The sequence below is a fragment of the Mobula hypostoma genome, chromosome 22 (assembly GCF_963921235.1).
Source record: "Mobula hypostoma chromosome 22, sMobHyp1.1, whole genome shotgun sequence".
Classification (NCBI taxonomy): domain Eukaryota; kingdom Metazoa; phylum Chordata; class Chondrichthyes; order Myliobatiformes; family Myliobatidae; genus Mobula; species Mobula hypostoma.
The window spans coordinates 51675055-51899686 of NC_086118.1; the positions used below are offsets into that span (position 1 = coordinate 51675055).

At 48.6% G+C, this 224632-nt stretch overlaps 6 protein-coding genes, 1 long non-coding RNA gene and 1 other non-coding gene across 21 annotated transcripts; 6 read left to right on the forward strand and 2 right to left on the reverse strand.

Moving 5' to 3' along the window:
* Positions 1-1358: 1358 nt before the first annotated feature.
* On the reverse strand, positions 1359-23931 carry sgsh (N-sulfoglucosamine sulfohydrolase (sulfamidase)). Its single transcript, XM_063030563.1, has 8 exons — positions 23652-23931; positions 20594-20754; positions 19355-19460; positions 14357-14507; positions 13101-13257; positions 8357-8438; positions 7002-7205; positions 1359-3502 (listed from the first exon to the last, which is right to left on the reverse strand). Exons 1-8 carry the CDS (start codon positions 23749-23751, stop codon positions 2931-2933), a joined length of 1533 nt encoding a protein of 510 aa, XP_062886633.1. The 5' UTR covers positions 23752-23931; the 3' UTR covers positions 1359-2930.
* Positions 23932-23966: 35 nt separating this feature from the next.
* slc26a11 (solute carrier family 26 member 11) lies at positions 23967-68220 on the forward strand. 7 transcript variants are annotated; one of them, XM_063030569.1, is made up of 18 exons: positions 23967-23998; positions 29498-29832; positions 32549-32741; positions 37802-37887; positions 39394-39473; positions 42632-42771; positions 45286-45461; positions 48442-48514; positions 49869-49919; positions 50721-50781; positions 51635-51690; positions 52249-52389; positions 53622-53749; positions 56776-56875; positions 59784-59917; positions 60619-60706; positions 61035-61135; positions 66093-68220. In XM_063030569.1, exons 2-17 carry the CDS (start codon positions 29647-29649, stop codon positions 61088-61090), a joined length of 1749 nt encoding a protein of 582 aa, XP_062886639.1. In that variant the 5' UTR covers positions 23967-23998; positions 29498-29646; the 3' UTR covers positions 61091-61135; positions 66093-68220. The 7 variants fall into 7 exon arrangements, with proteins under 7 accessions (XP_062886639.1, XP_062886634.1, XP_062886640.1 ...); XM_063030564.1 differs by lacking the exon at positions 66093-68220 and having other exon boundaries at positions 61035-63517; XM_063030566.1 differs by lacking the exons at positions 23967-23998; positions 66093-68220 and adding an exon at positions 24049-24158 and having other exon boundaries at positions 61035-63517.
* Positions 68221-68557: 337 nt separating this feature from the next.
* On the reverse strand, positions 68558-82832 carry arl16 (ADP-ribosylation factor-like 16). Of its 3 annotated transcripts, XM_063030578.1 has the most exons (5): positions 82610-82832; positions 79016-79073; positions 77054-77170; positions 71663-71778; positions 68558-70088 (listed from the first exon to the last, which is right to left on the reverse strand). In XM_063030578.1, the coding sequence occupies exons 1-5, from the start codon at positions 82675-82677 to the stop codon at positions 69911-69913; spliced, it is 537 nt and encodes a 178-aa protein (XP_062886648.1). In that variant the 5' UTR covers positions 82678-82832; the 3' UTR covers positions 68558-69910. The 3 variants fall into 3 exon arrangements, with proteins under 3 accessions (XP_062886648.1, XP_062886650.1, XP_062886649.1); XM_063030580.1 differs by lacking the exons at positions 79016-79073; positions 82610-82832 and adding an exon at positions 80866-80886; XM_063030579.1 differs by lacking the exons at positions 79016-79073; positions 82610-82832 and adding an exon at positions 78907-78925.
* A 26-nt stretch (positions 82833-82858) lies between these two features.
* Positions 82859-134248, forward strand: hgs (hepatocyte growth factor-regulated tyrosine kinase substrate). Of its 6 annotated transcripts, none has more exons than XM_063030575.1 (23): positions 82859-83049; positions 90359-90443; positions 92076-92151; positions 95773-95865; positions 98783-98906; positions 102005-102057; positions 103517-103606; positions 104741-104865; positions 106598-106624; positions 109675-109759; positions 111138-111236; positions 112758-112853; positions 114564-114602; positions 114709-114852; positions 115575-115788; positions 116998-117170; positions 118817-118957; positions 121823-121991; positions 124707-124840; positions 126489-126602; positions 129778-129873; positions 129980-130044; positions 132094-134248. In XM_063030575.1, exons 1-22 carry the CDS (start codon positions 83013-83015, stop codon positions 130010-130012), a joined length of 2247 nt encoding a protein of 748 aa, XP_062886645.1. In that variant the 5' UTR covers positions 82859-83012; the 3' UTR covers positions 130013-130044; positions 132094-134248. The 6 variants fall into 6 exon arrangements, with proteins under 6 accessions (XP_062886645.1, XP_062886646.1, XP_062886643.1 ...); XM_063030576.1 differs by lacking the exon at positions 129980-130044 and adding an exon at positions 131348-131384 and having other exon boundaries at positions 132094-132196; XM_063030573.1 differs by lacking the exon at positions 129980-130044 and having other exon boundaries at positions 115578-115788.
* Positions 134249-135701: 1453 nt separating this feature from the next.
* Positions 135702-150077, forward strand: mrpl12 (mitochondrial ribosomal protein L12). The gene is made up of 5 exons (XM_063030581.1): positions 135702-135842; positions 143591-143777; positions 146179-146253; positions 147132-147269; positions 149505-150077. Exons 1-5 carry the CDS (start codon positions 135787-135789, stop codon positions 149619-149621), a joined length of 573 nt encoding a protein of 190 aa, XP_062886651.1. The 5' UTR covers positions 135702-135786; the 3' UTR covers positions 149622-150077.
* LOC134336548 (uncharacterized) lies at positions 140300-142813 on the forward strand. The gene is made up of 3 exons (XR_010015826.1): positions 140300-140784; positions 141865-142379; positions 142490-142813. It is a non-coding gene; the product is annotated as an uncharacterized LOC134336548 (long non-coding RNA).
* A 22511-nt stretch (positions 150078-172588) lies between the features above and the next one.
* On the forward strand, positions 172589-200050 carry slc25a10a (solute carrier family 25 member 10a). The gene is made up of 11 exons (XM_063030583.1): positions 172589-172831; positions 185754-185873; positions 190753-190867; positions 191129-191177; positions 191906-191947; positions 193730-193773; positions 195868-195938; positions 196597-196689; positions 197483-197560; positions 198699-198755; positions 199510-200050. The coding sequence occupies exons 1-11, from the start codon at positions 172742-172744 to the stop codon at positions 199609-199611; spliced, it is 861 nt and encodes a 286-aa protein (XP_062886653.1). The 5' UTR covers positions 172589-172741; the 3' UTR covers positions 199612-200050.
* A 9428-nt stretch (positions 200051-209478) lies between these two features.
* Positions 209479-209560, forward strand: trnas-aga (transfer RNA serine (anticodon AGA)). The gene has a single exon. It is a non-coding gene; the product is annotated as a tRNA-Ser (tRNA).
* Positions 209561-224632: the final 15072 nt, after the last annotated feature.

The following is a 224632-nucleotide window of genomic DNA, read 5'->3' on the forward strand; positions in this document are numbered from 1 at the left end:
GCACATCCTCAGATTATGTCGGGTGTTAGAGGGAGAATGGTAAAACTCCACACATTCAGCACCTCGGGTCGGGATTGCACCCGAAAGTCATCGGTCATTCAGCCCATCGAGTCCGCTCGGCCATTCCAGCAGAACCGGTTTTTCCCCCAACCCCATTCTCCAATCTTCTCCCCGTAACCCCTAACCCCCTTACCAACCTCTACCTTGATTGTACCCTGTGACTTGGCCTCCACAACCCCCTGTGGCAAAGACTTCCACAGATGCATCACCCTCTGAAGAAATTCCTCCTCGTCCCAGTTTTAAAGGGACATCCCTTTATCCCGAGGCTCCTCGGATCCTAGACTCTCCAACAAATGGAAACATCCTCTCCATGTCCACCCGATCCAGGCCTTTTGGTATCCAATACATTTCAATGAGATGCACCCCTCCTCCCAGCCTTCTGAACTCCATTGACAAAAGACATAGAATTAAACTATTCAGCCCATCGAGTCTGCTCAGAGACATCCAAAGCCCTCGGATACTGGTGCGGTGAGGTAACATCTCTACTTATCACCATTATGTGTTGTGCCATATGACATCAGCATTATGCACCATGTTGTATGACATCATCATCATGTGTCATGTTGTATGACATCATTATGTGCCGTGTTGTATGACATGGGCAATCACGGTCTTGACCTTGATTGTTCTTGGCAAATTTTTTCTACAGAAGTGGTTTGCCATTGCTTTCCTCTGGTCAACATCTTGACAAGATGGGTGACGCCAGCCATTATCAATACAGTACTCTTCAGGGATTGTCTGCCTGGCGTCAGTGGTCGCATAACCAGCCCCTGCGATATGCACGAGCTACTTGTACGACCACCCACCCCCTGACCCCGATCGGGGAGGGGGGGGTGGTGGAGGGGCTAAGCAGGTGCCACACCTCGCCTGAGGGTGACCTGCAGGCTAGCGGATGGAAGGAGCACCTTACCCCTCATTTGGTAGAGAACTATCTCCACCCCGCCACTCTACCAGCTGTTGCATAGTGCTGCCCAGTCACTGCACACTTCCTTCTCCTGGAATCTTGCTGTGCACAACCTAGTAGGCATGTCTCCCTCAGAGATCAGGCTCCCCCCCCCCCATGTTAAAGGTTTAATACAAATACAGTCTCACTGTTTAAATGTTGTAACTTTAAAAACATGCACTCTTTGCAGGTTTATACGTGCAAGCTGGCTTGTTCATTGAAGAAGTTATCTTCCACACACAGGGAGTGCTTTATCTGACTGTGTCTGGCAGCAGCTGAGTCCTCTGTATTGTCGGCGTGGCTGTCTGTGTTTGATAAGGTGCCGTTGCTCCCTCTGTCTGTGGTAATTTAGTACAGCTCCTTCCCATCGCAGCCCGGCTGAGGGCTGCTCTTTCTCCGGGTGGGCACCTCCAATCCCGGGAGCTGTGTGCGCGCACAGCAAGGCTGCCCGGAACAGATCGCAGCATGGAGTTCGGGGTGGGGGGGCCTGTCAGAAGGCCAACTCCGGCCAGCCCAGGCCGCAGAAGAGGGCGTGCCTCTCCTGGAGGGATCCGGCGAGTTAGCAGGCAGGTGGAGCAAAAGGCTGGGTTCAGATTCATTTACTCATAACCCTTACAGTGAAGCACACAGCGAAATGCGTGACTTGTGTTAACAACCAGCACAACCGAAGGATGTGGTAGGGGCAGCGTGCAGGCGTTGCCACAGATTCTGCAGCCACACGGCCTCCTTACCAAGTTCAGCAGAATAACATAAGCAGCAGCTGCGGCAAAACAGGCCCCTCTCCCATCCACTCATACAGACAGGCCTTCCAACCACAGGGCAGGCTGCCTCTGGGCCTCTGAGAGTGCCTGGCCCACAACTGCAACTCACAGATCCCTGACCTCAGGACGGGCCGACTCGGGGGGGCCTCGGGCCTACGCCTCCAACACTCGCCAGCTTCGGTCTTTGACCCTGAAGTTTCAGCCTCCAGACCTTGCCGACCTCTGGATACTGACCCTAGGCCTTGCTGATCATGGGATTTTGACCTCCGGGCCTTGCATGGACCTCCGACCCCAGGACTCGCTGACCTGGGAGGAGAGAAGGACACCGCCCATTGTGCCTCCTGCCCGCACGGACTACTGACCCCGGCCTTGCTGACCCTGGGGTGGGGGTCATCCTCAGGGCCCGCTGACCTCTGTCACTGACCACAGGTCCAGTGGCCTTTATTGCAAGAGGGTTGCGGTTTACAAAATAGGGAAATGTTTACAGCTGGGGGACTGCGTACAGTTTTGTTCCCTTTATTTAAGAAAGTATTCAGTGGCCTCTGAGGTAGAAGAGACTCTCTCAATTCCTGGCACGAGCTGGTCATCCAGTCGCGAGCAGCTGAAAAGATTAGATCGATGTTCCTCCGAGTTTAGAAGAATGAGGGAGCGATATTATTGAAACATTACGACCTTCAGAAAGCACCTGACAGAGTAGATGTGGATACGCTTCCAGAGGTGGGAGAACTTTGAACAACAGAACAGAGTTATAAAGGCGAGGGGGTGTTTACTTAACATTGAGATGCTTGGGAAAAAAATTTTTGCACAGGATGACCCCTGTTTTAAACAAACCCAATAGCTCGGCCTCCAAGCCCCCTGTGGCAGAAAATTCCACAGATTCACCACCCTCTGGATAAAGAAATTTCTCCTTATCTCTGTTCTAAAAGGACATCCTTCTACTCTGAGGCTGTGCCCTCTGGTCTTAGACTCTCCCACGACCGGAAACGTCCTCTGCACGTCCACTCTATCTAGGCCTTTCAGTATTCGACAGATTTCAATGCAATCTTCCCCTCGTTCCTCTAAACTCCACCAAGTACAGACCCAGAGTCCTCAAGTGCTCTTCATATGTTAACCATTTCATTCCTAGAGTCAAATCAGATGGACAACCGCGCCATTGTGCACAGCCTTCACAGCTGGTTGTACAGGGGCCTGCACTGAGGGTCCAGCTTGTAGGAGCCCTGGTCTTCCAGCACGCCTTCGGGAGCGCACACCCAGGGGTCGTCAGTCAGCCACTGCCACTTTTTCAGCTGCCCCCTCATGTCCTCCAGCACCTTCTGATACTGGGGGTCAGAGGCGAGGTTGTGGGTCTCGACCGGGTCCGCCTGCAGGTCGAAGAGTTCCCACTGCTCTCGGTAGTAGTACTGGTGCAGGGACTTCTTCCAGTGGACCGGCAGGCCGGAGGTGGTGCGGTTCAGCAGGTCCTGGAAGGTGGGAGAGAGGTAGAAGTCCTGGTCGATGGGGAAAGGCATCTTGAAGTGAAGGTTGTGGACCAGGCGGAACTGGAGGTGCTGAAGAGCCCTCATGGGGTAATACATGGTGACCTCGTGGTGACTCTGACTGGCGTAGGCCGTTTGCCAGGGCTGCTCGGAGCTCAGGGCCGGAAGAATGGACTTGCCGGTTAGATGTACCGTCTTCTTCCCGAAGATACTGTAGGCGGGATAAGGGACAGACAACCAGTCCAGGATAGTCGGAGTTATATCTGCAGAAGCAATGATCAAGACGATTTAATTTTTTAATTACGAGATACAGAACGTTAACGGGCCCTTCTGGCCTACAAGCTCATGCTGCTCAATTCCACCAACGTGACCAATTAACCTGCTGACCGGTACGTCGTTGGAAAGTGCGAGGAAATCAGGGCGCCCGGGGGGGGTAAACCCACGCGGTCAAGGGGAGAACGCACAAACTCCCTACGGGGGACGGTGCGATTCCAACCCGGGTTGCGGTCGCCCGTACTGTGAAGCATTGTGCTAAACACTACGCGGCCGTGCCGCCTCACAGTAGCGCAATGGCACATCGTACACGTTACCAATTAATCTACCAGCCCGTCCGTCTTTGGAAAGTGGGAGGAAATCAGAGCACCCGGGGGAAAGCCCAGTCACGGTGAGAATGTACAAACCCCTTACAGGCAGCACAGGAATCGAACCCCTGTGGCTGGTGTTATAAAGTGTTACACTAACTGCTACACTACCACGCCGCTAATATCTCTTTACTTATGACAAAACATCTGTGAATACGGTCCTCTGTAAAAATCTTAGGCACACGTATATAGCTCGGGTGCCTAAGACTTTTGCAGAGCACTGTAGTAATTTTACGTATCGCACTGTACTGCTGCAGCAAAAAAAAGCAAATTCAATGACATATATGAGTGATGATAAACCTGATTCTGATCTGGGTCTCTATTGTGGGCTGACAGTGGGAAGAGGGCAGGGAGAGGGGAATCATGGTTGGGAAAAAGGGGAAGGGAGCGGGAAGCACCGGAGAGACATTCTGTAAAGATCGATAAACCGATTGTTTGGACCTTGCCTGGTGTCTCAGGGCCGGATGTTTCTCCCAGCACCAGCACCCGTCTCACACCCTCCCACGGCACTCCACCCTCCCCATCCCCAACGCGCCTTGCTCCCGCCAGATTCACAAACTCGCTCTCCGCACCATGCTGACAAATGCAGTGTGTACAAGAGTCTAAGTCTAGTTACATGCTGTACATGCGCCTAACGCTGTTGCACAGGACCGTACATCTCCGTATAAACAACAGGAAAGACCTGGGTGCCTGGTCAAGGGTTGAGAAGAGGGACGGAGCTACGAGGAGACGTTGGAAAAACTTGTTTCCTCTGAGAGGGGACTGGACAGATGTTGATAAGGGTACGAGAGGTACAGATAGAGAAGCAGTCATGTTTTCTCCAGGATCAAAATATCTAATAATAGACAACATGCATTTAAGGTGGGGGAGGGGTGGGAGGGGGGAATAATTCAAAGAAATGTGTGGGCAGGAGTTTACTTTCTTTAAAAACAGTTTTGGAATGCACTGCCAGGGGCATAGTGGTGGTGAACGCTATAAGGGTGCAGTGGTGAACGCGCCAGGGGTGTGGTGGTGGTGAACGCGCCAGGGGTGTGGTGGTGAACGCGCCAGGGGTGTGGTGGTGGTGAATGCGCCAGGGGTGTGGTGGTGAACGCGCCAGGGGTGTGGTGGTGGTGAACGCGCCAGGGGTGTGGTGGTGAACGCGCCAGGGGTGTGGTGGTGGTGAACGCGCCAGGGGTGTGGTGGTGAACGCGCCGGGGGTGTGGTGGTGGTGAACGTGATAGGGGTGTTTTGATAGGCACACGAATATGGAGAGAATGATCATACGATATAGGAAAAAAATTAGGCCATTCAGCCCATCAAATCTGCTCCACCATTCCATCATGGCTGATTTATTATCCCTCTCAACCCCATTCTCCTGGTAATCTTTGACACCCTGACCTTATCAAGAAGTGTTCAACCTCCACTTTAAACATACCCAATAACTTGGCCTCCGCAGCCACCTGTGGCAAGAATTCCATGGTCTCACTACCCTCTAGTAAAAGAAATTCCTCCTCACCTCTGTTCTAAATGAACATCTCTCTAGTCTGACATTGTAGCCTCTGGTCCTGGGCTCCCCTTCTGTAGGAAACATTCTCCCCACATCCACTCTATCTAGGCCTTTCAATATTCAATAGGTTTCAGTGAGATCCCCCCCCCCACACCATTCTCCTAAACTCCAGAGAGTACAGGCCCAGAGCCATCAAATGCTCCTCGGATATTAACCCTTTCAATCTCATGAACCTCCTCAGGAGCCTCTGAATGGAGGCATATGGACATTGGACACTGAGTAGGCAGAAACCATCAGGTTAGTTAGCCAGTTTTGCAGAATCAGGTGAACGATCACCGCCATATCTTATGAAATTTGTTGTTTTGCAGCAGCTGTACATTACAATACATAAAGTATACTACAAATTACAACAGCAGAAAATGAAATAATGCATAAGACAGCAAAATAGTGGGGTAGAGTTCATGAATGGAAACAGCGTTTTCCCCCAGGCCGTGAGAGTACTGAGCTCCCTCCCCCCACTCATACCTCATTCCCAATCAAACACCACTGGCAATAAAACATTCACTTTTTAACTTGTGCCGTAAATGCACCTTCTAACCTGTTAATTTATTTGTGGTGATATTACTTTATACGTTGTGTCAGAGTGAGAGTGAGAGAGAGAGCGCGCGCGCGCACGTGAGCGGGAGACAAAGCTATATGTACTGTGTTGTGCACCTTGGTCTGAAAGAACATTGTTTCAATTGATGGTGTACACGTGAACGATTGAATGACAATGAACTGAATTTGAACGTGAAAACTCTGGCGGGAGGAGAGAGAGCAGCGCACCGCGCGTGCGCAGCCCTCCGGTGAAAAATGTATCGTATCCGTTAAATAGAGGCCGTGGACAATTCTGATTTGATGGAGACGGACATGAAAGCACAGAGGAACATCTGGAGAAATTTTTGAAACGCTCGTTTGCTGCTGGCGTTACTGCGCAGTCGGGAATCTTTCGGAGGGTAGGCCTCAAAATCCCTGGCTTTGCCTGCTGTTGGTGACCGAGATCGAGGTCGAATCGTTCAGACAGAGATGGCGCTCACTGCTCGGTGTCAGAGAGCTGATCAGAGCTCGAAGTTTTCGGATGACTCAGAGTCGGACCATGGTCGGGCATGGCAGGGAGAGGTTTTCTTCCTTCTCCCATCTGCGTGAGATGTGGGACACTTGAGAGACTTTGAACTTTTACTGTGACCATGGCCTGTTCTTCATCAAGTTATGGGATTGTTGCACTGTTGTAACTATATGTTATAATTATGTGGTTTTGTCAGTTTTTTCAGTCTTGGTCTGTTCTGTGTTTTGTGATATCACACCGGAGGAAATATTGTATCATTTCTTAATGCATGCATTACTAAATGACAACAAAAGAGGACTGTGTGTCTTCATAATCTAAATCCAGCGGTGGAGGGGGAAGAAGAACTAGTTTAATTAGTTTGGCACAACACAGGGGTCCGACTGGCCTGTCACCAAGCTGTACTGTTCTGTTTTCTATGTAATAATAAATGAAAAGGAGGAACACCCTGCCCGTGGGGAAGGGGAGGTACATTGACGGGGACCGAGGCTTTAGGCCCTGTTATCCCGCTGCCCCGAGCCACCACGTACCCAGCAGGCTGACGAAGGACCGGCTGATCTGACCCCATCGCTCCGGGTGGTCCGGAGAGTGGACCAACATGGGCTCGGCAACTCCAGGCCGGTACAGGTTGGTCCTCCCATTGGGAAAGGGGATCCCATTGTCCGAACTGTAGATCACCAGCGTGTCCTCGGCGTGGCCAGCCCCTGACAGTTCCTCCAGCACCAGCCCAATTCCTGCGAAAAGGATGAGCGGATAGGTCAAAGTTCAAAGTAAGCTGATCATCGATGCAAGAGATGCTGCGGGGGCTAGAAAAACAGAGTGACACGCACAAAATGCTGGGGGAACTCAGCAGGTTGGGCAGCATCTATGCAGAGGAATAAACAATTGACACCCTTCATCAAGACTGGAAAGGAAAGGGGGGAACAGCCAGAATAAGAACGGGGCGATAGGTGAAGCCTGGTGAGGGGAGAAGGTGGGTGCGTGGGAGAGGGGTGATGAAGTAAGAAGCTGGGAGGTGATTGGTGGAAAAGGTAAAGGGTTGAAGAAGGAGGAATCTGATAGGAGAGGAGAGTGGACCATGGGAGAAAGGGAAGGAGGAGGCGAACCGGAGGGAAGTGTGGGCAGGTGAGGTGAGGAGGAGCAAGAAAGGAAATGGGAATTCATTTCCTTGCAGGCGTTTGCAAGAGAAAAGAAAAACAGTGGAATTTTATGAAAGGCATACAGAAACAAGATCAAGATTCGAGTTTATTTATGGTGTGTGCATTGAAACGTAGTGAAATGCATGGTTTGCGTTCACAACCAACACACTCGAGGATGTGCCAGGGGCAGCCCACAAGTGTGGCCACTCTCTCCGGCACCAACGTAGCAAGCAAGCCCACAGCGCTCGGCAGAACAACACAGAACACAAGAAGCAACAAAACTACAGCAGCAAAACCAGTCCTGTTCCCCCCCCCCCGACACACACACACACAGACCACACACACACATACACACCACACACACACCACATACACGTACACACACACACACACACACACATACACGTACACACACACACACACACACACACACACACACATACACACCACACACACACACACACACACACACACACACACAGACCACACACACACACACACACACACACACAGACCACACACACACACACACCACACACAGTAAGTCCTCTAACCCCAGGAAAGGCCGTCTTTCGGCTGGAATTGGACTTGCGCAAAGACTGACAAACAACTGAAGTACGAAAGAGGACAGACTGGGAACATGCGCCGGACAAGTCCCGGAAAGCGAGCCTGCAGGCTGCAGAGCCAGTCCAGAGCGGTGGTGGTTGGAGTCACCCGCGATGGTTTGGGAGCTTGAGGTCACTGACCTTGGTCGAGACGGCTGATGGTGGTATACTGCGCAGCCAGGTCAGCACGGGACGCTGGCGTGTCCGGCAGGAAGGGAGGCACCTGGGGAAGCAGGAACAGCAGGAGGGGGGTTAAAAATAAAGCCTCACTTCTGCGGTGGATTTACCTCTGCTCCAGGGTCCTGCCCTGTCCAGGCAGTGCACTGAGTGACCATACCCCCGTACCGCTCCCGCAGATTGCCACAGACAAATCCAAGTTCAGTAAACCAAACGTCCAGCAATTCCTAACACAGAGTGGCAGACAACAAGCGAGCTGACTCAGGATGGGAGGGTTGTCCTGGGACAGGACACTGAGCGCTCCATCAGTGAGAGGTGATCTCAAAGAAGCAGAGCACAGGGGCTCAACTGGGCAGATATATGGAAGATATTAAGATATAGGGGCAGAATTCGGCCATCGAGTCTGCTCTGCCGTTTTGTCATGGCTTATCCACTTCCCTCTCAGCCCCAATCTCCTGCCTTCTCCCCGTATCCCTTCAGGTCCTGACTAATCAAGAATCTGTCAACTTCTGGCTTCAATATACCCAATGACTAGGCCTCTACAGCCGCCTGTGGCAACAAATTCCACAGAGTCAGTTTCTGTTCTAATGGACATATCACTAACGAATCAACTCATCTCATTGCTACCACTGGGAAGGAGATACAGGAACCTGAAGGCACACACTCAGCGATTCAGGAACAGCTTCTTCCCCTCTGCCATCCCAATTCCTGAATGGGCATTGAACCCATCAACATTACCTCACTTTTTATATATCTGTTTTTGCACTAGTGTGGGCACGTGGCCAAGTGGTTAAGGCATTGGACTAGTGACCTGAAGGTCGTGAGTTCGAGCCCCAGCCGAGGGAACGTGTTGTGTCCTTGAGCAAGGCACTTAATCACACGACACTGGTGCCAAGCTGTATGGGTCCTAATGCCCTTCCCTTGGACAACATTGGTGTCATGGAGAGGGGAGACTTGCAGCATGGTCAACTGCTGGTCTTCCATACAATCTTGCCCAGGCCTGCGCCCTGGAGAGTGAAGACTTTCCAGGCGCAGATCCATGGTCTCGCAAGACTAACGGATGCCTTCTATAATTTTGCACTATTTTTAATTTTATCATTTAATATACATAATTGAATTTTTTTCCCTATATTGCATTGAACTGCTGCTGCTAAGTTAACAAATTTCATGATATATGCTGGTGATAATAAACCTGATTCTCATTCTGAGTCTGGGTCCTCTGGTCTTAGACTCCCTCAGCAGCGGAAACGTCTACTCTATCTAGGGCTTTCACCATTCAATAGGTTTCAACAAGAACCCCCCCCCCTACCCCGTTCAGCCCCAGAGCTGTCAAACACTCCTCATATACGGATGGTATCTCTCCTGCCTTGGGGGTGGGGGGGAGGGGGAACAGAACCAGGGATCACTGTCTCAAAATTCAAGAGGGGGGGGCTTTCAGGACAGAATTGGGCAGAACTTCATTCACCAGAGGCTTGGAATTATCTTCCCAGGAGGGGTTTGAACAGGTTCAGCTACTGCGTTCATTCAGGAGGGAGATCGATGGGTTTTTGGGTATTAAGGGACATGGGCTTGACGCACAGAAGCTGGAACTGGGTTACTAATCCCACAAGTGCCATGATACAGTGAAATGCCTGCCCTGCATCGTTATTTCTTTATTGAGTGAAACAATGCAGAACAGGCCATGAGCTGCTCTGCCCAACATCCTACTTAACCCTACCCTAACCACGGGACAATTTACAATGGCCAACTAACCTGCTAACCGGTACGTCTTTGGACTGTGGGAGGAAACCGGAGCACCCGGAGGAAACCCCCGTGCATCCTCCTTACAGACAGCGCCAGAACCAAACTCCAACATCCGCCACGGCCCAAGCTGCAACTGACCTGCATCAACGGCGACACCACCGCGGTCGAACCGTCACTCCGTGCATCGAGCTACAACCGGGTAAGTCAATAACGATGCCCCAAAGGTGGGCGGGCCTTGTTACTGAACGGCAGGCCAGGCGCGAGGGGCTGAATAGCCTCCCTGTGTTTCCACGTACTGTACGGGGGCAGCAGAGTAGTGTGGCGGCTAGCGTAATGCTTTTACAGCACCGGTGACCCGGGTTCAATTCCCAACGCCGTTTGTAAGCGGTTTGCACGCTCTCCCTGTGCTCGCTTGGGTTCCCCCCGACATTCCAAAGGATAATTGGCCACACGGGCAGCGTGGATTCATTGGGCCAGAAAGCCCCGTTTCATGCTAGATCTCTAAATGCATAAATAAAATCAGTAAATCCCATGTTCGTTAAAAAGATTACCTTGGATATCCTTCACTTGGGCGTTTCCCCTGATCTCCATCTCCTCACATCCTCACCACTGTAATTCCTGAATGAGCAACACCTTCCAGTCCTTGTCTGGACTGGGTCAATCCTCGTTCCTCCCCACCTTTCCCCCTTCGGGAACATCCATCCTCCCTTTCCACAACTCACCAAGGCTTGGACTTCCCACAGTTTCTTTGCTTCCTAACCCCTCAGGTTGTCAACCATTAGGTTCTTGAAATGACCCGCACATCCCTAATTCTACCTCAGCAATGTAGAACTACAGACCACCTCGAACACTAACACGGACTGGTCTCTAATTGTGCGTTTCATTTGCACCGATTTCTGGTGGTTTTACAGTTTTGTTTTGTTCTTCATTGTCTTAAATAATTTATGTATACTCAGTGGCCACTTTATTAGGTCCCTCCTGTATCTAATAAAGTGGCCACTGAGTGTATGTTTGTGGTTTTCTGCTGCTGTAACCCATCCACTTCAAGGTTTGACATGTTGTGCATTCAGAGATGCTCTTCTGCACACCACTGTTGTAACGTGTGGTTATTTGAGTTACTGTCACCTTCCTGTCAGCTTGAACCAGTCTGGCCATTCTCCTCTGACCTCTCTCATTAACAAGGCATTTTTGCCCACAGAACTATCACTCACTGGATGACTTTGTTTCTTGACCGTTCTCTGTAAACTCTACAGATTGTTGTGCGTGAAAATCCCAGGAGATAAGCAGCTTCTGAAATACTCAAACCACCCTGTCTGGCACCAACAATCATTCCCCTGTCAAAGTCACTTAGATCACATTTCTTCCCCCATTCTGATGCCTCATCTGATTAACAACTAAACCTCTTGACCGGGTCTGCATGCTCTTATGCACTGAGTTGCTGCAAGATGATTGGCTGCTTCTATACTTGCATTAACGAGGTGTACAGGTGCATCCAATAAAGTGGCCACCGAGTGTACATTTTATTTACAGTGTCCGCTCTGCGTGTCGTCTGTGAAGCTGCTGCTACCAGCTTTTTATTGTCCCTCACCGTACTTGTCCTCACAACAAACCCAACCGGACCAGCCTCAGAGACCCGAGAGACTGTCCACGTTCGAATCTGGAGCAGTAGGCAATCTGCCGGTGGAACTCAGCGGGTCGAGCAGCATCGTGAGGGGAAAGGAACTGTCAACGTTTATATTCAGAAAGGTGCTGGCAAAAGGCCAGTAACAACATGAAGGATCCCACCTACCCTGCTCATAGACTCCCATCAGGGAGGAGGCTACGTAGCATCCACAACAGGACCACTAGACCAGGAAACCTCAAGCAGTGAGGCTGATCAACACCTCCACCCACTAACCCACCCCTCGACACCCCCAATCACCACTACTTTATCATTTCCTGTCAGTCGCCGTATGTACAGACACTCCTGTGCCTAGTGTCACTTTATGGACACACAATCAATCTGTATATACTGTATAAGCTATCCTGTGTATTTACAATAATTGTGTTTTTGTATAATTATTGTGTTCTTTATCTTTTGTGGTTTTTTTGGGCTGCATCAGATCAGAAGTAACAGTTATTTCATTCGCCTTAACACTTGTACAGGAAATTACTTTAAACAATCTTGAATCTCTCTCTCTGTAACCTTTAATGAATTAAGTGTCTATCAATGCCTGCTATTAATACACCCAAGGGCTTGGCTTCTACAGTCGCCTGTGGCAATGAATTCCACAGATTCAACACCTTCTGGCTAAAGAAATTCCTCCTCATCTCCGTTCTAAATGGATATCCCTGTATTCTGAGGCTGTGTCCTCTGGTCTTCGACTCCCCCACCATAGAAAACGTCCCCTCCACACCTCCACTCTATCTAGGCCTTTCAACATTCAATAGGTTTCAATGAGATCTTGCCTTATTCTTTCAAACTCCTGATACGTTAAGCCGTTTCATTCCAAAAAATCATTCTCATAATCCCTGCTCTGGACCCTCTCCAATGCCAGCACATCCTTTTGTAGATATGGGGCCTAAAACTGCTCACGAAACTCTAAGTGTTGAGGCCTGCTCCACACCTCAACAGGAACTCGTTCTCACCCCCCCACAAACACCAGAGTCTAGATGAAGACAGAACACATTCCAGGGGCCTGGTCAGACGCGGCCTCCCTCACAGGCCTCCCCCTACTGGCATCTTTCATTTTGGGGGCTTTGGGGGCAGGAGATGCTGCTGAAACCCCGCTCTCCAGGTAAAGCACCAGACACAGTGTCCAGCTCACTTGGAATCCAAGTGGACACAATGATCTGGTGGGAATGTAGACGAGGGACTGTTGTGCTGTGCGGAAGGGCGTGGAGTAGGCAGGCGCGGATCCCAGCTCCTGCAAGGCCTCACAGGAGTGAGAGCAGAAGGTCACAGCAGGCGCGGCCTCTTACCTACCTTCACCTGCTCCGGAGTGTAATACTGTGGCTTCCAGTCCGGAATCCAGCCCATCCCGGGCTCCCCGTTCCCAAACTTCTCACAGAAGACCCCATACTGGGGGTGGGAATGTCCACACCGATGCGGATCATGGAAGGCCACGTACAGAAAGAATGGCCTGAGGTAAAAAAAAACACACGGGGAGGGGGGTATTTAAACAAAGTCCTGAGACGCAGGCCCAGGGAGGGAGACACCTCCACACCGAGACGCAGGCCCAGGGAGGGAGACACCCCCACACCGAGACGCAGGCCCAGGGAGGGAGACACACCCACACCGAGACGCAGGCCCAGGGAGGTGGACACCTCCCACACCGAGACGCAGGCCCAGGGAGGGAGACACCTCCACACCGAGACGCAGGTCCAGGGAGGGAGACACACCCCACACACCGAGACGCAGGCCCAGGGAGGGAGACACCCCGCCCCACACCGAGACGCAGGCCCAGGGAGGGAGACACCCCGCCCCACACCGAGACACAGGTCCAGGGAGGGAGAAACACCCCACACTGAGACGCAGGCCCAGGCAGCAGAGGGCGAATAGGCCCTGGGAGGGAGGGGGGGGGAGCACCCATTTTCGAAAGCACACACCCGAGGAAGAGTAAAATCTCTCACCAAGACAGTTCAAGACATATCGTTGGCTGACAGTCCCAGTTGTACACACGCCCCCCTCCCCAGTGAGCCAGAATACCCCCCCACACCGAAACACACGTCGGGATGCAGAGGAGATTAGTAGGAGGCCGCCGGGATTGGACAGCATGTCTTACGAGGACAGGCTGGGCGAGGGCTTTTCTCTTCAGAGAGCTGCCTTGATAGAAGTGTACAGGATGATGAGAGGCATCGGTCAGGTGGACAGAGAGACATTTTCCCCGAGCGGGCATTCAGGGGGTATAACCTTAAGGTGATTGGAGGAAAGTACAAGGGTGGATGTCAGAGGTAGTTTTTTTTTAAAAAACACAGAGTGTGGTGGGCACATGGAACGAGCTGGGGAGGTGGTAGAGGCAGATATATTAATTTACAAAGCACCTAGAGAGGCACAAGGATGATAGACAAAGTGTTACTCACCTTGGAGCGGGTTAAAGGGCTAGCACAGCATTATGGACCGAAGGGGCTGTGTTGCGTTGCACTGCTCAGTGCTCTGTCTCCCCCCGGGGGCGTACTGAGAGTGTGCCGCCCCCACCGTCAGTCGGACAAGCCCACCCGGTCTGGGGCCACTGCACCCACCTGCTGCCCGTGTCCCGCAGGAAGGTCCTGACCAGCAGTTTGATCCGGGTGATGTTCCGGCCCACCTGCAGGATGGAATGGTTCTCCTCGGTCTGCGCGTAGTCGAAGGGGTAGACGGACTCCGGCCCAATGTGCTTCTTCCCGATTATCCCTGAGCGAGCAAAGGGAACGTCAGGAAGTGCGTCGTCCCGGTGGAGAGGCAGCAACACCGCTGGGTGGGGGCTTGGAATTCGGAAGCCCCCACTCTGCATGGGAGAACTGGCATAGGAGGGGCAAACACGGTAACACGCAGAGCCTGGCCTCTGCAGCCCAACGTACAAGCCACAGTGCCTTGCATGTAGAACGTGTGTTCAGTATACTGCACGCGGCCTAGCATGCAAGCCAGAACGCGTTGTGTCAAGGATTATTCTTGAGTTATGACATTAGAGGTACCATAATTGGCCTCCTACCCTGCCTGTCTCCACCCCCCAGTGACCGTCCTCCTTCCCTTTCTCCCATGGTCCACTCTCCCTCTCCTATCAAATTCCTCCTTCTCCAGCCCTTTACCTTTCCCACCCACCTGGCTTCACCCATCACCTTCCAGCTCTCCTCCTTCCCCTCCCCACACCGTTTTATTCTGGAACCTTCCTGAAGGAGAGTCTCTGTCACAATGTCAATGGTTCATTCCTCTCCACGGACGCTGCCCGACCTGCTGAGTTCCTACTGTTTTTTTTGAGATACAGCATGGAATAAGCCCCTCCAGCCTTTCGAGGCGTGCCGCCCAGCAATTAACCTCGAATTAACCCTAGCCTAATCACAGGACAATTCACAACAACCAATTAACTTACCAACCAGTAGGGAGGAAACCGGAGCACCCGGAGGAAACCCACGCGGTCACAGGGAGAAGGTACAAACTCCTTACAGGCAGGGGTGGGAATCGAACCCGGGTTGCTGGTACCGTGAAGGGTTGTACTAACCGCTTGGCGACTGTGCTGCCCCAACATGGGGCAGATGCTGGAGATCCAGCGGAACAGAGCGCACGTGCTCTGGATTTCCAGCCCCTGCACAACCTCTTCAGCTTGTAACTACGGACGAACTAAAATGAGAACCAGTCTTCAGGGGTTAAAACCCGTTCACAAATTCTAAATGATACTTTGAGAGCATGACGTTCTACTGTTCCTGCTATCAGCAAATTGTTGAGGGTGTATCCCTGCTATTTAAAGGCACAGTGTAGGAGAGATCTGTTTTGGCACCTAACCTTCTGATAAATTAATTTTCAATCTCTCACTGCTACAGTTGGAAGTTCCCTCTTGCTTGAAAAGGGCAACAATTATAGTCATGCCCGGGAAGAGTAGTGTGAGCTGCCTTAATGCCTATTGTCCAGTATCAGTCACTTCGACAGTGATGAAGTGCTTTGAGAGGCTGGTCATGTTTAAAATCAACTCCTGCCCCAGCAAGGACCTGGAGCCACTGCACCTTGCCTCTCGTCACAATCGGTCTATGACGGATGCAATCCTCAATGGCTCTTCACACGGCCTTAGATCACCTGGACAATGCAAACACCTACGTCAGGATGCTGTTTACTGACTGTAGCTCAGAGTTTAACGCCATCACTCCTATAGTCCTGATCGAAAAGCTACAGAACCTGGGCCTCTGTACCTCCATCTGCAACTGGATCCCTGGTTTCCTAACTAGAAGTCCACAATCAGTGCGGATTGGCGATAACATCTCCTCCTCGCTGACAATCAACACTGGCGCACCTCAGGGGTGTGTGCTTAGCCCACTGCTCTACTCTCTATGTACCCATGACTGTGTGGCCAGGCACAGCTCAAATACCATCAATAAATTTGCTGATGATACAAACATTATTGGCAGAATCTCAGATGGTCGTACAGGAGTGAGATACACCAGCTAGTGGAGTGGTGTCACAGCCACAACCATGCACTCCACATCAGCCAGACCAAAGAGCTGATTGTGGATTTCAGGAAGGGTAAAAAGAGGGGACACGAACCAATCCTTATAGAGGGATCAGAAGTGGAGAGAGTGTATAATTTCAAGATCCTGATTGTCAGAATCTCTGAGGATCTAACCTGGTCCCAACATATCGATGCAGTTATAAAGAAGACAGCGGCTATATTCCATTAGCAGTTTGATTTGTCACATAAAAGACTGAAAGACTTCTCTAGGTGTACCATGGAGAGCTTTCTGACGGGCTGCATCATTGACTCGTATGTGGGGGTGGGGACGGGGAGGCTACTCCACAGGACTGAAAGAAGCTGCAGAAAGTTGTAGAATTCATCACAGAAACATGGAAAACCTACAGCACAATACAGGCCCTTTGGCCCTCAAAGCTGTGCTGAACATGTCCCTACCTTAGAACTACTCAGGCTTTACCCATAGACCTCTGTTTTTCTAACTCCTTGTGGCCATCCAGGAGTCTCTTAAAAGACCCTATCATATCCGCTGCCGGCAGCCCACTCCACACACTCACCTCTCTGCGTAAAAAACTTACCCCGACATCTCCTCTGTACCTACTTCAAAGCAACTTAAAACTATGCCCTCTCATGCTAGCAATTTCAGCCCTGGGGAAAAGCCTCTGACTATCCACACGATCAATGCCTCTCATTATCTTGTACACCTCTATCAAACCATCTCTCATCCTCCATCGCTCCAAGGAGAAAAGGCTGAGTTCACGCTACCTATTCTCATAAGGCATGCTCCCCAATCCAGGCAACATCCTTGTAAATCTCCTCTGCACCCTTTCTATGGCTTCCACATCCTTCCTGTAGTGAGGCGACCAGAACTGAGCACAGTACTCCAAGTTGGGTCTGACCAGAGTCCTAAATGGCTGCAATATTACCTCTTGGCTCTTAAACTCAATCCCATGACTGATGAAGGCCAATGCACCATATGCTTTCTTAACCACAGAGTCAACCTGCACAGCAGCTTTGAGTGTCCTATGGACCTGGACCCCAAGATCCCTCTGATCCTCCACATTGCCAAGAGTCTTACCATTAATACAATATTCCGACATCATATTTGACCAACAAATCGGGTACTAGCCTCCGTAGTGTCCAAGACATCTTCAAGGAGCGGTGCCTCAGGAAGGTGGCATCCATTATCAAGGACCCCCACCACCCAGGACATGCCCTCTTCTCAATTTTACTGTCAGGTAGGAGGTACAGAAGCCTGAAGGCACACACTCAGCGATTCAGGAACAGCTTCTTCCCCTCTGCCACGCGATTCCTAAATGGGCATTGTACCCATGAGCACTACACTGTGTTTATTATTTCTGTTTTTGCACTGTTTTTAATTTAACTAATTAACATACATATAATCACTGTAATGTACTTACTTATTTCTATATTTATTATGTATTTCATTGTACTGCTGCCGCAAAGTTAACTAATTTCACAACATGTGCCAGTGATATTAAACCTGACTCTAATTCTAACTGCATATTTAGGAAGCTATTGCTCAACATGCTTACAAAGAAAAGGGCTGTATTTTGGGTGTCTGGTTTTTGGAACAGACACTGATATAGAATAGTCAAAGAGATTCTGTTAGTTGGGATGTGGCTCCATTAATTTTCGATAAATTTATCTGACAATACTCACATTGTTAAAGTAGGTGATTATAACGATTGAAACTGTAGTTCTTTATTGTTTTCTTTGTGTTGATGAAGTATAGAGCATCCTGTCAAGAGAGCAAGATCCTGTTGGGAATCTCCTGGACTCGCTCTCTTTTGGAGGTTTGCCGCGCAAGTAAAGACTTTCATATATCCCCGGTTACAAGTTCCACGTGGTTCAGTTATCAGTCACAACACTGCGTACAGATAGAAGATGGCCAGGAGCCCAACGCAAGCAGAAACGCACACCCACCCGAGCGTGTTGCACGCACAGTAGCCGGTAGGTGACACACAGCACAGCACACTGGGTGCCACAGTCAATGTGAAGCTACTACAGCTCGGGCCATTCCGCAGTTCCAATTCCACTCGTCGTTCCGTAAGGAGTCTCTGTACGTCCTTCCCATGGAGCACGTGGGTTTTCCCCGGGTGCTCTGGTTTCCTCCCACAGCCCAAACACGTACTGGGTAGGTTAATGGACGGAGGAGATGATGGCAACGCGACACAGCTCGCAGCGGCCACTCCGGTGGTGATGTCTGTTATTTGTCAAGTAGAGTGCCATGCACAATCCTGATTTGATGGAGACGGACGTGAGAGCACAGAGGAACATCTGGTGAAACTTCTGAAATGCCTGCTTTGCTGCTGCTCCTACTGTGTGGTCCAGAACTCCAGAGGAGAAGGCCCGGAGTCCTTGGCTTTGCTTGTTGCTCGGCGACCAGGGTGGGGTCGAAGCGCTCAGCAGAGGATGGTGCTCGGAGGGGCTGGTCGGAGGCTCGAAGTTTTCGGACGGACTCAGAGTCCCCTGTGGTCGGGTGTTTCCAATGGTGCTACACTTGGAGCTTCCTGGCAGGGAGGGTTTCTCCCTTCTATAGTCATAGTCATACTCTATTCATCCCGGGGGAAATTGCGTGAGATGTTGGGGCTATTGGGACTTCCAGACTTTTTTTTACCATGTCCATGGTCTGCTCTTTATCAAATTATGGTATTGTTTTGCACTGTTGTAACTATATGTTATAATTAAAGCAACACACATAAAAGTTGCTGGTGAATGCAGCAGGAAAGGCAGCATCTCTAGGAAGAGGTACAGTCAACGTTTCAGGCCGAGACCTTTCGTCAGAACCCTTCGTTATAATTATGTGGTTTTGTCAGTTTTAGTCTTGGTTTGTCCTGTGTTTTCTTGTGATATCATTCTGAAGGAACATTGTATCACTTTTTAATGCATGCATTTCCGAATGACAATAAATGACGACTGAGTGTCCTCATAATCTAAAAAAAAATTGATCATTGTAAATTGGGCCACGGGTGTAATTGGGCGGCGCGGGGTCATTGGGTCAAAGGGGACTGCTACAGCATGGTCTCCCCAAGTAAAAATAGATAACGTTCAAGACCCTCACCGGTTCTGATCCCAGCCTGACTGAGCAGCATTGGTAAACTCCGGACACCATCGAAGGAATTGAAGTGGTGAACGCCTTGGTGCAGTCCATACATTCCATTCTGATGCTACCAAAGTTCAAAGTAACTTTTATTATCAGAGTACAGTCCGTCACCACATACAACCCCGGAGATTCTCTTCCTGCAGACATACTTAACAGATCTATAGAACAGTAACTGTAAACAGGATCAATGAACAACAAGCTGTGCAAATGCAGCTATAAATAAATAGCAATAAATAACGAGCATGAAATAACAAGATAAAAAAAGTCCTTAAATGAGTCTTTTGCTCAAGAGCCTGATGGTTGAAGTGTAGTAATTGTTCTTGAACCTGGTGGTGTGAGTCCTGGGGCATTTATCCCTCAATGGCAGCAGTGAAAAAGGAGCATGGCCTGAGTGGTGAGGATCTTTGACAATGGATACTGCTTTCCTATGGCAGCATTTCATGTAGTTGTGCTCAATGGTTGGGAGGGCTTCACCCGTGATGTACTGGGCCGAATCCACTACCTTTTGTAGGATTCTCTGCTCAAAGGCACTGGCGTCCCCACGCCCAGCCCCACTGGCGTTCCCACAACCGACCCCCACTGGCGTTCCCACACCCGGCCACATTGAAGTTCCCAGTTTCCCACGCCAGGCCCCACTGGCGTTCACATGTCCGGCCCCACTGGTGCCCCCACACCTGCCCCCCACTGGCGCCCCCACACCTGCCCCCCACTGGCGTTCCCACACTCGGCCCCCACTGGCGCTCCCAGTTTCCCACGTCCTGCCCCACTGGCATTCCCATGCCTGGCTCCATTGGCGTTCCCACGCCCGGCCCCACTGGCACTCAACCGCTCAGCAACTTTCCACCACACACCTATATAGAAGTTTGCCAGAGTTTGTGACAATATACTGCATCTCAGCAGACTCCTGAGGAAGTTGAGGTGCGACTGAGCGCTGAGTACAGGAAGTACTGAGCACAAAACAAACATTCAGATCCCTGCAGTGTTATCTCTTCGTCCCCGTCACATGGGTCTGCGTGAGCACCGACCCACCCACAACCCACCACAAGGGCCTGTGCAATGCTCTGTGACCTGAGCTTGTGTGCGCGAGCGTGTCCCCTTCACACCGGCCTGCGTGCACGCGAGGCACTCCCCCCATCACGGGATCTTGTGTACGCTTGAGACCCCCAGCCCACCTTTCCGCCCCGCGTGTTAGCGTACCTGCGGCAGCCCGGTGAGAATGGCAGAGCGGCTGGGCGAGCAGCTGCTGACGGACGAGAAGGCGTTGTTGAAGATGACGCTGCGTTCTGCCAGCCGGTTCAGGTTGGGCGTCCTGATGGCCGTGTTGTTGTACACCTCGCTCTCGAACCCGGCGTCGTCAGCTGTGGGAATGTGGGAATGACTGTATTAAATACTGAGCTATGGTCAATGAACAGCATCCTAACATAGGCATTTGTGTTGACCAGGTGGTCTAAAGCCGTGTGGAGAGCTATTGACGTTGCGTCTGTCATTGACCTAGTGTGACGATAGGCAAATTGCAATGGGTCCAGGTCCTTGCTGAGGCTGGAGTTCAGTCCAGTCATGACCAACCTCTCAAAGCATTTCATCACTGTCGATGTGAGTGCTATAGTCGTTAAGGCAGCTCACATTATTCTTCTTAGGCACTGGTATAATTGTTGCCTTTTTGAAGCAAGTGGGAACTTTCATCCATAGCAGTGAGAGGGTGAAAATGTCCTTGAATACTCCCGCTAGTTGGTTGGCACAGGTTTTCAGTGTACTCCATCGGGACCTCCTGCCTTGTGAGGGTTCACTCTCTTTAAAGACAGTCTAACATCGGCCTCTGAGACAGAGATCACAGGGTCATCAGGGATCTTCACAGCTGTAGTTATATTCTCCCTCTCAAAGAGGGCATAGAAGGCATTGAGTTTATCTGGTAGTGAGGCATCACTGCCATTCATGCTATTGGGTTTCGCTTTGTAGGAAGTAATGTCTTGCAGACCCTGCCAGAGTTGCGGTGCACCCACCTCATAAAAACTCCCCTCACCTTGCCGACCTTGATTTTGTTAGTGTTTCCCAGTGCACGTGTCCGATGCCAGTCAGAAAATGTTCGGCAACAGTCTCCTGCCCCGGTGAAGTGGCAGAATGTCCCAAATGCACAAAGGGAATCCTGGCAACTTTCTCCATGAGTTTTTGTTCGTTAAGATTTGCCCCAAATAACCAGCTGCCCTCATTAACCAGACTCCATTGTAATACGCGGATCTGCGAGATCTCAGTGGTGAAGCTGGGGGAAGATGACGACACATCACAATTGTGAAAGGGATCGACAAGATGGAGGCAGGAAAGTTGTTTCCACTGGTAGGTGAGACTAGAACTAGGGGACACAGCCCCAAGATTCGGGGGAGTAGATTTAGGACAGAGACTGCTCTTCCCAGAGTGGTGAATCTGTGGAATTCTCTGCCGGATGAAGCAGTGGAAGCTGCCTCAGTAAGTATATTTAAGACAAGATTGGATAGATTTTTGCAGAGTAGGGGAATTAAGGGTTATGGGGAAAAGGCAGGTAGGTGGAGATGAGTCCATGGTCAGATCAGCCATGATCTTATTGAATGTCGGAGCAGGCTCGACGGGCCAGATGGCCGACTCCTGCTCCTATTTCTTATGTTCTTACAACGGCAGTGAAGTCGTAGTCCCAGTCATCTGTCATTCCGATCTGTCAAGGCCCGTGTGGTGGCTGACCACACACACGCTCCCCACGTTTAACAAAGTCACGCACAGGCGTTCTCCATCCACAATCCACAGCCCCTGAGAACATCACACTTGACTAGAGTAATCACACTTCTAGGTCTCCAGAAGGCAACTGGCAAAGGGTCACCTCACTCTAACACCACCCCGCTGGTTTGTGTCTTTCAGGGTCGAACGGAGGCAGAATCTTTTGTGGCTGCTGTACTTTATGCTCCCAGTTTCCTCAGGTCAGCCAGTTAATCTAGGCTTGTGGTCTCCATGTCATCGTTGCCCTCCCAGAAACATTTCCTTCCTGGTGCTCATCTTCACTTGCCCCATTATTTGCCCACCCTGGCAGCTTGTTGCCTGCTCCACTGTTTCTGTGGAATGAGCTGGGCACGCTACGTTGGTGGCAGATGCATGGCATCACTTGCGGGCTTCCCCCCAGTGTAATTTCTGGGCCGCGTTGGTCATTGGCACAAACGACACATCTCACGCCTTGCTGTAGACGTGACAAGTAAATCTGTATCTGTTATTGAGGCCTCCGTCGGTCAGGGTCGACCATGGATGTTGTGTCCTACCTGTCTGGATACACAAGCCTGGGCAGTACGATATGGAGGGCAAGATGTTGCCCCGTGTAGCAAGCTCCCCCTCTCCTCACATCTGATGAACCCAAAGGAACGGCAGAGACCGATGCAGTTTGGCGCCAGGGGTGTCGCAGGAGTTGCCAGTCAGTGCCAAACTCAACGTTGGACTCCTCCGGATTTTTCCCTTGGGGTTTACTCCTGAAGCCTTCCCCATGAGTGCGTAGAGCCGCAAGGCAGCGGAGGTTTGAAATCAGAGTTTTCCTTCTCCTAGATGAGCTGCCAACCACGGCTGACGAGCTGCATCTGCCTAAAGCAACTGGTTTTAAGATGCCAGTCGCCCGCCTTTGGCCCTTCTCCTGTCAGTAGAAACAGTTCCACTGGGCTTAGTAGCTAAGCCACACGTGAAGGCCAGCAGCTGGACTGGGTTGTCAGAGGCTATTTGAGGTGCACACCATTGGGAGTATTTAATAGGTAGTGGGAGCTTGTCCCCATTAGCACCCTGGCCGTATCTGTTAACCGTGGCTGTTAAAGGCGCAGAAGTGCCCGGTGGTAACCATCAAGACAGAGTCTAACTACCTGCCCTTGGCTTGCAATGGCATTGGCACCACTGACCCCCTCAACACCGCCACTGTCGACATCCTGGGGTGGAACAGCATGAGATGGGACTCCTGCGGTGAACGACTCATCTCCTACACCCCAGATCCTTTCTGGCACCTCAGCTCAGCTCCCCAGTCCAGGGTCCCCTCTTGCAGTGAGTGAGGGCAGCTCCAACACCATCCAGAAGAAAGCGGAGCTTTGATTGGCACCCATCAACCGCTCTAAACTTTCGTCCCCTTCATCCCCAGAGAAGGCACGGTGCACCATTTTTATAATACACGGGGGAAGGGGCGGCACGGGATGGGGGTGTGGGTAAAGGTGTTGGGGGGGGAAGGTCAGTCAAAGAGGTGAGGAGATACAGGTGCTGCGGTCCTCACCTATGATGAGAAGCACATTCCTCCTCTTCTGCTGCGCCCTCGAACTACCGATCCCCACGAGCAGCCAGACCCAGAAGATGTCACCAAACGGCGACATCATTGTGAACCGGAGTTCTCGTAACTCTAATGATCAGCGTGCCTGCTCCTCGATCCGCTTGCAATCGGATGGACTGCGCACTAACCAGCCATGACCAATCTGCGAACTCACTGAACAAATTCAATCAAGTAATTAAACCCCAGCAGCGGCTCTTCCCAGAGCCCGCCGGCCTCCCGGAAGTGAACGCGATACATTGTTGGGAGTGGTCACATGACGGTGTGATCATGTGACCGGCTCTGTGATGTTGTGGGTGAGTGGGGACGGTGGGGAAGAGTCGGGTGGCTGAGGTGTGAGGGTGAGGGTAGTGATTGAGTTGGGGTGGCCGCCCGGTAATTGTGGACGCTTCCTTCCCTCTGTGCCCTGCCTGTTACACCCTCCACCTCAACGCCACCGGGAGGGGGACGGACTCGGTACAGTACTCTGAAATCGTTTCAAAATACTTCTGCCGGTTCGCCCCAGCGTTTTGATTATTTCTTTGCAAATATGTTCGAGCTTTTGAAGTGATTTGATTTGGCGCAAACGGCGCACTTCCCGGTAGGTTTGAATGTGGATGGGATCTAACGCTAACCTTTCTAATGGAGGAACACACACAAAATACTGGCGGATCCCGGCAGGTCGGGCAGCATTTGTGGAAGTGGATAAACTCGAAGTTTAGGGGGCGAGACCCTCCTTCAGAACTGGGCATCAGCTGCGGAATCTCTAGTGTTTTATGATCTTTCCAATGAGGTTGCCAAGTTTGATCGTGTTGGTATCGCTGGTTCTGGTCACACTTTGTGTGTGTATGTTTTTATCTTTCTTTACATCTCTCTCTTCGGTCTCTTTGCCCCCCGATCTTATCCTGTAACTTCCTGTTGGGGTTTATCAACAAGCATATTTGTGGTCGGTTAGTGGTTCCTTTACTGAGACAATGTAATTTGAAATCAGCCCAGCGGACGTTGCGTAAATGCTGATTGTTTCAGAATGGTGTGAGGCTGGTCAAACCGTTCTGGGTCTGTTTTATTTGCTGTGTGTGGGTTACTAGCAAGGTTAGCGGTGATTTTTCAGACCAACAACCTCCCCTCCCCGTCGCCCTTAAAATGGCGGTGAGCTGCGCCCGCCCCCTCCCCTTGTACTCAGACATCCCACCCTGCAAAAACTCATTTCAGAGAGGTAGCACCATCACCCCCGCCCCGGCCGACCTCCAAGGGTGTATGTATACAGGACATTTGATTATGAAAGAACACAACAATTTATTTTATCACATATTGAAACAATTTACTTACTTACACTCTCACTCTCACATATATACATTCCTTGTTGAGTATTTTGTTGGTAGTCTCAATGCTAAATGCTAATACAAATAGCTTTTCTATTTCTTTTGTAAACTTTCCTTGTACTGTGATGTGGCTTGCTTGGCAGATTTGAGCATTTTGCCGGAAGTCTCAACCTCATAGCAGTATGTGTGAATGAATTTGTTAATTTTGCAAGACATCAGATTGACAAGATTCACTATTATATTATCACGGAGTTTTTTTATTTATTCTATTACAACTTTAAGCAAGTCTACAGGGAGTTTGGCCTCATGACGTAGGACATCAATAGCGGAGCCCCTTAGCAGTCAGCCAGCTAGTTTAAATAACGTTAGCTATGCTAATGAACGAATGACACCTGTTAAACTCATCTCAACATGTCTTTGACAGTCTTAACCCACCACGGGCAATAGAAAAGTCACTGTTGCAAACAGTGCAGTGAGCAACACTGTCATTATTTTAGGTAGGGGTACACTTTAGGGTAGTCTGGGGTGACGTACGTTTTATATTTTCTTTTTTTGGAACACTCTGCCACGGCGCTGCAGGACACTAAACTGAACTGGTGGACAATGAAAGAGAGAGAGAGGTCGACTGTAAAGCCCGCCCACAGAGAAAACTGATTGGTCTACTTAGCACAACGAGAGACCAATCAGGACGCTCTCTCTCTCTCACTCTAGCTACTTCGGTCATCCCCTCCCCCTCCCCCAAAAAAATCCATTTCCGGGATATTGTGTATAATTTGCGGGCATCAGGGAGACGCTATTAATATGCGGGAGACTCCCGGAACTTCCGGGAGAGGTGGGATGTCTGTGTACTCATCCTGGTGAAGGTGTTCCCGGTGTTGAAGGGTAGGGTGTCTGGAACGTGCTGCCCAGGGTGGTGGCAGAGGTTGATAAATGAGGTCTTGAAGGGACCCTTAGATGGTAGAAAAAATGGAGGGCGATGGAGGAGGGAAGGGCTAGGTTGATCTTGGAGCAGGTTGGTGGGCTGAATGGCCTGCACTGATTCAGATCCGTGTGTTTATCACCTCTACACGTGAAATGCGTCGTTTGAGGTGACAGCCAACGCCCGCAAGCGTTGCCAGAATAACGCGGAACACAGCAACCACAAAATCACAACAGCAAGGCAAGTCCCTCTCCGCCCTCCCACACTACGGATAGTTCTCCATCCACAGGAGAGGCCTCCGGGCTTTCAGCCATCGAGCTTTAATGTTCAGACTTCTGATCAACCTTCAGGCTTTGATCTTTGGTATTGACCCCTGGACCATCGGATGGTGGATCCTGGAGACTCCAAACTCGCCAGTTCTCCTGCTGTGGTCTGTATAGGTCAGTATAACATTGTGGGCCGAAGGGCCCGTAATGAGTTGAACTGGCCTGTGTTCTAGGCTCCCAGCCTCTATGAGTGTGTACCCAAGTTGGCAATAATCTTCTAAAGAAAATTCTTGTACACCATGATAATTTGGACAGAGATTGTCATTAATAAATGATTATTAACAATAATTATGGACTTTTTGAAGGGGGGAAAAGGAAGGGTCTAGTTGCTCATGAGGCAAATACAATAGGGTCTTTTCAGAGACTCTTGGACAGGTACATGGAACTTTGAAAAACAGAGGGTGATGCGGAAGGGAAACTCGAGGCAGGTTCTAGAGTAGGATACATGGTCAGCACAATGTTGTGGGCCAAAGGGCCTGTAATGTGCTGCAGACTTGTATGTTACGTGTATTCAACATTTTACTGCTTCATTTGGCAGTAACGATTATCATTAAGTATCCTTTAATGATGGGTGAGATTTGAGAATCGGGGATGGCACTGAAGTGGCAAGACGCGTAATTGTGTTAATGTGCAGAGGGTCCTGGGGTCCGCATCTGTTGCTCCCCAAAAGTGGCTGAACAGGTTGATAGGCTGGTGAAGACGGTGTATCCATGATTGCCTTTGTTAGTTGAAGTGTTCAGTTCAAGTGTCGGAAAGTTACGTTGCAGCTTTATAAAACTCTGGTTAGGCTGCATCTACGGTATTGCGTTCAATTTTGGTTGCCCATTATAGGAAGATTGTGGAGGCTTTGGTTTACAAGGCTGCCAGCTGATCAGAGGGGCATGTGTTATATCGAGAGGTTGGGACAAATCTGGGTTGCTTTCTCGGGGGTGGTGGAGATTCAGAGAAGATCTGAGAGAAGATTATGAAATGCTGGGTAGAGTGGACAGCTGGTATCTTCTTTTCCCTTTTCCGGGGTTGAAATGCCTGACACCAGAGGGCACGCACTCGAGGCGAGAGAAGGCAAGTTGAAACGCAACGTGCAGGACAAATACAGAGCGGTGGGTGCCTGGAATGGGGGCAAATACAAGCATTTAAGAGGCTCTTAGGGAGGGATGTGAATGTGCAAAGAATGGAGGATATGGAGATTGTATGGGCAAAAAGGATTAGCTTACTTGGGCATTTAATTCCAAGTTTAATTAGTTTGGTACGCACTCTGGACTGGAGAGTTGATTCCTGTGCTGTCCTATCCCGGGGTGGTGAACCCATGACAGGTGCAAACATCTTGTTAGCAAGCGGCGAGTGGTACTGCCTTCGATTCTTTAAACCACACCCGTGATAAAAAAGTACATAACGATTATCTTTACTGCCAAATGAAGTGGCCAGTAAGTTTTGCATTCTGAGAGCAGTAAGAGGTTATCACAGGAAACGTCACATGCTGGCTTACTGCCAGCTGGTTGGTTGCAAACACACGTGATGTTGCATGGTGCATTTTAAAATCCTCACAGACCTGGTATTTGTACAGTGTTTGAATTGTAAATGGTGACAATAGCAATGCAATTTGGAAGTATTATTTTCCAATTGCCATTTAAAAAGATTAGTATCAATTTTCGAACAGATTTTCTAAAATACTCATTTAACTCAATCTGTCTCTGTTGTACTTTTAACAGTAAAAGACAAGTAGACATAAATAACGAACAAGACTCGTTCCTCTTCCTTAAATTCCACAAATGTTGTTACTAATTCATTAGTCATTGATCTCCATTCAAAATTTTTATGAAGACTTTTGCCAATTTGGCCACGCTCTCAAAAAGATCCCTCACCCCTGTAATCTAAATGTTTACGGATGCACCCAAGTCTAGACTGGAGTCAGGTAAACGTCCTAGTAGTAACTACCCTCTCAGAACCGACTAAAGCAGGATATCATCTATTGAACATCATTCCAAATCAGAATCGGGTTTAATATCATCAGCACACGTCATGAAACCTGTTAACTTTGCAGCAGCGGTACATGATAAATACAGAAAGAAAACTGAATTACAGTAAATATATATGTTTATGTCTAGTACAAAAACAGAAATTTTTAAAAAAGTATTGAGGTAGTGTTCAAAGGTTCAATGTCCATTCAGAAATCGGATGGCAGAGGGGAAGAAGCTGTTCCTGAATCGCTGAGTGTGTGCCTCCTACCTGATGGTAGCAATGAGAAGAGGGCACATCCTGGGTGATGGAGGTTCTTAATAATCGACACCGCCTTTCTGAGGCACCGCTCCTTGAAGATGTCCTGGATACTAAGGAGATGATGGAGCTGACTAATTTTACAACTTTCTGCAGCTTACTTTGATCCTGTGCAGTAGCCCCCCAATGCTGGGCGGTGATGCAGCCTGTCAGAATGCTCTCCACGGTACATCTATAAATCTCCTCAGACTCCTAATGAAATATAGCCGCAGTCTTGTCTTCCACTGATGCATTGGATCCAGGCTAGGTCCTCCGGGAACTTGAAATTGCTCACTTTCTCCACATCTGATCCCTGTACGAGAATTGGTGTGTGTTCCCTCGTCTTGCCCTTCCTGAAGTCCAGAGTCAGCTCTTTGATGCGTGGAGTGCAAGGTTGTTGCTGCAGCACCACCCAACCAGCTGCTATATCTTGCTCTTGTACGTCCTCTTGCCACTCTCTGAAATTCTGCCAACAATGGTTGTATCATCGGCAAATCTATAGGTGGCATTTAAACTATGCCTAGCCACACAGTCAGTGGATGTAGAGAGAGAGTAGAGAAGCACAGCAGGAGAAACAAGCCCTTTGGGCCGTCGAGACCATTCTGACCTGTTATTCTGTCTGGTGCCATCGTCCTGCGCCTGGACCATAGCCCTCCTCTCTCTTATCCAAACTTCACGTAAATGAAATCAAATCCACACCACTTCTGCAAGCAGCTCGTTCTACACTCACACCAGTCTCTGAGTGAAGAAGCTCCCCCTTCAGTTTCTCCTCAAGTATTTCACTTTTCACCCTTAACCTATGAACTAGTGTAGTCTCATCCAATTAGAGTTTTACCTTAGCTATACCCTTCATAATTTTGGATACAGTACCTCTGTCAAATCTCCCCTCATCCTCCATGCTCTAGGGAGTAAGTTCCTAACCTGTTGAACCTTTCCCTATAACTCGGGCCCTCAAGTCCTTGCGAAAACTGATTTTTACACCTCTATGTCCTTCAGGGATCCCGGGACGACGAGCGGAGGCCAGGCCGTTTCTGAAACCATCGGCAGACTGAAGAGTGATGTCATCGCACGATCCCCAGGCTGCTCCGGTGCGAATCGCTTGGCGAGACCTGCCCTCGGGCGGTGGGAGAGGCTCTTAAGGCAAGATGGCGTCCGCGCTGAGGAGCGCGTGCTCCCGGCGCACCTTGCAGAGATGCTTCCCGATCCTGGCGTGGCTGCCCCGCTACTCGGCTGGGTGGCTGCGGATGGACGTCCTGGCCGGAGTGACCGTGGGGCTGACCGTGGTCCCTCAGGCCCTGGCCTACGCCGAGATCGCTGGTCTTCCTGTTCAGGTAGTCCTATGGCTGGTCTTTGTCCTAGTGAATGACCTCAGGTTTATCACCTCTGACACGCGTTGTGACGCTTCTTGTTCTGGGCAACAGTACAATCCCTTAAAAATTACTGTAGGATCACCTACCTAAACTTAAAAATAATGCAAGAAGAGCGCAAAATGGTGAGGTAGTACTCCTGGGTTTATGGACCATTCAGAAATCCGATGGCAGAGGGGGGAAATGTTACTCCTAAATCATAGAGCGTGTGTGTCTTCAGGCTGCTGTACCTCATCCCCTGACGGTAGCAATCAGAAGAGGGCGTGTCCTGGAACGTGAGGATCCTGCATGGTGGCTGCTGCCCGTTTGATAGCGGATAGACGAGTCTCCATGATCAGAGCGGCAGCCAGTTCCAATTGGAACTGATGCTGGAAACACTCAGCAGGTCAGGCAGCCTCTGTGGAGAGGGAAGCCATTTCAATTCCCCCTCCCTGAGAGCTTGCTGCTAACTGTAGTTTGGCGAGCAGCTCTGGGCTGCGGGGTTGCTTCAGCGACTGGCGCTCCAGCGCAGAGACGTGCTGTCGCAGATGCCGTCCGTCGGGCGTGAGCCCCCGTCTGAAAACCCAAGATACTGCAGACGTTGCAAGTCTGAGATTTAAAGCGGAGATAATCCTGGAGAGAGGAACAGAGCTGACGATCACTGACCTAAAACGTTCGCTCTTCCCCTCTCTCCGGACGCTGCCTAACCAGCTGAGTTCTCTCAGTTCCGGTCACCTCCAGTTGGAGGTGGAAATTCTCTCTGGTGGCCAGTGGGAGAAGTATAGGATCTTGCTAATTTTGCCCTTCCACTGCCTCAGCAACCTTGCCTTTGGCCAGAATGTTTTGAAAAGGTGGACAATCGGGCATGGCCTTCCGTTAGAGTCATGGGGTAATGCAGCTCAGAAATAAACAATGGGCGCCACAGTAGGGTGGCGGTAGTGTGAAACTGTCACGGCTCGGGGCGTCGGAGTGTGCAGTTCGATTCTGGCACTGTTGGTAAGGAATTTGTACGTTCTCCTCGTGACTGCACGGGTCTCCAGATGTCTTGGTTTCTTCCCACAGTCCAAATACGTACGGGTTGGTATGTTAATTGGTCATTGTAAGTTGTCCTGTGATTAGGCCGGGGGTTAATGGGTGGGTTGGTGTGTAGTGCGGCCATCCCCCAGTCTCCAGTGTTCCAGGAAGTACAGTTTAGTTTGGAGATACAGCTCTGTAGCAGGTTCTCCCAGCCCACGAGTCCACACTGCCCATTAAACTATTAACCCATGTGGCTTTGGAATGTGCCCACTGCCCATTAAACAATGAACCCCTATGGCTTTGGAATGTGCCCACTGCCCATTAAACTATTAACCCGTGTGGCTTTGGAATGTGCCCACTGCCCATTAAACTATTAACCCGTGTGGCTTTGGAATGTGCCCACTGCCCATTAAACGATGAACCCGTATGGCTTTGGAATGTGCCCACTGCCCATTAAACTACTAACCCGTGTGGCTTTGGAATGTGCCCACTGCCCATTAAACTATTAACCCGTACGGCTTTGGAATGTGCCCACTGCCCATTAAACTATTAACCTGTATGGCTTTGGAATGTGCCCACTGCCCATTAAACGATTAACCCGTACAGCTTTGGAATGCGCCCACTGCCCACTAAACGATTAACCCTACGGCTTTGGAATGCGCGTGGATACCGGAGCACCTGGAGGAAGCCCATGAGGTCACGGGGAGAACCTGCAAACTCCTTGCGGACAGCAGTGGGAAGTGGCGCTATTATGGTGTTACGTTAGCTTCTAGGCTGTGGTGCCTCCCCCGTCCTTGGGATTATTCCGAATCCAGGTTTCAGTTTATTCCAGTCCGAGCAACGTGACTTGTTTCACTTCATTAAATGTTAGGAAGAGCCAGAGGGTGGTGACTCATTTCCACAGGCAGCTGTGGAGGCCGAGTCATTGAGTGTATTTAAAGCAGAGGTTGATAGGTTCTTGATTAATAGGGTGTCAAAGGTTATGGGGAGAAGGCAGGAGAATGGGGTTGAGAGGGAAAATAAATCAGCCATGATGGAATGGTGGAGCAGACTCAAAGGGCCGAATGGCCTATTTCTGTTTCTATGTCCTATTGACTTATGGAAAATTCTCTGCCTCAGAATACAGGGACAGAGATAAGGAATTTCTTTATCCAGATGGTGGTGAATCTGTGGAACTTACTGCTACAGACAGCTGTGGAGGCTACGTCACTGGGTATATTTAAAGCAGAGGTTAATAGATTTTTGATTAGTAAGAACATCAAAGGTTATGGGGAGATGGCAGGAGAATGGGGTTGAGAGGGATAATAAATCAGCAATTGTGGAATGGTGGAGCAGACTCGATGGGCTGACTATCCTAATTCTACTATGTCGTATGGTCTTAAGTACTTGCTGTGTGTTGGGACATTTGCCTGGTTTCCATTTCAGTACGATGTCTGTGTGTTGGGACCTTTGTCTGGTTTTCATTTCAGTACAATGTCTGTGTGTTGGGACCTTGTTTGATTTCCATTTCTGTACAATGTCTGTGTGTTGGGACCTTTGTCCGGTTTCCATTTCAGTACGATGTCTGTGTGTTGGGACCTTGTTTGATTTCCATTTCTGTACAATGTCTGTGTGTTGGGACCTTTGGTTTCCATTTCAGTACGATGTCTGTGTGTTGAGGATCTTTGTCTGGTTTCCATTTCAGTACGGTCTCTATTCCTCCTTTATGGGCTGCTTTGTTTACTGTCTGCTTGGCACCTCGAAGGACATCACCCTGGGCCCGACGGCGATCATGTCTCTCCTCGTCTCCACGTACGCTCGCCATGACCCGGTGTATGCTGTGCTGCTGGCTTTCCTCTGCGGCTGCATTCAGCTAGTGATGGGAGTCCTGCGCCTCGGTAAGTTCCCGGCCTCGAACTCAATGGTGACCATTGATGTTCTTTTCCCCGTCTGTGTGAGCACCTTTGGGCCCTTTATCGGAGGAAGGATGCGCTGGCGTTGGAGAGGGTTGTGAGAATGATCCCAGGAATGAAAGGGTTAACTTGTGAGGAGGATTTGATGGCTGTGGAGGTTAGAATAGTGGTCCCCAACCACCAGGCCGCAAAGGATGTGCTACCGGGCCACGAGGAAACGATATGATTTGGCGATAGGAGTCAGCTGCACCTTTTCTCATTCCCTGTCACGCACTGTTGAGCTTGAACGCACGGGAGGTCATTACCCGCGTGTCATCCATGTCAGCGCGGGAAGGAGATCAACTCCTCGAGCTTGCAAATGATGGCGGGCTGAAAAGTATTTTGACATAACATCTCTGCCGGCATTCTGGATCAAAGTCAAGGCTAAATATCCTGAGATAGTCACGAAAGCACTGAAAACGTTGCTTCCAACATATTTCTGCGAAGCGGAGTTTTCTGCAATGAATGCAACGAAAACTAAATTGCGGAATAGACTGGACATAAGGAACCTCCTTCGGGTATCGCTGTCTCCCATCACCCCTCAATGGGACCGTCTTGTTGCAAGCAAACAAGTCCAGGGCTCCCACTGATTCAGCGATATTGGTGTGTTGCAATGATTTTATATGTTCATACAAGGAAAATATGCGCTGTGTGTTTAATATCCAAACGTTACTTAAAATGTAATGATGCTATTGACTTATATAACCATATAACAATTACAGCACGGAAGCAGGCGTTCTCTCCCCTTCTAGTCCGTGCCAAACGCTACTCTCACCTAGTCCCACCGACCTGCACTCAGCCCATAACCCTCCATTCCTTTCCTGTCCATATACCTGTCCAATTTTTCTTTAAATGATAATATCGAACCTGCCTCTACCACTTCTACTGGAAGTTCATTCAACACTTACTTCAAGCTCCCCTGATAACTGACTTATCACTATATTAATGCGAGGAAAATATGCAGTATGTTTAATATTGAATTCATTAGATAAACCTTTTTAGAAACGAAATTGAGTGTATTAGCTGCTTATCACCTATATTCCGGTCGTGATTAACAATCCCCCTCCCCACCCCCCTCTGAACAGAATTGCCAACAATGATTTGTGGAAAAAAATCCGCACGTACACGCGTGCGCATTGGTGCCCGTGCAAGGCTTCATGGTCATGGTAGTCTTTCTCGGGGTAAACACAACGTATTTGACTGCTACTCTTGGCCGTTGGCAACCCTACCCACCCCCCCCACCCCCGGGTTAGCCGGTCCACAAGAATATTGTCAATATTAAACCGGTCCACAGTACAAAAAAGGTTGGGGACCCCCGGGTTAGAAGAATTGGGGTGGGGAGATCTGACTGAAACCAAATTGAATATTGTGGGGTGTAGATGGAGTGGACGTGGAGAGGTTGTTTCCAGTAGAGGGGAATCCAGGACGAGAGCCTCAATAGGATACTGCTTTGGAAAAGAGATGAGGATTTTCTTTAGCTAGAGAGCGGAGAGCCTGTGGAATTAATTGCCACACAGCTATGGAGGCCAAGTCATTGGGTATATTTAAAGCAGAGGTTGATAATTTCTTAATTAGTAAGGGCATCAAAGGTTATGGGGAGAAGGCAGGAAAATAGGCCTAGCAGGATAATAAATCGGCCATGATGGATTGGCAGAGCGGACTTGATGGGCCGAATGGCGTAATTCTGCCATTATATCTTGTGGTCTGGGTGGGAGTAAGGAAGTGGGTGACGGATATGTGGGGAGGAGACTGCACCATCCTCCTGTGCAGCTAAGTCTGAACTCGGTTGATTGGGGTGTGGTGGGGCGCGTGCACAGGCTGAATCCACTGTACTGCCTCCTGCAGGGTTTGGGCTGACGTACAGGGCCGGTCTCTCCTCTCTGGTCACAACTCTCCAAGCTCCCTTCGCCCCGAGTAGGGTATCCTAACCCTCTCCTTTATGGCCTGAACTAATGTGGATGACCTCAATCACCAAAACTCTTAATTGATTGTATGACCTCTAGACTCACTTTCAAGGACTCTTTACAACTCGTGGTCTCAGTTTTAATCTGTATTTGTACAGTTTGTCTTTTGCACACTGGCTGTTTGTCAGTCTTTATAGTTTTTCATAAAATTCAATTTTTTTGCAAGTGGAAGGAAACGAATGTCAAGATAGTACATGGTAGGATATGCATACTTTGATAATAAATTGGCTGTTGGACTGTTGTACTATGATTTGGGAGTCACTGTTTACACCAGTGATGGACAATCTCAGTAGCTGAGATGGGACGTGTTGAAGATTTCAGCTGTAGCTTCGGGACCGATGATCCTCGCTCTAGAGTCAAAGGCTGGTGTGGATCTGGGGAAGGACGTTCCCAACCAGTTGAAATCTGGAATGCCCTAACTGTGGAGCTGTTGGAGGCAGAGAATCTCAGAACATTAGCTATTGTTCAGACGAGCACTTGGCTCACGATGGTGTAGAAGATTGTGGACCATAATATTCAGAAGTAGGATCTCTGATGTCTTGATATTTGGCATGGACAGGAAGGGGCTAAAGGGCCTTTGGGTTCTCTGGCTCTGGGTTTGTTCCTGTACAGAGACATAATCATAGCGTCCCAACTGGTGCTGTGACACCGCACTGCTGTATCGTCCTAGGAATGAGGTCTTATGGAAGATCACCAGCCTGAGACATGAACCCTGCTACTCTCTCCACAGCAGCTGCCTGACCTGCTGAGTATCTCCTTCACTTGCTGTTGCATTTTATACTTGCAGTAAATCTAGTTTGTGTTTTTTTTTTAAACCTGAAGCCCAGTCTGACTTCTGGGCAAGAGGACTTGTGGCAAGGACAGGGGAATTATCTCTGGGATCCAGGGTCCTGCCGAAGGGTCGCAGCCCAAAACGTCGACTGTCCTTCTTCCCATAGATGCTGCCTGGCCTGCTGAGTTCCTCCAGCATTTTGTGAATGTTTACTCCTTGCTCAATATTATTTGGCCGCTTCCACGGTCTGCGAGAGCTCTGTATTCCCTACGTTGTACTTCATTGTACTGGCACCAACGTGGGTGCTGTGGTGCTGAAAGGCATGGGGCATGCAAACTTAGTTGGTGGAGGAAGGGTTGGCGATGTTGTGGATAGTGCTGAAGATTATGGTAGGTTACATTGGGGCATTGACAGGACGCAGAGCTGGGCTGAGAGTTGGCAGATGGAGTTCAACCCAGAAAAGTGAGAAGTGATTCACTTTACAAGGTCAAACTTGAAGGCAGAGTACAGGGTTACTGGTGGATTCTCAGCAGCTTGAGGGAACACAGAGATCTTGGGGATCAGGTGTGTAGATCCCTCGAAGTTGCTGTGCAGGTTGATAGAGTGCTTAAGGAGGCAAATAGAGTGGTGATTGAGTTCAAGAGCCATGAGGTGAAGTTGCAACTCTGTAAAACTTGGAGTATTGTGTCCAGTTCCGGTCGCCTCATTATTGAAAGGATATGGAAGCTTTAGAGAGGGTATAGGGGTGATTTACCAGGATGCTGTCTAGATTAGAGACATGTCTTTTGAGGGTAGGTTGAATGAGCTGGAGCTTTTCTCTTTGGAGTGAAGGAGGATTTGAATTGAATTGACTTTATCACTTACATCCTTCACATACATGAGGAGTAAAAACCTTTACGTCTCCGTCCAAATGTGGAATGTGCGATTTATAGTAATTTATAATAAATAGTACGTACAACAGGACAGTTAATATAACATAGAAATACAGTTGTGTCAGCATGAATTAATCAGTCTGACGGCCTGGTGGAAGAAGCTGTCCCGGAGCCTGGTGGTCCTGGCTTTTATGCTGCAGTACTGTTTCCCGGATGGTTGCAGCTGGAACAGTTTGTGGTTGGGGTGACTTGGGTCCCCAGTGATCCTTCAGGCCCTTTTTACACACCTGTCTTTGTAAATGTCCTGAATAGTGGAAAGTTCACATCTACAGATGCACTGGGCTGTCCACACCACTCTCTGCAGAGTCCTGCGATTGAGGGAAGTACAGTTCCTGTACCGGGGGAACTTGAAAGAGACGTGCAAGGTGATTAGAGAAATAGAGCGAATGGGCAGTCAAAGACTTCCCAGGGCAAAAGTGGATAATGAGGAGGCATAATGGATAATAGGGTGATTTGGAGGAAAGTATAGGAGGGATGTCAAAGGTTTTTTTTACAGAGTGGTGGATATGCACTGCCAGGCATGGTGGTGGGATCAATCCATTTGGGATATATTAAAGATTCTTATAGGCACGTGGATGAAAGAAATACGGAGGGTTACGTAGGAGAGAAATGGAGGGCCATATAGGAGAGAAGCCTTAGATTGATCTTGGAGTAGGTTATGTTGGATCCGACTGTTTAATTCTTAGATTAGACTGTTTAAATTTTCTTTGCAGTTTAATAATTATCTGTTTGTATTTTGTATAATGATACAAGTCACTGCCTACTATGATTTCCAGTGGCTATAATATGCACAACACAGTTTAATATGCCTCTTGTGGTTATGCAAAGTATAATTCGAGAACTCTGAAAGACCCTTTGTAGTAAGTGAATAGGTGTTTTCTCATTGGTTAATTTGGTATGGCAGTATCGAATAAGTACTTTCTAATTGGTTTATTCTTATCTATAAATTAGAATGTAATTTTTCCTTGTCTCTGGGTATAAAATAATTAAACACGAAGTGTTTAATCTTGGCTTTTTCTTTTACTGTCTGTTTAGTTTCCTTCTGTTTTATCAACTTAATAAAATGATTGTGAAGTGACAAGTTTTTGCCACTTTCTTGACTTCTAAAATATCTTCAATGTACACACCAGAATCCATAAGTTATAGGGTTAGCACAACATTGTGGGCCGAAGGGCCTGTACTGTTCTATGGACTTGGTGTTGATTTGTTTTGGGAATCCAGCCGAGTTGTGTGAGGGCAAACGTTAGTCTGCTTTTTTCTGGCCAGTGTCTAGGCTTTGCCCCGAAACAGGCTCACTTACTGTTTGCTGGACACTAACCTGCTTTGTTTTATTTCTAGGCTTCCTCGTTGACTTCATCTCTCTCCCGGTGATAAAGGGCTTCACCAGCTCTGCTGCCCTGACCATCAGCTTTGGCCAGGTGAAGGTACGATCTTAAACTGACTTGTGTTTCTGGCTGCTGTTCGTTTTTAAAAATGTCGTTCCAGCACAGGAGGCCTTTTGGCCCTTTTTGAGCGCATGTCAGCACTTTGTAAGAGATTCGTGTTTCTTGGCAACAGCACAATATTTTCCCCTCGGGTACTTGCCGTAATTTCTCTGTCACATCTGCTCCAGACAGCAAGTTCCAGATTATCACCGCTCACTGTGCATCAACAGGTTTTCCTTGTAACTTGTTATCAATCGCCCCTCCGCCCCTGCTCTCTGTTTCTAGAATGTTCCAGCGACAGAGGCAGTGTTTCATTACTCAGTTGGTCCAAGCCGTTTATGGTTTTGAACATTTTCACTGGGGGGGGAGGTGAAGGAAGTCTCTCATCTCTGCGGTTCCGTTGGACCTTCCAGGTAACGTGTGCCAGTGGGGGAGGGCGACAGAGTGGAAACATTCTGGGGTTCCGCAGTTTCTCCTTGAGCTGTTGCGTCTCCCCTGAGTTACTAATTTTATTTAGAGAAGGTGTCAGGCCCTTCAGCCTGACGATCCCGTGCTGCCCAGTCACACCCGTGCGACTGATAACCCGCTGGGCTTTGGAACGAGGGAGGAGACCGAAACGTCAGCAGGGAGGCCCGCACGGTCACCAGGGAAACAGACGAACTCCTCGCGGGCGGCGGCGGAGTTGCTGGCAGCGTGATAGCGATCCACTGGCTGCTGTGCTGCCCAAACCGCACTGACTGATACACTGTCAGAGGAAGGGGGTCCCGTGGAAGCTCACCAGAGAGTTGGACGTTTACACCTGAAAGCTGGTCTGTGTAACTGGTGGATGTTGGGTTCTAAAGAAGCAAAGTGCAGTTTCAGACTATTTGTTTGTGGTCTGACCCTGCCTCTGTTTAGATCGTAAGGCATAGGAGCAGAATTAGGCCAATGGGCCCATGGTGTTTGCTCCGCCATTTCATCATGGGTTGTTTATTTCCCCTCACAACCCCACTCTCTTGCCTTCTCCCTGTAACCTGTGGATGCCCTTGCTAATCAAGAACCTCTCAAACTCAGCTTTAAATATACTCAAAGACTGGCTCCACAGCCGTCTGTGTCAATAAATTCCGCGATTTCTTCACTCTGTCCAAAGAAATTCTTCCTCCTCTCTCTTCTAAAGGAGCTTCCTTGTATTCGGAGGCTGTGTCCGCTGGTCCTAAACTCCCCCACTGTCGGAAACATCCTCTCCACATCCACTCTATCGAGGCCTTTCAATACTCAACAGCTTTCAAGATGTCCCCTCCCAACTCATTCTTCTAAACTCCAGTGGGTAAAGGCTCAGAGAAAAGGGTTGTGGTGTGACCCGGATGGGACTCGAACCCACAATCCCCAGCTCTGGAGGCTGATGCCTTGTCTGTTAGGCCACTGGGTCACGTGGGCTGAGCAGAAGGGCAGTGCAGATGGAGCGGGTTTTGCTGTGAATGAAGCTGCAGATATTTAACTCTTTAACACCGTTATCCTTTCATGCAGAACATCCTCGGACTGCGTGACATTCCCCGCCAATTCTTCCGGGAGGTCTACTATACCTTCTCTAATATCCCGCACACCAGGTCAGTGTCCCGCTGAGGGGTCGGTCTCGGGGCTTGATCCTGGGCAGACGGGGAGTTGGGTGTTGCTGTCCATCATTACTGCCCTGGTCGGGGGGAACAGGGTTACTAACTGTCTAAGAAAAATGCGTCAGTAGTGTCCTTCACCATCTCGTGATATCTTGCAACAGCAGCGAGATTTGGGAGGTTATCACCTACAGGGGCCCAATTCTGTTCTCCCCCACAACGAAGACGGGGGTCAGCCATTTTGGCAGCGCCTCCATGTAAATGTCGTCACAGATTCACTGGATTCTGAAAGCTTCGACTCGTTCCTCAATCACACGATTTGCTTGTGCACCAGGAGGATGGCCTGGGCCCTGTCACCTCGCTGTTCTAAACTCTTCCATTTTAGTACAGAAATTGACTAGGTGGACAGAGATGAGTGACCAATTGGTAACCTTGTGGATGTTCAAGTTACTCATTTGCATAATCAATCACCAATCACAATACTTTAATACAGGTGTTAATAGCCAATAGAATCTACTCGTTAAAGGCCAATAATACTTATCAGAATTTTAATTTTAAGGTGATTGGAGGAAAGTATATGACAGTGGTTCCCAACCACCGGGCCTCAAAGCATGTGCTACCGGGCCGCGAGGAAACGATATGATTTGGTGATATGAAACGATACGAGTCAGCTGCACCTTTCCTCATTCCCTGTCACGCTCTGTTGAACTTGAACGACCCCCAGCCCCGTCGGCCGGTCCGCAAGGATATCGTCAATATTAAACTGGTCCGCGGTCTGCAAAAGGCTGGGGACCGCTGGTCCAGGGGATATTTTACAGAGTTTGTGAGTGTGTGGAATCTGCTGCTGGCGTGGCAGAGGCGGATACAGTCGGGACATTTCAGACTCTTGGACAGGCACGTGGAGGATAGAAAAATGGAGGGCTGTGTGAACCAGAGGGTTAGATTGATCTTGGAGTAGGTTAAAATATCCAGGCTGCCATCCCAGGCCAAGGGAAATCCCGTGGAACCTGAATCGGAATGGAGAATGTAATCTCATCTTCATGGAAGCCACAAAACTAGTGGGCTGTTTTTTTAAAGAAAACGCCAATCAGGTTCACCGTTGTTCTTCAGATCGAACTCAAAGTATGACTTATCATCGAATTGAGTGTACGTCACTGTATACCACACGGATCCATTGTCATGTCGGCATTTTCAGTAGAACAAAGAAATACATTCAAATCAGTGCAAAACTACACACACACATAAACTGACAAGCAATCGATGTGCAAAAGACAACTGACTGTGCAAATATACAAAAACAGATAATAAATAAACAAATAATGTCAGGGACACGAGTTGTTGAGACCATGGGTTGTGGTGTGGGACAAAAGGCTCCTGTACTTCCTACCTGATGGCAGCAGTGAGAAGGCAGCATGGCCTCCTGTGCCCTGATATGCTACCAATGAGATTCATTTTCTTTTAGGTATTTACGGGAAAAGTAAATAAATGCAATATAAATTATAAAAACTATGTATGAACAAAGACTGTTAAAAAGCCTATATGCAAAAGAAGGCAAATAATGTAAATAAAAATGTGATAAATCGTACTGGGAAAATGAGTTGTGGAGTCCCTGAAAGTGAGTGTGTAGGTTGTGGATTCAGTCCAGTGTTGTGAGTGAATTTGTATACACCAGTTCAGCACTCTGGTCGTACACTACAACTGTCCCTGTGACTCCTATGGGTGGTGGAATGGAGATACGTCTCTACCAAAGGAGGTGTAAGGTGCTTCTTCCCTCCACTAGCCTGCAGGTCACCCTTGGGCGAGGTGTAGCACCTGCTTAGCCCCCCGATCAGGGACACGTGAAGCCATGGGGGCAGGTGGTGGACGGTCATATGAGCAGTCGGTGCTGATCACAAGTCCTGGTTATGTGACCACTGATGCCAGGCAGACAATCTCTGAAGAGTATTGATAATGGCTGAGGTCACTCGTCTTGTAAAGACACTGCCCAGAAGAAGGCAATGGCAAATCTTTTCTGTAGAAAAATTTGCCAAGAACAGTCATGGTCATGGAAAGACTGAGATCGCCCACATCGTACACAAGAAAATGTATCTCAAGATGGTATAGATGGTAACATGTATGTACTTTGATAATCAGCTTACTTTGTATTTTAATGAGATTGCTTTGTGCTAGCATTGATCTGATGGGTCAAATGGCCATCTATGTAAGGAAATATCAATGAATCATTCCATTTGCTGTCTGATCCACCAGTCTGATGTCTTTCTCACAATCAGCCAGCTTGCCACTTTATGGAATCGTCTGTTTAATCGCAGTCGCCATGAAAGCCTGAGGATTTTGCCCCCACCTCAGGGAACACCACTGCCTCTGTCCTGGGCGAATCATGTAGATGCAATCATAAGGAAGACGAGGGTGTCTCTACTTTCTGAGAAAGTTAAGGAGCGCCGGCTTGTCACCGAACTAACAAACTTCCACAGATGTACTGTTGAATGTTGCATCGTTGACTCCTACAGCGACTGGAACGCACAGGAACACAGTCAGCTGTGGAGAGTGGTGGATTGATCCCAGTGAATCTCTCCCCACCATCGTCAGGAGTCGCTGCCTGAAAAGGGCAGCATCTCTCATCAGAGATCCTGGGCTTTGCCATCTTCTCACAGCTACCACCAGCCCGGAGGAACAGAACCCTGAAGTCCCACATCGGCCGGTTCAAGTACAGCTACTTCCCTTCAACCATTTGGTTCCTGAATGAACTGGAACAGCCCTAATTATTACCAGACAGCAACACTGTGAGCTTTGTGGGGGTTCCTTTCCTCTCTAATTATGTTCCTTCTAGTAAAATTAGTGTCTAATTTGTTTAACTTTGTTTTTCTTGTCAATGTTGTTTGTCTGACACCAGGCTGCTGCAAGTAAGATTTTTTCAATGCACCTGTTGTAAATGCACTTGGCAGTGAACTTGACTTTAGCTTGTCAGCAGGAGGGTGAGAACCACCGTGTACACTAGCGCCAGCTGTTTGGCCACATCTGGGTCCAGCAGGTCACTATCAGTTCCTCGGCCGTCACCTTGAGCTGGGGAAATGTTGAAGGGTGGTTTCTTTGATGTAGATCCGGCAGCTGAATGACCGGGCTGGTTCTGAGCTGTTCCTGTGTGTTCCTCTGCCCAGGGTGGGAGACCTCGCGCTGGGCGTTGTCTGCATTCTGCTGCTCGTCCTGTTGAAGCTGATGAAGGGGAGCCTACCGGCGAAGCCGAGGGACCGGCCGCTGAACCGCGTGTGCCACGCCATCGTCAGCTTCACCGCCACCGGTCCGTGAGTCCGCTTGAACGTGGGGAGGCGGGGCTCCCGGGGAGTGAGGCGTTGCTCGGGGGCTGTCTGTTTGGAGTTGCCCGTTAGGCCCTGGTTGAGGGGATGAGCTTTCTTCCTGGGATTGTCCAGTGCTAGGGGAGGGGGTGCAACAGATGAGCGTCTGGAACTTGCTGATGCAGTGATATCTCCATCTTTAAATCCACTCGAAAGTTGTGGCGCAAGTTTTTAGGGTGGTTGAGAAGGTGTTGGCCCTTTATTAGTCAGGGGGTTAAGTTCAGGAGCCATGAGGTAATGGTGCAGCTCTTTAAAGAAAAACACACAACTCTGGTTAGACCACACTTGGAGTATTGTGTTCAGTTGTGGTTGCCCCATTATAGGAAGAATGTGGGAGCTTCAGGGAGGGTGCAGAGAAGACTTACCGGGGTGCTACCTGGATTAGAGAGCATGTCTTGGGCTAGATTGAGCGAGCTGGGGCTTTTCTCTGGGGCTGAGGAAAGGTGAGATGTGACTTGCCAGAGGTGTACAAGATGAGGTGCGTAGACTGCGTGACCTTTCTCCAGGGCGGAAATAGACGCATCTTTACCTAGAGAGTGGTGGGTATGTGGAGCAAACTGCCAGGGTGGAGGCTGAGGGAGATGTACAGTGGATTCTTGATTAACTGGAACACGTCGCGATCAGTACATTTTGGCGCAGTAAGTGGCTGTCCCAATTAGCTGAAGTTTCACGGAAATGGTTAAAAAGGTATAGAAAAGACAAACACTAACAAATTATGTATTTAAATGAAATACAGAACTAATTAGAACACTACCAATATCACTGCAGTACTATAAAACTGCATTAGTTCCTAATACTTAAGAATGGAGGAATTCATCAAAGTTCCTAATACTTATCAACAGAGGAATTCATCCACATTGCGTTCTTTTGACTGTAAATGAACAAAATCAGCGTAGACACCCAGTGCAGATAATGGACTGTCTTCATACAGTCCTATCGATGACCATATCCTCAAATCTTCGTTTTCATTGTAACATTCAAGACGATTGTCACTACCTTCAAATCCTTTGTAGTTTCTAACTTGCTGAAGCAGAGAAGTGATTTCATTTTCATTCCGGGCCTGCATGCTTGAAACTGCAGAGAGCAAACCAGTTCTGAGTTGTCTTTGTGCTTATTTCTCACCAACTATCAGTGACAAAAATCGAAGGGAGTCCTGGCTATTCTCTCGATTAGTTTTTGTTCTTTGAGTTGTACCAAATAAGCGGCTGCCCCGATTAGCTGATGGACCGGTGAACCAGAATCCACTGTATTAGGGATATTAAAAATTAGATTTAAGAATCTGGTGAATATGGTTGAATGAAAAATGGAGGGCTACGTTGAGAGAAGTGCTAGCTTGCTCCTGAAGTAGGTTAAAAGCTTGGCACCACATCATGAGCCAAAGGGTCTGTACGGTGCTGTGATGTTCCAAGTTTTACATTTGCTAGGCAGGTGAAGTTTTGGCTACAGAGAGACACAAGAGGCTGCAGATGCTGGAAATTGGAGCAATACACAATCTGCTGGTGTTGCTTCAGCTTTCCATCCGTTGCCTTCTGTTCCAAGCACCCTATCGCTGGGCAGGAGTCTGACCTGATTTGCCATTTGTGTGTCTCCAGGGGTAGCCCTGAACCGGACTGGGGGATCCGGTTCTGTGTCTGAGCGATCCTTGTGAGCGCAATATCTCGGCCTGTGTTGCTGATCCCGGTCTGCGTTACACGGGCCTCGCTATCGGTGGTGTGGTTGGCGTGGCTCCCCCGCGCCTCCCAGAGACCCGGCTTCAATCCTAACCTCTGATGTCGCCCTTGTGGAGTTTGCACGCTCCCCGTGGCGGCCAAGTGGGTTTCCCTGGCTCCTGCCACGTCTCAGGGGCGTGTGGGCGGGTAGGTTAGCTGGATACTGTAAGCTGGGTGGCAGAACGGGGGTGAAGCTGATCGGGTATGAAGTCGCCATGGATCAGCGGGGTGGGGGGGCGATGGGATCGTTCTGGGTTGGCACACAACTCCATGGGATTCAAACCAGCCCATCCATTCCTTGGAATTGGCACTGTTGTTGCCCAAGGTCTGGCAGTCAGAATTACTTGGAGATGCAGCACAGTCTCAAGTCCTTCTCTTCCAACGAGACCACGTCACCCAGTTACATCCGTGTGACCAGTAAAACCATGCATCTTCAGAATGTGGGTGGAACGAGGGCCGCTGGCACTGTAATAACGTTCAGCCAACTGCTTCGCTTCGCTACCGTGTCACCCCCCCACCCCATTGCCATCAGATTTCTGAACAGCCCCCGATCCTGACCTTACAATTCCTCTCTTGCACCATTAAGTTAAATATTTATTATTGTAACTTGTAAATGTTTTTGTGTACTGTGACAAATCGCAGAATCTCACGACCTACGTCAGTGACAACGAACCTGATTCTGATTGCGACGTGCCGCTACTCGCGGAAGGTAGCTGTTGCCGTTGTCCTAACATTTGTGTCCTTCGGCAGCCCGGAATGCCGTGGTGGTGGTGGTCGCCAGCCTGGTTGCTTTCTGCTTCGAGAGTCAGTATTGGCACGCATTCACCCTGACGGGAGCAATGGCTCAGGGTCTCCCGAGCTTCCGGGTTCCGCCCTTTTCCCAGCCGGAGACCAACGGCACGGAATGCTTCGCTGAGATTGTTCGGGTGAGTGTCCTCTCCGCTCCGGACCTGCAGCACGTCCTGGCCCGGATCAAAAGCAGCAGGAAGATGGAGAGAGTGCAGAGAAAGTTTACAAGGATGTCGCTGGGACTTGAGAGCCTGAGTTATGGGGGAAGGTTCAGCAGGTTAGGACTTTACTCCTGGAGTGCAGGAGAATGAGGGGAGAGTTGATGGAGGTGTACAAAATTATGAGGGAATTTAGGGTAAATGCCTGTTCCAATATTTTTATTAATTTCCACATTGAAGAATAGAGTACATGAAGGTATATATTATGCATAAAAAATAGAATAGTACCAAATACATTATATTTAAGTCACACTTACAATCGCCGTACCCCATATTCATAATCAAACATGTAAATTAAATTGTAATATTGAAATGTGATAGTTTTATTATAGAGAAAATCTAAACCCCCTACCAAGATCGAAGCTCTTTGGTAAAGAAAGAAAGATGGGGAAAATATCCTTATCACGTAGTGATTTCTGTTATTAGCCAACATCTGTACTTTAACACCAATCAAAGATTTTGAATATAGTTCAAAAATAGTCCCAGGGTAAATGCCAACAGGCTTTTTCTACCGAGGTTGGGTGAGGCTAGATCTAAAGGTCATAGGTTAAGTGTGAAAGGTGAAACATTTGAGGAGAATCTGAGGAGGTTCTTCACTGAGAGGAGTTGCCAGCAGGAGTTAGATTGCAGCATTTAAGATGTAATTCCGTGGATGGGAGAGGTGTGGAGAGCTACTGTCTAGGGACTGGTCTGAGGGACCAGGCAGAATGATAGATGAGTCAAAAGGGCTGCCTCTGCTGTGGTGCTCTGTGACACTAAAACCAGCTCCATGACAGAGCGTGGGGACCTGCGTTGGGTCTGACTGTACAGTTTGATGCTGAGTTCCATCTGTGTGCCTGATTGTGATTATTTTATTATTGGAACACGTCTGGCATGCCATCCATGCAGATCAGTTTAAAACCTTGGTACGTTGAGGTGGTAGAAGGGAAAAGCAATAACAGAGCACAATACAGTGTTGTGTTTACAGAGAGAGAGCGCAGGTAGTCAATGTGGTACAGGTCAAGTGTCACCATTGGTATACAAGAGGTCCATTCAAGACTCTTATAAGAGTGAGTTTGAATCTTTTATTGAATCTAGTGGTTTGTTTTAAGCTTTTGTATCTTCTCCTGATTTTTGAGGAGAGAATGTCGGGGCAGGAGAAATTTTTAAGTCAGCTATTTTTCCGAGACAGCAGGAAGTGTGAGCGGAGTCACAGGAAGGAAGGCTGGTTTCTGTGATTGGCTGAGCTGTGTCCATGGTTACCTGTGGTCATGGGCAGAATGTTTGTCATTCCAAGCCGCGACTGCCCAAGACCACGAGTGACTGTGGGCGCAGCCCGGCCAATCACGAGTGACTGTGGGCGCAGCCCGGCCAATCACGAGTGACTGTGGGCGCAGCCCGGCCAATCACGAGTGACTGTGGGCGCAGCCCGGCCAATCACGAGTGACTGTGGGCGCAGCCCAGCCAGACTGTCTGTCATCCCAAGAGGTGATGCATCCCAATAGGATACTTTCTATGGGATATCTATAAAAATTGGTAAGGGTTAACAAAGATGTGCTGCATTTCTGTTATTTATTGAAATATAGCGCGGAACAGGACCTGCTGGCCCTATGAGCTACGCTGCCCAGCAAACCCCGATCTAAACCTGGGCTAATCACGGGACAATTTACGATGACCAGTTAACCTAACCATGCAACCTTGGACTGTGGGAGGAAACTGGAGCACCTGGAGGAAACCCACACGGTTACGGGGAGAACGTACAAACTCCTTACAGGCAGCGGTGGGTCACTGGTACTGTGAAGCGTTGTGCTAACCACTACACTACCATGCCACCGGTCCTTGGCACAGGTAGAACCAGGCAGCCCAGCACCTGATCTATAGAGCTGTAACTCTCTCTGGGTGATTAACTAGTCCATTATTCCCTACCACATATATTTAAGAAAATTAGGTTAACGCAGTGGCCGGTTGGTAGAGACATTGTGTCTAGCTCCAGAGACCCGGTTTAATCCTGACCTCGGGGCGCTGTCTATGTGGAGTTTGCACGTTCTCCCAGTGCTCTGGTTCCCTCCCCCCATCCCAAAAGCATGCCAGTTGCTGGGCCAATTAGCCTCTAATAAAGTTCATAGTAAATTGATTGTCAAAGTCCATGTATATATCACCATATACAACCCTGAGTTCCAGTTTTCTTGCGGGCATTCACAGTAAGTCCAAGAAAAACAATAGAATCAATGAAAAACTTTACCCATCAGCACGGACAAGCAACCAATGTGTAAAAGACAACAAACTGAAAAAACAAAAGGAAAAGGGAGAAATAATCTCAAATAGGTAAGCAGTAAATATTGAGAACATAGGATGAGGCATCCTTGAAAGTGCCCTGGGATATTGGTGAGGGGTGAGATCTGGGCGGGTTGATGAGACTACACTGGGATGAATGTTGGTCAGTGTAAAGGGTAAACCAGGAATTCTGCAGCTGCTGGAAATCTTGACCAACGCGCAAAAAAGCTGGAGGAACTCAGCAGGTCAGGCAGCATCTACGGAGAGGAGTAAACGGTTGACGTTTTGGGCTGAGACCCAGTGTCAGGTCAGTGTAAATGGCGCTTGATGGTAGGAATGGGTTGAAGGGTGTGTTTCTGTTGTGTAAGAGTGGATGCTTAAAGAGAGAGAAAGAAGTGTGGAATTATTCTATTTTATCGCGAGGTTGGGTCAGAGGAAGAATTGCAGGTGTTTGAGATGGTGTTGAGTTTGTCTATTTGTTTCCTAGATTTTATTGTATTTCTTTATTGTTTCTGTAAATGCCTGCAAGTAAATTAACTTTTAGGTGGTATTGTATATGGTAACTTGTACATACTTTGACAATAAGTTTACTTTGAACTTTGACACAGCGACTCAGCGACTTATCTAACCCTCTTGGTCTTATCAGAACTTCGGATCGGGATTGGCTGTGGTCCCTCTGGTGGGATTTCTGGAGAGCATAGCAATTGCCAAAGCTTTCGGTGAGTGATCGCTGCCTGTATCCCTCTGCCCCCGGCACGTCCTACCCCTAACTATTTGTGCCCACCCAGTCCTCTGAGTTACCTTAGAGTAACCTACAGTAAAACTTCTTCTCTCTCTCCCCCGTCTCCCCGTCTCCCCAGATTCTGAGGGCTATAGACAGGGTAAATGCAAGCAGGCTTTTTCCACTAAAGTTGGGTGAGACTAGCGCTAAAGGTTAAGGGTGAAAGGTGAAACTTTTAAGGGGAGCCTGAGAGGGAACTTCTTCACTCAGAGGTTGGTGAGAGTGTGAAATGGGCTGCTGGGGTAAGTGATGGATGTGGGTTTTGATTTCAGCATTTAAGAGACGTTTGCTTGCGAGGGGTACGAAGGGGTACGTTCCATACATGGGTCAGTGGGACAAGGCAGAATAATAGTTCAACCCAGACTAGATGGGCTGAAGAGCCTCTCTCTGTGCTGTGAAATTCTCTAAGTACAACAACTACTTAATTCACAAACAAGAGAAAATGTGGAGATGCAGGAAACACACGAAGTGCTGGAGGAACTCAGCAGGTCAGGCAGCGTCTGTGGAAATGAATAAACGGTCGACGTTTCGGGCCGAGACCCTTCTTCAGGACTGAGCAGGAAGGGGGGGGGGAAGATGCCTGAATAAAAGGTGTGGGGGGAAGGGAAGGAGGCTGGCTGGAAGGTGATGGATAAGACCGTGATCACCCAGGTGGTATGACACGGCGCATAATGTCGACGTCATTGTGGTGAAATGGTGGGCGGTGCCACTCTGTCCTAGGGCCCACTACAGAGCAGAGCTGGGTGGCGCAGGTGATGGACGGGGGAGTCATCGAAGCCATCCCACAACCTCGGCACCGACTCGTTGCCTGAATTCCACTCGCTCACCTTCGTTCCCTCTTCTCTGGCTGTGCCGGGAAGTTTTCTCGGGGGTCTGCACCCCTCCGTGTCGTGGACTGTTTCCCAATTGGCCCCCAACAGCCTAACCTATGTTGTGTGCTCGTTCCTCCCCTGCGCGGCGCTCGCTAACTGGAGCGCGGTGGGTGGGGGAATGTCCGGGCTGGGTCTGTGATTACGCTGGCTGCTTTGCCGAGACAGTGAAGCTCCCCTGACTCGATGGAAATTAAACCATCCATCCTAATCATGCACTTACGCCCAGACCTACTGTGAATCTCTCCCAACCGCTCCCTTGCCAATCTAACTCCCTTCCCGGATCTCCGTTTCCTGGAGAGTGTCGGATTGCTGGTTGGACACCGGCCGTCTGGGTAAGTTTGCCACGCAGCCCTGATCCGACCGCCATGGCCTGCACCTCCTCGCCGCTGACCTGCTAGCAGATCCTTTCTTGTATTTCAGCCGCTCAGAATGGATACAGGGTCGACCCAAACCAAGAGCTGATTGCCATAGGTAAGGGGGCGCGGTCGTCAGTGTGGGACAGCGGGACGGTGGGGAGTCTGTGCTCAGAGCTTCCCCAGACCCTGAGTGCTCTAACCGGCCGAGGTGGGGAGAATGTTGGACACAGCAATCTGGGTCTTCCTTCCTCTCCTTCCTGTAGCCCAAGGCGAAGGACTATGTCTGTGTGTGTGTGTGTCTGTCCCAAAACCAGCCTCCATATCTGAGCACGTGCACATGTTCTGGTGCATCTTGTGTCGCTGTGTGTGTCTGTCCCACAGGCAATGTGTGTTGTACTCTCACTCTCTCTCACTCCCTCTCTCCCCCCCCCACCCCAACAATTGCTCCTTGCTCCTGCTGTGTTTCATCTTCACCTTCTCTCTGCCCCCCTCCCCTCCCCATGTTTCTCTGGAGCCTGTGGACTGGTGTGGAAATGGGGGAGGATTAAGTCTCTCATTAACTGGGATTCTGGGCCCACTTCCAATCCTAGGAAATTTGCCCCACGTCCCTGGTCGTTCGGAGTAATCCCAGATCCCAGCCGTGTCGACCTTGGCCAAGTCTCCACCACTGCTCCCTTGGGCCATGAGATAGGAGTTCCTGTCTTCTGGGAACACAACCCAGGTACCTCGATGAGGTGGCCTTGGGTTTCCTTTTGGAATTTGGTCTCCCTTCTGCCTGTTGTTTGTGCAGTGATCAACACGTCGTCCGCCCCCGTCCCAGAACAGATGTCTGACCTTTGGCCCTCGCTCAACTGTCCCAGAGCAGACGTCTGACCCACGGCTTTGGCCCTTGCCTCACTCCTCCTCTTGTTTTCAGGCAGTACAAACATCCTGGGCTCCTTTGTCTCGTCCTTCCCCGTGACTGGCAGCTTTGGCAGGTAAGCATGCTGTTGGGATCGATGCCGACCAGTCGGTTTGAGAAAGGGTGGGTTGATGGGCACGAGGTGGTGGTGGTGGAGCTTCTGGAGTTCAGAGTTCGAGCCCTGCAGTTTGAGGTCCAGTCCTCACCATGGAGTTTGGGGTCCCATCGTTGCCGATCCCTGGGGTTGATACCAAAGGTCAAAGCCTGAAGGACAATCAGAACCGAGGCCCCATGGCTAAAGCCAATCCGCTGGAGAAGTCAAAGGCCTGGTGGTTGCAAGTGTACTCCAGGCCCGGAAAAGGCCTGCCCCTGGGTTGGGCAACTGTTGCATGACTGTCTGGTCTGGAGGGGCCAGTGCAGAGGGTCAGAAAAAAGCTGCTGAGGTTTGTAACTCAGCCAACTCCATCGTGATCACAACCCTCCCCAGCATCAAGGACATCTTCGAAAGGCGATGCCTCATCCATCAAGAAGGACCCCCATCACCAAAGACGTGCCCCCTTCTCAATGCCACCATCAGGGTGGAGCCTGGTCAACGACTCTGCCATCAGAAATCCGATGGCCCGTGAACCCATGAGCACTATTTTGCACTATTTATTGTTTTTAGATTTCTCTTTGTAACTTACAGTAATTATGTACTGCTGTCAGAAAACAACAAATGTCCTGACATGCCATACGTCAGCGATGATAAATCTGATTTCGACCCTGGGGAAAAGACACTCATGCCTCGTACTCGTATAAACTTCTGTTGGGGATTGTTTCCCAGTAACCTTCGTTTGTCAAATATCCATCCACCTCTGAAATACATTAAAAGACTTTGCTTCCAATAAATCAGATTCCAATTCTAATGGCTGATTTTTGCCTCCTTCCAGGACTGCAGTGAACTCTCAGACTGGTGTGTGCACCCCCGCTGGCGGAATAGTGACTGGTAAGGAATTGCTGTTTCAACCGTCAACGGAAGCTGTATTGGAGAGGCTTCCACTCCCCTTGACCTGAAATATAATCTGCTTCATTTCACCTTAGAGATAGAGGGCAGAATAGGCCCTTCCGTCCCTCAAGCCGTGCAAAGCCCCACAAACTGGATTCAACCCTAACCTAATCCCGGGACAATTTACAGAGACTTTGAATAGAACGCCGTACTTTATTTGGAGATGCAGTGCGGTGACAGGCCCTCCTTGTCCAACAAACCCACACTGCCAGATTACACTCGTGACCAGTTAATCTTCTAACCTGTATATCGTTTGGGACATGGGAGGGTACAGGAGCATCTGGGGAAACCCGCGTGGTCACGGGGAGAACATACGATCTCCTGACAGACGGTGTTAGAATTGAACCCAGATCGCTGGTGCTGTAATAATGTTGTCCTGAGGTGCCGCCCTATTGAAGCTTTGGAAATGCCAATGGGCGTGTCGGGTATGTCGAGAGTTACTGTGCGCGGTGGGGCTGGCCTTGCCCTGTGACGGTGAGTGTTGACTTGTGTTCCCAGGAATCATCGTGCTGCTCTCCCTGGCCTTCCTCACTCCGCTCTTCTTCTACGTCCCAAAGGCAGCCCTGGCGGCCGTCATCATCTGTGCGGTCTCCAGCGTCTTCGACCTGGGCATTCTCGTCACGCTTTGGAGAGTGAACAGTAGGTAATGGGGTCTGACCGGGGTTGAAGTTCCCCCGTCAACACTCACTTTGCTGGTTTTTTTTGTGTCGTGTCTGCTTACAGATTCCGGGCAAGCCATAGATCAGCTGCTCGTCCCGAAGTGCTGGAGGAACTCACCAGGTTAGGCAGAATCTACGGAGAGGAATAAACAGTTGACGTTTTGGGCAAAGCCCCTTCACTGTCCCGAAGCATCGATTGTTTATTCCTCTCCATAGATGCTGCCTGACCTGCTGAGTTCCTCCAGCATTTCGTGTGTTTTGCTCCGGATTTCCAACACTGGCCGAATCTCTTGTTTATGGTTAGCTGCTCGTCCTGGCGGGTTTGTTATTTCGAACCCTGACCCAGACACAAAATCGCACCTCGGAGTCTGCACCATGGCACCTCCTTTTAGATGAGCTGTTCCCATAGCAACCCTGCCTGTCACCAGAAGGTCCTGTGATGCTGGATCCTGGTGATAAGAGCCATAGAGCACAAACAGGCCCTTCAGCCCATCTAGTCTCTGCTGAACTATTACGCTGCGTAGTCTCATCGACCTGCACCCAGACCACAGCCTTCCATACCCCTCCCATCCGTATACTAATCCAAACTTATCTTAAATGCTGAAATCGAACCTTAATCCACCGCTTCCACTGGCAGCTTCTTCCATACTCTCACCACCCTCTGAATAAGTTCTCCCTCAGGCTCCCTGTAAATATTTCACCTTTTACCCTTAATCCATAACCTCTGGTTCTAGTCTCACCCAACCTTAGTGGAAAAAGCATGCTTGCATTTACCCTGCTGAGACCACTCCTAATTTTGTATACCTCTATCAAATCTCCCCTCATTCTCCAATGCTGCAGTTCTGGTTAATAGCTGTTTCCCAAACAATCTCACTGCCAAATTTCAGTATCCATCAGCTTCAGTAATCTGTACTGGATCCTGACCTTGGATTCTGTCTGTGCAAAGATTTTGCCATGTTTCTTCCAGAACAGCAGAAATTCAGTGACAGTAAGTATTTTAGGATGGTCTGATGTTGTACAGACACCACAGTAAAGCAGATCTCTTGTCTCCTATTGGCATTAAGTCTCTGGTACAGACTGAGAAATAGGGGTGTGGCTGCCCTCTTGTGGCTGGGTGTGGGAATGCCACCTCTTCACTCTTGGTCAACCTTCTACTGTAATCAACTTTGTGCTGTGGCCACTAACTCATGCCCCGTGTTTTGTTCTTCCCAGAGCTGGATCTGCTGCCATTCCTAGCGTCATTCCTGGGCTGTTTCTGGGAAATCCAGTATGGAATTCTGGCTGGAATTGCACTGTCTGGGATTATTCTACTTTACAACGTTGCCAGACCAGAGACCAAGGTAATGATGGTACTCGAGTCGTGGTTATAAATGTGCTGGGCCTGCCCTTTATGAATAAGGATGTTCTTGGAGCTGCCTCTTCCTTTTAGTGTAGTTGGGTACTTGATGGCTAGCATGAAGAGGATGGCCTGAAGGACATCTTTCAGTAGTCTATGGCACTAGCTGTTTACTATTGTTGGAACCTAATGTGTAGCAGCAAAAACTAATACAAAATCAAAACCAAACAATTACCGCTACACCTTGGGGTTGTTATCCTTGCATGACGCACCCTCAGCTCCAATGAAATGTTCACTGCACCCTCAGACTCCCAGCTACAGCAGCCAACTGTATGAAGTTAATCTGGTTTAGGACACAGTAGCACCAGCAATGTTCCGTCTAATTTTCATTTAACAGCTGTGTGGACCAACCATTGCTCTGAGTAGGGAATTTTTACACGGCTTGAAATCTGCACTGCACTTTAAATGTTTTGTTTTTGTAACATACACATCAAACAAACACCAACCACAACTCACAATACAAGTAAACAATGTCAGGCAGTCAAAACAACTGCTGGGCAAAATGGCAAAAGTAAAATGTTTTGATTAGATGGCATCGGTGTTCAGTGGGCTGATGGTTTATTAATGAGCTACTGACTTCCATTCTGTGTTTATTGTCACCATTTGAAACTGTAACTTGGAACACTTGCAATGTAAATACATTGAGGTTCTAAAATGTTTAAAAATAAAGCTCGTACGTTTATTACAGAAAAGTTATGGATTATATTCATTAGCAGGGTATTTCACAATAATATTAACATAGATTTGAAAATTACAATTAACATTATATAAAAGAAGATTCCAGCTGTGTGGCAGCAAAGGCTTTGTGCGTGGGAACATTTCAGTTACTGCACAGTTGCGCACACACGCAACTTAGAACAGTGAGCAGCGCACAACACTGTACACTGACTACAGTTTAAATTCAAGACTTTGGTGCTGACTTCTTGGTTGGATGTTATTCAATTAGACCACTCTTGGAATGGTTGCAGGGATCTGTCCTGGGACTCCTGCTCTTCGTCATTTTTATAAATGAATGAGGAAGTAATAGAGTGGTTTAGCAAGTTTCCAGATGACATGAAGGTTGGTGGAGTTGTGGATAAATTGTAGATTGCAAAGGGACATTGACAGCTGGGCTGAGAGGTGGCAGATGGAGTTCAATTCAGAAAAGTGATTCACTTTGGAGGGTCAAACTTGAAGGCAGAATACGGGGAGCAGTGTTGGAGGAACAGAGGGATCTTGTGGTCCAAATCCATAGATTCCTCAACGTTGCCATGCAAGTAGATAGGTGTAAGGTGGTTAAGTGTGGTGTGTTGGCTTTCATTAATCCGGGGATTGAGTTCAAGAGCTGTGAGGGAAGGGGCCTCTCTCGGTCTATAGTAGAGACCCGGATCAGAATCAGGTTTATCATCACTCACACATGTTATGAAATTATTTTTTGTGGCAGCAGTGTGGTTCAATACATAAAACTACCAGAGTACTGTGCAAACGTTGTAGGCACCCTAGTGATTAATAATGTGGCTAAGACTTTTGCACAGTACTGTAGCTATTATATGGTTTTATAAACTTTCCAGTGACCCTGTCAAGAATTCAGTGTTGGGATCAAAGGCTCAGTGAGTTACAGAGAAACATTGCAAACATCCGCTGAGCCAGTCCTGAACCACCCGGATACCAGAAGGTCCGGGGCTGGATTATTACAACCCTTGCTCTCCAGAAAGCCCCCTTACTGCTGGTGCCTCATCAAGCCTTACTGAGGAGTGTCACCTCTGCAGCCACTACTTTGCAAGAGCTCAAACACGAGGAATTCTGCAGATGCTGGAAATTCAAGCAACACACATCAAAGTTGCTGGTGAACGCAGCAGGCCAGGCAGCATCTCTAGGAAGAGGTACAGTCGACGTTTCAGTCCGAGACCCTTCGTCAGGACTAACCTCATTAGTCCTGATGAAGGGTCTCGGCCTGAAACGTCGACTGTACCTCTTCCTAGAGATGCTGCCTGGCCTGCTGCGTTCACCAGCAACTTTGATGTGTGTGACTTTTCAAGAGCTGCTGATCATCAATTAGAGATACAGCACAGTAACGGGTTCTTCTGGCCCAACAAGTCCACACTGCCCAATTACACCCATGTGATCAAGTAACCTACTAAGCCAGACGTCTTTGTAATGCGGGAGAAGACCCACGTGGTCACAGGGAGAACGTACAAACTCCTTAGCAACAGTGGAGGGAACTGAGCAACACACACGAAACACTGGAGCAACTCAGCGGGCCAGGCAGCATCCATGGAAAAGAGTAAACAGTCGCTATTTCGGGCCGAGACTCGTCGGCAGGACACCCAATAACTCCAGGGTGCATTACTGATGATGTGTCCCAGTGCATACCCGGTTCATTTAGCCAGGTGGTGTCAGACCATGCATGGGCCAGATTAAAGTGGCTCCACCACCACTCAACATACCTCACCACACTAAACTCCACAACCTTATCGTTCCCAGCCCTCCCCTCAAACCTAATCCTAATGTCCAAGGGGGCATAGCCCCCCACTAACCCCAGGCGCACCCTGATTAACCCTGGCCACACCCCCACAGACCCGAGTTCCTGTGTGAGGAGAGGAAGATCCAGTAAGGCAAGTGCTGGACCTGGGTAATGACGGAGAGGGCCAGGGCTGTGAGACCCTGACACTCGAGTGACGAGATCAGCGAGCACAAGAGGGATGATTTTCCCACTGCCCGCATACTCTCAACCAAATTGAGTTCTGCCGAAGGGGCTCAGCCTGAAACATCGACTGTACTGTTTTCCATGGATGCTGCCTGCCCTGCTGAGTTCCTCCAGCATTTTGAGTGTGTTGCTCGGATTTCCAGCATCTGCAGATTTTCTCTTGTTTGAACCCGGGTTTCTGGCACTGTAATACTATTAGCGCTAACCACTACGCTATTGAACAGCTCTTCTTGAGGTGGGTCACTGCTCCTTAAATCCTAAACTCTCCTCCCACTGTGTCCCAGGTGGCTGACTATGGTCCGGTGGTGGTGCAGTTACAGAGTGGTTTCAACTTCCCTGCTGCTGAATATGTCCGTGACCTGCTGTGTCGAAGGGCGCTGGAAGGTGAGTGTTAACCCCGAATGGTTCCAGCCCGAGTGGCCGGACTCCCTTCCCAGTCACGTGTTCTCCTGCCTTGGAAACGTGTCACCGATCCCGCATTGTCATGGGTGTGAATGAAGCACTGAATCACAGCACTGCGCGAGACCCTCAGGGCAATTGCAGTGCATCGGGAAGGTAACTCAACCGAGTCTCCTGGACATCAGTGATTACACGGTAGGCCTATCATCGTCTATGACATAAATGTCCTTTGTAGGGGAGTGATGGGACCCCCGTGGATGGGAGTGGGGGGTTTGTGAGGAGAATAAAATATGGTACTGAGTCAGGGTTGGTGTAAATGGTACAGAGAGTGTCCATCACAGGGAAAGCCCTGCCCACCATTGAGCGCATGTACAAGGAGCATGGTCACAAGAAAGCAGCGTCCATCATCAGTGACCCCCACCATCCAGGCCATGCTGCTGCCAGGTACAGGACCCTCGGGTCCCACACCCCCCGGCCTGGTTCAGGAACAGTTTTTACCCTACAGCCACTTCACTCATCCCAACCTATGGACTCTCTACAACTCATGGTCTCTATTTGTTGTTTATTAATTATTATCATTATTATTATCTTTTTAATTGCTCAGTTTGTTGTCTTTTACACATTTTGTCTGTCCTCGTGTGTCTTTCATTGTTTCTATATCTTTGTATCTACTGTGAATGCCCTGAAGAAAATAAATTTCAGGGTAGTAAATGGTGACATACACACATCTTGATACTAGATTTACTTTGAACTTTGAGATGGGTGGTTGATGGGGCCGATGTGTTGGACTATATGACTCTATGAACCTGCGAGTGGTAGAACCTACAAACCATCGCAGCTGAACTGGAGCATTTAAACCCATTGAGATTGCTCGGCCGTTTGATCGTGGCTGATTTAGTATCCCTCTCAACCCCATTCTCCTGCCTTCTCTCTGTACCCTTTGACGCCCTTACGAATCAAGAACCTTTTAACCTCCACTTTAAATATGTCCAATAGCTTGGCCTCCACAGCTGTCCACAAATTCACCACCCTCTGGCAAAGAAGTTGCTCCTCATCTCTGTTCTAAAGGGACGTCCTTCTATTCTGAGGCGGTACACTTTGGTCCCAGACTCTCCCAGTACTGGAATCGTCTTCTTCATGTTCACTCTAGTTGGGCCTTTCAATATTTGGTTGTTTTCAATGGGATTTCTCTTTATTTTTGTGATCTGCAGTGAGTACAGGCCCAGAGCCATCACACTCCTCGTACATTAAACCTTGCATTCCTGGGATTGTTCTTATGAACCTCCCTGTCGACTCTCTCCAATGCCTAAAACTGCTCATAATACCCCAAGCCCGTCTGACCAATGCCTTGGCATCACATCCTTGCTCTTTCATTCCAGGCCCCTCGTTGTGGGAGTAAACTATGGCACTGGACCGATCCCCTGTGTTAAGGTGCATGCATATTGGGAGTAGACGTCTGTTTGTCTGGAACTAGTTGGGGAGAGGAATAGCCAGGCATTGTATAGAGGTACCGGCAGATCTGAACTCTTTGGCACAGCATCGTGGGCCAGAGTGAGTGAGGGTCGATGAGAGATGACTTGATAGAGGTGTACCATATGATGTGTAAGTCAAGTGGACAGCCAGAGACTTTTCTGGGGGGGGGGGAGGGCTAATGCAACAGGTAGTTGGGGGAATGTAATGAGGGGATGTCAGAGGTGGGATTTTTACATAGTGAGCGTGTGGCAGCTCTGGTGGAGTGGTGGTGGAGGCAAATCCATTGAAGACATTGAAGAAACTTCGATAGGCACGTGGATGATAGAAAATAGAGGGTGATGTAGGAGTGATTGATCTTTAGGGTTGGTTACGAGGTTGGCTAAAGGGCCTGACCTGTGCTGTATTCTGTCTTTCTGAAGCATTGGACTTGGCAGGGAAGGCAGGTCTCCAGGTTATGAATTATAGTCCGTTTCAGTCAAGAACACAGGCCTAGGTTAACCAAGGGAACTTGACGCCCTTGCAGTTTAATAGTCCGTGCTGCCTCTTAAGGGAGCAGGTTTAAAGGCATTTAAAGATCAGCTTTATTTGTCACAAGTACCTCGAAACATCAAAACGTGCAGGGAAATGTGTTTGTGTCAATGGTCAACGCAATGAGAGATGTGCTGGTGTCGCCACACATCCAGCGCCACCGTAGCGTGCCCACAGTTAATCCTAACTGGGAGGAGACCCGCACGGTCTCTGGGAGGACGTTCAAGCTCCTACAGACGGTGGCATGAATTGAACCCCAGGCTTGGAGCAGGCGTGGTAATGGTTTGCACTAACTGCTGCCCTACTGTTCCGTGGATCCACGGACTGGCTTCATACCTTTGAGGCACTCCGATGGTCGTGATCAACTGTGGATGTTGTGTCCCAGCTGTCCATGTGATACAAAAGTCAGTATTGAAGCCTAGACACTACGATATGGAGAGCACAGCAGGCTCGCCCTCCAAGCAGCTGATAAACGTGGGACTGCCTTGGGGACTTCAGCTCTGGATTTTTCCTCTGTGTTTACTCCTAAGGCCTTCCCCATGAGTGGGTATAGCCACAAGGCACCAGAGGGCAGAGATCAGAGATTTCCTTTTAATAGGTGAGCTGCCGATGAGCCCCATCTGCCCAAAGCATCTGGTTTTAAGGTGCCAGTACCCTGCTTTTGGCCCTTCTCCCGTCAGCAGAGACGATTCCGCTGTGCTTTTTAGCCACACGTGAAGGCCAGGAGCTGGACTTGGTTGTCGGAGACTATTTGAGGCACGTGCCATTACCCCCACGCCCCCGGGCTATGACAACCTGAAGGAACCTTCATACCTACAGGAGAAATGAGCAAGGTTTTTACATGATTTGCCTGTGGGTTTTGGAGCAGTAACAGAACTGTTTTAACTTTCAGCCTCTCCTCCCCGCTCAGCCGTCCTGGACTGCGTCCACATCAGCAGTATTGACTACACGACTGTCAACAGCCTGCGAGAGCTAATTCTGACGTTCCAGCAGCAGCAGTTATCCCTGCTGCTCGCTAATCTGCGGGTACGTGTTCACAAATATCGTGTTTCGACCTCCTGAATTTAATGGGCACTCCAGGTCCTGCTCCTGAAATCTCCACCATCAACCCCTTCTTCGTTATTTCACCCCCCTTCGAAGTCTTCTATAAGACTGTCACCAGTACTTGTGTCTGTAGCTCCACTCCACATTCACCAAGCTCCCTTTTATCTTGCCCAAAAATAAACATCTTGTTTTTTTTTGAAAAGGAAGTGCTTCTCTAACCTCTGGTAATTTCTTTCCCCTTCCCCCTTCTCTCTTTTTCCATTCCCTTTTTTGGTTCCCCTCTCACCTGCTCATTGCTTCCTTCCCTTTCTCCCATGGTCCACTGTCCTGTCCTATCAGATCCCTCCTTCTTCAACCCTTCACCTTTTCCACCTATCACCTCCCAGCTTCTTTCTTCATCTTCCCCCCACCTCCCCACACCCACCTAACTTCCTTCTCACCCGGTCTCGCCTATCTCCTGCCATCTTGTACTCCTTCCCCTTCTCCCTCCCACCTTATTCTGGCTTCTGCCTCCTTTCTTCCCAGCCCTGATGTGGGTCTCAGCCCAAAACGTCGATTGTTTCTTCCCCTCCGTGGATGTTGCTGGACTTGTTGCGCTCCTCAGCATTGGGTGGTGTGTTGTTCAAGATTTCCGGCACCTGCAGAGCCTCCTGTGTTTATAACCTGTTCTGTCTCTCACTTAGCCCAAGACCTTGTTGATTCTGGCATCAGCAGAGATTGAAGGACTGAGATACTTCGACAGCACCGAGGCAGCGATGCACCACCTACAGGGTAACACCGCCTTCATTCAGGATTACTGTCTGCTGCTGTAGGGCTGGACTTGCCACTCATTTCGCCTGGCCAGCTCGTGCACCTCCCCCTTCTCCCCACCCTATTCTAGCTGCTGCCCCCTTCCTTCCCAGCCCTCATGGGCTCAGCTGAAACTTGGATTGTTTATTCCCGTGTGTGCGCGCGCGTGTACGTTGGACGGGATAAACTAGGTTGAAGTTAACAGAATACTGGACTTTGGGGGACAATGTCACCTGCCGTACTTTTCTGTATTTTGAAGGGGTTATGAGCCAAAGATGTGTTGAACAATTTTATTTTTCTTCTCCCCCAGCCACAAGGAGTGACCGACAGCAAGACCTGGATGGGCGAGAGATCTCCGGTTGGTAGCCCCGATCCGCAGTGAAGTGATCTGCAGAAGGCAAAGGCTCCTACGTGAGGCTGGTCGGTTGTAGCAGTGTTGAAGTGTCACCAGGTTCTGGCCAGAGACCTGAACCTTCCCTGAGGCAGGCACCTCCATTGGGGTGGGGACAAGGCAGCCACTTCATTGCACGTCCAGCAATGATGTCACTCATCCATAAACGTCTCCAATTGCTATAACAGAGACCAGATACAAATCCCAGTCCAATCAGCTTCCTCATCGTAGTGTATCCTTGGGGCAGCATAGCAGCAAAGCATTTCTATAATAGAAACATAGAAACATAGAAAATAGGTGCAGGAGTAGGCCATTCGGCCCTTCGAGCCTGCACCGCCATTTATTATGATCATGGCTGATCATCCAACTCAGAACCCAGCCTTCCCTCCATACCCCCTGACCCCTGTAGCCACAAGGGCCATATCTAACTTCCTTTTAAACATAGCTAATGAACTGGCCTCAACAGTTTGCTGTGGCAGAGAATTCCACAGATTCACCACTCTCTGTGTGAAGAAGTTTTTCCTAATCTCGGTCCTAAAAGGCTTCCCCTCTATCCTCAAACAGTGACCCCTCGTTCTGGACCTCCCCAACATCGGGAACAATCTTCCCGCATCTAGCCTGTCCAATCCCTTTAGGATCTTATACGTTTCAATCAGATCCCCCCTCAATCTTCTAAATTCCAACGAGTACAAGCCCAGTTCATCCAGTCTTTCTTCATATGAAAGACCTGCCATCCCAGGAATCAATCTGGTGAACCTTCTTTGTACTCCCTCTATGGCAAAGATGTCTTTCCTCAGATTAGGGGACCAAAACTGCACACAATACTCCAGGTGTGGTCTCACCAAGGCCTTGTACAACTGCAGTAGTACCTCCCTGCTCCTGTACTCGAATCTTCTCGCTATAAATGCCAGCATACCGTTCGCCTTTTTCACCGCCTGCTGTACCTGCATGCCCACTTTCAATGACTGGTGTATAATGACACCCAGGTCTCGTTGCACCTCCCCTTTTCCTAATCGGCCACCATTCAGATAATAATCTGTTTTCCTATTTTTACCACCAAAGTGGATAACTTCACATTTATCCATATTAAATTGCATCTGCCATGAGTTTGCCCACTCACCCAACCTATCCAAGTCACCCTGCATCCTCTTAGCATCCTCCTCACTGCTAACACTGCCACCCAGCTTCGTATCATCCGCAAACTTGGAGATGCTGCATTTAATTCCCTCATCCAAGTCATTAATATATATTGTAAACAACTGGGGTCCCAGCACTGAGCCTTGCGGTACCCCACTAGTCACCGCCTGCCATTCTGAAAAGGTCCCGTTTATTCCCACTCTTTGCTTCCTGTCTGCTAACCAATTCTCCACCCACACCAATACCTTACCCCCAATACCGTGTGCTTTAAGTTTGCACACTAATCTCCTGTGTGGGACCTTGTCAAAAGCCTTTTGAAAATCCAAATATACCACATCCACTGGTTCTCCCCTATCCACTCTACTAGTTACATCCTCAAAAAAATTCTATGAGATTCGTCAGACATGATTTTCCTTTCACAAATCCATGCTGACTTTGTCCAATCATTTCACCGCTTTCCAAATGTGCTGTTATCACATCTTTGATAACCGACTCCAGCAGTTTCCCCACCACCGACGTTAGGCTAACCGGTCTATAATTCCCCGGTTTCTCTCTCCCTCCTTTTTTAAAAAGTGGGGTTACATTAGCCACCCTGCAATCCTCAGGAACTAGTCCAGAATCTAACGAGTCTTGAAAAATTATCACTAATGCATCCACTATTTCTTGGGCTACTTCCTTAAGCACTCTGGGATGCAGACCATCTGGCCCTGGGGATTTATCTGCCTTCAATCCCTTCAATTTATCTAACACCACTTCCCTACTAACATGTATTTCGCTCAGTTCCTCCATCTCACTGGACCCTCTGTCCCTTACTATTTCTGGAAGATTATTTATGTCCTTAGTGAAGACAGAACCAAAGTAATTATTCAATTGGTCTGCCATGTCCTTGCTCCCCATAATCAATTCACCTGTTTCTGTTTGCAGGGGACCTACATTTGTCTTTATCAGTCTTTTCCTTTTTACATATCTATAAAAGCTTTTACAGTCCGTTTTTATGTTCTCTGCCAGTTTTCTCTCATAATCTTTTTTCCCCTTCCTAATTAAGCCCTTTGTCCTCCTTTGCTGAACTCTGAATTTCTCCCAGTCCTCAGGTGAGCCACTTTCTCTGGCTAATTTGTATGCTACTTCTTTGGAATTGATACTATCCCTAATTTCTCTTGTCAGCCACTGGTGCACTACCTTCCTTGATTTATTCTTTTGCCAAACTGGGATGAACAATTGTTGTAGTTCATCCATGCAACCTTTAAATGCCTGCCATTGCATATCCACCGTCAATCCTTTAAGTGTCATTTGCCAGTCTATCTTAGCTAATTCACGACTCATACCTTCAAAGTTACCCCTCTTTAAGTTCAGAACCTTTGTTTCTGAATTAACTACATCACTCTCCATGTTAATGAAGAATTCCACCATATTATGGTCACTCTTACCCAAGGGGCCTCTCACGACAAGATCGCTAATTAACCCTTCCTCATTGCTCAAAACCCAGTCCAGAATAGCCTGCTCTCTAGTCGGTTCCTCGACATGTTGGTTCAAAAAACCATCCCGCATACATTCCAAGAAATCCTCTTCCTCAGCACCTTTACCAATTTGGTTCACCCAGTCTACATGTAGATTGAAGTCACCCATTATAACTGCTGTTCCTTTATTGCACACATTTCTAATTTCCTGTTTAATACCATCTCCGACCTCACTACTACTGTTAGGTGGCCTGTACACAACTCCCACCAGCGTCTTCTGCCCCTTAGTGTTACGCAGCTCTACCCATATCGATTCCACATCTTCCCGGCTTATGTCCTTCCTTTCTATTGCGTTAATCTCTTTTTTAACCAGCAACGCCACCCCACCTCCCCTTCCTTCATGTCTATCCCTCCTGAATATTGAATATCCCTGAACGTTGAGCTCCCATCCCTGGTCACCCTGGAGCCATGTCTCTGTGATCCCAACTATATCATAATCATTAATAACAATCTGCACTTTCAATTCTTTCAATTATTACAAATGCTCCTTGCATTGACACATAAAGCCTTCAGGCGCTCTTTTACAACTCTGTTAGCCCTTTTTAATGCTTGCCCTGGATTTGTCGGCCTGCCACTTTTACTTTTCCCCTTTGTACTTTTTGCTTCTACGCTCACTTTACACCCCTCTGTCTCTCTGCACTGGTTCCCATCCCTCTGTTGTGAACTAACCTCCTCACACCTAGCCTCTTTAATTTGATTCCCACCCCCAACCATTCTAGTTTAAAGTCACCTCAGTAGCCCCTGCTAATCTCCCTGCCAGGATATTGGTCCCCCTAGGATTTAAGTGTAACCCGTCCTTTTTGTACAGGTCACACCTGCGCCAAAAGAGGTCCCAATGATCCAAAAACTTGAATCCCTGCCCCCTGCTCCAATCCCTCAGCCACGCATTTATCCTCCACCTCATCGCATTCCTACTCTCACTGTCGCGTGGCACAGGCAGTAATCCCGAGATTACTACCTTTGCGGTCCTTTTTCTCAACTCCCTTCCTAGCTCCCTATATTCTTCTTTCAGGACCTCATCCCTTTTCCTACCTATGTCATTGGTACCTATATGTACCAGGACCTCTGGCTCTTCACCCTCCCACTTCAGGATATCTTGGACACGATCAGAAATATCCCGGACCCTGGCACCAGGGAGGCAAACTACCATCCGAGTCTCTGGACTGCGTCCACAGAATCGCCTATCTGACCCCCTTACTATCGAGTCCCCTATCACAACTGCCCTCCTCTTCCTTGCCCTACCCTTCTGAGCTACAGGGCCAGACTCTGTGCCGGAGGCAGGGCCACTGTTGCTTCCCCCGGGTAAGCTGTCCCCTCCAACAGTACTCAAACAGGAGTACCTGTTGTTAAGGGGCACAGCCGCCGGGGTACTCCCCATCACCTGCCTTTTCCCCTTCCCCCTCCTAACCATGACCCACTTGTCTGCCTCCCGTGGCCCCGGCGTGACCACCTGCCTTCCACTCCTCTCTATCACCTCCTCGCTCTCCCTGACCAGACGAAGGTCATCGAGCTGCAGCTCCAGTTCCGTAACGTGGTCCCTTAGGAGCTGCATCTCGATGCACTTGGCGCAGATGTAGACGTCCGGGAGGCTTGGAGACTCCAGGGCCTCCCACATCCGACACCGAGAACAGCAAACTGCCCTCACAGTCATAATGCCCCTCTCCTCAAATAGCAACAGAAAATGAATGTCAAACCTTCCTCGCCTCGCCCGCTTCCGCCTAAGCCCGTTGAGCCGAAGCCCTTAAGTCTTCACTCTGCTCCCGGCTCACTCCGCCGCCCGCAAACTACGCTGCCCGCTCTCTGAGGCTCTGTTCCTTTTAAATCTGCTGCGCTGCACTGCCCGACGTCACACGCCTGCGCAGTCCCGCCTCTCAGAAAGCCGTTGGAGAAAAAAAATAACGAAAATTTCAAAAATCTCTTTCTCGGCACTCCCACTCAGACTCTCAGACTCCTTCTTCGAATCAAATCCGAAGCAGGATGTCTGCCCTTTTAAATCTGCCGCGCTGCACTGCCCGACTGTGCCAGTGGCCCGGGTTCAATTCCTGCCACCGTCTGCAGGGAGTTTGTACGTTCTCCCCGTTACTGAGTTTTCCCCGGGTGCTCGGGGTTTCCTCCCACAGTCCAACGATGAATGGATGAGTGAATTAATTGGACACGTGAGTGTAATTGGGTTGCGAAGGCTCGTTGGGCCAGAGAGGCTTGTTACTGTGCTGTATCTCTAACTAAACCTCAATCATTCTCTTCAGGCTGAGTAAGGAAGATAAAGAGATTGGCTTTATCTGTGACACATACATTGATACATGTAATGTCTTGTTTATGTCAGTGACCAACACTGTCCAGGGATGGGCTACCAGCATGCTGACAACTTACTAACCCTATCCTGCACGTCTTTGGAATGTGGGAGGAAACAGGAGCACTCAAGGGAAATGTGGTCACAGGAAGAACGTCCAAACTCACAGATGGTGGAGGGAATTGAACCGATTGCTGTCTCTGTAACACATAATGCTAACTGCTGCCCTCAGAATAAAGATTATTTTCCCCTCGAGCCTGTTTTCATCTGTTTCTGCGAAATCAGAAATAGTAAAAGGAGGCTTTGCCCAGCTCAGAGGCACAAGTTTGTGGCTTTGGATACTGGTGGGCTGCGGGCTCTGGGCTCAGAGGATCAGTGAGGGAGGAATGTTTCAGTGGACCTGTATTGCTTCTGGGCAATGTACTTGTAGGTTTTACCACAAGACATCGGAGCAGAATTGGGCCATTTGGCTCACCGAGTCAGCTCGGCCATTCCATCACGGTTGATTACTGACCCCCTCAACCCCATTCTCCTGCTTTCTCCCATAACCTTTGGAACTCTGACTAATCAAGAACCTTTCAACCTCCGCTTTAAATAGATCCAATAACTTGGCCTCCATGGCAGTAACTTGGTCTGTGGCAGTGAATTCCACAGGTTCGCCACCCTCTAAAGGGAATTCCTCCTCATCTCTGTACTAAAGGGACATCCCTCTATTTTGAGGCTGTGCCCTCTGGTCCTAGGCTCCCCCACTATAGGAAACATCTCCTCTATCCAGACCTTTCTTTATCTGGTAGGTTTCACAGAGATTCTCCCTCTCCTCCTAAAAGTGTGCGTTTAGGTTTGCACGTTTGAGAGGGTATGCACTTTATTTAGTAACCCCCCTCTCCTCAGTACCAAAGAAGTTTGCCTGAGATCAATATGGTAGAGGTGAAAGTTCCAAGCCACTGTCAGATTAATACCTCAGAATATGGTGATGATTAGCCTGATTTTGTGATGCTCTCTGACACCTTGGAACAGTTTACAATGGAGAACTAAGTGGGTGGGGGCACTTAAAGAGTTCTGAAAACTTGCATGCTTAAGGAAATATTACAACTGAAGTTTTGCCAGTCAAGGGGAATTTTAATAGTGCATACTTACAATGATAGATTTTACAGTAGTTAGTAGTCCAATCTATAAATCATTGACACCTTTGCCTTTTTAATCTTTCTCATGATTTTTTAATAGGGAAAATTGGATAGTTGATGTATTGTATAGAGTAACACAGAGTTTTAAATAATAGCTCCAGCCATTCTCTGTAAATGATTTTGTATATGTATGAGTTTGTCAATCAATAATTAAAAATAACTTTGAAAGGAAAGCTGGCTTTCCCGGTGTTTGTGGTTGGGGGGGGAGAGGCTGTTTCTTATTTCTAGATTCTCAGTTTTTGTGACAGTTGCTTGCACCTGGCTTGTCAGTACGTCTCTTGCAGCAGGAAATGTCTGAGGGGCTTGACTGGATTTGGGGAATCAACAACAACGCACAAGATGCTGGAAGGACTCAGCAGGTCAGGCGGCATCTATGGAGGAAAGTTGAGGGTTTTAGATCAAGACCCTTTACCTACACCGTCCATTTCCTTCCATGGATGCTGCCTGACGACCTGAATTCCCCCAGTATTTTGTGTGTTATCTGAATATTGTCCTCACATACCAGTCCTGTTTGCAGACTACTAATGTAAAGGTAGATGCAGAGCAACTGCTTTGAGATGTGTATCTGCTGTTGGTAGTTCATCCTGATTTAATCATTTTTCATTCTACCATCCATGACTCTGCAGTCTATGTAACCCGAGTTTTTTTTCTTCTCATTATACTTTATTTCTAATATACAGTAAAACTGATTGTTGCTTGTTTGTAAGTTCTGGTAACGGGATATTCTGCCAAACAATGTCTGTTTAAGGAACCATCATTTCAACAGTGTCTGAGAGTCTGGTGCCAAGGACTGGAGGCGTGTGTATGGTTTTGTTGCTGTTGCTTCCGTTCTGCGACTGAACATTGTAGGGAACCTGTACTGATGCGGGATTGTTGGCGCACTGGGCTGCCCCCAGTGGATTCTTAGGGTGTGTTGGTTGTTAATGAAAATGACACATTTCACTGCTGTAAGTGTTCCCGCACATGTGATAAATAAATCTGAGTGTTCTGTATTTTTAAAGACTTTATTCATAATGTGTAGTAAATACGATTGTCACTTTCTCCACGTTCATTATACCATTGATTTTTCAACGTCTCAATGAGACTCGCATTTCCACAGACAACGTAGCCGTTACGCTGGGACCAGCCCCTCAGTATCCAGTGGCTGCAGGCGACCTTCCCCACAGAGCCTTTGTAATGTCTGCACTGAGCTTCAGTACGTCTGTCTGCACCTGCTCTGGTCACAGCATTTGCTTGTGCGTGTACTTGTATTGGAAGACCAAGTTTCAGGCAAACCAGCGTGCATCTTTCATAAAATTAATCTTTCAGCAACCATTTTTATTTAAAATATATATTTTATTAATATATGGTAAATACAATCAGTACATGTCATCTTCCAGCATCTATGGAGGTCAGGAATGCAAAAGAGGGAGAAAATACTGAGGTCTATAACTACACTATGAAGTCACAGTGGCTACAATAACATGACTCTTATTACTGACATAAAATGTATATACTAAATAACAATGTAAAGAAACTCATGCCTTTATTTCATGTGTATATTATAAAGTACGGTGGATTCCAGTTAATTGGGACAACAATTAATCGGGGCAGCCACTTGTTTGGGACAACTCTTAAAAGACAAAAACAGCTGGGATTTCCTTCCTTTATTTGGGACACTATGCCACTTAATTGGAGCAGGAGACCTTTACCGAACAATTTCTAACTAGCATCAGTTGTGTGTGTGTTTCTATTCAAAAAGCAGTGATTTTTGTCACTGATACTTGGTGAGAAATAAGCAGTAAGACAATTCAGAACTGTTTTGCTCACTGTGGGTTCAAACATTCAGGCTTGGAGATGCTGTAAACAACCAGGAGTGAAAATGAAACTATTTTACTATTTTAGTAAGTTGAAGGTATCGACAATCATCTTTAATGTTACAATGAAAATGATTTGGAGGATATAATCAGCAACAGTATTGTATGAAGGCAGTCCAACTGCGCTGACTTTGTTCATTTACAGTCTAATTAAAAGAATACACCCTGTGCACCTCACTGGATGAATTCCTCTGCTGATAGCTATTGGGAACAGTTTTATAGTACCATGCTATTACTGGTAGTATTCTAATTTGGCCTATTTCATTTAAATACACAATTTATCTTTTTTATATGTTTTTAACCATTTCCATGAAATTACAGCTAATTGGTGCAGTCGTTACTGGGCCAAAATGTACTGGTCCCAATGTGTCCCAATTAATTGGAATCTGCTGCATTTTGCAATGCAGAGCAAATTTATATTTATTCTTTTAATAAGTTAATATTTATTAACTTAAAACCTATCCATAAACATGGTAATTATTACAGAGAGAGCAAGCATTAACTATAAATACAGGATTTCATAATGATAAAGCCTAACCTGTAACTAGAATGATGCAACTCTAGAGTCATATTTATAGTGGAGCAGGAATGATTAATTCTGCCATTCTGTTTTAGTAAGCTGGAAATGTCTTGACATTAATGCACTTTTGTCCCTTACAAGGCCGAATACAATTCAAAAATCACAGGCTTGTGCCATTGTACATAGTTTTCAGATACAGGACATTCTGAGGGAGCCATCATATCCACTGCCTCTGGGCTCCTCTGAGCTTTTGAATGGCTGCTTTGGGGAAAGGTGTGCTGTTGATTGCCTTCAGGACAAATTTTTCCCCTTGAGGTGGGAGTGAAGCCACTTCAAGACCTGGTCCAGCCCTTCGCCAGTCTGTGCGCTCACCGCCAGCACACTGACTGCCTGCTTGGCACAGGCCAATACGTCATCCATCCTGAACAGGCTTTTCATTTCTATCAGGGACATGTGGCAGGGTAGATCACTGAAATGAGACAGTCGAGTTACTCCCCTGCATTTATAATGCAGCAGAAACAATCGGTGATTATTTCAATTTACTTCATCCCCCACCTTCAATCCCAATTGTTTGTGTTTCTTCCCAAAAGCTGCAAGATAAATTGCCCTCCACTGTTTCTGTGATTACAGAGAACTATAATGTATGGCCTCAAATATTCTGCTCTAATCTACCCTTCACTGAACCTACTTAATCCCATCTTTCCCACCACATAGGCATTGGAATTGGGTTGTTATTGTCACGTGTACCTAGATACATTGAAGAGCTTGTCTTGCATACTGACCACACAGATCAAATTATTACACAGTGCACTGAGGCAGAACAAGGTAAAACAATAACAGTGCAGAATAGAGTGTAAAAGCTACTGAAAGAGTGCAATGCAGGTAACTGATAAAGTGCAAGATCATAAAGCTGTAGATTGTGAGGGCAAGAGTCCATCTTATCAGATTTCTGAATGCACCTGATACAATCAGTGGGGTGGAAGCTGTCGTTGAGCCTGCTGGCACATGACCAGTGGGAGACGGGAAATGACGGAACGTCTGAGGTGGGTGGACTCTTTGATGATGCTGGCTGCATTACTGAGGAGTATAGAAAGAGTCCATAGTGGGGAGGCTGCTAACTCGTGGGTAAGGTGCAGATTAAGCTTCTGTTCATATAAGAAACTGAAGCACAAACAAGCCAGGCACCCCATGAGAAAATTTTACATGATTGAAGTTTTGTCCAGTCATAGTCATATGGTACACAGCCAGGCCCTTCAGCCCATCGCATCCATACTGACACATTTCCCATCTGGAGTAGAGTACAATGAAGCTTGGCAGCCCTCTGAGTAAAGAAGCCTTAGCTTAGCACAAAATAGTCAATCACATAGCCAGACCAGAGTCCCAGCCACACAACAGGCCGACTCCTTCAAACAACTGGACAGCACTACTGTCTTGGTGCGACCACCTCCCACTCTAGCCTCCAATGCTGCTTGTTATCCTGATGCACATCAGCTCTTCCTGTGAGAACGTGGTGACTTTTGCATTGAGCAACCACTCAGACTCTCGGCCTGCCTGACCGAATTAGCAGGACAGGCGCAACTGTGGCCAGAGCTATTCTGACACCATAGCGTTGAAATGATAAACACACAAGATTCTACAGATGCCGGAAACCTTGTAGGAACTCGTACAAAGGTGCTGGAGGAACTCAGCAGGTCAGGTCTTGATGAGAAGTCTCAACCCGAAATGTCAACTGTTTATTCCTCTCCACAGATGCTGCCTGACCTGCTGAGTTCCTCCAGCACTTTGTGTGTCCTATTATTGAATGGAGTCTGATCTGTTCTATTTAATGTAAAGCTGGGGGGAGGGAGGGGGTTGAGATAGTTAGAATACGATCACGAGGCCACCCAGCAGCCAATGGCCCAGGCCAGCACTATTTGCTTTTCAATGAAATACAACCAGCAGGTTGTGTATCATGCATTCTCTCAGTGCCCTGCCCTGCCCTGCCCAGCCCACCTTGCCACATTTGAAGACAGAAGCTGCCAGACTGCTTGGGTCTGTACTTACACTTTGTTGAAGAGAATTAGGACCGGAGATTCCTGCAGTTGCTCAGCTGAGAGAACTTCAAGTAGTTGAATACAGGAGGAGGAAATCTGGGTGGGATTGGCCGCATCGATGACAAACTAGGGAGGAAAACATTCAACCCTGTAAAGAGGCGGTGAGCGAATTGGTGTGTGACACGAGAACTTGCAGCTCATCTTCTGGGGAGGGACAGGCCTGTGCTCCCTGCCTTGCTGAGGAGCAGATCCCGTAAGGAATAAAGGAAATACGGAGGATGACTGGCAATAATATCCTAGCCTGCCCCACAAACTCAGAGCTACAGGCCAACCGTACGAAAGGAAATAAGCCCTCTGTCTTCAGTGGTTTTAAAGAAAGCAACACTATGGCCAGTAGATTAACAACAGGTACAGAGGGGATGCCAGGGGTAAGTTTTTCACGCACAGAGTGGTGGGTGTGTGGAATGCACTGCGGCAATGGTGGTGGAGGGGGATACATTAGGTTTTTTTAAGAAGACTATTAAGATAGGTACATGGAGCTTAGAAAAATAGAGGGTTATTCCAGGCAGATTCGAGAGTAGGTCAGCACAACATTGTAGGCCAAAGGGCCTGTAATAGGCTATAGATTTCTATGTTCTAACACAGATCAGTACAGCACATTCCAGGCCCTTTGGCCCATAATGTTGTGCTGACCAATATAAACCAACCCCACTATATTAATCTATTGTTTATTTATTTATTTTGTACATATATTCTTATCGTGACTGACAATGATTTGTATGTATTGCACTACTGTTGCTGCAAAACAGCAAATTTCATGACACATGTTAGTGATAATAAACTTGATTCTGATAAACCACCCCTGTCTTTCGGAGCCCATAACCCTCCATTTTTCTCAGATCTATGTGTCTATATCAGTCTTTTAAACGTCCCTATTGTATGAGCCTCGAACATGATTCCCAGAAGGGTGTTCCAGGCACCCACCACTCTGACATCTCCCTTAAACTTTCCTCCACTCATCTTAAATGGACATCCTCTGGTATTGGCCACAGCTACTCTAGGGAATAAAAGTGAAATTATTATCAAAGGACATGTATGTCACTATTTCCTACCTTGTGATTCGATTCCTTGTGGGCATTCACAGTAGAACAGAGAAGCACAATAGAATCAATGAAAAACTACCCCCAAAGATCGACAAACAACCAATGTGCAAAAAAAGACTAACTGCAATAAATAAATAATAACCAGATTGGACGTTGGTCTGGGACGTTTCTCTTGCGTTTGCAAGACCCTGTTGCACATTGATAATGTAAAATACCGTAGGCTTGTTTCCTTTGTTTGGTGGTGAGACGGGCAGCGTGGCAGCTGCGTAGCTTTGGCTGTAGCGAGGACGATGCCACAAGCCACGGGCCCGCCTGCCCACCCGCCCAGATGAGAAGGTGCCGGAGGTGGTGTAGTGTGGTGCCCATTCTCAGTTGTGGGCTGGTCTCTCCTGTCAGTGCTGCCCTATCAGAGTTCAATCAGAGGATCACCGGGAACTGTGCCAGTGTTCGGTCAGAGGATCACCGGGAACTGTGCCAGTGTTCCATCAGAGGACTCCCGGGAACTGTACCAGCGTTCGATCAGAGGATCACTGGGAACTGTACCAGTGTTCGATCAGAGGATCACCGGGAACCGTACCAGTGATCACCGGGAACTGTACCAGTATTCGATCAGAGGATTCCCGGGAACTGTACCAGTGTTCGATCAGAGGATTCCCGGGAACTGTACCAGTGTTCGATCAGAGGATTGCCAGGAACTGTGCCAGTGTTCCATCGGAGGATCACCGGGAACTGTACCAGCGTTCGATCAGAGGATTCCCGGGAACTGTGCCAGTGTTCCATCGGAGGATCACTGGGAACCGTACCAGTGTTCAATCGGAGGACTCCCGGGAACTGTACCAGCGTTCGATCAGAGGATCACTGGGAACTGTACCAGTGTTCGATCAGAGGATCACCGGGAACCGTACCAGTGATCACCGGGAACTGTACCAGTATTCGATCAGAGGATTCCCGGGAACTGTACCAGTGTTCGATCAGAGGATTCCCGGGAACTGTACCAGTGTTCGATCAGAGGATTGCCAGGAACTGTGCCAGTGTTCCATCGGAGGATCACCGGGAACTGTACCAGCGTTCGATCAGAGGATTCCCGGGAACTGTGCCAGTGTTCCATCGGAGGATCACTGGGAACCGTACCAGTGTTCAATCGGAGGATTCCCGGGAACTGTACCAGTGTTCGATCAGAGGATTCCCGGGAACTGTACCAGCGTTCGATCAGAGGATCGCCGGGAACTGTACCAGCAATTTGCAGGAATTATCGCTTAGGATCTTGGACTGTATATATGTTTTTTTTGTGAGACTATGTTTCTCTCGCTTGCTATTTTGAATGTGCTCTGTATGTTTTGCAACTTGGCCCCAAAGGAATACTGTTTCATTTGGTGGTATTAATGTATAGTTGAATGATGTTCAAACTTGGTCTGATTTAAATAAAATGTTTTTCTGTGATATCATTCTGGAGGAATGTATCCTTTTTTTAATGCATGCATTTCTAAATGACAATAAACGAGGACTGAGTGTCATAATCTAATCTAATCTAAACATAAATTGCAGAGTCATTAAAAGTGAGTTCACAGGTATTGGAATCAGTTCAGAGTTGAGATGGTTCAAGAGCCTGATGGGATGCAGAGGTGCTGGCTGTCCGCTCTACCCATGCCTCTCATATTCTTGTACACCTCCATCTAGTTACCTCTCATTCTCCACCACTGCAAAAAGAAAACTCCTAACTTGCTCAGCCTTCCCTCAGAAAATATGCTCTCTAATCCAGGCAGCATTCTGTGGAGATAAACCTGTTCTGCACCCTCTCTCAATCTTCCACATCCTTCCAATAAAGGTAGAAGTTAAATGTCAGAATCCCAGGAATGGACAGAACAAAATTCGGACTGTTGGCGGGTGAGCAGCGTCAGTAGAGGAGAGTAATTGTCCACAGCTTGGGTCGAGATCCTGCTTCAGGGCCGACTTCACCTTCACCTCGGTCTGCCTATCACCTACTGGCCCCTGTCTGTAGACCAAGGCTGTGTGCTTAACCCCTTCTCTTCTCACTTCACATTTATGACTATGTGGCTAAGCACAGCTCCAATACCATACTTAAGTTTGTTAGCCAAATCAAACTTCAGCATATAGGAGGGAGACTGGAAATCTGGCCGAGTGGTGCCATAACAATAACCTTCTACTCAATACCAATAAGATCCACTAGCCAGTCCTCATCAGGGGATCAGAGGTGGAGAAGGTCTTTAAATTCCTCAGTGTTAACATTTCAGAGGATCTGAATTGCATCCAGAAAGTGCCATTAGAAAAAAGGCACCCCTACTTTCTTAGAAGTTTGCGAAGATATGGCATGTCATCTGAAACTCTGACAAACTTCTATCGATGTGGAGAGTATACTGGCTGTTTGCATCACAGCCTGGTATGGAAACACCAATACCCTTGAATGGAAAATCTTACAAAAAGTAGTGGATACGGCCCAGTCCATCACGGGTAAAGCCCTCCCCACCACTGAGCACATCTACAAGAAGTACAGTCGCAGGAAAGCAGATTCCATCATCAAGGACCCCCAGCGTGCAAGTCATTCTCTCTCTTTACTGCTGCCAACGGGAGCCTCAGGACCCCCAGGACCAGATTCAGGGACAGTTATTACCCCTCGACCGTCAGGACCCACAGGACCAGACTCAGGGACAGTTATTACCCCTCGACCGTCAGGACCCACAGGACCAGACTCAGGGACAGTTATTACCCCTCGACCGTCAGGACCCACAGGACCAGACTCAGGGACAGTTATTACCCCTCGACCGTCAGGACCCACAGGACCAGACTCAGGGACAGATATTACCCCTCGACCGTCAGGACCCACAGGACCAGACTCAGGGACAGTTACTACCCCTCGACCGTCAGGACCCACAGGACCAGACTCAGGGACAGTTACTACCCCTCGACCGTCAGGACCCACAGGACCAGACTCAGGGACAGTTACTACCCCTCGACCGTCAGGACCCACAGGACCAGACTCAGGGACAGATTCTACCCCTCGACCGTCAGGACCCACAGGACCAGACTCAGGGACAGTTACTACCCCTCGACCGTCAGGACCCACAGGACCAGACTCAGGGACAGTTACTACCCCTCGACCGTCAGGACCCACAGGACCAGACTCAGGGACAGTTACTACCCCTCGACCGCCAGGACCCACAGGACCAGACTCAGGGACAGTTACTACCCCTCGACCGCCAGGACCCACAGGACCAGACTCAGGGACAGTTACCACCCCTCGACCGCCAGGACCCACAGGACCAGACTCAGGGACAGTTACCACCCCTCGACCGCCAGGACCCACAGGACCAGACTCAGGGACAGTTACCACCCCTCGACCGCCAGGACCCACAGGACCAGACTCAGGGACAGTTACCACCCCTCGACCGCCAGGACCCACAGGACCAGACTCAGGGACAGTTACCACCCCTCGACCGCCAGGACCCACAGGACCAGACTCAGGGACAGTTACTACCCCTCGACCGCCAGGACCCACAGGACCAGACTCAGGGACAGTTATTACCCCTCGACCATCAGGCTCCTGAATCAGTGGGGTAAACCGGCTTCACTCACCCCAACACTGAACTGTTCCCGCAACTCACTTTCAAGGATTCCTCATCTCACGTTCTCGATATTTATTGCTTATTTACTTTTATTATTGTATTGTTCTTTTTCTTTTTGTATTTACATAGTTTGTCTTTTGCACATTGGTTGTTTGTCTGTTGTGTGCAGTTTTTCACTGATTCTGTTGTGTTTCTTTGCACTTACTGTGAATGCCCACAAGAACATGAATCTCGGGGTTGTGTATTGTGACGTATACTGTATGTACTTTGATAATAAATTTACTTTCACCTTTGAACTTGGTTAACTGATGAACCTGAGTCCTGATCATAACCAAACAGCTTGTTGACTCCAGGAAAGCTGAGGTAACAAGAGATTGAAGACGGGCACCAGTAGGTGATAGGTAGACCCAGGAGGGATGAATGATGAGGGGCAGATAGCACTATTTGAGAAGAGGGGAGAGTGAAGATGAGGTCAGCTGCTGGAGGATGTTAGACAGGAACAGAAAAAGGCTACTCGTGCTAGAATCTGATAAATAAGGAATGTATAACTACCCAGGGACACAGGATTTCCTTTTCCCCCTCCTGTGCCTGTTTGAAAAACAGCTGATTAAAGATATGAAATTCATGATCAAGAGGAAACCAGTGCCTGGTCCACCAATCCAGGGCTGCTGCGTGGCTGTCGGGGAGTGGGGAGAGATCCACACTGCTCATACTCACTATCACAGCTTCAGAGTCTTCGTAGTAACTTGGCCAGATAGGTCCCATGCAGCCTCCCAGTTCTCGAATAGTAATTTTCCTCTTATTAATCGTGATATCAGTTAAGTTTGTGCCCACCTGCAGGTAAAGGAGATTAAAAGTGCATCAAATACAAAGAGAACACGGTAAGATTTTGTTCTGAGATAAGACCATTAGACATAGGAGCAGAATTGGGCCACTTCCCTCATCGAGTCCATGTGTGATAAGACAGGCAGCAATATTTTATACCCTAGACCCTTTGTTACAAGACTGGCTAGATTCTAGACAGGGGTTCCCAACCATTTTTTTGTGCCATGGATCAATACTGTTAAGAAGGGGTCCATGGACTCCAAGTCTAGAAGAACGAATATTCCATCATGGCTGATTTATTATTTTTCTCAACCCCATTCTCCTGCCTTCTCCACAGAACCTTTAACACCCTTACTAATCAAGAACCAATTGTCAAAGTAGATTGCATAATTGTCATAATTTTGCAGTTTAACTTTCTTACCCCTGCCTGCATTTTTATATAATTACCTATAAATTGTTTTTGTTGGCCCCAAGTGGTTATAGTTTTATTATTCTGGAAACTTCTTGGGCATCACATTATTAACAGGAGCTATCTGATCAGTTAACTCTCATCGACAAATCTTGAATGGCATGCCTGCTGTCTCGGGTATAAGGAGAGCAGGGCACGTTGACTCACCATCTTCATTCCCCCTTCTCCTTTCTTTGTTTGTCCTTCTTCCTCACTCCCCACCCCCCCCCCCCGTTCCCAATACCCCACGTTCTCTTGGAGATTGTGAAGCAACAAGTTTTATGTCTCATTCTTGACTTCTACAAGAACCTTGGATAAAAACATCAGAATTCAATACTATCGACCTCTGCTTTAAATATACCCAATGACGTGGCCTCCACAGCTGTCCCTGGCAATGGATTCCACAGATTCACCACACTCTGGCAAAAGGAATTCCTCCTCATCTCTGTTTTAAAGGGATGTCCTTGTATTCTGAGGCTGTTCCCCCAGTCTTAGACTCCTCCACTACAGGAAACATCCTTTCCAATTCGGGTGTGGAGCTACTCAGTCTCTTGTGTCAGTAACACCACTGACAGACACACAGTTTTGTAGGTTTAAAGTGAGAGGGGAAAGACCTGAGCAAGTTCTTCACACAGATGGTAGTGGGCATATGGAATGAGCTGTCACAGAAAACAACATTTAAAAGAGATTTAAGCAATAGGATTTAAATAGTTCAAATACTTAAATGTGGATAGCAAAGGTTTACAGGTCCAACATAGCAATGGGACTTGGAAAGGCACCTTGATTGGTGTGAACTAGTTGGGTCGAAGTGCCTGTTTCTGTGAATCTATAAACTTACTTGTTGAAACATTTCACACAAGACTTTTACAAGTGGTAGGTAAAGATCACTTGTGCCCCAGTGATAACGCCCAAACATTTACAGATAACTTTCTCATCTGTCAATTCACACAGGATATTTATTATTTTATTGAAATGCAGAGCAGAACAGGCCTTTCTGGCCCTTTAAGACACGTCACCCAGCAATCCCCCAATTTAATCCAAGCCTAGTCACAGGACAATTTGCAATGACTAATTAATCTACCAACCAGTACGTCTTTGGACTGTGGGAGGAATCCAGAGCACCCGGAGGAAACTCAGTAGTCACGGGCAGAACGTACAAACTCCTTACAGGCAGGGGCGGGAATTGAACCTGGGTCACCTGTACTGTAAAGTGCTGTGCTCACCACTAGGCTACCATGCCAAACATCGATTTCTGGGTTCAAATTTTCACCATGATGTATGGGAAAAGTATCATTACCTTGTAAACCTTGGCAAAAGGATATGGATTGTTGACATTTTATCATTAGTATGAAAGAAAGCTTTGTAGCAGATTTGCTACTGAATGCATTGAACGAGTTTGAGCATACCGTGGGGAGTGTAGGTGGGAGCTCGTCAAGTTCACCAAGCACTTCTTTCAAACTCATCTCTGCACATTGATTAAGGATCCAAAAATGAAATAAATATTGAAAATTGCTTTTAATATAACCATAAATGTATCCACCACAGCCTTAAATCTTTCAATGAAGTGACTTTTGATAAAATCAAGTGGCAATCTCTGGCCATGTAGCAGTCAGTCATTTGTCCTTACTGAGGCCCTATGTTGGTCAGGGTTGACCATGAATGTTGCATCCCAGCCGTCTGCGTGATACACAAGTCAGGAAAGTTCAATGTGGAGAGCGAGCTGTTGCCCATGTAGCAGGCTCCCCCTCGCCATGCAGCTGATGAATCCAAAGGAACAGTAAAGACCAAAGCAGTTTGGCACCAGCGGTGTTGCAGGAGTTGCCAGTCAGCGTCAAACGCAACATAGTACAGCCCTAGGGGCTGGCAAAACCATGATGGACCCATCCCACCCCAGTAATCACCTGTCCAATCTCCTAATGTCCGGCAGGAGACACTGAACCATTTCTGCACGGACATCCAGAGGGAAAAACAGCTTTTTCCCAGGGCTGCCGTGCAACTGAACAATGGCCCATTTCAGAGTTGTTTGTTTTTAATCCAGTTGTAAATTAGAGTCACTCTAAAATATCTCAGATGTTATTTTAAATTTTGTCATTGTGTTCTAACGCTATTTTGCACTACAGGTACAATCTCATTGTCCTCAGCACTGACAGTAAAGCTCTGACTAACAAACCTAGGGACCCCAGCTCCAGGGTTTGAGTGGGTACAGCCGCAAGGCAGCGTAGTCTCCTCCTGGATGAGCCGCCAACCATGGCTGATGATCCCCATCTGCCCAAAGCCACTGGTTTTAAGCTGCCACTATAAAATCAGCTTTGAAGCAGGTTTACTATTGAATGCAGTGAATCAGTTCAATGCCTTTGCCCCTTCTCCTGTCAGAAATGGTTCCGATAGGCTTCGTAGCTAAGGTACGTGTGAAGGCCAGGAGTTGGACTTGGTTGTCAGAGGCTATTTGAGATGCATGCCATTGGGAGCATTTAGTATTCAGTGGGAGCTTATCCTTGCTTAGTGGAATTGGTCCATGGCATGAAAAAGGTTGGCAATCCCCTCTCTACAACACTGATGATGAGAGAAGTACTGTGTATACGTATATTTCCAGAAAATCAAGTAAATGAAAACTGAAGTCCGAAACAAAACCAAAGAATACGGGAAACTCCCAGCAGCTCAGGCAGCAGCTTAAGAAAGAGAACTAGAGTGAATATTCTACCTTCTAGACCAGAGTTCTCCCCTACATTGGGGGACCCACTTCATTGTGCACCTCTGCTCCATCCGCCAAAAGCAGAACTTCCCAGCGGTCAAGCATTTTAATTCCCATTCCCATTCTGACAGGTTGGTCCATGGTCTCCTCTTGTGCCAGGATGAGGCCACCCTCAGAGTGGAGGACCAACACCTTATATGCCGTCTGGTAGCCTCCAACCTGATAGCATGAATACCGATTTCTCCTTCTAGTAAAGAAATGTCTCCCCCCTCCCCTATTCCCCACTCTGGCCCTTAATCTCTTCTCGTCTGCCTATCATGTCCCGCTGGCTCCCCTCCTCCTTCCCTTTCTCCTATGATCCACCCTCCCTCTCCAATCAGATTCCTTCCTCGCCAGTCCTTCATCTCTCCTACCCACCTGGTTTCACCCAGCACCTTCTGGCTATCTTCCTTCCACTCCCCCCACCACCTTTTTATTCTGGCATCTTCCCCTTCCTCCCAGAGGGGGGAGAAGATGGCAGCGCGACGCAGTGCGCGCAGCAACTTCGGTGATGAAATCTGTTACCTGTCAAGTAGGGGACCGTGCACAATTCTGATTTGATGGAGGGGCTGGTCGGAAGCTCGGAGTTTTTGGACGGATGGACTCAGTGTCGGCTGGGGTCGGCTGCTTCCAAGGTATCGGCAAGTTGACAGTGCCTGGAGGTTTATGGCAGCGAGTTTCTCCCTTTTTCCGCCTGCTATCGGGGACTCAGGAGTCGACCGACTCAGGACTTTGAGACTATTTTTTACTGTGCTCATGGTCTGTTCTTCATCAAATTATGGTATTGCTTTGCACTGCTGTAACTATATGTTATAATTATGTGGTTCTGTCAGTGTTGGTCTTTGGTCTGTCCTGTTTTCTGTGATATCACTCTGGAGGAACATTGTATCATTTCTTAATGCATTTCTAAATGACAATAAAAGAGAACTGAATGTTCTCATAATGTAATCCTTCCTAGCGCTGATGAAGGGTCTCGGCCGAAAATATCGACTGTTTATTCATTTCCAGAGATATTACACTAGATTTCCTGTACTTTATTTTAAAGAGATGTAGAATTGAATCGGTGTACAGTATTTTAAAGACCTGGGGAAAGGGTCTGAGTGCCGGGCAGCTATTCGACCAGGGGACACAGTACACAGGGGTTGCCCAAAGAGGAGTGGGCTCTGCTGACAAGGGGATCACCTCACGAGGGTATGCCAGGTAGCCACAAGTGAAAGGAGCTGCAGAGAGATGTGGAGTCTGCCCAACACATCACAGGAACATCCGTCCATGAGATCAGCATCGACAGAAGGTGCTGTCTCAGAAAGGCAACTTCTGTCCTCAAAGCAACACACACACACGTTGGAGGAACTCCGCAGGTCAGGCAGCATACATGGAAGTAAACACACAGTCCACGTTTCGGGCTGAGACCTTCCTTCAGGACCAGAAAGGAAGAGGGAAGACGCCAGGATAAAAAGGAGGGACAGGAGGACGAGCGAGAGGGTGACGGGGCAAGCCAGGTGGTAGGAAAGGTAAGGCTGGAGAGGAGAGAGAACTAGGGGAACGGGTCACTCAAGATCCCCAGCGGCCGGGCCATGCATCTTCTCACAGCTAGAGGTTCCGGAAGATGAAAGTGTCACACCACCACGTTTAAGATTACTTCCCTTCGCCTATCAATTTCTTAAACCAACCGACCCAAACACTAGTCACTCTCTCAAAATAGCACTTTGCACCACAGCGGGCATTGTTTGGTTCTAATTATGTCCTTCCTGAAATAACCCTCTCTTCTGCACACTCCCATCAGGTTCTACCTCGCTGTTGTAAGATTATCCTAGTACAATCAGAAGGACCCCGATCCTCAAATCTACTTCATTGTGACTTTGCACCTTCTTGTCCACCTGCACCGCACTTTGTCACTCTAACACCTTATCCTGTTAATGTTTACCCTGTACTATCTGAATACTCTGTAACAGAGCGATGAAATAATGAGTACGAATGGTAGGGAAAGCAAGTTTTTATCTGTACCTCGGGACGTGCCGATAATAAACTCCTTACCATCTAATTTTGTGTAATTTAAGTATTTTTCTTGTGAATGTTGTGTATTTGACGCTCTGTGCCCGTGACGCGGCTGTAACTTTCGTGGCCCTTGCGCATGTGACAGTAAATTAATTGATTTCAGTAATTTGCGGCAGTGAACACGACGGCTGGCTGTGAGCCAGACGACACAGAGGTGAGGGCCCAGTGCAAAACTCTTCCCCGATCCCAACAACAGACTTTGACCGAAAGGATATTGTGCAGTGCTTTCAGCAGCAGCGTCTTCCCCACCGCCGTCGCCCCCAGTAGCAGACCGAGGCCCATTGGTGCCGGCCCGTTCCGGTGCCCCGGGAGGGTCCCTCACTCGTCCCGCCCGCCCACTCACTCACTCACGGCCGCACCGAGGATCCGCCAGGGGCCTCTCGGTCGGTTGCCCGGCAACGGCGGCGCGCCGTCACCTCAGACTTGGGACGTCACCGGACGCCATGCAAGAACGCCTACCTTGTGTGTGTATATGCACACACAGTCGACGTCAGAGGAGCGCGACGCACCCACGGGGTAGGGCCCCGACAGAGCCAAGGAAGTAGGTGTCCACGCAAGTGCCGTGATCCGGTGACGAAGTAAGCGGACAAACGGACGGAGTGACAAAGGGCGGCGGGATGGGCAAAGGCGGCGGCCCGTTCGAGCGGCTTCTCGGTAAGAGGCCTTCGTTTCCCTCCTATGTTGGGTAATCCGCACGGTTACGTTTCGGAGGGGAAGTTAGAAGCCAAGGCCGATGGCCGCTGGGCCTCGGGCTTGCCTCAGGGCCGCCCCCCTGTGTCAGCTCCCTTCCTACTGGGTGTATATCGGCCTCGGGGTCTCGTCCTCTCTCCCCGCTGGGGGTGGTTCGGCCGCTGTGCCCTCCCTCCCTGCTGGGGAGGGGATGGCCTGGCCTTCGATCTCCAGCTTGGCGGCCTGCAGACGGGCCCGGCGAGAAGCAGCTCCGGGTCTCATTGCTCCAAACACCTCAGCTCTAGGCTACTCGTGTGCGGGTTAAATCCCTCGTTTCTCTTGGGTGGGTTGTCTGACCCTGATCGGGAGGGAAATTTCTATCTCGGAAACCCACAAGGCTTTGGTAAACAGTCGGGTTTAAAGCTACTTCAGTTCTTGAGCCTACCTAGGACTTATTGGGCAAATGATTTTATATTTCTGTCAAATACATCTCAAAGGCTTTGTTATGGAAGAGGTAAACAAAAAAAGTTTGTCTCTGACGTTGTGTAGTTTAGAAGCTCCAGAGGAATTGAGAACAACATGATTCAGCATGTCAAAGGACATCTTTTCAGCTCTGGCCGCGTAAATTGAATACTGTTACTTTAATGTTTTGGGTGTGAACCTTCATCAGGACACGGGCCACGAGTCGGCACCTAAGACTGCTCTGTTACTCATCAAGAGCTGCTTGTTCTTCAAAGTCTATTGTCATGTGCGCAGGTGCAATTAAATAACTTACCTGCAGTAGCATCGCAGGCACATTGCATCAGATAAACAGAATTCACAAGAAAGTTGGCCAAAACTCAGACCCAGGCTGAGCGAGAGTAAGGAATAAATAGTCGTCATTTCGGGCTGAGACCCTTCGTCGGGACTGGACAGGAAGGGCGGGGAGAAGCCAGGATAAGAAGTGGGCAACTCTATGTTCGTTCATATCCAAATTGCAGTGGCACGCCACAACACAACCGGTGAGAATTCTTCCGACATTACACCCACAGAATTTTGCTCGAGTGTTAGCTGACTTGGTGACCCTCCTAAGAAATTTGCGTCAGCATCTTTGCTTTCTTATGATTGCATCTTTTTACTTAGCCTAGTGTAGGTAATCCAAAACATTAAAACCAAGCCACTTAAACTGCTGCATCGCTTCCCCAGAGTAGACTGGTACACAATCGCCATTCTTTCCCTTCCTGAAGTTCACAGAAAGCCATTTCATTTTGTTGCTGTTGGGAGGTTTTTGTGACACCTCTCAACCTGGTGATGTATCTTGCTCTATTTCCCTACATTGTATCCATGTCTGCTGTTCCAGTGATTGTATGCACATTCTGCTGATCTCCCTTTTGAATGAACACGGTGACGAAGCCTTCACAACCACCTAGGGTAAAGAATTCTAGATTTCTCCCCATCTGAGTGAAGAAACTTCAATTTGTTTCAGTCCTAAATGGCCTTCCCTGTACTAGAGTCGTACTGCACAGAAACAGGCCCTTCGGCCCCTCTAGTCCATGGCGGCCTGGTTTTCTCCCTAGTCTCGTCTACCAGCGCCTGGGCCATATCCCGCCAAACCCCTCTCATCCATGTATCAATCCAAACCTCTCTTAAATATTACAATTGTGAACCTGCATCCACCACTTCTGCTGGCAGCTTGTTCCACCCTCAGTGTGAAGAAGCTCCCTCCGTGTTCCTCATAAATATTTCTCCATCCGTCCTAAATCTATGACGTCTCTTTCTAGTCTCACCCGGCCTGAGGGAAAAGAGCCTGCCTGCAGTCACTCGGTCTTGATCCCTCATCGTTTTGTTTTAGATCTGCATCATCTGTGTAAGATCTTCGCTCGTCCTCCTGCACTCTATTGAATAATGGCCTAACCTATTCAACCTTTCCTTATGACTCAGGTCCTCAAATCTCGGCAACATCCTTGTAAATTTTCTCTGTATTCAATCTTATTGACATCTTTCCTGTCAGTAGGTGATCGGAACTGCACACGATACTCCAAATTAGACCTCACCAATGTCTTGTGCAACTTCAACATAACATCCTGTGCTGATTTATGAAGGCCAATGTGCCAAAAGCTCTCTTTGTAACCCCATCTACCTGTGATGCCACTTTCAAGGAATTATGGATCTGTACTCCCAAATTCCTTTTCTCTACCACACAAAAATGCTCTACCACTCACCGTGTAAGCCTTACTCTGGTTTGTTCTCCTGAAGTGCAACACTTCACATTTGTATCCATTAAATTCCATCTGCCATTTCTCGGCCTATTTTTCCATCTGGTCCAGATCATTTTGCGAGCTCTGATGCCTTCCTCACTGTCCGTTATGCCCCCATCCTTGGTGTCATCCACACATTTCTGATCCACTTTACCACTTCATCTAAGTCATTAATATGGATGATAAAACAGGCCCAACACTGATCTCTGAGGCACACCACAAGTCTCAGGCCTCCAGTCAAAAAGATAACCACTCCTTTGCTTCTCCTGCTGAGCCAGTGTTGAAGCCAGTTTACTACTTCACCCTGAGTGCCAAGCAACTGAACTTTCTGGCAACACACATCAAAGTGAACGCAGCAGGCCAGGCAGCATCTCTAGGAAGAGGTACAGTCAACGTTTCGGGCCGAGACCCTTCACCGGTACTTTCTGGACCAACTTCCCATGCAGGACTTTGTCAAAGGTCTTGCTAAAGTCCATAAAGACAACATCTATGGCCTTCCCTTCGTCAAACCTCTTGGTAATCTTAAAAAACTCCATTAAACGCAGTTAGCGCGTTGCTATTCCAGTCCGGGGCGTTCCAGCGTTTGCAGTTCAATTCCAGGGCTGTTCTGTAAGGAGTCTCTTTGTCCTCCTCGTGGAATGAGTGGATTTTGTCTTGGTACTCCAGCTTCCTGCCAGCCAAAGAGAGGTTAATTGGTCATTGTAAATTGTCCAGTGGTTAGGCTAGGGTTAAATCTCTGTTCCCGGTGCTTGCTGGGGCAGCATTGCTCATGGGGCAGAAGGGCCTTCTCCGTGCGAGTTATCAGGCCTCGTCTATCCAAATACTTGTAAATCTTTGCCCTTGGGACACTTGACAATAATTCATCCACGACTGACGTCTGGCTCGCTGGTCTACAATTTTCCAGGTTATTCTTGGAGATTTTCTTGAGCAACAGAACGACATTAGCTACCTTCCAGTCCTCTGGCACCTTACCCATATTGTAAGAATGTGACCCTGGCTCGACATTCCTGAATCGGGAAACATCTACCCTGTTCGACGTGTATGAATCTACTGACCATAACGTAAAGATTTTCTTTCCGCGATTTTTTTTAAGATGGAACGTGGGGGTGATTAGTTTTTGTTCGGGGAGGGGAAGGGGGTGGGGAAAACTGTGAAGTATAATGTAGCTATTGTTGCTCTGGTATCTCAGGCTCTACAAACAATGTATTTATGCAGGAATTTGATGGTTTTGTCCACAGACAAAATAGTTTCCAGTCTCTCTAGTGCTTTTGTTTTCAATTTTCCAATCTAATAGTTCAATAGTTCTATTTAATATCAGAGAATGTATACAATATACAGCCTGAAATTCTTGTTCTTTGCAGACATCCGCAAAAACAGAACAGTGCCCTAAAGAATGAGTGGCAGTAAAAATGTTAGAATCCCAAACCCCCCCACCCCCATTTCCTCCTCCCACGCACAAGCAGCAAGGAAATGACCCCCCTCCCCACCTACTACAGCAATGACCCCCCACCTACTACAGCAAAAAGCATCAGCACCCTCCACCCACAAAGCAAGCAACAGCAAAGCCCCAAGTGAAACCGTGATCTGCAGTACAACAAAACTAATCACTCACCCGACAGTTTGACATTCCACTATCTCTCTCTCTCTCTCTCTCTCTCTCTCTCTCTCTCTCTCTCGTCACCCTTTCACAGCAATAGGGGAGACATAACAAAACAACTCACTGATTTGCGATGATAAAGTCTGCTGAGTCACTTTCTTTTCCCCCCGAGTTCTCCGACTGGAGAATTGACAACACACTCTTCCCCCACCAACGAGGGAGGGGAAGGGGGAGGCTTCGAGCCACGCTGCTCCAGCAACCGCTGACCAACTCGATTAACTGTAACCTAACCACGGGACAGTTTACGATGGCCGGTTAACCCACCTGGTACATCTTTGGACTGTGGGAGGACACGGAGCACCTGGGAAACCCCACACATTTCACAGACTCCTTACAAATGGTGCTGGAATTGAACTGGGAACGGCAGAAAGCGCCGAGCTGTAATAGCGTTGCGCTAACCGCGGCGCCCTGACTTCCTGGGTATACATTTATAAATTGGGACTTAGATGCTAAACGATAAACTGATTGAAGTTGCAGGTTTTGAAAGGAGCATTTCTTTTTCTATTGGTAGGGATCTCGGCAAGTTTAAAATGGTGTTACTGAATGTGGGTGACAACTTACTGGTGGTTTTCAAAGCAAGAAATTGAACTATTAATAACACTTTTTATATGGAATATTGTGGTAAACAGTCACTGCAAACAATGAAGAGGCTGGTCGAGGCGTGCGGGTACGAGTCGGAGTGAGGTCAAGGCATGTTCTAGGAGAAGCTGGGACTTCAGAGATGAAGATGGAGCGGAGAGAAGTTGAAGCAGAGTTGTTTTGGAGCCCGTCCACGTAAACTGGGAGGGAGGTTTGATCCATCTAAGTGCCGCACTGATTTGGGGAGGTCGAGTATGGGCCGGAGGCCGTCCAGGGCGTATCGCTGCGGTGGGCTCGTAAACTCCCAGCCAGTTAGACTGAAAAGGCAAGGTACCGGGACCGGAGGCGAGGGTCAAGCCAGTCCTTCTCCACCAGGTTTTACTCCGCTAACCTTGGCGCTGAGGATGTGAGACGGCTCCGGCTGCTACACGCTTCGTGTCTGTGAGCTTCATGATGATTCGATGAACTGAGACCGAGGCTATGCGTCTTCTCTGGCTGCTCCGGGTCTGTGCACTCAATTTGGTTCGGAATGCTGTTGCTCGCTTTTACTGTTTGCATGATTTGTGTTTTTTTCCTTCTTTCTCTGCGCAGTGGGTGTTGGTCTTTTTTTTTATCGGGTTCTTTCATGTTCCTTGCTTTGTGGCTGCCTGTAAGCAGACAAATCTCAAGGCTGTATAATTTACACATTCTTTGATAATAAATATACTTTGAAGAGGCAAACTTGGAAGCCGGAGTCTGTCCGTATGGGATGTGAAATTAGAAGGCACCTTATCACATAGTTAGGATCTGTGTTGCACACCACCACAATTTGCGATGGATGCTAGTTCAATTAACGTTCATAAACCTGAGAGATGTTCCATTGATGAGGATGTGAAATAACATGGAGCCAGGTTAGCTGAATGGGTTCCATTAATATAGAAAACACAGAAAACCTACAGCACAATACAGGCCCTTCGGCCCACAGAGTTGTGCCAAACATGTCCCTACCATAGAAATTACTAGGCTTATCTATAGCCCTCTATTTTTCTAAGCTCCTTGTACCTATCTAAAAGTCTCTTAAAAGACCCTATCGTATCCACCTCCACCACCGTTGCCGGCAGCCCATTCCACACACTCACCACTCTCCGAGTAAAAAAACTTACCCCTGACATCTCCTCTGTACCTACTCCCCAGCACCTTAAACCTGTGTCCTCTTGTGGCAACCATTTCCGCCCTTGGAAAAAGTCTCTGACTTTGCACATGATCAATGCCTCTCATCATCTTATACAGCTCTATCAGGTCACCTCTCATCCTCCGTCACTCCAAGGAGAAAGGGCCGAGTTCACTCAACCTGTTCTGGTTAATTGCGCCATCAGTTTATCAGGACAGCTGCTTACTTGGAAAACTCTTAACAAAAAACAATCAATAATTGCCTGGATTATCTTTATTTATTTGGGACGCTGTGTACTTTATTGGGACAGGAGACTTGCTGAACACATTCTCATTGGCGTCAGTCATCATTGTGTGGCCGATAGAAACTACACTGCATTTAGAGCAAACAGTTTTAAATAACGTCAGTTGAGTGTGTTTGTGTTCAAAGAGCAGCGATTTTTGTCGATTATAGTTCGTGTGCAATAAACAGTAAGACAAACCAGAACTGTTTTGCTCACTGCGATTTCAAGCATTCGGTCTTGGAGATTACAGAAACGGCTGATACTGAAAATGAAATGACTTCACGACTTCAAGTGCAAAGAATTTAAAGATATTGGCAGTCACCTCGAATGTGACAATGAAAATGAAGATGTGGAGAATGCAATCATCAAAAGCATTGTATGAAGGCAGTCCATTGTCTGCACTAGGTGTCCTGATTTTATCCACTTACAGTCAATCAGAAGAACAGGGCAGCATACGCTGGATGAATTCCTCTGTTGATAATGATTAGGCACTAATACAATTTTATAGTCCAGTAGTAGTAGTGAGAGTGGTTTTATTTGTTCTGTATTTCATTTAAATAGATTATTTGTTTCTTGATTTAACAGTTTTTTTTATTTTCATGAAACTTTGGCTAATTGGGGCAGCCCCTTAATTGGGCCAAAATGCACGAGTCCCGATGTATCCCAATTATCTGGAATCCACTGAATATGGATCAGCTGTTCCAAATCTGCTTTCATTGACCCTGGACTGGAGTGGCTTCCTTTCTGAGGGACTTTAATCCTCTGTTGGTGAGGGTGTTAGTGCACCGATACCATTTCCTCTTTTCATGTACTCCTCACTCTAAAAGTCATGAATTAGAGTCACATATTTATTTCTATCATTTGTCTGGATCAATAATAAAGCCACCCCGTAACAGAATGTACGTTACAAACTGTAGCCAACGGGTATTTGTGATGTGGCTCAGATGCCTGCAAATGGATTCCATAAATCGTGACTTAACCTGACCCTGTTGTATCGTTAAGTAGCTTGTATATTTTCTTAGCAGCCAAAAGAACCAATTCTCTTCCATACTTAACGAAGGAATTAGTGTCAGTGTAGTCACATGATATCTTTTGATAATATTCTGGCCCTCCTCTGAAGGTATGAAATGAAGCATACTCCTTTATCTGCTGAGTTTTACTGGATTCTGAAACCTCTGTCTTCCGAACCAGACTGTAAATTCATTCACTGAGGGTCACGAAAAAGGCAACAGAAGCCATTCAGCCCCTCGTGCCTGATCTGCCACTCAGTAGGCTGGTTTTAAGATTAGCTTTATTTGCCACGTGTACATTGAAACATATGGTAAGTTGTGTCATTTCCATGAACAACCACCACTGTGTGTTTCATCCTTTCTTCTCTTCTTAAACAGACAAAGCAACGAGCCAGTTACTTCTTGAAACTGACTGGGAATCAATACTACAGATCTGTGACCTGATTCGGCAGGGAGATGCTCAGTAAGTGTCTGTGTGTTCTGCCTTTTTCCTCCCTGAAAGAAGTTTGCATTTTACCTCTAATTCCCATGTCACTATGTGGTTAATATTCATGAATTGATTCTACCACGTGTGCCCCAGTGAGGTCCACCCACCTCACCTGGGGAGAATTGGAAAACCCACCAACGTGAGCAGATGTTGAGATCAAATTGAGCTGTAGCTCGCATTTGGCATTTTCTGTTACTGTGGGGAATTGATTCAAAGTATGTATGCAGTATACAACCCTGAGATTCGTCTACCCCACAGACAGCCACGAAACAAAGAAAACCATGAAAGCTGTTCTAAGAATACACATTAAGCCACTCCCCCATGTGTGTAAAAAAAAAACCAAATCGCGCAAACGGCAACAAAAATTATTGAGCAAAACACAGATATAAAACACAAAGTGAAAAGAGTCCAGACGTGTTCAGTTTTTTATCTGTGACCGCCCCCAATCAAAATCACTCAAAGCAGCAACAAAAAAAGGAGAGACTAGAATCCAGAAACACATCATAATGTGAAACATGGAGTCCAATTCACAAACCACATCTGGTAATCCTTGCTCAGGACCCAGAAATAAGGCACCGTCCTCCAACAGCATCAGGGGTGAGAGAGACCGTCACACTCAGGGACCTTCCTCTGGCAACAGTGAGGAGGAGGCTGCTAGACTGTGCTGGATAGCCATTCGCCTTCTGCACTCACCTCGATGGTTTCAGTCCACCTTGGCACCATAAACAGCGAGAAATGGAGTCGATCCTGGGTCTCTAGGATTCTTGGCCTCAAGGTCACGTACTTTGCTCAAAACGCCCTCAGAGACAGCAAGGTGCCAGATCACATAATCAACCCGAGAAACACCACTGGAATGCCAATTCCAGGCACCAACAGTAGCAGAAACACATTTGAAAGAATAAGAAGACATAAAAGAAATGAAAGTAGTAGTTTCGAGATCCAGCAGAAAGATGTCGCCCGTGGTTGTGTTGTTCGCTGGTGCTATCTTCTTCCAGATTGTATTATGATTTTTAAAAAAGATTAGAAATAATTAGCTTGATTTTTTTCACACCTCCAGTGAAATGTGTCATTTTGCGTTGAGAATGTGCTGGAGCAGCCCACAAGTGTTGCCACACTTCCAGAGCCATCGTAGCACAAACCCTCACCCCTGCGTCTGTGCAATGTGGGAGCTGGCTTGCCTCGTTTCTGAGGTCTGGCCATTCGAGTTGTTGTGCAAGGAATCGAGTTTGAGCGTTCAACTCAAATAGTCTTGCTCTACAAAAAACGCCCCTGGGTCTTTTTTCTTTGTGAATTCAGAGTGAGTGTTGCTAATTAGCTCACCAGGGATGTGAACTTCTCGTTGAGTCTTTGGATAGAAGCAGGGAGAGCCCACGTTTCTCCCAGAGGCTGTGAAGCCAGATCAGTCCAGGTTGCTCCCGGGCTCCTTCCCAGTGCTTCTCAGCCACTACTTTAGTCAGATGGGGTGGGGCACTGTCCTCTCTCCCCGGAGACCTTTATGAAAATGCAAGAATTCCTCTGCTACAATTTCCGGAGGTGGATGTGGGCATCCTGAACTTGCCCTAATTCAGTTCGTGACTTAATATGACTGATTTTGTTGTATTCACACAGGGCGAAATACGCAATCAGCGCCATCAAGAAGAAGCTGAATGATAAAAACCCACACGTGGTCCTCTACACGCTGGAGGTGAGCTTTCCTTTGTCAGCTGTGACCAAATTGTGTGACAAAGTCGAGCAGCGGGTGTTGGAGTAGTGTGGTTCTGGTGACGGGGTTTTAGAGCCTTTGGAACGCAGTGGCTGGAGTACTGTGATACATTGGGTCGGTGCATCAGATCGTGGCCGTGCTGGTACAAGCTCAGCTGTGGTGGGACCAGCCATTGTTCACCGCAGCTGGTTTGGGTGTGGCTCAGTAAGTACATGTGCAGAGTTAAAATGGTGCTGTCTTGGAAAGCAGCTGCATTGAAGTGAGATGGTTCGCTTTACAGGTACTGAGCTGTGTTGCATGTAGCACAATGTTGCCGCTAACTATGAAATGGTGTTAACAGAGCCCATTTTCACATCTTCCCCCGAGCCATTTCTGCTCCAAGTAGGACGCCTCCAGTTTCTCCCTTATCCCTGTAAATCTGAGTCTCCATTGTAAACGTTCCGGTTATTGAGACGTGTGTGTGGAGCTGACGGTCTGTGCCGTGACTTTCGTTTTGATGAAGTGGAAATCAGAAAATGCTGGAAATTGATATAGAACAGGAACAGGCCCTTCGGCCCACAGTGCTGTCCCAAACTAATCAAATCAGTCCTGGCTCAGTCGGGTCTCAACCGGAAGCACCGACTCTGTATTCCTCTGCCTGGCCTGCTGAGCACTTTGTGTGTTGCTCTGGATTTCCAGCATCTGCAGAATTGCTTGTGTTTATAATTAAATTAGTGATGAAAAGCCCAACTAAATTCACCCCTTCGACCTACACAATGTCTATATTCCTCCATGTGTGGTGGGGTGGAGATACAGGACGTCTCTACCAAAGGAGGCGTAAGGTGCTCCTTCCCCCTGCTACCCTTGGGCAAGGTGTAGCCCCGCTGATCAGGGTCAGATAAGTCCATGGGAGCAGGTGGTGGATGGTCGTGTGAGCTGCCAGTACAGATCACAAGTCCTGGTTATGCAACCACTGACGCCAGGCAGACAATCTCTGAAGAGTATTGATCATGGCCGGGGTCACCTATCTTGTAAAGACACTGTCCAGGAGAAGTCAGCAGCAAACAGCTTATGTAGAAAAATTTACCAGGAACAATTCTAGTCACAGACAGGCCATGATCACCACCTCGTACGACACAGCACATAATGATGATGATACCCTTCCTTTCCTGTAGATGTGCCCTACCTAGAGTTTTATAAAAGCTGCAACACATCTCCCTGATTCTTGGAACTCAATTCCTCAGCTAACAAAGGCAAAGATCCAATATGACTTCTGGTAACAGCAGGTCCAGCAGCATCTCAAGTTAAAGTTCCTTTGTGAGAACTGGGAAGGAGAGTAAACAAGTTGGTGTCAAACTGCAGGGAGACATGGTTTCAAAGATACATTTAATATCAGAGGAATGTATACAATATACATTCTGAAATGCTTTTTCTCACAATCATCCATGAAAACAGAGGAGTGCCCCAAAAAATGAATGACAGTTAAGTGTTAGAACCCCAAAGTCAACCCCCCCCCAGCTCCCCTCTCTCCCGCGCGTAAGCGGCATCAAGCAAAGATCCCCCCCCCTCTCCCCACCGGCAAAAAAAAAGCATAAGCACCCGTCACCGAGTGGTCAAGTGTGCAGCAAGCGCAACAGCAAAGACTCAGACTGGCATTCACCCGGTATTCGACATACCACAGGCTCTCTCTCTCTCCCTAATAGGGGAGAAAGGGATGTCTCCATTTCACAGCCAGCGGGGACACATAACAAACAGCTCACTGATTTACGGTGTTAAAAGTGGATAGGGCGAAGTGAATCTCGTTGATGAGGTAAGATCACGGTTGCTGTGGGGATAAACTGTAAATTGGTGGCTGCTAAATGGTGTTGGATCCTGGTGTTTTTGTGACTCAAAGGTTCTTGGGAAGTCAGGAGTGAGACATGAAACCTGTTGCTTTTGATCATTTTATAAAGTGTTAAAAGGGTAAAAAAAAAAGAGCTGCAGGAGCAAAGAAAGGATGAAGGCAAAAGCAGTCGTGGTTGTCTCACGCGCAGCCTAGAAATAATAAACACCTGGTGATAACAATTTACCTATTGAATAGTGTGACTGCTCCTGCAGAAAACTAAGAAGCTTCTAGAAAAATACCAAGGCAACTATACCTTAATTGTTGGAAAACTCGCTGAACAATTACGTGTATATAGGTGATTATACAAAAATACCAGCAAACATGGGAAAACTAAACTACCAGAAAAACTAACAATTCTGCAGCCAATCCAGCGATGGGGTCTGTAGGAAGTGGGAATGCTCAGAACAAAATGAGGACATTTAGAGAGTGAGAATGCAGACAAAAGAATGTAAGAGTTGTGAAATGCACGACTGCAGGATCTGCCCAGCAGATTACACAAAACTGAGTCTGGTCCATTTTGAAACGGGCGAAGAAAGACATGCGTCTGAAGTTGTAGAATTCAGTATTGGATCAGGAAACCTGCAACACGTCCTTTAAGCGTATGTTGGGCCTTGTTGGAGCAGAACAGAAGGATGCAGGCCATTCTATCCCCGCTCTGTCCAGGAGGAGAAGGAATAAAGATACGGGAAGTAGATGGAAACGAGAGCTGGCCTAACTCGCTGGAAAGTCTAAAACCAAGAAGCATAGTCGAGGATCAGGGTTGGCCTGTAAGGAAACATTCAGTTCAGTGGATAGAAACCAATCAGCTGTGAAGGCAGCAGATGATCGATCAACAAGTATCAGCAAAGCTGAGGCCAACGTACAGTGGTAGAACAGAGATATCTGGGAATGTAGATCCATAATTCCTTGAAAGTGGAGTCACAGGTAGACGAGAGCTTTTGGCACATTGTCCTTGGTAAATCAAGGTATTGAGTACAGGAGTTGGAATGTTATCTTGAAGTTGTACAAGATGTTGGTGACACCTAACTTGTAGTATTGTGTGCTGTTCTGGTCACCTTCTGACAGGAAAGATTGAAATAGTACAGAGGAACTTTACAAGGACGTTGCTGGAACTTGAACACTTGAGTTATAGGGAGAGGTTGAATAGGCCTGGAGTTTATATCCTGGAGCGTAGGAGAATGAGGGGAGACTTGATGGAAGTATACACAATTAAGAAGGGTATAGAAAGGGTAAATGCAAGCAGGCTTTTTCCAGTGAGGTTGGATGAAACAAGAACTGGAGGTCACAGGTTAAGGGTGAAAAGTTTAAGGGCAACCTGAAGGGGAACTTTTTCACTCAGAGGGTGGTTTGAGTGTGGAACAAGCTGCCAGGAAAGTGGTGGATGCAGTTTCAAATGCAACATTTAATAGAAGTTTGGATAAGTACGTGGATGGGAGAGGTATGGAGGGATATGGTCCAGGTGCGGATCGATGGGAACAGGCAGAGACTCGATGGACTAAGGGCCTCTTTCTGTGCTGTAACGCTATGTAACTCTGATAGTTGGGGAATATGGGGGGTGGATCAGTAGCAGAACAAGCTTGGAAAGACACGGTCCTTGTGTTTATGTGTGTACTGTACATGAAAGCCAGAAGTATGCAACTGATTAGTGGATGGCTTTGCCGGGATTAAACAATGCTGTATTTTGTTTCCAGATCTCCAGAATTCCTCGGACACTGAATTATCCCTTGCTTCTCTTCCAGGTTCTGGAATCTGTGGTGAAGAACTGCGGCCAAACTGTCCACGATGAGGTGGCGAATAAACAAACCATGGAGGACCTCAAAGAGCTGTTTAAGGTAATTTGTCACATGTATAGTGAAACATGGTGGGAGGAATCGTTTTCCATCAATGATCAACACAGTCCAAGCATGTGCTGAGGGCAGCCCGCAAGTGTTCGCACATTTCCGGCACCAACATAGCACGCCCACAACTCACTGACTCTTAAGCCGTACATCTTTGGAATGTGGGACGAGACCGGAGCGTTCAGGGAGCCCGTGCTGTCATGAGGAGAACATATAAACTCCTCACAGACAGTAATGGGAGTTGAAACCCGATCACTAGCATTGTAATAATGTTACCCAAACAGTTTCGCTCCCGTAGCACCCGCTCATATACACTCAGCTGTCACCTGTATCTCCATACCTAAAAAGTGGCCACTTGAGTGTGTGTTCATGGCCTTTTGCTGCTGTAGCCCGTCTACGTCGAGGTTTGACGTGTTGTGTGTTCAGAGATGCTCTTCTGCACACCACTGTTGCAACTTGTGGTTATTTGAATTACCGCCACCTTCCTGTCAGCTTGAACCAGTCTGGCCATTCTCCTCCAACCCCTCTCGTTGACAGGGTGTTTTCGCACACAGAACTGCTGCTCACTGGATGTTTTTCACTGTTCTCTGTAAACTCTAGAGACTGTTGTGCGTGAAAATCCCAGGAGATCAGTGGTTTCTGAGATACTCAAACCACCCCATCTGGCACCAGCAATTGAACCGCTTGACCATGTCTGCATACCATTATGCCTTAAGTTGCTGCCACATGATTGGTTGATTGGATATTTGCATTAATGAGTACGGGTACCTAATGAAGTGGCCACTGTGTGTGCAGTGCCCTTCGCAGCAGTACTGTACTGTAAGGCTGTGGCAGCCATTTTTCACTCAGTACAAACACTGAGTTCATGACTGGATCATCTGATGTTGCTTGAGACATAAATGGTGCCCAGGAGGCTGCGGAGAAATACCCTCCTCTTTGGGAAAACATTACATGGATCTGAGAGACAAGTATCTCATTCCAGAAGCAGTCACTGCATCGCCAATTTCCATACTTCCGGGCTTTTCTCTTTGGAGCAAAGGAGGATGACAGATGACTTGATAAGAAGCTCAGATAGAGTGGACAGTCAGTGCCTTTTTCCCAAGGTGTAATGGCTAGGGCCATAATTTTAAGGTGATTGGAGGAAAGTAGAAAGGGGATGTCAAAAGTGTGTTTTTTTTTAAACAGAGGGTAGTGGGTGCATGGAATACCCTGCCAGGGGTTGGTGGTGGAGGCAGATCCATTAAGGACATGTAAGAGTCCTTAGATAGGGACATGGATGATAGAAAAATGGATCACTATGTGGGAGGGAAGGGTTAAGTTGATCTTGGAGTAGATTATGGGTCGGTACAACATTGTGGGCCAAAGGGCCTGTATTGTACTATAACGTTATAATGTTCTGTGTATAACTTAGGATTCAATAAAATCTTCTTGATGTCCATATTCCCTTGGGTACAGTCATGCCATCTCTCAGGTGGTGTTATCCAAACAAGAGTAGTTGCCATCCATCTTATTAGTGAATGAGGTTCTTCCTTTTTTACGTGTTTGGATCCCAGTTGGATAAACCACAAAGTCAGGCTGTTGGAAATTCCTGTATGTATAAAAGGCAGTCTCATTTAGAAATTGGTTATAGTTTGAGATTAAACAAACTCATATTTGCACTCTGCTCTTTAGTGATTTAAGTCGGCTTCATACTCTGCCTTTAGCTATTCGTGGTATTTGTACAGATTTCATTTCCTGATGATCTAATTGCCTTGTGATGATAAAGTTCCTCCCTATTGCATTGAGATCATGTGATTGGGGCAGAATACGTTGATGCTGATCGTGTACTGTTCCTACACGGGTCACGGTAATCCAATGAGTTCAACTTCTGGACCTGCCTGTGATTTTTTTTCTTTTTAAGTGCTTACATAATCCTGCTCTTTCATGAATATCTCTTTGTTTACTTGTCGCCTGAAACCGAAGCTGAGCAGTGACGCCACCAACAGTTCATGGAAAGCTGCCAAAACATTCGTCCTATCTTGACGTTGGTTGACTGTTAAATCTCTTTTCTTCCCACGTTCACACGTCTATAACCATCCCCAAATCTGTTCCCCCGTGCGTCCCGTCCACCTCCCCCGTAGAATGCTTTTTATTCTTGGTCAGTTTTATGTTGTAACTCCTGAAGTGCCTAAACTAAAAGAATTTTAGTGTAATTTTTGTGCTGGCTCCTGTATTAACGTCGGGACATATCCACTGGGGACCAGTGTTTGTCCTTATTGATCGGATCTGTATAGCGTTAACTTGCTTAGGGACACAGCACGGTAACAGGCCCTTGCAGCCTAACGAGCCCGCACCGCCCAGTTACACCCTGTGACCAAGCAACCTCCTAACCCCTGCACCTTGGGGATGTGAGAGAGAACCAGAGCATCTGGAGGAACATGGGGTCACAGAGAGAACGTACAGACTCCTTACAGAATTGAACCTAAGTCACTGGTGCTGCGGTAGCGTTATACTAACCGCTACACTACCACACTGCCCTTGTTGTATAACTCATTTTAACTTGATAAACTATTGTCCTCCTTAATTTTAGGGATCATTTCCAGAGTCTGACTGAGAAATCCTTCCCCATGAATAATATTTATTGTTATCCATTCCAGCGAGTCAAAGTCATCCTTGGTAAATGTATTCTGACAAACCAACTGTTAGAGTGAGGTGTCTCACCTAACAATTATCCTCCTTAACACAGTTGTCTTTCCTCTTGGTTTTCGTGCCTGAGTTGCCTTTAGACTGATATTGCTCATCGGTGACGTTACTGAATGGTGCCTGTAGTGGTCTTTTGTAGTGCCTGAGGCAGTCAGCGAGTTCTCGCTCCTCTCCCTTGCTGAGTCATCTGGTGGAGTTACATGAGCTGATGTGTCGATGTGCTTTGCAGAAACAGACCGAGACCAACGTTCGGAACAAGATCTTGCAGCTGATCCAGGCCTGGGCGCAAGCCTTTCGCAATGAGCCCAAGTATAAGGTGGTGCAGGACACCTACCAGATCATGAAGGTGGAAGGTAAGATCTTCTCAGTAGCTGTGGGTGTAACTGGTTCAATTCTGTCTCTCCTCCCCTTCCAAATCTCCCCACTCTGTATATCCAAAAGCTGTGAGTGGCTCCAGCCTGCTGGTCCATCGCTCCGTTGTGGATCTGAGTGAAATCCAGTCTTGATTCCAGAGGGCTCTCTGGCACGTTGTTGGCTTTGCCAATCAGAATCGGTTTAATGTCACTGATGCCTGTGGTGAAATTTGTTGTTTTGTGGCAGCAGTACATTGCAATACGTAAAGTGCACTATAAGTTACAATAAAAGTTTCTCACCCCGATTGTCTGCTCTTTCATCATTTCCCTTTGCATCCTCTCAAGTCCCCATTTTTTTTACAAGTGCCTCGGTTAACACCAGCCCTCGACATCTGCACCTTCGTGGATCAGCGTTTGTGATTGCTCTTTGGAAGCTGTTTCTGATTCTTGTGCCGGGGGTGGGGGGTGGACGGGGGTTGATGGCCGCTGCCTCCTGAGGTGAATACCGATTGAACGCACAGCATTGTGCTCATTGCAGTCACGGGGTTCTGCAGATACTGGAAATCCAGAGGAACTCAGCAGGTCAGGCAGCACCTATGAAGGGGAATAAACAGTCAACGTTGGGTCCTGATGACGTATTTCAGACTGAAACACCTACTCAGACGTTGCCTGACCTGCTGAGTACCTCCAGTATTTTGTGTGTTGTTGTGTTGGTTGCCTGCTGCAAAGTTGGTGCACGCGTGTCTGGTATAGTCCCTGCAATTATTACAACTAAATACGGTATTTACACGATTGTTTTTTTCCCTCCCCCCCCCCCCAATACACCAATGACTACTGATATGTCTGCTTTGCTTTGAGTAAGGTATCTAATGTATTTAATGACTCGTATTTATTTAATGCTGACTGCATAATTAATATCCATTAAAATCACCCCAGCTGTGGGGCAACTATATGAACTTTGGCTGCTGAACTGCAGCTGATTGAATTTCTTTCCTCTCATGTGGCAGTTACCTGAAGCCTTGTTGTGGCTTGTGCTTCTGTATAATTTTATAAATTTGTTGATGAGGTACTCTATATCGCCTTCAGTTCTGGGTGCCTCATTATGTGGAAGCTTTAGAGAAGGTGCGTTTACTAGGCTGCTGCCTGGATTAGAGAGCATCCCTTATGGGGGAAGGTTCAGCAGCTACGTTTTTTCTCTGTAGAGTGAAGGAGGATGAGAGGTGACTTGATAGAGGTGCATAAGATAAAAGGCATAGATTGAGTGGGCAGCCACAATGATTTTCCTAGGGTGAAAATGGCTAACACAAGGGGTGGGGTGCATAGTTTTAATGTCAGGCGGATGCCAGAGCTACGTTTTGTTTTAACACAGGAGATTGGTGAGTGGGTGGAATGCCCCGTCTGGAGTAGGGGGTAGAGAGACGTACTTTACAGCTTAAGAGACTCGAGATAAGCACATGGATGATTGAAAAATGGCAGGCTGTGTCCGAGGACTGGAACAGAATTGTGGGCTGAAGGGTCTGTACAGTGCTGTAATGTTTTATGTTCACTGTCCTGTGTGTGTGCGCGGGTGCACGTGCATATCTGCCACCTGCATCTTTAATTTCTGAAACGATACTGTAACCTCAGCAATTGGTTTCCATCGGATGGGAATGTCAGAATGGCTAAGTGTATGTGTATGTGCACATGTGGTTTCACTATAACATTTGTTTTACAAGAGGGAAATCTGCATAATTACCAACAACCCCTGTGAATGTCCAGCAATGATGCGGCAAAATTTAAATCAACATTTTGTTTGCGATTGGAAGCCCGTTTGAATCGAAAATCCTGCAAAAAGTAGTGGATACAGCCCAGTCCATCACGGGTAAAGCCCTCCCCACCATTGAGCACATTTACACGGAGTGCTGTCACAGGAAAGCAGCATCCATCATCGGGGATTCCCAACCCGGGACATGCTCTCTTCTCACTGCTGCCATCATGGAGAAGGTACAGGAGCCTCAGGACTCACACCACCAGGTTCAGGGACAGTTACTACCCTTGAACCAGTGTGGATAACTTTACTCCCTCCATCACTGAACTATTCCCACAAGCTATGGACTCTCTTTCAAGGGCTCTTCATCTCATGTTCTTGATGTTTATTGCTTATTTATTTATTATTATATTTTTCTTTTGTATTGGTACAGTTTGTTGTCTTTTGCACGTTGGTTGTTGGATGTCGTCTTTCATTGATTTTATGATGTTTCTTGAATTTACTGAGTATGCCCGCAAGAAAACGTATCTCAGGTTGTATGTGGTGACGTATATAGTATGTACGTCGAGAATAAATTTACTTTGAAGTTTGAACCTGGTTGACCGTCTGAATTTATCATAACCAAATAGCTTGATGGCTCCAGGAAAGTTCATATAACAAGACATAAAAATCCTTTCAATTGTCTGAACAGGTAGAGCAGGATGGTTAACTAAATACCAAGTTTGAGAACTCAACATATTTTAAATTTTCTAGCCAAAACTGAATTCTGTAAGGTCCTCGAGCTTCACTTAGTAAACCAGGTACAGCTGATGAAATCAATGCCTTCAATCTCTTGACTTAGAATATTGTTATCTAACAAAGAAATGGATTATACAAAGTGATCCCAGTCCTTAACTCATAGTTTTGCTTGTTAAAATCAAAGAAGAGCTTCATCCTCTTGAGGTCTGCAGAGAAGTTGTCTCTTCACTGTTGCCTTTGCATATGAGAAATCTCATAGTTTGCAGAGGGCAGTGAAGAAAGTGCAGCTCTCAGCTTTGGGCTCCACAACCCAGAACGTGCCCCCTTCTCATTGCGACCATCAGGGAAGGAGGCACAGGGGCCCAGACACACCGCTACTGCTTTCGAAGTAGCTTCTTCTCCACTGCCGTCAGATTTCTGAATGGGCAAGGAACCCACTATTCTTACTCTCTTTCTGCACTTCTTATTTAATGTTTTATTATTGTAATTTATAGTATTTATATGTAATGCTCTGTACTGCTGCTGCAAAACAAACAAATTTCAGTGATAATAAACCTGATTCTGATTCTTATTCAATTTAAATTCTGATTTTTTTTTTAAATCTTCATTTCAGGCAATGTCTTCCCAGAGTTAAAAGAGAGTGATGCCATGTTTTTGTCCGAAAGGGTAAGGGATGTCAATCATGCACTTATTTAATGTTAATGTAGATTATATAATGTGTAAAATAAATGTAAGGTAGATAAGTTTTTGGAATGTTGGATGTATCTAATTTAATGTTTTGTCATCTACCAGGTTTAAATGTGTTGCTCTTGGTGAATTCCATAACTTTTCACTCAGTCTTTATTCTGCTGATGTGAGAAATTCTGTGGCAGCATTGGAGTGTTAAGCCCTGTGATTTGTGGAGGATTTATTTTCCATTGAAAACATTTCCCACATTTCATTCCTGGACGGTGCAGGACAGTAGAATTCTCAAGCATACCGTATGTGTGACCCTGGGACATCTCTGCTTTGTAGCCAGTACTTTATACTTTATTGTCACCAAACAATTGATACTAGAACGTACAATCATCACAGTAACAGCCAGTCGAGCTGCTGCCCCACAGTGCCAGAGACCCAGGTTCAATCCTGCTATAGAGCTGCCTGTGTAGAGTTTTCTTTCTGAGTTGTGGGTTTCCTCCACGTGCTCTGGTTTCCTCCCACATGCCAAAAACATGCTGGCTCCTATGTTAATTAAGCCACCATGTATGTAAGTGTGTATGGGTGAGAGGAGAGTGGGAGAAGGTTAGGACTGTTTGGTGGGTGCTGGAATCTGGGAGCTCTGAAGAAAATGGGTGAGAATTGAAAACTGGCATTAATGTGGGATTGGTGTATAATGGGATATTTGTTATCAGTGTAGCCTCAAAGAATCTGCTTCTGTGCTCTGTCAGAATCAGTTTATTATCACCAGCATGTGTTGTGAAATTTGTTAACTTAGCAGCAGTTCAATGCAATACATAATATAGAAGAAAAAAAATAAATCAATCAATTACACTATATGTATATTGAATAGATTAAAAATTGTGCAAAAACAGAAATAATATACATATTTAAAAAGTGAGGTAGTGTTCGAGGGTTCAATGTCCATTCAGGAATCGGATGGCAGGGGGAAAGAAGCTGTTCCTGAATCACTGTGTGCCTTCAGGCTTCTGTACCTCCTACCTGATGGTAACAGTGAGAAAAGGGCATGCCCTGGGTGCTGGAGGTCTCTAATAATGGACGCTGCCTTTCTGAGACACCGCTCCATAAAGATGTCCTGGGTATTTTGTAGGCTTGTACCCAAGATAGAGCCGAGATCTGCTTTTTGCCGTTATTTGCAATTGACATACAGAGTCATAGAGAACTACAGCACAGAAGCATTCCCTTTGGCCCATCTAGTCCGTGCCAAACTATGATTCTGCCTAGTCCCATTGACCTGTACCCAAGCCATACCCCTCCCATCCATGTACCTATCCAAACTTCTCTTAAGTGTTGTAATCGAGCTTGCATCCACCATTTCTGCTGTTAGCTCACCACCCTCTGAGTGCAGAATACTGAAAGGGAACTCTGACAACTGCCCAGGATGTACTGAAGCGTGATTTTATTTCAGATTTGTTTTGTGACACCGCAGGCTCCGGACTGGGTAGATGCCGAGGAATGTCACCGGTGCAGAGTGCAGTTTGGAGTGGTCACAAGGAAGGTAAGTAACTCCACAATGTCGCCTGTGGGTCAGGCAGTTCTTAAAGCCACTGGTGTTGAATCTCATTGTGAAACAGTGCCACAGTGCAAGAGAAAGTAACATACAAGCAAAGAGTTCATTGGCACCCTTTGTTACCCCGGGTGTTCAAAAGTACATTACAGTCAGTGAAACCATTAGTCATGGTCATGTTTGTTTTTAGAATATTTTAATTCTATTATTTCATTATTATTCTAATATTAATAAAATAATTTGTAATAGTAAAAATAATTTTATTGTGTTATATTTTTGAATTTGCCTTATGTTCCGTGTTGGTCTGCCATGCATTGTGGGCACGCTATGTTGGTGCCAGACTGTGTGCTGACACTTGCGGGCTGCCCCTAGCCTACCCTCGTGTGTGTTGGTTGTACAGGCAAACAACCCATTTCACTATGTTTTGATGTACATGAGATAAGTAAGTTTGAATCTTGAATAAGCATTTGTATGAAACCCCTCGGTTTCCTTGGCTGTGTAAGTCTCGGGAAGACACTCTCCAGCCCCACCAAACTCGTGAGATTGAGGTGCGTTCCCACCCCAAACCGCTTTTGTGTGGATGCTGTGTAATTTGCTACCCTGTTACAAATTAGTGATATGAAATAACACACAGTACACCACATACGATTAAAAGATTATCTTGATGATTCCTAATTTGACTAACAGGTCAGTAAAGAAAAGGGCCCATTTTAATGAAGCAGTCTCATCTGCACAAGTTGGAGCTCACAGTTTCTCCAAGTCACCAATCCTCCATCGATCTCATCCCAGGCTTTGTCAAATCACAGTCCCGCTCCAGGTCAAATCCTACAACCTCTTCTCTCCTGCGTCTTCCCTCTTCATCTCCTCTCAAACAAAAGCCCCAAGCCTCAAGCCCAACCTTAGTGTCCCTCACCAGAGAAACCTCCCCATAATTCAACCATCCTAATTGGATGACACACTTTTCTCCTCAAATCTTCAACAATAACCCAAACAAGCTGGAAACAAGCTTCTCTTACAGAACTGCCAAAATGAAATACATACAGCATAACAGTAAAATATGAACCAGCAAAACTATAATATTGCATTCCTTAGTTCAATACTGTTGTTATAAATTCTCCTTTCCAGCATCACTGCAGAGCATGTGGGCAGATCTTCTGTGGAAAATGTTCCTCCAAGTCCTCCACCATCCCCAAATTTGGCATCGAGAAAGAAGTCCGAGTTTGTGAGCCATGCTTTGAGCAGCTGAACAAGTTAGTAACTTCTGGTCTTGATGCATGGGACGTAATGGCAGGTTGATTTGAAAGGGCAGCTGGTCAACTTTCAGTAACAATGTTTCGCGTTTCCCATGTACATAATAATTTCTCAGTCTGCAGGGCTGCCCGGTGTCCGGTTGGTGTTAAACAAAGGTAAGATGTTCCCTGCTGGGAACTGAGGAGACACCTGCAAAGGTATTGGAATTGGTTTATTGTTGTCACTTGTACCAAGATATAGTGAAAGGCTCGTCTTACCTACTGTTCATCCTGATCAGATCATTACACAGTGCATTGAGTAAAACAATAACAATGCAGGATAAAGTTTAAAAGCTACAGAGAGAGTGCAGTGCAGGTGAACGATAAAGTGTAACATCATAAGGAGGCTAAGAGAACACCTTTTGTGCAAGGGGACTGTTCAAGAGTCGTTTACAGTGGGATAGAAGCTGTAAGCCTGGTGCTATGTGCTTTCAGGCTTATGTATCTTCTGCCCGATGGGAGAGGGGAGAAAAGAGAATGTCTGGGGTGGGTAGGATCCTTCATTATGGATGTCTAGGGTAGGTAGGGTCTTTGATTATGGATGTCTAGGGTGGGTGGGGTCTCTGATTATGCTGGCTGCTGCAATTTAGTGTGGACTTAGAGTAACACAGCCTAACTCTTGCTGAGCGTTATGACAAAGAGTTTGCAAGTACCTAGTTTTTCTGGTTAACGTACAATCGGACCTCGAATCAGCCTGGGAAGACGCAATCTTCCACCTGACACGATACTGTTGTTCAGCGTGTCCCGAGCTGACTTAAATTCACGATTTCACTTTGTTGGGAACTTCTCCCATCAGGGATAGCCAGACATGATCCTCTCTGTGACTGGGGCTTTGAGCCATCCTTGGCTCAGTGCCACTTGGTGTGGAACACATAAAGCCTAAGTCCAGGAGACTTGTGCTGAGCAATAGTCGCCGTGGCAACATGCTGGTTGCCCATGATTTGACCCATGGTTAGAAGGGGTGAGAGTTCAGTGACAATAATGAATAAAGAATAAAAACGGTCAGGGCATAAAACCAGTAATTACCTCCCCACTTTGTTGCTCTTAGTTTCCAGATAGATTAAAATTAGTTCAAATAAAAATCACATCTTGTTCATTCCGATGGAGAATATTTCCATTACATTGAAAGTTGAGATATCAAAACTGGGTGGTACTAGTGGTAACTATTGATGGGGAAAAAACGTGACCAGAATCTCTCACGGGCAAGCGACATGTGAACAGGGAGTGTGATGATAAAGTCCGGTTCTTTCTTCGCAACGAGCAGGTGTGGAGATTTCAGGATCAGTACTTCCTTATTTAGCTTGGCTTACTTAAAATATCTTACACTACATTTAAGTTGTGTATGGATCCAATGTTTATGAATTAGCTCGTTAATCTTATTCTTGCCATACAAATGCCGGTCCTTAATCGCCCATTTCTACATCAGTTACTTCACTTGGAGAGGATGTAATCAGTCAAATTACTTGCTAAATCCAATAAATTGAATGCTTTGGGGGAGAAATATTCCACTTTTTTGAAAACATGACACATTTCAGGGTGTTCTGTTCCTTGAGATTGTAAATAAATGCCTCCTTTTTAAAAAAAAACTCCAGTCCTTGCAATGACTATGTAATTCAGACTCGGGTGGTTCAGGTTGTTAAAGTTAAGAATACAGTGTGTGAATCTCTGGTGACGTATAATTTTTTTTTCACAGAAAGGAAGACCTTGACAGCAGTAACATGTACGCCAAACTTTACTCTTATATTGAAATGGTAGATTACAGTTAATCCATTATTGCCACGTAACTTCACCTTTCTGTTAATTTAAAGTTAATGAAATTTAACCTTATGCATTAAATACTGACAATCAGCATACGGTTTTGAATGTTAAAGAATCTGTAAAGATTTAGACCATAAGACATGGGGAAAATTTAGGCCATTCGGCCCGTTGGGCCTGCTCTGCCATTCCATCATGGCTGTTTTATTATCCCTCTCAACTTGTTCTCGTGCCTTCTTCCTGTTACATTTGACACCCTTACTAATCAAGAACCTTTCAATCTCTGTTTTAAAAAGATGCAATGACTTGGCCTCCACAGCCACTGAATTCAACATTCCACAGATTCACCACCCTCTGGCTAAAGAAATTCCTCCTCACCTCTGTTCTAAATGGACACCTTTCTATTCTGAGTCTGTGCCCTCTGGTCCTAGACTCCCCCACTATACGGAACATCCTAGATTTGTGAGAACCCTCCCCCCTCCCCCCATTCTTCTAAACTCCAGTGAGTACAGGCCCAGAACCATCAAACACTCCTCATTTATTAACCCTTTCATTCCTGGGATAATTCTTGTGAACCTCCTGTGGATCCCTACCAATGCCAGCACATCTACTTTTAGATAAGGGTCCAAAACTGCTCACAATGCTCTGTGTGGTCTGACAAATGCCTTATAAAGCTTCATCATTACATCTTTGCTTTTATGTTCTAAACCTCTGGAAATGAATGCTTACATTGCATCTCCCTTCCTTGCCACTGATCTTTAGGGAATCTTGCATGAGGACTCCCAAGTCCCTTTTCAACCCTGATTCTCCCCATTTAGAAAATAGTCTACACTTTATGCCTTCTACCAAAGTGCATGACCACGCCTCCCAAAACAAATTCCATCTGCCACTTCTTTGCCCATTCACCCGATCTAAGTCCTTCTGCAAACTCCCTGCTTTTGTCAGCACTAAATGCCCTTCCACCTATCCTCATATCATCCGCAAACTTGTTCACAAAACTATCAATTCAGTCATCTAAATTATTGACATATAATGTGAAAAGAAGTGGTCCCAGCACCAACCCCTGCATAACAGCACTAGTCACTGGCAGGCAACCTAGAAAGGCCCCCTTTATTCCCACCCTTTGCCTTCTGCCAGTCAGTCAAACTTCTATCTGTGCTAACCACCGTTTCACTCCACACGCTGTCTCGTATTACCTTTGCACATCCCCACTCTCTACAGCTATCTTTTGTACATTTTCACAGTCCAGTGCCAATGTTCTATTCATCCTAGTATCTTGCCTGCAGCCTCATGTGCAGCAGCTTGTCAAAGGCCTTCTGAAAATCAAAGTAAATGACATTTACTGACTCGCCTTTGTCTATCCTGCCTGTTATTTCCTTAAAGAATCCCAACAGATTCATCAGGCAGTCGGGCATGACGTCCCCTTAAGGAAGCTATTAACGCAGAAGAACAATTTATTGCACTACGACTTGCACGCTTGGATCAGAACCATGTGTTCTAATTTAATCTGTATTAGTTACAGCCGTAGATCCATCACTGCCTAGCTACTCACTGAATCTTGGCGGGGCCTGGCTCAATTTGTTGGAAAGATTTGGGGTTGGGCCTGGCCAAGAGGATTATCTATTCTTGCCCTAAGTGTCCTTTGATGTTCTTGATTGGTATCTGGTGATTACTGTTTAAAACGATTATTATTATGCTTGTGTGTTTACTGCAAAAAGACCATAAGACTTGAGAGCTGGATTAGGCCATTCGGCCCATCAAGCCTGCAATGGTCAGATTTGCTGTGTTTGAGGTCAGGTTTGGACTGGATGTGGTTGGTTTTATACCAGACCTGGTATTAGCACTGTGCTGATTACCAGTTTCACCATTCTGGTAGGTGAAAGTTCAGCAGATTGTAAGATTGGAGACTGTGTATATTTAAATATAATCCATTAAATTAAAATAGTTCAGCTCTATCCTGAAGTTGAGTAGGTTCCATTTTCTGTTAATAAAACACCCATTAAAATTGTCAAATACTCCACAAGCACTTTCCAGTGAGCTACTGTATCTGCAATGAGTGTTATAAGTGAGAGAGTTATTTTCAGTAGCCTTGTTTAAATTCTGCAGCATTTGGCTAGGTCCCCATCCCCATTCAGGAATTGAATCCAAAAGATGGATAACAGTGACGATTCTTCCCTCCCCAGCTTTGCCTGCGACGCTTTACACAGCATCTGGCTCTGGTGCCCTCCACTGGACAACGTGCCATAGTGTGACGCTCTCATGCTCTTCAGACTAAATTGCTGACTCTAGATTCCTACGTCAGTGAAGAGTGCAGTGGGACAAAATCCTGGACTGGCATTGAACTACTGGCTTTTGTCAGCACTTTTCAAAACTTTTGCACATTCAATTTCCAGCCAGATTGCTTTGAACTGAGTGGTCTGTTTGAAACTGTCTGTCCTGTGCTGCAGCCAACATTGACCTAGTGATGGCAGATAACACTGCAGCACCTGGAACCTCCAGCCTTTTGTATACAGCACCAGCAAAGCAGTTTGATCTATTGCGGCACAAAATAGGCGTGTAAAGGTGCCAAATGCAGTGGCTTCTTAACCCAGCACTGCTCTTTGCCCCATGTTTCCATCTTAGTGAAAAGAGGCCTTTGTCTTGTTCAATTAAACGACCCGTGGCAAGATGCTTTGGGGTAGCCACCTGGACCCCTAGGTAGCACAGTGGTTAGTGTAATGCTTCTACAGTGCCAGCGGCCTGGGTTCAATTCCACCGCTGTCTGTGAGGAGTTTGTATATTCCTCCTCCCGTGCTTGTCTAGGTTTCCTCTGGGTGCTCCAGTTTCCTCCCACCTCCCAAAGGGCGTAGGTTAATGGGTCACATGGGTGCTACCGGTGTATCTATAGACAAAATATAAAGATTCTCTGTCAGGGACCGCAGCCGTTATTGCTGCCTTGTACTCGTATTGAGAAGTTAGAGCAGTCATTTCTTGCGTGTCTTGATGCTACAGAGGCTGACTGTCCTCTCTTCCCAGGAAATCGGAGACCAAGCCCACAGCCTCAGCTCCGGTTGATCTACCGCCAGAGTACCTGACCAGCCCACTGTCTCAGCAGTCGCAGGTAAGCAGCACCCCCTTCCACTCAATTGGGCCTTGTCGTCTCCCACACTTCCAGTTTCAATCCCTCCAGTGAAAGTGAGTACAAAATTTCATACCAGAGCCAGCTACTCCTACTGGTAAGATCTGTCAAATATTGAGAAGGTAATAAATTTTATTTTTAATGTTTAAACTTGCATTGTGAAAGAAAAAGGAGTTTTTTTGTGGGTTCTATTGTGTTTCTTTGTTTTGTGGCTGCCTGCAAGAAGATGTATCTCAAGGTATACATACTTTGGTTACAAATGCACTTTGAACTTTGAAAGCTGCATCTCTGTACTTGTGAGAGACCCAGCGGTTATGTCGGAACTGGTCAGAAGCAGTTCCTGGTTTGGGGTCACCTATCAAACAACGGGGGACATTTTGGCACAGGACCCATCCTTGGGTCCACAATATTGTGCCGAATTTTTAGCCTACTCTGAGATCAGTTCAACTTCTCCATTTTTCTATCATCCATGTGTCTAAGGGTCTTTTCAAAGTCCCACCACCCCCTGCAGCATATTCCACACACCTACCGCTCTCAGTAGCTACCTCTGCCGTTCCCCGAATACTTTCCTTCAAACACCTTAAAATTATGCCTTCTCGTACTAGCCTCAGTATCAGTTTGAGGTAACTGGATGGAGTGGATAACCAGCACCTTTTTCCTGGGGCAGCAATGGCTGATAGGAGAGGGCATATTTTTAATGTGATTGGAGGAACGTAGAGGGGGATGTCAGAGGTAGGTTTTTTACAGAGTGGTGGGTCTGTGGAACGTACTGCCAGGGGTGGTGTTAGAGGCAGATACATTAGGGACATTTAGGGGACCCTCAGGTAGGCACATGCATAAAAGAAAACTGAGGAAGGGCTATGCAGGAGGGAAGGGTGCGATCAATTTTAGAGTAGGTTAAAGGGCTGGCACAACATGGTGGGCTGAGTGGCCTGCACTGTGCTGTTTTGTCCTATGTTCGGACCAGAATAAGGATGTGATTCCTGTTGAATCAAAGGAGTGACCCTTTCTGGTTATTTTTCCTGATGTTGGTGATATCACTAGTGGCAAGAAGACTGGAAGTGATGTCTTTTTTTGGAGCAAAAAAAAAATTTCTAAAATGTATTATGGCAGTTACTGTTTTTATATATAAAAATGGGTACAGATCAGGGAAAATGAAATGACTGAAGGTGAATTATCTTTTCCATTTACTCTTCCGGATAAGGAGGTAGCAGGTACTATGTTGAGGTACGGTTTATTTGTAACTATATCTGTGTGGTGGGGCGATGGGGACTGCCAAAAACAGTATTTACCACTTGTCCGAACTCCCAAAGTCTGCCTCCTGATGACGGTCTCTCTCCTGCCTGTGTCACTAATTTAGCTGCCTCCCAAGCGTGACGAAGCTGCCTTGCAGGAGGAAGAGGAACTTCAGCTGGCCATTGCTCTGTCACAGTCTGAGGCGGAAGAGAAGGAGAGGATGGTGAGTAAGAGTGCTTGTATGCCAGTAGGCAACAATGCCTAAAAAGTGAATCACATTAATGTTGGCTTGGTAGTGTAGTGCTGTTGCTGTACCAGTGACCTGAAAAACACTGTTGCTGTCGTGAGGAGTTTGTACGTTCTCCCCGTGACCGTGTGGGTTTCCTCTGGGTGCTCTGGTTTCCTCCCACAGTCCAAAGACGTAGCAGTTAGTAGGCTAGTTGGTCACGTGGGTGTGATTGGGCCGGAATAGCTCGGGCTTGTTGGGCCGGAATGGCCTATTACCATTCTGTTTCTCAAAATAAACATTAAATAAAAAAAATTCAGCCTCTAATAACCTGACAGATTAATACAGACCACATTGTCACTACTTTATACTTTGCCAAACAATTGATGCTAGTACGTACAATCATCACAGCGATATTTGATTCTGCGCTTCCCACTCCCTGGATTACAAATATTAAATATTTTTAAAAATAGTAAAAATGAGTAAATATTTAAAATTTAAATTATAAATCATAAATAGAAAATAGAAAAATGGAAAGTAAGGTAGTGCAAAAAAACCGAGAGGCAGGTCCGGATATTTGGAGCCGGGTCAGGATCCGTTCAGCAGTCTTATCTCAGTTGGAAAGAAGCTGTTCCCAAATCTGGCCGTACGAGTCTTCAAGCTCCTGAGCGCTAGTAGGGTTAAGATGTGATGCCATCTGTCTCTGGAAATATTTGGTCGTCAGGGAGTAGTTATAATTTTCATCTGTTGCCCTTGTCTCTTTCAGCCTTTGAAGCAACGCCTTAATGTTCAGCTTAATACCCAGTGTTGCATTTGATGGTTTGCCAGGTGGTTGTGACATTTTCCCTGATATAAGCATTCTTACCCAGAGATAGTTATCCAGCCTTGTTTTAGTTGAGACCGAAGTGTGAGCACAGACTGTCTCATGATCAGGGTGTTTCTGTTTCTGATTTTTGCTACTTAAAATAATTAAAGCCCTTTAGATGGCCTACCTCATCACGATTGTTGTGGTTCTAGTGAAGAACGTGACTATTTCAAGCTAAGTTAGGAACCTTTTCTTAAAGCAAGAAAATATAAGATTATAAAGGTTTTAAAATGATAGGAGACACAGATAGAGCCTTTTCCTAGGGTGGATTTGGTTAAATCAAGGGAGCATCATTTTAAGGTGATTGATAGAAGGTATGGGAGGGGGTGTCAGAGGCAGGTTTTTTAAGACACATGGATGCATGTGTTGCCAGGGGGTAGGGGGGTGGTGCACATTAGTGACATATAGGAGACTCTTAGGCACATGAATGGTAGAAAAACGAAGGGCTTTGTGTGAGGTAGGAGTTAGCTTGATCTTGGAGTAGGTTAAAAAGCTAGAACAACTGTGGGCCGAATTGGTTATAATGTTCTGTGTTCTAAAAGTGGTGGGTTTGTGTGTGTAGAAGCAATGGCCAATTGGTGAAGTTACCAGACTGATGCGCAGTCCCTGCCTGCTTTTACTGGCAACTCATCGAAAATTCTCTCCTCTTGCAGAGACAAAAGAACACTTACCCCATGTACCCGAAGCCAGACCCAACGCCAGTCACGTCATCAGCACCACCCGTCAGCAGCCTATATTCATCTCCAGTGGTAAGCTTTTCACTGCAGGTTTGTTGCTGGGAACCAATTTGAGGTAGAGTTTTTATCAGTCTGTGCCAGTGCAGTGAAATTACTGAGGTTTGGTGGCACTAATTGTAATCCCACAGCAAGACCTGGGGAATTTAATTAAATAACTATCTAGTGTTGGCTCTGGATTACCATAAAGGATCAGCTTTATTCACCATACATTCAACAACTCGTGTTCTCAGTATCTACAACTCATTCCTAGTGTTTTTACTCATTATTATATTTGTACATTGGTTGTTTGTCAGTCTTTGTAGTTTGTTTTATTCACTCTGTTGTATTTCTTTGTTTTACTGTGAATGCCTGACAAGAAAATGAATCACAGTAGCATATGGTGACATACGTACATGCTTCGATAATAAGTTTACTTTGAACTTTGATATATGTTTACTGTGGTGTGTTGGTCAGAGTACGACATGCAACATTTTTTAAAAAATTCTATTTTTTGCGCTATTTAGTTCTCTCTCTCTCTCTCTCTCTCTCTCTCTCTATATATATATATATATATATATATCTCTCACTGTAATTCAGTATTTTTTCTCTATTATTATGTATTGCATTATACTGCTTCCACAAAGTTAACAAATTTCATGATGCTAGTGATATGAAATCTGATTCTGAATAGAGAATTATATAAACAAAGTTAGAGTTTATGGAATATGGAATAAAATTGGATATGGAATAAAATTGCATAAATACCTAAATACCAGCGTGTATAGATAAAAACCTACCTGATTCCTTAGTACAGTTATCAGTGAAAGCAATTTTGTTATCAATGTACAGTATATGTTACCATAAGCTATTTTGAGATTAATTTCCTTGCAAACTTTTTTTTAAAATTTATTGTATTTCTTACATCCAAGGGAGTAAAAATCTTTATGTTGCATCTCTGTCGCAATAAGGAAGGGAAATGTGGGAGGATATTGCCCAAAACACTAAGATTGTACACATAATTGTTTTGTACACATGTATGTACAGTCAGATTCACAACCACATCAGTGTGTATTGATAAATCTGATGGGCTGGTCTGAAAGAAGTTGTCCTGGAGCCTGTTGGTCCAGGCCTTAGTGCTACAGTATCATTTGCCAGCGAAACAGTTTGTGGTTGGGGTGGCTGGAGTCGCCGATGACCCTCTGGGCCCTTTTTTACACACCTGCTGCTGTAAATGTCCTGAACAGAGGGAAGTTCACATCCACAGATGCGCTGGGCTGTCCGCACCACTCTCTGCCGTGCCCTGCGATTGAGGGGAGTACAGTTCCCAGTCAGGATGCTAAGAAAGAAAGACTATAGAATTTATGGAAAAACTATACATAAACAAAGACTATCAAACAGCCAGTGTGCAAATGAAGACAAGGAGTGAAAATAAAAATCGATAGTATTGAGAACATGAATTGTAGAGTCTGTAGGTTATAAAGTCGATTCAGAGCTGCAGTGAGTGAAGTTGTCCGCAGCGGTTCAGGAGCCTAATGGTTGAAGGATGAGAACTATTCCTGAACCTGGTGGTGTAAGAACTAAAGCTCCTGCATCATCTGCCCAATGGTAGAGAAAAGATAGATGGTGGGAGAAATTACTGATGGATGAAATAAGAGTATTTACGAGAGAGAGCATTAGCCGGTTTGTTGGCAATAGATATTTATTGTGAATGTCCAAAATAAGACTTGCGCTTCTCCATTCCAGAATTCTTCTGCCCCGACAGCTGAAGAAATTGACCCTGAGGTAATAACTTGTTTATAATTTCTTGCATTGAAGAGGAGGACTTGTAATAGTTTTCAAGTGTGAAAAAAAAAATGTATTGAGATGAAACATTCTGCTCTTTTGAAAGCTGGCTCGATACCTGAATCGTACCTACTGGGAGAAGAAGCAAGAGGAAGTTAGAAAGAGCCCCTCCCCGTCAGCCCCCGTCTCAGTGGTGGAGTCAGTCACACAACCTGTTGACACTCACCCGGCTCCCATCACAATTGTGGAGGTAAATGTGTTTCTCTGTCTTCTTACAGTACAGACCCTTCAGTGTTGTGCCAGTGTCTTAACCTACTCGAAGCTCGATCTCACCCTTCCCTCCTACATTGCCCTTCAGTTTTCTTTCACCCATCTAAGAGTTTCTTAAATCTCCTAAAGTATCTGCCTCTGCCACCACCCTTGGCCAGCAGGATGTTCCACACTGCCACTGCTCTCTGTGTGTGAAGAATACCTCTGATATCCCCCTCATACTTTCCCCTAATCACTGAAAATTACTTTCCTCGTATTAGCCATTTCCACCCTGGGGGAGAAAAGGCACAGGCTGTCCTCTCTATATACATCTCTTATCATCTTAGCATCAATCAAGTTGCTCACCACTCTGTGTAAAAGAGTGTTTCATGTAGATGTGCTCAGTGGTTGGAAGGGCCTTACCCTTGATGGGTTGGCCCGAATCCATTACCTTTTTATATGTACTTTGATAATAAATTTACTTTGAACTGTGATTGAAACATCAGCAACTTAGCTCAAAAAAAGCAGGTTTAATTCTCCATTAAATGCAGGGAGTGGAGAATGGTTATTTGAGGAGAAACTCAGTCACTTACGGCCGGGGGGGTGGAATCACCAGGCCTGACTGATAGGGAATTATCTCTACTCTGGCTCTTGTACAATATTCCTGGGAAGCTTGCGTATGGACGCAGCACTCAACGTTTCTCTTTCCTCGTTGCGTTTCAGCAGCAATACCAGAACGGAGAGTCCGAGGAGAACCACGAGCAGTTCCTGAAGGCGCTGCAGAACTCGGTGGTGACGTTTGTGAACAGGATGAAGAGCAATCACGTGCGCGGCCGCAGCATCACTAACGACACTGCGGTGCTGTCCCTGTTCCAGTCCATCCACAGCACGCACCCCCAGCTGCTGGAGCTCCTCAACCAGCTGGATGAGAAGCGCTGTGAGTATGGCCGGCTCCTTCCAGAGATTAAACCTAACTTGTGTACTTCGAGCGTAGAACATCACAGCAGTCCTACTCACAGATCAGTCTAGCACTTTCCTCCCACGTGTCTCCATTTTTCCTTCATCCATGTGCCTATCTAAGAGTCTTTTATATGTCTCTAATGTATCTGACTTTACCATCAATCTTGGCAGCACATATCACTCTCTGTTTAAAAAAAAATCTGCCTCTGACATCCCCCTATACTTTCCTCCAATCACCTTAAAGGCATGCCCCCTCGTATTAACCATTTACACTGTTGGAATAGGTCTCTGGCTGTCCACTTGATCAATGGCTGTTAACATTTTATCCACCTCTGTCAAGTTGCCTCCCATCTCCTTCACTGCAAAGAGAAAAGCCAAGCTCACTCACTCACCCTGTCTTAAGATTTGCTTTCTAGTCCGGGCAGCGTCCTGGTAAGTCTTCTTTCCACATCCTTCGTATAATGAGGCAATCAGAACAGAACGCAATACTCCCAAATGTGATCTGTTGGAAAAAGATTGGCTTCCATCAACAATTTCACCTAGGCAGTGGAGCAGACGCGGAAACGGCTGGCCTGCTTTCAGATTCCGATTTGTCTACTTATCACGTGTACGTCGAAACATGACATCGGCATTGACAACCAGCACGCCCCAGAGTGCGTTGGGGGCAGCCCGCAAGTTCTGGCACCAACACCGCCGTGTTCAGCAGAGCAACACACACAACATCGAAACGAAACAACAGCGGCAAAACAAACAGGAGAAAGTCTGCAGATGCTGGAAATCCAGAGCAACACACACGAGATGCTGGAGGAACTCAGCAGGCCAGACAGCACCCATGGAAAGAAGTACAGCCGATGTTTCAGGCCGAGACCCTTCGGCGGGACGGCAAAAGAAGCTCCTTTCCCACGTTCCCTCACAGATAGACCTGCAACGCCGGGACAGGCCCCCCGGGCCTCTGCCCTTGGCCTTGGGCTCTGTGACTTGCAGACATCGGCTGTCCAACCTCCAATCCCTAGCCCAGATCCTCAAACATCAGACCTCCAATCCCTAGACACAGTGCTCTGCAGGCTTCAACCTCCAGGCTCTCCAATCCCTGGTCTCACGTGGACCTGTGACCCTGGGGCTGGGGTGGAGGCTGTCTCCGGCCCACAGAGTTCAGTGAAGTAATTTTTGCTTTTGTGTTTTGTAGTGTACTACGAAGGTCTGCAGGACAAACTGGCGCAGATCAGGGACGCCCGTGGGGCCCTGAACGCTCTGCGCGAGGAGCACAGCGAGAAGCTGCGGCGGGAGGCCGAGGAATCCGAACGCCAGCGACAGATCCAGTTGGCCCAGAAACTGGAGATCATGAGGCAAAAGAAGCAGGTGAGATTCTCCTGAGGAGGGGCCGAGTGGATGCTTGTTCCACGGCAGGGTTCCTTGTGACATCCAGGAGGGTCTGCTCTGGTTCCCCCCCCTTGCCTCTTCAGCTGAGTTGACCAGTCAACTCCACAAACAGCTTGGAAGAAAGCAATGGGGAGGGGAATGTGACAGCTAGGTTCCTTACAGAGAGCGGTGGATATACCCTTGATGTGCCGTGGACCCTGACCTTTGACCGAGGGGTCCGAGGACCCCAGGTTGTGAACGCCTGGTCTGTGGAGATGAATGAACAGTGGACGTTTTGGCCCGAGACCCTTCATCAGAACTGGAATGGAAGCGGGGAGATGCCAGAATAAGGAGGTGGGGGTGAGGAGAGGGGAAGCAGGAGATGCTGGAAGGTGATAGGTGAAGCCTGGCGGGGGGCGGGGGGGAGAGGGGTGATTGAGTGGGAAGGTGAGAGGTGAGAAAGGTAAAGGGATGAAGAATGATAGGAGAGGAGAGTGTTTCATGGGAGAAAGGGGCACCAGGGGGACGTGATAGGCAGGTGAGGAGATGAGAAGTAAGGTAGGGTAGGGTGGTGAATGGGAGAAGGGGGAGGGGGAAAGTTACTGGAAGTTGGAGTAATTGATGTTCGTGTGAAATGAACAGGTACCAGGATGGGGTAGAGGCTGATGCACTAAGGACATTGAAGAGACTTTTAGATAGGCACAAGGAAAATAGAGGGCTATGTAGATGGAGAGGGTTAGATTGATCTTGGAGTAGATTAAAAGGTCAGCATGACATTGGGGGCCGAAAGGCCTGTACAACGCTGTCATGGCCCTGATGGCTGTGAGGCAACCAGTCCATAAGCAGGGTGGGTGGGTTCCTTCACAATATTGCCAGCCCTTTTCTCTATATATGCTCTTGATAGTGGGTAGGCTGGTGCCAGGGGTGCATTGGGCAGGTTTAGCCGCCCGCTGTAGAGCTCTCCTGCGGCTGCAGGTTTAGCCGCCCGTTGTAGAGCTCTCCTGCGGCCGCAGGTTTAGCCGTCGGTTGTAGAGCTCTCCTGCGGCCGCAGGTTTAGCTGTCCGTTGTAGAGCTTTCCTGCGGCCGCAGGTTTAGCCGTCGGTTGTAGAGCTCTCCTGCGGCCGCAGGTTTAGCCGTCGGTTGTAGAGCTCTCCTGCGGCCGCAGGTTTAGCTGCCCGTTGTAGAGCTCTCCTGCGGCCGCAGGTTTAGCCGTCGGTTGTAGAGCTCTCCTGCGGCCGCAGGTTTAGCCGTCGGTTGTAGAGCTCTCCTGCGGCCGCAGGTTTAGCCGTCGGTTGTAGAGCTCTCCTGCGGCTGCAGGTTTAGCTGCCCGTTGTAGAGCTCTCCTGCGGCCGCAGGTTTAGCCGTCGGTTGTAGAGCTCTCCTGCGGCTGCAGGTTTAGCTGCCTGTTGTAGAGCTCTCCTGCGGCCGCAGGTTTAGCCGTCGGTTGTAGAGCTCTCCTGCGGCCGCAGGTTTAGCTGCCCGTTGTAGAGCTCTCCTGCGGCCGCAGGTTTAGCCGCCGGTTGTAGAGCTCTCCTGCGGCCGCAGTGCAGTTTCTGTACTGTGCGGCGATGCAGCCCGCGAGGCTGCTGGCATCTGTGCCTCTGTGGTGGAGAATGATGCGGGTTATTCTTTGCCTGGTGTCTCAGGAGTATCTGGAGATGCAGCGGCAGCTGGCCATCCAGAGGCTGCAGGAGCAGGAGAAGGAGCGGCAGATGCGGCTGGAGCAGCAGAAGCAGACCATCCAGATGCGAGCGCAGATGCCAGCTTTCCCGCTGCCGTACGCACAGGTCAGTGAAGTGCGCGCGCGCACACGCCTGCCACAGCAGAGTGAGCCAGCATTCGAGGAGTCGGGGCAGCCTCGTCACCAGATCAGGGTGCGGTGACTGTAACGCACCTCTACTGCTATTGCTCAGCAGCTTGGTCCACTACTGTGCATTTAGGTTCACATTTATTTATCACGTGTACGTCCAAAATACGGTGAAATACACCATTTGTGTTAACAGCCAGCACACTCAAGGATGCACTGGGGGTCACCACACATTCCTGTACCAACGTAGCTTGCTCACATTACTAGGCAGAACAACACACAACACTACAAAACACAACCTACAAAGCAACAACAGCAAAACAAACCCGGCTGCGCGCGCACACACACACACACACACACACACACACACACACACACACACACACACACACACACACAGCACTCTAACCCCAGCCCCCAGTGGGTTTGCAGACACTGGGCCCTGACTTCCCCAGCAGACTCGCAGTCTGTCCTGAGCTGACTCTGCTGGCTTTGAGTGGCGGAGGAAGTGGCTTCTGTCCTGGGTAGGCGGATGTGGATAGTTGCTTCTCGCCTGCTGAGCAATAGGTTTTGTGATTGACCATTCACTGGGAAGTCCACAGAACAGGTTTGATAAACGCAAGAGATTCTGTAGATGCTGGAAATGAAGAGGAACGCACACACAGTGCTGGAGGAACTTGACAAGTCAGGCAGCATCTGTGGGGGAGATCTCAGCCCATTGACTGTTTCCACTTTTCCCCCACCTCCCCCCATAGATGCTGCCTGACTTGCTGAGTTTCTCCAGCATTTGTCTGTGTTACTTAAACTGGTCTCAGTTATTCACGAAGTAGTTGTGTAATTACAAAAATCCCATTACAGGAGTTGGTCATGGGCTCTGCAGCCTTCTGTGTCTCCAACTAGCACCTTTCAGCCTCTGTGTCTACCTCTCTACCTCCCCCCTTCTCCCTCCCCTCCCACCTTTCTCTCTCCTTCTCTGTCTTCACCAGTCTCCCAACTCCACCCCTCCCTCTCCTCCATTTCCCACTAATCCCTCCTCACCTGCTTCCACCTGTCGTGAACCCATCCCTCTCACTGCTTTGTACTGGCCATCTTCTACCTATACTTACAGTCCAGACGCGAGGTCTCGACCCGAAGCGCCAAGCAGCCCTCTGTCTCAACAGATGCTTGTGGGGCGCAGAGCTCCTCCAGCAGTTCACGTACTGCATGGGAATCGGTGTGTTTGCTGTGGATTTCAGTTTGATGGGCCCGAACTCACATTGACATATCGTAGGCTTTTATCTAAGAAAGATGTGCTGGCATTGGAGAGGCTCCAGAGGAGGTTCACAAGAATGATCCCAGAATGACAGAGTTAAGGTGCGTTTGATGCCTTCAGCCCTGTGCTCGCTGGAGTTTAGAAGAATGAGGAGGGGATCTCATTGAAACCTATCGAATATTGAAAGGCTGAGATTGAGTGAATGTGAACAGGATATTTCTTGTATTGGGGAGCTTAGAACCAGAGAGCACAGCCTCAAAATAAAGGACATCCCATTAGAACAAAGATGTGGAGGAATTTCTTTAGTCAGAAGGTGGTGAATCTGTGGAATTCACTGCCACAGACAGCTGTGGAGGCAAAGTCATTGGGTATATTTAAAGTGGAGGTTGATAGCTTCTTGATTAGTAGGGGTATCAAAAGTTATGGGAAGAAGGCAGGAGAATGGGGTTGAGGGGAATAATAACTCAGCCATGATGGAATGGTGGAGCAGTGTCAATGGGCTGAATGGCCTTTGTGTCTTTTGGTCTTTTGTGATTGTGAGCTGAGCTTGTTCAGTGGCGTTTTTGAATTGAGCGTATTATGAACTTCAATGGTAATACAGGTGAGCAGCAGGGAAACAGGCCCCCTCAAACCAAACTCGCTAAAGTGCATCAGTCGGCTTCGATTATGGTGGCTACTTTTCAGAGGTGGTGAGAAGCGTAGACTGACTCCGTGGAGGGCAGACTGGTTTTTGTGATGTGCTGAACTGTGTCTGTGAAATTTTTGTGGTCTCGGGTAAAGCAGTTACCATGCTGAGTCATGGTGCAGCTACAAATATTTTTGAGGGTCTACGTCAGGGGTTCCCAACCTTTTTAATGCCATGAACCCTTACCATTAACCAAGGGACCCATGGACCCCAGCTTGGGAACCCCTGGTTTATGGGGACAATTTTTGGTTAGAGTGGGTTGATAGAAATTCTTCTTGGGCCCTCAGCTCCCAGTAAAGCATAGGCCATTGATGGCCTCCCGTCTCCATTGTCCAATGTCGATGGGATGGTTGGAGTTCATTAATGTTTCTGTAATCCATTGTACCCACTGTACAGGGGATTGGCCTATACAGCTTCACCAGAGCCCTGTTGGCCAGCCTTACCAATTTCCACCTCTCACAAGGGGGGTGTGGGGTTGGACTTTAAGAGGCAATTGACAGAAATATCAAAGAGAACATATGCAGCACACACAACGTGCTGGAAGAACTCAGCATGTCAGGCAGCATCTATGGAGGGGAATGAACTGTCGATATTTCAGGCTGAAACTGCCTCGGCCTGAAATGTCACCTGTCTATTCCTCTCCATAGATGCTGCCTGGCCTGCTGAGATCTTCCAGCACGTTGTGTGAGAGTGTATGCGTGAGAGTGAGTTTGTGTGTTGCTCTAGATTTCCAGCATCTGCAGAATCTCCTGTGTTTGAGGAAAAAGGCGCAGTTACTTAACAGGAGGTACGGATTGACCTTTGTATTGTATTTGATGTTGTGACATTTATTGCTGAATCACTGCAGCTGACCTTTAGAAAATCAACCTTGCACTCCTGCTTACTCTTGAGTTCTTTGCCCTCCACAGCTGCAGTCCATGCCCCCTGCTACTGGCGTGATGTACCAGCCTTCGGGGCCAGCCAGCTTCCCCGCCACGTTCAGTCCCTCTGGCTCAGTGGAAGGATCACCCATGCACTCTGTGTACATGAATCAGCCTGGCACCGGACCGTATCCCTCCATGACAGTCTCTGGAACAGGTGAGGTACAGCCACGGGGGCATTGGATGTACCATGTTGAGCCAGGGTATCTTCACAAATCAAGAATGCGTAAAACTTGGATGTTTTGTTAAAGTTCCTTGCAGAGATACTGAACAGCTGAGAGTCCAGTGCAAATGAATGGCGTGTTAGTTCAAGAAGTCAATGAGCCCAAAAACTCCCCAAGGAGGGGACAGCCCCTCGAGCATGCTCTAACATTCAGCAAGATCTTGGCTCATCTTCCTCCTCAATTAGCCACTTTCCTGTCTAATTCCCAAAACTTTTTCTTTTAAGTTCCTCAGTCCCAAGCATTTCAACGGACTGACTTGTTCAGCAAAACTTTGAAGCCAAGGACAGAGAGAGAGATTGCATCGGGGACCAAAGGTTTAATTGGGGGAAGTAAGCTTAAGAAACACCTTAAAGGGCTGGGAGGAGGAGAAAGAAGTGAAGGTGAATTTGGGTGTGAAGAGGAGGCACAGTGCGTTACTCTGCCAGCCATCACTGTTCAAGGTTCAATTCCCACTGCTGGCGAAAAATTGAAAAATCACATACTTCAGATTTTACTTATTAATTGAAGGGTATAATGAAATACAGTACACAAAGAAAATCTTCCGTGTTTCATAAACCTTTTCTAGCTGTGTGCAGTTCCAGCTGCATGGCAACAAAGACTGTGCGTGGGAGCATTTCAGTTACTGCGCTGCCTCGCACCCGCACAACTTGGAGGGTACAGTGGTGGGGTTGGTGGAGCTGGAGACAGAGGGAGAGGGAAATGATAAACGAAGGCGGGAGTTTAAACTTCTTGTCATGGTGGGTCCAGTACTGCCAGTAAATAACTGAGCTGCTGCTGCATTATGAAGGCTAACATCAGCGCTCAAAGTAAGATTTATTATCAAAGTACATATATGTTACTATATACCACCTTGAGATTCATTTTCTAGCAGGCATTTACCAGAAAATAAAGAAATAATAACAGTGTATGAAAAGCTATACATAAAGACTGACAAACACCAATCTGCAAAAGAAGACAACATTTGATAAAGTGCCTCACTTGAGGCTGATTTAACAAGATAAAATCCTATGGTGTTACAGGAAGGATACTGGCATGGAGAGAGGAATGGCTGACAGGCAGGAGGCAGCGAGTGGGAATAAAAGGAGGCCTTTTCTGTTGACTGCTAATGACTAGTGGTGTTCCTCAGGGGTCAGTATTGAGACCACTACTTTTCACATTGTTTGTAAATTATTTGGATAATGGAATTGATGGCTTTGTGGCAAAGTTTGTGGATGATACGAAGATAGGTGGAGGGGTAGGTAGTGCTGAGGAAGCAATGTGATTACAGCAGGACTTAGACAAATTGGAAGAATGGGCAAAAAAAGTGACAGATGGAATACAGTGCTGGGAAATGTATGATAATGCATTTTGGTAAAAGGAACAATTGTGCGGACTTATCTAAATGGAGTGAAGGTTAAAATGTCAGAGGTGCAGAGGAACTTGGGAGTCCTTGTGCAAGACTCCCAGAAGGTTAATTTACAGGGTGACTCTGTGGTAGAGAAGGCAAACGCAATGTTGCCATTTATTTCAAGGGGTTTAGGATATAAAAACAAAGGGATAATGCTGAGGCTTTGTAAGACACCAGTCAGGCTGCACTTGGAGTATTTGTCAACAGTTTTGGGCCCCATATCTCAGAAAGGATGTGTTGTCATTGGAGAGAGTCCAGAGGAGGTTCTGGAGAATGATTCCAGGAATGAAGGGGTTAACATACGAGGAGCGTTTGGCAGCTTTGGGCCTGTACTCACTGGAATTTAGAAGAATGTTGGGGGTATCTCATTGAAATCTGCTGAATGTTGAAAAGACTAGATAGGGTGGATGTGGAGAGGATGTTTCCTATGGTCGGGATATCCAGAACTAGAGGGCACAGCATCAAAATTGAGGGGAGACCCTTTAGAACAGAGGTAAGGAGGAATTTTTTTTTAGTCAGAGAGTAGTGAATCTGTGGAATGCTCTGCCACAGGCTGCGGTGGAGACCAAGTCCATGTGTATATTTAAAGTTGAAGTTGATCGTTTCCTGATTGGTCAGGGCATCAAAGGATATGGTGAGAAGGCAGGTGTATGGGGTTGAGTGGGATCCGGGATCAGCCGTGATGAACTAGTGGAGCAGACTCGATGGGTTGAATGGGATAATTCTGCTGCTATGTCTTGTGGTCTTAAGACAAATTGTACAAATAAAAAATAATATTGAGAACGAGTTGTAAAGAGTCCTTGAAAATGAGTGTATAAATTGTGGAATCAGTTCAAAGTAGTTGAAGTTATTCACACTGGTTCAGAAGCCTGCTGGTTGATGGGTAATAACTGTTCCTGAACCTGATGGTGTGAGACTAAGGCTTCTACACCTCCTGCCCAAAGGTGGAAGGAGAAGAGGGCATTTCTTGAATGGTGGGGTCTTTGATGATGGACGCTGCTTTCTTGTGGCAGTGCTCCTTGTAGATGTGCTCAGTGGTGTGGACAGCTTGACTGTGACGGACAGGACTGTATCCACCACCTTCTGAAGGCTTTTCCATTCCTGGACATTGGTGTTTCCATCAGGATGCTCTCCACTGTGCATCTGTCGAAAGTTTGTCAAAGCATGGTTCATTTTCTCTTCACTTCAGCAGAGGCATTGAACATGTTTTCTGATGTGAGTGCAGTTATTGTGAGGTTTATGCCATTCTTCTGCACCTTAGATCCATCCATGGTGAATCCGTATATGTACCAGGCTGCAGCCCCAAGCAACCAGACCTCCCAGCAAGCCCAGGCAGTACCCACGACAAACACCGGATATTCCAGCTACCAACCTACCCCCACACAGAACTACCAGGTGAGTTGCATCGATCTTCCCTGTCGTGGATCTGGGTAACTGATTGCTGCTATAAAATGTCTGTTCTCCCCTCTGTGCTCACACTGAGTCTGGCTCCTCTCGCACGCTCTCCCCTCCATTCTGTGTTCAATGTGGGGGTGTTTGGTGATCAGTATTGTTTCCTGGTTGATGTTGTAATGAACAGCTTCGACTCTGCTGTGTTTTAGTCCCCACTGTACAGTTGTGTACCCCGTATGTAAGCTATGCTGCTAAACGTTTCACTTCATTGCCACACAGCAGGCCATTCAGTCCACTGGGTCCATGCTGGCTCACGGTGCACTTCCTCACCCACAATTCTCCCTCCAACTAATGCTGTCCGTGTTCCCATTAATTCCCACTGGATATTTCTCGGCAGGGACAAGAGGAATGATGAAGGTTCACTGTGTATTACCTGATGGTGAGATCCCTGTTATCACTGAAGAACAGCTCAATAAGTGGAGTCCACCGCAGATGCAGTTGTGCAGGCCTAGGGTGTGCTGGCTTTCTGTGTATATGTGTGTGAACTTGTTGGTGTAGCACAGGGGATCCAACCTTTTTTGCACTGTGGACCGGCTTAATATTGACAATACGCTTGCAGATCAGCCGACTGGTGGGGGGGGGGGGGGGGGCGTGGTCAAGTAGGGTTAAACTCACCTCAGCATGTCTTTTACAGTTAGGGTTGCCAACTTTCTCACTCCCAGATAAGGGACAAAAGTAGCAGTCAAATCCTGGGACACTTTACCCCAGGAAAGACTACAATGACCATGAAGCCTTGCACGGGCACCTGTGTGCGCATGTGTGACGTGAGCATATGATGTCCGCATACACGTATGTACCAATTTTTTTTTCCCCCCCCCCCTCACAAATCGGTTTTGCCTTCACCTTCCGGACTATACTGTACATACATTATTTCTACTTTATATAGGCTGTGTATTTATCATATCATTCCTGCTTTTACTATATGTTAGTATTATTTATTTTCGGTATTATGTGTTATTTGGTATGATTTGTTAGGTTGCTTTTTTGGGTCTGGGAACGCTCATAAAAATTTTCACATATAAATTAATGGTAGCTGCTTCTGTGCTTCACGCCATTTTGGCACGAAAGGTTTCATAGGAACGCTCTACCTTAACGGGGAAATACGGGACAAACCAATTTAGCCCAATGTACGGGATGTCCCAGCAGATACAGGACAGTTGGCAACCCTATGTTCAAGTTCAACAGTGCGTGACAGGGGATGACGAAAGATACAGCTGACTCATATCGTTTCCTCACTGCCCGGTGGTTGGGACCACTGGTGTAGCAGATAGCACCAGCCATCACCGTCCAGGGTTTGATTCCCATTACTGTCTCTAAAGAGTTTGTACATTCTCGTGGTGACTCTGTGGTTTTCCTCTGGGTGTTCTGGTTTCCTCCCACATTCCAGAGACATGAGGATTAGGGTTAGTAAGTTGTGGGCGTGCTACGTTGGTGCTGCAAATGTGGCAACGCTTACAGGCTGCCACCAGCACGTTTGCTCAGACCGTGTTGATCATTGACTCAAAACATACAGTGACAGATAAAGCTCATCGTATCTGGTGGTGATGGTGATACTGTTTCAGCTTGTTAAAATGAGTGGCTTCTATTGCAGAGTGTGGCGTCCCAGGCACAAAACATGCCAGCTCTTCCCCAGTCTCAGTCGGGTGGACTGGGTTACATGGGATCCCAGTCTGTTCCAATGGGCTACCAGCCGTATAACATGCAGGTAGGAACATACTGCTGTATTCCATATTCATCGTATCTTTGTGTTTGTAATCAAAGGCCTGTGATTGCAAATTCCCTGTCCTCAAAGCCTAATATATAGAACGCAAGACCATAAGATATATGAGCAGAATTAGGCCATTTAGCCCATCAAGTCTGGTACACCATTTCATCATGGTTGATCCTTTTTGGGCCAATCTCCTGCCTTCTCCCCGTATCCTTCCCTGCCTTGACTAATCAAGAATCTACCAACCTTTGCCTTAAATATACCCAATGAGTTGTTCTCCACAGCTGCCCGTGGCAACGAAATCCACAGACTCACCACTCTGGCTAAAGAAATTCCTCCTTCATTCTAAAAGGAGACCCCTCTATCCTGAGGCTGTGTCCTGTGGTTTTAGATTTCTCCCACCACAGGAAACATCTTCTCCACATCCACACTATTGATGTCTTTCAACATTCGATAGGTTTCAATGAGATTCCCCCCCCCCACCCCATCATTCTTCTGAATTTGAGTGAGTACAGACCCAGAGCCATCAAACGCTCATTAGTGGCTTACAAAGCCTCAACATTACATCCTTGCTTTTATATTCTAGTCCTCCTGAAATGAATGCTAACCTCGCATTTGCTTTCCTCACCACTGACTCAACCTGCAAACGAAGCTTCAGGGAATCCTGCACGAGGACTCCCAAGTCACTTTGCACCTCGCCTCGGATTTTTGAATTTCTCTCCATTTAGAAAATAGCCTACCCTTTTATTCCTTCTAGCAAAGTGTATGACTATACACTTCCCGACACTGTATTCCATCTGCTGCTGCTTTGCCCATTCGAATTTCTCCAAGTCCTCTGTAGCCTTTCTGCTTCCTCAATACTACACGCCCCACCACCTATCTTCATATCATCCACAAACTTGGCCACCAAGCTATCAATTCCGTCATCTAAATCATTGGCATATAAACATAAAAAGAATTGGTCCCAACACAGACCCCTGTGGAACACCACTAGTCACCAGCATCCAAACAGAAAAGGCTCCCTTTATTCCCACTTTTTGTCTCCTGCCAATCAGCAACGTTCTATCCATGTTAGTATCTTTCCTGTAATACCATGGGCTCTTAACTTCTTAAGCAGCCTCATGTGTGGCACCTTGTCAAAGGCTTCCTGAAAATCCAAGTACACAACATCCACCGATTTGCCTTTGTCTATCCTGCTTGTTATTTCTTCAAAGAATTCCAACAGATTTGTCAGAGGAGATTTCTCTTAAGGAAACTTTGCTGACTATTTTATCATGTGCCTCCAGGTACCCCAAAACCACATCCTTAACAGTCAACTACAACACCATCCCTACCACTGAGATCAGACTAACTGGTCTATAAATTCCTTTCTTCCACTTCTCTCCCCTCTTGAAGAGTCAAGTGACATTTGCAATTTTCCATTCTTCTGGAACCATGCCAGAATCTATTGATTCTTGAAAGACCATTATTAATGCCTCCACAATCTCTTCAGCCACCTCTTTCAGAACTCCGGGGTGTACACCATCTGGTCCAGGTGACTTACCTACCTTCAGATCTTTCCGTTTCCCAAGAACCTTCTCTCTAGTTATGGTAACTTCACACACTTTATGACCCCTGACTACTCAAACTTCCACCATACTGCTAGTGTCTTCCACAGTGAAGACTGATGCAAAATACTTTTTCACTTCACCTGCCATTTCCTTGTCCCCCATTACTAACCCTGCAGCATAATTTTCCAGTGGTTCAATATCTACGCTCGCCTCGCTTTTACACATAATATATCTGAAGAAACTTCTGGTATTCTCTTTAATATTATTGGCTAACTTGCCTTCATATTCCATCTTTTCCTTCTTTATAACTTACTTTAGTTGCTGTCTGTTGGTTTTTAAAAGCTTCTCAATTCTCTAACTTCCCATTAATTTTGCCATATTATATGCCCTTTCTTTGGCTTTTATGTTGTCTTTGACTTCTCTTGTCAGTCACGGTTGCATCTTCCTGCCTTTAGGATATTTCTTCTTCGGGATGTATTTATCTTGCACCTTCCGAATTGCTGCCAGAAAATTTCGCCATTGCTGTTTTGCCATCATCCCTGCTAGTGTTCCCTTCTAATCAATTTTGGCCAGCTGCTCTCTCAGATTTCTGAAATTCTCTCTGCCCCACTGTAATATTGACATATCTGACTCTTGCTTCTCCTTCTCAAACTGCAAGGTGAATTCTATCATATTATGATCACTGTCTCTTAAGGTTCCTTTACCTTAAGCTCTCTAATCAATTCTGGTTCATTGTACAATACCAAATCCAGATTAGCTGACCCCATAGTGGGCTCAACCTCAAGCTTCTCTAAAAAGCCTTAGAACACTTCAGCACAGTACAGGCCCTTCAGCCCATGATGTTGTACCAACCTTTTAACCTACTACTTTTAAACGACCTTTTAAACTACACACCAGGAGAAATATTGTTAATAATGCTTTGCAAATGTTAATGCATCCCCTTCTGGAAGTATTTGCTGAAAAAAATACCTGAGGTTTGAGTAGCTCCAGATGTCAACTCAAGTTCTGTAAAGATCACTTTTTGTTTTGTCTGTTTTAAATGAGTTCTGGGCTTGTACTCACTGTAGCTTGGAAGAATAATAGGGGGACCTATCAAATATTGCAAGGTCTAGATGGAGTAGATGTGGAGGGGATATTTCCTATAGTGGGAGTGTCTAGGACCAGAGGGCACAGATAGAGTGGATGTGGAGGGGATATTTCCTATAGTGGGAGAGTCTTGAACCAGAGGGCACAGCCTCAGAATAAAAGTACATCCCTTCAGAACATAGATAAGAAGAGTTTTTTTTTAGCCAGAGGGTGGTGAATCTGGAATTCATTGCCACAGATGGCTGTGGAGGCAAATCATTGGGTATATTTAAAGCAGAGGTTGATGGGTTCCTGATTAGTAAGGTAAAAAGGTAGGTGAGGTCGGGTTGAGAGGGTAATAAATCAGACACGATGGAATGGAGGAGCCAGCTGGATGGGCTGAATGGCCTGCTGCCTTATGGTCTTACGAAAGTAACTCTGACACTTTATGTAGATGTTCTGGAAACCATTCCATCCTTTACCGCCCTAGCCTATGGTTACAGTGTGTGTGTGTGTAGGTATTTGGTTCTGTTCATTCCCTTGTTGCTTTCCTGCAGAATATGATGTCAGCTCTCCCACCTCAAGATGCTTCCATGAGCAACCTGCCGCCACAGCAATCTTACCTCCCAGCTCAGCAACCCATGTACCAGCAGGTAGGAAAGGTGTCTCTCTCTCTTACCCTCGGGGCAGCCTTGACCGGGGAAAATGGTTTCGGGGGAGAGATGCAAGAGCAATGGAGTTAGTTTATTCTTGTCACAGGTGCACGGTACTCCGAGGTCGTACACGGGATAAGCAGTGCCGGAATGAAGAATCTAGTGTTACAGGTACGCAGAGGGTCCACTGCAAGGGCCATTGAGCGACTGTAGGGGAGAGTGTAAGGAAGTGTATGCTCATGCATTTTGACAGAAGGAGTAAAGGGGTAGACTTGATAAGAGGCACAGATAGTGGTCAGCTGGCACTTTCTTCCCCTACGCCAAAATGCCTAATATGCAAGGACATAATTTTAAGGTGATTGGTGGAAAGTATAGGGGGATACTTACTATAAATGTCAGAAATAATATATATAGTATATGTCAGAGGTATACTATATATATTATGCACCTACCACGGAGAGTGGCGGGTGCATGGAACACACATCCAGGGGCAGTGGTAGAGGCAGATACATTAGGGACATTTAAGAGACTCTTAGATAGTCTAAATGACAGAAAAATGGAGGCACTGTGGGAGGGAAGGGTTAGATTGATCTTGGAGTAGGTTAAAAGGTGGGCACAAAATTATGGCCAAAGTGAGAATGATCACAGGAGTGAAAGGGTTAGCATTTGATGGCTCTGGGCCTGTTCTGGCTGGAGTTCAGATGAATGAAGGGGCATCTCACTGAAACCTACCAAATATTGAAAGGCCTAGACAGAGTGGACTAGGAGAGAATGTTTCCATTACTTGGGGGAATCTAGGACCAGAGGGCACAGCTTCAGAGTAGTAGGACATCTCTTTAGAACAGAGAAGAGGAGGAATTCTTCAGTCAAAGGGTGGAATTAATTAATTAATGGAATTAATTGCCACAGAAGGCTGTAGAGGCCAAGTCACTGGGTATAATTAAGGCCGAAGCTGATAGGTTCTTGATTAATAAGGCTGTCAAAGGTTATGGGGAGAAGGCAGGAGATTGGGGTTGAGGGAAATAATAGATCGGCACTGACAGAATGGCAGAGCAACTCAATGGGCCGAATGGCCTAACTCTATTTCAATGTCTAATGGTATTATGATTGTGAGGTCAAGAGTTCATTATTAACATTATAGCTATGGGATGAAGAATATTTTTATGCAGGGAGCAATAATGGTGAGGATGTTTAAAGGGAATCGGATAGTCACTGATGAGTACTGTGTTAGAAGGCATGGGATGTGGAGGTGATGGGACCCAACGGCTTCAGTGGGCCAAATAGTCTCCTACTGTGCCAACAGCTTTTGTGGTTGGCTGCCAGTGACGTGGTGTTCCACAGGAGTCGGTGTTGGGGCCGCTGGTTTTCACATTATGAGACTATAAGATACGTAAGCAGAATTAACACACACAAAATGCTGGACGAACTCTGATGAAGGGTCCCGGCCTGAAACGTTGACTGTACTTTTTTTCAGATATGATGCCTGGCCTGCTGAGTTCCTCCAGCATTCTGTGAGTGTTGCTCGGATTTCCAGCATCTACAGATTTACTCTTGTTTGTGTACGAGCAGGATTAGGCCATTCGGCCCATCCAGTCTGTTCCAGCATTTTATCCATTTTCACCCTTGGCCCCAATTTTCTGCCTTCTCCTCGTACTCCTTCATGCCCTGACTAATAAAGAATCTATCAACCTCTGCCATTAATATATCCGATGACTTGGCCTCCACAGCTGTCTGTGGCAATGAATTCCACAGATTCACCACCCTCTGGCTAAAGAAATTCCTCCTCATCTCTGTTCTAAATGGACATCCCTCTATTCTGAGGCTGTGCCCTCTGGTCTTAGACTCCTCCAACCATATGAAACATTCTCTCCACGTCCACTCTATTGCCGCCTTTGAACATTCGATTATATGTCAATGATGTGGATTTCGGAATTGATGGCTTTGTGGCCAAGTGTGTGGATGATATGAAGGTAGGTGGAGGGGCAGGTAGTGTTGTGGAAACAGGGAGGCTGCAGAAGAGCCTTACACGGATTGGGAGAGTGGGCAAAGAAGTGGCAGGTGGAATACATTACAGGGAATGTAGAGAGCCGCAGTTTGGCAGAAGGAATAAAGGGAAGCAAATTTGGAAATCGGAAGTGCAAAGGTTATTGTGGTCTTGTGGACCGTCCTGTTTGTTTGTACCACCACGTCCTAACACTGTCCTCTTTCCCCCCTCTACAGATGGGCCCCCCTGGAGCAGCCCAGCAGCAGCCACAGCCAGCACCGCAGGTTCAGCAGCAGCCCGGCTCTGAGGCGCAGCTCATCTCCTTCGACTGAATCTCTTGTCGGGGGTGGAGGGGGTTGGGGGAAGGGAGGTTCGTCTCATACCGCGGCCTCACGCTGCCCGTTCACTATGAGGGGAGCTAGAGGAGGAAGGCTGGGGTCTGCGTGTGACACCAGGTGTTGCTTTTACGTGCTGCCTCCCCTTAACTTCCTCAACCGTGCAGAAAACTTACCGAGGCTTGGGTGCTGCAGACCCATCCCAGACCGCACCGTGAGCCTTCTTGGTGTTTGACAGCTCAGAATTGAAACATTCACTGTGGCTTGCCAGTTATCGAGAGTCAGCCTCGGCTGGGAAGTTGAGAGTGCAGATTTGATCAGACCAGGCTTCCTCCTCCTCGAGAGAGAGATCCCCTCCTTTTCATCCTGCCTCTGCTACTGATGCCCATTGGTAACTGTCGACACCTCCGGTCATTTCACTCCACGTTGTGGGAACCCATCCTGTTCAAATCCTTCACACAAAAATGACGGAACAATACAATAAAAGTAGTGAATGGGCAGGCCTGAACCCCCTATTCCACCCCCCCCACACACACACACACACACACACACACACACACACACACACACACTTGTTTGCCCTTTCCTCTGACCACTTTAAGCTGCTTCATAAGACAAAGGAGCAGAATTAGGCCATTCAGCCCATTGAGTCTGCTCTGCAATTACCTTTGTTCACAGTGGGTGTTCAGTTCACATCTTCTTTCCCTCCATCCCCTCTGCCCTCATCCCTACCCTGTGAACGAGGCCTGCCAAGGTCGCTGCTCGTGCTGTTTCACAGTGATGCATTCAGGGCTGCTGCTGGTCCAAGCATGAGGGACGTAGCTGTTGTCTGCTTGTTGACGAGTAAAGGAGGGTAGTGTCTTATAGGATGAGGCGGCTGAACCTTGTACAATGCTGACAACTGGCACTAATGATCAACTCAAGGACAACGCTCAGCTGCAGCCAAGCACAACCTTTCATTCTATATGACACAATACCTCCCTCTAACAAGCTGCAACAGTCAGCCGAACACCAGCCGCTGTCCAGGCTGAACCACTGCGAATCTGCTGGGGCGACGCCAGTTCCCATTCGACTTCATGTGCAGCATCCTCCCATCTCTGAACTGCTGGCAGTGGTCCTTTAAGATTCCTGTGCGCCGGCTGTTCTCTGCAGTAAAATATTGGGCAATGACACCTCGAGATGGTGTTCGGTGTCTGACGCCTGAGTATACTCTGGAGCCAAAACGCAGTGATCTGGGAGCCTGTGATGAGTTTACTGCCTGTGTCTCAACTGTCCCTTCTGTACCCATCAAACAGGACGCCAAAAGCAAATGCTTTTATAATCCTGGTGGGGTTGTCAGCGAAAGACGGGCTGACCGTGACAATTGGCGTGAGTTAATTCAGAATGCCTTCTGGCCATCCTTACATTTATCTGTATTTGTATGTGTGTGTCTGTCTCTTCAGATCCAAACAGAACTAAAGAATCAATCACCTTGAAAAGCAACGCAATCCTTTGTCCTCAATAGCAGACGGACATTGTAATTGGCAACGTAGAATAATGCTGAACTGCCACATACTGTTCTCCCTGCTGGAGCCATAGGCACTTTACAGTGGAAACGAATGATCTCTGTGAACTGTCACTACATTCTAACTGGCTCTTGTATAATTAGGCTAAATTGATAACTTGAATCCGTGTAGCTAATTGTATATTGTGCTGTCACTCTCTGGTGTATATTCATGTTCTTTACAGCAAAGTCGCTAAAAATCTAATTTAAAGAACTCTTGGCTTCATTTTAAAAAATGGTTTGCATGTTTAAAACAGGAGGATTGTTCATTTACAGTATAATAGTGTGCAGGAGAACTTGAATTCTTGTGGTTTGAAGGGAAATAGATTTATCCTGCTTGTCATTAAGACATTTCACATGAATGTTCCTTTATACTATAAATGAAAGTCTCCTGTGCATTACTATTTTGCTTGGTATATTGCTGTTTGTTGAGCTCTTGTCTTTTTTTTCCCTGACTAATTTTAAAAACATATTTAATAAATTGTTTTCTTCACTTCCATGAAATTGTTATCTGCTTCAAAAACGTTTTCTGCAGAACCTCATAAACATAAGAGATTCTGCAGATGCTGGAAATACAGAGTAACAAACGCAAAATGCAGGAGGAACTCAGCAAGTCAAGCAGCATCTATGGAGGGGAATAAGCTGTCAGCATTTAAGGAGGAGATTCTTCAGCAGGACTGGAAAGAAAGGGCACAGAGGTCAGAATAAGTAGGTGGGGCGAGGCAAAGGAGTAAAAACTGCCTGTTAGCTTCCTCGTTCTTCCGCCCTGCACCTCTTCCACTTACCCCCAATTCTGAATGGGAACATCTGTCATAGTAAAATCAGAATCACTGGCATACATCATAAAGTTTGTTAACTTTGTGGCAGCAATGCATGATAATATAGGGGAAAAAACCTGCGTTATCAGAGTAAAGTTAAATAAGTCACGCAAAAATAAAGTGTGAGGTAGTGTTCATGGGTTCAATGTCCATTCAGAAATCGAATGGCAGAGGGGAGAAGCTGCTCCTGAGTCGTTGAGTTGCTGCAAGAAAGGCAGCAGTGATAAAGTGAAAGAAAACAGCAAATGCCATCTTTTCAGACCGTGGACAAAAACAGCTTCCAGCTTTGTACCAGGAACATGCTGGCATTGTACACGAGTGGTAGCCACAGAGTGCGGTTACAGCTGTCTCAGTATTGTAAACCTGTTGCAGTCTGGGACCATGCTGGTGTGTGTTGAGGCGTTGTGAAAGTTCCTCCTCCTATTCATCATACCACCCATCCACCTTTCAGAATCGTACAGCACAGAGATTGGCCCTATACACCCACCATGTTTATCATAACTGCAAACATAAATCACGTCAATATAAATCTTATTTGCCTACATTAGGCCCATATCCCTCTACACCCTATCTGTCCTAAGTACCATTCCGAATGTTTTTTAGATGCTGTACTTGGCTCGACCACTTCCCCCGCAGCTCGTAACGTATGCCCACCACACTTTATCGGGTGTCAGGGTCAGGGGCAGCAGGCAGGGGAATAGAGTTGATCGAATGCAGTGGGGCAGCCTCGACGGGGGTTAATGGTCTCATTTCCCACCTAAAGCAGTGTATTCTCTAGTTCTAGGCTTTCCTGCCCCAGGGTTAAATTCCAACTATCATAATTGTGTAAAGCTCTCGAAGGTTGCCCCTCAGCCTCCTAGACCGAGGGCCGATCCAATTTCTCCTCATTTCTGCTTCCCTCCGTTCCCAGGTAACCACATCCTTCCCGTAGTAACGGTGTCACAAACACAACGAGAAAATGCTGGGAATCCAAAGCAACACACACCAAAAGCTGGAGGAGCTCGGCAGGCTAAGGAGAGAGTAAATAGTAGATGTTTTAGGCCGAGACCCGAGCATGGTTGATTAACACCCAGTGTTTGATTGTTATTTTGCACATTGTCTTCACTTCCGCATCGGCCAGCTTCCGGGTTGTTGTCAATAAAGTTTTGTTGACGAGCGGCGGCGCGCTGCCTGCCGGGTAGGTGAGGCGCTGGAGGTCACCGGTGCACGTGCTGCCCGCCGCCCGCCGGGGAGATGTTCGCCGCCCTGGGGAGAGTGTCCGGCTCCGGGCCCGTCCGGGGAGCGCTCAGGTACCGGGGACTATGTCTGGGCCCGTCCGCCTTCTGCTTGGGTACCTAGGGGCTGTGTGTGTGTGAGTGGGCCCGCCCGGGAACTCTGTGCCCGGCCTGTCCGGAGCTGCTCAGTCACCGGGTTGAGGCTGAGGTACCGGGAGAATATCTGGCGGTGGGGGTGGGCCCCGGCTGCGGGGCGCTCCGGGACTGGGATAGAGGGTCAGCGGCAGGCCCAAGAGCCCGGGAAAGTGATCGAGATCCTTTACCCACAGCGGGGCCGGTCCGGGCGGCGCCCGACCCTCCAGTACCGCCTTCTTCAAATCCGTCTCCACTGGCTTCACGGGAACACGGTGGGGTGGAGGACGTGTGTCCCTCCTCCCGCCTCTCCCCACGTCCCCCCCTGTGTCTCCCTCCTCCCGCCTCTCCCCACGTCCCCCCTGTGTCTGCCAACTCCCGCCTCTCCCCACGTCCCCCCCTGTGTCTCCCTCCTCCCGCCTCTCCCCACGTCCCCCCCTGTGTCCCCACGTCCCCCTGTGTCTGCCAACTCCCGCCTCTCCCCACGTCCCCCCCTGTGTCTCCCTCCTCCCGCCTCTCCCCACGTCCCCCCCTGTGTCCCCACGTCCCCCTGTGTCTGCCAACTCCCGCCTCTCCCCACGTCCCCCCTGTGTGTCCCTCCTCCCGCCTCTCCCCACGTCCCCCCTGTGTCTGCCAACTCCCGCCTCTCCCCACGTCCCCCCTGTGTCTGCCAACTCCCGCCTCTCCCCACGTCCCCCCCTGTGTCTCCCTCCTCCCGCCTCTCCCCACGTCCCCCCCTGTGTCCCCACGTCCCCCTGTGTCTGCCAACTCCCGCCTCTCCCCACGTCCCCCCTGTGTGTCCCTCCTCCCGCCTCTCCCCACGTCCCCCCCTGTGTCTCCCTCCTCCCGCCTCTCCCCACGTCCCCCCTGTGTCTGCCAACTCCCGCCTCTCCCCACGTCCCCCCCTGTGTCTCCCTCCTCCCGCCTCTCCCCACGTCCCCCCCTGTGTCCCCACGTCCCCCTGTGTCTGCCAACTCCCGCCTCTCCCCACGTCCCCCCTGTGTCTCCCTCCTCCCGCCTCTCCCCACGTCCCCCCCTGTGTCTCCCTCCTCCCGCCTCTCCCCACGTCCCCCCTGTGTCTGCCAACTCCCGCCTCTCCCCACGTCCCCCCTGTGTCTCCCTCCTCCCGCCTCTCCCCACGTCCCCCCCTGTGTCTCCCTCCTCCCGCCTCTCCCCACGTCCCCCCTGTGTCCCCACGTCCCCCCTGTGTCTGCCAACTCCCGCCTCTCCCCACGTCCCCCCTGTGTCTCCCTCCTCCCGCCTCTCCCCACGTCCCCCCCTGTGTCTCCCTCCTCCCGCCTCTCCCCACGTCCCCCCTGTGTCCCCACGTCCCCCCTGTGTCTGCCAACTCCCGCCTCTCCCCACGTCCCCCCTGTGTCTCCCTCCTCCCGCCTCTCCCCACGTCCCCCCCTGTGTCTCCCTCCTCCCGCCTCTCCCCACGTCCCCCCTGTGTCTGCCAACTCCCGCCTCTCCCCACGTCCCCCCTGTGTCCCCACGTCCCCCCTGTGTCCCCACGTCCCCCCTGTGTCTGCCAACTCCCGCCTCTCCCCACGTCCCCCCTGTGTCTGCCAACTCCCGCCTCTCCCCACGTCCCCCCCTGTGTCTCCCTCCTCCCGCCTCTCCCCACGTCCCCCGTGTCTGCCAACTCCCGCCTCTCCCCACGTCCCCCGTGTCTCCCTCCTCCCGCCTCTCCCCACGTCCCCCCTGTGTCCCCACGTCCCCCCTGTGTCTGCCAACTCCCGCCTCTCCCCACGTCCCCCCTGTGTCTCCCTCCTCCCGCCTCTCCCCACGTCCCCCCTGTGTCCCCACGTCCCCCCTGTGTCTGCCAACTCCCGCCTCTCCCCACGTCCCCCCCTGTGTCTCCCTCCTCCCGCCTCTCCCCCGTCCCCCCTGTGTCTCCCTCCTCCCGCCTCTCCCCACGTCCCCCCCTGTGTCTCCCTCCTCCCGCTTCTCCCCATGTCCCCCCCTGTGTCTCCCTCCTCCCGCCTCTCCCCACGTCCCCCCCTGTGTCTCCCTCCTCCCGCCTCTCCCCACGTCCCCCCGTCTCCCTCCTCCCGCCTCTCCCCATGTCCCCCCTGTGTCTCCCTCCTCCCGCCTCTCCCCACATCCCCCCCTGTGTCTCCCTCCTCCCGCCTCTCCCCCGTCCCCCCTGTGTCTGCCAACTCCCGCCTCTCCCCACGTCCCCCCTGTGTCTCCCTCCTCCCGCCTCTCCCCACGTCCCCCCTGTGTCTGCCAACTCCCGCCTCTTCCCATGTCCCCCCCTGTGTCTCCCTCCTCCCGCCTCTCCCCCGTCCCCCCTGTCTCCCTCCTCCCGCCTCTCCCCACGTCCCCCCGTCCCCCCTGTGTCTGCCAACTCCCGCCTCTCCCCACGCCCCCCCCCGTGTCTCCCTCCTCCCGCCTCTCCCCACGTCCCCCCTGTGTCTCCCTCCTCCCGCCTCTCCGCACGTCCCCCCATCCCCCCTGTGTCTCCCTCCTCCCGCCTCTCCCCACGTCCCCCCGTCCCCCCTGTGTCTCCCTCCTCCCGCCTCTCCCCACGTCCCCCCGTCCCCCCTGTGTCTCCCTCCTCCCGCCTCTCCCCACGTCCCCCCCTGTGTCTCTCTCCTCCCGCCTCTCCCCCGTCCCCCCTGTGTCTCCCTCCTCCCGCCTCTCCCCCGTCCCCCCTGTGTCTCCCTCCTCCCGCCTCTCCCCCCGTCCCCCCTGTGTCTCCCTCCTCCCGCCTCTCCCCACGTCCCCCCCTGTGTCTCCCTCCTCCCGCCTCTCCCCCCGGCCCCCCTGTGTCTCCGTCCTCCCGCCTCTCCCCACGTCCCCCCCTGTGTCTCTCTCCTCCCGCCTCTCCCCGTCCCCCCTGTGTCTCCCTCCTCCCGCCTCTCCCCGTCCCCCCTGTGTCTCCCTCCTCCCGCCTCTCCCCCCGTCCCCCCTGTGTCTCCCTCCTCCCGCCTCTCCCCACGTCCCCCCCTGTGTCTCCCTCCTCCCGCCTCTCCCCACGTCCCCCCGGCCCCCCTGTGTCTCCCTCCTCCCGCCTCTCCCCACGTCCCCCCCTGTGTCTCCCTCCTCCCGCCTCTCCCCACGTCCCCCCATGTTTCCCTCCTCCCGCCTCTCCCCGTCCCCCCTGTGTCTCCCTCCTCCCGCCTCTCCCCACGTCCCCCCTTGTGTCTCCCTCCTCCCTCTCTCTCCCCACCCCTCCCAGGCTTTGCGTCCCTGAGTTTACTCTCCCATCACCAGAGGTTGCCTTTCGGAATACTGACCCTCTGCTGCTGTTACTGCCACTCACAGAGAGGTACAGCGCCGAAACGGGCCCTTTGGCCCATCCAGTCCATGCCGAAAGCATTTAAACTGCCTGCTCCCATCAACCTGGACCACAGCCCCCGATACCCCTCCCATCCATGTACCCATCCAAACTTCTAAACAGTGAAATCGAGCTCGCATGCACCACTTGCGCTGGCAGCTCAGTCCACACCCTCACCACCCTCTGAGTGAAGTTTCGCCTTTCACCCTTCACCCATGACTTCTGGTTGTAATCCTACCCAACCCTAGTGGAAAAGGCCTGTTTCATTTACCCTATCTATTACCCCTCATAATTTTGTATACCTCTATTAAATCTCTCAATCTTTTGCATTCCAAGGAATGAAGTCCTAACCTATTCAGTCCTTCCTTATAACTCAGGTCCTCCAGACCTGGCAATATCCTTGTAAATTTTCTCTGCACTCTTTCAATCTTATTTACATCTTTCCAGTAGATAGATGACCAAAACTGCACACGATACTCCAAATTAGGCCTCTCCATCACCTTGTACAATTTCAGTATCCCTTTTCCTGTCCTCAGTACATTGATTTATGAAGGCCAATGTGCCAAAAGCTTATCCACCTGTGATGCCACTTTCACCAAATTATGAGCCAGATCCCTTTGTTCTTCCACACTCCTCAGTACCCACTGTTCACCGTGCAAGACCTACCCTGGTTGGTCCTACAGAGGTGCGACACCTCGCCATCTTTCCACCTGATGCAAGCCATGATTGTCTTCCTCACTGTCCACTATGATGTTTTGGGAAGAATTTTTTTTAAAAAGCGGCGAGTGCTGGAAATCGGAAATAAAATAAGAAACTACTAGAAGTACTCAGGTCTAACAGCGTCTCAGGATCAGCTTTAATATGTGAAATTTGTTTTGCGGCAGCAGTACATAATACAAGAAAACAATATGTTGCAGTAAGTATATATAAAAACTAAATTAAATAGTATTAAAAAGAACAAAAAATAGGGAGGTAGTGTTCAGGGTTCATTGGCTATTCAGCAGTCTGGTGGCAGAGGGGAAGCTCTTGCTGAAACATTGACTGTGTCTTCAAGCTCCTGTACATCTTCCCTGATGATGATAGCAACAGGCCATGTCCTACGTGGTGGTGATCCTTGATGATGGATGCGGCCTGTTTGAAGGTGCCCTCGCTGCTGGGAGGCTGGTGCCAATGGCTGAGTTTGCAACTTCTTGCAGTTTTTTTCGATCCTTTGCAGTGGGCCTTCTGTACCAGACAGTGATGCCTCCACTTAGAATGCTCTCCACGGTACATCTGTTGAAATTTGCGAGTGTCTTTTGTGACATACAAAGTCCTCATGAAATAAAGCCACTGTCTTTGTATCCACATCAGTATGTTGTGTCCAGGATAGATCTTCAGAGATGTTGACACCTGGGAACTTGGAGCCGCTCACCCTTTCCACTGCTGATCTCTCGATGAGGGCTGGTGTGTCTTCCCTCGACTTCCCCTTCCCGAAGTCCACTATCAATTCCGTGGTCTTACTGATGTTGAGTGCAATGTTGTTGTGACACCACTCAACCAGCTGATGTAACGCACTCCTGTACGCCTCCTCGTCACCGTCTGAAATTCTGCCAGCAACAGGTTTGTAATTGGCAAATTCATAGTTGCTGTTTGAGCTGTGCCTAGCTACACAGTTGTGGGTGTTAAGAGAGTAGAGCAGTGAGGCGCGCCAGTGTTGATGGTCGGCGAGAAAGAGATGTTTCTGATCCACGCAGGCTATCGTCTCCTGGTGAGAAGTCAAGGATCCGTTTGCAGAGGGAGGTACAGAGGCCCAGGTTTTGGAGCTTGTTGATTGGAACTGAGGGTTTCATTGTGTTTAGTGCTGAGCTGTAGTCAGTGCACAGCAGCCTGACGTAGCAACCACTGTTGTTCGGAGGATCCAAGGCCAGGCGGAGAGCCAGTGAGGTTGCATCTACTGTGGGCCCATTGTGGTTCCAGGTCCAGTGGGGTTGCATCTACTGTGGGCCCATTGTGGTTCCAGGCGCTTGTTGGAGCTGATTCTGGCCATGACCAGTCTCTCAAAGCATTTCATCACGCAGATGTGAGTGTCACTGCGAGATGGTCGTTGAGGCAGCTCACCCTGCTCTTGGGCACTGGTATAATTGACACCCTTTTGAAGCAAATGGGAACTTCCAACTGCCACAGAGAGAGTTTGAAGATGTCCTTGAACAATCCTACTGGTTGGTGGCACAGGTTTCCGGTGCCCTACCAGCTGCACCATCAGCACCTGGCGCCTTGTGAGGCTTCACCCTCCTGAAAGATGTCCTGACGTCGACCTCTAAGCCAGAGTTTACAGGGTCACTAGATGGTGCGGGGATTCACACAGGTGTAGTTTCATTCTCCCTTTCAAAGTGAGCGTAAGAGGCAATGATCTCATCTGGGAATGAAGCATCACAACCAGTGACGATGTTAGATTTCCTTTGTTGGACTGCAAGCCCTGCTGGAGCTGATGTGCATCTGATTCCATCTCTATCCCCAATTGGAATTGTTTTCTCACTCATGGCCTGTAGATCTTATCTGGACTTCTTGCATAGTGTTAGACCTCCAGTCTGGGATGCCACATATCTATCCCTCGGCAGACGATGAATCTCCTGGTTCATCCATGGCTTTTGGTTTGGGTATGTATGGTATGTTCTCAAAGGCCAACATTTGTCCACACAGGTCTTAATGAAGTCGGTGACAACTGTGTCATATTCATTCAGATTGGAAGATGAATCCCTGACTATTGTCCAGTCCTCTGACTCAAAGCTGTCCTGTAAGCGCTCCTCCACTTTCCTCGACCAGACCTTCTTGGTCCTCACCACTAGTGCTGTAGTCTTCAGCCTCTGCCTGTATGCTGGGAGTAGAAATACAGCCGGGTGATCGGACTTTCCAAAGTGTGGCAGTGGGATGTCATGGTAAGCGTTCTTGATTGTGGCGTAGCAGTGCTCAAGTGTGTTGACTCCTTTGTTTCCACAGGTGGTAGTTATTGAAGTTGGCCTGGTTGAAATTCCCCACAGTGATAGAGAACGCATCCGATTCCACAGCTCCATCCCTGTGGATCCCGGTGTTCAGCTCCTCCAGTGCCTGCCTGACACTGACCTGAGATAGAATGAACACCGTTACCAGGATGGTGGCAGAAAACTCCCTCAGCCAATTAAACGGAAGATATTTGACTGTTAGATATCCCAGATTGGGTAAGCAGGACTGAGACAGAACGGGCACATCTGTGCACCACAATGAGTGGATCATGAAACATACTGTGCCTTCTCTACCTTTAAAAGACTGAGCTGTTCTGTCTTTGCAGAGAATGCTGAAGCCATCGGGCTGCAACACTGCATCTGAAGTAGGGGTGGCGAGCTATTTTTCCGTAAAGTGCACCGCAGTCTGTGATGTTGCTCTGGTCCTGCAACCTTGATCTGAGATCTTCAGTCGGACTGTACGTTTGCCATCTTTGAAAATATTTTGGGTTGAGGGCCCTTTGACGTTTCTCAGTCACAATGGCCACAGTAAGTCTACAGCGGATGTGATTTTACTGGCTGTCCGCTCAACCTTGGATCACTTAGACAATGGGAATACCTACGTCAGGCTGCTGTTTATTGACTGCAGATCAACATTCAACACAATTGTACCCTCAGTCCTAATTAAAATTCCAAAAGCTGGCCTCTGTACCACACTCTGAAACTGCTTCCTTGACTTCTTCGCTAGGAGACCACAATCAGTGTGGATAGGAAATAACATCTCCTCACTGACGATCAACATCAGGGATGCGTGCTTAGGCCACTGCTCCACTCGCTCTATGCCCACGACTCTGGATAGGAACAGCTCAAATGCCATCTATACGTTTCCCTATGCCTCAACTATTGTTGGCAGAATTTTGGATGGTGACAAGGAGACGTACAGGAGTGCAATAGATCAGCTAGTTGAGTGGTGTCACAGCAATGACCTTGCACTCAGTGTCAGTAAGACCAAGGAATTGATTGTGGACTTCAGGAAGGGGAATTCGAGGGAAGACACACCAGTCCTGATCAGGGGATCAGAAGTGGAAAGGGTTCCTCGGTGTCAACATCTCTGAGGATCTGTCTGTCTGTCCTGGGCTGAAAGAATCGCCCACATCATACGACATGCACATAACAGACAAGTGACTACTGTGTATTGTATTGTACTGCTGCAAAACAAAATTCACGACATATTCCGGTGATGCTAAACCTGATTCTGATATAGTGTCTGGAACCTGAAACTTTGTCTTTCCTTACATGCTACCTGACCTGAGTTTTTCCAACGTTGGCTGATTTTGTTTTCAGAATTGCTCTTCCTGTAGGAAACAGTGGCTGCAGAGACACCTTCGATCTCCCTGACCTCCGGTATTCCCAAGTCAACAAGCTGTTTCTGTCCCATCTTTTGACAGGCGAGAGCTGCAAACTTTCTGTGCCCGGCGAGCGCTGAGGACCAGTGGTTGCAAGCGGGATGATACCCTGGCAACGCCGCCCCTCGACAACGCTCCCAGGGAGTACTCACCAAAGATAAAACAACTGGTACATGAGATATCAGGTCTGACGCTTCTTGAGATCTCTGACCTCAACGATCTGCTAAAGGTATCTCCTGCCTGACGGGCACCCTATGAACCTACTTTGCTAATCGGTCATGTCCTCTGAATATGACACCAGTCAGGATCTAGCCCCATAGCGATGTAGCCTTCTCCCCATGTCCATGAGGCTGGAGAGAGTGATTATAGATATAGATTCATAGCGATGTAGCCTTCTCCCCATGGTTTCCTCCCACATTCCAAAGTAGGTGAATTGGTCAAATGGGTGTAACTGGGTGACGGAGCCTCGTACAGCACAGGAATGTGCTCTTCAGTCCACAGTGTTGTTCGAACTAATTAAGCTAACGACACCTAATCCCTTCTGCATCCACAGGGTCCATATCCGTTCAATCTCTGCATATTCATGTGCCTAGGAGTCTCCGAAATGTCTCTATCGTATCTGCCTCCACCGTCACCGCTGGCAGTGCATTCCAGTACCAACCACCCTTTTACAGTGTATGATCATGCACTTTGATAAACGGAATAAAGGCACAGACTATTTTCTAATCAGGAAACAAATTCATAAATTGGACTTGGGAGTCCTAGTGCAGGATTCCCATAAGGAAGGGTGAAGATTGAGTAGGCAATGTAAGCATTCATTTTGAGAGGACTAGAGTATTAAAGCGAGGAAGTAATGCTGAGGGTTTATGAGGCAACACACATCAAAGATGCTGGTGAATGCAGCAGGCCAGGCAGCATCTGTAGGAAGAGGTGCAGTCGACGTTTCAGGCCGAGACCCTTCGTCAGGACTAACAGGTTTATGAGGCAATGGTCAGGCTACATTTGCTGTATTGTGAGTAGTTTTGGGGCCCCTTGTTTAAGAAAGGATGCGCTGGCATTGGAGAGGGTCCAGAGGAAGTTCATGAGAACGATTGTGGGAATGAAGGGGTTGATGTATGAGGGGTGTTTGATGGCTCTAGGCCTGTACTTGTGGAGTTTAGAATGGGGGGGGGGTATCTCATTGTAACCTATCGAATATTTATTTTTAAATTAATGAGACACAGCATGGAATAGACTCTTTGAGCCGCACAACCCAGCAATCCTCAACTTGACCCTAGCCTAATCACAGGACAATTTACATTAACAAATTGACCTACCAACCTGTGGGAGGAAACCAGGGCACCCGGAGGAAACCCACACAGCCACAAGGAGAACGTACAAACTGCTTACAGGCAGCAGCAGGAATTAGACCTGGGTCGTCTGTACTGTAAAGCGTTGTATTATCCACTACTCCACCATGTGAAATGCCCTGATAGAGTGGGTGTTTCTAATAGTGGGAGAGACTAGGACCAGAAGTTACAGCCGCAGAATAAAAGGACGTCCCTTTAGATCAGAGAGGAGAGGAATTTCTTTAGCCAGAAGATGGTGAACCTGTGAATCCATTGCCACAGGCAACACTGGAGGCCATGTCATTGGATACATTCAAAGCCAAAGTTGATAGATTCTTGATTAGTAAGAGTGTCAAAGGTTACAGGGAAAAGGCTTGAGAATTGGGTTCAGAGGATAATAAATCAGCCGTGATGGGATAAATAGCCGAGTTCTACTTCTGTGTCTTACGGCCTTGGATCTGGAGATGGGCAGCTCTGCCCTCTCCCGTCCTGTTTCCAGTGCTGTGATGTATGACCATGCACTTTGGTAATCTAAATGTCCTTGAGAAGGTGATGAACTGGCTGCAGTCCCTGTGTGGATCTACCCCACAGTGCCATGAGGGAGGCATTTCCAGGATTCTGACCCAGTGAGGCATTGATGGAACAGTGATCTGTTTACAAGTCAGAAAGGTGTGTGGCTTGGACAGTGCTCTTCCCCTTGATCTTGCTGCCCTTGGCCTTCTGGCTGGTAGAGTTGATTCGTTTGAAAGGTCCAGTACACCCTGCAGCTGGTAAACATTACCGCCGCTGGGTGAGGGTGTGGGAGCTGGTACACATTACTATCGCTGGTGGGAGCTGGTACACGATACCGTCGCTGGGTGGGGGTGTGGGAGCTGGTACACATTACCGTCGCCGGGTGGGGGTGTGGGAGCTGGTACACATTACTGTTGCTGGGTGGGGGTGTGGGAGCTGGTACACATTACCGCCGCCGGGTGGGGGTGTGGGAGCTGGTACACATAACCGTTGCTGGGTGGGGTTGTGGGAGCTGGTACACATTACTGTTGCTGGGCGGGGGTGTGGGAGCTGGTACACATTACCGCTGCTGGGTGGAGGTGTGGGAGCTGGTACACGTTACCGTCGCTGGGCGGGGGTGTGGGAGCTGGTACACATTACCGCTGCTGGGTGGGGTGCTACGACTCATACGCTGCTGGGATTCTTGGGTGTTGTTGAAGCTGTACTCGTCCAGACTTGCTGAGGTTGAGAGCATTGGTGGTTTCTGTGGGAATTGTGGTATCAATTAAAAATCACCTTCTTCCCCTACAGAAAACACTGAAGATTCAGGATGTTGGGATGATGCCGATGCCCGGAATGGTAGCAGCTGCTGCACCTGCCTCTCAGGTAAATCCCCAGTGGCCAGTAAGTCGCTTGTTGCTGACTCTGATACAAGGCAGGCTGGAGTGTGGGGTCGGGCTGAGCTGCACTGGACAAAGGATTACTTCCACTGCCTGCTTTGAGCTGAATCTGCGCTCGATCCAACAGGCTGCCGCTGGCATTGCCCTTCAGTTCAAAAAGTTCAAAGTAAATTTTATTATTAAAATACATATATGTCACCATACAGAACCCTGGCATTCATTATTGTGCTCATACTCAGCGAACCTATAGAATAGTAACTACAACAGGATCAATGAAAGGTAAACCAGACTGCAGAAGGCAACAAACTGTGCAAATGTAAATATAAATAAGTAGCAATAAATAACGAGAGCATGAAGTAAAGAGTCCTTAAAGAGAGATCTTTGGTTGTGGGAAACAGTTCAAGCATGGGCAGGTGAGTGTAGTTATCCCTTTTAGTTCAGGAGCCTGATGGTTGAGGGGTAGAAGCTGTTCTTGAAGCTGGTGGTGCGAGTCCTGAGGCTCTTGTACCGTCTAGCTGATGGCAGCAGTGTGAAGAGAGCATGGCCTGGGTGGTGGGATATCTGATGATGGATGCTGCTTTCCTGTGACAGCGTTTCATGTAGATGTGCTCAATGGTGAGGGAGGGGCCCAAATCCACTACCTTTTGTATAAATTGGAAGTTCAACAATTATCTCTGGTCTGGGTAGAATTGTCTCAATTTATCGAGTAGATGTCATCCCTAAGCTAAAAGCAAGGTCTGGGCATTATAGCCTGTTGTTTAACTCCCTGTGTGGGAACACTCACCGGGATAATCCGGTGTTTGGGGGTTGCCCCATCTCTTCCTTCTCACTCTCACCGATCTCTCTGTTGCCCTGTTTCTTCAGGATATTGAGGATGAAGCCGTCCCAGCCAAGAAGGAGAAAACCCAATTCACAGTGAAGCTGGTGGAATTCAAGGCGGCCGACAAAGTGAAACTGATCAAGGAAGTGAAGAACTGTATTTCGGGGCTGAACCTTGTGCAGGTGAGACGGGCTGGAGGAGGGAGCAGTGGCAATTTCCATGGGGCAGGCTTCTCGGCATTCAGGACAGGACGCAATGGACAGCACTCTTATCTCCGGTTGAGTCCCGGGCAGGCAAGTTTGTACAGCCAGCGTAGGCTGCTACTGCAGTGGAGTACTGAGAGAGTGCTGCTCTGTCAGAAGTGTGCCCCCGAGCCCCCTCCTGCCCAGGGTGCCCCTGAGATCCCTCCTGCTCTTTCAGGCAGTCACTCAATCTCATGTCACTGGTTTGAAGAAAATGATCGTCATTTATAGATCATAGAACATTATAGCACATTACAGGCCCTAATGCCCACAGCGTTTTTCTGACCCTTTTAGCCTACTCCAAGATCAATCTAACTCTTCCCTCCCACATAGCTCTCCATTTTACTATCATCCATGTGCCTATGTAAGAATTTTGTAGGTGCCCCTAATATATGTGCCTCTACCACCGATCTGCCAGGGCATTCCATTCTCTGTGTAACAGTCTTAGTTTGACATCACCCCTGTACTTTCCTCCAATCACATTAAAATTATGCCCCCTTGTATTAGTCATTTTCATCATGGGAATATGTCTCTTGTCTGTCCACTCCATCTATGTCACTTGTCAAATCACCTCCCGTCCTCTTTCACTCCAAAGAGAAAAATCTGAATTTCCTCAACTTTTCCTCATAGGATATGCTCTCCAATCCAGGCAGCATCCTGGTAAATCTCCCCTGCCCTCTCTAAAGCTTCCATGTCTGTGGAACAGTGACTGTATTCCCAAAGTATTTAATTACATGGACAGCTCTGAGACATCCTGACCAAAAAAGTTGCATTTAAATAGTGGCCCTGTATGATGCATTGGTGTGGTTGGTGTCTGAACAGGTTAGCTGCATGCTGCCCAGTGTACTGGGCCCATTTGCAAGGCTAGTATCTGCGCTCTGTTCTGTATGCGCAGAGCAAGAATGACAGCCGGTAGTAGACTCAGTAGTTTTTACTGAGTCGCGTCAGCCACTCTCAATGCCAGAGTGTGGGAGCGACGAAATGGGCAAAAAAACTTGCAGATTACAAAGTCCATGCGAAAAGAGAGACCCTTCCACATGTAGGAGGCCCAGTCGATTCACTGCACGATCTTTCGGCTGCCACACACTTGCCACATATTCACAATCAATCCGATACATTTCAAATTGCCTCAATGGAATAATAATGACTTTATTTACAGAGCACTTTTCAAAATAGGATTTGTGCTGGCATTTAAAATTGTCAACTGGGTCAACAGCCTTTTCAGCATTGAGTTCCACAGTTCAGGAGTGTAGTTCAAAAAACTGACCTGCCAACTATCTTCTGAGGGAGATTGTTTAAATTTAAGAGACCAGAGAGCTCGAGCAGGATTATAAAATGAAAGCTACTCTGATGTATTCAGGTCCCAGACCATTGAGAGCTTTAACAACAATAAAATCAATTCTAAAGGATACACAAATCTAATGTGGAGTTTGTATGGGAGTGATACATTCCCTCTTGTTGGTTTTGCTTAAAAGTCTAGCAGTGGTGGTCTGAATCAGCTGAAGCCAGTGCTTTGGGTCTGTTTACAGGGTTGGTATCTGTACACACTGCCTGTGCGATACACATCTTCCTAGCCATGCTGGTTGAGTGGGCTGTTGTGCACGTTCAGGGTGAATACACTGATATTCCAGCGCTGAGTAGCACCAGCCTGTGTCTGTTCTACACCATAAGTGGGGAGTGGGAAGGTGCTGTACCGTGACTGTGTTTGCCGGCACTTCAGCACGCTGTGGAGCAGCACGGTAGCATAGCAGTTAGCACAGTGCTTTACAGCACCAGCTGTAAGATCAGGGTCCAATTCCTTCTGCCTGTAAGGAGATTGTATGTTCCGCCCAAAACCACATGGGTTTCCTCCGAGTGCTCCGGTTTCCTTCCAAAGTCCAAAGCTGCAAGCTGTGGGCATCCTTTGTTGGTGCCAGAGGCTCGGCGACACTTGCAGACTGCCCCTTGCACAATCCTCACTGATTAGACGCCAACAACACATTTCACTTTTATGTTTAGAAGTACATGTGACAAAGCTAACTGAAAATCTAAATCTCATCTACTTGCCCGCTGTACCTGAATGCACACATCAGACTGGGTAGCCCTGGCCTAGGGCTTGATTGGGAGTTTTGCCCATGGCTGGGGATCTGCCCGGGAGGTAAGCAGCAGATAATGTTGTGTCCTTCTGTTTCTCAGGCCAAGAAGCTGGTGGAGTCGCTGCCTCAGGAGATGAAGGCCAACGTCTCGAAGGACGAAGCAGAGAAGTTAAAAGCTGCCCTCGAGGCAGCAGGAGGAACTGTGCAGATAGAATAACTCCCTGACTCCTGCCGTGGCCTGGCCTAGAAGATACAGTAGAGTCCAATGAAAAGGCCTCTGGGCTGGGGGGCCGATTGGTGTCACAGCTGCTGGACTGCATCCTCAGACTTTTGAGTAGACAGTGGGGAGTGCAGTTCGACCAAGATGTTATTTGTATGAATGTCTACATATCATGATTTTGTAACACTTACAAAGTGGTAGAGGGTGCAGGTAGGAAAGATGCCAATACTGTAAATATCTGTCGTGTACAGAGCCCATCCTGGGCGCAGCCCTCCAGATCTGTGTTGTTTGTCACTTCCATTCATGTTAAATGAAAGGAAAAGGGGGACCGTTTACAATATTCTAAAGCCGCCTGCATTTGGTGAATCAGAATCGGTTTATTATCGCTGACGTATGTGGTGAAATCTGCTGTTTTGCAGCAGCAGTACATTAAAAGAAACAAATTATAAATTACAGTAAGAAACGTATAAAATGAATTTTAAAAGTCGTGTAAAACGGGAGCGAACGTAGTGAGGTAGTGTTCCTGGGCTGGTTCATCGTCCGTTCAGCAGAGGTGTGTGCCTTCAGGCTCGATGTCCCACCATTGAAGCTGTTTCTTTGGACTGCGGGCTGTCACTTCACTCTGCTGGTGATGTCTGCCTCACAGGGCTGAGAGCAGACTCGATGGCGGTTTATGCGATGGTGCAGTGCGGGATTCCACGGTATGGGGTAGGGATAAGGCACTGGACTGTGCAGTGGAAAACCTGGTGTACTATAAGATGTGGGAGCAGAATTAGGCCATTTGGCCTGTCAAGTCTGCCATTTTTATCATTGGTTTACTTTCCCCCTCAATCCCATTCTCCTGCCTTCTCCCCATAAATTTTGACACCCTTGCTAATAAAAAACCTATTAACCTCCACCTTAAATACACCCAATGACTTGGCCTCCACAATGACCTGTGGTAATGAATTCTCTGGCTAAAGAAATTCCTCCTTGTCTCTGTTTTAAAGGGACATTCTTGTACTCAGAGGCTGTACCATCTGGTCTTAGAACTCCCTACTATTTGAAACAACATCTCCATATCCACTCTGTCTAGTCCTTTCAACATTCAAAGGGTCTCATTGCCTCTGATCAATCATCACCTCCAAAGAAAACTGCGCAAAATTTACAACACACTGACTCTTTAACTCATCACACCTGTGTCAGCTGAAAAAGCACATGTCACCCATCAACCTTTACTATCCCTCTCAACCCCATTCTCCTGCCTTCTTCCCATTACCTTGGAAGCCCTGACTAATCACGAACCTATCAACCTCTGCTTTAAATATACCCAATGACTTGTCCACCACAGCCATCAGTGGCAGAGAGTTCCACAGATACACCACCTTCTGGCTGAAGAAATTCTTCCAGCCCCAAAACTGTGGTTGGTTCTTCTGCCAAGAATACAAATTAATCTTGTATCCCTTATCACTACAATATTTAAATAGACTGGAGTAACTAGTTTAAGCTTTGGCCTGAAACACTTCATCAGGGCCATTTCCAATCCTGATCGAAGATCTTGGCCCAAAACACCCATTGTTTACTCACTACCATAGATACTGCCTGATCTGCATTTTATGTGTGTTGTTCCAAGATTTCCAGTATCTGCAGAATCTCGTGCATTTAATATTTAAATAGATATACTGCATCTAATTAAAGTTTAACCAGGCACCACCCCAGATTTCCAAATGCTAACTGCACCCTATGCTATAAATATTTTCCTTGTCTTGTATTCGGCAAAGGCAAACTGGGTAAATCACAGGGATCTGAGAAGCGTTGGTGTACAGAGAGACCTTGGGGTGCAAGTCTATAGCTCTCACTGGCCAAGGGCAGTGAGCCAGACAGCTGCTACAGTATGCTTGTCTTCATCGCTGGGGCATTGCGTGTAAGGATTGGGAGATCATACTGCACCTGCTCAGAATGTTGGTTGTAGTGCATTTGGAGCATTGTGCACGGTTCTGGCTGCCACAGGAAGGGTGTCATAGCGTTAGAGAATGCAAAAGGGACTCGCAGGATGTTACCTGGAATGAAGAGCTTTATTTGATGAGGGGTTGCTGTAATCCTTGATGCCATGACTAATCAAGAACCTATCAACCTCTGCTTTAAATGTACCCAGTGACTTGTCCTCCACAGTTGTCTGAGGCAACGAATTGCACAGGTTTGCCTCACAGAATTCCTACTCGTTGGTTTAAAGTTATGTCCTTGTATTCTGAGGCTGCCCCCTGGTCTCAGACTCCCCCACTATAGGAAACTCCCCCTGCACACCCTCTCTGTTTAGGCCCTTCAATATTCGATAGGTTTCAATGAGATCCCCTCATTTTTTTAAACTCCAGGGGGTACAAGCCCGGAGCCATCACAGATATAGGCTGTGTTATTCTCAGTAGAATATTGAAGAGAGAAGAGTGGTTTTACAGACGTTCACAAATAATGAATGACATAGATAGGATAGTTAAAATCTTTTTCCCAGAGCAGGGAGTCTAGAAGGGGTACAAATTTATGATGAGGGGAGAAATTTAAAGGCGATTTAGAAGTAAGTTTTTCTGTTTAGGTTGGAACAGGCTTTTAAAAGTGGTACAGACAGGAAGGTTCTTCTCTAAATATCTTCCATCTTGTGGTGGTGGAGAGGCTTGTGAGATCCCGAGAGTAATGCTAATTGGAGTTTAGCTCCTGGTAGGGTCACCCGTGGCAGTAAGGTTAAGGGGGAGGGTCCATTCAGTGTGATCGGACCAAGACCCCAATGGTGGAGCTGGCGGAAGATGATGACACATCACAACGGCCGTGAGGGGTCTGCAGTCATCTTGCTCCCCCTGTCGCTGGGCCCTGACCCCCGATCGGTCAAGGGCCGTGTGGTGGCCGCCTGTGCATCAGGGTTACACACGTCTTCTCTGTTAAGATCATAACCCTTTAGGAGGACATCATGCTCGACTCGAGTGATCACATTACTGCTGCGGACAGGTGCAGGTATTTGAACAAACCTCATGCAGGCAGTATCAGAGCTCAGGAACAAAGCTGAGGTTTTAACCAGGGAGCCAACCAAGCCAAAATCTCTCAAGTGAAACTTGCATCTGGTTTTTGATGGTGATTTTTATCAAATGTCAGGCGAGTAACCAGAAAGGATGGACAGAAATCGCTGTGTCCTCAGCATCGGTGGTGCAGGGGTAGTGACCTCGCCTGCCATGTGGGTACTCCCAAGGGTTCAATTCCCAGCTGGTGCTGTACTCCTGAGATTGGAGATATCCAGTGACTTCTCCCTTTGCGGCCCCACCATAGGACTTTGTACCTTCGTCCCATGACCACGTGGGTTTCCTCGGGGTACTCCAGTTTCCTCACACAGTTCAAAGACGTACAGTTAGGGTTAGTCAGTTGTGGGCATGCTATGTTGGTGCTGGAAGTGTGGTGATACCCACGGGCTGTCCCAGCACAATCCTCGGACTGTTGGTAGACACAGGTGACACATTCCACTGTATGTTCAGAGTACACGTGACAAATAAAACTCACCTTTAGCATGTATCACCAGAGCTCTAGACGATGAGTCATTAAATCATTTTTTTTATATCTCAGCAGAGGTTTTGATCTGGGGAGAATAGTTAATTCGTTGTTAGTGATTATTCTGAAACAAGGATAAATATTTCCAAAATCACCAGGTGTCCCAGGATTTAAAGTAAAATTTGATTTATTGTCATACGCAAACGTGCATATATGTACAGGTGCAATGAAAAACTTAATTACATCAGCATTAGACATGCAATCAGCCACACAACGTTCACAAGAAAAATGAACAAAAATTGTAGACAATTGTTACAAGAACACAGAACTAAGAAATAATATCCATTGTAGTCCAAGGTGATCGTAGTGCTGCTATAATGAATTGACTTTATTATTTGCATCCTTCATATACTGTACCTGAGGAGTAAAGATCTTTACGTTACGCCTCTGTCTAAGTGTGCAATTTATAGCAGTTTATAATAAATAGTATGTACAACAGGACAGTCATCATAATGTAGAAATACTGTTGTGTCAGCATGAGTTAATCAGACTGATGGCCTGGTGGAAGAAGCTGTCCCGGAGCCTGGTGGTCCTGGCTTTTATGCTGCGGTACCGTTTCCCGGATGGTAGCAGCTGGAACAGTTCAAGAACTGAATGGTTTGAAGGGAAATTGCTGCTCTTCAACCTGGTCGTGTGGGACTTCAGGCTTCTGCACCAACAGTTTGATGAGAGCTGTGCGAAGATTGCACGGCCCAGATGGTGCGGATCTTTGACGATGGATGCTGCCTTCTTGAGACAGCCCTTGTAGATACTAGCGATGTGCCTGTGATGTACAAGGGCTGAGTCCAACACTCTGCATCTTACATTTCTTGGAAAGTAGTTTAGTAATTCCAAGACGTAGCACACATTCTCCTAATTTAAAACGTAAATTATTTCTAGGTTTGACCTTGAAGAGGGAAGGACTTGAAACCAATGAGTAGCCACAGAGAGCAGCATCCATTATTAAGGACCCCCAGCACCCAGGTCATGCCATTTTCTTATTACCACAGGGAGGAGGTACAGGAGCAGAACAAGAATGTAAACTCAAAGAGAGGTACCAGCCTGTGAGTGAGAATGGGGGACTGAATGTTTAAGAATTTCGTGTGTGTGTACACACATACATTACAGGAGGATTTTGATCAGGATTGGCAAATGGCATTCAATTCAGTTCAGTGCAAAGTGTGGTATTTTGGACAGCCAAACCAGGGTTGGATTTGTCCTCCCAAATCCCTCTGTTCCACAACACCCTCCGGGCCCAGCCATTCACCGTAGAAGTCCATAGTTTGCTGAAAGTGGTGTCACAGGTGGTCAAATCAAATCAAGTTTATTGTCTTTTAACTATATAATGTATATAGAAATGAGACGTTTCTCTGAACCAGAGTGTGAAGCACAGTAGTACACATAACACAAATGGCACACAATAACTTATGAAGATAGATGAATCACACATAAATCCCAAACTAAAGTGCAATAATATTAAATATTGTACTGGAACAGATTAACCGGTGACACCTTGAATGTGATGCGGCAGTAAGCTGAGAATCCTAATGGCCTGATGGAAGAGATTGCTCGCCACCCTGACTGCTCTTGTCTTTATGCATCGGAGACTCCTGCCTGATGGTAGAAAGTCAAGGAGGAGGCTGGATGGATGGGTGGGATCCCTGATAATACTAAAGGCCTTGTGTACACAGCGCTCCTGATAAATGTCCCCGATGGATGGTAGGGAGACCCCTATGGTTCTCTCAGTCCTTTGTAGGGACTTCGCTGGTCCAATGCTTGATTCTTCCATACCAGATGGAGATGCAACTTGTCAGGATGCTCTCAATGGTGTAAAACTCTGTTAAGATGGGGGGGGGGGGGGCTCAGTCTTCCTCGGAAGTAGAGACACTGCTGTGCCTTCTTGTTCAGGGAGGTGATGTTAAGGGATCGTCGAGGTCATCCATGACGTATACCACCGGGAACTTGGTGCGCTTAACTCTCCCGATGGAGGAGCCATGGATTCGCGGAGGGGGATGGTTCGTCTGCACCTTTCTGAAGTCCACAACGATTTCCTTTACCTTCTCCACGTTCAGACTAAAGTTGCTCTTCTCACACCAGTCCACCAGCCACTCCACTTCCTCTCTCTACTCCAGCTCATCATCGCTGTTGATGAGGCCAGCCACTGATGTGTCATCCACAGCCTTGAAGAAGGTGTCTAGTATGTAAGTCAGGGCACTGGGATGGACTTTCTTTGTGCACACCAGTCCTGAACTCTGCTTGCTTTTACTGTTTGCCCGACTTGCTTTTCTCTTCTCTACACACTGGATGTTTGATGTTCTTTTTTGTAGTAGGTTCGTTTGTTTAGTGGCTTCCTGTAGGAGACGAATCTCAAAGTTGTTTGATAATAAATGTACTTTGAACTTCAAAGAGTCGATGTGTTGCAGTTAGTTGAACGAGATGTTGGTGAGACTGCATTTGGAGTATTGTGTACAGTTTTGGTTGCTCTGATGGAAGACATTAAATAAGAAAGAGTCTGGAGAAATGCTGCCAGAACTCGAGGGCCTGAGTGATCGGGAGATCTGGGACAGAGAACACTGAGGGGTGACCTTATATAAAATCATAAGGGGCTTGGGCAGTGAATTTCCCACAGTCTTTTTCCCAGGGAAGGGGAACCAAAGGTTAGAGGGCATAGCATTCAGGTGAGATTTAAAAAGGACCGAAGGGCAACACAGAGGATTTAGAGATACAGCACGGTAACAAGCCCAACGAGCCCACACCCATGTGGCCAATTAACCTATTCACCCACACACAGGAATGTGGGAGGAAACCAGAGCACCCAGAGGAAACCCACGTGGTCAAGGGGAGAATGTGACAGGAACTGAACCGAAGTCTCTTGTTGTAATAGTTCAACACTAAACTCCGCCCTAAAGTGCCAGCCCGTATGGTAGGAGCTGCCTGAGAGAGTGATCCCGGCGGGTTGGATTAGTACACAGAGAGGAAGGGTTCTGAGGAATATGGGTCAAATGGGACTAGCTTGGTGGCTACGTGGCCAGCAAGGATGCGATGGGGTGCAGAGCCTGCATTACTCTGTGTGTGTGGACCTGTGAGGATATTTTTGAAGATTGGGGCAGGGGAGGACAGACATGACCTTACTGAATGTGGAGATGGGGAGTCTTGGCTGTGATCGGACAGGTGATGTAAGGTTATGTGCCAGCTAATGGGATGTGGAAAGCAGACGCCGGAGGGGGTAGACGTCTGGGTCAAAGGCTCGAGGAATCGAGTTGTGTTTATTTTCTTCAGCACAAGGACAGGGAGGAGTGGGTACAGTAAAGAACCTGCCTGCAGCCGTATCTCAGGCACGTAGAAGTGGATAACACACAGGATATAAATTATACAAAACAGGAAAGGGTAATGAAGGACTCTGCAGAACAAGACATAGCCAGTGGTGGAGTGGCTTCTGCACCAGACTTTGAGGCAAGAGGTCCCAGGTTCGAATCTGGCCGGCTCTGTGCACGCTTTCCATCGTGTTGGGTTGAGCGTCGAGCTAGTAACTCAGCCTCGTAAAACACAGACAAAACATGCTAAAGAAAAGGCTAGGTTGCTGCCCAATGTGCCACACAGCTCAGAAAGGGACGACAACAAAACAAGACATCAGTGGGAAAAATCAAACAACACATAGACAAGTCTATGATAGTGTTTGAGGTGGTCTGTTGTTCTCCATTGCTGAGGTAGAGTTAGGGATGTGAGAACTTCTTAGTCATGGGAGAATAGCTGTTCCTGAATCTGGTGGTGTGGGACTTTAGGCTTCCCTATCTCCTGCCTGATAGAAACAGGCAGAAGAGGGCATGTTCATTTGTTATGTACCGTGTGGTATGACATGGGTGATCGCGATCTTCCATGACCATGATTGTTCTTGGCAAATTGTTCTACATAAGTGGTTTGCCGTTGTCTTCTTCTGGGCAGTGTCTTTACAAAACGTGTGACTCCAGCCATTATCAATACTCTTCCGAGATTGTCTGCATGGTGTCAGTGGTCACATAACCAGGAATTGTGATACGCACCAGCTGCTCATCCGACCATCCACCACCTGATCCTATGACTTCATGTGACCCTGATCGGGGGCTAAGTAGGTGCTACACCTTGCCCAAGGGTGACCTGCAGGCTAGCGGGGGGAAGGATCGCCTTACATCTCCTTTGGTAGAGACATATCTTCACCCCGTCACCCAAGAAGACGACATAAACCTGTCCAAATGTCTTTCAACATTGTAATTGTGCCCAATTCTGCTATCTTCTCTGTCAACGTGTTCCATACAATCATCACCTTCTGTATGGAAACATTTTCCCCTCTGCCTTAAACCTATGCCCTTTCATTTTCGACTTCTCTACCCCTGGAAAAAGACTGTGACTATCTATCCTTTTAATGCCCCTCAAAGTTTCGGGGCAGTACAGTCACAGCGCCAGCAACCGGGGTTTCAATTCCCGCTGCTGTCTGTAAGGAGTTTGTACGTTCTCCCCATGATCACATGGGTTTCCTCCGGGTGCTCCGGTTTCCTCCCACAGTCCAAGGTGTATGGGTTACTAGGTTAATTAGTCACATGGGAGGAACTGAACAGCCTGGGTCTTTTGGGCCAGAGGGCCTGATACCGTGCTGTATCTTTAAATAAAATAAAGTAATTTTATAAACTTCCTCAGCCTCCTTCACTCCAGAGAAAAACAATCCCCAGCCTATCCGTTCACTCATTATCGTTCAGCTCTCCACTTTTTATGTACTTCGAGCAGCAGCTCAGTAACAGGCCTGCCCCGCCCAATTACACCGTATCACCAGTTAACCCACTAACCTGTATGTCTTTGGTACTAACATGGACACGGGGAGATGGCAACATCGCTACGAATCTATTCTGTTCCGGAGAACACAGGCACACACACACACACACACTTTCACACACACTCTCTCACACACACACACACAAGCACAGGTGATATGACGAGGGCACCTTGGTGATGCAGTGGTTAGCATCGTGATGCTGTTACAGCTCAGGGTATTGGATTTCAGAGCTCAGTTCTGACCGTCTGTACGTCCTCCCTGCGAGAGCACAGGTTTCCTCCGGGTGCTCCGGTTTCCTCCCACAGTCCAAAGACGTACCGGTTAGTAGGTTAATTGGTCATTGTAAATTATCCCGTGATTAGGCTAGGGTTAACCCATGGGCCGGAGATTTATCTTGGGAAGAAACTACAGAGGCTCACAGTGTGGAAAGATGACAACTCGACAAGGTCATTCTGTGTCATGAGCCAGTGTTCTGACCTGTACAAGAGTGTGGACAGAACACAGCTTCATCATGGTGTGGACTCTGTACTTGGTTGATCCCCATTTGTTGCTCGTTCATCTGAAGACATTTCTAGCTGTGACGAGTCTGCACCGGATGTCATCCCTGCTCCCACCATCCTGCCGAAAGATGCTGCCCAGGTAGGTGGATCTGCCAGTGCTGGGTGAGTTGATGCCACATGCCCTGGCGGGAGGAGGAGACTCTACATTGAGTCTTTCCAACCAAGCCCAACTCCTTGAGTGCCTCCAACAGCACATGGCCGCAATCATCGTGAGGAAACGTTGGAGATGGATTGGGCACGTCATGAGAGGAGAGGCCAACCCCACCATCAGACAGCACTTCACTGGACCTGCAGGGTGGGAGCCCAAAGACAACTTGGTACCGTACCCCAGAGGTAGAACTGAGGTCCCTGGGCCACAATAGAGAAGATGGCCAAGGACAGACAGAGGTGGAGGACCTTCATTGCTGCCCTAAACATCAGCGGCACAACAGGCTGTAACTAACTCACTAAATCGAGGCAGGGTGGGGCTCAAGGGGCCCTTTTGCTGTATCACAATAAATAAATAAATATATACACACAAACACAAATACAAATCACACACGTGCCACGTCCATTTAGATAAAACTACTTCTACATCCCTTTTCGTCCAGAGTGAATCATCATTTTCAGGTCCAATATCACCGGCATATGTTGTGAAATTAGCGGCAGCAGTACATGATAAGATAGAAAAAATCAATCAATAAATCATTACAGTAAGTATATATACGTGTATTAAATGGTTAAATTAAAAATTGTGCAAAAACAGAAATAATTTAAAAACAAATAAAAAAGGTAGTGATGTACTATTCAAGAGTGCAATGTCCATTTAGGAATTGGATGGCAGAGGGGAAGAAGGTGTTCCTGATTCGTTGAGTGTGTGTCTTCAGGCTCCTGTACCTCCTCCCTGATGATAGAAATGAGAAGAGGGCACGTCCTGGGAGATGGGGGTCCCTAATAATGGACGCTGCCTTTCTGAGGCTCCACTCCTTATCACATGTCACACATCTGCCATAAATTATATTCGCTGTCCGTCTGCCCACTCACAGCTGTTTAATATAAATACAATAACAATATACTATAACATGCATGTATTTTTCTAAAGATGACTAAGCTTATTTTAAAGCTGTATAAGAAAACCAGGTATGACTTGCAGAGGGCCATTTCAAGAGCCAAGAAACAATTCCAGGTGAGTTTAGAGGTGACAATGGATGCACATCAGCTCTGGCAGGGTTTGCAAGCCATTACTTCCAACATCATGAATGGCAGCGATGTTTCACTACCAGACGAGCTCAATGCCCTTTATGCTCGCTTCGAAAGGGAGAATAAGACCACAGCTATGAGGATCCCTGCAGCTTCCGATGACCCTGTGATCTCTGCCTCGGACGCTGACATCAGGCTGCCTTTCAAGAAGGTGAACGCTCACGAGGTGGCAGGACCTGTTGGGGTACCTCGTTAGGCTTTGAAAACCCGAGCCAACCAGCTGGCTGGGGTATTCAAAGACATTTTCAATCTCTCACTGCTACAGTCAGAAGTTCCCAGCTGCTCCAAAAGAGCGACAATTAGACCAGAGCCCAAGACAAGCAGTGTGAGCTGCCTCAACGACTTGTCCAGTACCAATCACATCTACGGTGATGAAATGCTTTGAGAGGTTGGTCATGGCCAGAATCAACACCTTTCTCAGGAGGGACTTGGACCCACTGCAATATGCACATCGCCACAATAGGTCTACAGCAGACACAATCTCAATGGCTCTTCTCGCAGCCTTGCATCACCTGGACAATGCAAACAACTATGTCAGGATGCTGTTCATTGACTATAGCTCAGCGTTTAACACCATCATTCCTACAGTCCTGATTGATATGCTACAGAGCCTGGACCTCTGTACCTCCCTCTGCAATTGGATCTTCGACTTCCTACCAGAAAACCACAATCAGTGCGGATTGGTGATAACATCTTCACCTGGCTGACAATCGACACTGGTGCACCTCATGGGTGTGTGCTTAGCCCACTGCTCTACTCTCTGTATACCCATGATTGTGTGGCCAGGCACAGCTCAAACAGCACCTATAAATTTGCTGATGATACAATCATTGTTGGCAGAATCTCAGCTGGAGATGAGAGGATGTACAAGAGTGAGATATACCAGCTAGTTGAGTGGTGTCACAGCAACAACCTTACACTCAACATCAGAAAGACTAAGGAGCTGATTGTGGACTTCAGGAAGGCAAGACGAGGGAACTAACTCAAACCAGTCCTCATCGAGGGATCAGAAGTGGGGAGAGTGAGCAATTTCAAGTTCCTGGGTGTCAGTATCTGAGGATCTAACCTGGCCCCAACATATCGATGCAGCTATAAAGAAGGCAGGGCAGCGGCTATATTTCATTAGGAGTTTGAGGAGATGTGGTTCGTCAACTAAAACACTTGAAAACTTCTCCAAATGTACTGTCGAGAGCATTCTGACTGGCTCCATCACCGTCTGGTATGGTGGGGGGCGTGCGGGGAAGCTACCGCACAGGATCGAAATAAGTTGCAGAAACTTGTAAACTTAGTCAGCTCGGTCATGTGTACCAGCCTCCGTAGTACCTAAGGCATCTTCAAGGAGCGGTTGCCTTAGGAAGGCAGCGTCCATCATTAAGGATCTCACCACCCAGGACATGCCTTCTTCTCACTGTTACCATTGGGAAGGAGGTACAGAAGCCTGAAGGCACACGCTCAGCGATTCAGGAACAGCTTTTATCCCACTGCCACCTGATTTCTGAATGGACATTGAGCCCAGGAACACTACCTCAAAACTTTTTTACTTCTGTTTTTTTTACACTACTTAACTTATAATAGACATATAGAAACCATAGAAACTACAGAACAGAAACAGGCCTTTTGGCCCTTCTTGGCTGTGCCGAACCATTTTCTGCCTAGTCCCACTGACCTGCACACAGACCATATCCTCCATACACCTCCCATCCATATATCTGTCCAATTTATTCTTAAATGTTAAAAAAGAACCCGCATTTACCACCTCGTCTGGCAGCTCATTCCGTACTCCCACCACTCTGTGTGAAGAAGCCCCCAGTAATGTTCCCTTTAAACTTTTCCCCCCTCACCCTTAACCCATGTCCTCTGGTTTTTTTCTCCCCTTGCCGCAGTGGAAAAAGCCTGCTTGCATTCACTCTATCTATACCCATCATAATTTTATACACCTCTATCAAATCTTCCCTCATTCTTCTACGCTTCAGGGAATAAAGTCATAACCTATTCAACCTTTCTCTGTAACTGAGTTTCTCAAGTCCTGGCAACATCCTTGTAAACCTTCTCTGCACTCTTTCAACCTTATTTATATCCTTCCTGTAATTTGGTGACCAAAACTGAACACAGTACTCCAGATTCGGCCTCACCAATGCCTTATACAACCTCATCATAACATTCCAGCTCTTATACTCAATAAACAACAGGAATTCTGCAGATGCTGGAAATTCAAGCAACATACATCAAAGTTGCTGGTGAACGCAGCAAGCCAAGCAGCATCTATAGGAAGAGGTGCAGTCGACGTTTCAGGCCGAGACCCTTCGTCAGGACTAACGAAGGGTCCTGATGAAGGGTCTCGGCCTGAAACGTCGACTGCGCCTCTTCCTATAGATGCTGCTTGGCCTGCTGCGTTCACCAGCAACTTTGATGTATGTTGCTTATACTCAATACTTTGATTAATAAAGGCCAATGTACCAAAAGCTCTCTTTACGACCCTATCTACCTGTGACGACACTTTTAGGGAATTTTGTATCTGTATTCCCAGATCCCTCTGTTCTACTGCACTCCTCTGTGCCTCACCATTAACCCTGTATGTTCTACCTTGGTTTGTCCTTCCAACGTGCAATACCTCACACTTGTCTGTATTAAACTCCATCTGCCATTTTTCAGCCCATTTTTCCAGCTGGTCCAAGTCCCTCTTCAGGCTCTGAAAACCTTCCTCACTGTCTACTACACCTCCAATCTTTGTATCATCAGCAAATTTGCTGATCCAATTTACCACATTATCATCCAGATCATTGATATAGATGACAAATAACAATGGACCCAGCACTGATCCCTGTGGCACACCACTAGTCACAGGCCTCCACTCGGAGAAGCAATTCTCTACTACCACTCTTTGGCTTCTTCCATTGAGCCAATGTCTAATCCAATTTACCACCTCTCCATGTATACCTAGTGACTGAATTTTCCTAATTAATCTCCCATGTGGGACCTTGTCAAAGACCTTACTGAAGTCCATGTAGACAATATCCACTGCCTTCCCTTCATCCACTTTCCTGGTAACCTCCTCGAAAAACTCCAATAGATTGGTCAAATATGACCTACCACGCACAAAGCCATGTTGACTCTCCCTAATAAGTCCCTGTCTATCCAAATCTTGTAGATTCTGTCTCTTAGTACTCCCTCCAATAACTTACCTACTACCGACGTTAAACTTACCGGCCTATAATTTCCCGGATTACTTTTCGATCCTTTTTTAAACAATGGAACAACATGAGCCACTCTCCAATCCTCCGGCACCTCACCCGTAGACAGCGACATTTTAAATATTTCTGCCAGAGCCCCCGCAATTTCAACACTAGTCTCCTTCAAGGTCCGAGGGAATACCCTGTCAGGTCCCGGGGATTTATCCACTTTAATTTTCCTCAAGACAGCAAGCACCTCCTCCTTTTCAATCTGTACAGTTTCCATGGTCTCACTACTTGTTTCCCTCAATTCCATAGACTTCATGCCAGTTTCCTTAGTAAATACAGAAGCAAAAAACCTATTTAAGATCTCCCCCATTTCCTTTGGTTCCGCACATAGCCGACCACTCTGATCTTCGAGAGGACCAATTTTATCCCTTACAATCCTTTTGCTCTTAATATACCTGTAAAAGCTCTTTGGATTATCCTTCACTTTGACTGCCAAGGCAACCTCATGTCTTCTTTTAGCCCTCCTGATTTCTTTCTTAAGTATTTTCTTGCACTTCTTATACTCCTCAAGCACCTTATTTACTCCCTGCTTCCTATACATGTCATACAACTCCCTCTTCTTCTTTATCAGAGTTGCAATATCCCTTGAGAACCAAGGTTCCTTATTCCTATTCACTTTGCCTTTAATCCTGACAGGAACATACAAATTCTGCACTCTCAAAATTTCTCCTTTGAAGGCTTCCCACTTACCGATCACATCCTTGCCAGAGAACAACCTGTCCCAATCCACGCTTTTTAGATCCTTTCTCATTTCTTCAAATTTGGTCTTCTTCCAGTTCAGAACCTCAACCCTAGGACCAGATCTATCCTTGTCCATGATCAAGTTGAAACTAATAGTGTTATGATCACTGGAACCAAAGTGCTCCCCTACACAGACTTCTGTCACTTGTCCTAACTCATTTCCTAACAGGAGATCCAATATTGCATCCCCTCTAGTTGGTCCCTCTATATATTGATTTAGAAAACTTTCCTGAACACATTTTACAAACTCTAAACCATATAGATGCCTATTGTAATTCAGTTTTTTCCTCTGTATTTATTTATCATATATTTCACTGTACTGCTGCTGTAAAGTTAACAAATTTCACAACATGTGATTCTGATTCTGATTCTAAAGTTTCGCCACGTGACAGGACTCTCCTGGATTTAAAGTGAGCAGTGAAGTAATTTTAAATGGATATGACTGGCACTTAGAATTTGCTCTTGCAACAGCTCTTTTAAACCTGAGCTCTGAAACCGAGGTAAGTTCATTACCGTACACCAAACACCCTAATGCACGACTCCCGGCAGCAGAAAGTTGGGTGTGGTTGGCATCGAGAGAAACAGGCTGAACGTGTTTGCAACTCTTGCAAAAAAAACACTCGCAGACTGGGTGCTACTTGTTCCTTAGTGACGTGTTCCTGTTCCCCCCACCCCCACCCTTTCTCTTCCCCTCACCTCCTCGTCAGCTCCCTCTGGTACCCCTCCCTGGCCCATGGCTGCCTCTGCTGCCTGGATGAGGTTGGAGCAGCAGCACCTCGTGTTCTGTCTAGGTAACCTCCAACCTGATGCCATTAACATCAATTTGCCTAACTTCTGGTAAATTCTCCCCATTTCTATTTTAGTTCCCTTTTTCACCCCTGCTCTTCTCATCTTCCCAACACCCTCCTCCTTCCCTCTCTCCCCTCCCCTCCTGCCAGATTCCTCCTTCTTCAGCGCTTTAACTTTTCCACCTGTCATCTCCCAGCTCCTTACTTCATCCCTCTCCCCCCCCCACCCACCTTCCCCTTCACCTGCCAGCCTGTACTCCTCCCCCTCCCTTCACCTTCACGTTCCAGCTTCTGCCCCCTTACGTTCCGGTCCTGACGAAGAGCCCCGGCCCAAATGTCGACTGTTTGATCCCCTCCACAGATGCCGACTGACCTGCTGAGTTCCTCCACCATTTTCTGTGCGTTGTTCAAGATTTCCAGCATCTGCAGAATCCCGTGTGTTTCTCCCCTTCCAATTTCCCGCATACACGCCATCCTCTGTCAAAACTGAAGCAAATATATTTCAGAAACTGACGCATGAAAATATAAACGGATCAAAATAAAACTGGAGCGTAGTCAGTCGGCCTTGCCAGGCAACGCGCTGATCTGCAGAACAGCGATAGGGGCATTGATCGTGTGGATAGTCAGAGGCTTTTTCCCAGGGCTGAAATGGTTTGCATGAGAGGGCACAGGTTTAAGGTGCTTGGAAGTAGGTACAGAGGAGATGTCAGGGGTAAGTTTTTTACACAGAGAGTGGTGAGTGCGTGGAATGGGCTGCCGTCGGTGGTGGAGACGGATACGATAGGGTCTTTCAAGAGACTCCTGGAGCTTAGAAAAATAGAGGGCTATGGGTAACCCTAGGTTAGTTCTAAGGTAAGGACATGTTTGGCACAGCTTTGTGGGCTGAAGGGCCGGTATTGTGCTGTAGGTTTTCTATGTTCCTGTAATACCCAAATGTTGAGAGCAGTTGGCTGGTGAAGAGCCGAGCTAGTCCGGTGGGTGGGAATATTGAGTGCAGTTGGCTGGGCTGTGTGTAGGAATGTGTGTCTGTATTTCTGGGTGTAGTCAGAGAGTGCGCGTTTGCACAGGTATCTACATGCACAAGGTTGTGTGCATCGATCTCGCTTTCTTATTCTCTTGTGTACCGGGACACAGTGAAAAGCTTCTCTCGTGTACTGTTCTTACAGATCAAATAATTGCACTGAGCGTTGAGCTATAACAGAATGCAGAATGAAGTGTACCAGCTACCGAAAGAGCATAGGGCAGGTAAACCATACGGTGCAAGATCATGGTGAGGCCGAGAGTCCAGCTGACTGTGAAAGAGTCTGATAAATACTAGGATGGAAGTTCTCCTTGAGCCTTCAGGCTCTCGTATCTCAGGGGTTCCCACCCTGGGGTACACGGACCCCTTGTTTAATGGTGTTGGGAAACCCTGTTCTACATAAACACAAGAGATTCTGCAGATGCTGTAAATCCTGAGTAACACACACCAAGTGCTGGAGGAACTCAGCAGGCCAGGCAGTACTAACCCTCAGCTTTTTTTCTCCAGTCCTGCTTAAGAGTTTCGGCCTGAAACATCCACTGTTTACTCTTTTCCATAGATGCTGCCTGGCCTGCTGAGTTCCTCCAGCATTTTGTGTGAGGTGCTTTATAACTGTGTGTGTTCATGTATGTTTCTGTGTGCGTGCCTGTGTTTTCATGCCCATACATAATGTATTTACGAGTGGGTGCCCTCTCACCTTAAATCTCCCTAGTTTCAGACTCCCCAGGCCTTCCACGTTATCTACACCCCTCATGATTTTAATGTTCCTTACGGTTGTTATAGTCAGGGGTTGGTGATGGGGACAAGCTCCCACTACCGATTAAATGCTCCCAATGCTGTGCACCTCAAAGAGCCTGACAACTAATTCCAGCTCCTGGCCTTCGCGTGTGGATTAGCTACTAAACCCAGCAGAACTGTTTCTGCTGACGGGAGAAGGGGCAAAGGCAGGTTACTGGCTCCTGAAAACCATTCGCTTCAGGCAGATGAGGCTCATCAGCCGTGGTTGGCAGCTCGTCCAGGGGAAGAACACTGCTCTCAAACCTCTTCTGCCTTGCCGCTGTACCCACTCACGGGGAAGGCTTTGGGAGTAAACCCCGAGGAAATATCCAGAGCTGCAGTCCCTAAGGCAGACCTGTGCTGAGTTCGACACTGACTGGCAAGTCCTGGTCTCTGTCGTCCCTTTGGGTTCAGCAGCTGTGTGGAGATGGGCAGCCTGCTCCTTGGGCGATAGCTTGCCTCCCATACCGTACTGCCCCTGGCCGGTCTACCACAGAAATGACTAAGAAGCAATACCCACGGTCAACCCTGATCAGTGGAGGGCCTGTGATGATTTTATATCGCTCTATAACGCTAACCCGCGGCCTTCTTTGCTCCAGGAAAAGCAATCCGAGCCAGTCCATTTTCTCCTCATACCGTCCATCTCCTCCGCACCCTTTCCAGCTTAATGACGTTCTCCACCGCTAGGTAAATAGAACTGCACAAAATGCTCCAAATGTCATCTTACCCACATCTTGTACACTTATAACAGGATGTCCCCAATCAGGTACCTAAAGCCAGAAGTCACAGGAGCAGAATGAGGCCATTCGGCCCATCGAGTCTGCCCTGGCATTTCATCACAGATCATTTATTTTCCCTCTCAACCCCTATTCTCCAGCCTTCTCCCTGTAACCTTTGATGCCCTGTCTGATCAAGAACTTATCAAACTCCACTTTAAATATACCCCATGACTTTGCCTCCACAGCTGTCCGTGGCAATGAATTCCAGAGTCACCACCCTCTGGCTAAAGAAATTCCTCCTCATCTCTGTTCTGAAGGCATGTCCTTCTATTCTAAGGCTGTGCCCTTTTGTCCTAAACTCTCCATGTCCACTCTATCTAGGCTTTTCAATATTTGTTAAGTTTCAACAAGCACCCCCCCCCCATTCCTCTAAACCTCAGTGAGTACAGGCTCAGAGCCATCAAATGCCCCCCCATACATTCCTTTTACCCCCTCCCCCCAGGATCGTTCTCGTGAACCTCCTCTGGACCCTCTTGTGGTAAACCATATATAAGTGTTGTAACTGGGTTAGCTGTCTGGACACACCCCTCTGCTGACTGCCCTGTGGCTCCTCCCACAGAGTCCTGTATAAAGGTGTCTCGCGGATCGAGGTCTAATTTGTCTGGTCTGAGTGCGTGTTCCATGCTTTAAAATGTACAGCGAATAAAATTGAAGCACTTTCAATAACTCCAAAAGACTGAGGTTTGGTAAAATACTGAAAGGCTTTTATTCGCTGTACAATACAACCTCCACAGTGAGTGTCTGCCCCCGGACTGAGGAGGAGGGGCAAGGCGAACCACCTTTATACAGGACTCTGTGGGAGGAGCCACAGGGCAGTCAGCAGAGGAGCGTGTCCAGACAGTTAACCCAGTTACAACACATATATATATGGTTTACCACACCTTTCCATTGCTCTGACCAATGAAGGCAAATGTATCATGTTAGAGTGAGTTTTTGGGTAGATGATTCATTTACACTTAAATGACTCTGGCCACCAGTCTTCTGTTTGACAAAGTACTGTGGATTGAATTCAGAACATCGCATTTCCTAAAAGCTGTGAATACCAGATGCTGCTGACATCGTGGTTTGACCAGATGCTGTAGTTTCGAAGACAGTATTATCTATACTTTATAAATATTAATTGTCCTCTATGTTAGCACGTAAAACACCAAATAAATGTATTGTGGATTTAACTTGCTCTCCTAAAAGCTGTGAGTACCAACCCGGACATGTTGACGTCAGGAGGAAAGGATGAAGTCGGAAGGTGTGATGTTTTGTATGTAGCTTCAGAAGGAAGCATTGTCTATAACTTTTTAAATGGCGATTGCCCTTTGTGTTTAGCATATAAATATCAAGCCCACATTGGGCTGGCAGACCTTTCTACCGAAAGTGTCTCTGTCTGTATGATGCCTGCTCTACCTTGTTGTGTCAAATAAAGAAGCTGCTTTGTATCTACCAGTGACTCTGTCTCTCCAGTGATTTCATCCACGCCACAACATATCATATGCTCCCTTCACCACCACGTTGCCACTTTCAGGGAACTTCCCAAAATTCAGCCCTTTGTGCCTGCCCCAGTTAGATTCCATCTGCAAGTCCCTGACCTGTTTTCCCAATTGACCTAGATCCTGTTGTAATCTTAGACAACCTTGTTCACTGTACTCTATATGGCCAACTTCAGTGTCACCCACCCTCTCACTAACCATGCTGACTGCATTCATAATCAGATCGTGACCAAGGACCCAGCACTGGTCACAGCCCTCCAACCCAAAAAAAACCCATTCCTGCATAACCATCTTTAACTTCTTCCACAAAACTACTTCTATATCCATTCCAACATCTACCCTGTCAGCAGGCCATCCTTTATCTCACTGTTTAACAATAGACAATAGACAAGTGCAGGAGTAGGCCATTCGGCCCTTCGAGCCAGCACCGCCATTCACGGTGATCAACCACAATCAGTAACCCGTCCCTGCCTTCTCCCCATATCCCTTGACTCCAGTATCATTAAGAGCTCTATCTAACTCTTTCTTGAAAGCATCCAGAGAATTGGCCTCCACTGCCTTCTGGGGCAGAGCATTCCACAGAGCCACAACTCTCTGGGTGAAGTTTTTCCTCAACTCCGTTCTAAATGGCCTACCCCTTATTCTCAAACTGTGGCCTCTGGTTCTGGACTCCCCCATCATTGGGAACATGTTTCCTGCCTCCAGCGTGTCCAATCCCTTAATAATCTTATATGTTTCAATCAGATCCCCTCTCATCCTTCTAAATTCCAGTGTATACAAGCCCAGTTGCTTCAATCTTTCGACATATGACAGTCCCGCCATCCCGGAAATTAACCTTGTGAACCTACACTGCACTCCCTCAATAGCAAGAATGTCCTTCCTCAAATTTGGAGACCAAAACTGCACACAATACTCCAGGTGTGGTCTCACCAGGGCCTTGTACAACTGCAGAAGGACCTCTTTGCTCTTATACTCAATTTCCCTTGTTATGAAGGCCAACATGCCATTAGCCTTCTGCACTGCCTGCTGTACTTGCGTGCTTACTTTCAGTGACTGATGAACCAGATCTCATTGTACTTCCCCTTTTCCTAACTTGACACCATTCAAATAGTAACCTGCCTTCCTGTTCTTGCCAGTAAATTGGATAACCTCACATTTATCCACATTAAACTTTGAATAAGATCACCCTTCATTCTTTAAAGCAGCCAGCATAATCAAAGACCCCACCCACCCTGGCCATTCTCTCTTCTCTCCACCCCCCCCCACCTTCTAATCAGAAGATCCAAAAGGCTGAAAGCATAAAACACCGGCCTCAAGGACAAAGTTCAAGGTAAACTTATTATCAGACTACCAATATGTCACCAAATACAATCCTGAGGTTCATTTTCCTGCAGGCATACTCAGCAAATCTATAGAATAGTAACTCTAACAGGATCAATGAAAGATCAACCAGAGTGCAGAAGACAACAGACTGTGCAAATGCAAATATAAATAAATAGCAATAAAATAATTGGTTGTGGGAACATCTCAACGATAGGGCAAGTGAGTGCAGTTATCTCCTTTTATTCAAGAGCCTGATGGTTAAGAGGTTAAGATGGTAGAAACCATTCCTGAACCTGGTCGTGTGAGTCCTGAGGCTCCTGTACCTTCTTCCTGATGGCAGCTGTGAGAAGAGAGCACGGCGTGGGTGGTGGGGGTCTCTGATGATGGATGCTGCTTTCCTGCGACAGCGTTTCATGTAGATGTGCCCAGGAGTCTGCTGCTGTAATAAGGCTAAAGGGACACTTAAGAGATTCTCAGAAAGGCACATGGATGTAAGAACACTGCAGGGTCATGGGCTGTGGAACAGGGAAGGTCTGGGCTCATCGTGACACAACATCTTGTGCCGAAGAGCCCATACTGTGCTGTCGTGTTCTGTGTTCTCCCGAGCGGTGAGACGGACTCCCGACCTCACGATCTGCCTCGTAACGATCTTGCACCTTATGAGTGCCTGGACATTCTCTGTAATTGTACCATTTTATTCTGTGTTCTGTTTCTCAAATTACCTTGTACCATCTCGATACACTGGTGCGATTAAGTGACCTGTCTGGATGGCACGCGTAACAAAGTTTTCCACTGAACCTCGGTACAAATGACAATAATGAACCCGTGTACCAAAGGGCCTCAGATGGAAGAACACAATTAACTTTCCTTCTCGAATGAAGCAAAGATGTCCCAGAACACACTAATGAATTTACGGTTAAGGAACCCGGGCCTGTCTGTGTGGAGTTTGCACGTTCTCCCTGTGACTCCAGTTTCCTCCACGCATCTCAAAAATGTGCAAATTGGTAGGTTTGTTGGTCATGGTAAATTGCCCCTAGCGTGTGAGGCCTGGGAGAACCAGATGGAACTGGTGGACTGTAAGTGATGTGGATTACTGTAAAAACATATTGATGCAATTACAAAGGAGGCACACCATCAGATGGGCGATTAACTTGAACACTTCCTCAGTATTTTCCTCTTTTTGCACTACTTGTTTTCCCCCTGTAATTCATAGTTTTTATTACTAAGTATAGTAATGCAATTTTGCTGCAAAGCACCAAGTTTCATGACATACGCCAGTGATGTTAAATCTGATTTTGAAAAATGAGCGATTGATGGCCAGCACAGACTCAGAGGGCCGAAAGGCCTGTTCCTAATCTATCCTTTTCTGTTTTAAGGAGTGTGTTCAATCAGGAGGAAGAGGTGTGGGGAGTGCAGGGTGGGCACTTCAGACATTGAGGTAAACATAGAAAATAGATGCAGGAGTAGGCCATTCGGCCCTTCGAGCCTGCACCGCCATTTATTATGATCATGGCTGATCATCCAACTCAGAACCCCGCCCCAGCCTTCCCTCCATACTCCCTGACCCCCGTAGCCACAAGGGCCATATCTAACTCCCTCTTAAATATAGCCAATGAACTGGCCTCAACTGTTTCCTGTGGCAGAGAATTCCACAGATTCACCACTCTCTGTGTGAATAAGTTTTTCCTAATCTCGGTCCTAAAAGGCTTCCCCTTTATCCTCAAACCGTGACCCCTCGTTCTGGACTTCCCCAACATCGGGAACAATCTTCCTGCATCTAGCCTGTCCAATCCCTTTAGGATTTTATACGTTTCAATCAGATCCCCCCTCAATCTTCTAAATTCCAACGAGTACAAGCCCAGTTCATCCAGTCTTTCTTCATATGAAAATCCTGCCATCCCAGGAATCAATCTGGTGAACCAGACGGCTGAAATAATTAGTGCAACCAGATCTCTCTCCTCAAAGGCTGTCTGACCCGTTAAGTATCCCAACTGGATGTGTGTTTTTCCCTAACAGCGATGAGCAGGAGATGCTGTAAAAATCTTGAGCAAGATACACAAAATGCCGGAGGAACTAACTCAGCAACTATCTATGGAGCGCAATAAAGGTCTCGGCCCGCTTATTCCCTCGCTGCCCGGACCTGCTGAGTTCCTGCAGCATTTCTGCGTGTGGCTGCGGGAGGAACTCAGCGGGCCGAGCAGCCTCTGGCTGAGGCACGGAACTGTCGACCCGACGCTGCGCTGATTTCTTCCACCCCGCTGACGCGGAGTTTACCGGCAGATTCTGTTCGTTCGTCCGGATTGCGGCAACTTTAGGCCTCCAGTTAGAATTTAAAACAATTCAGATTGCAAACAACTGCAATTTTTTGTTGCTTTGGGTCGGTGGCTGTTCGGGGGTGAGCAAACATGGAACACACTACAGTATCACCCCCCGCCGCCGCTGCAATGGGAATCGGTAACTAATTCAACTTCCTGCACACGGCACGTGTCACTAAAAAAAGTACAATGGGCCGTCACTCAGAGACATGTCCCGCCTCTGCGTCCGGCTCATTGGTGGGTGGCTGCAGGGTCCCGGCTGCCATTGGAGCAGGCCCCTGCCCATCACCCCGCCCGCAGTCCCGGGCTGCGCTCGGTCTCGCTGCGAGTCGTGGGACGCGGGGGAAGGAGAGAGCCGGTCTCGGCTGCGCTGGACGCCAACCTCTTTCTCCCCGTCAATGCTTCCGACTCCGCGCACTGCACAGCAGCTCAGCCCTGGGAAGCAGGGTTTCCTGTCGGTCGCCTGCACTGCGAGGCCAGCGGTTGTAGAGAGCTCCCTCGGCAGCAATGACGGAGAAGCGGATCTCTCGCTGGTATTTCGGAGGGTTGGCGTCTTGCGGGGCGGCGTGCTGCACCCATCCCCTGGACCTGCTCAAGGTGAGTGTTGAGCCCCCCGGCACATCGGCAGCCGGCTGCGTGGGATGTATCGCCGGCGGGAGGGAGGGAGGGAGGGATCATTTCCTGCCGGATCACTTAGATTCAAATGCGGATTTTCTGCAGTGAGGCGGCACGCCGGGCCTTTGATCACGAGGCAAACTCGGTCATTTAATTATAGAACTTTTAAATGAATGTCGACTCTTTTGCTGCCCGACCTGCTGAATTCCTCCAGCATTTCACGCGTGTTGCTCAAGACTGCCAACCCTCGCAGGATCTGGCGAGTTGGTGCTGCAGCGAGGGGTTTGAACTTTGCCCCCGTTGCTGTTTGGGAATCGAGGCCCCTGTCTCCAGCCCGCTTCGTTTAGCCCCACTGCCTGCTCCATCTCGGAGGCTCCGTGCCGAAGTCCCCGGTTGTGGCGGCTGCGCTCCAGCTAGGTGACCCGAGCGCTCCCCGCCGCTCCTTCCCGCTTTGAGTCCCGGCTGAACCGAGCAAGGAAAAAGAATAGGAAATATTCGCGGGGATAACTGCTTGAAGAGACTCGGGTCAGGCAGCGTCCGCGCGGGGAAATGGGCAATCTATGTCGCGTACTCTGTTGTCCGGAAACGTCCACCGTCCTCCAGACGCTGCTCGACCCGCTGAGTTCCTCCAGAATTGTCTTTTGCTGCTCGTGGCCCCGAGGTTTGGAGCGGGGGTTCCCAGCTTTTTTTAAAAATGCCATTGGCCGAGAGGTCTGTGTACCCCGGGTTGGGAACCCCTGATTTAGAGGGATATGGACCAAATTGGTCAGCAGCGATGGGTTGGGCCGAAGGGCTAGTTTTCGTGCGGAATGGCCGGCCAATGCAAGGATCAAGCAGATCTGCACTTGAGTGCAATGTAGGTCTGGCAAGCCGGACCCAGCAGTATAGTAATTGGTTTATTGGTTCGTTTTGCTGAGGTACGGGTTATTACAGCCCGGTAGTACAAAGTGAGATGCAGGATTTGGTGTGGTACGGTTAGAGAGAGGGAGAGTGCTGTGCAGGTAGACAGAAAGCTCGGAAGTTCACGGTGAGCTCGGCTGGTAACAGCGTAGTAAAAGGAGTCCTTCGGCCGGGTGGTTTGTGCTGTCAGGGCTTTTGTATCTTCTGCCCGATGGGACAAGAGAGGATGTTTGGGGTGGGTTGGGGGGGGGGGTCTTTGATTATACCTGCAGCTCTCCCGAGGCAGCGAGAGCGGTAGAAGAGGGGGAGTGGTGGAGATCTGCTCACGGTGAAAGGTGTGTGTGTGTGTGTGTGTGTGTGTGTGTGTGTGTGTGTGTGTGTGGGGGGGGGGGAGTTTCATTGAGACAGTGGTGTGAGAGTAAATCGGGTATTTTTCACCTTCGTCTGACTTGAAAAGCCCAGCTAGCTGGTGGTCAGACTCGGTGCGTTATAGTTGGAAGTTAAGGACAGACGAAGGCTGATTGATAAGTTCATGGCCTAAGGTAGAAGGAGTCAATTTTAGAAAACCTAGCACATTTATTTTTCCTACATTTACATACTTAGTCCAGTGGTCGTGGAGCGTACGGATCCCTTCTTTGTAGAAGTCGGCATCTTGGACCTCCAGAAAGTGTCCCACAGCAGGGGGAGATTCGTGGCCAAGGGAGAAGGAGATGAGTTATACAGCTCTCCTTACATGCACATGCAGTTCAACTCTTTCAGTGATTATGCAGAAAGTTTGAAGTTAATAACTCATCTCCTTCTGCCTTGGGCCACGAACTTATCAATGACTCCTGCTGTGGACCACTTTCTGGAGGTCCAAGATGCCAACTTTTACAAAGAAGGAATCCGTATGCCCCACCACCGCTGGACTAAATAAATATGCAAGGTTTTCTAAAATTGACTCCTTCTACCTTAGGCCACGAACTAATCAATCACCCCTCGTAGTGTCTTGGAGAGAGATGACACAGAAACAGGCCCTTCGGCCCCTCTAGTCTGTGCTGAGCAGCAGCCACCCATTTTCATTAAGCCTATTTTACCCTCCCATGCTCCCGCCATGCCCCCTTCCAGATTCTCTTACATAAACACGCCAGGCAGTTGACAGCAACCAATCAACCCACCCACTCGTGCGTCTTTGGGATGTGGGACAACCCTGGGGGAGCTCCCGTGTTCTCAGCGGAGACGTGTGAAGTCCCGAGGTTGGGAACGAGCCTGGATTCTCTGGCACTGCCTAACCTGAGGGTAGGGGCCGTGCGCTAATGGATTTAGATCATTGGTCAGTGGAGAAGGATGGGTCAGGGCAGGTGGGGCAGAGGCGAGGTACTCTGTGAATGTTTACCTGCTCCTGGTTAATTGTTGCCAGAGTGAATTGTTTTGAGCTCTGTGTGTGCTGATTAGCGGGGCAAAGTCTTGCTGCTCCTTCCTGTGGTTTGACATTGATTATTCCGGGCCAGTGCCTATTGCATCATTTCCTCTGACCCAGTTTCTCTCTCAGGGAGAAACGATTCAGCTCTCTGAGGAGTGATCCCATTTCCTCAATTGTGAGGAAACCTCCCTCAATTACCCTACTCAGCTTCCTGTTAATCGCTGTAGCTTCCTGCACCAGAGACCCCCGGCGGGACACACACAACTTGACATGTCAGTCCATGGCCTCCTCTACTGCCACGCTGAGCCACGCTCAGTTTGAGGAACAGCACCTTATATTCTGTCTGGACAGCCTCCAGCCTGATGGCATGGACATTGAATTCTCAAACTGCCGATAATTCCCCCATTCCCCCCATTCCCCATTCCAGTTTCCTTCTCTCACCAGCCCATCACCTCCCCCCGGTGCTCCTCCCCTTTCCCTTTCTTCCGTGATTTCTGCCCTCTCCTGTCAGATCCCCCTTCTCCAGCCCTGTATCTCTTTCACCAATCATCTTCCCAGCTCCTCACTTCACTCTTCCCCCTCCCGGTTTCACCTATCTCCTACCAACGTACTTCTTTCCCCCTCCTTCACGTGCTTCTGACTTCGACTCCTCCTCTTTCCTTTCCAGTCCCGACGAAGGGTCTCTGTCCGAAACGTCGACTGTTCATTCATTTCCACGGGTGCTGCCTGGGCTGCTGAGTTCCTGCAGCATTTTGTGCGAGTCCCCGTAAAAACTCCCTTTCACCCCATCGTAAGACTGTGTAACAGCACAGTAGCGTAGTGGTTAGTGTAACACTTCACTGCGACAGCTGAAAGATGGGCGTTCAATTGCCATTGCTGCCTGTAAGGAGTTTGTACGTTCTCCCCGTGACCGTGTGGGTTTCCCCCGGGTGCTCCAGTTTCCTCCCATGTTACAAAGGCGTACGGGTTAGGGTTAGAGAGTTGTGGCGTGTTATACCGGCGACGCCCGCCGGCTGCCCTCAGCGCGTCTCGGATTGCGTTGGTCGTTGACGCAGGCACTGCATCTCACTGCGTGCTGCGATGTACATTTAACAAATAAAGAAAACGTCCTGTGTTCTGGGAAGATGGACTCTAGACCTCATTGTGACCTTGCAGTTTTTTGTTTGCCTGCACTGTAATAGTTTATTCTGCATTGTTACTGCTTTTCCTTTGCACGACCTGATGAAATTGTCTGTGTGTGTACGTGCGCACGGCTTTTTGCTGTGTCTCGCATTTAGTAGTGCAACCACCTCCAGCCATCACACAAAGGCTCTTCACCGTCCGGGACGTAGCCTCTTCTCGTTCCTACCACTGGGGAAGAGGTACAGTGAGGCCGAGACCCACACTCAACGGTTCAGAAAAGGCTTCTTCCCGTCCACCACCAGATTTCTGAACGGTCCACCTCACTATTCCTCCATTTATTAACTTTGTCTTGACGCCTTTGCTCTGCACTGCTGCCCCAAAACAGCGGATTTCACACCATTTATGTTAGTGACAGTGAATCTGATTCAAATTCCTTCAAAGTCCAAACTAAATTTATTATCGAAGTATATATGTGACACCATTCACAACCCTGAGATTCATTTTCTTGTGGGCATTCTCAATAAATCCTTAAACTGTGTAAATACAAAAAAAAAGGGGGAAAATAAATAAATAAGCAATAAAAATCCAAGAGCATGAGACGTGTCCCTGAAAGTGACTCCATAGGTTGTGGGATCAGTTCAGTGATGGGATGAGTGAAGTTATCCCTTTTGGTTCAAGAGCCTGATGGTTGAGCAAGAGTAGCTGTTCCTGAGTCTGCTGGTGAGAGTCCTGAGGTTCCTGCACCACCTTCCCAATGGCAGCAGCGAGGAGGGAGCTTAGCCTGAGTGGTGGGGGTCCCTGACGATGGATGCTGCTTTCCTGCGACGGCGTTTCGTGTAGATCTGCTCAGTTATGGGGAGGGTTTTCCCCTTGATGGGCTGGGCCGTATCCACTCCTTGTTGTAGGATTTTCCATTCGAGGGTGTTGCCGTTTCCTTTCCATACCCGATCGTGGAGCAACCAGTCAATATACTTTCCACTCCATCTGTAGGAGTTTGTCAGAGTTTGTTCTTGGTGGCAGTAGATCTCGCTGCAAGCGGCTAGCATTACATTTCACATTGCCAGCTGTAAGATCGGGGTTCAGTTCCTGCCGGGAGTTTGTGTGATCTCCACGTGGGATTCTGCTGGCTGCCATGGTTGCCTCTTGCGTTCCGAAAGATGTACGGTTAGGGTTAGTGAGTTGTGAGCGACCCATGCTGGTACCAGAAACATGGTGACACTCGCGGCCTGCCCCCAGCTCTTCTTTGGACTGTGTTAGCCATCTTGTACAACAAGATCACTCTTGACCTCATGATCTACCTTGATACGGCTTTGCTTCTGCACTTCCTCTGTAAATGTAACACTTTATTCTGCACTCTGCTATTGTTTCCCCTTGCACCAGGGGCTCCCAACCTATCGTATGCCTCAGAACCCTACCATTAGTCGAAGGTTCCTGGACCCCAAATTGTGAACTCTTGCTTTGCACAAACTCAAATGTACCGATGCAATGAAATGAACTTGCAGAACAAAGCTTTTCACTCTACATGTGACAGTAATAAATCGATTTAATTTGCCAGTAAATGCAAGCACTGCTGATAACATCACATCCCATGAGCGACTTAAAGCCCAAGGGTTGTAGTGGTGTGGAACCTTGAAACACCTTGGCTGGTCTGTCAAAATCCAAATCTTCCTTGGATGTCTCTGACATCCACATACATTCCAACAACACTTTAAAACCCTTTTGAAAATGCTGCCATTTAAAAAAAAAAGAACTGAAACACTCACAGAGTACTACATTCTCACAAGCCGGTAAGACCCTGCCTGGGTCAGGCCTGTCGGGAGTTGTCAGGCCTGACGGATTCGGGCCCAGCACCATTCTGAACACCAGTTTAAAATGTGGAACTCGAGCGTGCAGAGGAACGGATCTCAAACCCACACCCGTGACTCTGAGGTAGATTATCATAAAGTAAAGATGAGCTTTAATTTGACGTGTGTTATTGAAACATCAAAACGTAGCGAGATGTGTAATTTGTGTCAGGGGCCAGCAGTGTCCGAGGGTGTGCTGGGGGCAGCCAGCAAGTGTTGCAATGCCTCCTGGTGAGTGTGTGGTGGTGTGCCCCCTGGTGAGTGTGTTCCTCCTGGTGAGTGTGTGTTGGTGTTCCTCCTGGCGAGTGTGTGTGGTGGTGTGCCCCCTGGTGAGTGTGTGGTGGTGTGCCCCCAGTGAGTGTGTGGTGGTGTGCCCCCTGGTGAGTGTGTTCCTCCTGGTGAGTGTGTGTTGGTGTTCCTCCTGGCGAGTGTGTGTGGTGGTGTGCCTCCTGCCCCACCCCACCCCACACGTCTTGTGTCACTGTGCTCCCGTTGTGATGTTCCATTCCTTGATGTATTGAAGTCTGCTCAGGAGTATGCCTAGGGCGGATAGCGACAGGTTTAGTGAAAGGGTTTGAACAAGGGCGTGGAGAAAATGCGAGGTCGTCTGCTTCAGTAGGGAAAAGTCCAAAAGCTGTAAACGCTCAGAGAGGTAGAAAACCGTTTGAGCGCAGATCACATGTTGCATCGGTGAGACCTGATGTAGGTTGGGAGGCCCCTTCATTGAGCTTTTTCCACTGCAAAAGGCAGGATCTCCCAGCGTCCCACACACTTCCACTCTAGCTCGAATTCCCATTCTGACACGTCAGGGCCTGACTGCCGGATGACCTTCGTCTGGTCAGGGGAAGTGAGGAGGTGATAGAGAGGAGCGATAGGCAAGTAGTCACACCGGGGCCTTGGGAGACAGATAAATGGGTAACAGTCAGGACAGGGAAGGGCAAGAGTCAGATACTAGAGAGTACCCCTGTGGCTGTCTCCCTTAACAATAAGTACTCCTGTTTGAGTACTGTTGGGGGGGGGGATCCTACCTGGGGGAAGCAATAGTGGCCGCATTTCTGGTACAGAGTCTGGCCCTGTGGCTCAGAAGGGTAGAGAAAGAAAGAGGATGGCAGCAGTGATAGGGGACTCTGTAGTTAGGGGGTCAGACAGGCGATTCTGTGGACGCAGGAAAGAAACTCGGATGGTAGTTTGCCTGCCAGGTGCCAGGGTCTGGGATGTTTCACATCGTGTCCACGATATTCTGCAGTGGGAGGGAGAACAGCCAGAGGTCGTGGTACATATTGGTACCAATGACACAGGTAGGAAAAGGGAGAAGGTCCTGACAACAGACTACAGGGAGTTAGGAAGGAAGTTGAGAAGCAGGACCGCAAAGGTAGTAATCTCGGGATTACTGTCTGTGCTACACGACAGTGTGTGTAGGAATAGAGTGAGGCGGAGGATAAACCCGTGGCTGAGGGATTGGAGCAGGGGGCAGGGATTCAGATTTCTTTAGGGGCAAACGTGACCTGTACAAAAAGGAAGGGTTGCACGTGAATTCCAGGGAGACCAATATCCTGGCAGGAAGGTTTGCTAAGGCTGTTGGGAAGAGTTTGCACTAAAATTGCTGGGGGGTGGGAACCGAACTGAAGAGACGGAGGAAGGGGCGGTTGGCTCACAAATAGAGAAAGCTTGTAGACAGTGTGAGAGGGAGGACAGGCAGGTGATAGAGAAGGGACGAGCTCAGACTGACGGTTTGAGATGTGTCTATTTTAATGCGAGGAGTATCATGAACAAAACAGATGAGCTTAGAACGTGGATCAGTACTTGGAGCTATGATGTGGTGGCCATTACAGAGACTTGGTTGGCTCAAGGACAGGAATGGCTACTTAGAGTGCCAGGTTTTAGATGATTCAGAAAGGACAGGGAGAGGGGCAAAAAAGGTGGGGTGTGGCACTGTTGATCAGAGATAGTGTCACGGCTGCAGAACAGGAGGAAGACGTGGAGGGATTGTCTACGGAGTCTCTGTGGGTGGAAGTTAGGAACAGGAAGGGGTCAATAACTTTACTGGGTGTTTTTTATAGACACCCAATAGTAACAGGGACATCGAGGAGCAGATAGGGAGACAGATTCTGCAAAGGTGTAATAAGAACAGAGTTGTTGCGGTGGAGATTTTAATTTCTCAACTGTTATCGATTGGCATCTCCCTAGAGCGAGGGGTTTCGATGAGGTAAAATTTGATAGGTGTGTTCAGGAAGGTTTCTTGACACAATATGTAGATAAGCCTACAAGAGGAGAGGCTGTACATGATCTGGTATTGGGAAATGAACCTGGTCAGGTGTCAGATCTCTCAGTGGGAGAGCATTTTGGAGATAGTGATCATAATTCTATCTCCTTTACAATAGCATTGGAGAGGGATAGGAACAGACCAGTTAGGGAAACGTTTAATTGGAGTAAGGAGAAATATAAAGCTATAGGCAGGAACTTGGAAGCATAAACTGGGAACAGATGTTCTCAGGGAAATGTATGGCAGAAACGCGGTTGACTGTGATTAAGAAGGCATACGGTGCATTGTCCTTCATCAACTGTGGGATTGAGTTTAAGAGCCAAGAGATAATGTTACAGCTATATACGACCCTGGTCTGTGCTCAGTTCTGGTCACCTCACTATAGGAAGGATGTGGAAACCATAGAAAGGGTGCAGACAAGATTTACAAGGATGTTGCCTGGATCGGGGAGCATGCCTTATGAGAATAGGTTGAGTGAACTCGGCCTTTTCTCCTTGGAGTAACAGAGGATGAGAGGTGATCTGATGGAGGTGTATAAGATGATGTGAGGCATTGATCGTGTGGATAGTCAGAGGCTTTTTCCCAGGGCTGAAATGGCTAACACGAGAGGGCACATTTTTAAGGTGCTTAGAAGTAGGTACAGAGGAGATGTCAGGGGTAAGTTTTATACTCAGAGAATGGTGAGTGTGTGGAATGGGCTGCCAGCAGTGGTGGAGGCGGATATGATAGGGTCTTTTAAGAGACTCTTGGATAGGTATCTGGAGCTTAGAAAAATAGAGGGCTGTGGGTGACCCTGGGTAATTTCCAAACTAAGTACATGTTCAGCACAGCTTTGTGGGCCGAAGGGCCTGTATTGCGCTGTAGGTTTTCTCTGTTTCTACTGCCGCAATGTGGCCACTTGCAGGTTGGGGGGAGTAACACCCCGTATTCGGCCGGGGAGATTTGATAGAGGCATACAAGATTATGAGGGGTATGGACAGGGTAAATGCCAGCTGGCTTGGGTAAGGTTGGGTGAGACTAGAACTAGAGGTCATAAGTTCAGGGCAAAAGGAGAACTATTTCAGGGGAAGGGGAACGTGAGGAGGAAGTCCTTCACTTGGAGAGTGGTACAGCTGCCAGAGGATGTGGGTTTGATTTCAACATTTGAGAAGTTTGGATAAGTATGTGAATGGGGGGGTGTAGTGGGCTGTGGTCAATGGGACTGATCCAATTAACAGTCCAGTGTGCAGTAGATGGGCTGAAGAGCCTGTGCCTGTGTTAAATGCCCCATGACTCTCACTGGGGGCCATTGGACTGCACCCGCCTCCGGATCAGTCCGCGGTCTTTCCCGTTGAGTGTCCAGTCGACAGCGTTTCATTACACGGTGGCCAGCGTTTGTTACCGGCTCACATCCCTGCCAACGCCAGCAGTACTGGGGTCGGCTTTGGCGAGTTTGATTCCGGACCCGCTCCAGCGCACTCCCTTCGCGGGCGGCGCTCACGTGAGCTCTGTTCTCCCGTCACGTTCCGCTTACGCACGACCTCAGTCGGGGGGGGGGGAGAAAGCCTTGGCGTTCTCTGACTCTCCCCAGCTCCCAGACCCCGAGCCCTGGTGAACCCCTCCCGACGTTGAGACGTTGGAACCCTGCGGTCCCCAGCGGAAACCTCCTCGCCTCCTGGCCTCCCCCAGCCGCTGTGGCTGGGTGTGGGTGTGGGTGTCGGTCGGTGCTGCTGTGGCCGGGGCTTTGGCTGAGAGTGCACTGGAGACGGAATGGAAATGGTTGTTGTAGTGTAACGCTTTACAGCACCAGCGATTGTTCAATTCCCACCACTGTCTGTAAAGAGCGTTGTGTTCTTCTTGCGACTGCGTGGGCTTCCTCGCGCATTCCAACCAGGAACGGGTCAGAGTGAGGGTTAGAAACCTGTGGACACGCTAGTTGGCGGCGACAGTTGAGGGGAGGGTCGCCAGCGCTTCCTCAGACTGTCGGTCATTGACGCAAACGATGTGTTTCGATGCCCCTGTGAGGGTTGAAGCTAACCTTCGAGCCGGGCGGAACCAGGAGCCGTGAATCCCCAGCCGCGGGCAAACACAGCTCGGCGCTCAAATCAAAGCGATGTTTGAGTCGGCCGCTTTAAATCCTGTTCCAGACCGGCTCGAGTTGGCAGGTTTCCAGGGGCCACGGCTTCAGCTGGCGTAAACACACCACAGATCAGCAGATAGTCACGGCAGGTTAGACACTGTTTCTGCTTCAAGTGAGGGGCTGCTGTAATCAGTAAATGCCTTTTGACAGCTCTGACCTGTGTCTTGCCAGTGTCTTTGTTAGTAACGGGCCCTAATGCCCCTAAGAGTTTACACCCACGTCACCGTTCACTCTACTAACCCATACCACTTCAGAATTGTGTGTCGTCACAGTCACTCAGCTAAACTTACAAAGACTAGTTGGGACTCGAGGGCCTGAGTTATAAGGAAAGGTTGAATAGGTTAGGACTTTATTCCTGGAGCACAGGAGAATGAGGGGAGATTTGATAAAGATACAAAATCACGAGGGGGTCTAAATCGGGTGAATACATCAACGCTGTTCCCCTTCGGTTGCCTGAGACTAGGGCTAGAGGTCATGGGTTAGGGGTGAAAGGTGAAATATGAGGGGTGATTGATGGGTTCGTGGCCTAAGGTAGGAGTCAATTTTAGAAAACCTAGCACATTTATTTTTCAACATAATTAAAGACCCCTCACACCCTCTCCATGAACTGTTTGTTCTTCTGCCATCAGGCAAACGTTACAGGAGCATCAAAACTGAAACCACAAGGCTACTAAACAGCTTCCTCCCACAGGCAGTCAGACTGCTGAATAGCTGCTCCACCTGACTCTGCTTTGGACACTTATAACTTGATTTTAACTGACATGTGGCTGTTGTGTTTTACTATTTATTGTTGTGTTTATTATTTAGTGTTGTGTTTGTTATGTTATGATTGCACTGCTCCTGGGAAACATTGTCTCATTCTGCCCTGCAGAGCTGATGTACGGTTAGAATGACAATAAAGTTTTTTGAATCTTTGAATATGAGTCCCCTCCTACATTTACACACTTAGTCCAGCGGTCGTGGAGCATACGGATCTTGGACCTCCAGAAAGTGTCCACTGCAGGGGTAATTGATAAGTTTGTGGCCTAAGGTAGAAGGAGATGAGTTATACAGCTCTCGTCACATGCACATGCAGTTCAACTTTGCGTGATTATGTAGAACATTTGAAGTTAATAACTCATCTCCTTCTACCTTAGGCCACAAACTTATCTTACTTCCTTTATTTAAAAATTGCTGGTGAACGCAGCAGGCCAGGCAGCATCTGTAGGAAGAGGTACAGTCGACGTTTCGGCCTGAGACCCTTTGTCAGGACTAACTGAAAGAAGAGCTAGTAAGAGATATGAAAGTGGGAGGGGAGGGGGAGATCCAAAATGATAGGAGAAGACAGGAGGGGGAGGGATGGAGCCAAGAGCTGGACAGGTGATTGGCAAAAGGGATGTGAGAGGATCATGGGATGGGAGGCCCAGGGAGAAAGAAAAGGGGGAGGGGGGAAACCCAGAGGATGGGCAAGGAGTATATTCAGAGGGACAGAGGGCGAAAAAGGAGAGAGAGAGAAAAAGAATGTGTGTATATAAATAAATAACAGATGGGGTACGAGGGGGAGGTGGGGCATTAGCGGAAGTTAGAGAAGTCGATGTTCATGCCATCAGGTTGGAGGCTACCCAGACGGAATATAAGGTGTTGTTCCTCCAACCTGAGTGTGGCTTCATCTTTACAGTAGAGGAGACCGTGGATAGACATGTCAGAATGGGAATGGGATGTGGAATTAAAATGTGTGGCCACTGGGAGATCCTGCTTTCTCTGGCGGACAGAGCGCAGGTGTTCAGTGAAACGATCTCCCAGTCTGCGCCGGGTCTCGCCAATATATAGAAGGCCACATCGGGAGTACCGGACGCAGTATATCACCCCAGTCGACTCACAGGTGAAGTGTCGCCTCACCTGGAAGGACTGTCTGGGGCCCTGAATGGTGGTAAGGGAGGAAGTGTAAGGGCATGTGTAGCACTTGTTCCGCTTACACGGATAAGTGCCAGGAGGGAGATCGGTGGGGAGGGATGGGGGGGACGAATGGACAAGGGAGTCGTGTAGGGAGCGATCCCTGCGGAATGCAGGGGGGGGCGGGGGGAGGGAAAGATGTGCTTAGTGGTGAATCCTGTTGGAGGTGGCGGAAGTTACGGAGAATAATATGTTGGACCCGGAGGCTGGTGGGGTGGTAGGTGAGGACAAGGGGAACCCTATTGTTAGTGGGGTGGTGGGAGGATGGAGTGAGAGCAGATGTACGTGAAATGGGGGAGATGTGTTTGAGAACAGAGTTGATGGTGGAGGAAGGAAAGCCCCTTTCTTTAAAAGGGGTTTAAAAAAGAAAAACATTTGGTTTTTAATGGAAAAAAAAACCCCACTACACTATAGAAAACAAAACCAAAAAAAAGGGAACTGGGCAGTCCATTTTGAGGATACAGCCAAAAAAAAGAGACTTTCTGATCAAAATCTAAAACTTCGAAAGAACTTATCAATCGCCCCTCGTGTTTAAGGGGAATCTGAGGGGGAGCTTCTTCATTCAGGGGGGTGGTGGTGGTGAGAGTGTGTTGGTGGACGTGGGTTTGATGGCAATATTTAAGAGAGGTTTGGATAAGTACATGGATGGAAGGGGTGTGAGGGCTCTGGTCCGGATCAGGCTGATGGGCTGGCATGGACTCGATGGGCCGAAGAGCTTGGTTCTGTGCGGACCTGCAGCCTTCCAGGGTTTCAATTTGAAACTCCCCGATTTCGGTGCGGCAGTGTGGCGATCAGCGTAACAGCACCGGCGGTCGGGGGCTTGTACGTTCTGTGTGTGACTGCCTGGGTTTCCCCCGGGTGCTCCAGTTTCCTCCCACAGTCCCAGGCGTACGGATTAAAGGTCTGTGAGCTGTGGGCGTGCTGCGTTGGTGCCAGAAGCTGGTGACACTTGCAGCTGCTTGCGGCACGTCCTCGGACAGCGTCGGTCACTGACGCAAATGACTCGTCTCACCGTTTCGGTGTTTAAAGGGGTTAATCTTTTGCCTTTGTATTTTGGGATTGTAATGCTGTCGTCGCCATCTGGAGCCACGCGAGCCCGCGAAGCGACCTCCCCATTGCGCGAAGCCCCCCCGCCGTCCCCGTGGCTACTGCTGGCTCTGCCTCCGAGGGTGTTTCCCGGGCAGAGCCTCGACCGCTGGCCCGCTAGCGAGACCTGCGAACAGTCACATTGTCCGAATTGACTGGGAGATTCCCCCCCCCCCCGTCTGTGCTGTGTGTGCGTCGAGGGGTGGGTGACGGCTGTCTGTCTCTGTTGTTCACAGGTCCATCTTCAGACGCAGCAGGAGGTGAAAATGAAAATGACGGGAATGGCTTTGCACGTAATCCGAAACGACGGCGTCCTGGCCCTCTACAACGGCCTGAGCGCCTCGCTGTGCCGGCAGGTAAGGGAAGGAGTGCTGCCCCTCCACCTCTCCCCCCCCAGTGGAGACGAAGGGAGGGGACGGGAAATCCCAGACAGCTGCCACTCAGGGCTTTGGCAGAGAAGCAGGGGAGGGGGTGCCGGGGGGTGGGGGGAGACTGGGCTGTGAGAGGTCCCGACACTCCACGCAGTCAGGGTGGGGACCTGCAGGCTGTAGATGTGAGGGGGGTGGGGGGGGGTAGCAGGTTGTGAGAGGTCCCAACACGCAGTCAGGGTGGGGTCTGTGGACTGTAGATGTGAGGGGGGGTGGGGATGGGAACAGTGTCTAACACGGAGTTGGTCCTGCGATTGCCTTGACTGCTGAAGCAGGGATAAGTGGGCTGAATGGTCTCCCTGCTGCTGACTTGTTGTTGGTGAAGCGTACAGAGCGTTACAGAGGGCACGCTGAACGCAGAGCGTACAGACCGCACGCTGAACGCAGAGCGTTACGGACCGCACGCTGAACGCAGAGCGTTACGGACCGCACGCTGAACGCAGAGCGTACAGACCGCACGCTGAACGCAGAGCGTACAGACCGCACGCTGAACGCAGAGCGTTACGGACCGCACGCTGAACGCAGAGCGTTACGGACCGCACGCTGAACGCAGAGCGTACAGACCGCACGCTGAACGCAGAGCGTTACGGACCGCACGCTGAACGCAGAGCGTACAGACCGCACGCTGAACGCAGAGCGTTACGGACGGCACGCTGAACGCAGAGCGTTACGGACGGCACGCTGAACGCAGAGCGTTACGGACGGCACGCTGAACGCAGAGCGTACGGACGGCACGCTGAACGCAGAGCGTACGGACGGCACGCTGAACGCAGAGCGTTACGGACGGCACGCTGAACGCAGAGCGTTACGGACGGCACGCTGAACGCAGAGCGTACGGACGGCACGCTGAACGCAGAGCGTACGGACGGCACGCTGAACGCAGAGCGTTACGGACGGCACGCTGAACGCAGAGCGTACAGACTGAACGCAGAGCGTACAGACTGAACGCAGAGCGTTACGGACGGCACGCTGAACGCAGAGTGATACAGCACAGGTGCCGGCTCTTTGGCCTTTCCATGCTGACCCCTCTGCCTGTATCGGTCCATCTCCCCCCCAAACCTGTTCCCAAGCCAATCCAAAATCTTCTTCATCGCTCCCATCGCATCTGCCTCCAACCCTTTCCTTCACCCCTCTCCAGGCATCCACCAATCTCTGTAAACCTTTAAACCTTCAACATTTACCTTCCAGTGTTTGCCATCGCCGCCCTGGGAGAAAATCTCTTACCCAGCTCCCATTATCCTGAGAACTATTGTTGTTTTGGGGTCGGTTTGGCGCTGGCTGTCGCCAGTCTCTCTCTCTCCCATCCGCCCACCTCTCCACGTCTGATCCAATGTTTGTCAAGGTCTTCCTGAACTTCCAGGTGTTATTTTTGTCCTGTTCCACCTTCCGATTCTTCCTGGAGTCCAGCGGGACAGTGGCAACTTCCAGATCTAGGAAACCCACTCCACGAATCCGATTGGAGTGGGAAATTGTAGCCTTTTACCTGAGGTTAAATTTATTGAATTCATTAAGTGTTTTAAGTATTTGAAGTTTATAGATCATTATTTACAAAACAAGGCTTATCTGTAACTTTCAATTTTGAATGTCAGAGACATTTATGATTTTTGAGAAATTTGACAGCTTGCTGTGCTGGGCTGGTGTACTCAGGGATGAGTCATTGCTGGGTGTTTCCTGGTGCTGAGTATTACCGGGGGGGGGTGGGTGAAGGCCATTCAGCCCATCGTGTGTGAGGGTTAGTGTTGATAAAGATCACAGTGGCGATGGGGGCAATGAAGTTGACTGAGGGGAAAGTTGGGGAGGTATTTCACAGTAACTGAGCTGTCAACAAAGGAGAGGTAAACCAGCAGAGAAATCAGTGAGTGATGACAGTAATATGATATATTTATTTACCTGAGATACAGGACAACACAGACCCCTCCAGCCCAACGAGTCCCCAGCAACCCACCGATTTAACCCTAGTCTAATCACAGGACAATTTACAATGTCCAGTTAACCTCCTAACTGGTACGTCTTTGGTCTGTGGGTAGAAACCAGTCCACCTGGTTCCTGTTGAGAACACAGCAACTCATTGCAGGACTGAACTCCAGACGTGGGGACACCCCCGGCCGTAACAGTGTCCTGCGTATTGCTACGCTGTGTGGGTGCTCTTTGTGTCATATATCCATGAAATATGTGCAGTGTCGTAGGTTTTGCTACAAGTTACTTTTATGAGAAAACAAATTTTTTTCCCCCATTAAATGTGACCAGCATAAATTTCCCTTTTGGTTTGCTTGGAACTACAAACAACAGCAGACAGCTGTCGAGTAGTTTGATTTTCAAAGTATTCTGTATAAATCGAATTAGGCCATTTGACCCATTGAGATTACTCTGCCATTTGATCATGGCTGATTCTTGTTCAATCCCCACTCCCCCAGCTTCAACTCCCTCACCAATCCAGAACTTACCAGTCACTTCCTTAAATACACCCAGTGACTAGGTCTCCGCAGCCCTCTGCCAGTGAATTCCACAGATTCACCACTGGAGAAATTCCTCCCTGTCTCTGTTCTGCAGAATCGTCCTTCTATTCTGAGACTGTGTCCTCTGGTCCCAGACTCTCCCGGTGTTGGAAACATCCTCCTCACATCCACTCTGTCCGGGCCTTTCAGTAAAGTTTCAAGTGATTACCCGCTCATTCTTGTACAGCCCCACAGCCATCAAATGCTCTTCCCGTTAACCCTTTCATTCCGGGGGTCCTTCTATCCAGCAGGTTTTAATGAGATTTTCCACAACACCCTCACCCCGTCCTCCTGAACTCCAGGAGAGAGAATCAGCTCAACACAGTACAGGCCCTTTTGGCCCATCTAGTCCGTGCTGAACTGCCTACTCCAATCCAAACTTCTCTCAAACATTGAAATCGAGCTCACATTCACCACTTGTGCTGGCAGCTCGTTCCACACTCTCACCACCCTCTGAGTGAAGAAGTTTCCCCTCTTGTTTCCCTAAAACTTTTCACCTTTCTCCTAGTTGTAGTCCCACCCAATCACTGGAAAAAAGCCTGCTTGCATTTACCCTATCTATACCCCTCATAATTTTGTGTATCTCATCAAATCTCTGTTCAATCTTCTACATCCTGAGGAATGAAGTCCAAACCTATTCGATCTTTCCCAGACCCGGCAACGTCTTTGTAAACTTTCTCTGCTCTCTTCCTTGTCGGTAGGTGACCAAAACTGCAGACAAAACTCCAGATTAGGCTTTAGCAACAACTTGTACAATTTCAGCATGACGCCAGGGAAAGGGTTAACTGAAGTCCGGCCAGTGGGGGTTTCGAAAGTGTTTGTAATGATTCAGCCCCCAGGTGTGGGTGGGGAACAGCTGGCCCACCAGGACACGGGCAGCGTGTCCGGGGAACTGAGAAAGCGGGGAGTTCGGGGAAGTGTTTTGCTTGTTAATGAACCGTCGCCAAGGAGACGGCAAAGCTGTGCTGAGTCTGAACTTGTGATTCAGGACCATTCACTGATCTGGGCTCGGAGCCACCGAAACGACTCAAAACTCATTCTCACTTGGGACACAGCCAGTATTCTGTCCGAGCTGCTCAGAGGCAGGCGGGGGAGGGAGTACAGGGGCTCTCCCAGCAAGTATGAACGGAGTACGGGAGACGGGACCCAGTGAGCTGAAAGTGGAGTGGGGCAGGGGTGAGGAATGTCAGACAAGTTTTTAAACAGAGTGGTGGGTGTGTGGATCGCCCTGCCAGCGGTGGTCGTAGAGGCCGGTACATTAGGGATAGTTAAGAGTCTCTTATGGATAATCAAAAACGGGAGGGCTACGTAGGAGGGAAGTGTTAGATTGATCTTGGAGTAGCTTAAAAGGTCACAACACGGTGGGCCGACGGCCCCTGTACTGTGTTCATGTTCTGAGTGGCAAGACCAGGCTTTGCCGCTGGTGGAGCACGACTGCCCCCCGGTGGGTTCTCGGCTAACTGCACCCTCTCGGACTCGGCGGACCAGATTCATCCCCAAAGTCAGTCCCAAACCTTCCGGCCCGTCACTGCCCCTCACATCTGCCCTCCTAAACCTGGGAGAGCACGGGGCGTGGGGCAGAATGGGGCTTTTACTGTGCAGTTAAATCTGCTGGACAAATGCAGCTGTGTGGGTCTGTGCATGTTAGTGAGTGAGTGTGTTGCATATAAAATACACACACATTAGTGCTGCATGTTTGTGTGTGTGCACACACACAGTTCATGAATCCTGTCCTCCCCCCACCCCTAGAATTTGGAGGGGAGATGTGGGGGCAGTGGCTAGCGGGAAGGTTTCGAGACGAATCTGGTCAGCTGAAAGCAAGGTCACAATTGAATTACCTCCTCAATCCCCCACTGACCTTTCCCCCCACTCATTACACGTCCATCTTCTCCCAGAATTTAAAATTATTTTTAAAGTCCTGGATGTTTTCCTGGAGGACAAGCACTCCCACCCCCCCGGCAAGAATCCTCAGCATCTTTAAAATGTTTCAGTCAACCCACTACATCTGTCCTCCCTCATTTTTCTGAGCACCAGCATAGAAGCCACCGTACTATAGAGATGGGGCCTCGGTCTCTGTCGCCTTCGCCCGCTCCCGCCGGCGCTCAACTCCAGGCAAGTGTGGCGATCCTCACGCTGACCCGCACTGATTGGGTTTGGCCAGGACAGTCCAACAGCCCACAGAAAGTCAGGGACGAGGGGGTCGGGGGGGGGCTTGGGGAAAGGTTTGGGTCCACAAGGTCAGTGGGGGGTAGGGTTGTGTGATGAGGAGCTGCTGCTCTGGTAACTTTGCCTCTCTCCCCCACTCACCAAAGCTCACCTACTCGCTGACCCGTTTTGCGATTTATGAGACGGTGAGAGACCAGCTAGCCAGAGGCAACACCGGTTCCCTCCCCTTCTACCAGAAAGTCCTGCTGGGAGCCTTTGGAGGTTAGTTGGAGGCCGACATTTTCTGCGTCTCACCATGTATCGGTTTGCGTCCTTGTCCCTGTATTTGCGTGTGCGTGTATCCCGGTGTTTGTTTGTGTCCTTGTCTGCGTACCTTGTCGCTCCCCCTCCCTATCGTCAGGCTGGGCTCATGTGGGCTGGGTGAGAGTTCTCTGATCTCTGCCTGCTGCCTGGAGGAGGGTGGGTCCCTGTGCCGACCCCTCCAACCTCCTTAACCCACTTCTCCTGATCCTGTTCCTGCAGGTTTCACCGGGGGATTTGTCGGCACGCCGGCAGATATGGTCAATGTCAGGTCAGTGGGCTGTGGTGACGTCAAACTTGCTGGGCGTTCCTCCCTCCCTCTCCACCCTCTTCTCTCACCCCCGCTCCGTCTCCCCCCCTCACCCTCTTCTCTTTCCCCACCCCGCTTCGTGTGTGTCTCTCCACCCCCCCCTTGCTCCAACTCCGACCCCTCCCCACGTTGTCTCCTGGATTTCAGCACCTCAGACAGCGGCTGGTGGTCAGCGCTGACCCAGGGGTGTCAGACCTGGCGGCCACAGAGAGGTGAGGGGGGGTGGGGGGGGCAGGGACAGTAGTTGAGGGGGCATTATGAGCCTCATGGCTGTGAACTCCCCACCCCCCAAACTCTTGGTCTTTACCCTCCTTGCCCTAGAACTCCCTAACCTTGGGGTTGGGCTCTGGCCTTGGTTCTGTCCTATGTTGCTGTATAATCCCTCTTGACCCCCCCCCCACTATCCCACAACCTCACGGGGTGACCTCGGACTTCCAGAAAGAGCCGTCCTCTCCCTCCCTCCCCGTGCACCCTGCTCCTGGCATTTGGCTGGGCTTAAACTCCCTTCTTGGGCTGTCTGCTGCTCGAGTTTTCCCTGTGTGGATTAGATCAGGGCGTTTGCCAATCACAGTGGAACGTCTCTTTCCCCTGAGGTGTGGATCCATTCCACTGACCGTGTGAGCTGGCCCTCGTCTGCGACGGGCACTAGGACCCTGTGACTGACCCTCTGCCTCTCCCTTCCCTTGCAGGATGCAGAACGACATGAAGCTGCCGGTCGAACTACGGAGGAAGTGAGTGTCGGCCGGACAACCGGCCTTTCGGCCTGCACCCCCAGTACAATCCCTGCCCAGAGAGCCGGCGCTCCTGCCTGCCCCAGCTGTCAGGTGACGGTGCGGCGGATTTGTTGCTCGAGATTGTGAGTCCCCCTGAGGGGGCAGGGGGGCAGTTCAGGGTCTGGACTTGGGCGGGTTCACCTCACCGGGGCTGAGTCCAGTTTACTGGGACGATGCCTGCCGTTGACTTGCCCAGAAGGAATGATTGGTGGAACGGAGAGGGGGAGGGTCTGTAGCAGAGGGCAGGAACCCAGCTCACCCCCCTCCACACCTACCCACCCACCCTTCCTACCTCCCTCGAAGCAGGTGAGGAGGGAAGGGTAGGGGATGGTTGGAAGGGGAGGGCAGCTGCCTATAGTGTCAGTGGGTCCCCAGTAAGAGACGGATCTAGGGGCCGTACACTCACTCTGAGAGGTGGGCGAGGTAGCCAGGGGTAGGGTGGAGGGAGAATGGGTTGGTGGCAGTGAGTGAGGTGATGGGAGGTAGGGGAGAGTGAGGGGGCTGGATGGAAAATGAGTGGAATGCGGCTGGTAAAGGGCCGTATCATTGGATGTGCTACCTTTCTGTGTTGGGGGGGGTATGCAGACCCTCATGTCCCCCCACCCCCGGAGACACTGACGGGACCGGGGGTGGGGGGGAGGTGTTGCACCGGTCAGTACCGTACAACAGGTTCCTGAGCAAGTTCACCGACACCCCGTCCACCACCTGTCCATTCTGTGGAGGGGAGAAGTCAGTGCACCACGCTTACACGGGACGTGAGAGGCTGCAGCCCCCCCCCTTTGGGCTTCCGAAGGGGCTGCTGCTGAGGTTCTGTCTGCACCAGTCCCACGCTCCTCGCATACATGGGCACCCAGTTCGGAAGGGGACGGGGGGGGCGTGAGGAGCATCTCCTGGGGTGGGTTTGCTCCTGGGCTTGGCCAAGATGGCCATGCGCGGGATGAGGCAGCGGAAAGTGGCGGGCGCTGCCCCTTTTCCAGGAATACATTCATGCCCGGCTGTCCCTGGAGAGGGAGCACGCGGTCACAATGGGTACAGTGGGGGACTCCTGGCAGCTGAGGTTTATAGATGTTATACACAGTTTCATAAATGCTAGTAACCATGTTTTAATCTGAGTAAACCTACTGTCTGTAAATATTGAATGTCTGAACCTTGTGTATATGTGATGTGAATAGACTTTTATAGTTAATAAAAAGAGGAGAGCGAGGAGCTGCTCTGGTGTTCTCACCCAGGTCGGTGGGAATTTGCTCAAAAGTCGTTTCTCCAAATCCTCTGCTGGTGAACTCGGTGGATGGAGCACGATGGGTTGGGAGATGAATTGTCTGTGTTTTGGGTTGAAGGACAGAGAGGGGAGATGGTGAGATGGGGGCGAGAGATAAGCCCATCATCTTTTCCTCCTATGGGTCCACCAATCATCTCCGGACCCTGACTCACCCCACCCCTTCTCCCCTCTACCCCGATCATCCCCTGTCTCCACTCTCAGTCCTGGTGTGGGGCTCCTTCCCCACCACAGATGCTGCTCGACCTACGATACCCCTGCAGGTGGTTTGTGGCTCTAGATTCCAGCGTCTGCGGTGTCTTGTGTCTCTGTTAGTGGGATCTTACTGTGCCCACGTGCCGGGAAGCGGATCTCCAGGTGCTGTGTGACCTTGTGGCAGGGACGGGAGAGGCGCCGTTGAAACGCAGGCTGCGCGCACGGTTGTGCATACACTAGCTCATCGCTTTTCCCTCTCTCCCCGGCAGCTACAAACACGCGCTGGACGGGATTTACAGAGTCTTCCAGGAAGGTGAGTGATTTTCCCCTCGTCTCCAGTGGGTGGGCACCAGGGGGACGCTGAAGTAAGTGGGGATCCCCACCCTCGCCACGGTGGGGGTGGGAAAGGTGCTGATCAAAGTCAGGTTAGCCCATTCAATGTCAAAGCATCGAGATTGCTTGCAGTTTCTTCAGCTTTCCTTGCACGTCAGGACATGTGTCACGGGGTCACCACAAATTCCTTTATGGGGTACAGGGCTGGAGTCCTGCGATACTGAAAAGTTTTGGCACATGGATGAAAGGAAAATGGAGGATTATGTGGGAGGGAAGGATTTGATTAATCTTGGTTGAAAGGTTAGCACAACATTGTACTGTGCTGAAATGTTCCATGTTCAGGGGATGTGGAGGCTGCAGTTAGACTGGGAGCCACTGGGGGGCAGGAGTGAGCCATTGGCTGAGGTTGAGGTGCAGTTAGACTGGAAGCCACAGGGGGGCAGGAGTGAGCCATTGGCTGAGGTTGAGGTGCAGTTAGACTGGGAGCCACTGGGGGGCAGGAGTGAGCCATTGGCTGAGGTTGAGGTGCAGTTAGACTGGGAGCCACAGGGGGGTAGGAGTGAGCCATTGGCTGAGGTTGAGGTGCAGTTAGACTGGGAGCCACAGGGGGGCAGGAGTGAGCCATTGGCTGAGGTTGAGGTGCAGTTAGACTGGGAGCCACAGTGGGGCAGGAGTGAGCCATTGCCTGTGCTGAGGCTGCAGTTAGACTGAGAGCCACTGGGGGGCAGGCGTGCTCCACCAATCGCTTCACTCCCCCCCCCCCATGCCCCCAAATTCTGGAATCTTGCTGATCCTCGGGCATAGTCTGTACACCATTGGTGGCTTTGTCTTCAGCTGCCAGGGGCCCGTGCACGGGGATGGTAACAGAGATTTGGTATTGGTTTAATATTGTCACATTACCAACATACAGTGAAAGATTTGTCTTGCATCCTGTTCGTGCAGATCAGATCATTACACAGTGATGAACTAGAACAAGGTGAAACAATAACAATGCAGAATAAAGTGTAAAAACTACTGAAAGAGAGCAGTGCAGGTGAATGATAAAATACGGTCATAACCAGGTTGACTGTGAGACCAAGAGTCCGTCTTATCGTACAAGGTCCATTCAGGATCTGATAATGGTGAGGTAGAAACTGTCCTTGAGCCTTTTAGTACGTGAGTTCAGGCTTTTGTATTTATTGCCTGATTGTAAACAAGGTCTTTGCCTGTGCTCAAAGCTCAAAGTAAATTTATTAACGTGTGTGTGTACACATGTACTTACGTGGGCTGTATATCAATGAGAAGAAGGCATGGCCGAGACGGTGAGGATCCCTGATACAACCTGCTGCCTTGACCCAGCGCCTCGTGTAAACGCTGTCCGAGGTGGAGAGGGCTGGACGCTGCTCTCTGCCGTCTCCTGCGTTCCTGTGCGCTGGGACTGCTGACCCAGACCCCGGCAAAACCAGTCAGGATGCTCCCTGATGCAACACCGGTAAACCGAGTGAGAGGTGTTGTCAGGGTTTTATTTGGGGTGGGAGGGGGTGAGTGGAGCTGAGATTGGATAGGACCGAGGGTGGGGGTGTGGGGAACGTTCCTGGTGCCCTGACCGAGGGTCGGGGTGTGGGGAACGTTCCTGGTGCCCTGACCGAGGGTGGGGGTGTGGGCCACGTCCCCGGTGCCCTGACCGAGGGTGGGGGTGTGGGCCACGTCCCCAGTGCCCTGACCGAGGGTGGGGTGTGGGGATGTTCCCGGTGCCCTGACCGAGAGTGGGGGTGTGGGCCACGTCCCCAGTGCCCTGACTGAGGGTGGGGTGTGGGGAACGTTCCCGGTGCCCTGACCGAGGGTGGGGTGTGGGGAACGTTCCCGGTGCCCTGACCGAGGGTGGGGGTGTGGGCCACGTCCCCAGTGCCCTGACCGAGGGTGGGGGTGTGGGGAACGTTCCCGGTGCCCTGACCGAGGGTGGGGGTGTGGGCCACGTCCCCAGTGCCCTGACCGAGGGTGGGGGTGTGGGGAACGTTCCCGGTGCCCTGACCGAGGGTGGGGGTGTGGGGAACGTTCCCGGTGCCCTGACTGAGTAGCCGCTCTCCCCTCACAGAGGGTGTGAAGAAATTGTTCTCCGGCGCCACCATGGCATCGAGTCGAGGAGCCCTCGTCACCATTGGGCAGGTAGGACGTGATATCGAGTGTGCGACGGGGAGGGGTGATGGTGTCGAGTGTGCGACGGGGAGGGGTGACGGTGTCGAGTGTGCGACGGGGGAGGGGTGACGGTGTCGAGTGTGCGACGGGGAGGGGTGACGGTATCGAGTGTGCGACGGGGGAGGGGTGACGGTGTCGAGTGTGCGACGGGGGAGGGGTGACGGTGTCGAGTGTGCGACGGGGAGGGGTGACGGTGTCGAGTGTGCGACGGGGGAACGTGAGGGGAGGGAGAGCAGTCCGGGCAGGGTGGGGGGGGTCTGACATGCTGAGGGGAAAGGGTCTCTCTGCCCCCACCTTTACAGTTACCGGATCATCACTCAGGCAGGTCCCAGGCCGGTGGGTGGTGGGGTGGGGTGCAGGGGCATCTGGGGCGATGGTGAGACCAGCTCCCCACAGTCACTGAACCGTGGTGTCTGGGCTCTGGTCACCTGCTCCTGGGCTGGGACCCGGTGTTTGATTTCAGCTGTCCGGTTCGGGTCGTCTCTGGCCAAGTTGTGGCTCAGCTGCGAAGGTGCATGGCTAAAACACTGCCGGTGGGCGGGTTTAGGGCCGTCTAGCCGTCTGGGCTGCTGTCTAGTCAGGGCGTGCGTTTGGGACGTGACTGAACCGCTCGGACTTCCTCCCGCAGTTGGCCTGTTATGATCAGGCAAAGCAGCTTGTGCTCAGCACCGGCCTCCTGGCAGACAACATCTTCACCCACTTCCTGTCCAGCTTTATTGCTGTAAGTACCCCATTGCACCCCCGTCTCCGCCTGTCTCCTGTCTCACCGCATCACCCCGTCTCCGGTCTCACCCCATCACCCCGTCTCCGGTTTCACCCTGTTACTGCCCGTCTCCGGTCCCCCCCCCCATCCCGCCCGTCTCCGGTCTCACCCCATCACCCCGTCTCCGGTCTCACCCTGTTACTGCCCATCTCCGGTCCCCCCCCCATCCCGCCCGTCTCCGGTCTCACCCTGTTACTGCCCGTCTCCGGTCGCCCCCCATCCCGCCCGTCTCCGGTCTCACCCTGTTACTGCCCGTCTCTGGTCGCACCCCATCCCGCCCGTCTCCGGTCTCACCCCGTCACCCCGTCTCCAGTCTCACCCTGTTACTGCCCGTCTCCGGTCGCACCCCATCCCGCCCGTCACCGCCCATCTCCGGTCGCACCCCATCCCGCCCGTCTCCGGTCTCACCCTGTTACTGCCCGTCTCCGGTCGCACCCCATCCCGCCCGTCACTGCCCGTCTCCGGTCTCACCTCCCCCTCCCCCGTTACTGACGCCCCGATTACACCCCGCCCGCCTCGGCTGTCCATGTCGGTCACCCAGTTACACTGTGTTCTCTCGGGTTTGTGACGCGGTCTGCTTGCCCAGATGGGCTGTGGTTGGGCACGTCCCAGGCCGGGTCAGTGGGGGAGGGGTTTCTAACGGGGGTTCTGGGGCTGGGTCGGTCTGGCTCTTGCCTCTGGACGTGGTGGTGTGGGTTTGGGTCAGTATTCCTGACCCCTCTCTAACACTGACCCTTGCCTCCGGATACAGGGTGGCTGTGCCACGTTCCTCTGCCAACCCCTGGACGTCCTGAAGACTCGGCTGATGAATGCCAAGGGGGAGTATCGGGTAAGGTCCGGCCTGGTTCTGGGGTCAGCCTCCGTCGTGCCGTCGGGAGCCCGTGTCCCAGTGGGAGGGTCTGTGTTCTGTGGTGGCTCCCGGGCTCGGGTAGCTGTTCCTAAGGACAGACGACCCCGGTATGAAACGACAGCTTACCCGAGTCAGCCCTGAAATAACCAGGTAACGTGGAGTGACCCCAGGCTGGTGGTGGTGTTCCAGAGCCAGGAGTGGATTGGGCCAGCTGAAGGACAACATGGGCTCGATGGGCCAAATGGCCACCTGCCCTGTTGTAACAGATGCTGTCAAGCACAAAAACCTGAAGTGAGGGTTCCCAACCTTGTTATTTTTTATATGCCATGGAGCCTCACCATTAACCGAAGAGTCCGTGAACTCCAGATTGGGAATGCCTGCACTAAAGAATTTTGGAAATGCTCGCTAGGTCAGTCAGAGCCCGTGGAGGGAGAAGCGGGGTTTATGGTTCAGGCTTCTGACGGGGAAAGGGATGTGAGCTTGTTCTGTAGAGGCAGAGGGAATCTCGAGAACGTGGGGACACGTGTTGTGTGATCGGGGGAAGAGGGCGTCTAACTGGGCAGGGAGAGGTGGTAGTCAGATGTGACCAGAGGTCAGTAAATGTACAAGGTATGCAACTGGGAGGCTGGCCCACACTGTCCAGATTGAGTTTACTGTCATCTACGCGTATGTCTGTGCACAAAAGTTCAATCAGCCTCTCGAAGAAATCACGTTAAACATAAATAATGTAAGGAAGAACATTTGCATCAATCCAATTTTCACATCCTGTCAGTCAGCCCATCCTAGACCCCACGTCGGGAGGTTCGGGAGGGGAATGGAGGGATCGAGTGGGTGGGGTGAGAACTCAACTTCCCAACTGTAGGGTTTGGGATCTTGTCAAAGACTTTGCTAAAATCTGTGTAGATAACATCTAACAACCGGCCCTCGTCAGTCCTCTTGGTCAATTCTTCCAATTTAAGAATCTCAATCTAACTTGTTTTCTATCAAGTTGTTCCCCAAGTTTCCTTTTGGTCTTGATCCTGGGGGGTAGTTGGTTCACTCGTGCTGGGCTGGGGCTGGTGGAGGGGTGATTGTCAATCAGTTGATGCCAAACCTGGACCTGTGCTCTTTCCCCCAGGGGGTGTGGCACTGTCTGCTGGAGACTTCCCGACTGGGACCTCTGGGCTTCTACAAGGTGAGCTGGGTGGGGATCACTCACTGTTGGGGTGCAGTCTGAGCGGGGTAGGGTGTATCCTGGAGCTCGGAGGGACTGCGTCGTGGAGCAAGGGGAGGGTGGGGTCGTAAGAGAGGACGTGGAGTTGGGGAGGAATGGGAGGGCAGTTGAAGGGTTGTGGAGGGGTCTAACGTTTGGGGGGTGTATTGGGTGCATGTGGTTAGAAGGATAGAGGGTGGGATGGAGGAGATGGGATGAGGATGGGATTGGAAGAATCAAGGGGCGAGTGGGATGAGGAGGGATGGGATCCCTCCACTGGGATTGATAGGTTCTTGATTGGACATGGCGTCAAAGGTTACGGGGAGAAGGCTGGAGATTGGAGTGGAGGAGGGGAACAGAGAAACAGGATCAGCCATGATTGAATGGTGCAGCAGACTCGATGGGCCAAATGGCCTAATTCTGCTCCTATGTCTTGTGGATCGAGGGATCGGTGGATGAGGAGGAATGAGAGGGGTCAGAAAGACCAAGGGGTGAAGGAGACGTGAGAAGAGCTGGGGGCAGTGAGGGTGCGAGGGGTGGGGTGGCACCACTGGAGTGAACGAGGATGTGGTGCACTTTGAGGAGGAGAGGCAGGACAAACGTTGAGGTGGGTCAAGGGGTCCTGGGGTGGGAGGAGAGGGGTGCGCCTTGGGGTCCAATAATCGGTGGTCCCCTCAGGTGGGGGGGTGAACAGAGTCAGCTGTCCGACCCCAACGTCTGACTCTTTCTCCCCCAGGGCTTTGTCCCCGCTGCGATTCGCCTGGTACCTCACACCGTGCTCACCTTCGTCTTCCTGGAACAGCTGAGGACTCATTTTGGGGTCCTGGTACCGGCCTGAGACAGAGAACTCCGCCACCCCCACCTCAGTGCCCCTCTCCCCCCCAATCCACCCTCAACCCCCCTGCCCAGCATGGGATGGGCAGTTCCCTGCAATAAATCTAAATCGATCACGACAAGATGGCTGCCACCATACCCCGGGGTAAAGTGGTGGGATCTCAGGCCTGAGGATGCGACTTTGGTGAGCCCACAGAGGGTCTTGGCCCAATCCTCTCTCTCCTCCCCCCGTGTGTCCACACCCTTCCTTTGCCTGTTCATCCTCCCTCAATCTTCAGGACATCGGCTCCGGGCCCAAGGCTGACGGGATCTGCCTGTGCAACTGGAATTTGTGATTTGACTTTGGGGGGTGTGGTTCTAGGTCTGTGGACCCTCTCCCTGCTTCCTCTCCCCCCTCCCCGCCCCCACCATCCCCACTCCACCCTACCCCTGGGGTTCCCCACTCTTCCATCAAACAAGGATCGCCACCACCTGACCCTTGTCTCCTGGGACCTGGTGGTGAGAAACACAATGCAAACGTTGTCTGTGTTGGTCTTTACCCCCCCCCCACCATCTCCCCTCACCCCCGTCACTGCATTAGAGACCCGCTCTCGCCTCCTTGTACAGCTGCTCAAAGACCTGAAGCTGGTGCCCAGGGCTTGGTCACAGACCCGGCGGAAGTATTTTGCCACAGTGACTGCAACTTCCCTTTAATTAAAGGCGCACAGCGCAGTCGGTGTGTTCCGAGGTCAGTGTGATTGGTTGGCTGAAGAACGTTTCAGCGTGAAAGTGCCTCACCGTTTGGATACGGAACAGCTACACGCGCCCAAAGCAGGCAGGAGCCGTTTAATCTGAATACTTTTTTAGTTGTTGGGCTTCTTGAAACCACTATTAATTGACGGAGGCCGGCGTTCTTTGCTTTCCTTCCCGTTAACCAATGGTCCTCTGTGGTTTTATTAGTTCAGATTTTCCCCATCCCATCCGCATGTCTCTTTTCCATGTTTTTCTGGACTGTCTCTCCCCACCCGCCCACTTGCTCAGAGGAGGAGAACGAACTCCCTCCTGGTACGGTGTTCTCAACCTTGTGGTCTAGGACTCCTGCCGCACTGGGGCTGGTAGTGGGAGGGGGCGGTGTGACAGTTCCGTTACACAGTGACGGACGGCCAATGGGAATTTCAGGGACTGGGGAACCTGTGAGCAGATGGGACCAGTTGTTGTGTGGCTAGCAGGCAGCCGTGGGGACATTCGGACGAAAACGCTTAGCGGCATGTGTGGAGAGAGAAACGAGTTAACCGTTCACCTGAAGGGGGCCACTGGCTGGCGTGTTAAACCTGCTCCTCCCTCTGCGGACGCTGCCTGGCCTGCTGAGTGTTTCCAGCGCTCCTGATTTTATTTCGGACTTCCGGCATCTGCTGTGCTTTGCTTTCCCAGGGTGGAGGAAGGCACGTTTTTGGGTTCACCTTCTCCCTGACTCAGGTCGATCCCAAACCGCGATACACAATTCCCCGATGATTGTTCTGTGATCAATGTCCTCCTCTCTGCTCTAGTCTCTGCTGCTCAGTCAGGTTGTCGCTGTCATATATGACAGGAAATTTGACCTCCCTACCATTTTAATTTCTCCTCATTGACTCCTTTAAAGCCCTTTATAATTGGGATGCTTCCCTTGATTCACCTCTTAATGAGCTCTGAGAGGAATGGTGCCGTCTCTCCACACCATCTGTACACCTGCAACACGCTGGAGGAACTCAGCAGGTCGGGCAGCATCCGTGGAAACGATCAGTCGACGTTTCGGGCTGGAACCCTTCATCAGGACTGTAGAGGGAAGGGGCAGAGGCCCTATAAAGAAGGTGGGGGGGAGGGTGGGAAGGAGAAGGCTGGTAGGTTCCAGGTGAAAAACTAGTAAGGGGAAAGATAAAGGGGTGGGGGAGAGGAAGCAGGGAGGTGATGGGCAGGAAAGGTGAAGGAGGAGTAGGGGAAAAACACAATGGGTAGTAGAAGGAGGCGGAACCATGAGGGAGGTGATAGGCAGCTGGGGGAGGGGGCAGAGTGACATAGGGATAGGGGAAGGGAGGGGGAGGGAATTACCGGAAGTTGGAGAACTCTATGCTCATACCAAGGGGCTGGAGACTACCTAGATGGTATATGAGGTATTGCTCCTCCAACCTGAGTTTAGCCTCATCATGGCAGTAGAGGAGGCCATGTATGGACATATCCAAATGGAAATGGGAAGCAGAGTTGAAGTGGGTGGCTACTGGGAGATCCTGTCTGTTGTGGCAGACGGAGTGGAGGTGCTCGACGAAGCGGTTCCCCAATCTGTGTCGGGTTTCACCGATGTAGAGGAGGCCGCACCGGGAGCACCGGATGCAATAGATGACCCCAACAGACTCACAAGTGAAGTGCTGCCTCACCTGGAAGGACTGTTTGGGGCCCTGAATGGTGGCAAGAGAGGAAGTGTAGGGACAGGTGTAGCACTTACGCTTACAGGGATAAGTGCCGGGTGGGAGATCCATGGATGCTGCCCGACCTGCTGAGTTCCTCCAGCGTGTTGTGAGTGTTGCTTTGATCCCAGCATCTGCAGAGTATTTTGTGTTTACGATCTGTATACCTGAACGCATTGACTTTTCCTGTGGGTATTGGAGGAGAGCCTGCAGATGGGCAGAGAGGTGAGCAAGGACTGTGTGGGACAGGAGGCCATTCCGCCCGTTGAATCTGTCCTGGCGCCACGTAGGAGCAGCCCCGTTAGTCCCACTCTCCTGGCCTCTTTCCCCAACGTCCTGCAAGTTCCTTCCCTTGGGAATCCTATCCCGTTTGCTTTTAATCCCCTCCTGTCACTGACCCGGTGTGAAACAACTCAAAAACCCAATCACCTTTGGGCCCTGTTCCTTGGTCCTGGAGCCTCTACCGATGGGGAACAGTCTGTGTGTGTGTGTGTGTGTGTGTGTGTGTGTGTGTGTCTCCCTCCGTGTCTGGATCCTCAGACTCAAGAGTCAGCACAGCCACCGAGGGGCCCGTGTCGTGTATAATTCTATAACCACAGTAAATCTCTACCCCTTCCCTAGAGGTCTCACGGTCGTCATCCAGTGCGCTGCCCCGAACTCGGTTCTCGGGGGGATGGATATCCCCTGAGGCGACATAGAAGCGCATGATGCACGGGAGCAGAATCAGGCCATTCGGTCCATCGAGTCTGGTCTGCATTCGGCCATGGCTGATCTATTAAACCCTCTCGACCCCCTCCCTCCCCCAATTCTCCTGCCTTCTCCCCTCAACCTTTGTGTGTGTCTCTCTGTCTGTCACCTACTGAGTGACGGTCTCTGTGCCCAGTGACAGCACCTCAGGCGCTGCTGCGCTCCCTCGGTGCCATGGGAGGTGGGGGGAGTGTTGGTCAGCGGTGTTCTGAGCCCGGACCTGAGGGTCCCATGGTCCTGTTAGAGTGCTGGTCACAGGGGTACCGGCTGGTTCAGGCCCAGGTTTCCGTACCTTTGAGCCGGGGTGTGGATGCAGATAGGGACCCGAATGAAGAAACGTCTAATTACTAATTTATAATTAAGATGAACTAATTGCAATGTTAATTGCTCTGTATAAGACTAGGCATTCGCTGTCAATGTCTAATAGGAATATATTTTACAATAAAGTCTGTATTAAAGTAGGAATGTCTCAGAGTTTTTCCTTGTTAGATAAACTGATGGTCCACGATCGGTTATCGCTATTCCAAGGTCGGGAACTGTCCCGGGCCAACTTTAAAGTAAACGGACCTCGTCTTTCTGATTAAGTAGTGAAGTAAAAAAAACAGATTTTATAAAGAATAAACAGCACACATCAAAGTTGCTGGTGAACGCAGCAGACCAGGCAGCATCTCTAGGAAGAGGTACAGTCGACGTTTCAGGCCGAGACCCTTCGTCAGGTTAATTTAGTCTGTTTTTAAGTTTTCTTTACACTTGGAGCTGTAGAGGCGATCTTGTGCTGTTTGAAGTTTCGAGATTGTCACTAAGGAGAACAGAATGATTGTTACTGCAGGAAAACTGCAGTTAGCACGAGGAACGCAAAAAAATCAAAGCAATCCTTTGAAACGATGTATAAAAGTAGCTGAGCTCGGCCGTGCATACGGACTAGATGATCGTAGATAGACTGTACGCACGTTAAAGTGACACTGGGTGCGGGAGTGTCTGTTCATAATGTGTCCGGTGGCTGGTATTCACACCCAGTGCTTGATAGCGTGACCGAGTCCTGTTCCCCAGTCTCAACGATCAGATCCAAAGGGTAGGACCCTCGCTCGCGGAATCTCCTGGTCGTTGTCCAAATCCCGATCAAGTCGGGGTTAGGATTCAGTGTCAGATGTGTAGTTATTTGGAGACAGGGCATTGTAAAAGGTCCTGGCCAGACGAGCGCAATTACACCCCAGTGGTCAATTAGCCCGGATCTCTTTGGGATCTGGGAGGAAACCCACGAGGTCGCGGGGAGATGCTACAAACTCCTCGCAGACAGCATGGGGAATTGAACTCGGGTCACTGGTGCTGTAATAATCTGTTAGCCGCTACACCACCGTGCTCTGGGTGTGTGTGTGTGTGTGTATACACTTCTGCAACAGAAGGTAGGGGGAGAAAGATTTTCTTATTGGTTCATTCACCTTGCCAACTATTTCCCAAGTGCTTGCATCATGGAATTCTGATCGTAGGTGTTCCGGGAATGGGATCGGCCTGCTGACTGGCACAGGTTGCTAATTACAGCATATCGGTATGCAGTGCCCTGAGCCGCAGCTCCTCGGAGATCGCGTTAAGGAACCGGGGCTGAGGAGATGATGGACAGGAGCTACAGGGAGGTAGTCACCCCTAAGTTGCAGGAGGCAGGTACCTGGGTGCCTGTCAAGAGAGGGGAAGGGAATAGGCGGCCAGTGCAGAGTACCCCTGTGGGAATTCCGCGCAATAATAAGTATACTGCTTTGGATACTGTTGGGGGGGTGGGGGGTGGGTACAACCTACCTCGGAGAATCTGCAGTGAGCAGGTCTGTGGCTCAGAAGGGAAGGGGTTGGGGGGGAGAAGAGGAGTGTGGTGGTGATAGGACATTCCATAGGCAGGAGGGGCAGACAGGAATGTCTTGGATCAGGTCGACAGGATTCCAAAGGGGGAGGGTGAACTGCTGGAAGGTGTGGGCCATATTGGTACCAACGACACAGGTAGGAAAAGAGAAGAGGGTCCTGAAGAGGGAATGTATGCAGAAAGCTGAAAAGCAGGACCTTCGGGGTGGTAATCTCTGGACTGTTCTTTCTTTATTAATCTTTTTATTGATTTAAAAGGAGCATAAATACAATCAAGAGGAGAATTATCTCAAATATATATATCAGTAACAATATAAACCGAGATTAAGATAAACATTGTCAAAATCACAGATATTGTTAAACTAGTATAAAATATATAACAAAAAATGAAAATAGCAGTTGTCCTTTTATCAGTTTATGAAGAGAAAAGAAAAGAAAATAGAGAGTTTTAAAGGAAGAGAGAAAAAACCACTACAATATATAAAAAAACCAAAACAAAAAGACTGGGCAGTCCATTTTGAGGATATGACCCAAAAAAAAAAGGAAAGAAAGACTTTCTGACCAAAGGTAATCTCTGGATTGTTGCCTCCGCCACCTGCCAGTGAGGGTAAGAATAGGAAGATTTGGCAGATGAATGTGTGGCTGAGATTTCTGCATCATTGGGATCTCCTCTGGGGAAGGTATAACGTGTACAAAAAAGGATGGTTTGCACCTGAGTCCAAGGACGAGAAGATCTTTGCGGGCAGGTTTGCTACATGGCAGGAGGGTGGGGATGGGAGTGACAGGATTGGGGACGGGGCAGTTGGTGTACAAGCAGAGGCAGTGTGTAGTGAGACTGTCAGGAAGGACAGGCAGATGATAGAAAAAATAGCAGTCGGTGGGTTGAGTTGAAGTGTAACATGGGGGTAAAATCAAAGAGGGTGATAAATACAGGACTGAAGGTGTTACATTTGAATACACAGAGTATATGGAATAAGATGATGTAGCACAGTTAGAGAACGGTAGGTACAACGTTGTAGGCATCACCGAGTCATGTCTGAAAGAAGATTATAGTTGGGAGTTTAACTTCAAGGATACACATTGTATATGGCATGGGGTGGTGTGGCTTTATTGGTAAAATCTGAAATCAAATCCTCACAAAGTGCTGACATAGATGTAGAATTCTTGTGGGTAGTGTTAAGAAACTGCAGGGGTGAAAAAACCCTGATGGGAGTTTTATATATATACATACACACCTCCAAATAGTAGCCAGGATACAAATTACAACAGAAGATAGAAAAGATGTACAAAAAGAGCAATGTTATGATAGTAACGGGGGACTTCAATATGAAAGTAAGTTGGGAAAATCAGGTTGGGGCTGGATCCCAAGACAGGTAATTTGCAAAATGGCTGTGAGATGGTTTTTAGAGCAGCTTGTGTTTGAGTACACTAGGGAAATGGCAATTCCCAGATTGGGTGTTGTGTAATGAACCAAATTTGCTTCGGGAGCTTAAGGTGAAGGAACCCCTAGGAAGCAGTGACCATAATATGATAGAAATCACCCTGCAGTTCGAGAGGGAGAAGAAAAAGTCAGATGCATCAGTATTACAGTGGAGTAAAGGGAATTACATGAGACAGGAGCTGGCCAAAGTTGATTGGAAGGGGAGACTAGGAGGGATGACAGCCAAAAAACAATGGCTGCAGCTTCTGGGGGCAACTTGGAAGTCACAGGATAGACACGTCCCAAAGATGAAGAAGTATTCTAAAGGGAGGATGAGGCAACTGTGGCTGACAATGCAGCATAAAAGCTGCATAAAGCAAAAGAGAGGGCATATAATTTAGCAACTAAAAAACCATAAGGAGAGAAAAAATGGAAGATTAAGGGAAGCTAGCTAATAATATGAAAAAGAGTATATATTACAAAATATAAATTCTCATAATAAATTTTTTCCCAAATATATGAAGAGTAAAAGATGTGAGAGTGGATATTGGACTACTGGAAAATGATGCTGCAGAGGCAGTTATGGGGTGCAAAGAAATTGTGGTGGAATTTAATAAGCTTTTTGCATCAGTCTTCACTATGGAAGACACTAGCAGTGTGCAGAAATCTGAGTGTGACAACAGGGCAGAAGTGAGTGTCATTATGATTTACTAAGGAGAAGGTGTTTGGGAAGTTGAAAAGTCTGAAGGTAGATAAATCGGATGGATTACACCCCAGGGTTCTGAAAGAGGTAGCTGAAGAGATTGTGGAGGCATTACTAATGATCTTTCAAGAATCACTAGATTCTGGAATGGTTCCGGAGGACTGGAAAATTGCAAATGTCACCCCACTGTTTAAGAAGGGAGGGAGGTGGAACAAAGGAAATCATAGGCCAGTTAGCCTGACTTCTATGGTTGGTTGGGAAGATGTTCCATTGTTAATGATGGGGTTTCAGGGGACTTGGAGGCACATGATAAAATAGGCCAAAGTCAGCATAATTTCCTCAAGGGGAAATCTTGCCTGGCAAATTTGTTGGAATTCTATGAGGAAATAGGGAAGACAGAAAAAGGAGAGTCAGTGGATATTGTTTACACGGATTTTCAAAAGGCTTTTGACAAGGTGCTGCACACGAGGCTGTTTAACTCGATAAGAACTCATTGTATTACAGAAAAGATCACAGCATGGATAGAAGATTGGTTGACTTGCAGGAGGCAAAGATTGAGAATAAAGGGTGCCTTTTCTGGTCGGCTGCTGGTGACTAGTGGTGTCCTGCAGGGGATGATGTTGGGGCTGCTTCTCTTCACGTTATGTCACTGATCTGGATGATAGAATTGATGGCTTTGTGGATGATATGAAGATATGTGGAGGGGCAAGTACTGTTGAGGAAGCAGAAGGACTTAGGCAGACTGGGGGAATGGGCAAAGGAGTGGCAGACGGCATGTAATGTAGTGAAATGTATGGCCATGCACTTTGGTAGAAAGAATAAAGGTGTAGACTATTTTCCTAAATGGGGAGAAAGTTTAAAAATGAGAGGTACAAATGGACTTGGGAGTCCTTGTGCAGGATTCCTTAAAGGTTAACTTGCGGGTGGAGTCAAGGGTAAGGAAGGCAAATGTAATGTTAGCATTCATTTTGAGAGGATTAGGATATAAGAGATGTAATATTGAGGCTTTCTAAGGAATCGGTCAGACCTCATTTAGAGTATTGTGAGCAGTTTTGGGCCTCATATCTGAGAAAGGATGTGCTAGCATTGGAGAGGGTCCAGAGGAGGTTCAGGAAAACGATTCTGGGAATTAAAGGATTAACACACGAGGAGTGTTTAATGGCTCTGGGCCTGTACTTGCTGGAGTTTAGAAGAATGAGGGAAGGTCTCATTGAAACTTACTGAATATTGAAAGGTCTAGTTAAAGTGGATGTTTCCTATATTGGGTGAGTCTAGGACCGGAGGGAACAGCCTCAGACTAGAGGGACATACATTTAGAATAGGGATGGAGAGGAATTTCTGTAGCCAGAAGGTAGTGAATCTGTGGAATACATTACTATAGATGGCTGTGGTGGCAAGTCATTGAATATATTTAAAGCAAAGTTTGATAAGCTCTTGATTAGCCAGGGCATCAAAGAATACAGGGAGAAGGCAGGAGAATGGGGTTGAGATGGTAATAAATCAGCCATGATGGAATGGTGCAGCAGGCTCGATGGGCCAAATGGCCTAATTCTGCTCCTGTATCTTATGGTAACCATAAACACAAGATTCTGCAGATGCTGGAAATCTTGGGTAACACACACAAAGAGCTGGGGGTAGTCGGCAGGTCGGACAGCATCTCTGGAGAAAAGTAAACCTTCGACATTTTGAGTGAGACCCTTCATTGGGACTGGCAAGGAAGGGGGAAGAAGCTGGGGAAGAGGAAGTGGCGGGTGGTGGGTGAGGGGGAAGGTCGGTGGCTGGGTCGAGGGAGGGAATGAAGTGAGAAGCTGGGAGGTGATGGACGGAAGAGGTGAAGGGCTGGAAAAGAAGGAATCGGATTGGAAAGGAGAGCGGATCATGGGAGAAAGGGCAGCAAAGAAAGGTCACGGGAAACAGGAAGAAAAGGGTGAGTGGGAGCCAGAATGAGGAATGGAAAAAGAAGCGGGTGGGGGCGGGCGGGGAGAAGAAATAAACTGAAGTTAGAGAAAAAAAGACGTTCAAGCCATCAGGTTGGAGACTCCTGGAAACCGAGAGTGGCCTCATCCTATCAGAGAGGGATGCCGCGGACCGACACATCGGATTCAGAATGGCAACTACGAGGCCCAGGGTAGAAGGAGATGAGAAACTTCAAACTTCCTGCATTTTCACTCGAAGAGTTGAACTGCACGTGTATGTAACGAGAGCTGTACAACTCAATTCCTTTCACCATAGGCCACGGAGTTATCAATCACTCCTGCTGTGGACCACTTTCTGGAGGACCAAGATGCCGATTTCTACAAAGAAGGGATCTGTATGCTTCACGACCGCTGGACTAAGTGTGTACATGTAGGAGGGGACTATGTTGAAAAATAAATGTGCTAGGTTTTCTAAAATTGAGCCATTCTACCCTAGGGCACGAACTTATCAATCACCCCTCGTAGATTTAAAATGGGGAATCCGGCGTTTTGCGGAGCGAAGGTGCTCGTCCTCCGGTCTACGTCGGGTCTCGTTACTGTAGTGCAGACCGCCAGACCGGAAAATGAATTGTGACCCCTGCTCGGGTCCCCCAGTGCTGGTGAGGGAGGAGGTGTAGGGACAGAATTTATTCATTGAGCGTTGCCTCTGGCTGGTTCTCAGAAAAAGGAGCGAACCTACAGACTCTGAAACTCCGGTCTTATCTCATGCGTGAATCTTCTGATGTTTTTGCAGCGTCTGCCGCAAACTTCTGCCACTTCGGTAGTCGTGGCCGAGTGGTTAAGGCGATGGACTAGAAATCCATTGGGGTCTCCCCGCGCAGGTTCGAATCCTGCCGACTACGTGTTGGCTTTTGTTGGCCGGCACGAAAAGCCCGTCCCGGACTAAGCCCTTGGTTCAGTGTTTGACTGTCTGCGCGCCCGCTCAGATTCAGGTCGTTGCGCCTATCTTTAGGGCGACTGCCGTCTGTCTACTGAGACTGGGAAGGGCGAGGTTACTTAATCACGGGAGGTGAGATATATCTGAACTCCATCATCACTCAATGACATAGAACAGTACAGCACAGTACAGGCCCTTCGGCCCACATGCTTGCCTTCAACAGAAGATAAAGCGGAGCGGATGTTTCCTGTCGCGGGTGGAGTCTCGGGCCAGAGGGCACAGCTTCAGAATACAAAGACGTCCCTTTAGAACAGAGATAAGGAGGAATTTCTTTAGTCAATGGGCGGAGAATCCGTGGAATTCATTGCCACAGATGGCTGTGGAGGACGCAGGGTATATTTAAAGCGAGGATTGATAGGTTCTTGAGTAGTAAGGACGTCAAAGGTTACGGGGGCAGGAGAATGGGGTTGAGAGGGAAAATAAATCAGCTGTTTATATTTAGAGATAGAGCGCGGAATCGACCCTGTGAGCCGATTTAACCACACCCTAATCATAAGACAATTTACAATGAGCAATTAACCTAATAACCGGTACGTCTTTGGATTGTGGGAGGAGAGCGGAGCCCCCGGAGGAAACTCACCCGTCCCGCGGGGAGGAGGTACAAACGCCTTACAGAGGGCGTCAGAATTGAACTCTGAACTACCATGCTCCGAGCTGTATTGGTATTGCATTAACTGGCGCCCCAGGTTGATTAGTCAGAGTGTCAAAGGTTACAGGGAGAAGGCAGGAGAAGGGCGGGGGGGGGGGGGTGGGATCAGAGGGATAATGAACCAGCCACGACTGAGCGGCAGAGCAGACTCAATGGGCCGAATGGCCTAATTTGGCTCCTGTGTCTTCAGATCTTAAAAGCTGAGAGGTTGTGTTGAAACTATACAAACGCAGCCTGGGTCTCACTGAGAGGACTGGGTGCATTTTGGTTGCTGAACCATGGGTAGGTCGAGGGTGTGCTGGAGAGGGTACGGAGGAGACTCATCAAGATGTGGTCTGATTGGGAGGGTTTCAGTCATGGGGAGAGACTGGATTGGGCTGGAACGAAGACGGAAGGCTGATCTGACAGGAATGTGCTGTGTACGATTATGAAAAAATATGTAGAGGAGACAGTACTGATTTTTTTTTCCTGTGTTGGGTGTGCTTAAAACAAGTTCTGGTCTCCATATGGGTCACTCATGGTCACAACACGCACCGACTGCAGAATGCTCTGCTCAGGTCACGATTGATCCTGGGTCTCTGTGGGCTGTGCGTCAACGGTTCTACCGGATGTGTCACCAACGCCTCTGTGTCCAGCTGAGAAACTAGCTTTCCACAATCTCCAGGATGTTGCTGAAGAGACCATGTCCATCTGGGACTTTGGTCAGTCCGGTTATGGTACCTGAGCCCCGCTCTTTAAGCAGACTGTCTCCTTGAGGTGCTCGTTTGGCATTGTTCTGAGAAGGTGCACATTCATCTTTGCCCTCAGTTTCCACGGTTCTGGAGAATGTCTCTGTCCCACATTAGATCTGAAGGGTTCACTCTGAGGATTCCAATTTGGCTAGGCTGGGTCAATACCTGCCCTGCATCAGTCTCATTTAACAAGACCCCTTTGTTTCCCCTGAGTTTAAACCAGAACATTTGTTTCTCCCGACCCCTGGGCACCAACCTTTGTTTCTTCTGGGTTTAACCAGAACCTTTGTTTCCCCTGACCCTGGACACTGACCTTTGTTCCCCTGACCCCTGGGCACCGATCTTTGTTTCCCCTGCCCCCTGAGGCTCCGGAGGGTTCCTGTACAGTGGAAGACGTCCTGCCTCGTCCCTGTGCCAAAGACGCCGTGCCCCAGCGGCCTCAGTGACTACAGACCGGTGGCATTGACCTCCCACATCATGAAGACCCTGGAGGGACTTGTTCTGGAGCTGCTCTGGCCTATGGTCAGGCCACACTTAGATCCCCTCCAGTTCGCCTACCAGCCCCGACTAGGAGTTGAGGATGCCATCGTCTTCCTGCTGAACCGTGTCTACGCCCACCTGGAGAAGCCAGCGAGCACTGTGAGGGTCATGTTTTTTGACTTCTCCAGTGCGTTCAACACCATCCACCATGCTCTGCTGGGGGAGAAGCTGACAGCGATGCAGGTGGATGCTTCCCTGGTATCATGGATTCTTGATTACCTGACTGGCAGACCACAGTACGTGTGCTTGCAACACTGTGTGTCCGACAGAGTGATCAACAGCACTGGGGCTCCACAAGGGACTGTCTTGTCTCCCTTTCTCTTCACCATTTACACCTCGGACTTCAACTACTGCACAGAGTCTTATCATCTTCAGAAGTTTTCGGATGACTCTGCCATAGTTGGATGCATCAGCAAGGGAGATGAGGCTGAGTACAGGGCTACGGTAGGAAACTTTGTCACATGGTGTGAGCAGAACTATCTGCAGCTTAATGTGAAAAAGACTAAGGAGCTGGTGGTAGACCTGAGGAGAGCTAAGGTACCGGTGACCCCTGTTTCCATCCAGGGGGTCAGTGTGGACATGGTGGAGGATTATAAATACCTGGGGATACGAATTGACAATAAACTGGACTGGTCAAAGAACACTGAGGCTGCCTACAAGAAGGGTCAGAGCCGTCTCTATTTCCTGAGGACACTGAGGTCCTTTAACAACTGCCAGACGATGCTGAGGATGTTCTACGAGTCTGTGGTGGCCACTGAGATCATGTTTGCTGTTGTGTGCTGGGGCAGCAGGCTGAGGGTAGCAGACACTAACAGAATCAACACACTCATTCGTAAGGCCGGTGATGTTGTGGGGATGGAACTGGACTCTCTGATGGTGGTGTCTGAAAAGAGGATGCTGTCTAAGTTGCATGCCATCTTGGACAATGTCTCCCATCCACTACATAATGTACTGGTTGGGCACAGGAGTACATTCAGCCAGAGACTCATTCCACCGAGATGCAGCACTGAGCATCATAGGAAGTCATTCCTGCCTGTGGCCATCAAATCCCTTACTCACTCTTCCTTCAGTTAGTCCTGACGAAGGGTCTCGGCCTGAAACGTCGACTGCGCCTCTTCCTATAGATGCTGCTTGGCCTGCTGCGTTCACCAGCAACTTTGATGTATGTTGCTTGAATTTCCAGCATCTGCAGAATTCCTGTTGTAAACTTTACAACTCCTCCCTTGGAGGGTCAGACACCCTGAGCCAATAGGCTGGTCCTGGATTTATTTCATAATTTACTGGCATAATTTACATATTACTATTTAACTATTTATGGTTCTATTACTATTTATTATTTATGGAGCAACTGTAACGAAAACCAATTTCCCCCGGGATTAATAAAGTATGACTATGGACACTGACCTTTGTTTCCCCTGAGTTTAAACCAGAACGTGGGTCTTTTTACTTCAAGTCTGAAGTTGCTCCAATCAGTTGTGAACAAAAGGATTGCCACTGCTGTACAGACCTGGGCCAATGGGCTTTGTGGAACATTATTTCATCCTGTTCCCTGCTCCAGCAGACTGAGGTGTGTGTGTTGGGACGTGTCGCTGGTAGTTCCCAGAACCAAAACAAACATTCAACCAAAGTACTTGAAACTCTGAAACACAAGTTTCGCACACTTCATCAGATTTATTTTCTGTCCTCCTCATCCACTTTGTTCCCTTGAGATATTTCCTCTATTCCATTATCCTCTGATAGATAAATAAATTATCAGAATGAAGACTTGTTGTTCTCTGCAAGTATGCCTGGTAGCCGTTAGCTGACTCACGCTGTCCTGTGCACAGCTTGTGTGTGTTTGAGTGTACACGTTTATGTAGATGTGTCTGTATAGCTGAGTGTGTATGTATATATATATGTGTGTGTGTGTGCGCACATGTCTGGGTACATGTGTTTTACTGCGTGTGTGTCTAAACCAGAGGGCATGCATTGAAAGTGAGGGAGGGAGGTTCAAAGGGGATGTGGGGGGGGGGTAGGTTTTTTTTACTCAGAGTGTAGTGGATGCCTGGAATGCACTGCCTGGTGTGCTGGGAGAGGCCGTCATATTAGAGGCTTTTAAGAGACATTTCGATAAACACGTGAAAGTGAGGAAGGTGGAGGGATATGGACATTGTGTAGGTAGGAGGGATTAGTTTTTTAGGAGTTTTTTAAATTTACTTTTTAGATGGCTTGGCATAACACAGAAACATAGAAAATAGGTGCAGGAGTAGGCCATTTGGCCCTTCGAGCCTGCACTGCCATTTATTATGATCATGGCTGATCATCCAACTCAGAACCCTGCACCAGCCTTCCCTCCATACCCCCTGATCCCCGTAGCCACAAGGGCCATATCTAACTCCCTCTTAAATATAGCCAATGAACTGGCCTCAACTGTTTCCTGTGGCAGAGAATTCCACAGATTCACCACTCTCTGTGTGAAGAAGTTTTTCCTAATCTCAGTCCTAAAAGGCTTCCCCTTTATCCTCAAACTGTGACCCCTCGTTCTGGACTTCCGCAACATCGGGAACAATCTTCCTGCATCTAGCCTGTCCAATCCCTTTAAGATTTTATACGTTTCAATCAGATCCCCCCTCAATCTTCTAAATTCCAACGAGTACAAGCCCAGTTCATCCAGTCTTTCTTCATATGAAAGTCCTGCCATCCCAGGAATCAATCTGGTGAACCTTCTTTGTACTCCCTCTATGGCAAGAATGTCTTTCCTCAGATTAGAGGACCAAAACTGCACACAATACTCCAGGTGTGGTCTCACCAAGGCCTTGTACAACTGCAGTAGTACCTCCCTGCTCCTGTACTCGAATCCTCTCGCTATAAATGCCAGCATACCATTTGCCTTTTTCACCGCCTGCTATACCTGCATGCCCACTTTCAATGACTGGTGTATAATGACACCCAGGTCTCGTTGCACCTCCCCTTTTCCTAATCGGCCACCATTCAGATAATAATCTGTTTTCCTATTTTTGCCACCAAAGTGGATAACTTCACATTTATCCACATTAAATTGCATCTGCCATGAATTTGCCCACTCACCCAACTATCCAAGTCACCCTGCATCCTCTTAGCATCCTCCTCACAGCTAACACTGCCGCCCAGCTTCGTGTCATCCGCAAACTTGGAGATGCCGCATTTAATTCCCTCATCCAAGTCATTAATATATATTGTAAACAACTGGGGTCCCAGCACTGAGCCTTGCGGTACCCCGCTAGTCACTGCCTGCCATTCTGAAAAGGTCCCGTTTATTCCCACTCTTTGCTTCCTGTCTGCTAACCAATTCTCCATCCACATCAATACCTTACCCCCAATACCGCGTGCTTTAAGTTTGCACACTAATCTCCTGTGTGGGACCTTGTCAAAAGCCTTTTGAAAATCCAAATATACCACATCCACAGGTTCTCCCCTATCCACTTTACTAGTTTCATCCTCAAAAAATTCAATGAGATTCGTCAGACATGATTTTCCTTTCACAAGTCCATGCTGACTTTGTCCGATGGTTTCACCGCTTTCCAAATGTGCTGTTATCACATCTTTGATAACCGACTCCAGCAGTTTCCCCACCACCGACGTTAGGCTAACCGGTCTATAATTCCCCGGTTTCTCTCTCCCTCCTTTTTTAAAAAGTGGGGTTACATTAGCCACCCTGCAATCCTCAGGAACTAGTCCAGAATCTAACGAGTCTTGAAAAATTATCACTAATGCATCCACTATTTCTTGGGCTACTTCCTTAAGCACTCTGGGATGCAGACCATCTGGCCCTGGGGATTTATCTGCCTTTAGTCCCTTCAACTTACCTAACACCACTTCCCTACCAGCTGTGTTCCTGTGCTGTGTTCGTGTATGTGTGTGTGTGTATGTGTGTGTGTGTGTGTGTGTGTGTGTGTGTATGTATAGCTGGGTAGGGGTGAATGTGTGTGTATATAGCTGGGTAGAGGTGAATGTGTGTGTGTGTGTGTGTGTGTGTGTGTGTGTATAGCTGGGTAGGGGTGAATGTGTGTGTATATAGCTGGGTAGAGGTGAATGTGTGTGTGTGTGTGTGTGTGTGTGTGTGTATAGCTGGGTAGGGGTGAATGTGTGTGTATATAGCTGGGTAGGGGTGAATGCGTGTGTATATAGCTGGGTAGGGGTGAATGTGTGTGTATAGCTGGGTAGGGATGAATGCGTGTGTATATAGCTGGGTAGAGGTGAATGTGTGTGTGTGTGTGTGTGTGTGTGTGTGTGTGTGTGTGTGTGTGTGTATAGCTGGGTAGGGGTGAATGCGTGTGTATATAGCTGGGTAGGGGTGAATGTGTGTGTATAGCTGGGTAGGGATGAATGCGTGTGTATATAGCTGGGTAGAGGTGAATGTGTGTGTGTGTGTGTGTGTGTGTGTGTGTGTGTGTGTGTGTGTATAGCTGGGTAGGGGTGAATGAGTGTGTATATAGCTGGGTAGGGGTGAATGCGTGTGTATATAGCTGGGTAGGGGTGAATGTGTGTGTATAGCTGGGTAGGGGTGAATGCGTGTGTATATAGCTGGGTAGGGGTGAATGTGTGTGTATAGCTGGGTAGGGATGAATGCGTGTGTATATAGCTGGGTAGGGGTGAATGCGTGTGTATATAGCTGGGTAGGGGTGAATGCGTGCGTATATAGCTGGGTAGGGGTGAATGCGTGTGTATGTAGCTGGGTAGGGGTGAATGCGTGTGTGTATAGCTGGGTAGGGGTGAATGTGTGTGTATATAGCTGGGTAGGGGTGAATGCGTGTGTATATAGCTGGGTAGGGGTGAATGTGTGTGTGGTGCTGTACAGGCGTACCGTGTATGCACATGTTCACCGAGTGTCCATGCATCGTTGTGTATGTATTTGCCAGCATGTCTGCATATACGCATGTCTGTGCCTGGGTGTATGCACGTGTGCTCGCATTTGTGTGGACCTTAGTTGTGTGTGTTTGTGTTTGCATGTACCGATCCCAGCGTTAACCCCTCGCGCCCCAGAGCCCGTCTCATCGATGCACTGCTCAGATGCTTCCCTGGACCAGTTGTTGCTCCCATCTTCACCACCTCCTCTGGCAGCTCATTCCAGAGACCAGAGTCAGAATCGTTTAACAGCACTAACATTTGTCCTGAAATGTGTTGTTTCGTCGCAGCAGTACAGTGAATGTATATCGTATTAAGGAATATATGTTTAAAACATCAAATAAGTACCACAGAAAGAAATTATGTACTTTGGTGGTTGTAACAAAAATCTGTCTCTGTGCTGGAATATTTCTCTACCGGAGGCTTCCCGTAGAGAAGCAGAGAAAGCATTTGTGACTTTTTACCAGGACTGGGAAAGGTGAGGAACAAGCCCAACTGGGGTGTGTGGGAGAGGCTGAAACGGAGGGTTTATGACAGGGGATTCTGAATGACAAAGGTCAAAGGGGAGGAGGGTGCGAGCAGGAGACAACCTGGTTTCCGAACAGTCCATGTACCTTTGACCCTTTGACTCCATGAAATTTAGACCTCCTGTCTTTGCACTGATCCCCAATCTCCCCATCCATCACTTTGCAGCCAATTTAAGTTCAAGTTCAAATTGAATTGTCATTCAGCCAAATAAAACAGCTTTCCTCTGCGGTGAAGGTGCAAAACACAGTACCAACAGTCATTCACAGCACAAGGTACATATAAAATACAATCACAGCCCCAAAAATATATATCGTCCAATCCCCGAGTCCATGAATGTTGCAGCAGTCTGCAGTCGAACACAATACATACTGTCCCCTGCCATGTGAACACCGGAAGATAGCGCCAACTCCGGTGTGTACGCTACATCACACTGCCTCTGGTGCTGAGCACTAACTCTGACACCTCTCTCCTGGGCGGCTGCAAACAGGCGATACCACGGTTTGAGGCCTAATCCCCGCCACGGCCCAGACCATGCGGCTCCCGCCGCCGCCTGCCAGTAAAACAGTGAATCGGCCTTGCAGCCTTCTGCACCGCCAACGTGCACCAGGGTCTGGTGATCACCAGGATGGACAATCACTCGCCGTTGGGCTGCTCACCGACGCCTCTCTGGCACAGCAGCACGATCTGTGCCAAGCCCAGTCCTTCAGTTTCCCTGCCAACCGGCAACCTGCTGCTGGGGCAGACCTGCAGTGCTTTAAGTTCTTAATGTCCAGCAGGGTCTTGCGATCAAAACAAATATGATTAAAAGGACAGTGACACCTTCGGTTGGCTCCATAAAAGTCACCGCGTCCGAGCAGGCCGCCATCTTACTGGAACTACGCACCTTTTATAGTTTTTTATGGTTCCCCTCACCTTTTTCACACTACTTCTCTCTCCTCTTTACTCGAACACTTCCTTGTTATTCCTGTTTTGGACTAGTTCTTTATTTTTGTAACTTGTAGTAATTTTCATGGCTTACTTTTTTATATCAAAATAAACTTTATTTATCAAAATGGTTACAAGAATAGTTCAGTGTCTTTGCATTCTTCACATTCACCGTCAATGCTTTTGGTATGGTACTGCCCTGTTACCTTCCTGCAGATCAATAGCACTGCCCCCTCCCCGGGGTGGCTCACTCCCTCAACAACCAACCGGTTTCCTCGTCCAACCCGACCTCTCCATGTCCAGTAGCAAATGAACCCCACACTGTGCTAACAACAGGAATACTGCAGATGCTGGAAATTCAAGCAACACACATCAAAGTTGTTGGTGAACGCAGCAGACCAGGCAGCATCTCTAGGAAGAGGCGCAGTCGACGTTTCAGGCCGAGACCCTTCGTCAGGACTAACTGAAGGAAGAATTAGTAAGAGATTTGTAAGAGAACCTGTTACTAATTCTTCCTTCAGTTAGTCCTGACGAAGGGTCCCGGCCTGAAACGTCGACTGTACCTCTTCCTAAAGATGCTGCCTGGCCTGCTGCGTTCACCAGCAACTTTGATGTGTGTTGCCCACACTGTGCCCCCAGCACTTGCACTCTCCGGATTTTTTAATTAACAAAGTAGACTTTATTCACAATAAAAATTATTTACGACTATAAACCGTTCATCCGTGGTCATACTTGCCTTACTGTTCTGTCGCTGCTGCCGTTCATGTGGCACTCTGGAATTTTACATTAAATATTGAGTGGCTTCCTCCCGCCCCTCGCACCTGGCCCCTCCCTCTCCAGTAGGAGAAGAACCCTACACCGTGGTCTGCACTGCTGCCACATAACAAATTTCATGTCGGTGATAAACCAGTTTCTGAATTTGTTAACCTCATCATAAAGTTGTGTGTGTGGGGGGGGGGGTCTGAAACGGGGAGATGAGATGACGTTCCCCAAGTTTATTGGGGCAGTGACACAGGCAGAGAGGTCAGATTGGGAGTGGGGTGAAGAATTGAAGTGATCTGGAGCTCAATAAGTCGTGGGGGGGGTCTGAAACGGGGAGATGAGATAATGTTCCCCAAGTTTATTGGGGCAGTGACACAGGCAGAGAGGTCAGATTGGGAGTGGGGTGAAGAACTGAAGTGATCTGGAGCTCAATAAGTCGTGGGGGGGGGTCTGAAACGGGGAGATGAGATAATGTTCCCCAAGTTTATTGGGGCAGTGACACAGGCAGAGAGGTCAGATTGGGAGTGGGGTGAAGAACTGAAGTGATCTGGAGCTCAATAAGTCGTGGGGGGGGGTCTGAAACGGGGAGATGAGATGACGTTCCCCAAGTTTATTGGGACAGAGAGGTCAGATTGGGAGTGGGGTGAAGAATTGAAGTATCCGGAGCTCAAGGTCGCCCCCTTGTGTGACTTCCCAATCGGTGCGGGGCTCGGGCAGCAGCATTTCTGATGGTGGCCACCAGATGGCAGTGGATCTGCAATTTAACTCGCGCCCTCTGGATTAAGCTGCTCCACTCGGCAAATGATTACAAACTTCACTCCGCTTCTGCGTAGTCCCACTCGCTTTAAAGGGGGCGCCTTCCTAAAACCGGAGGGTTCATTTTGGAGAAGAATGCAGACTTTTGGGAATCGCTGAGGGAGCTCTGTGGCGCACTGTGGCAACCCAAGTGTACGGTACGATAGCGTAGAAGCTGGAGTAACGCTTTACAGCGCCAGCGACGGGGGTTCGGTTCCCGCGGCCGTCTCAAAGAGTTTGTGACGGCGTGGGTTTCCTCTGAGTGCTCTGCTTTCCTTCCACACTCCAAAGGCCTCTGGTAGTTAGTAAGTTGTGAACGTGCTATATTAGTGACACTAGCTGATTTGATTTAACGCAAACAACGCATTTCATTGTATGTCTCGATACACGTGAGAAATAAAACTGGGCAAGGACAGCTCGGATGGGAAACAGCTCCTTCTCCCAGGCCGTGAGAGCACTGACCTCCCTGCACCACCCAGAGCTCATCGCCTATGAAGCGCCAGCAGCGTTATCCTGGTTACTTTTTAACTTGCGTCGTAAATGCACCTTATGTTACATGTCAGTCTTCTTGAATATATTTTATTATTTGTTAATTTATTTGCGGTAATATTACTTTGACTTGTGTGTGAGTTATGTGTACTAGCTGGCCCTGGAGGAGGGTTGTCCCGTTTGTTGGTATACATGTGTACAGTTGAATGAAAATAAAATTAAACTTGAGCTAATCTCTCTCTTTAGATTCCTGGTGAGATGGTCAAGGTAAAGGGAATTAGAGATCAGATCATATTGTGGGTGGGCAGTAACATCTTCTACAGTTGTTCTGAAATGGCTCTCACACTTCTCTCTTCCTTTCATAGGATCAGAAGGTAGGCCATTCAGCCCATCTAGCCTGCCCTGGACTTCTGAACTTAAAAGACTAGCCATGCATATGGTATGCAATGTGGAAAAATAATTTACTTCTGGTCGCCACTTTATAGGAAGGATGTGGAAGCTTTAGAGAGAGTGCAGAGGAGATTTACCAGGATGGATTAGAGAGCATTAGGTTGAGCGAGGTAGAACTTTTGGAGCGAAGGAGGATGAGAGGTGATGCGATAGAGGTGTACAAGATGTATAAATAGACAGTCAGAGACATTTTTCCCAGGATGGAAGTGACTAATATGAGGGGGCATAACTTTAAGGTGATTGGGGGAAAGTATAGGGGAGGATGAAAGAAAAATGGAGGGAAGGGTTGGATTGATCTTGGAGTAGGTTAAGAGATCGACATAACATCATGGGCGAAGGGTCTGTGCTGTGACTACTGTTCTATGTTCTAACATTTTACCATTGAGAGACTGAGAGACGGTGACTCTCAGGTACGCCTGGCCATCCACCTGCAACTATAAGATCAGAGAGCTGTTGAGCATCAAGGCCATTCTGCCCATCTAGTCTACGCCAACTCCGATTACAGCAAGGCATCATTCCCCGTTAACTGAATGTGCAAACTATGAAATGCAGCAGAAAAGACAGAGATGCAAGAGAGAAGCAGGGACAGTTCACTCAGTCCCTCAACCCTGGAATTCATCGTCTCTCCACCGTCGAGACAATACTGTCACTGGAGAAGTTCTCACAAGGGTGATCCTGGGAAATGGTGAGCCTGCAAGGAGTGTTTGATGGTTCTGGGCCTGTAAACACTCGAGATTAGAAGAATGGGGGGGATCTCATTGAAACCTACTGAATAATGAAAGGCCTAGATAGAGTGGACATGGAGAAGATGTTCCCTATTGTGGGAAAGTCTAGGATCAGAGGGCATGGCCTCAGAGCACAAGGACATCCATTTAGACCAGAGATGAGGAGGAATTTCTTTAGCTGGAGGGTGGTGAATCTGTGGAATTCATTGCCAGACGGCTGTGGAGGCCGGGTCATTGGGTGGATTTAAAGCAGAGTTTAGTAGGTTCTTGATTGATAAGGGTATCAAAGGTTATGGGGAGAATGCAGGAGAATGAAGATGAAAGGCGTAATAAATCAGCCATGACTGAATGGATGAGCAGGCTCGATGGGCCAAATTGCCTAATTCTGTTCCTATGTCCTATAGAGCAGTAGAACACAGGAACAGGCCCAGTAGCCCACAATATCTCCACCAAACATGACACTAAATGAAACTTACTCTCTCCTGCCTCTACATGATCCATATCTCCCTCCCCCCGCCATTATCTGGATATTCAAAGTTCAAAGTCGATTTATTATCAAAGTACATGGCTACAACCTTGAGATTTATTTTCTTGCGGGCATTCAGAGTTAGTACAAGAAACGTAATAGACTCAGTGAAAGGCCACACCCAACGGGTCGGACAAACAGTCAACGTGCAAAAGACAGCAAACCAGCAAATATAAGAAGAAAAAAAGATGAACAATAAATATCGAGAACATGAGATGAAGAGTCTTTGAAAGTGAGTCCGTTGGTTGTGGGAACAGTTCAGTGATGGGGTGAGTGAAGTTATCCCCTTCGGCTGATGGTCAAGGGGTAATACCTGTTTCTGAACCTGGCGGCGTGCGTCCTGAGACTCCTGTACCTTCTTTGTTTGTCTAACAGTCTCTTGAACACTCTGATGACAAAAATAAACCAATTTACCGAAAAGGGAAATAAAGAGAATGTTAGTTCTGTTCTCTCCTCAGTCATTGGACAATAAAAGATTTGGGGAGTATAGGGTGAAGAGATGTTACTGAGAGAAAGATCCCACTGTGATCTTACTGAATGACGTAGCGGCTGGAGGAACGAAACTGTTCCTGCTTCTGTTTTGAACCGTCTGTCTTTCCTTTAGAATCAGAACCAGCTTTATCATCAGTCAGACCATCAGTCATAGGAGCAGAATTAGGCCATTCAGCCCATCAAGTCTGCTCCCCATTCCATCATGGTTGATTTGGGGCGGCACAGTAGCGTGGTGGTTAGCACAACGCTTTACGGTATCAGCGACCCGGATTCAATTCTCACCGCTGCTACCTGACCGGACTTTGTCTGTTCTCCCAGTGACCGCGTGGGTTTCCTCCCACAGTCCAAGGACATACCGGTCGGTAGGTGAATTGGTCATTGTTGATTGTCACGTTATTGGAATGGGGTTAATTCAGGGGTTGTTGGACAGTATGGCTTGAAGGGCCAGAAGGGTCTATTCCGAGCTGTAACTCAATAAGTAAGTAAGTAAAGTTCTGTCCCTCTCAACCCCATTCTCTTGCCTTCTCTCCATAACCTTGGACACCTTTATAGCCTCCATATGATTTGAAATTTGTTGTTTTGCAGCAGTGTGACAGTGCAAAGACGTACAATTACAAAATAACTAGTGCAATACCACAAAGTGAGGAAGTGTTGATGGACCATTCAGAAACCCGGTGCAGGTGGGAAGAAGCTGCTTCTCAATTGTTTCTGTTTCTGAAATTAATTCTTCATTTCAGCGGCTGTACTTTTAGCTAAATAAGGGACATAAAAAATCTGAGGTTAGTGTGCGTTGGAGTCTGGTTGGAGTGCGTCCCTGCTGATGATCTGTTAGGCATTCAGGAAAGATGCTGTGACACAAGAATCTATGATTATGAATCTGAGCCTTCAAACAAAGATGGATTATCTCCATCACAAGCAGAATGTGTTTTGAGTTAAAAGAAGCTCCAGGTGATGTGCTAATTTAATACTCGCCCGCGTTTAGATGTGGAGTGAGTTTCTGTCACCGATGATGATATTCTGACGTCAGGTCACACACATCGATCAATCGATCATTGGATAACTGGAGTAAATCGATAGGCTATCTGGTCAGATTAACCTGAGTGCATTTGGAAGGCTCCAGGTTGAGGAGGGTGTGGAGCCTGAGTCACAGGACACGTGTGGCTGATGACAGCGGGACACTAAATCCAAGAGAAGCTGGAAAGGAGGTGCATCCTGTGGGAAAGTGGTCTTGGCCTTCATTTGGCCCAGAGCAGGTGAGCTCTACCCAATTAATGGCATTGAAAGGACCAATAGACTCTGTCCATTTTGGCCCAATTGGTCCATACTGGTCCTCTTCAACTCAACCCAATACTGTCATGAATCTGTGGGATACATTGCTACAGAGGGTTGAGGAGGAAGGTACGAGAAGATACAGGAGCCTCGGGACTCAGTTACTACCCCTCAACTATCAGGCTCATGAACCAAAGGGGATTTTAGGTTGGCTGGTGTCGGCGATGTGTGGGACAGTATTGACTACCCATCGTAGCTGTTCCAGACCAACCAGTATACCGCTGGGCAGCTGACGGGTGCTGTCAAGTTCAAATTTATTGTCATCCAATCATACACGTGTATACCACAGAAGAAACAACATTCCTCCAGACCAAGGTGCATAACACAGTACATATAAGTCACACACAAGTAATATTGCCACAAATAAATTAACAAATAATTAAATATGTCCCAGAAGATTGACATTTAGCACCAGGTGCATTTACAAGTTAAAAAGTGAAGAGTATAATGACACTGGCACTTCATTTATGATGAGAGGGTGTCATGGTCTGGTCCGTGAAGTCCGTATACGGTCTGGTCCATCAACCCTTGCTCCAGGTTTTCCTGTCTACCCTGCTTCTGTTCTTGTTGAGCTCTAATTGAGGCAGCTGATGCTCGTTGGGGCTGGCTGCATAAATACCTTCAGGGACCAGGGCGTGGCTGCTGGATTGTTCTTGTCCTTACTCCTTGTATCCCTTCCCCTGCCTTCTGTTTCCTCGCCTGAAGCCCTGCCTTGTCTTGCCGATAACTCTTGCCTTGCCTGAAGTTCTCGTTTCGCCTTGCATTGCCTGAAGCCTTGCCTGGTCTTGCTGGTAACTCTCGCCTTGTCTCGCCTTCAGTCTTGTCCTGGAGCCACCCCGTACCTAGCTCCCTTCCTAACCCTTGCCTCCGTCGGGTAAACCAGGCTGTCTTGCCGTTACCTGCAGTTGGTTCTGTCCCTTCCTGTCCCTTGCCTCCGTCGGGTGGTGATCCGTGCCCTACCCAGGAGTGCCACGCCCTGCCCAGGTGAACCGTGCCTTGCCCAGGAGGAGGCTGCCTAACCTCAAGCCTGAAGGCCCCAGCCTCCTGCCTCCTGCCAAGCCTCGCCTCTAGCCTCAAGCCCAAAGACTTCAGCCTCATCCTGCCTGCCTGCCAAGCCTTGTCCTTGCCTAGTTCTGGGGTCCGAGCCAGAGGCATGACCCAGGTACTGGGTCCT

What these genes read in the sequence shown, in the direction of transcription:
- sgsh (XM_063030563.1), bottom strand. Translation starts at nt 23,751, where the DNA reads ATGATGTCGCCGTTTGGTGACATCTTCTGGGTCTGGCTGCTCGTGGGG. An exon ending in TCAGGCTGGGATCAGAACCG is followed by an intron (nt 14,508 to 19,354) that starts GTGAGGGTCTTG and finishes TTGCTCGCTCAG; the next exon opens with GGATAATCGGGAAGAAGCAC. An exon ending in GTCCTTCGTCAGCCTGCTGG is followed by an intron (nt 3,503 to 7,001) that starts GTACGTGGTGGC and finishes TTGCTTCTGCAG; the next exon opens with ATATAACTCCGACTATCCTG.
- slc26a11 (XM_063030569.1), top strand. Translation starts at nt 29,647, where the DNA reads ATGGCGTCCGCGCTGAGGAGCGCGTGCTCCCGGCGCACCTTGCAGAGA. An exon ending in AGCAATTGCCAAAGCTTTCG is followed by an intron (nt 48,515 to 49,868) that starts GTGAGTGATCGC and finishes CTTGTATTTCAG; the next exon opens with CCGCTCAGAATGGATACAGG. An exon ending in GTGACTGGCAGCTTTGGCAG is followed by an intron (nt 50,782 to 51,634) that starts GTAAGCATGCTG and finishes GCCTCCTTCCAG; the next exon opens with GACTGCAGTGAACTCTCAGA.
- arl16 (XM_063030578.1), bottom strand. Translation starts at nt 82,677, where the DNA reads ATGGGCCTCGGTCTGCTACTGGGGGCGACGGCGGTGGGGAAGACGCTG. An exon ending in TCCCACCTACACTCCCCACG is followed by an intron (nt 77,171 to 79,015) that starts GTATGCTCAAAC and finishes CTTTACCTGCAG; the next exon opens with GTGGGCACAAACTTAACTGA. An exon ending in AAGACTCTGAAGCTGTGATA is followed by an intron (nt 71,779 to 77,053) that starts GTGAGTATGAGC and finishes TTTCCTCCCTAG; the next exon opens with TTTGTCATCGATGCGGCCAA.
- hgs (XM_063030571.1), top strand. Translation starts at nt 83,013, where the DNA reads ATGGGCAAAGGCGGCGGCCCGTTCGAGCGGCTTCTCG. An exon ending in GCCTATATTCATCTCCAGTG is followed by an intron (nt 112,854 to 114,563) that starts GTAAGCTTTTCA and finishes TCTCCATTCCAG; the next exon opens with AATTCTTCTGCCCCGACAGC. An exon ending in CTGAAGAAATTGACCCTGAG is followed by an intron (nt 114,603 to 114,708) that starts GTAATAACTTGT and finishes CTCTTTTGAAAG; the next exon opens with CTGGCTCGATACCTGAATCG.
- mrpl12 (XM_063030581.1), top strand. Translation starts at nt 135,787, where the DNA reads ATGTTCGCCGCCCTGGGGAGAGTGTCCGGCTCCGGGCCCGTCCGGGGA. An exon ending in CCCGTCCGGGGAGCGCTCAG is followed by an intron (nt 135,843 to 143,590) that starts GTACCGGGGACT and finishes ATCTTTTGACAG; the next exon opens with GCGAGAGCTGCAAACTTTCT. An exon ending in CGGGGCTGAACCTTGTGCAG is followed by an intron (nt 147,270 to 149,504) that starts GTGAGACGGGCT and finishes TCTGTTTCTCAG; the next exon opens with GCCAAGAAGCTGGTGGAGTC.
- slc25a10a (XM_063030583.1), top strand. Translation starts at nt 172,742, where the DNA reads ATGACGGAGAAGCGGATCTCTCGCTGGTATTTCGGAGGGTTGGCGTCT. An exon ending in CCGGTCGAACTACGGAGGAA is followed by an intron (nt 191,948 to 193,729) that starts GTGAGTGTCGGC and finishes TCTCCCCGGCAG; the next exon opens with CTACAAACACGCGCTGGACG. An exon ending in CCCTCGTCACCATTGGGCAG is followed by an intron (nt 195,939 to 196,596) that starts GTAGGACGTGAT and finishes TTCCTCCCGCAG; the next exon opens with TTGGCCTGTTATGATCAGGC.